Source organism: Aquarana catesbeiana, linkage group LG08 (genome assembly GCF_042186555.1).
Source record: "Aquarana catesbeiana isolate 2022-GZ linkage group LG08, ASM4218655v1, whole genome shotgun sequence".
NCBI classification, from domain to species: Eukaryota; Metazoa; Chordata; class Amphibia; order Anura; family Ranidae; genus Aquarana; species Aquarana catesbeiana.
The window spans coordinates 131,740,908-132,029,265 of NC_133331.1; the positions used below are offsets into that span (position 1 = coordinate 131,740,908).

Genomic DNA, 288,358 nt, shown 5'->3' on the forward strand with positions numbered 1-288,358 from the left:
CCTCCCTTCATCCACCCACTTCTAATGATGGGCATACATGCACCATTTATATATGCTGAAGCATGGGGGCATCCACCCCAAAAGCTAGGAGCAAATCGCTCCTCCGTCCCTGCTGCCCCCATGCTTCGGCATATATCACCTCCGACAGTCAGCGCTGGAGTCACGGCTTTATGAATCGTGGGAGCAAACGCTGTTGCTGTCAAGATAAATAAATCCGCGCTGCAGCTGAATGGCGTACCTGAAAACAAAAAAATGGTTAACAATAAAACACAGTAAACAGTAAAGTATAAAAAATTGCATACTTGAAAAGCAAACATGATAAAACATAATAACAATAAAACATTGCAGAATAGAATACAGTAAAAAAGAACAGAACAATAGAGAGAGAATAGAGAGAGCGAGAACAATAAAACAACTATTTTTTTTTTTACACTTTTTTTTGTAACTGTAACTTTTATAACCGTAACCGATTCCAGGTTCAGGTCTCTCAAAATGCGATGGGATCTTGGGAGACCCTGTGAAAGTGTGCCTAGTCTGTGCAATTACATTCACCAATGCAAAGACCAGGATTGTCAGGACAGGAGGGACAATAATAGGGGGTGTCACACCTATATCCGCGCTTGCTGCAGACACGACATCTTTTTTGGGGGGGTTCGTTGGGTAGGGGTACTCGGGAGGACATAAAGAAAATGCCTCTCATGCAGCCGACTGCATTTGGTGGGGATGTGAATGGGGGAAGTACGGGCGCTGCAGAAGTGGTGGGTTCCCAATTAGGATTGGCGAATGCAGCAGGAAGGGCATTATGGGCATGACGGGCCTGTGTTCGTCTTCTTCTTGGTGGCAGCTGGACACTACTTGTGCTTGCCACCTCACCAGCTTGAACTGCACTTATGGGACTCGCCACGTCACCAAGTGTTACTGCAGTGCTGGTTTGAATACGACCGGGGTGTACTAGGCTGCTGGTGCTTGCCAGTTCACCAAAACGCTACCAAAAAAACTGTTAGCGATCGCAGGGATCAGGCCTGACTCTGCGAACGCTGCAGTTATGTGTTTAGTGTTTTGTAAGTGACAGTGATCGATCGATACTGCACTTGGGTGGGCTGGGCCAGGCGGAGGGGCAAAACGCAGGTGCTAGCAGGTATCTGGGCTGATCCCACTAACACTGCGTTTTTGGGAACTCTAAACTGCTGGGGACACTAGTATAGATCAGATCAGATATTGATCCGTTCAGATACGTGCATGGGTGTTAGCGGTACTGGCACTAACCTGACGCTGCCTGGGGCGACGCAGACCCTATCTGACCCTAAAACATAACTTATATCACCGCCGGGCGATCAGGGGGTTAAACCTTTATTAGGTAATAAACGGCGGGTGCCCTGACACTATAAAAAATAAACGAACTAACCAGCGTCACCCGTAACAGTTATACGGTGATCACTGGTGAAAGGGTTAACTAGGGGGCAATCAAGTATATAGGGGCCCCTGACGCTATAAAACGCTGACGGCGAACCTAAATACTTATCTCCCTAACTAGCGTCACCAGTGACACTAATACAGCAATCAGAAAAATGATCGCTTAGTGACACTGGCGACGGGGGGTGATCAAGGGGTTAAAACTTTATTGGAGGGGGTTAGGGGGGTATCCTAGACCTAAAGGGGGCTACCACTAACTGCCCTACCACTTATAACTGTCACAAACTGACACCAATGCAATAATCAGAAAAAAAAACAACTGCTATTGGTGTCACTGTGACTGGTGGTACAGGGGGGTGATCAGGGGGTGAAAAGTGTGCCTAGTGTGTTTTACTGTATGTGTAGTGTTGGTGCACTTACTTAGATGTCTTCTCTCCTCGGCGCCAGAACGGAAAAGACAGACGCAAGGAGAGATGACATCACTTCCTCTGCCGCTGTTTACATTACAGCAGCAGAGGAAGATTTTCATTCGTTGGGAGCGATGCGCCCCCCGCCCGCGGGAAGCAGATCACGTACCAGGTATGTGATTTTGCCTGCCCCTGCCATTCTGCCGCAGTATATCTGTTAGGCGGTCGGCAAGTGGTTAAATCTTCTGCCCTTGTTGTTTTAACTTTGGATAGTAAAACGAGTCTGTAGTATGGGCATTGATCAGGCTGCATTCATGGCAATGGTGAGGCTGCATATGGGCATTGATCAGGCTGCAGATGGGCAATGGTGAGGCTGCATTGATGGGCACTGACCCTTCTTTTGCTTCAAAGTTCTTTATTTAAAATTTGAGTTTTTTTCCTGAAACTTCCCTTGTAAAATGAAGGTGCATGTTTTACGCCTGTGCGTGTTATGCCGATAAATACGGTAATATGCAAAGTGGTTAGAGGGAAGCTTCAGAATGGCAAAGATGTTTTTATTACAAATTATGTGAGCAGACTGCAGTTCCTCTTTAAGGATACATCATCATGCCTTCAGTTATGTGGACCATGAAATAACTAATAGGAAAACATGTTTCGTTATACCTGCAAGTGCTTTTTCCGTCAATGCTTTTGCTTTATACTGGCTTTTTAAAGCGGTGTTAACCCAAAAACATAAATGGAGCATATTGCAGCTTACCAGGTAATAAATGTGGTTGCGGCATTAGTTTTCTTATTTTAGGTTTTTTATTTCACATGGTGATTCTGCCAGTAAGGCAATTTGCCTGCAAAAGTGGCAGTTAGAGCGTTGAGACAAACCTTTTATTAATGTATGTAAAACATTTATTCAAAAAGAAAAAAAAATGTTTGCTGTAACTGTTTAGCACACTTCCTATGGGTCCAAGTATCCTTGCAGATGATACAGATGTATAAATGCCGCATCTATACGCCAGAAAGTTCCTTCCCAAAAAAATGTGCGTACGCCTCGGTTAAATGCTTACATGTGAAAAAATTCTTCTAGCTCTCACATTGCAAAACAATATAGCTGAGGGCTGATTTATGCACGTATTTGAGCTTATACTGATCAGGGCTTGCAGCCATTGGCTGCAAGTGCTGATCGAATTCTGGTTTTCCAGCAGGACCGTTCAACAGAAGCTGGGCGTTAGACTGTCTTCTGTTGAACAGACAGCGGTACACTGTACTGAAAGTCGGACGATTCCTGCTGAACTGACAGACTTTCAGTGAGTGTGCAGCAGACTAACTATACAGATTTAGATGGACTTGACAAATTGAAGCTGAACTCCAGCTAACACTTTTTAAGCAGTTACAGCAATGTTTTTTTTTTCCTTTTTGGGATATAGGTTTTACATAAATACACTATATTACCAAAGGTATTGGGACGCCTGCCTTTACACGCATCCCAGTCTTAGTCCGTAGGGTTCATTATTGAGTTGGCCCACCCTTTGCAGCTATAACAGCTTCTACTCTTATGGGAAGACTGTCCACAAGGTTTAGGAGTGTGTCTATGGGAATGTTTGACCATTCTTCCAGAAGCACATTTGTGAGGTCAGACACTGATGTGGACAAGAAGGCCTGGCCTGCAGTTTCCACTCTAATTCATCCCAAAGGTGTTCTATCAGGTTGAGGTCAGGACTCTATACAGGCCAGTCAAGTTCCTCCACCCCAAACGCGCTCATCCATGTCTTTATGGACCTTGCTTTGTGCACTGGTCCAAATCATTTGGTGGAGGGGGATTATGGTGTGGGGTTGTTTTCAGAGGTTGGGGTTGGCCTCTTAGTTCCATTGAAGGGAACTCTTAAGGCATCAGCATACCAATTGCTCCCAAATTGTGGGAACAGTTTGGGGATGGTCCCTTCCTGTTCCAACAAGACTGCGCACCAGTGCACAAAGCAAGATCCATAAAGACATGGATGAGTGAGTTTGGGGTGGATGAACTTGATTGACCTGCACAGAGTCCTGACCTCAACCCAATAGAACACCTTTGGGATAAAATGAAATGAAAATTGGACTTTAAGAAGAGCGCATGCGTGTGGGCACGGGAGCGGACATGTTCTGACCTGCTCCGCGCGCCGCCGGCCTTTCCAAGCCGTTTTAAGCCGGAGGGAAGCCGCAAAGCTCGCAGCCTTCCTGGGGATCACACTATGAGCCGCAGAGGAGGGGGGACAACCAAAAAGAAACCCCCGACATCCAGCTACTCATTCCGCTCAGGGAACGCTGCAGCACAGACCCCCCCTTCCAAGATGACGTCGGGCAGAGACAGATGCAGCAAGGCAGGTGAGCGGGACCCAGCGTTACCAGCCCCCCCTGCACAAGGAGTCTCTACTCATAACACAGTGGCTGCTGGCATAGACAGAGAGCGAGATCCCTTCTCCTCTCAGTCACAAGAGGACATAATACGGTCACAGAAGGGTGAATCCCCGCGGTTCTCTCTCTCCCCCTCCCATACTTATCAGGGGGAGGGGATGGATGGTGCAGATTCCCCACCTCTCCTCCATGGAGAGGAATATGGCTGAAATAGCTGAACTTGCCCTAAGCCAAAATAGCACAGGGAGTGATCATCCTCCCCCACCTCCAGCACCATATTCAGGGGATTCTGTCCTCCTTGCTCGTTTCTCAGCATTACTACAGCAAGAGTTGTCTAAAGCTTGTCAATCAATTACAGCTGAAATGAAACATGACTTTAATGATATAGGAGAAAGACTGGACACTATTGAATCTAAAATGGATGGCACAGTGCGGAGGGTTAATCAGAACTCAAGCATGATATCCTCATTACAGGATCAATTAGATCAAGCCAACGCCAAAATTGAAGATCAGGAAAATAGATCCAGGCGCTATAATTTCCGAATTCGTGGCCTACCGGAAGTGGTGACTGACCTAGAAGAGGCAGTACATGCTCTTATGCAGGATTTGATCCCAGACATCACGCCACAGCACATGGAAATAGATAGAGTGCATCGGGCTTTGACGGCCCCAAGACAAGATGGCCCCCCAAGGGACGTTATAGCTAATCCGCATTTTTACAGGATTAAGTAACAAATAATGACCGCAGCCCATGGTAGGGGCGAAATTAACCTCATGGGACACCCAATACAGATTTTCGTGGACATTTTGCAATTGACTATCCAAAAAAGACGGGCTCTAAAGCCATTATTGGCACAGCTTACTAACCGCCAAATCAAGTACCGTTGGTCATTTCCTTTTCGTTTGTCATTTACCTTCAAGGGAAAGACATATTCTTTTGCCAATTTTTCGGATGGAGAAGACATCCTCATGGGCCTCGGCTTAATATCCAGGAAATCATCATCCCCCAAAGCACAATCAGAATTGGATCGCCCAGTCTCGCCCCTATGGGAGCAACGCCAGCAATATTCTTCTAGAAGACGACACCCAGTTGCTGGACTGGGCAGATGACGGAGAAGAACCCTCCTCTGAGAAGTATCCATTATAAAGTGACAGTTGATATCACTGTAAGCCTGTACAAGGCTCCCCTTCAGTGGTTTGGAACTTACAATGTTGGCTGTAGTTAAGCCAGTTTAATTTGTCTTTAAGACACCAATGTGACTTCCTTCTTTCTGGAGGGATGTGATCTTTATGTTTACTTAGCCGGACTTAAGTAAACATAAAGTATTAGTTCACTAGATTTGCTAGGCTCCCCTCCCTAATAGTACAATGTTTTACACGGAAAGTGCCAGGGCGGAAATGCATGCCACTTCTCGGCGAGCTTGTCGTCATCAGCAAGATGGTGACAACCTCGCTCAACCTGATTGAGACTACAGTCTCCTGGACCTATACGCATATGTTTTTATTTTTATATCAGTTTTCTATGTACCTTATTTCTGGGGGGGCAGATGGACACTGGTCCAGTTCATCTTACCCCAACACTGATTTGGGCTACACATGAAAATGAGGCCCTTATACAAGTAATTCCTAAACCGGGAAAAGATCATGGGGACCCCGCTAACTATCACCCTATATCGCTCATCAATGTGGACCTCAAACTGATGACTAAAGTGTTAGCGACCAGAATGAACTCCTTTCTAGCTAATTATATCCATCCAGCCCAAGTGGGATTTGTCCCCAATCAGCAGGCCTCTGACCAAACCCGACGAGTGATAGACATCATAGCAACGCTTAACTCAAACTGGGACGACCACGGCACACGGAAGGGAATGCTACTATCATTAGATCTTTGTAAGGCGTTCATAATACAAAAAATAGTGCAGCGCTAGATTATAAATCAATATTAAATGTCCGTGAATGAACCATAAGTATCATCGGTGGTGCAGAGTGCTTCATGCAAATCCAAAGACCGCTGAGGAAGTCCTCCGGACGATACGCGTGCGGATTGGTTACATCCTGGTTTAGACGCCCCTGCAGCCATCTTAGACTGTCATCTGTAATTACCATGCGCTTTTTAGCCTAGCACTGGCCATAGTGCTAATTTTGTGAGTACCTGTCTTTTAATAAAGGAATCGTTTTTAAAAATTATACAGAGAGCACTATGTATTTTCTTTGTTCATTCCATGCATACCGAAAAGATAAGTGGTGATCCCTACTAAGGAAGAGGTTCCTGCCTTTCAGCCAAGACATTACCCTGACCACCATTCGAGTGGTGAACGCTTATTAGACCTTCCTGTTAGTTCAGGGGTCATTTTAACAAGGTGAGCGGTTTGACTGACAAGAGGGGGAGCACGGATTTAAGAGCACTTTGGATTTGCATGAAGCACTCTGCACCACCGATGATACTTATGGTTCATTCACGGACATTTAATATTGATTTATAATCTAGCGCTGCACTATTTTTTGTATTATACCACGTGAAAGGATTTATATATTTGCCTTTAGTGTTCAGCAGCTTTGTTTTATCTGAGGGTTTTTGCGCTGACTGTTTGTCTCTTTGTAAATTTGTAAGGCGTTCGACTCGGTCACATGGGAATACATCTATTACACATTAAGGAGATATGGATTTGGGTCTCATTTTCTGACTATACTACAGATATTATACAACGCACCTACGGCTAGACTCCAGATAAAAGGCTATAAATCACACACAATAGACATACATAGAGGAACGAGCCAAGGGTGATCTTTGTCTCCTATTTTATTTATTTTGGCACTAGAGCCCCTAGCGATTAAGATAAGACATCACCATGCTATAAAGGGCATCTATTGTGGAGACGGGGAACAGAAATGCTCTCTGTTCGCAGATGATATTTTGATGTTCCTCTACTCCCCGGTTACGTCTCTTCCCAATCTTTACCAGGTCCTACGACGCTTCACAGTTTTTTCCGGTCTTTAAGACACCAATGTGACTTCCTTATTTCTGGAGGGATGTGATCCCCTCTCCTTATTGGGAGATTAGAGTTACTCAATCAATATTTGTTGTTTTAATATGAAGGTTCTATAGTTATAATAGAAACTGACCCCCCTAGTCTAGTCTAGTCTAGCCTAGCCGGACTTAAGTAAACATAAAGTATTAGTTCACTAGATTTGCTAGGCTCCCCTCCCTAATAGTACAATGTTTTACACGGAAAGTGCCGGGGTGGAAACGCATGCCACTTCTTGGCGAGCTTGTCGTCATCAGCAAGATGGTGACAACCTCGCTCAACCTGATGGAGACTACGGTCTCCTGGACCTATACGCATATGTTTTTATTTTTATATCAGTTTTCTATGTACCTTATTTCTGGGGGGACAGATGGACTCTGGTCCAGTTCATCTTACCCCAACACTGATTTGGGCTACACATGAAAATGAGGCCCTTATACAAGTAATTCCTAAACCGGGAAAAGATCATGGGGACCCCGCTAACTATCACCCTATATCGCTCATCAATGTGGACCTCAAACTGATGACTAAAGTGTTAGCGACCAGAATGAACTCCTTTCTAGCTAATTATATCCATCCAGACCAAGTGGGATTTGTCCCCAATCGGCAGGCCCCTGACCAAACCCGACGAGTGATAGACATTATAGCAACGCTTAACTCAAACTGGGACGACCACGGCACACGGAAGGGAATGCTACTATCATTAGATCTTTGTAAGGCGTTCAACTCAGTCACATGGGAATACATCTATTACACATTAAGGAGAAATGGATTTGGGTCTCATTTTCTGACTATACTACAGATATTATACAACGCACCTACGGCTAGACTCCAGATAAAAGGCTATAAATCACACACAATAGACATACATAGAGGAACGAGGCAAAGGTGCCCTTTGTCTCCTATTTTATTTATTTTGGCACTAGAGCTCCTAGCGATTAAGATAAGACATCACCATGCTATAAAGGGCATCTATTGTGGAGACGGGGAACGGAAATGCTCTCTGTTCGCAGATGATATTTTGATGTTCCTCTACTCCCCGGTTACGTCTCTTCCCAATCTTTACCAGGTCCTACGTCGCTTCACAGTTTTTTCAGGTCTCACGATCAATCACTCCAAATCTGAAGCCCTAAATTTAACCTTAGAACAGCAGACAGTCAAACTGCTCCAAAAGTCATTCCAGTTCAAATGGCAGAAAGATAGGCTCCCATATCTAGGAATCTTTCTAACTCCACTATACAGACCCTGTACCAAGCCAACTATCCCCCTCTATATGGGAAACTAACAGCAGATTTATTGAGATGGGCTGATAGCCCTCCGTCGTGGTTCGGCAGACTGTACTCCATAAAAATGAACCTCTTACCGAGATTGTTGTACTTGTTCAGAACTCTTCCGATTGCCATCAATAGATCCGACCTTAAGGTTTTTCAGAAAAAAGATAATGAAGTTTATTTGGGGGGATACAAGACCTAGGGTGAATAAGCGAACTCTCTATACCCCCAAAACTAAAGGAGGTCTGGGGGTCCCAGATTTGGTCAAATATTTTGAGGCAGCCCAGTTGGCCCAATTCATTTGCTCCTACTCTGGGCTACCTAAACCAGGTAGCCCATGGAATCATCCCCCTATCCCACAAAACCTATTAGCCATTTGATGTGGCTTCATATGAAAGACAGGCCGACCATATTGTGCCCTACACTATCTTTTTCATTGAGCTTATGGGATGGATTACAAAGACCTTTTACTTTTTGCTCCACGCATGCTCCCTTAGCCCCATTAACGGCCAACCCAGACTTCACCCCGGGTCTCAATCCTCACAGATTATCATGGTGGACTAACAAGGGTTTGATACGTATAGCTGATCTATGTGATCATAAAGGTATATTATCGAAACAATCTCTCATAGAAAAGCACCAGTTACCTAATACAGAATTTTATCATTACCTCCATCACTTCCTGAAAACCCTACAACGCAAGACCGATATCATAACTTCCACCCCAATGGAATATCTATGCAGAAACATAAAGGTCATATATCAAAAATGTATAGTATCCTGACTTCCAAAACTGAAAAATTATTTTATATGCAAAAGTGGGAACAGGATATGGAGTTAACGATGGAAATGGATATATGGTTTAATGTGGCACAATCGGCCTCAAAAGGTTATATTAATACCTCCCTGATAGAGGCGAATTACAAAGTTCTATTACGGTGGTATACGGTTCCGGCGAGAATCGCGACATATATCTCTGACGCCTCCCCACTATGTTTCAGGGGATGCGGCAAAGAAGGTACAATATATCATACTTGGTGGACATGCCCTAAAGTCAGACGATTTTGGATACGCATTTATAACTTTATCAGTGACTCAAGTCAATCTAACCAAATCTCCACAACAGGAACTACTGGGGGGTCAAGTGGAAGGAGTGCCTGGGCACACAAGGAAACTCATATCTTTTGTATTTACAGCATCTAGAATCGCGGTTGCTAGATCTTGGAGAAAGCCTCTGATCCCCTTCGAATTGGTAAGAGCAAAGCTGACGTGGATCATGATTAATGAACGCCTTTCGGGGACTCTTTTGGATAAACAGCAGGGCTTTCGACAGGATTTGGGAACCGTGGTTGTCCTACCTGTCTACGGGCTTTGACAGTTAATGGATCTTAATAGAGATCCCTAGGGGTGCACTCAACCCCAACCCTTCCCCCACCCTTTCTTTTCTTCCTCAATCCCCCCTTTTTTCTTACCCTTTCCTCTCTCCTTTTGTTTGTTTTTGCAGGTTTTGCTGTTTTATGTCGTTGTCCTAGCGCTATATACGAAGGATCAAGATCTGATATTTGAATTATTAGTTATAAGGCGGAGGGGTGTGGGGCGGGGGCCTTCCCGTCCACAGTGTAGATCCCAAATGGAGTGGATGATTGGGTCCCTGGCGTCACACCTTCTCCCCAAACAACACACGAGAGGTGTGGAAATAGTTTTAGAGACAACGAAAGTATAAAGAAAGACAGTTATATTTCCAAACTTTTGACGCTCTATATTCTGAATATATATATATGAGAGTGAAGGGAACAGAATAGGATATGAGCTACCGGATAGCCGTATTCACCTCATGCAGAGATAATAGAGATGACATAGTCTGTTTATATGATCCTCGCAGGCCATGTTGGCCGAGATATGTTTCCTTTTTCTCTTTTCTTTTTCCTTTTATACTCAAGGAATGTATATTGTATATTTTTTATATGCTATTTTCAATAAAAACCATTGGAAAAGAAAATTGGACGTTGAGTTCACACCTGCCAAAAATGTTATAGTCTGCACATCCAGCTTTTGTCTGACGAAAAAGCAAAATCGTCTGTCGAAAGCACCGTACTAACGATCCGAAAATCAGAAGACAGTTCGTCGTACCTCCTTATCTGCGCTCTCTCCCATCTCTCTAATCACAGACAGCTTGTATACTTTTGTATACTTTACAAAAAGTAAATCCCTCTTTTTTGTTAGATAGAGGTGTAGCCCTCCAATTCCAGATTCCTTGTCAAGGTGAGGATGACGTAGGAATTGCCTCCTTGAATGATCTCCATGTGATGTCATCCATGTGATGTCATCAGGAGGTCGGCTGTCTCCTCTGGGTGCTAAGCAGTCAACCTCCTGGGATCTCTGATATGGGTATTCCAGGAGGGTTTGGGAAGGGTGGACATCATTCTGGCCTGGGCCACAAATACAATAGTGCAGGCTGCAGTCCAGAAAAAAAAGCATCCACTGCATAGAATTTTTTTTTATTATTTTTGTTAAAATGGAACTAAACCTAACTTTTAGAAAACTGCACACAGACAGCTTTTTATTGCAGAAGGTACATGCCATGTCTCCTCTGCAATATTACAAATGTCCCTGCTTGCTCACAGTTTTCTACTGAACTGTGCATGTGGAGCTCAGCAAACATTTCCGGTACACTTTGACTATGCCGAATCACTGACACCTGTGCCCGAGTGCGGGGTGACGTCATTCCCAAACTGGCCAATCAAGAGAAGTAAAACCAACTGATCTATGTTCTATTCTGTAACCGCTTTATGTTCCATTCTGTGCTCATCTTCTACTTGCAAAGTCCTTTTGGAATCCATGTTGTATTCCTTTCAACCAGACGGAATCCTTGTCAACTGGGAAATTTTGAATTCTGTTTATGTTGTTCATTAATCTTTTGAAAATATTCAATAAAAATGATTGAAAACAAAAAAGCAAAAAAAAATTAAAAATACCAATAGTATTTTTAATAAAAATGCAGGAGAGAAGGAAAACCTGGGAGAAGATGACAGCGGCCAGCTTTGGATCATGTGCTTTGGATCATGTATGTTGGATCATGTGTGTTGGATCATGTGCGTTGGATCATGTACATTGGATCATGTACATTGGATCATGTACGTTGGATTACGTGTGTTGGATCATGCACGTTGGATCATATGTGTTGGATCATGCACGTTGGATCATGTACGTTGGACCATGTGCATTGGATCATGTATGTTTGAGCATGTGCTATTGGATCATGTATGTTGGATCATGTGCGTTGGATCATGTACGTTGGATCACGTGTGTTAGATCATGCACGTTGGATCATGTGTGTTGGACCATGTGCGTTGGATCATGTACTTTGGATCATGTGCGTTGGATCATGTATGTTGGATCATGTGCGTTGGATCATGTGCGTTGGATCATGTGCGTTGGATCATGTATGTTGCTTTATGTATGTTGGATCATGTACGTTGGATCATGTGCGTCGGATCATGCATGTTGCTTTATGTATGTTGGATCATGTACATTGGATCATGCACGTTGGATCATGTACCTACCATATCGTGGGAAGGTGGAGGTGAGTATACTGGGGAATGGATTAGCAAAGCTTTAATAATTGGGGGGCAACTGAAGAAATAAGAGAGATTTGGTTGCAAAAAATGGACAGTGAGGAGCCATGAAAAACACAAATGCCAACATTGTGGAGTACTATCTGTGTATGGCGTCTGCCAAAAAACGCAACACTGTACGCCTGGCCACCAATCGTCTGCACCCCATGAGGGTGGGCTTTTCTCATGAGATCACATTGAGTGCCCCCCCCCAGATATAACAGGACGGACGATGACTCCCCCATCACATGAAGGCTTCCATTGCCTGTGGCTGGTCAGGATATGAGCGCAGAGTGAAAGTATGTCGTGTGTGAGTGCCAACTCCCCCTCCCCCCATCCTCCAGGAACACTGACACAGCCCAGTGCCCGGGAAGGGACCAACACTGACTGGCACTGACTGCCCTCCGCCCGGTGTGCGATCCCCGACTACGAGGACTCTGCAGACTCCCATCCGGATTACGTACTCTGCGCCATTCACCAACACAGTCTACGCAAACAGCGTGTGACAGAGAGAGAGTGGAACTTTCTCTGCGTAAAAGGCGTATCTCAGCCCCCGAAAATAGGAGAAGCCCCCCTCCTCCTCCTCCTCCTCCTCCTCCTGTCTCCAAGCCGGTCTCTAGGAACATCTTATAAACAACATGGCGGCCAGGAAGGCTGGAAGGGCAGAGTAGCCGGAGGGAGAGAAGGCGAGGAGTTCACAATGGGGGGGCAACCCGTCACCTGCTAGTCCCGGGGACATGAGGAGCGGAGGACCGACCCGGGACTGCACTGACATCCGGGCTTCTCCGGGATCTCCGCACCATGTCTCTGCACGGATCTCCCTCCACCGGAGCTCACACCAGCAATGCAGACATGGACGACAGACTGCCGCCTATCCTGTGTGCGGCCAGCGCCTCCTCCGGGGTAACTTACCGGTGTACTCATCACCACCCTCAATCCTCATCACCACCCTCAATCCTCATCACCACCCTCATCCTCATCACCACCTTCACCACCCTCAATCCTCATCACCACCCTCATCCTCATCACCACCTTCACCACCCTCAATCCTCATCACCACCCTCAATCCTCATCACCACCCTCATCCTCATAATTACCATCCTCCTCATCAACACCATCACCGTTATTATTAAACAGGACCACCCTCCTCATCACCCCACCATCACCCTCCTCATCACCACCCTCCTCATCCTCATCACCACCCTCAATCCTTATCACCACCTTCACCACCCTCATCATCACCATCCTCCTCATCACCACCATCACCCTCCTCATCACCACCCTCTTCATCCTCATCACCACCCTCCTCATCACCACCATCACCCTCCTCATCACCACCCTCCTCATCCTCATCACCACCCTCCTCATCCTCATAACCACCCTCCTCATCACTACCATCACCCTCCTCATCACCATTATTATTATTATTATTATTATTATTATTAAACAGGACCACCCTCCTCATCCTCATCACCACCCTCCTCATCCTCATCACCACCATCACCCTCCTCATCACCACCCTCCTCATCACCACCCTCCTCATCCTCATCACCACCCTCCTCATCACCACCACACTCCTCATCACCCTCCTCATCACCACCCTCCTCACCCTCATCACTACTCTCCTCATCACCACCATCACCCTCCTCATCCTCATCACCACCCTCCTCATCACCACCATTACCCTCCTCATCACCACCCTCCTCATCACCACCTTCCCCATCACCACCCTCCTCATCACTATTTTCATGTCTATCCTGTGTGCGGCCAGCGCCTCCTCCGGGGAAACTTACCGGCGTACTCACCACCCTCAATCCTTATCACCACCACCACCTTCCTCATCACCACCCTCCTCATCATCACCATTATTATTATTATTAAACAGGACCACCCTCCTCATCACTATCTTCATCTCTATCTTGTGCGTGGCCAGCGCCTCCCCTGGGGTAACTTACTGGCGTACTCACCACCCTTATCTTCATCACCACCATCACCTTCCTCATCACCACCCTCCTCATCCTCATCACCACCATCACCCTCCTCATCACCACCCTCCTCATCCTCATCACCACCATCACCCTCCTCATCACCACCCTCCTCATCCTCATCACCACCCTCCTCATCACCACCATCACCCTCCTAATCACTACCCTCCTCATCCCCATCACCAACATCATCCTCCTCATCACCACCCTCCTCATCCTTATAACCACCCTCCTCATCACCACCCTCCTCATCCTCATCACCACCCTCCTCATCCTCATCATCACCCTCCTCATCCTCATCACCACCCTCCTCATCACTATCTTCATCTCTATCCTGTGTGCGGCCAGCGCCCCCTCCGGGGTAACTTACCGGCATACTTACCATCCTCATCACTATCCTCCTCATCATCACCCTCCTCATCCTCATCACTATCCTATGTGCGGCCAGCGCCTCCTCCGTGGTAGCTTACCGGCGCACTCACCATCCTCATCACCACCCTCATCACCATCCTCCTCATCACCACCACTATCCTCATCACCACCCTCATCCTCATCACTATCCTCTTACCTATTCTGTGTGCGGCCAGCGACTCCTCCGGGGTAACTAACCAGGATACTCACCACCCTCCTCATCACCACCACTATCCTCATCACCACCCTCCTCATCACCACCACCATCCTCATCACCACCCTCCTCTTCCTCATCACTATCCTCATCCCTATCCTGTGTGCAGCCAGCGCCTCCTCCAGGGTAACTTACCGGCGTACTTACCCTCCTCATCACCCTCCTCATCCTCATCCCCACCCTACTCATCACCATCGCTATCCTCATCACCACCCTCCTCATCACTATACTCATCACCACCCTCCTCATCTCCATCCTCTGTGCGGCCAGTGCCTCCTCCGGGGTAACTAACCGGCATACTCATCACTATTACTATCCTCATCACTATCCTCACCCCCATACTGTGTGCGAGTAGCGCCTCCTCCGGGCTAACTAGCCAGCATCCTCACCCTACTCATCCCCATCCCATCCCCTCATATACTGATCCTCATCCTCCCTGCGGCCAGTGCCTCCTCCGGGGTAACTAACCAGCATACTCATCACTATTACTATCCTCATCTCTGTCCTCTGTGTGACCAGTGCCTCCTCCGGGGTAACTAGCTGGAATCATCATCACCCTCCTCATTCTCATCACTATCCTCATCCCCATCCTCCCTGCGGTCAGCGCCTCCTCTGGGGTAACTAGCTGGAATCATCATCACCCTCCACATTCTCATCTCTAGCCTCATCCCCGTCATCTGTGCAGCCAGCGCCTCCTCCGGGGTAACTAGCCGACATCATCATCACCCTCCACATTCTCATCTCTAGCCTCATCCCCGTCATCTGTGCAGCCAGCGCCTCCTCCGGGGTAACTAGCCGACATCATCATCACCCTCCACATTCTCATCACTACTACTACACTCAGGTTGGGGGATCCTCTGGGGTATGAAAACACAGGACTTTGCTCTGATATTTAGGTGTAGCTCAGAACAGACCTCTACATATTGTCAGGTCCTTCCTGGGGAAACCCAAATAACAGTCATTAAAAGTCAGGGGGGGGGAATGTTCCTTACACTGGGGATGAGTGAGAAGAATGGCCCCTTACCTTGTCCTCGTATACTGAGGGTCAGTAGGAACAGTTCCCCATTACATCGAGGATCAGTGAGAATACCCCTATATTGGGGACCAGAGGGAAGCATGCCCCCCTAAGTTGGTTGATAGTGGGAAGAATGCCCCTTACAGTGGTGATCAGTGGGAAGAATGCCCCTTATGTTGGTGGTCAGTGTGAAGAACGCCCTTTATATTGGTGATCAGTGGGAAGAATGCCCTTTATATTGGTGGTCAGTGTGAAGAATTCCCCCTAACGTTGGGGGTCAGTGGGAAGAATGCCCCTTACATTGGTGGTCAGTGGGAAGAATGCCCCCTACATTGGTGGTCAGTGGGAAGAATGCCCCTTACATTGGTGGTCAGTGGGAAGAATGCCCCCTACATTGGTGGTCAGTGGGAAGAATGCCCCTTACATTGGTGGTCAGTGGGAAGAATACCCCTTACATTGGGGGTCAGTGGGAAGAATGCCCCTTACATTGGTGGTCAGTGGGAAGAATGCCCCCTACATTGGTGGTCAGTGGGAAGAATGCCCCTTACATTGGTGGTCAGTGGGAAGAATACCCCCTACATTGGTGGTCAGTGGGAAGAATGCCCCTTACATTGGTGGTCAGTGGGAAGAATGCCCCTTACATTGGTGGTCAGTGGGAAGAATACCCCTTACATTGGTGGTCAGTGGGAAGAATACCCCTTACATTGGTGGTCAGTGGGAAGAATGCCCCTTACATTGGGGGTCAGTGAGAAGAATGCCCCTTACATTGGGGGTCAGTGGGAAGAATGCGCCTTACATTGAGGGTCAGTGGGAAGAATGCGCCTTACATTGAGGGTCAGTGGGAAGAATGCCCCTTACGTTGGGGGTCAGTGGGAAGAATGCCCCTTACATTGGGGGTCAGTGGGAAGAATGCGCCTTACATTGAGGGTCAGTGGGAAGAATGCCCCTTACGTTGGGGGTCAGTGGGAAGAATGCCCCTTACATTGGGGGTCAGTGGGAAGAATGCGCCTTACATTGGGGGTCAGTGGGAAGAATGCCCCTTACATTGGGGGTCAGTGGGAAGAATGCCCCTTACATTGGGGGTCAGTGGGAAGAATGCGCCTTACATTGAGGGTCAGTGGGAAGAATGCGCCTTACATTGAGGGTCAGTGGGAAGAATGCCCCTTACGTTGGGGGTCAGTGGGAAGAATGCCCCTTACATTGGGGGTCAGTGGGAAGAATGCGCCTTACATTGAGGGTCAGTGGGAAGAATGCCCCTTACGTTGGGGGTCAGTGGGAAGAATGCCCCTTACATTGGGGGTCAGTGGGAAGAATGCGCCTTACATTGAGGGTCAGTGGGAAGAATGCCCCTTACGTTGGGGGTCAGTGGGAAGAATGCCCCTTACATTGGGGGTCAGTGGGAAGAATGCGCCTTACATTGAGGGTCAGTGGGAAGAATGCCCCTTACGTTGGGGGTCAGTGGGAAGAATGCCCCTTACATTGGGGGTCAGTGGGAAGAATGCGCCTTACATTGAGGGTCAGTGGGAAGAATGCCCCTTACATTGGGGGTCAGTGGGAAGAATGCCCCTTACATTGGGGGTCAGTGGGAAGAATGCCCCTTACATTGGGGGTCAGTGGGAAGAATGCCCCTTACATTGGGGGTCAGTGGGAAGAATGCCCCTTACATTGGGGGTCAGTGGGAAGAATGCCCCTTACATTGGGGGTCAGTGGGAAAAAGCCTACAAGTGGCTTTGGACCAGACGGAGATCAGTCAGCTCAGGGAACCCCCTAACAACCTCTGGAGGAACTCTCGTTGAGAATAGCTGTTCTAATGAGATTGAAAGCATTGTTTACAGAAGTCAGCTTGTTGGTAACATAAGAGTCTATCTATCTATCTATCTATCTATCTATCTATCTATCTATCTATCTATCTATCTATCTATCTATCTATCTATCTATCTATCTATCTATCTATCTATCTATCTATCTATCTATCCTGATTGGTGGTAGTTCCCTTGTAACTATTAAATTATTTCCTTATTTCATCCTAATTTCCTTGCTGCCAGACACACTTTGTGTAGAGGGACATTGGACTCTGTTTATCTGTACTATATGATGTATATATATGTTATACTGCAGGCTGTGGGTGATTTTTAGTGTTTACAATGAAGACATTTGTGTGCACATTTGTGATTTGATTTTATGGTTTTCATTTGTTTTGCAGTGAAATGATTAGATGAGTTGTAGTCGGGGATGTGTAGTTGGGGTTGGTGTTCAGCTCTCTTTATATAAGCAGCACTAATACTCATCTTTGTGTACAGGCGGTGGGTTTGTTTTGCTGCAGTATTTGGCTGTTTTTACATTTAAAACCCAAACATTTGTGTACTTGTCAGATGTGTGCAGTAGGCGGCATCGAGGATGTTTGTGTTAGATTTGAGGTGTAGTATTTGGTTTTATTAAGATATTTTCATTTTTCTGGTTATCTATTCCAGTTTCTAAACTTGTTTACCCAGTGCTGCAAAGTTCATATTATATACTAGATGCTTTTTACCAGAAAGCTATACTTTAGACATAGTAAAGGCAGCTGTTGTCTGGTTATCTCTAGGCTACATATTTTATTAGTCACTAATAGAGGACAAGCATGCAGATAGTGAAGTCAGATCCCTTCATCTGCACACTAGTCCTAGTAATGAAAGAATTTGTATAGGCATAACAATTAACTCTTCAGCAGCTGTCATAATATTTTCCCAGTACAGGTGTTCTCTAAGGCCCCTTTCCGCTTCAGTTGGATGGAAACCCTTTTTTCCATCCATCTGGTGGATCGGATAAAAACGGACAGGCGGTCCGTTTTCATTCGATCTCCCCATAGAGGAAAGCAGAGATCTGACAGGTCCGTCTCTCTCCACAGTGAGCAGAGACGGACCTGTCATCTGCCAGCTCAGTGAGGATCAGCCGATCGATTCCCTGCTGAGCAAGAGGAGTCTGTGAAAACGGATCCACATGTGTGAAAGGTGCCTAAAAGTTTCCTATTCTGGTTCGCTTTGAATGTTAAATTGTCAAAATTAGTGACACTAAACAACAAAAAAATCTATTTAAGTATACAGTCTACTCTTTATTCAAAAAGTATATTCTATTCTTGTTTTGCTCTCAGCCCCCTCCAAATCTACAAATTCTTTTTTTTTTTTTTTGTTGCTGCTGTGATCAGACTTGCTGTTAGAGGGTGGCTATGCTTGTCCTCCATGGTCCAAATGTAATGCCGCGTACACACGGTTGGAATTTCCGACAGCAAATGTTCAACGTGAGCTTGTTGTCGAAAATTCCGACCGCGTGTAGGCTCCATCGGACATTTGTTGTCAGAATTTCCGACAACAAAAATTTGAGAGCTGGTTCTCAAATTTTCCGACAACAAAATCCGTTGTCGGAAATTCCGATCGTGTGTACACAATTCCGACGCACAAAGTTCCACGCATGCTCGGAATCAAGCAGAATAGCCACACTGGCTATTGAACTTCACTTTTCTCGGCTCGTACGTCACCGCGTTCTTGGCGATTGGAATTTCCAACAACATTTGTGCGACCGTGTGTATGCAAGACAACTTTGAGCCAAGATCCGTCGGAAATTCATCCAGGATTTTGTTGTCGGAATGTCCCATCGTGTGTACAGGGCATTAGTAAGAAGGTTGCCACCCCCTTACTCCTGATAGGAACTAAGGACGATGGGATTTGTAGTGTACATAGAGCAGTGCACATGACTAACCAACATTCACTGTTCATTCCAAACAAATGGAAGTGAGCAGGAAAATGAGAAGTTCAGGATCTCACTAAGGATGTTACAAGGAGGCCGAAAAGCACAGCAAGGGCAGTGTCACATTGCGCTGCTGCAGTTTGCAGCGCAGTGTGCCCAAGGTTTTCATGTGGGTTACCCACACTTTCCCATAGACTTTTATTATGTCCCACGTTTTTAGTGCATTTTCTGAAAGCACACCAAAAATGCAGCATGCCGGACTTTTGGTGCGCTTTCAGAAAATACATGAAAACTGCGAAACGTAATAGAAGTCTATGGGAAACCATGGGTAACCCACATGAAAGCTGCAGGTACATTACATTACAGGGTCATTAAAAATAGGGTGTGTATTGGGTTTTTTCAGAGAATAAAGGTATAATTTAGTGTCACTTTAACCACTTATTGACCGGAAGATTTGCCCCCTTAATGACCAGGCCATTTTTTTGCGATACAGCACTGCGTCGCTTTAACTGACAATTGCGCGGTCGTGCGACACTGTACCCAAACAAAATTGATGTCCTTTTTTTCCCACAAATAGAGCTTTCTTTTGGTGGTATTTGATCACCTCTGCGGTTTTTATTTTTTGCGCTATAAACAAAAAAAAGTGAATTTTGAAAAAAAGAATTATATTTTTTACTTTTTGCTATAATAAATATCCCATAAAAATAAAAAAGTAAACACATTTCTTTATCAGTTTAGGCCGATATGTATTCTTCTACATATTTTTGGTAAAAAAAACCACAATAAGCGTATATACTGATTGGTTTGCACAAAAGTTATAGTGTCTACAAAATAGGGGATAGAATTATGGCATTTTTATTATTTATTAATTTTTTACTAGTAATGGCGGTGATCTGCGATTTTTAGCAGGACTGCGACATTGTGGGGGACAGATCGGACACTTTTGACACTTTTTTAGGACCATTGACATTTATACAGCGATTAGAGCTAAAAATAGCTACTGATTACTATATAAATGTCACTGGCAGGGAAGGGGTTAACACTAGGGGCAATCAAGGGGTTAACTGTGTTCCCTGGGAGGTGTTTCTAACTGTATGGGGGCTGACTGGAGGAGGAGACAAATTGTTGTTCCTAATCACTGGGTACAGACGATTTCTCTCTCCTCCCCTGACAGAACGGGGATCTGTTTGTTTACACTGACAGATCGTGGGTTGTTCGCGTACATCGAGTCCGCCGGAACCGCTGGTTGGCTCCTCTGTTTGTGAATGGGGCCACAAAACGCTGTGTACGTGACGTACAATGACGGCGATTCATGCAGGGGAGCCAACTAGCCGCAGTACAACTGCGGCGGGTGGTCGGTAACTAGTTAAAAAATAAATAATAAGTGATTTGGAGATTAAACTACCACAATGAATAGGGATCATGCTGGATATTAGAGCTGCACAATTCTGGGTAAAATGAGAATCACAAATTTTTATGCTTAGAATAAAGATCACGTTTCTTGGCGTAACATCATCTTTCACATTATACAAAGAAATTGGGCAAACTGGGCTTTAGTTTTTTTCTAAAACATTGCTTTTGAAAGACCGCTGCGCCAATAGAGTGTGATATAAAATATTGAAACGTTCGTCATTTTATTCTCTAGGGTAGTGATAGCGAACCTTGGCACCCCAGGTGTTTTGGAACTACATTTCCCATGATGCTCATGCACTCGGCAGTGTAGTTGAGCATCATGGGAAATGTAGTTTCAAAATATCTGGGGTGCCAAGGTTCGCCATCACTGCTCTAGTGTCTCTGCTAAAAATATATATATAATGTTTGGGGTTTCTAAGTAATTTTCTAGCAAAAAATACTATTTTAACTTGTAAGCAACAGAGTGTCAGAAAAAGGCTTAGTTAAGTGGTTACACTGCCCTCATTTGCAGACCAAAATTAATACCTTTAATCTAAAAGAACCAAATGATAGATACAATGTTTCTTTTTATTTCAGCCCTGACCAATGTTGTGAGAAACTTTGAGGCTGCCTTTTTTTTTTTTCTTTTTTTTTGACAGATGTGAGCAGAGAACGGCTCTGCACTTGTTACATGAATCGTGGAAATGCCAAAATAAGATTGTGAGGGGGGTTGAGTCAAGATTGCGATATTTTAACGACTAATTGTGCAGCTCTACTGGATATACTAACAAATATAATATTTATTTATTCCAAGTATGTCACTATGACAAGTCTGGGTTCACATAGGAGTGGTTTGTGAAACCACATGGAGTTCGGACAGGAAGCGCACCACATTCCTGTTGAAATCGCATGTGATTCTTTGCAGTGCGATTTGAGCCCATTAATTTTGTATGGGCTCAAATCGCACCGCAAAGCTATTGGTTTCGGGTTTTGGAGCATTTTCATGAGTACTTATGAAAATAGTCAGTATCGGTACCAATACAGATATCAGTTTCGGTGCAACCCTAATATATATTGTACATTCACTTCAGTCCCTGCCCTCAAGGCGCTTACAATCTAAGATTCCTAGCAAAAAAGTTGCGCTAATGGGAGAAATGGTATTATGGCTCCCAATGATGGGTACCAGAAATCACAATAGTGATACTACATGAATTAAATCAAATAACTAGAGTGCAAACTGGAGTGTTACAAACTAAACATGAATCTAATACAATCAAAAAAATATGCAAATGTGAAGGGAAATTCAGTTAGGAATGTCCATAAACTTAGTGAAGTGAAAAAAACAAACAAAAAAAAAAATAATTTTTATAATATATATTAAAAAATGTAAATGAGTCCATAATGCAAAATCTAAATCCCAAGGTGATGCGTAGTGAAAATCCACACTGTAGTGACAAGTGCACAGATGAAGCCTCCACCACGGAAAAATACTGCCGCTTACCAGAAATCGTAGGTCCCTTATTACAGGGGACCACACTGAGCGGGTGGCTGTAACCCCAGCCCGGGATCTCACAGGCAGGCACTGGATACCTCAGCGTCAATGGAGATCGCCAGCAGAAAACTCAGCAGGGCAGTGATATCACCAAAAAAACAACAAAGGGCTCCACATAGCGTAAATCCTTTAACATTTAATCAAACATGAAGTGGACAAATGGACACTTACAGATCCGTGAAAATAAGTAGGCAAAAACAATAAAGCCCCACACACACTATCAGATTTTCTGCTGAGTTTTTCCTTCAGATTTACCAAAACCATGTAGTGCAAGGGCCTGCCTGATTGCATGCACATTGAAACTCCTAAAGTTTGACCTCATAATATATGGTTTTGGTAAATCTGAAGGAAAAACTCAGCAGAAAATCTGATAGTATGTATGGGGGTTAAGAGTAAGCCGGCCAGCTCCCAAACAGCCCGTAACTTCCGGGATTGAACGCGCAGCGGTGACATCAGAATGTAGCTCCTCCTCCCTATGTTCTGACAGCGCAACTTTTTTGCTTTGTATTTCTGATTGGTGTCGTATAACACTTTGTAGTTGCAGCTCATTTTATTTATTCCTTAGCGAAGTATTTTTTAAACCCAATCTAAGATTCCTAACTCACACATTCATACACATACTAGGTCCAATCTAGACAGGAGCCAATTAACTTATCAGCATGTCTTTGGAGTGTGGGAGAAAGTACCCGGAGGAATACCACGCAGGCACAGGGAGAACACACACACTCCGGGCAGGTAGCTTTTATATTAATAATAATATAGTTATCCATAGCAGGTAATCACAAAGCATCGGTGATCTAAGGACAATGAAATTTGATTGGTTGCTCTGGATTTCTGCACATTATTTATACATTTTTCTGTTTGCAGAGTTTTAGGGGAAAATCACACTTTTTTTTACACTTCAGTGCATTACTGCAATGCATGTTAATGCACACTATGTGCATTGCAGTGCCTTTCGTTTTAAATAGTATCCACATGCACCTCCGACACATATATTGCACAGTAAGGCACTATATTGCGTTGTGGTGTGCTGTGTCAGAAAAAAATGCCACGTGTACTTTTTATGTCTGTTCTTATGCGTTGGCAGCCCATTCAAAATGCCTTATCGCAATGCATGAAATCCAGAGCAACCAATCAAATTTCATTGTCCTTAGATCGCTGATGCTTTGTGATTACCTGCTATGGATTACTGCAGTTTGCACATGGCTGCTGCTTTTTGCACTGCAAACCCAATAACTCCAAAAGGGCGAAATAACACACCACATTATTATTAATACAAAAGCTACCTGCCTGGAGTGTGTGTGTTCTCCCTGTGCCTGCGTGGTATTCCTCCGGGTACTTTCTCCCACACTCCAAAGACATGCTGATAAGTTAATTGGCTCCTGTCTAGATTGGACCTAGTATGTGTATGAATGTGTACACCAGTGGCGTCCCGCCACACAGCCGCTGCTCACCTCCCATTGGCTGTCCCGGCTTCCTAACTCTCTCTGGGCTGGACAGGTGGAAGGTGGGACGCTCGATGATTGGGGGACAGCATAGAGCCTGGGAGCTGGAGGGTTACGAGTGGAGTAACCGTATGGGACACATAGGAAGTCCTGTGTCTGCAAAGAAAAAACAATATTTTGGGGGATGCTATAGTACCCACCTGGTGTCACACCTGCTTTTGAAGTATGTACAACCAATCCTTCTGCAGAGCAGCCAATGGGAGGAAGCCAGCAGCGCTGCAGGGGGATCCTTTGCCTTGGTGTGGTATCACCCGGGTGCGGTCTGCACCCCCATAGTGACGCCACTGATGTACACCACTGCAACGCACAAAGATGCCAGTGTTTGATTAGGCCCCTAAGGAATAAGGGTGCTTGCAATCTAATTGTTTATTGTAGTTGTCAGAGCCCTTAAAGCTGTGACGGTATGGTTGGAGATGGAATAATAAATGCAGACAACAGATACAAATCATGTTGGACAGCTGGTCCTTCATTAGGTATATTATTTGATTTATATTTCGGGGGGGGGGGGACATAGGACAGTAATATAAGAGCACTGAGCTGGAAAAGCAACCACTCCAATGGACAGCATCAATGTAATGTTTACTGCTGATGTGCTATTTATAGGTCAGTCATTGTGCATCCTTCCCCTTTACTATTGGCTGGAACTGCCAATAGATGTTCTTCAGCATCAGTGGGAAGTAGTGTAGGCTCCTACAGTAACCAGAGAAATAGGTAAATTAAGGACATATAGTAAAAATACTTGACAAATAAAGCCCAACTCCTGGAATTAAAAAAAAAAATCCACCCTTGCATTGGGGATTTAAATTACAGGCTGTAGAACTTCCCTTATACCCGACTCTGTTCTCTATCAAAGATGGTTCTATCCTGCAAGCAATATTATACATCTTTTATTAGTTGTCCTAGTACATCTTTCAAAGCTGAACTGTTAGCTCTAGTCTAGATGAATGATTGGTCATGTTTGTACCCACTGAAAAGATTGTGATAATGAGAAATGTCACTGCAATATACTAATTATAAATGAGGGCACTGCTGCTTGTTTAAAGTGGAACTTTACTCTCCTAATCAACATTATTTTTAATCCTTATGCTGCTAGCATTAGTAAATAGATAGGAAAGTATATCATATTTACTTATTTTGAACATTTTTTTTTTTACATTTCTTCAGTTACTTCCTGGTTTCTTGCCTAGGCAAATGATGTCATTTATCCCAGGAGTCTTAAGAAGGGGAGGAGAGGAAGAGGGTTTATTTCAGCTAAGCACACTCTCCTGTTTGCATGCTTGAGCTAAGGGCAGATGGATTTCAGAAAATGAATGCTACATGAGTCATTTGCCCTTACCCAAGATAGCTATGGCTAGAAATGCTAGGGGGTTGTTTTTCAAAGTGATTTCTCAACAAAGTGAAGCATAGAGACGTGGATGGATGGGCGAGTTTGCTTTGAATATTAATAATGATTTAAATTGTGTAAAACATTTTTCCAGCAAAGGTCCAAAATGTATGTTTGGTTCATCCCTCACAACACAGTTCACCTTCCTATATCAGTGTCCTCAGTTCCGCCCTTCACATCATAATCCCCATTATTTACAAGGTGACAATTTAATTCCTGGAACCTACTGTAAAAAAAAAATGTTTCCTTATCTATACACTAGTAGCTATTGTCACCTTTCAAATAGTCCCCTTGTAAACCAATGCAATTTTGTAAACTGCTGTGTTACTGTTGGATACTTTCCTGGAATTCGTTTTCCAGAACCTTGGGCGGTATCATTGTTGCAGCACGATGAATGTTCAGAATGTCATCAAATTTAATTTTAGAGCATTTTTAAAATTTTGGAAATAGGCAGAAGTCGCAGGGTGCTTAGTCAGAGGAACAAGGTGGTAGGTCAAGTTTCTGAATGGATTTCTGGGCCAGGAACTCACAAACACTTAACATATCATGTGCAGGAGCATCGGCATGGTGGAGAATCCATTTGTCAGGCCAGAGTTTCGATCTTTTCCTCCAAACAGATTCCTGTAACATTTTCAAAATTGCCAGGTAACAATGTTGTTTGATCGCTGTACTATGTTCTATGAACTCCTAGTGAACTATCCCTTTGTGATCAAAAAAACACACCAGCATGGTTGTGAACTAAAGCCCCATACACACTATCAGATTTTCTGCTGATTTTTTCCTTCAGATTTACCAAAACCATATAATATGAGGTCAAACCTTAAGAGTTTCAATTTGTATGCAATCAGGCAGGCCCTTGCACTACATTGTTTTGGTAAATCTAAAGACAAAAATCAGCAGAAAATCTGATAGTGACATGTGAACGATACATGTGTGCTTTATTCGGGTGAGGTGAATTCTTTGTTTTCCACTGCATGTTCTGGTGTCTTGTTTCTGGATCATACTGGAAACACCATGCTTCATCACTACCCTACCCTACCAACCCTATCGAACACCACCTCTGCATTCTTCCAAAGATCAGATGAAATTTGAAGACAACATTCTTCATGATCTTCTGTCAAGATTCGAGGCACCATCTTTGTGGAAGTCTTTCTCACTTCCAAATCCTCCGTTAGAATCTACTGTACTGTTTCCCTGTTCATGTTCAATTCTTCTGCCATCATTCACACATTCAATCTTCCATCTGAGCGTACAAGAGTTCACACTCTGGCCACATTTGCATCCATCCCTTGCATTTTTGGTAGCCCACTTTTTGTGTCATCGTGGATACCTTCCTGCCCCTTCTTAAACCGCCTATACCTATCAAAACACTTGATTTCTTTATGGAATGTTCACCATAAGCAAATAGAGAGCTAAAGTTTCACTCACACTTTTGCCAGTTTTTATTAAAAATTTGATGTTCCAGATTCCTACCACTCATTTTCTGCCAACAGCGCAACACATACGTGTTTCTTCTACTATTCCATAAAGACTGAAACAAATGGTTAGCGACCCAGGCGAGTGCAAGTTAGAACATATCAGAACACGCTCAAATGTAAATGGCTGTGTGACTCAGCACCATAGTGGTACGCTGCGAGCATTCTGGGAATGAAATTGTCACACCTCATATATGACATACCCCCTTCACATCACAGTCTCCCATTCACATCGCATACTCCCTTCACCTCACAGCCCCCCACCTTTATGTCACATACAGTACCCCCTTCACATCACAGCCCCCTCCTTTACATCACAGTCCCCCTCCCTTATATAACATACCCCCTTCACATCATAGTTCTCCTCCTTTACATCACATACCTCCATCCCATCACAGTCCCCCTCCTTTACATCACATACCCCCTTGACATCGCAGCCCCCCTTCTTTTTATCACATACTCCCTTCACCCCACAGCCCCTCTCTTTTACATCACATTCCCCCTCCTTTACATTACATACCCCCTTCATATCAACCCCCCCCCCCCCACCTCACATCACAGTCCCTTCTTCATATCACAACCAACCTCCCCTTCACATCACAGGCTCCCCTTTACATCAGTGTCTTCAGCCTCCCCTTCACATAAACGCCCCTCCCCCATTTACTTCGGTGTCCCCCCCTTCACACCATAGCCCCCTTTAATTCAGTGTCCTCAGCTGTCCTTCACATCACAGCCCCCCCCTTTTACATCGGTCTCCTCAGCCTCTCTTTTATATCACAGCCCCCCCCCTTTTAAATCAGACTCCCCTTCATATCACATTCCCTTATTCATATTAGTGTCCACAGCTCCCTACTCTTCACAGTTACAAGTGCCCACTTCACAGGCGCAGCAGTCCTGAATGGAGGGTTGGAGCTATCCGGCTTTTCATGTTAACAAGCGGTTGATTGGTTGCTAGAACCACCCTTCATCCTAGCAACCATTCACCCACTTGCTTACAGGAGCCTCTGTCCTGCTGCCAAAATGACAGCAGCAGTGGCAGCTAAGAGGAGACCTGGAAGAGGGTCTACAGTGCAGCTGGATGAGGAAGCAGAAAGAAAGACACTCTTGGCTGCTGATTTGCAGGATCACATCGGTCCAGATGGGACTGTTGTGATTATCTATTTAGCGATGTCTAACTTAGAGAATTACTGACAGGGAGTTGCTATGTGAAATATTTTAGTCTGAGAAAAAAAAATTGCTATGATGTTTCAGAATTTGTAGTGTCTGTCCATTGCAAGCAAAACCTTTGTGGTTTTTTGGGTTGAAACTGATATTTCAGTAGGGCTGCATTTCTGCCATTACAGTCATGTTGGTAGAATGAGACAGGCTTGTCTGCAATTTCAACAGTACTCCAGGTTTGAAAGTTTGTGAGTTTTAAATTATGTGCCGATGGCTGACCTGTATGTAAAAAGCGGACTAGTGGGCCTACTATGTTTAGTAGGAAAGTTACAATATGTTGCTATAGGGAGCTGTGATGGAATGTTGCAACAGTCACAGCTTGATTAATGGTGTTAGCTCATCACCCTAGCATAAAAAGTACAATCCTAAGAATGGAAAAACAAACTATTGAATGTAAAAGTTATTCATTGGCATATTCGTAAAAATTGTTACCAACTTCTCTCATTTCTCTAGCAACATATCTGGATAAAACCTGAATATTTATAGCTTCTAACTTACCCAATTTGTACAAACATATTTGACTTTAAACCTTTTTGAAAACTTCTAAATAACATACCGTGTAGCCTAAAAAAAAATGTATTCACTATTGAGGAAAAACAATAGCAGTTTTAAAATTAAAACTGACATTTTTAATGTGCCCTTTCATGTGCCAACATACATTTTGCTGCAAACCAAAAAAAAAAAGATCCATAAAAACGCAATTCAGAATTTTTCTTTTTATGTAAATGTGTAAATAGAATTTAAGTACATTTGAGAAAAATGTAGAAAATGTCTGGAATCTGAAAAAAAACTGTCAAAAGTTATGATGTGCAGGAAGCTAAAAAATAATATAGCCTTATGTCTTCCCACTTTTCCTAATGAAAGTAGATTACACCAGTTCAACATTCTCAACTGTATAATCAGCACAAGAAGGAAACGTGTCTACTTATCTTGACCAGTTCATTTTGCAAAACAGATAGTTCAGAATCATTTGAATTACTAATAAAAATTGCTGCCAAGTTTATACCAAACAATTTTATTACGCACAATGTTTAAATCAGCATTTTCAAAATAAAACAGGCACAGTTGTGCACCTATTATGATTAAGTCCCCAAATATCAGTGCTATAGAAAAGTTCATTATGTACAAGCATTTAAGTAATTTGGTGGCTCCAGTTAAATGTTGGGAAATATAAAAGATTTTGGAGGCCTAATGTCTAATTTCCAGCTTCTTCAAAGAGCTATAAAATACTACTAACATTTTTTAGGATGCTGTGCCATTATAAGGAATGAGGATTAATAAGGTTTGCTAATAAAAGACAGTATAACATTTTTTTAGGTAGTGAGCACTGAGTTTGTCTTGTGACTCTTTCTCCTTGAAAAACTGTAAAGAAACAAAACTAAAACTCTTGTCTATGACTTTGGCAGCTCATAAGGTGAGAATTGTAGACACAGCCAAGAACCTAAGGTTTCCTGCTCAGGCACAAAGAATTACAGAATTGTGTCATCTCTGGACCAACATTTTATTTCCGGATGTAGATGTACTCTCTGGATCAGGGGTTTCCAAACCATGGCCATATCCGGCCCGCTGTAAGATTTTACCTAGCCGGAAGCAACTCTGATGTGAAAGGGACTTCTGATATTAAAGAGGGACTCGGTGAAATGGGGGACTGATGTGAAACAGGACTTTGAAGTGAAGGGAGGACTCTGATGTCAAAGGGTAGTCTCTGATGTGAAGGTGACTTCTGATGTGAAAGGGGGGCATGTGATGCAAAAGGGGGGACTGCCGATTTGATGTAATTTCTTGAAACACGTTTATTCATACATTTAATTTGTAATCATTCATTTATTATACTTTTCTGGCTTGTAAATATTTGTAAAGAATACAGTATGATCCTTGTACTGAAAAAAATGGAGACTCGTGCTCTGGATGGTTGACTGAAAAAAACATGGCTTTGGCTTGTTGGAAAGACAGGAAGATACAGTTATTGATGTAATCTCTTGAAAGGGAATTGATTGGCTGTGAACTTTTCGACCACTTGATTGACTTGGCCAGAACGGTGCAACTCTTGACACAGAGCCGTGTATTTTATGTATTTTAAGCTGCGCTTTTGCAGTTCAGTGTACACAACCACTTCAATCCTTCGGACACAGCTGATCAAAAATCAAGGTAAAGGACCAATCACAGCAGCCTTTTACCATGTAATAAGCTGTGTCCAATCACAGCTTACCACATGTAAACAGACTTGCCGGTTATCGGCAGTCCTTTCCTCCCACACTGTGGGAGGAAAGGAGAGCTGTTAAACGACAAGCCTGTCAGCACATCATTACACTGATAATCAGGGCAGCCCTATCACTGCCTATCAGTGCAGCCTTTCATTACGGCCTATCAGTGCCCATCAGTGCAGCCTTTCAGTGTGGCCTATCAGTGCCCATTAGTGCAGCTTCATCAGCACACATCAGTGAAGAAGAAAAATGACTTTAACCGCTTGCCGCCCACCGGCCGTCATATGACGGCCTGGCGGCGTGGCTCTCGTTCTGGGCGGGCGATATATGACGTCTGTCCATTTAAACAGGGCATGCGCACGATCGTGTGCACGCAGCCCTGTACTGTCGGTGGCAGCGTGTCACGGAGACACCGCTCGTCACCGAGGGGGGTGAACAGCCATTGGGCATGGCTGTTTACCACGTGATCGGCCGTGATGAAGTCACGGCAGATCACAGATAGTACCTCCCCACTTTGCACGGCGCATGCGCGTGAGCACTTCGGTGGCAGTGTGTTCCCGGGAACACTGCTTGTCACCGACACTGGTAAACAGCCATTGGCCGGCGGCTGTTTACCACCTGATCGGCTGTGATCCTTTCACAGCCAATCACTAAATGTAAACACAGAGCGATAACGAGATGTTACTGGGTTCTCCTCCTCACACACACCGATCGTGTGTGAGAAGGAGATTGTGGTAACATCTCGTTAGCGCTTACAGTGTACACCAATCACACTGGTTGCCCCCCCAATAAAGAGGACCTGTCACCACCCATCAAAGTACCTGCCACAGTCCATCCAAGTACCTGTCACAGTCCATATGAGTACCCGAGTACCTGAGTACCTGTCACAGTCCATCTGAGTATCTGTCATGCCGCGTACACACGGTCGGACTTTTCGTCTACAAAAGTCCGACAGCCTGTCCGACAGACTTCCTGCAGACTTTCGGCGGACTTGCAGCAGACTTTCTAACGAACGGACTTGCCTACACACGACCACACAAAAGTCCGACGGATTCGTACGTGATGACGTACACCGGACTAAAATAAGGAAGTTCATAGCCAGTAGCCAATAGCTGCCCTAGCATGGGTTTTTGTCCGTCGGACTAGCACACAGACGAGCGGATTTCGGGGTCCGTCGTAGTTACGACGTAAAGATTTGAAGCATGTTTCAAATCTAAAGTCCGTCGGATTTGAGGCTGAAAAAGTCTGCTGAAAGTCCGGAGAAGCCCACACACGATCGGATTACCAGCCAGCTTTAGTCCGTCGGCGTCCGTTGGACTTTTGTAGACGAAAAGTCCGACCGTGTGTACGCGGCATCACAGTTCATCTCAGTACCTGAGTACCTGTCACAGTCCATCTGAGTATCTGTCACAGTTCATCTCAGTACTTGAGTACCTGTCACAGTCCATCTGAGTACCTGTCACAGTCCATCTGAGTACCTGTCACAGCCCATCTGAGTACCTGTCACCGCCCTTCAGAGTACCTGTCACCACCCATCAGTGTACCCGAGTACCAGTCACCAGCCCATCAGAGTACCCAAGTATCTATCTGTAGCCCATTAGGGTACCTGAGTACCTGTCACCAGGCCATCAGAGTACAGAAGTACCTGTCACCAGCCCATCAGAGTACCCGAGTACCTGTCACCAGCCCATCAGAGTACCTGTCACCGGCCCATCAGAGTACCCGTGTACCAGCCCATCAGAGTAACCGAGTACCTGTCACCAGCCCATCGGAGTACCCGAGTACCTGTCACCAGCCCATCTGAGTACCTGTCACCAGCCCATCAGAGTACCCGAGTACCTGTCACCAGCCCATCAGAGTAACCGAGTACCTGTCACCAGCCCATCAGAGTACCCGAGTACCTGTCACCAGCCCATCAGAGTACCCGAGTACCTGTCACCAGCCCATCAGAGTACCGTGTACCTGTCACCAGCCCATCAGAGTACCCGAGTACCTGTCGCCAGCCCATCAGAGTACCCGAGTACCTGTCACCAGCCCATCAGAGTACCCGAGTACCTGTCACCAGCCCATCAGAGTACCCAAGTACCTATCTGCAGCTCATCAAGTTACCCGAGTACCTGTCACCAGCCCATCAGAGTACCTGAGTACCTATCTGCAGCCCATCAGAGTACCCGAGTACCTATCTGCAGTCCATGCCTCATAGAATATATGTTGGGGTGTTTGCTTTCCAAAATGGGGTCATTTTGTGGATGATTCCACTGTCCTGGTGCTCAAGGACCTTCAAAAGTGTGATAGGTAGGAATGAAATGATATGTGTAATTTAGGCTCCTAGAAGGCCTGAAGGTACTACTTCAATGTTGGGCCTCTGTATGTGGCCAGGCTGTGTAAAAGTCTCACACATGTGGTATCGCCATACTCAGGATGAGTAGCAGAATGTGTTTTGGGGTGTAATTTTTTTCTCTATACATGCTATGTGTTAGAAATATCTTATAAATTGACAACTTTGTGTAAAAAAAAAATGCGTTTTCATTTTTTTCCACACTTTCCAAAAACTTTTGGAAAAAAATGATCCATTCAAAAGACTCATTATGTTTCATAGATTGTACGTTGGGGTGTTTGCTTTCCAAAATGGGGTCATTTTGTGGGCAATTCCATTGTCCTGGTGCGCCAGGGCCTTCAAAAGTGTAATAGGTGGTTAAGAAATGAGATGTCATTTATGCTCGTAAGAACACCTGAAGATGCTGCTTCAATGTTGGCCCTTTGTATTTGGCCAGGCTGTGTAAAAGTCTCACAGATGTGGTATCGCCATACTCGGGAATATTTTGGGGTGTAATTTGTTGTATGCATATGCTCTGTCAGGGAAATAACCCGTTAATATGACAATTTTGTAAAAAAAAAAAAAAATAATTTTGCAAAGAATTGTGGGAAAAAAATACAACTTAAAAAACCTCACCATGATACTTAATACTTACTTAATACCTTGGAATGTCTACTTTCTAAAAAGGGGTCATTTGGCGGGTATTTGTACTTTACTGACTTGTTAGTGTCTCAAGAAATGAGATAGATCTTCAGTACATCAGGTGTGATCAGATGTGATCAATTTTCAGTGATTGGCACCATAGTTTGTAGACTCTATAACTTTCACAAAGACCAAATAATATACACTAATTTGGGTTATTTTTACCAAAGATATGTAGCAGTATAGATTTTAGCTAAAATTTATGAAGAAAAATTACTAACTTGCAAATTTTATGACAGAAACAAAGAAAAAGGCATTTTTTCACAAAATGTACGGTCTTTATTTATAGCACAAAAAATAAAAAACCCACTAGTGATTAAATACCACCAAAAGAAAGCTCTATTTGAAAAAAAGGACTAAAATTTCATATGGGTACAGCGTTGCATGAGTTGTCACAGTAATTGTCACAGTGTGAGAGCGCTGAAAGCTGAAAATTGGTGTGGGCAGGTAGGGGGTGTAAGTGCCCAGTATTGAGGTGGTTAAACAAAACAAAAAAGTGCAGCGCCAAATACCAAATGATATATCTCATAAATCTTTTACCTATAAAGATATGAGTGTCACAAAATGGTGTGTCACACGCGTTCACCAAGAAATATAAATATTCAAGTAAAACCATATCAATCTATCAGCATAAAAAGTGCTCATATAAATCATCCAACTGTGTTAGTCCATTAAAGTAGTCCACACTGTGATGATGATTCCAAAAAGCACGTTATTGTCCCAGATATAAACCGCAAAGTGCTTTAGTGCAGTAAAAAAGGGGAAAGGTGCATGTTCAATCCACTTATCCACTGGTGCAAATCCTCCACCACATTGCACTCACTAGAAGACCAATGATAAATAACCTGTATATATAATCCACCTTCGCAGGAGATCTGCGATATGCTTTTCTCTCAATATAAAGTGCTGCCAGACATCTGTCCTAATAGGGAAATGCTCACCACCCGGAGCCAGAAATTCGGTATATAGTGTAGTATTTATTAATAATCATAGAACAATGCCCCCCCACTGTAATATCCTCTGCCCCTTCACCCCCCCCACACACACACAGGGTAGTGTACTCTGACCCCCCCACACATGGTAGTGTCTTCTGACCCCCCCAACAGAGGTGTCCTGTGCCCCCCATAGCAGTGTCCCCTGCCACCCCCTCCACTGTAGTGCCCTCTGTCCCCTATAGCAGTGTCCTCTGCACCCCCTCCACACACACAGTAGTGTCCTCTGCCCCCCTCTGTAGTGCCCCCTACAGCAGTGTCCTCTGCATCCCCCTATCCCCCCACAAAAGTTTCCTCTGCCCCCCCCGTAGTGCCCTTGGCACCTCATAGCAATTTCCACTGCACCCCCCCTCCACACACAGTAGTGTCCGCTGACCCCCTCTGTAGTGCCCCCCATAGCACTGTTTTCTGCAGCCCCCTATCCCCCCACAAAAGTTTCTTCTGCACCCCTCCTGTAGTGCTCTCTGCACCCCATAGCAATGTCCTCTGCACCAACCCCCCCCCCCCCCCCAGTAGTGTCCTCTGCCCCTCTATAGCCGTTTCTTCTGTCGCTCCCAACACAGGTGTAGGTAGCTCTCTCCTACCTTACAGCGCTTGTACAAGACAGAGGAGTTGAGAGGCTGCAGGGTGCTGGATGGAGGTTGGGACCGGGAGCTGCTTTAGTTAACTTTTTATGTTAACAAGCTGATGATTGGTTGCTAGGACCGCCTAGCAACCAATCATCTGCTAGTTAACTTGCAAAGTTAACTAAAGTAGCTCCCGGTCCCGCCTTCCATCCAGCACGGCTTTGCCTCTCGCTCCCCTCTGCTAGTGAAGCGAGAGCAACACTGGCGGAGCCTGGGGGAAGAATTGGCACAGTCCTGATCGAGCTCTACTAGTCGGCTTCCCACGATCGACAGGTAGCTCGCGATCGGTGGGTTACCGACACTGGGTTTACATCCACTTTAAGAGTCTTATGGACAACACTTCATATTGCTGCTTTCCACAAATTTGGGTATGGGTGGGACCCAAATTCCACTGTTTTGGTTCAAAGAAAAATAGTGAAGTTACACTGACTGATTTACCAAGGCCAGAGTTAAACCCAAAAATGTAATATATTGCATTTTACTAGTCCTTAGATGTAGTGGCTGCATTAATTTTCATTTTCAGGCTAAGAACATTTTCGGCGACTACAGAAAACGCATGCTTATTTTGTCAGGAATTTTGTGTCCTTGTGAGGTTCTAAGAGCTCAGCTAGAAGCATAGAACAATATTATCTTTCTTCTGTGAATTACTAACCTCCCCATTCCCCATTCCAATTAGATGAATAGGGTTGACATATTTGATGTCAAGCCTGGGTGGCTATCATGGTTCTCCCTATAGATATAGCTCAAGGTCTTGTTCACACCTGTTTGTTTTAGGTGCGGTGCTTTCATCAGAATGCACGTTCTATAACGTTCAATTGTAACACCCTGAAAGAGCATGTAAAACTCACCTAAATCGCAATGCACCACACAGATGTAAACTGAGTGACCGTAGCCACTGAGGGGCAGGGTGAATGTAATGTGCAGGATTAGGAGATGAAGAGAAGAAAAGGAGCCTGAAAAAAAAGAAAACCAATGCATGCACCATATTTAATAACTAGCATTACTGGTTTCTTTTGTCTCTAAAATTTTATTACAGCTTCATTTTCATAAATCGGCTCCACTAATGCAATAGTTTAAAAGGATAAAATCATTTATATATGAACTGCCTGAAACTTCAGTTCAGCGATTTTGCTAACTCACAATAAAAGGATTATTATGTCCTTTCTGCCATTCTTACATGCTCTTGTCTTTATCTATTTTGTTCATCCAAGTGCTTTTGTGAGCACACCACAGGCAATACAGCATGCAATAGCTTTTCCTATAATAAATAGCCTGTTAAAAAAAAACTGGCACAAAATGCCCGCTTGGTAATTGTTAAGTTTGGACGTGCAGAAATCAGCCGTCTTGACAAAAAAATTGATTTTGCCCAGCAGGTAACAGAGCTTAATGAGAGTTGCCCATTTATTTTTTTTTACCTCTTGTTGAGATGCAGAGGCTTTGGGCAATCTGTTCATACGATAATGATCAAAAGGGGTCAATGTAACTACAGTATATGTATTTTTGGTCTTAAAGTTTTGGAGAAGGGATAATGTTCTGCCTCGAGGCTTAGCATACCCCAGGAACCCAGTAGTCAATGTTCTTATAAATTAGTGCTCACACCTAGGTATTTTATATCTTTTTATTTCACTGCTTAAAACAGCAGATATCCCCTGGTCCCATTCATGGACTTGTTGGCTATCGAACTGGCTGGCTCATGAATCATACATCAATTCACCCATCACTGGTCTACCTGATAGGAGCTGGTCAGTAAAGAAATACGGAATCTGCCATTGCCAACTTGGACTATGGCGCATGCTTCATGGCTGCCACCCTTCACCACTTTTCATATGTCACAGACCTGAAACAAATATGTGTTTTTGAGGTGACCTAACACTTCCCTGACTGCATGCTTGTTCCAGGTCAATGACCAATCAAGTCGTAGTGAAAAAATAAGTGTGACAGCACTAGCTTTTACACCAATTCAATGGCAGCTTCCTCCCATAGCTCTATCCTGAAAGGCTTCTTATACATACCCGAGCTATTACACAACTATCAGACACAATACATTGTAGGTCCTAAAAAGACCATGTTACATAACTTATGGTCATTTCGAATCAACTAAAATGTAGACTCAAATCCAAAATTAAAAAAAATATTGTTGTGAGATAATTGCAAGCAGATGCAGGTTTTTTCATTAGAGCTGGTCTTACATAATTTAAGATGACCCCGTTGCTGGAAAATAAAGTAAAAAACTTCCATAAAGTAAAAGGAGTTGAATCTTCATGACAGGATCACCTTCAGTTCCTGCTACTCATTCCAGCATCCCGGTGTTGGCTGTTACATTCCCCCTGTCCGTGTTCACCTGGAAGGTGATTAAGCCAGTCAGTCACCTGATATAAGCAAACTAAACACTCTATCCCTTGCTTGTGATAGAGACAGAGTTACCTGCATTGTTCTTGATCAAGCCTCCCGTTTGTCTGCCCTGCTTTGCTGTTGGATTTCCCTGTGTGTGACCCGGATTGGATATTGGATTACTCCCTTAACTCAGCCAGCCTTTTACCTAGATTGTCATTGGATTGGATATTGGACTATTCCCTGAACTCAGCTTGCCTTTTACCTGAACTGTCATAGAACCATGCAATCTGTCTGCTAAACTGCAAGTAGTCTGTTGTTTGCTCTGTTCGTGTCTGCCCTGGTGTGGTGGCCAGGCACTATAGCATTGTGTATAAGTCCTGGGGGCAACCAAGTATCAGTAGGCCTGCTTGCCTTAAGGGAAAGAGGGCTGCCATAGGCGAAGCACACAGTAGGTAGCTATAGTGTCTGACCACCTGCGTTGGGGTAAACGTGACATTCGTGACACTTCACTTCCAGGTGTGCCAGAGTCCATCATCCAGATATACTCTTTGGTCCCTCCGCAGTTCCCTCTGTCCCCTCAATGTCCTATAATGCTACTGTTGCCTGTTTTGTAGACCTTTTAGGGACAGTCTGTAAGATCAAATGGAACTTGAACAACAAGGTACAAATACGTAGTAGTCTATGCCAGCCAAGCAGAAATCTGTTTTAAAATACAATGCCAGCCAGAAATGTTTATATTGTTTTGGATAGAGCACAAAAGGCTTAGAGTCTCTGTCAGGTTTTTGGTGTCCATATTTGGGATATAACCCCTAAATTCCTGTTAGGACAAGTAAGTGAAAGAGAATTTCTTCCAATGGGGACATGCTTTTAGTTATGTTCCAACAATAACTGCTCCCCCAAATTCCTGTTCTGGTGTTAAAGGGACAGTAAGTAAGAAAATCACCTTAATGGAGTTACAGACAGAAATGAAAACTTAATTTACAGTCTAGCCAAATTAAAAAAAATATATATATAGGTTTGGCTAGATTTAGGCTTTAAGCGGTTTAGTTTATTTGGATAATGGAAAATGGTAGACATGGCTGACTGAACACAACTACTGTTAGGATTGACACCCCTGGCAGGTGACATGGACTCACTTAAAACAAGCATTTTAAGTGACATCTTGGTCTTCACCAGAGCACCCCAGAAGGTGTGATGGACCTATGATCTCAGTGGCCAATGGGGAACTCTGCTGCAAGATGACACCAGGTTGGGAACATTGTGTCTACACTATGGGGTTAGGATAATGATATAGTTCAGAGTTGCAGCAGAGGTTGGGACAGTTGGCAGGCAAGAAAATAGTCAGTGTCCAGGCTAAGTTGGTGGCAGGGGGCACACAAGAGAGTAGTCAGTGTTGCAGGCAAGAGGATATTAGGAGTGTTGGCAGTGAGGGCAGGGGACACAAGCAGAGTCAGAATTCCGGGTCAGTAACTAGCAAGGAAGAACAATAGTAATCTCATACACTAGGTAGCTGACAAGAAGACACAGCACTAGCTACCATAGGGGAAATAGTTTAAGTACATTTCTGACCCCAATGCAAGCTCAGTGTCAGGGACACAGGCCAATGCACACTAACAAGTGCACAACCAGCCAAAGCCAAAAGGCCACGAACCATGCAACGTGCTACACACAGACGGGATAGACCAATTCACTGGCTTAACAAACCTAGACCCATGAGGTACTGTAATAGGAACATGTTATAAAATGGTACTCAACTGAAACCCTCCCATGTTTTCTTTTCCCTGATACCTGTAGTGCTGCCCTCTCTTCAAAACACATATTTCATCGTACACTGAATCCAGCGTTTTCCCACTGCAATCTGCTATGCAAGTGACATACATTGGATCCTGTGCTTTTATCTTGGTCCTCTTCAGCTGGCTGCCTCTTTTGGGTGAGGGCAGCCAACTACCAATGGGCCCGCCCCTGGCTGCTTCGTGTGTCCAATCCTGCAGCTTCTTGGGAGATGTGTAAGTATCCCAGGAGGCTGCAGGACCGGTGACACATAATTCTTACCTAGGCCAGAATTGTGGTGGTGGTGGGGGCAAAAGAAAAGAAAATTGAGAAGAAAAAAAAGATAAACACAGAAAAAAACACAATTCTGTTCGGGGGATGGGGGTTAAAGTTCTGCTTTAAACAACCCGAACAGACAGATTACTAGAATATTTAAACCCAGCATTTCATATTCCTAATACGTGTCTACTGTACCGTGTACTTGTATGAGAAAGTATCCTGTTCTCTTTGTATTGACCACACTAAGCAGAAAAACACACGTGGTCAGTTCTCTAGCTATGCTAGGAAATCAGCCTACTGCATCCTGAATTTTCAGTTTCGGCAATGGAATTTTCATTTCGGTGCACCACTAGTTTACAATCCCTTTAAAGAGGAAGTAAAGCCTAAAAAAAAAACAAAAGTAACCCTGCAAGGCAAAGTCATAATGAGCTAGTATGCACAGCATACTAGTTCATTATGAATAACTTACCTCAGATCGAAGTGACCCTAGTTCATTATGAATAACTTACCTCAGATCGAAGTGACCCTCGTTCGCCTCCTCCGCCGTTGCCATCTGACTTCCGGAAATCGCAGCTCCGGCGCTGTGACTGGCCGGAGCCGCGATGACCTCACTCGGGTGCATGTGCGCGGGTGCCGTCAGTGACGGCATGTTCGCCTTCACTAACGGCATGCTCAGTGCGCCTGCGCCGTTTTTTGTAAAATATCTCCTTAACCCTGTAGGTTAAGGAGATATTTCTTGCACCTACAGGTAAGCCTAAATCTAGGCTTACCTGTAGGTTAAAGTGGTCCCATAGGGTTTACAACCACTTTAAGACTGGATATGTGGTGGCACTGGCATGTGCTGAAAGAAATGGCTACACTTTAAAAATCCCAGAAGCCTTTGCACAAATCGAAATAGTATTTATTTGGTCACATGATGTGATTTACAGTCATGGTTGCCTTTAAGCCCAGTCTGACGGTGACAACATTTTACAGCTTAACCCAAAAATAACATTCTGAACTTCAGTGCCCTGTATCACAATATAAATAGGTAGTGCTGACATTCTCATTTTCTAGATTGTCTTTTGGAGTTAAAACAAAAATGTTCTTATTTGAAAACTTTACACAGAAAACGAAGATTCAATCTATCCAGATAAGCGCTGCCGGCTGCAATAAGCGTATTCAGATGAGGTTCTTTCCCATGGTCTGACTTCCTTTGTTTTGAAAACCATTGATCTCATAAAATAAAAAAAGCTTTGATGCTGTTCTGCTTTTATCCTTCACTCATTTCAACAACATATATTCATTAGAATTCTGCGCCTTTCTAGAAATAAACCCTTGAATACTTATTTTAATATCTTTTATGAAATTACATATTACAAAATATTTTTTTCATTTTAGATGTGTAATATTCAGTACAATTAAACTTGTACTAAGGCAGCATGGAACCCGCCTTTGCTCACCTTCTTTTCTGAAATACAGTAACTATTAATGGTAAGGCAATGAGTTAAAACAACACTAAACTCTAGTGTAATAAATAAATAATAATAAAAAGTTTAAATGAAAAGTTCTTTTCAAGTATATATGTATTCTTAACCCAATAATGACCTTCTATGTCACTCTTCCCACAATTTATTTTTTGCTGTTGTGATCCAATTTCCTGATAGAAGGTGGCTATGTTCATTCTCCATGGTCCCACTGTATATACAGTGCCTTGCAAAATTTGCATCATTTAATTTACAGAACATGCTCACAATTTTAAAGATGTTTTTTTTTTTTTTTTTTTTTTTTTATTGTGAAGCAAACAAATAGGAAAAAATAACAGAAAAAGTCAATGTGCATAACTATTCACCCCCCTAAAGTCAATACTTTGTAGAGCCACCTTTTGCGGCTATCACAGTTCCAAGTCACTTTGGATAAGTCTCTATGAGCTTGCCACATCTTACCACTGGGATTTTTGCCCATTCCTCCTTGCAAAACTTCTCCAGCTCCTTCAAGTTGGATGGTTTGCGCTTGTGAACAGCAATCTTTAAGTGTGACCACAGATTTTCTATTGGTTTGAGGTCTGGGCTTTGACTAGGCCATTCCAACACATTTACATGTTTCCCCTTAAACTACTCAAGTGTTGCTTTAGCAGTGTGTTTGGGGTGATTGTCCTGTTGGAAGTGAACCTCCGTCCTAGCCTCAAATCACACACAGAGTGGTACAGGTTTTGCTCAAGAATATCTCTGCATTTAGCACCATCTTTCCCTCAACTCTGACGAGTTTCTCAGTCCCGACTACTGAAAAACATCCCCACAGCATGATGCTGCCACCACCATGTTTCACTGTGGGATGGTTTTGTTTGGCTGATGTGATGTGTTGGTTTTGCGCCAGACAAAGCGTTTTCTTTGATGGCCAAAAAGTTAAATTTTATTCTCATCAGACCAGAGTACCTTCCGCCATACATTTTGGGAGACTCCCACGTGCCTTTTCGTAAACTCAAAATGTGCCATTTTTTTTTTTTTTGCTGAAAGTAATGGCTTTCTTCTGGTCACTCTGCCATAACGCCCAACTCTATGGAGCATATGGCTTATTGTTGTCCTATGTACAGATAATCCAGTCTCTGCTGTGGAACTCTGCAGCTCCTCCAGGGTTACATTAGGTCTCTGTGCTGCCTCTCTGATTAATGCCCTCCTTGCCTAGTCCATGAGTTTTGGTGTGCGGCCGTCTCTTGGCAGGTTTGCTGTTGTGCCATGTTCTTTCCATTCGGTTATGATAGATTTGATGGTGCTCCTAGGGATCATCAAAGATTTGGATATTTTTTTATAACCTAACCCTGACTTGTACTTCTCAACAATATTGTCCCTTACTTGTTTGGAGAGTTCCTTGGTCTTCATGGCAGTGTTTGGTTAGTGGGGCCTCTTGCTTAGGTGTTACAGCCTCTGGGGCCTTTCAAAAAGGTGTGTATATGTAATGACAGATCATGTGACATTTAGATTGCACACAGGTGGACATCATTTCACTAATTATGTGACTTTTGAAGGTAATTGGTTGCACCGGAGCTTTTTATGGGCTTCATAACAAAGGGGGTGAATACATACGCACACGCCAATTATCAGTTTTTTATTTCTGAAAAATAGTTTTATGTATATATTTTTCTAATTTTACTTCACCAACTTAGACTATTGTGTTCTGATCCATCACATATAATTCAGATTAAAAAACATTGAACAAAAGGCTGTAATGTAACAAAAAAAGGTAAAAAGCCAAGGGGGATGAATACTTGTGCAAGGCACTGTAGAAATGTAGCCACCGTTTATTTCTTGCTCTTGAGATGGACTAGGGTAGGGGTGCCCAAATGGTGGTCCGCTGAGCCCTCTGATTTGGCCTGCAACCTCCTGCTCTGACATGGCAGGTTGGCAAGGCCAGATTTTGGGTTGCCGTCCCACCATCCCAGAGCATCAGTGTTGTGGATAGAGCCGGCAGTAGAGGAAGCAAGCGGCTGTGGAGGAAGCGGAAGCTTCCGCTATAGCGACAGCCTCTTTTCCAGGCGGAGTGATACCAAATGCACTCTGCCTGAGACAGCAACCTTTTCTACAGCTGGTGATTCCTGCTGAGGCAGAAAGTGAAGATAGGCCAGTTTATGAAAATCACAGTTTGGGCATCACAGCAATCACAGAAATCGGCATAATGTTTTTAGTTTTTCAGAGTTTGGGTATATATGAGCAATAGTTTTGCAATGGTTATTAGGCTGCTTTCACACTGATCCACAGGTGCAGCACAGTGCACCTGAGGCTTTCCTGCACTGAGCCATAGACATCTATTATATCCTGAGTGTTAGTGCGCTTTCTGAATACGCATCAAAACTCCTGAATGCAGAAGTTTTGGTGCACTTTCAGAAAGTAAACTGCAACATGTGAAAGTAGCCTATAGGGGGCTCAGGACAGTAAGGGCTCAGTTACATTTGCAGTTTGGAGGGCAGTAAAAGCCCATAGTTCATTGTGGTTTGCAACCGGTTACTAAATCTTTTAAGGGGCCCCCGCTTTTCAAAAGGTTGAGCACCCCTGGACTAGGGGACTATGCTTTATGAGATGTGTAGTGTGCACAGAGCAATGCACATGACAGCAACTAACATGCACTGCTTGTTCCAAACAAATGGAAATAAGGGGGAAAGGAAAAGTTCAGAAGTTGATGTAGGATATTTCAAGGAGGCGTAAAAAAACTGTTTTATGGAAAATATATAACAGGGCCATTAAGCAGTAGATGCGGTTCAGATACAAATTTTTGGACCGCAGGCCACTGGCATCTTTAACATTAGCTAGATGTTAAGGAGCAGGCCGGGAAGCTTGCCGCCGCATCCTTAACAATGGATGATTCATCGGCTGTCAGCGGAGTACTCCGCTGACAGCTGAATGTAAAAAACATTGCCGGCAATGAAAAATAATGAAAGAAATGGCGTGGGGGGCTCCCCAATCCATACCCTTTTGGGTCTGGTACGAATTTTATGGGAAACCCAGTGCCAAAATTAGAAAAAAAAAACAGTGTGGGGTCCCCCCCAAATCTATACCAGACCCTTATCTGAGCATGCAGCCTGGCAGGCCAGGAAAGGTGGTGACAAGCGAGCGCAGGGGGGGCTCTTCCCCACAACCCTGGGCAGTGCTTGTCGGGGACTGTGGGTGGAGGTCTTATCGGAATCTGGAAGCCCCCTTTAACAAGGGGCTCCCAGATCCCGGCCCCTCAATGTGAATAAGTATGGGGTACATTGTACCCCTACTCATTCACTAAAAAAAGTGTCAAAAATAAATAAAAACAGATACACAGTTTTTGACAATTTCTTTATTAAAAAAAAAAAAAAAAATGTCCCCCGGTGTAGATCCATTGTCAATCACGACGCCCGCCACACTGCTGTAATCGAAAAAAGGAAAATAATGCACCGCCTGTCACAAAGGCTACTGCCGTCTGCCCGCCGTCATCTGACAGTTCTTAAATAGGTAAGGGGCGGGGCCACCCAACGACATCACCAGGTGACACCGCCCCTTTGGAACGTCACTGACCCAGCATGCAACAAAGCATCGGGGGAGGCCACACCGATTTTTTTTTTCATTTTGACTCGGGGTTCCCCTTAAAATCCGTACCAGACCTGACAGGTCCTGGCATGGACTGGGGGGAACCCTCACACTGTTTTTTTAGTTTTTTCCGGATCAAATTCGTGTTCAAAACTGATCCGATGTGCGATTCAGATGTGTTCCCATGAAAGGCAATAGCCTGGAATTCGCATCTGAACCGCACCACAGTGCTCAAAAAGCACACAGGACTCTTTCCAAATTCGCAGTGAATTTGCACTGCCACTGCAGCGGACATATGTTAACCAGCTACAAAGAAAGCCATATGTCATGCGAAACAGATGCGGTTCAAAACACATACAATTCGCATGTATGTGAACGGAACATAAGTTGAAGATTGTTAAATATATTACTGTAGTAAGGATATCAGGCTGGAACCAGCTTAGATTCACAATAGGTGACAGGAGAGTAACATCAGAACAGTTGAATGGTGTGACAGACCTAGCCGGGAGAGAGACTTTTGGAGGGGACTGAATGCTAGCCTCTTGCCGATCGATCGTGGGCCCTGGCATTTGGGGGAACGGTGCTCTTTGTGAGCTGTAGGCCTGGGGACCCTTGAGGTGGTATTACTGTGGATTCAGGTCCTGGTCCCCCAGGACACACAGACTCTGGGGACCCTGGATTTGCCATATTAGAAATAGTGGCTGATTCATAATGCTGGGACAAATACTGTTAGGAGATGCTGATGTCAATTCCAGCCACCTGTCTGTCTGTTGCCTGCTAGAATGTGTATTGTAAATAACTCTCTAGTATGGGATCTAAGAGTCATTAGATCCCCATTGTTTGTGTTAATTAACTCTGCTATTGCGATAATGTTGATTGGGGTTTCTGAGCTACAAGACGGCCAGTCTGGCCTAAAGGTCATGTCTGAGTCATCTAGGCTGTCTAAAGGGATTAGTTAATTAGCCCATGTTAATTAGGTTTCTGGTCACAGGTGTATGTTCAGAGTAATATGAGCAGGAGGTATACACCCCCTCTTTTACTGTATAAAAGAGCCTGTATTTTTCAATAAAAGAGATTCCTGTTTGAACTTACATACAGCCTGCCTGGTGTTTGTTCTGAGCTACACAACTGGATTAGAACGGCACATAGCTGTAGTTCTAGTCCCGGAGCATCGGATGACCGAACCATCAGATGTTGCGATCTGCAATCTGATTCTATAGCCGCAGAGGAATGTCGGGAGAGTGGAATCGAGCGAGCAGGGGCTCGTTACATTAATGGTATTTAGGTTTGGAAGGTTTCTTGGGTTTTTGCAGGCATTCCTAAAAGATAGCTAAATAGGAGAACAAAGATGTAACATGTTATAGCTTACCAGCCATTTGAACATTTTCAGTACGGACAGCGGTAAAAATTCTGCACTTTGAATGATTGTAGAGAAGATAAAACTGCAGAAAAACAGGTACAACTTATGAAAGAGGATTTGTGTATCACCTGAGGCTAGTCTTCTGCACACGCTGCTGAAGTCCACTTGAAGGTCTGAATCTCCTTTACATCTACCATGTAGTACAGTGGCCTCTCTGATTGGATACAAAAGTATTGTTTTGGTTTGTCCAAATATTACATCATTTGGGTACATCTAAAAGATTTTACAATCAGATTGTATAGTAAAAGACTGACGATTAAAAAAAAAAACAAACAACATTTTTTACTATCTGCTATAATACATATCCAAAAATAAATTTATCAGGCCAATTTGTATTCTTCCACATATTTTTGGTAAGAAAAATCGCAAAAAGCGTATATATATTGATTGATTTGCGTAAAAGTTATTGTGTCTACAAAATAGGGTATAGGTTTATGGCATTTTTATTATTTATTTATTGTTTTTACTGGTAATAGCGGCGAACTGCGATTTTTAGCGGGACTGCATCATTGCGGCAGACAAATCTGACCCCAAGTGACACTTTTTGAGGACCAGTGACATTATTACCGTGATCAGTGCAAAAAAAATGCACAGATCAATGTATAAATGACACTGGCAGGGAAAAGGTTAACAGTAGGGGGCGATCAAGGGGTTAACTGTGTTTCCTGGGTGTGTTCTAACTGTGTGGGGAATGGGCTCACTAGGACAACACAGAGATCGCTGTTCCTGATCACTAGGAACAGGAAATCTCAGTGCTGTCCCCTGTCAGAACGGGGATCCGCTTTGTTTACATATCCCCGCAGATCACCGTTCTGCCTCTCTGTATCGCGATGTACCTCTGGCGGCAGGCACCTGCCCACTGTATCTCATACAGAGACTGGCGTACAGGTACGTCGGTTTGCGCAGCCTTGCCGCAATATATATGTGGAAGGTGGTCGGCAAATGGTTAAAGTGGAGCTCCAGCCTGTATTTAAAAAAATTAAAAGTCAGCAGCTACAAATACTGTAGCTGCTGACTTTTAATATAAGGACACTTACCTGCCCTGGGAGCCTGCAATGTCGGCACCCCTAGCTGACCCATCCATCGGCTTCAGGTGCAGGCACCGGCATCCTTACTAAGGGAAACAGGAAGTGAAGCCTTTCTACTGCGCATGTGCGAGTCGCGCTGCGCTTTCCAAATGGTCCCGCTGTCTTCTGGGACCTGTGTGTTTCCCAGAAGGCAGCGGGAGGAAGGAGGAGGTGCCATAAATGACAGGTCGCCGCAGTGCCCTTACAGGTTTGACAGGTATCTGCTTCCTCCTCCCCCCCGAAAGGTCCAAATGTGGCACCGGAGGGGGGAGGAAGAAGATAAGCGGAGCTTTCACTTTTGGGTGGAACTCCACTTTAACATCCTGCTGCCAATGTAATGCATTTATGTAACAGCAAGGAGGGTGGGCTTTAATGCCCACACACCACATATGTGTGTCCATGGATGTCCCAGGTTTCTGTGACCAAGCAGTCAATGACAGTGTCAGTCTCTAATCATGATTTAAAGCTGCAGGATGGGCACAATGGTCACATGATTGGGAAGTCCATCTGGTCCCCTGGGCATCAAAACCAAGGGACGCAGGGGCTGGGCAGGGAGGAGTAAAGGAATGTAAGCTTTAATAAATTCTGTTACCAAGCTGAGGATTTCTTTGCCCAGCTTACATTATCTACTTAAACAAAAAAAAAGGTTGGGGTTTTGAATTTTTCTTTTTGTGCACTTAGAAGACAATTAACTTTTTCTCCCTGCTTTCTGTTTTATTAATATAAATTACAATAGCGACATTGAAGCGGCAACACCCATAATTACAGTATAAAACTTTTCATAATTCCTCTTCGCACTCACCACTAGTATTATGTCAACAGTGACTTATTCACAGATTGAGTGTAGGAAGATTGTTTATGTAGAAATTGCAGCTTTCTTATAGTGTAATGATACTTTGTGTTCCTACATGTTCTAGTGATAGTTCAAATCACACAAGGAACATTAGCTGTAAAACGAAATTTTGCAGTAATTGTTTCCTTTAATTACAGGGGATGGAGAGAGGAGCTAAGGGCCAGTTCTCGACGTTCAGCAGTTTCATTTCAACTATCAACCAAAAGAAAGAGGCCGCTGGGAACAGATGCTCACCTACGCAGCTTGTTATACCCAACAGCAAAAACGGTAAATAAAAGTATTGTGTGCACAGCTGCTCCAGAGAAAAACAGCAAGCACCGCAGTGTGCAAAACCGTGCTGGATAAATGCAGCTTTAAGAGTCAATACTGAGGCTGGCTACTTTATCATTTTACTTTCTTTTTTGCATAAATAATTTGATTTCTTTATGTGTTTACTTTGTCAGTTTAGATACAGAATTTTACAAAAGTGAGTGCACCCCTCATATTTTTGTAATTATTGTATTCTATCTTTTCCTGTGACAACAATGAAGAAATTACACTTTGCTACAATGTAAAGTAGTGAGTGTACAACTTGCATAACAGTGTAAATTTGTTGTCCCCTCAAAATAGCTCAACAGCCATTAATGTCTAAACCGCTGGCAACAAAAGTGAGTACACCCCTAAGTAAAAATGTCCAATTTGGGCACAAAGTGTCAATATTTTGTGTGGCCACCATTATTTTCCAGCACTCCCTTAACCCTCTTGGGCATGGAGTTCACCAGAGCTTCACAGGTTGCCACTGGAGTCCTCTTCCACTCCTCCATGACGACATCACAGAGCTGGTGGATGTTAGAGAACTTGTGCTCCTCCACCTTCCGTTTGAGGATGCCTCACAGATGCTCAATAGGGTTTAGGTCTGGAGACATGCTTGGCCAGTCCATCACCTTTACCCTCAGCTTCTTTAGCAAGGCAGTGGTCATCTTGGAGGTGTGTTTGGGGTCGTTATCATGTTGGAATACTGCCCTGCAGCCCAGTCTCCGAAGGGAGGGGATCATGCTCTGCTTCAATATGCCACAGTACATGTTGCCATTCATGGTTCCCTCAATGAACTGTAGCTCCCCAGTGCCAGCAGCGCTCATGCAGCCCCAGACCATGACTCTCCCACCACCATGCTTTACTGTAGGCAAGACACACTTGTCTTTGTACTCCTCGCCTGGTTGCCGCCACACACACTTGACACCATCTGAACCAAATAAGTTTATCTTGGTCTCATCAGACCACAGGACATGGTTCCAGTAATCCATGTCTTTAGTCTGCTTGTCTTCAGCAAACTGTTTGCGGGCTTTCTTGTGCATCATCTTTAGAAGAGGCTTCCTTCTGGGACGATAGCCATACATCTATTTCCCAAAGACAATCTTGATATGACGCTTAGCATGTGCACTCAACTTCTTTGGTCGACCAAATTAGCCTCTAGACTGCTTTTACAAGCAGTGGGAGGGAACGTCCCCCCCCACCCCTCCCACCATCTTCCATGGTTTTCTCGGGCTCTCCTGTCCCAACAGGGAACCCGAGAATATAGCCGGTGGTTCTGCCAGCTGACCATAGAGCTGATCGGAGACCAGAAGGGCTCCAATCAGCTCTATGGCCTAAAAAAACGGAAGCTACGAACATTTCATGACGTAGGAGAGATCTAGGGTCTAATAGACCCCAATCGTTTCAAAAAAGAGTACCTGTCACTACCTATTGCTATCATAGGGGATATTTACATTCCCTGAGATAACAATAAAAATTATAAAAAAAAAAAAAAATTAAAGCAACAGTTTAATAAAAAAAAAAGCAACCCTGTCCCCCCGTGCTCACGCGCCAAGGCGAATGCAAGCGTCGGTCTGGTGTCATATGTAAACAGCAATTGCACCATGCATGTGAGGTATCACCGTGAAGGTCAGATCGAGGGCAGTAATTTTAGCAGTAGACCTCCTCGGTAAATCTAAAGTGGTAACCTGTGAAGGATTTTAAAAATGTATGTAGTTTGTCGCCGCTGCACGTTTGTGCAGAATTTTAAAGCATGTCGTGTTTGGTATCCATGTGCTCGGCATAAGATCATCTTTTTTTATTTCATCAAACATTTGGCCAATATAGTGTGTTCTAGTGCATTAAAATTAAAAAAAATGTTTTTTCCCCAAAAAAATTGCGTTTTAAAAATCGATGTGCAATTAATGCAACACCCACCATTTTAATCTGTAGGGCCTTTGCTTTTAAAAAATATATAATGTTTGGGGGTTTAAAGTAATTTTCTAGCAAAAATTTTTTTTTTCATGTAAACAAAAAAGTGTCAAAGGGCTTTGTCTTCAAGTGGTTAGAAGAGTGGGTGATGTGTGACATAAGCTTCTAATGTTGTGCATAAAATGCCAGGACAGTTCAACCCCCCCCCCCCCCCAAATGACCCCTTTTTGGAGAGTAGACACCCCAAGATTTTTGCTGATAGGCATGTTGAGTCCATGGAATATTTTATATTTTGCCACAAGTTTCGGGAAAATGACAAACTTTTTTTTTTTTTTTTTTTGTACAAAGTTGTCACTAAATGATATATTGCTCAAACATTCCATGGGAATATGTGGAATTAACTCCCCAAAATACATTCTGCTGCTTCTCCTGACTATGGGGATACCACATGTGTGAGACTTTTTGGGAGCCTAGCCGCGTACGGGGCCCCGAAAACCAAGCACCGCCTTCAGGCTTTCTATGGACATAAAATGGTGATTTTACTGCCTCACTACCTATCACAGTTTCGGAGGCCATGAAATGTCAAGATAGCACAAAACCCCCACAAATTACCCCATTTTGCAAAGTAGACACTTCAAGCTTTTTCTGAGAGGCACGTTGTGTCCATTAAATATTTTACAGTAAGGTCCATAAATATTAGGACATTTACACAATTCTAATATTTTTGGCTCTATACACCACCACAATGGATTTGAAATGAAACGAACAAGATGTGCTTTAACGGCAGACTTTCAGCTTTAATTTGAGGTTATTTACATCCAAATCAGGTGAACGGTGTAGGAATTACAACAGTGTAATTCCAGTTTCAGTTTTGTCTTCAGCAAGTGAAATGCATGCTCAATCGGATTCAGGTCAGATGATTAACTTGGCCATTGCATAACATTCCACTTCTTTCCCTTAAAAAACTCTTTGGTTGCTTTCGCAGTATGCTTCGGGTGATTGTCCATTTGCACTGTAAAGCACCGTCCAATGAGTTCTGAAGCATTTTGCTGAATATGAGCAGATAATATTGCCCGAAACACTTCAGAATTCATCCTGCTGCTTTTGTCAGCAGTCACATCATCAATAAATACAAGAGAACCAGTCACATTGGCAGCCATACATGCCCATGCCATAACACTACCACCACCATGCTTCACTGATGAGGTGGTATGCTTTGGATCATGAGCAGTTCCTTTCCTTCTCCATACTCTTCTCTTCCCATCACTCTGGTACAAGTTGATCTTGGTCTCATTTGTCCATAGGATGTTGTTCCAGCACTGTGAAGGCTTTTTTAGATGTTGTTTGGCAAACTGTAATCTGGCCTTCCTGTTTTTGAAGCTCACCAATGGTTTACATCTTGTGGTGAACCCTCTGTATTCACTCTGGTGAAGTCTTCTCTTGATTGTTGACTTTGACACACATACACCTACCTCCTGGAGAGTGTTCTTGATCTGGCCAACTGTTGTGAAGGGCGTTTTCTTCACCAGGGAAAGAATTCTTCGGTCATCCACCACAGTTGTTTTCCGTGGTCTTCCGGGTCTTTTAGTGTTGCTGAGCTCGCCGATGCGTTCTTTATTTTTAAGGATGTTCCAAACAGTTGATTTGTCCACACCTAATGTTTTTGCTATCTCTCTGATGGGTTTGTTTTGTTTTTTTCAGCCTAATGATGGCTTGCTTCACTGATAGTGACAGCTCTTTGGATCTCATATTGAGAGTTGACAGCAACAGATTCCAACTGCAAATAGCACACTTGAAATGAACTCTGGACCTTTTATCTGCTTCTTGTAAATGGGATAATGAGGGAAAAACACACACCTGGCCATGGAACAGCTGAGCAGCCAATTGTCCCATTACTTTTGGTCCCTTAAAAAGTGGGACCAAAAGTCTTACACATGTGGTATCCCCGTACTCAGGAGAAGCAGCGGAATTTATTTTGGGGTGTAATTCCACATATAACCATGGCATGTGTGAGCAATATATCATTATGTGACAACTTTGTGTAATTTTTTTTTTTTCATTTCATTTTTCAATCTTTTGTTACAAAAAATAAAATATTCAATGGGCTCAACATGCCTCTCAGCAATTTCCTTGGGGTGTCTACTTTCCAAAATGAGGTCATTTGGGGGGGGTTTTGTACTGCCCTGCCATTTTCGCACCTAAAGGAATGAGATAGGCAGTCATAAACTAAAAGCTGCGTAAATTCCAGAAAATGTACCCTAGTTTGTAGACGCTATAACTTTTGCGCAAACCAATACATATACGCTTATTGACATTTTTTTTACCAAAGACATGCGGCTGAATACATTTTGGCCTCAATGTATGACTAAAATTGGGTTTATTGGATTTTTTTAATAACAAAAAGTAGAAAATAGAATTTTTTTTTTTAATTTTTCGGTCTTTTTCCGTTTATATCGCAAAAAATAAAAATTGCAGAGGCAATCAAATACCATCAAAAGAAAGCTCTATTTGTGGGAAAAAAAGGACACAAATTTCGTTTGTTAAAAAAAAATTGGGCTAACTTTACCTTTGTCTTATTTTTTAACTCAAAAAAGTGTATTTTTCCCAAAAAAATGTGCTTGTAAGACTGTTGCGCAAATACGGTGTGACAGAAAGTATTGCAACGACCACCAAGTTATTCTCTAGGGTGTTAGAAAAAAATATATAATGTTAAGCGGTTCTAAGTAATTTTCTAGCAAAAAAAACTGTTTTTAACTTGTAAACACCAAATCTCAGAAAGAGGCTGGGTCCTTAAGTGGTTAACAAAGCGTGTCTGAAGCCATGTTTTGAAGCATGCGTAAACTAGCAATTAATGTGTGTTGAAGCCAAAGCAAGTGTAAATGAGGCCCAAGGGCAGAAAAAAAAATTATTATACTCACAAAAACGTGAGTTTAACAGCAGCAGTGTGCATAAGGCCTTGGAGTTGATTGGCCCATAGACTTTATTTGTGTGAAAGAGCAAGAGAGCAGAACAATAAGATAGCACTGAATAGTAGAAGGCCGAGTCTGTGTATGAAACGAGCAAATATTTGTGCTCCAGAACTTTTTAACATATACAAACAAGATGGGGGCTGTAGGCTTGTTCTTAAGTTGAATTTATTTGTAAGTTGGAATAGGTACATTTTTTAAGTGTAGCTCCAGCCAAAAAAATCTATTTTTAATCTTTTTGGATACCATAGGGAAGGGTTATCACCCCTGTAACATTTGTTTTGCTGTCTGTGCCCCTGTTCAGAAGATTTCACCTCACTTTATGTCCCAATGACAATTGAATTTTGAAAATTTGGAGTTATTAGGGAAACAAGAATTGGTGATAAAGCATCAGTGGAGACACCTTTTTCCCATAATAGCTCTTACAGGAGAGAATCTCCCTTCCTAGGGGTAGATTTCCTCTCACTTCCTGTTGTCTCCCTCCGTTTGTAAGTTGGATGTTTGTAAGTAGGGGACCGCCTGTAGAAAGAAGATTTACACCAAGCTGACCTGTTCCAGTTGGGTATCCTAATAAGTAAGTTTTAGGCTCATACAAAGAATTAAATGAAATGGCTTTGAAGGCATATAAAAGAAAAAATATCCTAACAAACATTGCTGTTTGGGGCAATTGCAGATATTCCAAATATATTTCTACAAACAATTCAATTAGATACACACAAGCAAGAAGAAAATGTTAATTAAAGGTTAATGAAATGCCAAAAAAATCTAATTGTGCATTTCTGAGCAAGGAAAAAATAAAACAGGATAGTATTTATGCAGATGGCAGTAGTATCTATTTAAATGTAATGCTGGCTAATCTTTTCCACTCGCTGATCCAGTTCTATAATCCCTGAATTTGCAGTTCTCAAGCTTCTTGGGAAAGTCATCAGACTTCTATTAGCACAACGTACGTAAAATATTGTAAAGCGCTGCTTAAACTGTTGGCGCTATATAAATTCTGTATAATAATAATAATAACAGAAACATACTCAACAATGCACAAAGAGTAATACTTTGCTGTAACCCATAGCAGCCAAGGTCAGTAATGTTTTCTTCAGGTAAACCTCTAATGCCGCGTACACACAATCGGACTTCTCGTCGGAAAAAAGATGTGATGGCTTTTCCGACGGGATTCCGCTCAAGCTTGCCTTGCATACACATGGTCACACAAAAGTTCGCTGAACTTTCGACCGTCAAGAACGCGGTGACGTACAACACTACGACAAGCCGAGAAAATGAAGTTCAATGCTTCTGAGCATGCGTTGAATTGTTTCCGAGCATGCGTAGGAATTTTCCATGTCGGAATTGCTACAGACGCATTTTCGGATAGGAACTTTTTCCAACTGAAAAATTGAGAACATGCTCTCAATCTTTTGCTGGCTGGAATTCGGCCAGCAAAAGTCAGATGGAGCATACACACGGTCGCACTTTCCGACCAAAAGCTCTCATCGGTCTTTTGCTGGCCGAATTTCCGATTGTGTGTACGCAGCATTAAAGTATAATATGGTTGGTTTGGTGTGTGGCACCTCATGTGAGCCAGACTGTCTGTCTGCCACAGTGGTGATCTGCAGCACCCACTGGTCTTCTTCAGACCAGCCATTATCCAACTCTACAGTTATACTAGTGGAATGTTTTTGTACATCAATAATGAATACAGTCAGGGCCATAAATATTGGGACATCGACACAATTCTAATCTTTTTGGCTCTATACGCCACCACAATGGATTTGAAATGAAACAAACAAGATGTGCTTTAACTGCAGACTTTCAGCTTTAATTTGAGGGTATTTACATCCAAATCAGGTGAATGGTGTAGGAATTACAACAGCTTGCACATGTGCCTCCCACTTTTTAAGGGACCAAAAGTAATGGGACAATTGGCTGCTCAGCTGTTCCATGGCCAGGTGTGTGTTATTCCCTCATTATCCCATTTACAAGGAGCAGATAAAAGGACCAGAGTTCATTTCAAGTGTGCTATTTGCATTTGGAATCTGTTGCTGTCAACTCTCAATATGAGATCCAAAGAGCTGTCACTATCAGTGAAGCAAGCCATCATTTTGCTGAAAAAACAAAACAAACCCATCAGAGAGATAGCAAAAACATTAGGTGTGGCCAAATCAACTGTTTGGAACATCCTTAAAAAGAAAGAAAGCACCAGTGAGCTCAGCAACACCAAAAGACCCGGAAGACCACGGAAAACAACTGTGGTGGATGACCGAAGAATTCTTTCTCTGGTGAAGAAAACGCCCTTCACAACAGTTGGCCAGATCAAGAACACTCTCCAGGAGGTAGGTGTATGTGTGTCAAAGTCAACAATCCAGAGAAGACTTCACCAGAGTGAATACAGAGGGTTTACCACAAGATGTAAACCATTGGTGAGCCTCAAAAACAGGAAGGCCAGCTTAGAGTTTGCTAAACAACATCTAAAAAGCCTTCACAGTTCTGGAACAACATCCTATGGACAAATGAGACCAAGATCAACTTGTACCAGAGTGATGGGAAGAGAAGAGTATAGAGAAGGAAAGGAACTGCTCATGATCCAAAGCATACCACCTCATCAGTGAAGCATGGTGGTGGTAGTGTTATGGCGTGGGCATGTATGGCTGCCAATGGAACTGATTCTCTTGTATTTATTGATGATGTGACTGCTGACAAAAGCAGCAGGATGAATTCTGATGTGTTTCAGGCAATATTATCTGCTCATATCCAGCAAAATGCTTCAGAACTCATTGGACGGCGCTTCACAGTGCAGATGGACAATGACCCGAAGCATACTGCGAAAGCAACCAAAGAGTTTTTTAAGGGAAAGAAGTGGAATGTTATGCAGTGGCCAAGTCAGTCACCTGACCTGAATCCGATTGATCATGCATTTCACTTGCTGAAGGCAAAACTGAAGGGAAAATGCCCCAAGAACAAGCAGGAACTAAAGACAGTTGCATTAGAGGCCTGGCAGAGCATCACCAGGGATGAAACCCAGCGTCTGGTGGTGTCTATGCGTTGCAGACTTCAGGCAACAACAATTTGCAACAAAGGATTAAAAAGTGAAAGTTTGATGGATGATTGCTAATCTGTCCCATTACTTTTGGTCCCTTAAAAAGTGTGAGGCACGTATACAAACTTTTGTAATTCCTACACCGTTCACCTGATTTGGATGTAAATACCCTCAAATTAAAGCTGAAAGTCATCAGTTAAAGCACATCTTTTTTGTTTCATTTCAAATCCATTGGGGTGGTGTATAGAGCCAAAAAGATCAGAATTGTGTCGATGTCTCAATATTTATGGACCTGACTGTACGTAACTGAAGTAGGGTATTTCCTACATTTCAATCTAATTTCTGCGAATGGCACTCCTCATGTAGTTCAGACAAAAAATAGTGTGAGCCTTCCCTGCTCTGTTCCTACATGAGTGGTGTTAGTGAAGTAGTACTAAAGGGTACACTTTTTTTGTTATTAAACCCAGGACCCTGCATTCACTATATCTGGTCTCCCACAGTACACAGAACATGGAAATGCAAATGCAATAGTTTTAGTAAACATAACCTGCTAAAAACATTTTCTCATCCGCAGTATATAGCAGTCTTGTGACCTTTATCAGTGTCTGGTTAAAGCTTGTTGGACGAGTTTTCATTCTCCCCTGATTGTCCTATGATGCTGCAGGACCCCCGACCCTCTGTCTAGACAGTGCCGATTGGCCCTGTGCTGATCACATGCTCTCTCCCAATAAAAAATAAAAACTCTCTAGCAATACACACCAAACTGAGCATGTGCAGAGTGCCTCCAAGGCTCTATTTTATCAGGAGATGGATTGGGGACTGTGGAAGGAGGGGATTTTCAGAGAGACAGGCTCAAACAGCCTTTTTACACAATGCAGGGGATTAACCCCTTAGGTTCCACAGTGAGTATAACAAGCACACTTTACTGTATATACAGACTGATTTTACTGTTGAGGGTTTAGTAACAGGCCACATGAGCATATTAAAATACTTCTATGTACTGTATTATGCACTTTCATTGGCATATGCTGTTTAGAAGCTTATGTACGTAAAACTAATCTATTGGGTTAAATATTCATTTATTTATTAAGCCTAATGCATTCAAGGTAGGGATGCACCGAAATTTCGGCCGCCGAAACATATCGGCCAAAACTGGCTTTTTGGCACTTTGCCGAAAGAGAAAACACGCCGATAATAGAGCCGAAAATGGGGCGGGGCACCGCCCCTGGTGCCGCCCAGTACGGGGGAGTCGTTCTGGAGCGCCCCCGTCCAGTCCTCTCCTCTCTCTTCTCTCCTCCCCTCCCTCCCTCCTCGACGAAGCAGCTGAAAGGCAGAAAGCAAAACAGTGCTCTTTGGAGGAAAGCTGTCAGCACACCGTGATAAGGAGCGGCTTGTCAGTATGATTAGCGGGAGGAGCATTATCAGTGTGCAGCGCCGCAAGAGTTAAGAGTGCATGACTTGTTGTTTGACATGTTGTTAGAAACAGTGAGCCCGTTCAGTGACTTCACCGAGCGGGCTCACTGTTTCTAACAGTATGTTAAACAACAAATCCTGCACTCTTAACCCCCACGGCACTGCACACTGACAATGCTACTCCTGCTGATCATACCGACAACCGCGCCTTAACGCTGACAGCTTTCCTCCATAGATAGAGCACTGTTCTTGGCTTCGTCTTGCTAACACTGCCCTGTCCTGATCCTGTCTGACATACTATGCCCCGTACACACGGTCGGAGCGATCGGAGCGTGTTGTCGTAAATTCTGACCGTGTGTGGGCTCCATCTGACTTTTTCCATCGGATTTTCCAACACACAAAGTTTGAGAGCAGGCTATAAAATTTTCCGACAACAAAATCCAATCGCGTCAATTCCGACTGTGTGTGGACAATTCCGACGCACAAAGTGCCACGCATGCTCAGAAGAAATTCCGAGACGGAACAGCTCGTTCTGGTAAAATTAGCGTTCGGAATGGATAGAGCACTTTCGTAATGCTGCAATCTTTAAAATTGTTTAATACAGCGCACTGTCTTCTTCTTCATAATGCAGGAAGAACGAAGTAGTTTTTTTTTTTTTTAAACCCTGTGATTTTTAAAATTTTTTTTTGGTTTGTATTTTTTTCAAGGCTGATCTTTTTTTTTTTTTTTTAGTTATTTAACATCCTGAATATTTTTCTGTGTGTTTTGTGTGTCAAGTTACCACAACACCATTATTATCTTGTATTATTTAATCTCAAGGAGGTTGCTTGGTGTTGGTGTCTCTTGTTAATTTCACATTGTATTTTTGAAATGTACCTGAATCCTCACAAACAAACTGTCCTTTTTGAAGGAAAACACACATAGGCAAGTCTAATTGAAACCAAAAAACATTTATTAAGGGCTCATAACCAAACAAAGAGGGAGGCAACGCTGGAGAAACAGCAGAAATTGGTAAAGCCTTTGACCGCCAGGGCAGACATCAATTATTTTACTGCAAAATTGGTTGCCTGAGGAGTCCATATCTAAGGGAGTGCAGTCTGGTCTAGAAGTCCCAGAGATCATGAAAGCAGCAGATGACATGTATGTCCCCAGGCTGTGGTACTTCAAGAGGCTGCATATTTTGCCAGACCAGACTGAACCCAGGCCATCACTCTCTGGTCTTCCTTCCACGCTTCCTTCCCGGCTGTGGCTCTGGTGTTGGAAATGTGGCAGGAGGAGGAGTAGGACCTGGAGGAGGAGGAGGAGGAGGAGGAGGAGGAGGAGTGGGACCTGGAGGAGGAGGAGGACTATGTGTGAGGTCACAAATGTGGTTAGCACATGTTATTTGGCCCCTCAGCCCCTTATTGAGAGCTTCCAAAATTAAGGACTCACACAGGAGTCGTTGCCCCTCCTCCATCTGCATCATTTTGCAGGCAGTTATGCCAGCAAAGTCCTCCTCCACACTGTGGGGGGTTCTCAGGGCCTCTGTAGCCTTCCAAAAGAGGCCTATGGCAGCCTCCTCCAGGTTACTCCTCTTCCTGCCACTTTGTCTTTGAAGGTGGAGGGGAGGGACCTGGATATCAGGCAGCCTGCTTGGCCTGGCCACCTCCTAGGTGGAGACTTTCCTGTGTATGAAAAAGGGACATGGTTTTAGTTTTTGCCTTATCAATCACAATCAGAAATTAATACTCCAAACTAACATCTAGTTAACATCATTGATTGGACAACCATGAATATTTAGAGGAATGCTATACCTGGCTCAAGCTGGGCTCCTCCACATGTTGCTGCCTGGAAGGCCCAGGCTGGGCGTCAGAAGCCTCAGCTGGGGGGAAAGGAAGTGTGGAAGGAAGATTAGAGAGTGCTGGCCTGGGTTCAGTCTGACCTGCCAGAAAATGCAGCCTGTCATAGTACCACAGCCTGGGGACATAAATGTCATCTGCAGCTCCGGATCTCTGGGAATCCTGGACCTTCTTGTGCTCCCTTAGATAAGTGCTCCTCAGGCCACCAATTAGGATCTTCAAATAGGTGATGTCTGCCGTGGGGATCACCGCCTTCACTTTTTCATTTTTGGTATCGGTTTCGGCACCAAAAAACCCATTCAGTGCACCCCTAATTCAAGGCATTAAGGTAATAAAATGCCCCAGTACTTTTATTAACACCCCATCCTCACCCCTTGTCCTGTAACACTTACCTGATGTACTTGTCACTGCTGCCTCGTTCAGGATCTTTTAGCTCTGGTCCCTCCTGAACTTCTTGAATCCTCAGCGGACACTGTGGACAGTAGAGCAATAGATTCCAGCTGCCAACAGCCAAACTACAGGGAGGAGGGAGGAGAGATGTGACTTGCCAGAACTGTTTATGGATGTTTATATGGATGCACACAGCTAGACTCAGGCTGCATTCACACCTGAGCATAGCATGTTTGAGCGTTTTCCTGGCATTTTTTCACACAATTTTATGCGCGATTTTGGCACATTTTTAAGCGTGACTTGTGCACATTTCTGAGCTCTGGCGTTCTTTTATTAGCCAATAGAGAAAACTCATCAATCAATCAATCATCTGTTGCATCTTTTGTTGCTAGGTATTTCAGCTTTTTTAGCTTTTCCCTTAGCTTTTATTTCTTTTTTTAACTATTATTATTTGTTTATTATTTTTTTTTTTCATTAGGGTAAGGGGTAAGGGGTTAGAGTTAAGGTTAGGTTAGGGTTAGGATAAGGAGTTGGAGTTAGGGTTTGTATTAGGGGTTAGGGTGTCACGTACCTTGTTTGGAGGCCAAGTTGGTGAGAGGGCTTCCCTTGCAGCTCTGGTCTGGGCATGTGGTGACAGAGGTACAAGGCTCAAAGAAGCACGCGTGCCAGTAGCTTGATAACAGGTGAGCCAGGGTCATACACCGTAAGACAACGGGGAATTTGCATTAGCTGCAGAAGAATTTGCATTAGCATTATAATTAGTATTAGCTGAACTAGCTTCCTGATAAAGGGTTATTTATTTTTTTGTTAGGGTTAGGGTGTTACTACTACTACTACTACTACTACTACTACTACTACTACTACTACTACTACTACTACTACTACTACTACTACTAATAATAATAATAATAATAATAAATAAATAAATGTAAAATAAATACACCAATAATTAAAAAGTAAAATAAAATATAAATAAATTCAATAAATGAATACTAAATAATAGTAAATAAATAATTAGCCTCTAACCTTAACCCCTAACCCTTAAGAAAGAAAAAATAATAATAACTAACTAAACACCCTAACCCTAACAGAAATTAAATAAATAAATTACTATTTTATTAGTATTCATAATAATATTTTTTTTGTTTGGGTTATTTATTAATATTATTATTATTAATAATGTATTTAATTTTTTTTAAGGTTAGGGGTTAATTATTATTTATGTACTATTACATTTTATTAATTCATTTATAATGATTTTTAGTTATTAGTGAATTTAGTTTACATTTATTTATTCATATATTATTGCCATTTCAGGTTTTACAATTCTTAATTGGAGCTGAAAATCCCAGACACACATGTGACAAAACGTGCGAATGCGCATAAAAATGAGCAAATGGCGCATTTCTATTCATTTCTATGGGAATAAAAATGCACCCAAAAGCACTCAAATCTGCCTGATTCGAGCTACAAAAAAATCTGCAGAACTTTTTTGAGCTGAGGAATTTGGCTTCAGGTGACTTGGAGTGGAGCAGTGGCGGCCCATCCATTCGCCCATACCCTAATTTACATGCAGGGCGCCGGATACATGGATTTCAACTGGGTTTTTTTTTTTTTTTGAATCACATAATTCTGAGGCTCCAATTGGCTTTAAAAAAGGGTGGGCTCAGGGCGCAGAGCCCTGCGTCCTGAACCCGCCAAGTTGTGTGACAATAGCAAATTAATATTCGCTATTGTCTTCCTGATTCTCCTCCAGGCCAATCAGGTAGCGGGTCCTGATAACTGATTGGCCAGGGAGTCTTAGAACTCCTGGCCAATCGGGTATCAGAACCCACTTCCTGTTTGGCCGGGAGGAGAAGCAACTGCCCAAGAGCGAGGAGCAGCAGCCCCGGATCCTTCTCATCTGCCTCCTAAGGCAAGGAGGCCTCTGATCGCCACCTTCCCATCCGTCTCCCGCGGAGGTAGCTTTGTTTTGCACAGATGTCTCCTAAGCATACAGCGAGCTAAGGAGACACCCACAGACTGAGGGGAGAGGACAGCTGCCTTGGGACCCCAAAGGACTGGGGAAGGGGACATTTTAAAAGAAAGCTACACATAATACAATAATACATATGTGTGAAATAGAAAAAACAAAGGGTTAGCATCACTTAACCCATAATTAGACTCCTGTTCTTCTAGAATGTTACCTGGCTGCCTTAAGGCCTGATTCATACTTATGCAGGTTGCAGTTTGTATATCTTTTTATCCACTGAAGTCTATGGGAAAAAGTCCCTGGCCCTTTCCATAAAATGCACAGATGTGAACTACATTCATAGGAAACCATGTTAAATGGACTGTAGTGTGTAGGTCTGAACCAGGCCTTATTATGCATTGGTAACTGTTAGGCCCCTTTCACATGAACATCCGCTTGCTCAGCGTGGATCGCTCCGTTGATCCCCGCTGAGCCGGCGGATGACAGGGCGGTCCCTGCTGCAGGGACCGCCCTGTCAGATCTCCGCTCTCCCCTGTGGGGGATCAAATGAACACGGGGCGCTCTGCGGATTTTCCTCCGTCTGCAGAATCGGACCATAGCGGGGACGGATGATATATGTTCATCCGCTGACGCCCACTACCTCATAGGGATGCATATATGTCCGTATTTCATCCAAAAACGGATGGATGAAATACTGACATACTGTTCGCACGTGTGAAAGGGGCCTAATGCTTTGTTTTATTTCCGTTTCTGCACATGTGTATTGAAAAGGCTTTTTATTTTGCTACATTAACTGTTCTAATTACAAAACCACTACAGGAGTTAGGGCAAAAATAAAAAAAAACTTTGTTTACTCCAGCACTTTTTTTGCTTTCAGTTTTGTTTAATCAAGATCCCTGTGATGCCATTCCAGTTCCTAGCTGAGAAAACAGAGGGGAAGGCTTTCAGCAAAATCAATGGCACTGGTGGCTGCTAGTGTGTGGGCTGGTGTGATTCACACTGCATACTCAGTAGATGACGGCTTCCCATCTGTATTGCTTTTCTCATTCACAAATTCAGCAGACGCAAATCAGGCACCATCATGACTTCCCACTCAGGCTCCCAGCATAATGCTCAGCATTATAAACATGGCGGGACCATCTGTACTGATAGGAGTAGCAGCAGGGATTTAACTAAAAACAAATGTGTGGTTTTCATGTTTAAAGCCCAATTGTAGTTTCCAAAAAAAAAAAGTTGTCAGATACATTTAAAATTGATCAAAAAGCTCAAATTAAAATCACTTAGGCTTGATTCACAATAATGCGTTTTTTAATGCATTTTGCAGAAATGCAGGGAATTTTTTTAACATGAAGTCGTATGGAACACGTTCACATCAAAGCATTTTTGTGCCTCTGCGTTTTTGGAAAGGGTCAGGTCTATTACATGCAGCGTTTTGCATGTAATAGACTTCAATGGACCCGAATCCAAAATGCAAGTACCGCATTTTTCCAGTGATTTTGCGGCGATTTGCATTTTGTGATTTGTGGGTTTTTTTTTTTTAGCTGTACATTTACTGTATAACCCCTTCCCGCCGAGCGTACGCAGATGTGCGGCCTCGGCTTTCGGGGGTTATACCGGGATGATGTCCGCAGCTGCAGGCATCATCCCGGTACCGTTTTTTAGAGCCGGCAATCGGCTTTCCAGGGATTACAACCGATGTCGCTCGGCTGTTATATCGGAGGAGCGGGAGGGGACATCCCCCCCTCCCGCCACCTCCTGCCACTCTCAACGGGCCTCCCGTCCCACTGGGAGACCCGAACGACAATCCGCCACTTCTGACGGTTAGGGACAGACTGGCACGAAGCCAGAAAAGGCTGCGTTCCAGTCTCCTGATTGTAAACACAGAAGCGACGTCAGGACGCCACTTCCTGTTTGCTTGACTGCCAATGGTGCCTGTTTAAAAAAATATACAGTATTCAGAATAGCCAAAAACGGCGATCTGAATACTTTGAAGTGCATAAAGAGTACCTGTCACCACCTATTACTGTCACAAGGGATGTTTACATTCCTTGTGACAGCAATAAAAGTGATCAATTTTTTTTTTTAAACACAATTTATTAATATAAAAATAAATAAAATAAATAAGAAAAAAAATGTTTTTTTTTTAAGCACCCCCGTCCCCGCGAGCTCGCGTAGCAAAGAAAACGCATACGGAACTCGCGCCCGCATATGTAAACGGTGTTCAAATCACACATGTGAGGTATCGCCGTGATCGTCAGAGCGAGAGCAATAATTCTAGCACTAGACCTCCTCTGTAACTCTAACCTGGTAACCGTAAAAAAAATTTAAAGCGTCACCTATGGAGATTTTTAGGTACCGTAGTTTGTCGCCAGTCCACAAGTGTGTGCAATTATAAAGCGTGACATGTTTGGTATCTATTTACTTTACTATTTTACTTTATAGCATCATCTTTCACATTATACAAAAAAAAGGGCTAACTTTACTGTTTCATTTTTTTTAAATTCATGAAAGTGTTTCTTTTCCCAAAAAGTTGTGTTTAAAACACCGCTGCACAAATACCATGTGACATAAAATATTGCAACAATCGCCATTTCATTCTCTAGATTCTCTGTTAAAAAATATATATAATGTTTGGGGGCTTTAAGTAATTTTCTAGCAAAAAATACGGATTTTAACTTATAAACACCAAATGTCAAAAATAGGCTTAGTCATGAAAGGGATAAACTGGTTGCTAAGGAGGGGGCCGGGAAGCCGGCTGCCGAGTCCTTAACAACCGATGAGTACTCAGCTGTCAGTGGGCTTCCCCGCTGACCGCAGAATTTAAAAAAAAATTGCCGGCAAAAATAAATTGTGAAAAAGATGGCGTGGGGTCCCCCCCCCCCCCTGTCCATATCAGGCCCCCCACACCATAATGTAAAAAAAAAATCCATACCAGACCCGTATCCGAGCATGCAGCCCGGCAGGTCGGGAAAGGGAGGGGACGAGGGCCCCCCCCCCGAACCATACCAGGCCACATGCCCTCAACATGGCGGAGTGGGTGCTTTGGGGCAGGGGGGATCTGCGCCCCCCACCCCAAAGCACCTTGCCCCCATGTTGATGGTGACAAGGGCCTCTTCCTGACAACCCTAGCCGGTGGTTGTCGGGGTCGGACGGGGGGCTTATTGAAATCTTTTGAATGCACAGAGATACCGCAACGAGATCCTGAGGCCCATTGTGCCATTCATCCAAGACCATCACCTCATATTGCAACATGATAATGCACGGCCCCATGTTTCAAGGATCTGTATACAGTTCCTGAAAGCTGAAAACATCCCAGTTCTTGCATGGCCAGCATACTCAGCGGACGTGTCACCCATTGAGCATATTTGGGATGCTCTGGATTGGCATATACAACAGCATTTTCCAGTTTCTGCCAATATCCAGCAACTTCCCACAGCTGTTGGAAGAGGAATGGACCAACATTCCACAGCCCACAATCAACAACCTGATCAACTCTATGTGAAGGAGATGTGCTGCACTGCGTGAGGCAAATGGTAGTCACAACAGATACAGTAAAACTGCATATTTTGGAGTGGCCTTTTATTGTGGCCAGCCTAAGGCACACCTGTGCAATAATCATGTTATCTAATCAGCATCTGGATATGCCACACCAGTGAGGTGGATGGATTATCTCAGCAAAGGAGAAGTGCTCACTAATACAGATTTAGACAGATTTGTGAACAATATTTGAGAGACATAGGCCTTTTGTGTACATAGAAAAAGTCGTAGATCTTTGCATTCAGCTCGTGATAAATAGGGGCAAACACAAAAGTGTTGCGTTTATAATTTTGCTCAGTGTATGTAGGTTGAAACACACTCATTAATGGAAACAGAAACAACTGGGTAGCAGGCTTAAAACTGGGTGAGGAACAGCCAAACTCTGCTACTAAGCTGAGGTTGTGGAAGACCGTTTTATGTCACAGATCATACATGACGGCAAGACTGAGCACAGAAACAAGGTAGTTTTACTGGATCAGCAATGTCTCACCCATGCAAAGATTTTAAAGCCGGCTAGGATGTCAAGATGTGCTGTTCAAGCTCTTTTGAAGAAGCACAAAGAAATGGGCAACGTCAAGGACTATAGATGCAGTGGTCGGCCAAAGAAACTTAATGCAGCAGATGAAAGACATATCATGCTCACTTCCAGAAGAAATCAACACAGACCTGGCCAAAACCAGTGAAACCCAGGTACATCCATATACTGTCAAGGAGTCTGGTCAAAAGTCTTCATGAAGGAATTGTGGGTAAAAAGCCATATCCCCAACGTGGAAACAAGACTAAGTGACTGAACTATGAAAATATGGGGGTGTAGAAAAATGTCAGCAGGTGCACTGGATTGATGAGTCAAAATTTGAAACATTTGGCTGTGACAGGAGGCAGTTTGTTCGCTGAAGGACTGGAGAGCGATACAATAATGAGTGTCTGCAGGCAACAGTGAAGCACGGTAGAGGTTCCTTTCAAGTTTGGGGCTGAATTTCTGCAAATGGAGTTGGAGATTTGGTCAGGATCAATGGTGTCCAGACAATACAGGCAGATATTTATCCATCATGCCATACCATCAAGGAGGCGTGTGATTGTACCCAAATTTATTCTGCAGCAGGACAATGACCCCAAACATACAGCCAAGGTCATTATGAACTGTCTTCATCCTAAAGAAGAACAAGGACCCCTCATTCCTTTTTTTTCCTCTTCCCTCTACTTTTTCCCTTCCTTCACCCCTCTCCTCTCTTTCATAATCTTTTTTAAGCTCAAACATTGATGCACATTGGGGTTGATTTACTAAAGGCAAATCCACTTTGCACTACAAGTGTACCTGGAAGTGCAGTCACTGTAGATCTGAGGGGAAGATCTGAAATGAGGGGAAGCTCTGCTGATTTTATCATCCAATCATGTGCAACCTAAAATGTTGTTTTTTATTTTCCTTGCATGTCCCCCTCGGATCTACAGTGACTGCACTTCCAGTGCACTTGTAGTGCAAAGTGGATTTGCCTTTAGTAAATAACACCCAATGTCATGGCTTGGCGCTGTTCAATATATTCAGTCATTGTTGAATCTTACTTGTCAGATGTTTTGTAATCTTTTTTGAATTCATGTGCCTGCCTTTTCCAGTCCAATTTCCAGGTACTGTTGAACTGTGGTAGTTTCGTCTAATGTTATTACCCAGTTGACTGTATTGTTTCTTGGCACACCAGCCATTTACTTTTAATTGTCATCTTTTGTACATCTTTAAATAAAAAAAATAAAAAAACAAGAGCTGTTTGTCCATTGTGAATCTCTGAGACAGAGGAATGCATCCCTAAGCTGTGGATCAGCACACAGGCTTGTGACCTAAGTGGGTCTGGTAAGCAGCCAATTTTATTACTTTTGAGCACAACGGTGTCTTCATACTAAAGTGTCCACACACCTTGGGATCGGCTTCTGTTCGATTTGGGACTCACAAGATAATTGGATGTGTTTTGAATTCAGCCCATTCACTCTGCTGAATTCGATTTGCTTTCACATAGACTATTTGGAACCTGAGAGAGACTGCTGATATATATCTACTCTCGTCAGTTTTTTTTTCCTATTAAATTATATACACGTTGTGTTTGAATTGCATTGTTTATATTTTTCATTATGCACATACAGTTTTAAGACATTTTGCGTATCCACATGTGTTACAGGTCAATCTAGACCACACACTTGTTTCCAATTTACCCATTGTGTTCACATTGGGCAACATTATTGTGCATTATATTTTATATCACTGTGGGTTTTTCCACCCTTTAGGCTCTGTTTCCACTAGCGCGACTTTTCATGCGACTTGGGACTGAAAAGTCGCATGACAAATTGTATCCCATGATTTCCAATGAGTACCGTTCATATCTGTGCGACTTCAAGTCGCAGCGACTTCAAAGTAGTCCCTGCACTACTTTGGTCCCACTTTGATGCGACTTGAGGTCCATAGATACAGGCATTGCTTCAAATCGCGGTAAAAAGTCGCGGTAAAATCGCGGTAAAAAATCGCGCGACTTTGGGGACGCACTAGTGGAAACAGGCTATGTTTCCACTAGTGCGTCCCCAAAGTCGCGCGATTTTGCCGCGATTTTTTACCGCGATTTTACCGCGACTTTTTACCGCGATTTGAAGCAATGCCTGTATCTATGGACCTCAAGTCGCATCAAAGTGGGACCAAAGTAGTGCAGGAACTACTTTGAAGTCGCTGCGACTTGAAGTCGCACAGATATGAACGGTACTCATTGGAAATCATGGGAAACAATTTGTCATGCGACTTTTCAGTCCCAAGTCGCATGAAAAGTCGCACTAGTGGAAACAGAGCCTAACATAGAATCAACGCACCTTTACACTATCTATCATATCACTACCAATTTCAGATAAGAGCTCAAACTTCACACTTTCCTTGGTGATCCTGCAAATTACGTAGCCCTTTTTGAAGAATAGAAATAATTCTGGTCCTTTATTGAAAAGGATCATTATTTAAATGACCGCCTAAGCTATTCATACCTTGTTGGCCCATTAAACTTAAATAGTAAAGTGTTTATGAAATGTTTATTTTTTTATGTTAAATGTCACCTGGGATTCCTCTGGAAGTCTATCACAGGCTCAGTGCTTAGGGAAGATAAGTGTTCAGAAAGAACCACCTACTGACTAAAGTCTACCCTCTTAGTCCCAATAGCTGAGTGTATGTGACCAATAAACTGGGCTGGCAAAGGGATCCTGGAGTAATAGATTCTGCAGGACAATAATAATTTCTCTGCATCTTTTACAATTATTACTAATGATTGGATGTCAGGATAACTAGGGCATTTTTATTTGACCATGGGGGCCACAGTAGAATTGTGTTCCAGATGCTCCCATATTGAAAATAGGATAAATTATTGATATACAGTGCCTTGAAAATATATTCACGCCCCTTGGAACTTTCCACATTTTGTCATGTTACAACCAAAAATGTAAATGTATTGTATTGGGATTTTATGTGATAGACCAATACAAAGTGGCACGTAATTGTGAAGTGGAAGGAAAATGATAAATGGTTTTCCAAATATTTTACAAATAAATATCTGAAAAGTGTGGCGTGCATTTTATATTCAGCCCCCTTTACTCTGATACCCCTAACCAAAATCTAGTGAAACAATTGCCTTCAGAAGTCACCTAATTAGGTGTATTTTAATCTCAGTATAAATACAGCTGTTCTGTGAAGCCCTCAGAGGTTTGTTAGAGAACCTCGGTGAACAAACAGCATAATGAAGGCCAAGGAACACACCAGACAGGATCAGGTATACAGTTGAGGAAAAGTTTAAGCCCGGGTTCACACCTATGCGAATTAGATGTGCGTTTCCCCGCATCTAATTCGCATAGCAGGAGAATGTGACTGGCTCCCTATGGAGCCGGTTCACATACCTCCGGGGCGGCTGTGGAGCACACTGCACAAAAATGCTGTGCGTCTTTGGCTCCATTTCAGGGCCGAATTCAGGCATAGAATCAGCCCTGATTCATCCCTGAAACAGGGAACAGGGACGCACAGCGCTACTGTGCGATCCGCAGTGTATTATAGTGTGAACCCGGGCTAAAGTAGGGTTAGGTTATAAAAAAAATATCCCAAGCTTTGAACATCTCACAGAGCACTGTTCAATCCATCATCTGGAAATTGAAAGAGTATGGCACAACTGCAAACCTACAAGACATGGCCGTCCACCTAAACTGACAGGCCAGGCAAGGAGAGCATTAATCAGAGAAGCAGCCAAGAGGCCCATGGTAACTCTGGAGGAGCTGCAAAGATCCACAGCTCAGGTGGGAGAATCTGTCCACAGGACAACTATTAGTTGTGCACTCCACAAATATGGCCTTTATGAAATATTAGCAAGAAGAAAGCCATTGTTGAAAGAAAGCCATAAGAAGTCTCGTTTGCAGTTTGCGAGAAGCCACGTGGGGGACACAGCAAACATGTGGAAGAAGGTGCTCTGGTCAGATGAGACCAAAATTTTGCTTTTTAGCCTTAATGTGTGACGGAAAACTAACACTGCACATTACCCTGAACACACCATCCCCACTGTGAAACATGGTGGTGGCAGCATCATGTGGGGATGCTTTTCTTCAGCAGGGACAGGGAAGCTGGTCAGAGTTGATGTAAAGATGAATGGAGCCAAATACAGGGCAATCTTAGAAGGAAACCTGGTAGAGTCTGCAAAAGACTTGAGACTGGGGCAGAGATTCACCTTCCAGCAGGACAATGACCCTAAACATACAGTCATAGCTACAATGGGATGGTTTAGATCAAGGCATATTCATGTGTTAGAATGGCCCAAAGTCCAGACCTAAATCCAATTGAGAATCTGTGTCAAGACTTTAAAATTGGATCTCCATCCAATCTGACAGAGCTTGAGCTATTTTGCAAAGAAGAATGGGCAAAAATGTCACTCTCTAGGTGTGCAAAGCTGGTAGAGACATCCCCAAAAAGACTAATGCTGTGTACACACGGGCAGACTTTTCGGCATCAAAGGTCCGACGGTCTTTCCGACGGACTTTCGACAGACTTTTGACGGACTGCCGATGGACTTTCGCACGAACAGACTTGCCTACACACGATCACACCAAAGTCCGGCAGGTTCATACGTGATGACGTACGACTGAACTAAAATAAGGAAGTTGATAGCCAGTAGCCAATAGCTGCCCTAGCGTCGGTTTTCGTCCATCGGACTAGCATACAGACAAGCGGATTTTTCAACCAGACTTGAGTCCGTTGGAAAGATTTGAAACATGTTCCAAATCTAAAGTCCGTCTGATTTTCGACCGAAAAAGTCTGCTGCAGGTCCAATGAAGCCCACACACGATCGGATTGTCCGACGGATTCGTCCCGTCGGACCAGTCCTGTTGAAAAGTTCGCCCCGTGTGTACACGCCATTACAGCTGTAATTGCAGCGAAAGGTGGTTCTAAAAGTATTGACTCAGGGGGGGCTGAATACAAATGCACGCCACACCTTTCAGATATTTATTTGTAAAAAAAAAAAATTGAAAAACATTTATAATTTCCCTTCCACTTCACAATTATGTGCCACTTTGTGTTGGTCTATCACATAAAAGACCAATAAAATAAATTTACGTTTTTGGTTGTAACATGACAAAATGTGGAAAATTTCAAGGGGTGTGAATACTCTTCAAGGCACTTTATTTGTTTAACCACTTCAGCCCCGGAAGGATTTACCCCCTTCCTGACCAGAGCACTTTTTACAATTTGGCACTGCGCCGCTTTAACTGCTAATTGCGCGGTCATGCAATGCTGTATCCAAACGAAATTTGCGTCCTTTTCTTCCCACAAATAGAGCTTTCTTTTGATGGTGTTTGATCACCTCTGCCGTTTTTATTTTTTGCGCTATAAACGGAAAAAAAACCAAAATTTTGAAAAAAAATGTTTTCTACTTTTTGTTATAAAAAAAATCCAATAAACTCAATTTTAGTCATACATTTAGGCCAAAATGTATTCGGCCACATGTCTTTGGTAAAAAAAAAATGTCAATAAGCGTATATTTATTGGTTTGCGCAAAAGTTATAGCGTCTACAAACTAGGGTACATTTTCTGGAATTTACACAGCTTTTAGTTTATGACTGCCTATGTCATTTCTTGAGGTGCTAAAATGGCAGGGCAGTACAAAACCCCCCCAAATTACCCCATTTTGGAAAGTAGACACCCCAAGGAAATTGCTGAGAGGCATGTTGAGCCCATTGAATATTTTTTTTTGTCCCAAGTGATTGAATAATGACAAAAAAAAAAAATTTACAAAAAGTTGTCACTAAATGATATATTGCTCACACAGGCCATGGGCATATGTGGAATTGCACCCCAAAATACATTCAGCTGCTTCTCCTGAGTATGGGGATACCACATGTGTGGGGCTTGTTGGGAGCCTAGCCGCGTACGGGGCCCCGAAAACCAATCACTGCCTTCAGGATTTCTAAGGGCGTAAATTTTTGATTTCACTCCTCACTACCTATCACAGTTTTGAAGGCCATAAAATGCCCAGATGGCACAAAACCCCCCCAAATGACCTCATTTTGGAAAGTAGACACCCCAAGCTATTTGCTGAGAGGCATGGTGAGTCCATGGAATATTTTATATTTTAACACAAATTGCGGGAAAGTGACATTTTTTTTTTTTTTTTGCACAAAGTTGTCACTAAATGATATATTGCTCAAACATTGCATGGGCATATGTGGAATTACACCCCAAAATACATTCTGCTGCTTCTCCTGAGTACAGGGATACCACATGTGTGGGACTTTTTGGGAGCCTAGCTTCATACGGAGCCCCGAAATCCAATCACCGCCTTCAGGATTTCTAAGGGCGTAAATTTTTGATTTCACTCCTCACTACCTATCACAGTTTTGAAGGCCATAAAATGCCCAGATGGCACAAACCCCCCCAAATGACCCCATTTTGGAAAGTAGACACCCCAAGCTATTTGCTGAGAGGCATGTTGAGTCCATGGAATATTTTATATTTTGACACAAGTTGCGGGAAAGTGACAATTTTTTTTTTTTTTTTTTGCACAAACTTGTCACTAAATGATATATTGCTCAAACATGCCATGGGCATATGTGGAATTACACCCCAAAATACATTCTGCTGCTTCTCCTGAGTACAGGGATACCACATGTGTGGGACTTTTTGGGAGCCTAGCTTCATACGGGGCCCCGAAATCCAATCACCGCCTTCAGGATTTCTAAGGGCGTAAATTTTTGATTTTACTCTTCACTACCTATCACAGTTTTGAAGGCCATAAAATGCCAAGATAGCACAAAACCCCCCAAAATTACCCCTTTTTGGAAAGTAGACACCCCAAGCTATTTGCTGAGAGGCATGGTGAGTATTTTGCAGGTCTCATTTGTTTTTGAAAATGAAGAAAGACAAGAAAAATTTGTATTTTTTTTATTTTTTCAATTTTCAAAAGTTTGTGACAAAAAGTGAGGTCTGCAAAATACTCACTATACCTCTCAGCAAATAGCTTGGGGTGTCTATTTTCCAAAATGGGGTCATTTGGGGGGGGGGGGGGGTTGTGCCATCTGGGCATTCCATGGCCTCCGAAACTGTGATAGGCAGTGAAGAGTGAAATCAAAAATTTACGCCCTTAGAAAGCCTGAAGGCGGTGTTTGGTTTTCGGGGTCCCGTACGCAGCTAGGCTCCCAAAAAGTCCTAAACATGTGGTATCCCCGTACTCAGGAGAAGCAACAGAATGTATTTTGGGGTGTAATTTCACATATTCCCATGGCATGTTTGAGCAATATATCATTTAGTGACAACTTTGTGCAAAAAAAAAAAAAAAATTGTCTTTTTCCCGCAACTTGTGTCACAATATAAAATATTCCATGGACTCGACATGCCTCTGAGCAAATAGCTTGGGGTGTCTACTTTCCAAAATGGGGTCATTTGGGGGGGTTTTGAACTGTCCTGGCATTTTATGCACAACATTTAGAAGCTTATGTCACACATCACCCACTCTTCTAACCACTTGAAGACAAAGCCCTTTCTGACACTTTTTGTTTACATGAAAAAAAATTTTTTTTGCAAGAAAATTACTTTGAACTCCCAAACATTATATATTGTTTTAAAGCAAATGCCCTACAGATTAAAATGGTGGGTGTTTCATTTTTTTTTTTCACACAGTATTTGCGCAGCACTATATTGCCCAAATGTTTGATGAAATAAAAAAGATGATCTTAGGCCGAGTATATGGATACCAAACATGACATGCTTTAAAATTGCGCACAAACGTGCAGTGGCGACAAACTAAATACATTTTTAAAAGCTTTTAAAAGCCTTTATAGGTTACCACTTTAGATTTACAGAGGAGGTCTACTGCTAAAATGACTGCCCTCGATCTGACCTTCGCGGTGATACCTCACATGCATGGTGCAATTGCTGTTTACATTTGACGCCAGACCGATGCTTGCGTTCGCCTTTGCGCAAGAGCAGGGGGGGACAGGGGTGCTTTTTTTTTTTTTTTTTTTTCCTTTATTATTTTTTGCTTCTTATTTTTAAACTGTTCCTTTCATTTTTATTTTTTTTAATCATTTTTATTGTTATCTCAGGGAATGTAAATATCCCCTATGATAGCAATTGGTAGTGACAGGTACTCTTTTTTGAAAAAATTGGGGTCTATTAGACCCTAGATCTCTCCTCTGCCCTCAAAGCATCTAACCACACCAAGATCGGTGTGATAAAATGCTTTCCCAATTTCCCAATGTCGCTGTTTACATCCGGCAAAATCTAAGTCATGAAATGCTTGTAGCTTCCGGTTTCTTAGGCCAAAGAGATGTTTGGAGCCATTCTGGTCTCTGATCAGCTCTATGGTCAGCTGGCTGAATCACCAGCTGCATTCTCAGGTTCCCTGTTGGGACAGGAGAGCCAGAGAAAAACATGGAAGACGGTGGGGGGGGGGTTATTCCCTCCCACTGCTTGTAAAAGCAGTCTAGAGGCTAATTAGCCGCTAGGATTGCTTTTACATGAAAGCCGACCGCTGGCTGAAAAGAATGATACCAAGATGATACCTAAACCTGCAGGCATCATTCTGGTATAACCACTCAAAGTCCAGCAACATACCAGTACATTGCTAGTCCTTGTTGAGCATATATTGTAAACTTTTTTTTCATGCAGCCTGTGGGCTGAACGAAAAAAAGATATTGATCGGTGGGTATGCCCACCATTAGAATACCTCCCTTCATCCACCCACTTCTAATGATGGGCATACATGCACCGTTTATATATGCCGAAGCATGGGGGCATCCTCCCGCAAAAGGCAGGAGCAAATCGCTCTTCCACCCACTGCTGCCCCCACGCTTCGGCATATATGCTGAAGTATGTAACTGTGGTGGTGAAATCACCTCCGACAGCGCTGGAGTCATGGCTTTATGTATCGTGGGAGCAAACGCTGTTGCTGTCAAGATAAATAAATCCGCGCTGCAACTGAATGGCGTACCTGAAAACAAAAAAATGGTTAAAACACAGTAAACTATAAAAAAATTACATACCTGAAAAGCAAACATGATAAAACAACAATAAAACATTGCAGAATAGAATACAGTAAAAAAGAGCAGAACAATAGAGAGAAAATAGAGAGAGAGAACAATAAAACGACAACTATTTTTGTTTTTTTTATTTTATATTTTTTTTGTGTATTTTTTTTTTTTTTTTACATTTTTTTTTATAACTGTAACTTTTAAAACTGTAACGGTTCCAGGTTGGGGTCTCTCAAAATGCGATGGCATCTTGGGAGACCCTGTGAAAGTGTGTCCTAGTCTGTGCAATGCTGTACCCTACGCTAAAACTCAACTAGTGTATGGTAGCGCTCAAAACATTCACCAATGCAAAGACCAGGATTGCCAGGACAGGAGGGACAATAATACCGGGTGTCACGCCTAAATCCGCGCTTTCTGCAGACACGACATTTTCTTTGGGGGGCTCGTTGGGTAGGGGTACTCTGGAGGACATAAGGAAAATGCCTCTCATGCAGCCGGCTTACTGCATTTGGTTGGGGAAGGTGAGGTGGAGCACCGTCTGGATACAGAAGGGCTCTGACGATCTCTTCCTGGAATTTAAGGAAGTATCCAGACCATCCTGAAGCTCTGTATAGCACATGAGTGTTCAGCAAAGCCAATTGAAATAAGTATACAGACACTTTTTTGTACCAGCGTCTGGCCTTATGGGCACTTAGGTACGGCGCCAACAACTGGTCGTTGAGGTCCACCCCTCCCACATTTTGGTTATATTCGTGGACACAGAGGGGTTTCTCCACAACACCAGTCGCCGTAGTAATTTAGACCGTCGTGTCTGCATGAAGGGAGGTAAGAACGAATACATTCTTATTGTCCCTCCACTTCATAGCGAGCAAATTATTACACTGCAAGCAGGCTCTCTCCACCAGCCTAAGACGGGAATCTACAAGCCGCTGGGGAAAGCCCCGGCGATTAGGTCGCACGGTGCCACATGCTCCAATTTGATGATCAAAAAGGTGAATAAAAAGTGGCATGCTCGTGTAATAATTGTCCATATATAAGTGGTACCCCTTTCCGAATAAGGGTGACACCAAGTCCCACACTATCTTGCCAGCGCTTCCTATGTAGTCAGGGCAGTTTGTCGGCTCTACGTGACTATCTTTGCCCTCGTAAACCATAAAACTACATGTATAGCCTGTGGCCCTGTCACAGAGCTTATACATCTTGACCCCGTATCTGGCACGCTTGCTGGGAAGGTACTGTTTGAATGACAAGCGGACAGAAAATGTAATCAGGGACTCATCAACACAGACAACTTGATGGGGAGTAAACAAGTCTGCAAAATGTTGGTTGAAGTGGTTTACGAGGGGCCGAATTTTGTAGAGCCGATCGTATTCAGGGTCTCCACGAGGACGACAGAGTTCATTGTCGTTGCAGTGCATGAACCGCAAAATCTGCTCGTATCGTGCCCTGGCCATGGAAGCAGGGAACACAGGCATATGGTAAATTGGGTCAGTGGACCAATATGACCGCAACTCACTCTTTTTATTTATGCCCATGTTGAGGGAAAGGCCCAGAAAGAGCTTAAATTCGGAAACCGTAATTGGTTTCCAATCTCTGGCAAGGGAGGACTGGGGATTAGCGGCGATGTGTTGACCGGCGTATAAATTGCTTTGGTCCACAATAGATCTATAGAGATCTTCGGTGAAAAACAGTGAATAAAAATCCAGTGGCGTAAAATCAACTGTTTCCACCTGAATTCCGGGTTGGCCAGTGAATAGGGGCAGTACGGGTGCTGCAGAAGTGGTGGGTACCCAATTCGGATTGGCAAATGCAGCAGGAGGGGCACTATGGGCACAACGGGCCTGTGTTCGTCTTCTTGGTGGCAGCGGGACACTACTAGTGCTTGCCACCTCACCAGCTTGAACTGCACTTATGGGACTCGCCACGTCACCACGTGATACTGCAGTGCTGGATGTACGACCAGGGTGTACTAGGGCGCTGGTGCTTGCCAGTTCACCAGAAGGAATAGCGGCGCTAGTACTTCTCTGCTCCATACGAGAGCCCTGTTGTTCTTGCACTTCAAGGACAGAAGAAGAAGATTGGGGTCTGGTACGCCTGACCTTAGCAGGGACCACAACTCCGTCGTCAGAGCTATCTGTCATGGAGCCGCTGTCCTCTACAGGATCGTATTCTGAGCCTGAATCTGACAGATGAGTGACTTCCTCTTCACTATCTGTCATGCTCAGAAACGTGTAGGCCTCTTCACTAGTGTACCTTCGATTTGCCATTTTGGGCTCTAAATTTAGGGGTACACTAGTGAGACTCAGAGGCAAAAAAGCTCCTGACTGTCATCGACTGATTCAAAACGCAACCAAAAAACTGTTAGCGATCGCAGGGATCAGGCCTGACTCTGCGAACGCTGCAGTTATGTGTGCTTAGTGTTTTGTAAGTGACAGTTATTGATCGATACTGCACTTGGATGGGCTGGGCTGGGCTGGGCTGAGGGGCAAAACGCAGGTGCCAGCAGGTATCTGGGCTGATCCCGCTAACACTGCGTTTTTTTGGGGGACCCTAAACTGCTGGGGAGTATAGATCTGATCGGATCAGATATCGATCCGTTCAGATACTATAGCACTAAGGGAGGTGTATGCTGCGTGCGTGTTAGCGGTACTGGCGCTAACCTGACGCTGCCTGGGGCGACGCAGACCTTATCTGACCCTAAAAACGTAACTTATATCACCGCCGGGCGATCAGGGGGTTAAACCTTTATAAGGTAATAAACGGCGGGTGCCCTAAAACTATAATAAACTATAATAAACAAACCAACTAACCAGCGTCACCCGTAACAATTATATGGTGATCACTGGTGAAAGGGTTAACTAGGGGGGCAATCAAGGGGTTAAAACCTTTAGTAGGTAGTATATAGGGGTCCCTGTCGCTATAAAACACTGATGGCTAACCTATATACTCACCTCCCTAACTAGTGTCACCTGTGTCACTAATACAGCGATCAGAAAAACGATCGCTTAGTGACACTGGCAACGGGGGGTGATCACGGGGTTAAAACTTTATTAGGGGGGGTTAGCGGGGTACCCTAGACCTAAAGGGGGGTACCCCAGACCTAAAGGGGGCTAACCCTAACTGCCCTAACACTTATAACTGTCACAAACTGACACCAATGCAATAATCAGAAAAACAAAAAAACTGCTTTTGGTGTCAGTGTGACAGGGGATACAGGGGGGTGATCAGGGGGTGTCTGGGGGGTGACAAGTGTGCCTGCGTGTTCTACTGTTAGTGTAGTGTTGGTGCAAACTTACTTGGATGTCTTCTCTCCTCGGCGCCGGAACGAAAAGACTGGCTCGAGGAGAGTGACATCACTTCCTCCGCTTCTGTTTACATTCACAGAAGCCGAGGAAGCCCGTCATTGGCCAGGAGCGATCGCGAGTGGGGAGCCACGAATGAGTGGCCTCCCCCTCATCACCTTTGATCGCCCCTGACCTGAATCCGACCGCCGCAGGCACCGGGGAGGGGGGGGTCCGATTGGACCCCCCACCCGCGGGCAGGCAAGGACGTACCTGTAAGTCCTTTTGCCTGCCCATGCCATTCTGCCGACGTACATCGTTGTGCGGCGGTCGGCAACTGGTTAAGCAAACTAATACGATTTTGAGAATATAATAGTTGAACTATAAAAAACAGAAAAATAACATTTTTTTTTGTTATCTTGTTTTCACAGTGAGGGACCTTCCACCAATTTGCCTTGATGTCCGACAAAAGCAGCGTATCTCAATTGATACACTGCCGCCTGAGATGAAAGCCCCCATCATGCCCGAAACGCCAAATCCAGCACGCAACAAAACTCTGAAGGATTTCCAGTAAGTGCAGCATAAGCCCTAACCTTTTTTTTCTTGAATTTTTAGATTTTTTTTAGACTCATGGGTGTAGCTTCAGGAATTGCAGAAGTCGCAAAGGTGGCTCCACCCATGCTCCAAGGGGCCGTGTGGCCTCCCTGGCACATTAGAACAGGAGCGGAGATGGCATTTACTGGAACCAATCCCCTTTCCCTCTTGCAGCTAAAAGTTGGCTGGTTTCTCCTCCTCTCCCTCCCGCTGGCATTCACCTGCTGCAGGACAAAAGGGGATCGTTTCCAGTAAATGTCGCCCGTCCTGTTCAGGTTTCCCTTCCTTTTGCTGCCCAGGCTCCCCTGGTCCCCCCCTCCGCAGTGCTGCTGGCTTCCCCTCCTCTCCTCTCCCACCTGCCGCTGCAGGGGATTTTTCAGACTGTAGAGCAGGGAAAGGTGCACATAAGTATGTCATATTTACCATCCCCTTCACCCATTGTGTTCATGCTCTCCATGCTGTTCTGGGAACACTGGACTGCTGATGTCCAGTCTTCACAGCATGGCACTCTCTAGCAAAATGCCCCATTCTATGGCAACAAAAACACCTAATGTGACTTAATCTACCATTTCCAGTTAATTGCTTCCATCTCTTAAGCCAGGGGTAGGCAACCTCGGCCCTCCAGCTGTTTTGAAACTACAAGTCCCATGAGACACTGTAAGTGCCTAACAATCACAGGCATGACTCCTAGAGGCAGAGGCATGATGGGATTTGTAGTTTCACCACGGCTGGATGGCAGAGGTTGCTTACCCCTGTCTTAAGCAATGCTGGTGTAGTAATCCCATTTATTTCCTCTCTGGAGACCCCCACCTTAAGTAAATCAGTCCATATGTGTCTCCTGGAGACCAAAGGCCTTGCCTTCCTTTTATCCGGCATAACTCGGCCATCACTATTTGAGTTGATCAGATTACCAGCTTTCTGCTTATGGGAAGTAAAAATGGCACATGTCCATAACTTGTTTATGACGGCTGCACACCACTCATTCAAATTTTCAGCTCTGCCTGCCATGGTTTGAACACACTTCAAAGCCAGTGAAGGTTTGACTTTGAGTGCCCTACTTTCCAAATCCTTTGCCTTGCTTGCAGTGTCTTTAAAACACTTGATCGCCACTGCAAGCTGCTCCTGCGGTAAGTCTATTTCTAACTCTGCCTTTTTCCTCTTTTCAGATTTAATATGTAGAGCATGCAGGAAGTGCAGACCAAACACAGCAACTGCCCGCATTTTTTAGACTAAAATCTGAGGAAAGATCAGACTCCATCCCCCCAAACTCTGTTCAAAGGAGAAGCATACCTAGCTACAGTAGCTCCTTTGCAACAGACAGCCACTAACTATCTCTGGCCCAGGTAGGAAGGATGCACACCTTCACTTCTTGGACACCAGAAACCTTTGCAGCCTATTGCCCCGTACACACGGTCGGATTTTCCGATGGACAATGTCCGATCGGAGCGTGTTGTCGGAAATTCCGACCGCGTGTGGGCTCCATCGGACATTTTCCATCGGATTTTCCGACACACAAAGTTTGAGAGCAGGCTATAAAATTTTCCGACAACAAAATCTGATCGCGTCAATTCCGAACCTGTGTGGCCTGTTCCGACGCACAAAGTGCCACGCATTCTCAGAAGAAATTCCGATACGGAACAGCTCGGTGGTGTAAAATTAGCGTTCAGAATGGATACAGCACTTTCGTCTGCAATGTTAAAAATGGTTTAACCACTTCCCGACCGCCGCACGACTATATACGTCCTAATTTTGAACGGGGATATCGTTGTTATGGCAGCAGTTAGCTGCCATAACCCCGGTATCCCCGTTTTCGTGCGGCGGCCGGCTTTCAGATAAAAGTGGTCCCTGCGGTGGATTCGCCGCGAGATCACTTTTATCGGTGGCGGGAGAGGGCCTCCCGCCGCGATCCGGTGCCCTCCGCCGCTTACCGGAGCCGTCGGTAGCGGCGGAGGCGATCGCATCCTGCTCAGTGGTTTGTCTGGAGACGATGAGGCCAAGATGGCGCTCACTCGTTTCCATGGCACTGCTGGGCGGAAGCGACGTCAAAACGTCACTTCCGTCCACGCCTCTTAAAGGCATATTTTTTCAAATGTCATTTTTCTAAATGACTTTTTTCTTTTTTTTTTTTTTATTGCATTTTAGTGTAAATATGAGATCTGAGGTCTTTTTGACCCCAGATCTCATATTTAAGAGGTCCTGCCATGCTTTTTTCTATTACAAGGGATGTTTACATTCCTTGTAATAGGAATAAAAGTGACACAATTTTTTTTTTTTTTTTTTAAACAGTGTAAAAATAAATAAAATATTGTAAAATAAATAATAAAAATAAAAAAAAAAATTTTCAAAACCCCCCTGTCCCGACGAGCTCGCACGCAGAAGCGAACACATATGCGAGTAGCGCCCGCATATGAAAACGGTGGTCAAACCACACATGTGAGGTATCGCCGCGACCGGTAGAGCGAGAGCAATAATTCTAGCCCTAGACCTCCTCTGTAGCGCAAAATATGCAACCTGTAGAATTTTTTAAACGTCGCCTATGGAGATTTTTGAGGGTAAAAGTTTGACGCCATTCCACGAGCGGGCGCAATTTTCAAGCATGACATGTTGGGTATCAATTTACTTGGCGTAACATTATATTTCACAATATAAAAAAAAAATTGGGATAACTTTACTGTTGTTTTATTTTTTTATTCAAAAAAGTGAATTTTTTCCAAAAAAAGTGCGCTTATAAGACCGCTGCGCAAATACGGTGCAAAAAAAAGTATTGCAATGACCGCCATTGTATTCTCTAGGGTGTTAGAAGAAAAACCATATATAATGTTTGGGGGTTCTAAGTAATTTTCTAGCAGAAAAACCTGTTTTAAACATGTAAACACCTAAAATCCAAAACGAGACAGCGCACTCTCTTCTTCTTTATAATGTGAGAAGAATGAAGTAGTTTTGCTGCTCATATTCACACAGACTTCTCACAAACTTATTTCTTTACTATTTATCGGGATTCCTTCAATATATTTGGATTTGTCACATCTGACAACATTATTTATTTATTTATTTTTTGGTTTTAAGGCAGATTTTTTTTTTTTGGTGTGTCTTTTTTTCAAGGCTGATCTTTGTTTTATTGTATTTTAATTTTTACTCCAGAATATTTTTGTGTGTGTTTTGTGTGTCAAGTTACCACAACACCATTGATATGTTGTTCTATTTAATCTGTAGGAGATTGTTTGGTGTTGTTGTCTCTAAATACAATTTCACATTGTATTTTGAAATGTACCTGAATCCTCACCAACCAACTGTCCTTTTTGGATGAAAACACACATAGGAGAGTATAATTTTCCAAAAAATGTCATTTATTAAGGGCTTACAACTAAACAAAGAGGGAGGCAACGCTGGAGAAACAGCAGAAATGGGTGAAGCCTTGGACCCCCAGGGCAGACATCAAATATTTTCAATCCAAATTGGTGGCCTGAGGAGTCCATATGTAAGGGAGTGCAGTCTGGTCCAGAAGTCCCAGAGATCCGGAAAGCAGCAGATGACTCCAGGCTGTGGTCATACAAGAGACTGCATCTTTTGTCAGACCAGACTGAACCCAGGGCCATCACTCTCTGGTCTTCCTTCCATGCTTCCTTCCACGCTGTGGCTCCGGTGGTGGAGTTGTGGCAGCAGGAGGAGGAGGATGGTCCAACTCAATCACATCGGTCTTGGGTGTTATTTCGCCACTCACCCCCTTAGTTAGGACTTTATAAATAAGTTTCTCACACATGAGGCGTTGACCCTCCTGCATGCCCTGCAGTTTTGTGGCAGCCATGCAGGCAAAGGCCTCTTCAGTAGTGGGTAAGGCCTCGAGTAACGCAGAAGCCTCCTGAATAAGCCTGAGTGCAGAATCCTGAACGTGACTCCCCTTCCTGGGTCTTTTGTATGGAAGGTGGAGGGGAGGAACCTGCCATTCGGTCAGGCTGCGACTGGTCCCAGGCTCCTCCTGGCTGACACTTAGCCCCGCCTCCTCCTGGCTGCCACTAATCCCCGCCTCCTCCTGGCTGCCACATTCCACAGCCTCCTCCTGGCTGAGGTCTTCCTGTGTATGAAAAAGGGACATAGTTTTAGTTTTTTATTCATCAATAACACACAATTTTCACCTCCTTACTGTTGCAAATTGAATGTGAACAAATATAACAGACTATCATTCTGAGCCCAGCATTTTTATTTCTTGTCCCAATTTTGGGTGCCCACTACTGTCTATTGATATGTCAAACACTTTTTTCAATCAGCAATTAGTGATCAATAATAACATCTAGTAAAGATCATTTCTTTATTGACAAGAAATCTGTAGAAGAATGCTATACCTGACTCCAGCTGGGCTCCTCCACTTCTTCATGGCTGGAAGGCCCAGGTTGGACATTGGAAGCCTCAGCTGGGGTGGAAGGAAGAGTGGAAGGAAGAGTGGAGAGGGATTCCCTGACTTCAGTGTGGTCTGACAGAAAACGAAGTCTCTCATAGTACCACAGCCTGGGGACATAAATGTCATCTGCTGCAGCTCCGGATCTCTGGGAATCCGTGACCTTCTTGCGCTCCCTAAGATAAGTGCTCCTCAGGCCACCAATTTTGGCTTTTAAATAGGGGATGGTTGCTGTGGGGACCACCGGCTTCACCAACTCCAGCATTGTCTCCAGCGCTGCCTGCCTCTTTTGTTTATGATTATAATGGGGATGTCTCACCTACCACAGACAGGGCAGCTCCCTGTATTTGTCTATGAACAGGGGGAGGAAGTTGTGGTCATTGAAGCCATCCATTTTCTCTGCAAGACACAACACAATAAAAACCCTAAGGTCAGGCCAAACTCTCCTAATCTTGTTACAATATAGGCTTCAATTTCGAAGCAGTATAGGCCCAAGTTTAGACCTTACCTTCGTTATCACGATCGGCGCCTCCGATGCTCCTTCCTTCGCTCACAGATCGTACGTAATACGCACGCCTGTTACGCTTTATACACACTGCGCATGCGTCTAACTCCTCCCACCCCTAATGTTCTTTCTAGTCTATTCCCCGCCCCTTTTCGTTCAGCGCAGTGGGGGAAGAGCACATGGCGGATACACAGCAGGTGCGTGCTAATTACAGCAACGAGGAGGAGGAGGAGGAAAGCCCGGAGCCTGAAACGTCTGGATCCAGAAGGAGACGATTTAAGGCCTCAAATATGTCCTTTGGGGAGATGTTGGAGATGGTCGACATCCTGAAGAAGGCCGACTATGATGGGAAGTATGGACCTTACCCCAACCCCAATGTCCGAAAGGCCAAGATTATGGCGAAAGTGGTCAAGAGCCTGCACCGGAATTTCGGGGTACGGCGATCGAAAGATCAGCTCAGGAAGCGGTGGTCGGACCTGAAATTACTAGAACACGAGCAGTACAGAAAGATCCGGAGAGTGCTGCAAAAAAGTAAGTAGTTGTTCTGTGTTCCTATTCTTTTTCTGTTTATTACGTTCGTGCTGCTCCATGTGCTTTTCTTAAAAGTGTACATTTTAAAATGGCAACTTTCATGTTCATGGGCACATTATTCGTTCGTATCAAACATTTTTATTTCGGACTATAAAACACCATTGTTTTGGCCATATGCATTTGGCCACATTTTTGACGCCCTACTTGTATGAAACTTATTTGGTTGTGTAGATGTGTTTGTTACTAGAATGAAATGCAAACTAGATTCTGTGTAAGTAGAGGACACTGAGCAGCTGTTTACACATCTGGATACTGGAGCACTAGTGTGGGACACAAGAACACCATTTTTATTAGGGGGCCACACTGGTGCTCCAGTGTATACTATAGGGGTGACTCCATCTGTGAAGTTTGTACAAAACAGGTAAAAAGTATTGCAGCTTGACAAAGGACACTGAGAATGCTACATTTTGGAACTTGGCCAAAATAGACAATTGTACCCCACTTCGAAGCAATGTTTCCTATTTATAGTTCTGCCATCAAATATCTGTGTGCTAAGTATACCATTTTTATTTTACATAGGGGAGAAAAGACTCGGAGGACACCCCTCATCCGAGGAGAACAGAGACCCCCAACCTCGGGAAGAAGGGGAAATACCCCTAACCCAAGCAGAGTAGGAGGGGGAAGAAGATGTGGTGGAAATTGTCACCACAACAGGTGAGTGTCTGCGACCACAGGGTCAGGTAAGAGATGGATGCCGGCATATTTTTGATACCTGTTTTTGTTTGGTTTCTCTCTTTTTAGGTGATCGTGATGTTGTGGATCCAGATCCTTTCACATCAGAAAGTGCCCAGATCCTGATCGGGGAGATCATGGGGTGTAATTTAAAATTGGAAAACCTCAAGAAAAACATCAATGATGTTATTCAAAAAACTAAAAACATCATTGATGTTTTGGGGCGAGTTTAAAACCCCTCCTTTGTTTTTTTGTGTGCTACAATCTTAAAAATGTTTGATCGATTTTTAGAAAAGCCAAATTTGGAGGATGCACACAGTGTGTCAACATGTGCTATCTGCCATCACGGGAGATCAATGGACGTGTTTTGGGGGTGCAACCCCTTCCTCAATAATAAACTAGCTGAGAGGAAGGGGTTTCTCCCCCAAAACACGTCCCTTGATCCCCCGTGATGGCAGCTAGTACATGTTGACATTGGCAAAATTGTGTGCATCTTGCAAATTTGGTTTTTCCTGGGGTGACTTCACCCCATCTGAACGCAATATCAAACACAGTTCCTAAATACTCATGTATGATATTGCCTTCAAGTTCTACCAAATGTGAACTTTCTAAGTTCAAGATTTGTGTCTTTCTTGTTGGTTTTACACATGCCTGTTTTATCTAAATGGATATTTCTATTTTTGATAATGCCACCCCAAAAAATGTTATACAACAAACATGTTGGTTTGTTTTAAAAACCTTTTCAAAATGCACATGTGATTGTGCAGGTATTAAAAAGATTGTGAATCAAGAATGTGTGGATTATTGTCTCAACGCTACAACACTTTTGTGGTGATGTAATTGCTGCTTTCTGTAAAAATGAGGGTTATTTCCTAAGGGCAAATCCTCTTTGCACTACAAGTGCAGTTTCAGTGCAGTTTCAAGTGCACTTGTAGTGCAAAGTGTCTTTGCCTTTAATAAATAACAGTCAACAGTGCTTTGGATAAGGCCATTTTCAGGACTACCCACATTTCAGTCAGGGTCAGCTAAAACAAACACAAGCAGTAAATGTCACCAAAGATTTTTTTTTCTTTTGTTTTTATTTGATAAAGGCTTCACAAATTGTCTGTCATATTGATGGCCCCCCTACCCGCAAAGAACTCAAGGTATCTTAACCGGACATCACGGGCACTCAGGGAGGGCAAGCCAGGACGGCCACTTTCAAGCGCCGTCAGGGTTGTTTCATTTAGAATTCCAGCCTCAGGCCCAACTGAGCCAGCATAGTTGGCAGAATGTTGGCGTAAAAAGTTATGTAGAACACAGCACGCCAGGATTATATGATTAAGTTTATACTCCGCCATATGGATGGGTGTCAAAAATAGGCGGAACCGGTTGGCCATGATTCCAAATGTGTTCTCCACCACTCTTCTGGCTCTGGCCAGCCGGTAATTAAAAACCCTCTGGTCCGGGGTGAGGGTCCTCATCGGGAATGGCCGTATAAGATGGTCCCCCAGCGCAAAGGCTTCATCCGCAACGAAGACGAATGGGAGTCCCTCCACATTGTCTTCTGGAGGTGGCAAGTCCAAGCTGCCATTCTGGAGATGCCTGTAAAACTCCATCTGAGCGATGACTCCACCATCGGACATCCGGCCATTCTTCCCCACGTCCACATACAGGAACTCGTAATTAGCCGACACCACCGCCAACATCACAATACTATTGAACCCCTTGTAATTATAATAGTACAACCCCGAGTTGGGTGGTGGGACGATGTGGACGTGTTTCCCATCAATTGCCCCTCTGCAGTTAGGAAAGTCCCACTGCTGGGCAAAGTGGGAGGCCACAGTCTGCCATTCCTGTGGTGTTGAAGGAAACTGTAGAGGAAAACAAAACAAACTTAGTATTTTTGCACATAAACATGGAAAGCAGATTAGACACAAACATTCTTGGCCAACATCCAGATAACATTTATTAAGGGGAATTTTACAACACCAAAGTATAAGGTACACCTATCATATTCCCCCTCCCACCCCCTCTCATGGGCCATGTCTAACATTATAGGGGGGGGGAATCTTGGACAGGTAACCCTCTTCACTTCATTGAGAGATGAATGCCTAAATACAGGGTATTACTTGGAACAGCCCCTCCTTAGTTACACTATTGGCAGCCCACTGGACAGGTAAGAAGTGTCATAATACAAAGATATAAATACACACTGTACACATTTGAGCACATTTGGACATTCTGCTATTACCTATCAAGATAATAATAGGATACAAAAACTTTAAACAGTACCATTTCAAAGTATACAGGCAGGCCCTTGCACTACATGCTTTGGGGAATTCATCCATAAATCTGACCACAAAAGAGGTGGGTATAGTGTGTATGGGTTTGGCAAAGTCAGCAGATAGATGATTGAGGATAGATAGAGAATTGGTATCAGCTGACTTAGCAGTTGGGGGGAGGGAGGGTTAATAAAAATTATTTGGGGACACCACAAAAAAAAGCCTCTGGCACTCTGCCTGAATTTAAAGCACAAATCACATTTCTATACATTTTAGGTGGTGTTTGGGGTAAAACACTACTATGGAGCTGATAAAATACATTGCTATGTGACTACATGAGGTGAATATAGGCCCATGCTGGGGAGGTAAGTGAAGGCAAAAATGCATGAAGGACTAAAAAAATAATTACATAAAAATCCAGCATGCATGAGAACAAAGGGGACATTCACAGCATATTACAATCATGGTAATTAGGGAATGAGGAGAGAAATACAATATATTAGTAAACATTCAATACAATAAAATGTGATATTAAATGATAAAAATCTTACCTTCATATACTCCTTCTGCAGGACCTGGATGATGGCAGAACAGGTCTCTGGGATAATGATATCCAGAGCCTGGGGGGAGATGCCTGTCGAGAACTTCAAGTCCTGCAGGCTTCTCCCTGTCGCCAAGTACCGCAGGGTAGCGACGAGCCTCTGCTCCGGAGTGATGGCTTGCCTCATGCAGGTATCCTGCCTGCTGATATAGGGGGTCAGCAAAGCCAGCAAACGGTGAAATACGGGGTCCGTCATCCTGAGAAAGTTCCTGAAATCATCAGGATTATTCTTACGGATCTCACGAAGCAAAGGCATATGACAGAACTGGTCACGCTGAAGCAACCAATTCTTGGTCCATGAACTCCTCCCCACCCTGTTCATGGACTGGACTTGTGTCAAGGTCAGGACCCCAACACCAAGCCCCCGCACAACACGAACTCTACGAGGAGTACGTATACGCAACATGGCTAGAAAACGGTCGGCTGCTCAGAACGAAGTAACAGAACGCACTGAAGAACAGCAAGGCCTGTGAAGAGCGACCTGAAAAACAGTAACGAACGAACAAGAACACAATGACTAATCCAAGTCACGCGGAGCTTGCTTGCATGCACTGAAGAGCAGATACAAACCCACAAGCACAAACTGAACCGCAGAAAACGATCTGAAAACCACGAGTCTGAAAAAGCGCAAATCGTCTCTCACCAAACTGTTACTAACACGAGATTAGCAAAAGGAGCCCAAAGGGTGCCGCGCTTGGTTCTGAACTGGCCTTTTCTAGTCTGGTCGGACATGGTTGACGTCACTGCGTTGTTGGCGATCGGAAATTCCGACAACTTTGTGCGACCGTGTGTACACAAAACAAGTTTGAGCCAACATCCGCCGAAAAAAATCCTAGAATTTTGTTGTCGGAATATCCGATCAATGTCCGACCGTGTGTACGGGGCATTACTCTTTCTAAACAGTGTATGCTTCAGTACTTGTGGTGGAAGCGAACGAAGCTTAGATCTCTGTAGTGTATTATTGCTTTTACTCAACAGGAAAAACTGAACATACAACTGTAAAATACACAATACAACATGTACAAGCCAATTATCCTTTCTAGCAAAATAAGCATCTACAATATGTATACTAAACAATAACTCAACTCCTTTATATTGGAGTCATCAAGATGGAATCTTTTTCACAATTCTTTACTCAGAGTCCAACTTAAAACTTCACCAGAGTCCTAGAGCTTCCAGCAGACATGTTGCTCAGTGGTATGGAATTTTTTTAAAAACTGCTTGTCCAAGGGACAAAATCGGGGTCCCAATCTACTTGTCCTTCATGATAATCTACTTGTCCTGATAAAAATGTTTTGTTTTTTTCCCAGGATGGAAAATATGAAGAGTTTTAGGCAGAGGTACTTTTATTAGACAGAGGAACTTTTAGGAATTTGTGGGGCTTTTTTAAAAACAAAAGGGTTGTTATGGCATCTGTGACAGCAGGCAGGTAAAATCACCTGGTTGCATCCAGGATGGAAAATATGTATGCCCTAGATTCAGGCTTTATGCTGACTTATACCACTAGGGGGAGTGCTGGGAGTCCTGCAGGGGAAGAGTTAATGAGCCCAGCTGAAGTAAGTGGGCTCATTAAGACCTATAGAAAACACCCCAGCAGGCTTAGGGAGATGCTCCATCCTGGAACCAGTTCTGTGATTGTGTAGACTGGGGAGTGTGGTATCTGAGCTTTGCGGTGAGTTAACGCCTGTGTGGCAAAACTTCTCAAAGAGAGATAGGGTCTGGGGCAGCACAAGGCTGCACCCAGTTGTTAGTTAGGGACACTACGTGTGTAGTAAGCGGTCAAGCTGACCAGGATTTCTTTTCATGTTTCTTTTTGTTTTTCTGTTATTTTTCAATGCATCTAGTCTGAATAAACCGCACCTTTGTTTTTGTTTCACCTACCAAGCTGTCTGCTGTGCCTGATTTTGTGTGGTGAACCCATCCAGGGGGTCACACACACCCGCTGCCGAGCTAACCCCTCACAGTTGGTGGAGAAGCAGGGGCAGTTTTTTTTAAAGGCCAGCATGGAGGAGATACTGAGACAGCTGGTTTTAGCAAATGCAAATCAGCAGCAGACAAATGCAGGTTTGCAAAAGAGCCTTGCAGCTCAACAACAAAGCCAGCAGCAGATAAATGCAACTTTGCAGCAGAGTCTGGAAGCTCAGCAGAAAGCTCAACTGCAGAGTCTGGACGCTCAGCAACAAGCCCAGCAGCAATCTGAGGCCCGCTTCATAGAGCTGTTACAAAAGCAAGAGCAGAGACTCCAACAACAAATCGAGACATTAATGCAGCAACGGCCGCAGACCAGTGAGGCAAGTGGTTCCACTAATACTGCATCCTTTGGTGTGAGCCGTTTACTGACAAAAATGACTGGAGAGGATGATCCGGAGGTGTTTTTGACCACATTTGAAAGGACTGCTGAAAGGGAAAAGTGGCCTAAGGAGCAGTGGGCTGGACTTGTGGCCCCTCTGTTAACAGGGGAATCGCAGAAAGCCTATTATGACCTAGAGCCGGACCAAGCAAAAGACTATGTGGTGCTAAAAACAGAAATATTGGCACGGCTGGGTGTCACCCTGGCCGTCCGGGCTCAGCGTGTACATAACTGGACTTTCCGGCTTGGAAAACCCCCCAGGTCTCAAATGTATGATCTCATTCACCTGAGCAGGAGGTGGCTGCAGCCAGAGACTTTGACCGCACCAAACATTGTGGAACGTGTTGTTATGGATCGTTTCCTGAGAGCTCTTCCTACTGCCATCCAAAAGTGGGTAAGCCATGGAGACCCAGAAACTGCAGATAAGCTTGTGGATCTGGTTGAGAGGTACTTGGCTACAGAGAACCTGACCACCTCTTCCAGGGACTCACGGACTTTCCACCCTAAGACCAGACCATTCCCCGTGGCGGGTAAGATGACTCCAAGGGGTGAGGGTGGAGAGAGTGAGAAGGTGGGGGTTCAACCTAATGTCTGGCGGGAGCAGCCCGGGAAGCCCAGGCCGCAAGAGGCAGCGAAAAAGATTATTTGCTACCGCTGCCGGCAAGAGGGACATATTTCAGCTAATTGCCCAGTTGTGGATGAACCTATGCAATGTGACTTTATAAGGGACAGACGTCAGTCGATGTTTGCGACAGTCGCTTGTACTGCCATTCGGGGACCTGAGAAACATTTATGTAAAATGTGTATTAATGGTAGAAATGTGGATGTGTTGCTGGATTCAGGTAGCCTGGTGACATTGATAAAGGCTGAATTAGTTATTACAGTGGTCTCTGGGAATAACAAGGTGGCTGTTATTTGTGTGCATGGGGACACCCGAGAGTATCCTGTAACTTCAGTGTTTTTTGAGACCCACAAAGGTAACCTCTCTCATCAGGTGGGGTTAGTGTCTCACTTACCACATGATGCCATTGTGGGAAGGGATTTTCCAATGTTCTGGGAACTCTGGGATTGTCCTGAGCCCCCCACTGGTGCCCCTATAGACCAGAAAGATGATGACCAGAATTCCTCTGAGAGTGGTGAGGACTCTCCAGAATTTCCCTTGTCGGTATTGGCAGGGGAAACTCGAGAAAATGGGGAGGAGCCAACATCCTCAGATGAAAACATGCCGTCTGTGGAATTTTCAGATCTTGAGGTTCACAGGGAAAATTTTGCCACAGAACAGTTAAAAGACCCCACCCTAATAAAGGCACGGGAAAATGTGGTGAAAATAGATGGCGAGTTAGTGAACCCAGAAAAAACTTGCACTTACCCGTACTTCACTGTGGAAAGGGACCTACTGTATCGAGTGGCTCAAAGGGCAGAAGAAACCGTTGAGCAACTTGTGGTGCCCAAACCTTACAGGAAGTTGGTGTTGGAATTGGCCCATGGGCACATTCTTGGAGGTCATCTGGGGACAGAGAAAACCAGAGAGAGAGTATTGCAGAGATTCTATTGGCCTGGGGTCATGAAGGAAACAGAAAATTATTGTTCCTCCTGCCCTGTGTGTCAGAAGTCGGCACCTATGCCACATTTCCGTAACCCGCTGGTACCTCTTCCTATCATTGAGATCCCCTTTGAGAGGATCGCAATGGATTTGGTAGGTCCGATAATGAAGTCCGCTAGGGGGCATCAGTACATTTTGGTTATAATGGACTATGCCACCCGTTATCCGGAAGCGATTCCTCTTCGAAATACCTCGGCCAAAACCATAGCCAAAGAACTATCACTTGTTTTTAGCCGTGTGGGTATTTGTAAGGAACTGCTTACGGACCAAGGTACACCTTTTATGTCCCGAGTTATGAAAGAACTATGCAAGTTGTTCAAAGTGACACAGTTACGTACGTCTGTGTATCACCCCCAAACAGATGGGTTGGTTGAAAGATTCAACAAAACCCTAAAACAAATGTTAAAGAAGGTGGTGGATAGAGATGGAAAGAATTGGGACTGTCTAATACCCTATTTGATGTTTGCCATTAGGGAGGTACCCCAATCCTCTACGGGTTTCTCACCCTTCGAGTTACTCTATGGGAGACACCCAAGAGGACTGCTGGATATCGCCAAGGAAACTTGGGAAAATGAGAGTTCTCCCCACAGGAGTGTGATTGAGCATGTCGCCCTGATGCAAGATAGAATTGCACAGGTAATGCCAATCGTAAAGGAACATTTGGCCCAATCGCAGTTAGCACAGCAGAGAGTGTACAACCGTGGGGCCAAGACCCGTACTTTTTCCCCGGGGGATAAGGTATTGGTGCTAGTCCCTACGGTTGAAAGCAAATTCATGGCCAAATGGCAAGGTCCATACGAAGTTCTTGAAAAATTGAGCGAGGTGAACTATAGGGTCAGACAGCCAGGAAGGCGAAAGCTGGAACAGGTATATCACGTCAATCTGCTGAAAGCCTGGAGGGATAGGGAATCCCTAGTTGCAGAGACTTTGTCACCGGTCCAGTCTGATTGCTTTGTTCCTGAGGTTGGAATCGCAGTCACCTTATCGAAACCCCAAAAACAGGAGGTTAAAGAGTTTGTACTTCGCAACAAAGAGATTTTCTCTGAGCTGCCGGGAGAAACATCTGGCGTAGAGCATGATATTATTACCCCGCCAGGAGAAAGGGTAAAACTAAAACCTTATAGAATACCAGAGGCCCGACGGGAGGCAATACGTGGGGAGGTTCAAAGGATGCTGGAATTGGGTGTGATAGAGGAGTCCCAGAGTGACTGGTCCAGTCCTATCGTACTAGTGCCCAAACCTGATGGGAGCTGGCGGTTTTGTAACGATTTTCGACAATTGAATAAAGTTACAAAATTTGACACCTACCCCATGCCGCGTATAGATGAGTTGATCGACCGGCTGGGAACAGCCCGATACATGACAACTCTCGATCTCACCAAAGGGTATTGGCAAATTCCCCTGGCCGAGTCGGCCAAGGAGAAAACTGCGTTTGTAACCCCAGATGGGGCGTTTCAATACAAGAGAATGCCGTTTGGGTTACAGAATGCACCTGCAACATTCCAGCGGAAAATGGACAAGATTCTGAGGCCCCATCAGAAGTATGCTGCAGCTTACCTGGATGATGTGATTATCCATAGCACAGATTGGGTCTCACATCTGCCAAAAGTGCAAGCAGTCTTAGACTCCATTCGGGAAGCTGGGTTTACGGCCAATCCAAAGAAGTGTACCATTGGACAGGAGGAGGCCAAATATCTGGGGTACACTATTGGGAGGGGAGTGATAAAGCCTCAAGTCAATAAAGTCGAGGCCATACAGAGTTGGCCACGTCCCAACAGCAAGAAACAGGTACGAGCCTTTCTGGGAATCGCTGGCTATTATCGGCGATTCATCCCCCATTTTGCTTCTCAGGCTGTGCCCCTCACCAACCTGACAAAAGGGAAAGAGTCTGTCATGGTCAAATGGTCCCCGGAGGCTGAAGCAGCATTCCAGTCATTAAAAACTGCCTTATGTAGCCAGCCAGTGTTGTACTCCCCAGACTTCTCTAAGGACTTTGTTGTACAAACTGATGCATCAGACGTTGGGTTGGGAGCAGTGTTGTCCCAGGTCTGGAACGGGGAAGAGCACCCAGTCATTTACCTCAGCAGGAAATTGAAGTCCCATGAGGTAAATTACGCCACAATTGAGAAGGAGTGTTTAGCTGTGAAGTGGGCTCTAGATTCCCTTCGGTACTATCTATTAGGTAGGCACTTTGACCTGGTAACTGATCACGCTCCTTTAAAGTGGATGGCTCAAAACAAGGAGACCAATAGAAGGATAAATAGGTGGTTCCTGGCCCTACAGGAATTCAACTTTACAGTAAAGCATCGCCCTGGCGTTAAAATGGGGAATGTGGATGCTTTGTCTCGAGTACATGCGTGCCTGACTGCGTGTGTTCCAACCCCAAGGTTGAAACAAGAGGGGGGGGTATGTGACAGCAGGCAGGTAAAATCACCTGGTTGCATCCAGGATGGAAAATATGTATGCCCTAGATTCAGGCTTTATGCTGACTTATACCACTAGGGGGAGTGCTGGGAGTCCTGCAGGGGAAGAGTTAATGAGCCCAGCTGAAGTAAGTGGGCTCATTAAGACCTATAGAAAACACCCCAGCAGGCTTAGGGAGATGCTCCATCCTGGAACCAGTTCTGTGATTGTGTAGACTGGGGAGTGTGGTATCTGAGCTTTGCGGTGAGTTAACGCCTGTGTGGCAAAACTTCTCAAAGAGAGATAGGGTCTGGGGCAGCACAAGGCTGCACCCAGTTGTTAGTTAGGGACACTACGTGTGTAGTAAGCGGTCAAGCTGACCAGGATTTCTTTTCATGTTTCTTTTTGTTTTTCTGTTATTTTTCAATGCATCTAGTCTGAATAAACCGCACCTTTGTTTTTGTTTCACCTACCAAGCTGTCTGCTGTGCCTGATTTTGTGTGGTGAACCCATCCAGGGGGTCACACACACCCGCTGCCGAGCTAACCCCTCACACATCCTAAACTTTTTAATGTTTTTAACATTGCGCTGTTTTTTTCTCCTACTCACCTCCCTGTCTGTCTCCAGCACTGCACCCAGGGAGTAGCAGAGAGGGGAGAGACCTGATTGGGTGCTCATCAGGAAAGAGGAGTGTTGGGCTCTCTTAACACCCCAATGAGAAAAAATTTTATTCCATCAGGTTAGCCTTGCCCATGGAGGCACTTGAGTGCTCAGTACAAGTGCATGCTGAGCAGCCAAATCAAGCTCTGGTATCCGCTCCGTTAAAGGATAGGTTCACCTTTACAAAAATTATAAATAAATGCAGTTTTTTTGCAGGTAAAAAAAATATGCATATTTTTTGTTTGTTAGAAGCCTGTAAAGTATTGTACCCACGATCAGCAGATTGTGGATGTTATGTCACAATCCTGCAGACTGTCTGTGTAGTTGTCTGCCTGTACCTCCGATATGGGCAGGCAGTTACACAATGACAGGAAGCTCAATGAACTGGAAAAAAATTGTAGCAGCGCTAAATATGAACCACAAAAAAGAATGAATACATAATATTATAGGTATTGACCAATAAAAATAAATATGAATACGCCCAAAACCAATGAATCAGTGAAAAAAAATTAGTCCAAGGTGTATATAAAAATAAACCAACAAAAAAATATAATATGGTGTAAGGTAGAACTCTTCTACTGTGAATTCAATCACAACCAAAATCCGTGAAACAAATATATATAAAAGTTGAAAAAGTGACGATTCCTCTACCGCAACCAAAATGTGAACACCACATAAAAATCGCTTACCATATGGCAAGCTAGATAAGCTTGTGACCAAATACCCGGTCAGGGTCTTTATCCAGACATTCGAACCAGTGCCTCCAAATGATCCAAGGAATGTGGCCAGCAAAACGGTACGGATCCCCCCCGATCAGGAAGGTTCCCACAAGATGGTCAGATGTTGCCCAGAATGAAAGAGGAATTCACCATAGCATAATTCCGATAAGACATAATTTATTAAAGTAATAAAAGTTACACTTAAAATGTGAAAGTTTAAATGTAGCAAAGTAGCTGGCCGTGCAAAACGCTCGTCCGCTTAGACACCTGCATGCAATGACATCAACACGTCAGCTCCTCCCGACGTACGTTTTGTCAAACAGTGACGTCGTCTGGGGCTCGGGCGACGCACTGATGCATCACGTTAAATACAATGCCAAATAGGGCCAAGCCTCAATGTGAGTCAGACCAGAACATCAAGCACAATGCATGGAGAACCAGCATAACGCCAAGTCTGCTATGCAAAGAATTGGCAAAAAGATTTTAAATTCAAAATATCCTAAAGTAAATTAAAAAAGAGGATGAGAACACTAAGAAACAAAGATATTAATAAAAATATACCTACAAGCAACGTTAGTCCCCACAAATGCCACACTGCACCAATCTGGCTCAGAACTGTGGGCGTGATGGAGTAACGTTCAGGACAACAAAAACATATACAGCTAAATAAATAATAAATGGGATACAGATGTAAGTGGACATATAACCAACATCCCTCCCAAGCAAAAAATATATATAAAAAGTAAAATAGATGGGGATATTTCACACATATCCATTCTAAAATCAATTGGCCAATCACGTATATAATGTAAAAGACCCCATCAGAGTAAATCTAAAAAAAAACTGGTAAACCGGGACATAGGATACTCCAAGGGATCTCGGTATACCAAAAAATTGTAATCTAGCCAGGAAAAACTGACAATAAAGACTATCAAGCTAATGATGTTTGTCCCTGGCTCACATCGAGTTTGCAGTGCCAACCCAGAGTATGTAAACAAAACTAGAAATAGACAAACAACCATCTAAAAATGTTACCCCAAGAGTTTTCTATAAAGGCATTTGTGTCTGCATCCACATTTAGACCATATGGGGTATAACATCTGATTCTGTGGACCCAAGACATTTCCAACCTGGAAATGCTCCTGACCAGGGAACTCCCTCTCTATTGGGGGCGATATTTATCAATCCCCATGAATACAGTCTTAGAGGGGTCTTTATTATGTACTAAAGAATAATGTTTAGAGACCGAATGCTTAAGAAAACATTTTTTAGATTTGTAATATGCTTATTCAATCTGACGGAAAGGGGTCGTTTTGTTCTGCCCACATATTGCAGCCCGCAAGGGCACTGGAGCAGGTATACGACCCCCTCCGTCGAGCATGTAATAAAAGGTTTAATCTCATGCTCTTGTTGTGTGCTTAATGAGGTAAACTTTTGGTTAGGTCTTCGTGTGCACCCGTTTATAGAGAACACACGACACCGTCTACATTGATAGAAGCCAGTAAGGTTTTCCAAAAAACCTTTTTTAATGGCAGGGGGATCCAAGACATTTGGAGCCAGGTCATCTATAGGGGCGCCCCTTCATTAAGGGATAGGCTTGCTCCAAATGTCTTGGGGGAATCTTGTGGCGAACCACGGATATTATATATGTGATTGGAGGGATTTGATCGGAAGTTGTTTTTGCACAATTTTTTTTTTTTGCACACAGATTTAATTCATGAACTTATATATGTGAACTTATTCATATTAGTGTTTATCACTTTTTGGACTTTGTTTTTTGAATTTCACCTTTTACGCTCCAGGAGAACAGTGGATTTATTCAGAAATGTTTATGTCTCACGTTTTTTTGTATGTCATTATATCATTAGACTAGGATTGTCATATATTTTTTCACTTGATGCACTTTATATACACATCGGATGTTATTTTAGATTGGATTGCTGTTTGGAATCTGTGGAATTGGTGCACTTTACCAGTGATCTAGAGAAGAGTAGAAAAGATTTGTTATTTTTATTTTCACTTACACTTGCCTATTCTGTTCTACATGCTTACTTGTTAGGTGTGTGAGCGGTTCTATTTATATATATATATATATATATATATATATCGATTCATTTCTGCACTTAGTGCCACATACTTCACTTATTCGTATATTGCCTCTCAGATAAGTTCCCACTGACACCATTGATCTTTTTAGCTATCTGTAAGGGGGAATTTTTCCCAATGTCCACATGTGTAAGGAGATAGAGTTCTAGATATAGGAATTCTTAGCAGGGGTTCCCTGAGACCGGAAAGTTATTTCAAGCGTTCCTCCATGTTGAAAAGGTTGGGAATGTCTGCTCTAAAGTAATTATTAGACAAGGCCTATAGGCAATACGTAGGAAATTTATGTGCAATGGTATACTTCATCTACTGGAATATGCCCTGTGATTTATAATATATATATATATATATATATATATATATATATATATATATATATATATACACACACACACACACACACATTTTTTAAATGATTTAAAGCTGTGATTCCAACACATAGGCAATATTGTATGTCCTTATAATATGTGTAATGTTACCTCTGAGCTCTTCATGTCTATACTGGTTCCCAGGATCTGACAGGTCCTTTATGGTTATACCAGTCCTCATCTCTATCAGTCCCTGGGATCTATGCCAGTACATAGTAGTTAGACCCGTCCCTGTGATCTATAACAGTCCTTATCTATACCGGTCCCTTTGATCTATGCCAATCCTTAGTGGTTATACCAGTCTACATCTCTACCAGTCCCTAGGATCTCTAGCAGTGATAGAAAATTGTAGCACTTCTATACTTGTTTTATCTACTCCACACTAAGTAGTGGTGAAGATGTCCTTGGCAGCGAACGTGTTAACATATGTCATGTCATTTCCAAGGGGGGGAACCGAGTGATTCCCTATGCTGAGCGATGTATCTAATAGCAGCAGCTCGTTGTTCTCCACCGGCCGGGCTGCCTGTGAGGGAAGCCAGCGAGCAGTAGGACCGGGTGGTGGGGGCACGCTCTCTTACTAGTAGACGTGGAGCTGGGCTGGGAGATCAGCAGCTCATTATTGGTGGCACAGTGGTGTAGTGGGTAGCACTCTCGCCTAGCAGTAAAAAGGGTCGCTGGTTCGAATCCCAACCACGACACTACCTGCCTGGAGTTTGCATGTTCTCCCTTTGCCTGCGTGGGCTTCCTCCAGGTACTCCGGTTTCCTCCCACACTTCAAAGACATGCTGATAGGTTAATTGGCTTCTGTCTAAATTGCCCCTAGTATATGAATGGAGTTAGGGACCTTAGTTTGTAAGCTCCTTGAGGGCAGGGACCGATGTGAATGTACAATGTATATGTAAAGTGCTGCGTAAATTGACGACGCTATACCTTAAATAATAATAAGTACCTTAAATAATAATAATAATGATACAGCTCAGGGAGCAATGCAGCCCTTGCTCTGCCCGATCTACTGCACACGGCCTGCCTTCCAAGGTGGGGAGCGAGTACCACTCACCTCCAGAAAAGTCCTGGCTGTTGCTGGCGGGGACTTGATAAAGTCTTTAAAAGATAAAAAAGTAAACCCTGCTGCTTGCCCGCAGCAGGACTAAATGTATATGAAAACCACCTGCCTGGCGCCCGGAAATGCATGTCCCTGGCGTCGGGCAATAGGAATTCAGCATCCCTGTTGCTCCTTTGTGTTCCAAAACAATCTCTGTCTTTTGACCACAAACCTGTTCTAATCCCTCCCCTTCCTATGCATCATATCCTGTACTTCCTCTTCTAAGCTCATGAACCAATCTGACTGATTAATTTGCATATCGATAGGGGGGGGGCTTAGATTCTCAAAACAGCACATTGTCTTAAAATCTAACTCCGTATTAGTGCTATAAAATTACTACAAATAGCCATGGCAACACATAAACTCAACGGCATGTCCCGGGCCCTGTGAGTTTCTTGTTTCACCTACACAGGGTGTCAGGGCAAGCCCTTTCCCCGAGAGGCACACTTTCTGCTCAGCCCCCTTGCCCGGGCCAGTACATCCCCTCCCTCCCTGCCCTACTGTGCACGTGCACACAAGGTGAGGGCAGGCAGGAAACACTATGAGAAGCCGGGTGAAAGCGGTGGCTTGTATGTGAATCTGTAAGTCAGAGAGCTCGCCCACCCCGGGGGCGCCCAGGCCAGACCCTCTGAGTTTCCTCTTCTATATGCAAGCCCACTAGAACACCTCTTCTATATACAAGCTCACTAGGACTCTTGGCATGCAGTGGAAATGGCGAGTGGTAGTGGGGGGCTAAGAATAGAGGTCAGGGGAGCAGTGCCTTAGAGGATCTCACACACAGATATGCATATGAGGTTTAAGACACAGGAAGAAATTCCAGACAAATAATTATTTCAGGGTACTGCATGGGCAAAACTACCTTTGTAGATGTAGTACTGTATGCTATAAGATAGCAAATCCCCACTTTTTTAGTTCAGGTTCACTTTTAATTTGGAGGAGAGGGCACTGTAAATTCACTCTCTTAACAAAAAATACTTGTTCCTTGCCAAGTGGCAGGTTAAATTGTGATAGAAAGGTTGGTAATCGCATCTGGGAGAATAGTCACGCTCCAGAATGTTAAAGTGATGAAGAGGTTAGATTTAAATAAGTCCTAATCTTTCTTTTATAGAATTGTGTATGATAAACGGGGAAATGGTTATATTGTGCTTGTTCTTATTTCTGGCATAAAAATATCTTCACGCTTTATGATGAAAAGCAGAAAATCACGACACAAATATTATATCCATAGGGGTCAGTTTGTAGAATTTTATACTTATGGCACTTGTAAATCTCCCAGTAAAAGCATTTCTCAAAGTCAGACATTGGAGGCCCACATTAGAGACAATTACAGCATGTTTAGAAGTAATACACAACTGAGCTTTGAAAGAACGGCTAACATATGTTTTTCTCTGTGACTATAGATATTCTGATGGAATAGCTTCATAGCTGACTGCAGAACACCAAATGAATGGTACAACAGTAATTTGGTTTAATTGGCATGAACACAAAAAACGCTTAAATAAATAAAGTAGCCAGGCAAGATAGTACATAAAATACATACAAGATCATGTGTCTTATTGTAAGAGTAGATGTAAAAGTTTGACAGGATTTCCAAGGACATTCAAAAAAGTGAAAAACAATTGGGCATATTTGTATATAATTGGGGTGGGTAAAGTGTCTGATAAATCATATCTATGCTTCCATATACTGCTGCATTTCTATACTGCTAGTCCCTGTGCCCACTTTAAAGCAGAACTAAACATTCCTATCCTTTACAACTAAGGAAGCTGTAATCTTAGCCTCTGTTTGATCTGCAGTTGCCATGGTGCTGCACATGTGATCACTTATGACACCAGCTATTTGATGGCTTGACAGTTTTGTTGAGAGCACAAGCAACTGTGGCAGTTGCCGTTCACATCATGACTTGAACATAACTGTTTTGTGAAACAGTGAATATGATGGGTTTAGGTCCACTTTAAGTGCTTCACCTTTATGGTCTTGCCTCCCTCTATAAACTGCTTTGCCCCCAAATTACTGCCCCCCTCCAGCCACTTAGGTTGCCACATGTGCTGTGCAATTGAAGCCACACAATAACCCTGTCATACAGCCATGTGCAGCTTTACTACATCCAATGGCCAAACTTACCATGCTTCATTTAGTGAAAACCAATCTCTTAGGGATGAGACACACTAGGTTTGGTGTTGTGGGGAACAGGATGCGAGGGGGGAAGACTGGCTGTGTTGCTCCCAGTCAGCTGATTGGCCATCACAGAACTCCTGGAGTGGGGGGGGGGTTAGTACCACCATGGAAGGAGATGCGAAGCTGCCACCGCCTATCTGAATCTACAGGCAAGTAAAAGAGGCACATTCTCACCTTGCTATTACACAGGGAGATATCTGCCTTTCTGACCTGGGCCACATATGTTTATGAAAATGAAAACATTCTTTATGTATGTTTAACCCTTTTGTGATGTGATTAGAGGGCATTGATGCCTAGATTTCCAATCAAGTTTAGCTGAGTCAACATATGTTGTTTAACTTTATACTAACACTGACTATTTGACATACTGTACCTATCATATACAGTATTATACAGGACTTATATAGCGCCAACAGTTTGCGCAGCGCTTTACAAAAGTATTTGATCCCCTGCTGATTTTGTATGTTTGCCCACCGACAAAGAAATGATCAGTCTATAATTTTAATGGTAGGTTTATTTCAACAGTGAGAGGCAGAATAACAACAAAAATATAAAAAAAAACGCATTTCAAAAAAGTTATGAATTGATTTGCATTTTAATGAGTGAAATAAGTATTTGATCCCCTATCAATCAGCAAGATTTCTGGCTCCTAGGTGTCTTCTATACAGGTAAGGAGCTGAGATTAAGCACACCCTTAAAGGTGTTACTTGTATAAAAGACACCTGTCCACAGAAACAATCAGATTCCAATCTCTCCACCATTGCCAAGACCGAAGGGCTGTCCAAGGATGTCAGGGACAAGATTGTAGACCTACACAAGGCTGGAATGGGCTACAAGACCATCGCCAAGCAGCTTGGTGAGAGGGTGACAATAGCTGGTGTGATTATTTTCAAATGGAAGAAACACAAAATAACTGTCAATCTCCCTGGGTCTAGGGCTCCCTGCAAGATATCACATCGTGGAGTTTCACTGATCATGAGAATGGTAAGGAATCAGCCCAGAACTAAACGGGAGAATCTTGTCAATGATCTCAAGGCAGCTGGGACCATAGCCACCAAGAAAACTATTGGTAACACACTAAGCCGTGAAGGACTGAAATCCTGCAGCACCCGCAAGGCCCCCCTGCTCAAGAAAGCACATGAACAGCCCGTCTGAAGTTTGCTATTGAACATCTGAATGATTCAGAGGAGAACTAGATGAACGTGTTGTGGTCAGATGAGACCAAAATCAAGCTCTTTGCATCAACTCAAGGAGGAATGCTGCCTATGACCCCAAAAACACCATCCCCACCATCAAACACGGAGGTGGAATGTCAGGTCACCTGAGACCAGGTGACAGATGCACTCTGTAGGAGTGGGAAGTGCACCGCTAGGTAGTGGACCCCAGGACTGACTGCTGCGGATTGAACCCTGGGAGGTTCAGGAAACAGGTCTACTGGATCACTAACACAGATCCCACTGGGAGCTAGAGCATAGAATCCCCAGGGCGCGGAGCCTAAGAGCCAGCAGGTGTTCACCAGAACCTCTAGTGGTGAGGATGGACTGAGCTGCAGTCTGACTCCAGGTCGCGGCCCCCAGGGTCTCACATCTCACGGTAGACTGCAGGAGAAGAGGAAGGAGGCAGCAGGCTGGAACAACAAGGAAAGTAAGGGATAAGCCAAATGTCAGGGCGACTAGCAGACAAGGATAAACATAACACACCAAAGGTCAGGGTCACAAGCAGACAGGGAAAGTCAAGAACAGGCCAAAGTCGGTAACTGGAATCAGACGTAGGAAACACAGCAAGCACACACGAAAGCTAACACAGAATGGTTGATCAGCACTGCTGGCTTGCAGTGCACAGGTTAATATAGGGTTCCCTGATAGGGCCTGGGGTGGGCCATGCTTAGAGGAGAGGTTATAAAACCAGCCAGGTGTGAGTGGCTGGCCTCTTAGTCTGAACACATGAGGAGAAGGTAAGCTGACAGAGACAAATTACTGCATAACCATGACAGTACCCCCCTCTTATGAGGTCTCCCCCTCCCCCGCCTGGGCCCTGGCTTAAAGGGAAACTCCAGATGAAACTTCCTCAACAGATGAGGACCAAACTCTTCCCAATGTACGAGGTACTGAAGAATGCCTCTATGGCGCTGGGAATCCAGAACTCGACTAATCTCGTACTTAAGATTATCCTCAAAGACCAAAACCAAGGTAGGGTGAGGACGAGAGGACTTATTGAGGGCTAAAGGCTTCTTAGGAATGGGTAAAGGCATAAGAAGACCATCAGGAGTCTGAGCAGGGTCCCCCAGACCCTTAAAGATAAGCTGGACATCCAGCACAGGATCATCAGACTGGGCAGAACTCAGTGGATCCCTGAGACCAGGTTGGTTATGTGTCACAAAAGTCAAGCTGGATCGCTTCACTGGGCATAGGCTGAACTGGTGCAGAGGCCGACTGAACAGCATTGCCAGGTGCAGCGACCACCAGAATCGCATCGCATTTGAGTCCCCCAAAAAGTTTAGCACCAGCCGCCACCTGAAGAATTTAAGAATCTTCAATATTCTTCTGAGTGTTTCATATGTGGCGACAGAAACGTTTGGGAGCACACGTCAACGCGGACAACAAAAAAAGCATTTAAGTAGTCACTTCAATATTATTCCACTTTTTGCTTGATCAAATCCAGCATGCTTTATTGAGCTGTGCAATCTGTAAGCCATATATTACTTCTTTCCTATCTGACATACAGTGATGCTAGAAGTAATAAGAATGGAGGATAGCTTATCCCGAGTTAAATTTGAACTAATAAGAAAGTTAAAATTTGCATGCTGAGGACATTGCGACTTGCCAGTTATTATACAATTCTGGAAAAGCTGGATGGAGACTTACTAGTATATATTCTGCTTGGTGTGCTATGAGGGAAAAGGCCATAAGAACAGAGGAAAGAACTGCATCCAACAAATGCAATCATTTCCAGGATTAAAACAAAACCAAATTGTCTGCTTAAATCAAATGCAGCTGGTGAGTATGGTGTACTTTTAAATAGACCGTTGGAAAACTGTGTGCATCTACAATATGTCATACAGTCATCTGTAACAGCTGCGACACCTAGAGGCTGAATAATATACTTTCTTTTTTTTCACTTTTTTTTTTTTTTTATATAACACCTTTCCTATGGAGCTTTAAAGGGGTTGTAAACCCTCAAGGTTTTTCACCTTAATGCATTCTTTGCATTAAGGTGAAAAACCTTCTGTAGTGCAGCAGCCCCCCAGAGCCCCTCCTTTTTCTTACCTGAACCCGATCTTTCCAGCGACGAGAAGGAGCCCAGCAGCTCCAACCGCTGTCTCAGGTCCTCATTGGATAGATTGATAGCAGCAGCAGCCATCACTGCTGTCAATTAAATCCAGTGATACGGGAGTCGGGGGGGGGGCGGGGTTGAGTCCTGCTGTCTGTGTCAATGGACTCAGCAGCAGGACTCTGGAGCGCGCCCGCATAGGTGCCCCCTTGGAATGGGGGTCTCCGAGGGGGCACTCAATGCGGGAAGGAGCCGCTGGGGGACCCCAGAAGAGGAGGATCAGGGCCACTCTGTGCAAAACCCTTGCACAGAGGAGGTAAGTATACCACGTTTGTTATTAAAAAAAAACTAAGACAAACCTTTACAATTCCTTTAAATGCTACTTTAAGGTAAATTTAAATTTCCGTTAGGCCTAGGTTCACGTGAAGTCGTGCGAGTTCAGCATGTCAGTCTGACTTCGGGAGCAAATTCAGAGACATCTGTGCGGGTTCCTGCACAGATGTCTATACAAATCGCACCCCAAAGTTGCCAAAAGTAGTACAGAAACTATTTTTTGGATACGTTGTGCCGCCACAAAGTCGGCGTCGCACCGATTCGGACGGTGCCATTGCCGGCATTAGCCGCTGATTTGGCATGCGATTTGACATGTTAGTCCTGGTTCACATAGGTGCGATGCGGGAACACTGCAAATCCACTGCGGGTTCCCACATTGTACCTGATTCACAAGGCAGTTCACACTGCCATATGCAAACTCCTGGGAGTGTCAATACAATGTAATGACGCCTCCATTTCAGTTCGCATATCGCACTGCGAACTGACAGTTCTCACAGGAATCTGATTGCATGGGTGTGAACACCAATGCGATCCAATTCTGCTGCGGACTAAAAAAAGGGTCCTTTGTGAGTTTGGTCCAAATGCGATGCAAATTCAGCCATACTATCTGTATGGCTGAAATCGCATTGCACAGACATTGCATGTGATTTGCACTGCAGTGCGGTGTGAATCACATGCGATCTCGCACAGTGCACTAATATGAACTGGCACTTACAGAGATATAAAATGTAGGAGATATTTAAATGTATTAAATGTTTAAAAGCCAAGTTCCCCTGTAAAAAAAATAATAAAGGCACTTATTTTTGCAGAAAAATACGCATTTTTTTTTTTCACAGGAGGCTGCAAAGTATTACACCCACACTCAGTGGTTTGCATGTGCAGTGCCAGACTCCTGTAGACTCCTCCTCCAGCTCTTTGCCTTTACAGAAGTATGGTCTTACACTTGCAGATCTGGAAGAAGTGACAAGGGTCTGTGAGTGGTGTGAATACACTTGTATTCCATTGAGAGCTACAAATCCAGCTGCCGCTGTGGTGGATGGGATTTATAGTTTATTCATTTACAGATCTCTTTACAGACATGGCTGTGTGAGCAATGTAAAAAATGACAGCACCTTCAGGAGTGAAGAACCCCTGCAAGCTGTTACGGGTATTTATAACCTAACTACGGTTGTAAGATGTGGCATGGTATAAAAGATGAAGTTAACCTTTAAGAAGCATTTATGCTCCTGATGACTGCATTTACCAATAGCCGTTTGTTCACTGTGAGCACAGGGCTGAAATACAAGAAGTCAAAGCTGCAATAAGTTTAGCATTTCACTAGGGGCCCAGAGTTATTATCATAGCACAACTAACATTTAAATGTGATGTTAAAGTCTACATTAGAGCTTTTTTCATCAACTTTGGCTTTACATGAATATCTTTTACAGAATGTATGCAAATGTGAACTTTAGAAATATCAGCGCTAGCACAAGTGTTTGGAGGTGGGGATTCCAAATGCAAAAGCAGCAATGAATGAGGACATTAATTTCAAACCTTTCAACCCTTCGCCATGTAATTTTTCGCATCACAATTTTGTGTGCCCAGCAAATAACAATAATATACACATATAAGATTGCCTTTTGTTGATCCTGCCCCATTGTACAATTTAAAGTGCGCACTAAACAGCATTTACAAAAGGTACAAAATGTCAAGACAGAGCAAGGTTTGTCTGTCAAAGTTTTATTATCCAATTTAAGTGAAACTTCAGATGAGTTGGGAGAAAAACATTGGATCTTAGCTTAATTCATTGCAGAAGCTTAAGCCCCCGTTCACACTGTTGCCACTTGTCATGCAATTTGACAGTTCAAAAATGCATGACAAGTTGCACCTTTCACCAATTTGAAAAAGGTTCCTGCGCTATTTTTGTCGATTTCATGTGTGACTTGCATTGACATCTGTGCATAAAATTGCAGATGTATGTTGTATGTTGGCTTTGAAATTACGCGATTTCAAAGCCGCATTCAGTGTGAACAGGGGCTAAAGGACAACCTCACCTTTATTGAATATTATTAATATATTCCCCCCTCCCTTTGAGTTTAGCCCACCTGAGAAAATATCTTCCTTCCCGATGCAGTGATTTGACCTCTACCATGGCTCCAGCTCTCCCCTTTTTCACTGCACATTGTGTCTCTATTCATTCCTATGGGCAAACTGAACTCTGAAGGGAAGGCCACTATGGGAATCAGGCTGTAGCTTGCATGCGCAGTGTGTGTGGAGGAGCTGACCAGGACCTTGTTGGAGGAAAGATCACCAAATCAGGAAGGAAGGTAAGCATCATGCTGCCTAGGCAGGCTGCACTTAGGGGGTAAAGGTGGAATCATTTTAAAGTGGACCTAAGTTCAACCCTTTTCTACCTCCTCCTCTGCCTCTCTCTAACCTAAATAAGTGGAATAGTCCTTGAATAAATCACTTGACCCCCTGAGTGCAGACCACCTAATATTATACAGGCCTTTTTTTTCCAGCCCAGCAAACTTTTCTGTGACCTTGACCCAGCCCTCATCTTTTCAGTATGCACATGGACACTGCTGCTTTATAATTTGCTGTTGGCATGCTGTGCTCCCAAGGGTCTGCGCAAGAAAGCAATCAGTAAAGCTTTCCTGTAGGCAAGGGGTGGGGGCTTTAAAGGACAATTTCGCCAAATCTGAAGTCATTCTTTGACGCAGATCTACATAGGGATTGACTAGGGTTGCCACCTCATCCCTTTAAACCCGAACACATATTATTTACACAGGTTCTGTGGCTGATTAAGGTGGTAATTAAACTCACTTGGTGCCTTATCTGCATTAAATTAGCCTCACAACCTGTGTAATTCATGTGTATTCCGGTTTAAAGGGATGAGGTGGCAACCCTAGGATCGACCGATATCGTTGTTTTGGAGCCAATACATAGTTACATAGTTAGTCAGGTTGAAAAAAGACACAAGTCCATCCAGTTCAACCTTAAAAACAATAAATAAATAAAATAAAAAATATCAATAAATAAATAAAATAAAAAATATCCGGTATCAATACGATACCAATATTTCAGCCACCTCTCCTGCCGATAGCCAATATTTTTTGCCGATATAATTGTACATTTTAAAAAAAATTTTTACACTGTCATTTTACATTTTTTTTGTTTTTTATCACTGTTATTGCTGTCACAAGGAATGTAAACATCCCATGTGACAGTGATAGGCGGTGACTCCTCCTCTGCACTTCAAAGTATTGAAAATGTCAAGATCTGCGTTTTTGAATACTTTATTTTTTAAAACTGGCGCCTTTAAGATGCCTGTAATCCGGAAAGTGATGTCATGACTTTGCTCCTGGATTACTAGATCTGAGACCCAAATGAAGCATCGGCTTTCTTCGGGTCTTCGAAGCATCAGCTGGTTGCTTGGGCCTCCCGGTGGGACGGGAGAGCCCGGGCGAGCGGTGGAAGCTGATTGTAATAACAGCTGAGCGGCTGCTGAGCGGCATTGGTTGTTATTACAATAAAGCCGACCATCTGCTCTAAAGAACAGTACCGGGGTGATACATGCAGCTGCATGCATCACCCCGGTAAAACCCCTATCTGTATATCTGTAATATCGGTCAGTTTCTTGACCGATATGTCTAAAAAAGTGAACATCAGCCGCCGATAATCGGCCACACCGATAATCGGTCGATCCCTAGATGTGCAGTAAGTTTATTTAGTACAGTTACTTGTATAGTGCTTTCAATTTACGCAATGCTTCACATGTATATTGTACATTCACATCAGACCCTGCCCTCCAGGAGCTTACAATCTAAGGTCCCTAAATCACACTCATACATACACATACAAAGGTCAGTTTGGACAGGAGCCAATTGACCTAACAGCATGTCTTTGGAGTGTGGAAGGAAACCCAAGCAGACACAGGGAGAACATGCAAACTCCAGGCAGGTAGTACCATGGTTGGGATTCGAACGGACAACCCTAGTGCTAGGCAGAAGTGCTAACTACTTAGCCATTGTGCTGCCTGTTCCACCCTCTACCTTTTTCACTCTTCCCTTGCTGCTCCCTAACCTAAAATGGTACATAATAAGACTGCTAAAAGTTTAGGAGCTTCAGTATAACCAACAGTTGTTTCCAGGACATAGAGTAGATGCAGTGGTGGGTGGGATGCAAATGCAAGAAAAGGCACAGACTGGCTGACTATTCCTGACCAGCTCAGCAGGATGGAGCTAGAAGTATCTAAAAATGTAATAATTCTAGAGGTCTCTCTACTTCTAAAGGTAGGAGAGCAGCAGGGGTGAGGGTAGAAGAGAAAGGTAAAGATCAATATACAGTTTAGGCCTGCTTTGACTGCTTTTTTTTCTTTAGTCATTCATAAAGGTTATATCAGTGCACTTGCTGAAAGTGGAAGGGTCTGCCAGCTATAATCATGTCATCCATCTCAGTGTTGTTAAAAGCCTTTGGAAGCAATGAATGATAAGGGTTCCTTTTCTAAAATAGGATTATGATTAGTTGACATTTTAGGGGTGGATAGAACTTAGTGCAGTTTTTCTGCCTCAGAAGCATATAACTTTGGTAACCACAAAGGGTGCCTAATTCCACACGAATTTCTCTGCTGTTTTCATTTGCTTAAAGAGTATCATCATGTATGAACAGGCATGTCACAAAGCCAGATTTAAAATGTTAAAATAAATTAGAATAGATGTAAGAGGGAGATGCCCTGTTTGGATTACCTGTAAAATGCTGCTTAGGCTAGAAAGTTTAATTAACCACTTGCCGACCGGCTCACGCACATTTTCATCGGCAAAGTGGTTGGTTACCACAAAACAACGTACCGGTACGTCGGCCCCTTTAAGAGCAATAGCCGGCCACATGCGATCGCAGGCACGAGAGCCAGAACGGGGATTTGTGTGTGTAAATACACAAATCCCTGTGCTGACAGGGGAGAAGAGACAAATCTGCTGTTTATAGTAATTATGAACAGCAATATGTCTCCTCCCCCAGTCAGTCCCACTCCTCCACCCCCACAGTAAGAAACACTCACGAGGGAACACATTTAACCCCTTGATCGCCCCCTAGTGTTAACCTCTTCCCTGCCAGTGACATTTACACAGTAATCAGTGCATTTTTATAGTACTGATCGCTGTATAAATGTCAGTGGTCCGAAAAATGTGCAAAAGTATCCGATCTGTCTGCCACAATGTCGCAGTACCGCTAAAAATCGCACATCACCGCCATTACTAGTAAAAAATAAATAATGAAATTGCCATAAATCTTTCCCATAGTTTGTAGATGCTATAACTTTTGCGCAAACCAATCAATATACGCTTATTGCAATTTTTTTTTTTTTTTACCAAAAATATATAGAATACATATTGGCCTAAACTGATGTAGAAGTTTGTTTTTTAAAAACATTTTTGGGGGTATTTATTATAACAAGAAGTAAAAAATATATATATTTTTTTTCAAAATTGTCGCTCTTTTTTTGTTTATAGTGCAAAAAATAAAAACTGCAGAGGTGATCAAATACCACCAAAAGAAAGCTCCATTTGTGCGAAAAAAAGGATGTCAATTTTGTTTGGGTACAGCGTCGCACGACCACATAATTGCAGTTAAAGCGACGCAGTGCCGTATCGCAAAAAATGGCCTGGTCATTAAGGGGGCAAATTTTCCAGGCTGTAAATGGTTAAACGTAACTGTTTTTTAAAAATGAAGCAAATGCCACTATTGTATACATACGGGAATTCAGTGAATGTTGAGGTTGTACTGCCACCTACAGAATAAATAGACACTGGCTAAAAAAAATCGGTCAGCCAGCAAAGGATAACTCTGCTCACAACCCTTTGTGCTGTATTAGCGGCAGTGGTGTAACCACTTCATACTGCATCATAAAGGGGTTAATAAACACTGGCACTAAACTGGTTAATAAACACTGACATTAATGCAGCACAAAAGGGTTAATTAACTGCCAATGGTCAGTAATGCATCAGTGACCAATGGCAGTACATTAACCCTCTCCATGTTGCACATTCCAAATAGCATTGTAGATTAAAGTGGTTGTAAATTTTTTTTTTTAAATAAAAATAACAAACATGGTATACTTCTCACCTCCTCCGTGCCAGGGTTTTTCACAGAGTGGTCCCGATCCTCCTCTTCTTCTGGGGTCCCCACTGGCGCTCCAGGCCCCTTATCTTCATCCCGCCTCCTGTCACCTTAAAATCATCACATAGGGGTCTTTTTGTCCCCTATGTGTTAAAAAAAATAACTTAGTAAAAAAATAAAATGAAAAGTTACACCCAAGCACATAAACCCCACCCCCCAATTTTTTTAAAGCCCCCCACATATACACACGTAGGAACATAAACACATGCGTCAAGGGCGCCTACGATTGCAATACACATGTTACATATTACCGTGCACGCCGGAAAGAGAGCAACACAAGACTTCCTCCATAGCACTAAACTGATACCTATAGGGGGCTTTTGAAGCTTCGCCTATAGAAAATATAGGGTACTGAAGTTTGTCTCCATTTCACACAAAATTAAGGTTTGACATGTTGGACCTATTTACTCGGTACAACCTCGTCTTTTATTTATCACCAAAAGATTGAGTCGTTTATTGCATTTGTTTGCCCTAAAATTCACTTTAGTGTGTTTTTTTTTACAGAAATTTTGCGTTTCCTAGACCTTTGCGGTAAAAACGTGTGACATAAAATTTTTTAACTATCACTATTTTATTCACTAGGGTGCCTGCTTTCAGAAAATACATAATGTTTGGGGGTTTTGTGTAATCTTCGGGCCTAAAGTAATTTTTTAAACGTGTGTGCAAAAACACGTAAAAACGTCTCTGGCAATGAAAAGGTAAATTTGCATGGATGCCGAAAGTGTCAGGTGGGAGTTGGGAGGAGGCAGAGAAGAGGAAGAGTTGGAGTCGCTCCGAGTCGCTGCACCATGGGCCTCTGGGTTATACTTGCCTCTGGGCCAAAGTTGCCAGTCAGCCCCTGCCAGGGGCTCTGGAGTGCCAAATTGTTGTCCCCCCCACCTTTTGTGATTATGGAAAACCTTTAGACTGTTTTTCCCGATCCATCACTTTGCCACCACCGGCTCTATGGGCCACTTGACTGGACTTGCCCCTCAGGCCTAAGGTTGCCAGCCCTCCCCTGCTGGGAACGGTGAACAAATTGAAGTAAAACTCATAAAACTGTTCTGCCACATGCATGCTCATCCCTTACCTCTTTCAATTTCATGCTTGTCAACCTTAATTTTGAAAACGAATGAAAGTAATAAAAATGTATGGAACAGAAAAAACTTCAGCCACAGGAAATGGGGCAATAAAACGAAAATCCAGACCCAAGAAGGCTTGATATAAAACTTGTATTTTTTGTGATGACATGGGAAGTTTGAAGGTGAGAAACTGAGATGTCGAAAAACTCCACTTTGTAGTCCTGGGATACCACCTCCTGTACTCATACTGTCAGAGATGCAAGATGTCCAAGCTTAATAAGGCGGCTAACAAAGTCCCTGCAATCTGGAAAGTGGACATTTACCTTCATACCGAGGAAGGCTTGTCTCTCTACATAAGTTGCACAGATCCATAAACTACAGGCAAATGGCAAAAGTATAGCCTACATGCAGGGGTGTGCATTACCTGTGCTCATGCTTATGTCTTCTTCCTCCTGAATAGAGCTGAATTAAAGCTGTGCCATCAAGAATCACTTTGTCTTGAGAAAAAGACCATGCATGGTGTAAAAATATTGGCCTGTTATGCTTTTTCTTCTTATGTGAATACAAGGAAAAGATGCTTACAGAATGTGTGTGCTGGTGGACATTTCTACTTATTACTGCATGGTGGCAGCATCTACTGTTTACACTACATTACCCAGCCTCAATTATGCTGGGCAAGCCAGTATGGTTTGTGACAGACAGAACATATACAGGTTGGACTGATGCTTTATTTTTTTTCAAAATTTTATTTAAAGTACATACATTTTTTTTTTTTATCTTTTTTTTTAATCTTTAGCTTTTGATTGAAGAATAAAACACAATATAAGTACAAACAAAATGCCAGGGGCGCAAAAAAGCATTATTTGCCAAACAAGTATAACAGTACTAAAGTCGTACAGTGGTATGCTCGAACAGTATGTGCATATAAACTACATACATTTTATTCATAGGCTTGCATAATCTTTACAAACTTTAACCTGCTACTAGATTGACCAAGTATGTGGTAAATGTAAATGGCCATGTTAAGCTCAACATTTTGTTATGAAAAAATAGGTGTATGGTAATATTAATGCATTTATATAGCATGGAAAACATTCAAAGTAACTTGATGTGGAAACATTTTACAATGTACTGCTGTAATGTCAGTCATTATGTGAAAGTCTTAAAATATGTGCCCTCTACTGTATAATTTACACCACAATTTGCAAAAATCTTGTACTCCCTGTTATCTTCCTCCAATTCCACGATAGAATTGTGTGATTTCTTGCTGTGGGGGTAACCTCTATAAAATGGCAACAGTTATCCCTAGAAAAGAACAGTCATTAGTCATGTATCTACTTTGTCATTATAGCTCATTAGATGCTAAATTGTAGAGGGTTTTAGCCATAAACAGACATAAAATTATTGGCTACATTTGGTACTTATATTTGAATACTTCGTCATAATAAGGCAGGGGTAGGCAACCGTTTGAGCACAGTGTGCCGAAAAAAATATTTTCAAAGACATGGAGAGTGCCGATTTTATAACAAACAAATGCCAACTTCACACTTTCAATCACGAAAAGGATTTTTTATAAAGTAAATACTGTAAACGACTTGAGAAATCAACATCCTGCATCACATGCCTCAGATCAGCCCCAATTCCTGCAACTCCACACCTCAGATCACAGTCCCCCCTGCAAATCTGTTTCACCACTGTAACCCCGCTGCTCATCTGCCCCATCAACGTACCTCCCTGCACATCTGCTTCACCGATGTATCCCCATGCTCTTCTGTCTCACTACTAAATCACCTTCTCATCTGTCCTAACACTGAACCCATCTACCCCATCACTGTAACCCGCTTTCTCATCTGCCCCACCAGTTTACCTCCTGCACTTCTGTCTCGCCTCTGTACCCCCTGCTCTTCTGCCCCACCTCTGTTCCCTCTGCTCATCTGAAATCCCTTCTTTCTGAGATTGGTAGTGGCAAGCAAGCAAGTCATCTTCCTCCAGTGGTGGGCGGGGCTAGCAGGCCTGTGATTGGCTTTAGCAGTGGCCAATGACAGTCCTCCTCCTCCTGGAAACAGGGACTGCCCCCCCCCCTAGCAGAACTGTACCCAATCTCTTCCCCATCACAAAAGCTGACGATCGCAGCTACAACAAAGTTAGAGAACCAAACAATGTTTCCCATCTTTTACAATGTGTGGGGGCACAGTGCCTCCCCCTCAGTGCAGGTGCGGTGTGGGGAATTCTGAAACTGGAATGCATTAGTGTCTCATTGACACTTCCCTCTGCTGCTCTGCTGATGGGGAGGGAGTCGAGTGCCGGCAAAAGAGGCTTTAAGTGCCGCTTGTGGCACCAGTGCCGGGGGTTGCCTACCCCTGTAATAAGGGATTCAGGTCTAGTATCAAACTGTTACAAACATTCCTCAATGGCTAAAATGCTACAAAACTCTGCTGCTGTGCATGGAATTAAAAGAATTAAGCCAAATCGTGCAATGGATGTAAACATGATGAAAACGCAAATCAGCATACTAAAACCTGAATAAGGATTATATAGGATTTTGTTAACACACTTTTGCCCTTACTCATAATTATTAATTTTAGAAATATTTGGGAGTGGAGTTCATTTAATTAAATATTCAGCCCAGACTAAAATTGGAACTCACAAATAATTCAATGGCAAGATCACTGTGCCCCAGTTTTATGTCAGGGTGTTTTATTTGCATGAATATTGATTAATACTTAGAATGCAGCAAGAGCACTGAGACTTCCTGATGAGGGGCAAGGGGGACTCATCAGACACAGGATCTCTGGAAGATGATATTGCAGATGTAATTTCGGTTTTTACTAGGAATGAATCATCAGTTTATCTGACATTGACCATTTGACTTGACATTCTGAATATTCTGCATTTAACAATAAGGCCCCTTTCACACGTGCGAGCCGTATGTCCGTATTTCATCCATCCGTTTTCGGATGAAATACGGACATACATGCATCCCTATGGGATAGCGGGTGTCAGCGGATGAACATTCGCAGACACCCAATATCATCCGTCCCCGCTCTCATCCGATTCTGCAGACGGAGGAAAATTTTTCTATCCGTCTGCAGAGCAGATCGGATGAACGCGGACAGACGGTCCATGCTCATCCGATCACCAATAGGGGAGAGCGGAGATCTGACAGGGCGGTCTCTGCACGGTGTGCGGGTCCCGCCCTGTCATCCGCCGGCTCAGCTGGGAAAAACGGAGAGATCCCCGCTGAGCAGCGGATGTTCACGGGTCGGATCAACACGGATCCGTCCCGTGTGAAAGGGGCCTAAGACATTTCCAATTGTTATTTGTTGACAACACTAATCAGACACCGACTAGGTAAAATCAAAGATAATTGTTGCCAAGCAAAGCTGATCAGAAACGTTTACCATGTTAGGGGGGCACATCTGTGGGTGCCCAGAATAGCAATTTTTAAGTCCCAATGCAAAGCTGATCTAACAGACATGCAACCCTATAACACTGATTCTCCCCCTAACTTTAATCCAATTCCTAACACTGAATTCCTAAAGAACTATATTTGCTTTGCCAGCAGCCAGAAGCCCTACTAAAAGATGTGCCAACTAACCATAAGTTGCAGGAGCATTAAAGTAAGCCGAGGTCTATGTATCTTACTTAACTATGTCAGGTATTACAAGAAATCATTATTATATCTTTCTTAGATAAAGCAACCAGTGCTATATTATTTCCTTACACTTGTGTGTTATGTTTTGCAGGACAGACCTGGACAAAGCCAAATCAACGGGGGAATGGAAAGCTGTGCACGATTTTTATTTAACTACGTTTGATTCATTCCTGGAGTTAAATGCTGCTTTCAAGGTAGCAATCTATAGCATTCTGTGGAAGTCTTTTTTACTTTTGTCAGTAATGTTTTTCATAAAGAATATACCGCGGTAGCTCTCACTTGGATATTACAGGGATATAGAATAGCAAAACAAAAACTCACACTGGAGTCAGCAGGCTTAATGATGAGTAATACTAAGTGAAGGTAAGTATTAGCACATACAACCTTTAGTTGGGCAAGTTAAGGCAATAGCATAATCAAACACACACACTCCAGGCACACAGAAGACTTGAGCTGGTAAGAAAAACATGTTTTGTTTTACTATTTCAGTTACATAAGCCCGGGTTATTTCTGTTCTATTATAATTATAGGATAGACTTTGTGGCACCCCTATGCATCTCTCAAGACTATTATTTGCCAGCATTTGATTGACAGCTCCTCTGCATTTTATAGTATCTGTTGTGTCATCTTGCACCTTTAATGCTGTATAGTCTCAGAAAATGGCACAAGAATTCATTTTCATGGCCTGCTTAACCAGGAAAAAAAATGAAGTTCCGGAGATGCAGCTGATACTTTTTTGTCCCCTTGTTGTGTAAAGTTGGCCAACACTTCTATAGTATTTGGTCACAAACTAGTTTTGTTTTGATCATAAGATATGTTCATAGAATGTTGCCAGCAAAATCTTATGACATCCACATGTGCAAGTATGTGAATACACAATGTTTCTGATTATACAGTCCCACTGGTGAAAGAGAGCACTATGTAAAACCGAACAAATAAGATTGAAAACTACTAAGATTTAAAACACTATGGGGGCGATTTACTAAAACTGGTGCACACAGAATCTGGTGCAGCGGTTCACAGTAACCAGTCAGCTTCTAGATTTCATTGGCAAAGCTTAATTCAACAAGCTGAAGTTAGAAGCTGATTGGTTACTATGCACAGCTGCACCAGATTCTGGCTGTTCCAGTTTTAGTAAATCACCCTAAGATTTACACATTATTGTACATTTGTACATTCATAACAATCTATTAAGTTGAGAAAAACATTTTTTTATATACATCCTCGTCTGGTATGTATTTGGGTATTATGTGACCTCAAGTTAATTTAGATTTTTTGTTTAAATCAACCTGATGACAATTTTTTTGTGATTAGTAATAAGTGCAGTGGGTCATTATTTGTAGCAAAGGGAAAGACACATACAAGAGAGGCACAACAGCTGCACACCCCGAATCAATTTATGTAACATGGGAAGGTTCCCCCAGGGGGCTTTGAAACAGCAATATAGGCAATTCAGAAAGGAATTATATACAAATATTTGATTGGAAATATGTAAGGTCAATAGCATGTTGCCGTATACAGCAATATAATCGGGTTAAGGGATAACAAAAACATTTCACATTTATAGAGAGTAAACACAAAGTTACAGCATCGCATTTCATTAGTCTGTTGTGACAATGTCCCAAAGCGTTTCGACCCATATGGTCTTCTTCAGGGATTTGGTTTGCTATAAAGAGATATATTTAGTATCTCAAACTTAATATTATTTGTGCCCACAATTGTCATATGCACATCCCTTCTATAGTATGCTGCATGGTATCAGGTATTAGAGTGAACGTTAACATTCTATTCTAAGAAAACTTGATAAAACTATAAAATTATTACATCTCCAATCCTATTACTAAATTTACATTTCGAATATGGGGTGTGTATAAAACGTATAAAATAGTTATATTTTGTGATTTAATATCTCCCGGTCTTAAAGCATTATACTGCCTATAAATTAGGCCAAGGATTTTCTCTTCAGTGTTGGTAATTAGCAGCTATAATGTTGCACATCAATATTACAAATGAAAAATAATATTCCTTCACATATACACTGAAATGTGATGGTCAGTAATCTTATCCCTACCATTTAAAATAAATTTAGTTTGCATTCAAATACAGGACATTTGTACCATTTATAAAATTAAAGCTTGTCCTCCAGTAGTAAGTTATTATTTTTCTTTTCACAGAGAGATGTAAATACTTCTGTCAACACTGTTGAGGATTCTAGAATTAATACAAAATTTTTAAACACTGTCTATGATGCCTTATTAAATACTGTAAGTATTAGAATTTTAAAATCTCAGTTTTTTGTACCGTTACATTTAATGACTAGATATTTTCCTGGAAAGCTCAACCAGTACCTGCTGCAGAATTCATCTGTGTGAATCTATGTAACTGCATGTACAATTTAAATATATACTGAGCCCTCGACCTGTGCAGTAGTACAGAAATGTGGTTTTGCCCCAGTAGCATTGACAGATGGAACAGACATACAGGATACGCTACTTTATTTGATAATTATGGATCATTTACCCTAAACTGATTGATCCTCATTGCAATATAGTGTGTGGAGTAAAAACATAAACCCCCCTATTAGCTCACACCCTACTACCCACCCGTACGAACACCCTTCTTTTCATGCCAAGGCTTACAGCAATTAGTGAAGTAGGGTCTGTGTAAAGGGTAACTGGGAATATATTGATATAACATAGCATATATTGTACATTCATTTCTGCAGTATGGTGACCTTATTTACTGTATTTATGTTGCTATAGTTTGTGCAATTTACTTTAGGGATGCATTTTCACTTATGTTACTCTATACTAGTAGATCTAGGGATATAGGCAGATAAAGGATCTGCAAATCTCACATTTTCCTTTCAAGTTATAATTTCTCCCACCCCTCCTACCTACCAAGTTTGGCTGGTAATTTAATGTGATGGACGGTATAATTGACCACCCTAGAAGAAGGTGACTTCAAGCTCAACTTTTAACAGGAAGTTTAGGATTTTCATATAATGTCAGCTGTCTATGCCTCTAGATCTACTGTTTATTCTGGCATATAGCTTTTACTGAAGGTAACTTTGCTTACATATATTTGCATCATGTGCTTACTTCGACTTATGTCATTTCCTGACTGCCAAAGCCATTTTTTTTTACCAGGCTCAAGATATCCAGAAAACAGTGCTAAAAGGGATTATTAACAGTCTTTTAAGAGAATGGAAAGGGTAAGATAAGTTCACTGTCTATTCCTTAAAATAAAACATTACGATTTTTTTAGCTGCCTTCTTGTGGTTATTAAATGATGGGTATAGCCATACATTTTTTATGATTAAAGTAGTAATGGTAGGAGTGGTACAAACTCCTGTCTTTTTTCCTACATAGGACATTCTTCCCATCACTTTCTATTCCAAAGGCACAATAAAAAGTGAGAAGAAAAGCCCTCTTGGACAATACTCAATGCAACTGGGGTTCTCATTGATACATTTCCCCCTTCAGATTTGAAAAAAAAATTGTTATTGGGGAAGGGTTAGTCCTCCTGCAAGGTTTATCGCAGTTGATACAGTTTACACCCGTTTCTCCACAGTTTGTGTCATAATGTCACAGAGATAAAATGTGCCATTACTAAATCCTATATCCCACTGAGATGGAAAGACCCCCCCCCCCACACACACACTATTTCCATGTGGATGCAGAAAGTAGTAGAAATCAGGTCTATGGAAAATGTTGTACTTTCTTTCCACAAATAACTTATAAAAAAGTATATAAAAAAACATGGTTCTACTGGACTGCCTTCCTGTTCTCAGAAGAGAGAAAGGCCCTCTTTTATGGGGAACCATAGACGCAGGAGACTCGCCTAGAGGTCTACCCAAGAACTCCCTCTGACAATTATTGATTCAGTATGCATATATCATTTTTATGATTGAGAAATCTGTAAACTAAGTTCTGCTCTGTGAGTTTAAAATAAAGAATTTGCAAAAAGAAAAAAAATGACTGTTACTGACAGCAAGAAGACCCTGAATGATGATGTAATGCTTCCTTACACTATTAAAACCATTTTTTTTCAGTGGTCAGTTAATGTCATAAATGTCTGTAAGAGAATATTGACAATGAAGAAGTTTACTTTCTTTTCAATAATATGTTGGAACCATTAAACATTTCAATATGCTTTATTAGGCCAAGAACAAAGGATGACCTTCGAGCCTATTTTATTCTAACACAGGTCAGAAGATTTTGACTAGTTCCTAACTTATTTAATGTTTTTTAGAAATCAGGATGTTTTCATTGCTAACTTGTCTATAATTGTACTTTTAAGAATCCACAGTTCAGCAGCACCTCTACTTATGTCATCTACGCACATCTGCTTAGACAAATCACCACACTGTCAGACGCGGACCACAATTTGTTAATACATTGGTTCAAAAAGTAAGGACAGTTTTCTTATTTCAAATCAATGTCAGTCAAGGTTTTTTTTTGGTGGTTGGTGTGGGCAGGGGGAGTAATTAAGGTCTTTATGAATGTCCCAGCTCCAGATCATTCTTGCTTCTAGTCACCTTTTAAACATCTACAGGTGTTCACATTCACTCAACATGCCTAAAACATTTAAAAAAATATTTCTTGCCTTTTGGATTTTTGTTTGGATCAGACTTCTGGGCATTTGAAATGAGGGGAAACTGCATCGGTCCCCACTGACAAAGAAAGGCACACCCCAATATCATACAACATTGAAGTCAAGCTTCTAGATCTTTAATAATCTAATAAAGATCTGATAAGGAAAATTGCTAGCACAGTGCAGATGGGCAATTACTGCATAGAGAAGTTATGTAAATTTTTTTCGTCCTGGAAATTTTAGAAAGGAACATTTAAATGGGTGAGCGGCAATTTTAATATGCAGCATTTCAAAGATTTCAAAGATATGCTATGTGAATAGGAATGGGTAATAAATGTAAAGTTGATGTTATTACAATTTGACTGCTAAAGTGGAAATACACTTTGACTAGTTTCTGTATGTAATCTGCATCCAGTCCAGCAGCCAGTAGACATGCTTTATTACCAGTTACATTCACTTTTGAAGGTTAACCCACCCAAATGCCTCTAGAGTCAGTTTCGGTTTCGATTTAAGCAGTCCAAGATTTGAGTTATTCTGCTTAATTTAGTTGAAAGAAGAGTGTGTATAGGAACCAGACATAGCAGAAGGGAATGGAAGAAGGCTAAAACACAAGTTCTTCCTGATATTTCAAACCAGCATAGCCAATCTGTTTATAATTTCCATGGCTAAACTCTACTACCATTTCAGTCAAAGAGGAATAACCATCTTTGGTTTGATTTGTTGTATTGAATTACATGAAATGCACAGATTAATGTAGAAAGGATTTATTGACTTCAGCACAATTGCTTATGTGTTTGCTAGCATTAGTAGTTCATTATACAGTTTTCTTATTTAAAGCTGATGTTTTATTCAATGAATTTGGGAGGGCTAAATACTGTTTTTTTTTTTTTTTTTTTTGCTAGGATGTCACCAAAGCGCTTCAAGCAATTGGTTGACCGATTGTTACAGTTTATTTCCTTGCGCCTCTTTCCTGCAAAGCCTGAAGAGTTTCCATCGGTAGCAAAATGCACTTGGTGGATTCCATCTGCAACCAAAGTGCTAGCTTTGCTAAGTAAGTTAAAACAAAAATATGATTTGCTAGTCCTAGGACTGCTGCTAGTTAACATATTTTTTCTAATGTGTGTTTTCACCAAAAAGTGATTCTTTTGGTAGATGCCAACTGCTTGAATTACTCAAATTCTTACTTCCTGCAGCAATAATGAAGGGTTCTCCTTGTTGAATATTTAGTTTACATTAAAGAATAATGTACAAAAGGAGCATGACTCAGTAGTAAAGGCTAGGCATGAATTGGGTTACTGTGATAGGGAGAGACGTTCATTTTTTCTTGTCAAGCCAGCATTTACCCATGACTAAAATAGGTTTTAATTGTACAGACCCTTTAATTATTCCTCGTCCAGATGGTCCTGCAGTGCTTACAATTACATTTCCATATATATGATTACCACGAGAAAAAAAAAATCATACAAGTTGAAACGAACGCTTCTTATTCTTTAACCACTTAATTTCGAGACACTTTCTCCCCCTTCTTGTCCAGGCCAATTTTCAGATTTCATCGCTGTCACACTTTGAATGGCAATTATTAATTCATGCAACACTGTGCCCAAATTGAATTTTTATCATTTAGCTGTCTTTTGGTGGTATTTAATCACCCCTGGGCTTTAAATTTTTGCTATAGAAAAAAATATACTGAAAACTTTGAAAAAAAAAGTTTTTCCTCGTTTCTGTTATAAAAGTTTGCAAATAAATTCTTTTCTTCATACATTTCTGCCAAAATGTATTCTGCTACATTTCTTTGGTAAAAATAGCCCAAATCTGTATATTATTTAGTTTGTGTAAAAGTTATAGACCATACAAACTGGTAAATATATTTGAAGATTGATCAATCCTAATGTACTTATGGTCTGCCTCAAGTCTTGAAGCCCTAAAATGCCAGGACAGTACAAATACCCCGCAAATGACCCCTTTTTGCAAAGTAGACAGTCAAAGGTAAGAGGCATTGCAAGTTTTTTGAAGTTGTCATTTGGAAATAAATACTGTCACCAGAGCAGTACAGTGTCACCATAAGACTGGTGTGACACTGACTGGTGACAGTATGTAAAATAAATAAAATTAATATTTTTTTTCAATTTTTTCAACATGTTTTTCTTCTTTTATTCACGTGCTGTGACCAGAGCAGTACAGAGTCACCATAGTGGCACTGTACAGCTCTGGGGAGGTGATCAGGATTTTTTTTATTTATCATTTATTTATCATTAAATCATTTTAATGAATGGCATTAATTGATGTGCCATTGTGTTCAGTTTTGATGTCTGCAGTTGGCCACAGCTATCACATAGTACAGTCCCCTGTGATTGCCCTGTACCATGTGATCACTGTGACCAGTAACAGAGACCCCCCCCATGACATTACCATTAAGATCAACAGCACAACCACTGGTCACTCCACATATGCCAGGGTGCTGGGTGTCATCCTTGACTCTGACCTCTCCTTCAGCCCCCACATATGCCAGGGTGCTGGGTGTCATTCTTGAGTCTGACCTCTCCTTCAGCCCCCACATCCAATCCCTGGCTAAATCCTGCCACCTTAACCTCCGCAATATCTCCAGAATTCGGCCCTTCCTGACTAATGACACCACAAAGCAACTTCTTCACTCCTTGATTATTTCCCGCCTTGACTACTGCAACTCTCTCCTTAATGGCCTACCCTTACGCAGGCTATCCCCACTTCAGTCTATTATGAATGATGCTGCTAGACTAATACACCTCACTAATTGATCTGTGACTGCTGCCCCTCTCTGCCAATCCCTTCACTGGCTTCCCCTACCCCATATATATATAAAATTCAGAATGCTAACCACAACATACAAGGCTATCCACAACATCGCCCCCAGCTACATCACCAACCTCATTCGCCCAAATCGTCCCCTCCGCTCCTCCCAGGACCTCCTGCTCTCTACCTCCCTTGTTACCTCCTCTCATGCTCGTCTTCAGGACTTCTCCAGAGCCTCTCCCATCCTCCTGAATTCCCTGCCCCTGTATATCCGATCACCCCCTAACCTGTCCACCTTTAGGAGATCCCCGAAAACTCACTTATTCAGGGTAGCCTATCCCACACCCACCTAACAACCCCATCACATAATTCCCTGCATCTACAGGCATACCCCACTTTTAAGTACACAATGGGGTTTATTTACAGTACTAAAGCTAGAAAGTGCAAAATCAGGCTCACTTCTGCATAGAAATCAGCTTCCAGGTTTTATTACCAAAGCTTAATTGAACACGGTGGGGTTAGAAGCTCATTGGTTTCTATGCAGAAGTGAGCCTGATTTTGCACTTTCCAGCTTTAGTAAATAAACCCCAATGTGTACAAAAGTGTGGTATGCCTGTATTACCTTTTGTACCACCGCCCCCTCCCTTTAGAATGTAAGCTCTACGAGCAGGGCCCTCCTGTCCCTTCTGTATTGTACTGTAATTGTGCTGTCCCCCTCTACATTGTAAAGCGCTGTGTAAACTGTTGGCGCTATATAAATTGTGAATAATAATAATAAAAATAATCACAATAGTACACAATGAATTGCTATGAATGACAAGCCATTGTATACAACTGACATGTGATTGGCCCTAGCAATCACATGGTACCAGTGCTGACCCAGTATAACAATCTGTCTATCGCTGTGTCTACAGATCGTGCCACTGTGCAGACCCTAGGGCGCACACAAGGCACGCAAGTGGGAGGAAGTCATATGATATTCTCCCAGGATAATGATACTCCTTCCTGGCCAAAATATTATAATAGGACAGGTGGAAGGTGGTTAAAAATGAGCCTTTCTACACATTTTGAAGATCAGACTTTCAGCCTATTGTAATTAGTCAAGCAAAAGATTTCTGACTGCACCTCACTTCTTAAATATATACCAATGATTTTAATGTATGGGCCTTTATTCAAAATTACCATATTGTCAGCAATGCCACATGCAGATATAGCAAATGCATTCAGGACGACCATACAAAGCTGACAGTTTTCTACCTAGGCTGCCTGGTTTGCAGCAAATTTGACCATACATGGCGGATGAACAGATATGACATATGGGCAGTTAGTGCAGGTGCTGAATGGCCATATCATACACGAGATTTTGAAAATTTACATACATGTACTTATATGGTGTTCAAATGGGCACATCATTCATGTTAACTAGTTGGATATCTGTTGGACTTCATATAATCTACATGGTCACCTTGTTTTCTAAACTAGACAGAGACATAGGCCTTCTGGGGAGCACTGAAGAACTAATGTTGGCCATAAATGACCTGATCCAGAACCAGTCTAGTGCTAAGGCAAATATCAGGTACTGTAGGGACATCCTCGGGAAACCTTGAGAATGTACGACTCTTCTCTTTTGTTACTGAGAGCAGATATGAGGATGGTGAACAGCGTGTGCTGTGCTTCAGACCATTGGGTGCCTTAATGTCCTGGCACTATAGAGGAGACAAACTTTTATATTTTTGGTAGATATATACAGTATATATCTATGGCCAGTCTTAGACACAGTATGCTACCAATGCCTAAATGTATATTATTGTTTTTTTGAGATTTTGTTTTGCTCCCACAGATGCTGCAAACTCTCTTTGCAATCCGCCAATTATCCCTTACACTGACTTCTATAATTCCACTTTGGATCATATTGATCTTATGGAAGACTATCAAACCTGGCAGTTTTATGGCAACACTCACAGGTGAGTATTTAAATTGAATCAGTCTTCATTTTTGTTATGAATTCCAGTTATTGTTTGTCATGAAAATATTAACAGATATAGGGGTTCATTTACAATGTTTTCATCCAGCATCCAAGCTTGTCATCCAATTTCACTCAACTTTCACCCAATTATCATCCATTTTTCTAATAACGTTTTATGTGGAAAATAGTTGAATCTTGGGTGAAAATCATGTGAATCATGGGTGAAAACATTGATAAATATACCCTATAGTAATTAAGAAACATTCATGCAAGTGTTTGTTACCCATAGCATAAAAGATGTCTATTGAAAAAAGGGGTTGTTATGGGCATCGCCTCCACCTTCCCACATAATTAAAGCCCTAGCTAAAGACTTATCTTGCATACATTCAGAAATAGAAACGGTAGCACCTCCACCAGGTGCCACAAGTAAGGCTTCATGAATACATAGGCTACTTTGACCACTGGCCGCAGGAAAACGCAAAATGTGTCAAAATTGCACTGCGATCTTGCTGCGTTTTGCGGCCGGAGGTCAAAACTTTCCTATCCTGAATGCGATTCTTACGAGTTCAGGAAAGAGGGGTTGAGGGAGGTTAAAGTTCCCCTAACCACAGCAGCTCCTAAACTCTGCTAAAAGCCTATGTGTACATTGACACATAGGCTTTTATGGAGTTGAGTTTAGGAGCTTTGACAAAAAAGCCAGTGTGCATGAAGCCTAAGGCAGGCCATTGACAGTGCAAATTTCTTTCCTACAACCACAGGTTGCAGAAAAGAAATTCACGATTCTCCCATCAACACAGACAGGGCAATCCCTCCTGCCAAGACATTATATTCTCCCAGCTGGGGGGCGAGGGAGAAAATAGTGATTATTGCTAGCGGCTATAGCAGCCACTAGCGATAATCACAAGTAAAATCCGGCAGGCTTGTTGTACCCAAGTTAATTGATCGATCAACTTGGTACATTCAGCCTGCCCATACACAGTTTGAATCTTGGCCGGTTAAGCAAGAACCGACTATGGCCAGCCTAAGTGCTTACTTGTGGTATCATTGGACACTCTTGGTCTCACGATTCCCATTGTGTGGACATGGTTACCTTCTTTCTCTCATTTTTTTCCATTTTGGACTTTATTATTATTTTGTCACATTTTATTGGGATTTTTTATATTTTGTGCAGGTATCCATGGTGTTGATATTCTTTTTCACTATTCAATCACATATTTGAACTACCACAGCCTTTGGGTTGATTTACTAGGCAAATAGGATGTTCACTGTGCAAGAGAATTCCTCTTTAGCTTAGTAAATGAGGTAAAGCTCTGCTGACTTCTATGCCCAGTCACACACAAGCAAAAATATTGTTTTTTTCTTGCACATTATTGAGTATTCTGTTCAAAGTGAATTTTCAATGTATTCACTAAGCTAAGGAGAAATTTTCTTACAAAGTAAACTCACTATTTGCCTTTGGTAAATTATCCTTAATGTCGGGCAAGCTCAGAGCATGATAATGAGTCAATGGTAGGTAAAGGGAGGCAGTATAAAAAACAGGGAAACAACTACCTCCTTAGTTCAGAGGTCTAATTTGTGGTGTTTGACACCAGAAACCCAAACAATGGCAGATAACATAGGTAGCCAGGGAACCACTACTATTCTTCAGGTAGGAGGTTCAGTGCAAGTTGTGACTGGATGTGCAGAGTAGACAGACATTGTGATGTTTAAGCCCACAAACAGGAAGAAGGAACTCATCGCACTCTGCTAATGTCACATAGATTCTGATTTATTAAAACCCAACAATCTCTGTAACAGTGCCTGCCCTTGGGTCCTCCACGCCAACGTGTTTCACCAAAAAGTGCTTACTTGTGGGTATGCATATATGATTATGCAGCTTAATAGACACCAGAAAAGACACAGGAACACACAGAGTTCACATCGAGCATATCAGACACACCCCCTCCCCTTACCTGCAACAGAAATCTGTGTATGAACATTTGTACTGAGGGGCTTGGCTATTACTCTACTCAAAAAACATACGGCACTGCAGTTTGATGATAGGAAGCAACATTTTCACCTACATACAAGACATAGCTGCCATTGTATGCTTTGAATGGCACCCAATGCATATATACACTGCTCAAAAAAATTAAAGGAACACTTTGAAAACACATCAGATCTCAATGGGGAAAATATCATGCTGGACTATGGACTGGGTAATGTGTTAGGAACGAAAGAATGCCACATCATTTAATGGAAATTAAAATTATCAACCTACAGAGGGCTGAATTCAAAGCCCCCCTGAAAATCAAAGTGAAAAAAAATGCAGCAGTCTAGTCCATTTTGTTTCTAAATTTCATTGCAGCAACTCAAAATGGTACTCAGTAGTTTGTATGGCCCCCACGTGCTTGTATGCATGCCTGACAATGTCGGGGGCATGCTCCTAATGAGATGACGGATGGTGTCCTGGGGTATGTCCTCCCAGATCTGGACCAGGGCATCACTGAGCTCTTAAACAGACTGAGGTGCAACCTGGCAGCGGCGGATTGACTGAAACCTAATGTCCCAGAGGTGTTCTATTGGATTTAGGTCAGACGAGCATGGGGGCCATTCAATGGTTATCATTTCCTTCACCCTCCAGGAACTGGCTGCATACTCTCGCCACATGAGGCCAGACATTGTCATGCACCAGGAGGAACCCAGGACCCATTGCACCAGCGTAGGGTCTGACAGTGGGCCCAAGGATTTCATCCTGATACCTAATGACAGTCAGGGTGCCATTGTCTAGCCTGTAGTGGTCTGTGCATCCCTCCATGGATATGCCTCCCCAGACCATCACTGACCCACCACCAAACTGGTCATGCTGAACAATGTTACAGGCAGCATAATGTTCTCCACGGCTTCTCCAGACCCTTTCATGTCTATCACATGTGCTCAGGGTGAACCTGCTCTTATCTGTGAAAAGCACAGGGCGCTAGTGGTGGACCTGCCAATTCTGGTGTTCAATGGCAAATGCCAATCGAGCTCCACGGTGCTGGGCAGTGAGCACAGGGCCCACTAGAGGAAGTTGGGCCCTCAGGTCACCCTCATGAAGTCTGTTTCTGATTGTTTGGTCAGAGACATTCACAACAGTGACCTGCTGGAGGTCATTATGTAGGGTTTTGGCAGTGCACAACTTGTTCCTCCCTGCACAAAGGATCAGATGCTGGTCCTGCTGAAGGGTTAAGGACCTTCTACAGCCCTGTCCAGCTCTCCTAGAGTAACTGATGGTATCCTGGAATCCCCTCCATGCTCTTGAGACTGTGCTGGGAGACACGGCAAACCTTCTGGCAATGGCACGTATTGATGTGCCATTCTAGAGGAGTTGGACTGCCTGTGCAACCTCTATAGGGTCCAGGTATCGCCTCATGCTACCAGTAGTGATACTGACCCTAGCCAAATGCAAAACTAGTGAAAAACAGTCAGAAAAGATGAGTAGGGGAAACAAAATGGCAGTGGCCTCCACCTGTAAAACACTTCCTGTTTTCGTGGTTGTCTCATTGTTGTCCATCTACTGCACCTGTTGTTGATTTCATTAACACCAAAGCAGCTGAAACTGATTAACAACCCCCTCTGATACTTAACTGACCAGATCAATATCCCAGGAGTTTAAGCCTAGGTTCACACTGTAGCGATGTGGGAATCAGTGCGTTTACAGCACCAGTTACCGCATCGCATCTCTCCCGCAGGCAGTTCGCACTCTGCGAACCACTGCGGGTGCCAATACAATGTTAATGACCCCCAGGACGGTTCACAGATCACAGTGCGAACTGTGAAATCACACAGGAATCAGATTGCATGGGTGAGAACAAAAAAAAGTCCCTGCACTATTTTCCTGCGAATCCAATGTGAGTTCAGCCATTCAACTGTATAGCTGAACTTGCATTGCACAGACATCGCATGCAATCGTCACCACAGTGTGGGTGCGAATCACATGCGATGTCTGTGTTTGCACAAGTGTGAACCCAGGCTCACTGACTTGATGCTATACTCTGATTAAAAAGCGTTCCTTAAATTTTTTTGAGCAGTGTATTTTGTAATAATCCAGCACACCTGCATTTCATCTAATTGTGCATTGAGACTCATTAAAGCCTAATTCCAGGCACAGGGTTTTTTAAACTTTTGAAAACCTTTTAATATTTGCTACAAATGTTACTTTTCAACAGTCCATAATACCCAGTACAAGGTCTAAACAGAAATGCAATTGGCAAAAATATGATAGATTTTTTATGCAGAACACAACCATACTGTTTGACAATGCTAATTAAGGTTTGGGTATAACATTTAACAATCCATTTATGTTTTGTAGGTTTTCATTTTGTCAGTTTCCTTTTGTCCTCTCCATTGCTGCAAAAAAAGTCATCATTCAGAAGGACTCAGAGCAACAGATGATCAGCATTGCAAGAGTAAGTCAGTCTTTGTTAGTCTTATATGTAATTTTGAAATTATCTTTCATGTAAGACTTTAGAGCCCAAACTATTTTGTTATGGTTCATTGGTGAGCTATAGTGCTATTCATTTTAAATAGTAACTCTACAACACACCTACATTGCAATACGTAATGTACTACCTTATATTGAAGTGCACTGCGTTACCAAAAATGCAGCAGGTACATTTATAAATTCATGTTCATTTGACAGCTAATTCAAATGAATAGGCTGGCTTAATTTAATGTGTTAATGCAGTTGTGTTATATGTACTGCAGCGGATTGCCCTGGGGTGAATGGCTGCTTTTAAAAATGCAATTCAATTTCTTACAATCAGTGACTATAAAATACTGAAGCAAAGTTAAAGTAGAACTATAGGCAAAACTTTTCTTTTTCATTTTGAATAGAGCAAGGCCTGTCAGATTTTTTTCGCCATCTGTGTCTCATTGCGGAGTTTTCCCTTTACGTCTTGCCCCATAGCCAAACAGGAAGTAAGAGGAAATCCCTGTAAATTAAGAGAATCCCTTGGTGACCCTTAGGTCACCTGAACTAGTGTCCCCACTTGCCCCTCTATTATTTTTCTGGAGACAAACCAAAATTTGCCATTTTCTTTTACTTTCACTTTCAATGATAATGGTAAACAGGACAAATAGAGAGGTTGAATCTCCATAACGGGGGGGGGGGGGGGGGGGGGGGCGCAGACAGCAATAAAACTGGCAAATATTCTAATCCCTCTCCACTCTATCCAAAACTAAAAAAAAGAGTTTTGCCTTTAGTTACACTTTAAATTCATAAAAGCTCTCTATTTCTTAACTTTTAAAGTTAATCGCTCATCCATTATTTCAAGTTGTAGCTTAATAAATTCATGACTTAGTTTTTTTTTTTTTTTTTTGAAAAATATTTTTTTTATTTTGTTTTATACAATACATGTTATAAAAAGCCACACATTGTGGGCAACAACCGGCCACAAAACAGAAAACAGTACAACATAAAATGTATCCCCCCCCCTAACTTTGCCCAGATAATAAATTCATTACTTAGTTATCAAGTGGAGGACAAAGTTCCAATTTTCAAAACACTATTACCTTTTGCATTTTTCATTTTGAAATTTCTGAGTAGCAAAGAAGAGTCATGTACCTGCCTTGGGCACAGTTTATAACAGGTTAACATTTACATAGCTATCTCTGTGTCTAAGGGCCCTTTCACACAGGCGTTCAGTCTGGAATCCATCTTTCAGTTTTTCAGACAGATCTAGACTGAAGCACAATGTATGTCTTTAGGCGGGCGGACGTAGATAGATGTAACCTGAATCCTTGTTTATCAGCTGATGATGCCTGTATGAAAGGGTCCTATGATATACAGTGTAACCTTGAATTGCAAGCATAATTTGTTACGGAAACATGCTTGTAATCCAAAGCACTCGTATATGAAAGCGAATTTCCCCATAAAAAATAATGGAAACTCTGATGATTCGTTCCACAACCATTTATTCATAAATCCTTCAGTTTATAGGCCAATATAAAAAGAATATAGCAATGTGACAGGTTGTGTAACCATAAATGTCCATTCACAATTGGCAGCCCCAAAAGGGGATTAGAAGCAAAATCCAGCAGGAGCTACAGTGTGTAAAAGAGAAGAGAGGCGCCTCTAAGTGTAGCAATATGGTTAGATTTATTGAAGATACAACATTTAGTAACTTCCATGGTTGATGATTAAAAGAGGCACATCTAAGTATGCAGGCATCCGGGGCAAAGCTGTCCACATAGACCATTCTTTGCACCGCCTGGCTCTCACCGCTGTCATTCTGCATTTATGACCGGGAAGACTACCCTGCAGTAGAGCAATCTGCAAGCGATGCTTGAACCGTTTGTGGAGTGCAGAGTGGAAGTGATGACGTCGATGGCGATGAGGAGGATGCTCTACATGGACAGCTTTACCCCGGATGCCTGCATACTTAGATGGGCCTGTTTTAATCATCAACCATGTGAGCTGCTAAATGTTGGACCTTCATTAAATGTAACTGTATTGCTACACTTAGAGGCACCTCTCTTCTCTTTTACAGTATACTAGTTTGTGATATGACGCTACTTGTATATCAAGACATCGCTCATTTATCAAGTCAAAATTTATGAAAAAATGTGCTTGTCTTGCAAAACACTCTTAAACCAAGTTACTCTCAATCCAAGGTTTTACTGTACTCCCATTTCTTAATTTTGTCTACCAAACAACTTCTGCTTTTGGAATAGCAAGCCCCCCCCCGATTGGACCGTGTGAGCTTTTTTTGACTTTTTGCTCCAGAAAGCAGAAGCTGCTCAGAAAGTTCCATGAAACTTGCCTATGTCAGCCTCAGATTCTGAGAGGCCTGAGCTACCTTTAAGAGTAGTGATGATCTAATCAATAGAATCAGCGATGCTTACATTTTTTGATACTCTTTTGATCTGACGAGAGTCAGCCAGTTAAGAAATCTGAGCATGATTTATGAAATGTAGGATTCTCTACTGATAAGACAAATCTGTATTCATACATTGTACACAGGAGAAAAAATAAATAAAAATTGCAGGTTTTCCTATTTGTGAATCAATTGCTCATCACAAAACAACTGTCAGACAGTCCACTGTGGAAATAAATTAGCTTTGTTTTGTTTTTTAAAAATAGGTTTTTAGAAAACCTGTTAACAAATGTGCTAAATTTTAAACATATTCAATGTTATTTGTGATCCCCATTATAAACAAATTGATTTAAATGAGAATTTTACCCCCCCCCTCCCATTAAGGACACAATGAAAAAAGCAAAGTGCTGTAACGTGTAGCAACCAGATACAGTGCCTTGCAAAAGTATTCACCCCCTTAGCTTTTTACCTATTTTGTTACATTACAGCCTTTAGTTCAATGTTTTTTTAATCTGAATTATATGTGATGGATCAGAACACAATAGTCTAAGTTGGTGAAGTAAAATTAGAAAAATATATACATAAAACTATTTTTCAGAAATAAAAAACTGATAATTGGCATGTGTGTATGTATTCACCCCCCTTTGTTATGAAGCCCATAAAAAGCTTGGGTGTAACCAATTACCTTCAAAAGTCACATAATTAGTAAAATGATGTCCACTTGTGTGCAATCTAAATGTCACATCATCTGTCATAACATATACACACATTTTTGAAAGGCCCCAGAGGCTGCAACACCTAAACAAGAGGCACCACTAACCAAACACTGCCATGAAGACCAGGGAACTCTCCAAACAAGTAAGGGACAATGTTGTCGATTAGTACAAGTCAGGGTTAGGTTATAAAAAAAAATATCCAAATCTTTGATGATCTCTAGGAGCACCATCAAATCTATCATAACCGAATGGAAAGAACATGGCACAACAGCAAACCTGCCAAGAGACGTCCACACACCAAAACTCATGGACCGGGCAAGGAGGGCATAAATTAGAGAGCACAGAGACCTAAGGTAACCCTGGAGGAGCTGCAGAGTTCCACAGCAGAGACTGGAGTATCTGTACATAGGACGACAATAAGCCATATGTTCCATAGAGTTGGGCTTTATGGCAGAGTGGCCAGAAGAAAGCCATTACTTTCAGCAAAAAACAAAATGGCACGTTTTGAGTTTGCGAAAAGGCTTGTGGGAGACCCCAAAATGTATGGAGGAAGGTGTTCTGGTCTGATGAGACTAAAAGTGAACTTTTTAGACATCAAAGAAAACGCTATGTTTGGTGCAAACCCAACACATCACATCAAAGAACCAAAGAACACCATCCCCACAGTGAAACATGGTGGTGGTGGCAGCATCATGCTGTGGGGATGTTTTTCAGTAGTCTGGACTAGGAAACTGGTCAGAGTTGAGGGAAAGATGGATGGTGCTAAATACAGGGATATTCTTGAGCAAAACCTGTACCACTCTGTGTGTGATTTGAGGCTAGGATGGAGGTTCACCTTCCAACAGGACAATGACCCCAAACACGCTGCTAAAGCAACACTTGAGTGGTTTAAGGGGAAACATGTAAATGTGTTGGAATGGCCTAGTCAAAGCCCAGACCTCAATCCAATAGAAAATCTGTGGTCAGACTTAAAGATTGCTGTTCACAAGCGCAAACCTTCCAACTTGAAGGAGCTGGAGCAGTTTTGCAAGGAGGAATGGGCAAAAATCCCAGTGGTAAGATGTGGCACACTCATAGAGACTTATCCAAAGCCGCAAAAGGTGGCTCTACAAAGTATTGACTTTGGAGGGGTGAATAGTTATGTACATTGACTTTTTCTGTTATTTTGTCCTATTTGTTGTTTGCTTCACAATAAAAAAAAAAAAAAAATACATCTTCAAAGTTGTGGGCATGTTCTTTAACTTAAATGATGCAAATCCTCAAACAATCCATGTTAATTCCAGGTTGTGAGGCAACAAAACACGAAAAATGCCAAGGGGGTGAATACTTTTGCAAGGCACTCTACACTCGTTATTATTTAAAGGGCCCATTTTAACAAAAACCTTCCCATAAGATTAAGATGTGCCTCAGCATGAAATGATACATCTTAGCCTCTCCCCCAGCAACTTCATAACAGTATATAGGTGACGCGAACGGTACCACACAGAGCAAATAGACACTTCCAGAAGAGGATTGGGATATAATGTGAAGGAGGGAAGGAGCTGTGCTAGGGAATTGACTCTTTCTGGATTAGTCAAATTTTCTAGTAAGTTAAAAGGCACATTGCAAGTGATTAAAAAAATATTTCTATCAAGGAATGTATTCATTGAAAATACTTGATATTTGTGCAGTTACCTGCAGTTTTTTATTAGGTTGGTGGCAGGGCCTCCAACCAAAGAAAAAATTGGGTATAGTAGATTTCTGGAAATAAAAATATAATTATTTCTTAACTTGTCTTTTATTTCTGCAGCAAAGCCTTGTGGATAAAGTAGCTAGGCGGCAAAAGCCAGATATGAATATGTTGTTTCTTAATATTAAAGTGAGACGGCTACAATTGGTCAGTGATTCGCTTGACGAGGTATTATTTTTGAATAACACTATCCTTGGTTAGATAAAATGACAGGTTATAGGAGCTCAGATTTTAACACTATTGTTCACAAACTAAGCCAAAAAAAGCATTGTGTGCCCAACTACTGTGTGACTTAGCAATTATTATTATTTGTATGAACAAGATACTGCAATAACCATTTAAAGCAGTATTAAACCCAAAAGAAAACATTTATTACATTGCAGCTTACCAATTCTTAGATTTGATGGCTGTATTATTCCTTTTTTAGACTTTCTTCTATTTTCATCTGGTGATCTAGCCAGTAAGTCTGTTGTTTTTCAAAAGAAAAGCTCTCTTGTAGTTACAGGGATAAGGCAGATTATATAACACTGGCAGGGGCGCTTAAAATTACCAGCTTTTATTTATGTAAACCCTTATCCCAAAAGAAAAAGAAAAAAAGTGTTGCTGTAACTGCTGAAAAAGTATTAGCTGAAGTCTGGCTTCAATATATTAGTGTATTTACTGTAAATCTGTTACTACATCTAAAGCTGGCAACACATTATACAATCTTCTTGTACAATTTTCCATTAGATTTACCAAAACCATATAATAAGAGGTCAACCTGCTACAATGAATCAGTGCTAAATATATATATATATATATATATATATATATATATATATATATATATATATATATATATATATATATATATATATATATATATATATATATACAGTATAGCAAAGTTGGAAACTGCAGTGCTGCAATGAAAAATCTATACTATAATAAAACAATAAAACAATTCTAATAAAAACCATGTGAAACCATGCAAAACAATAAATGAAAAAAAAGTCTATAAAGTGAACAGGATTATTCAATTTGTGGCTTTTTTTCCCTTTAATTGCCAGTGAAATTGTCCTCAAAAATGCTTGTGATCCCACATTCATAAATGTATATTTCCTTAAAGTGATATTAAAGTCTTTTTTTTGTTTAAAAATAACAAACATGTCATACTTACCTGCTTTGTGCAGTGGTTTTGCACAGAGCAGCCTGAATCCTACTCTTCTCTGGTCCCTTGGCAGAGCTCCTGGCTTCTCCCTCCTGCCAAGTGCCCCCATAGCAAGCAGATTGCTATAGGGGCACCTGAGCCTAGCCGCTGCTCTGTGTATACATTCAGACACAGAGACATGGCTTGGCCACGCCCCTTCTATCTTCTCATTGGCTCACCGATTTTGTTAACAGCAGCAGGAGCCAGTGGCGCTCGCTGCTGTCTTAGCCAATGAGGAGGGAGAGTCCCGGACAGCCGAGGCTCTCATGCAACATCACTGGATGAGATTGGGGCTCAGGTAAGTGTTGGGGGGGCTGTGGAGGACTGCTACACCCAGAAGGGTTTTTTATCTTAATGCACAGAATGCATTAAGATAAAAAAAACCTTCTGCCTTTAGAACCACTTTAACCAAAATGTCCCAACCAGCTGAAAAAAAAAACCCTGGTTAGAGCTCTTTCACACTGACGATCCGTATGTCCGTTTTTCATCCTTCCGTTTTTGGATGAAAAACGGACATAAATGTATTCCTATGGAGTGTCGGATGTCAGCGGTGACATGTCCGCTGACATCCGACCCGCTCCGATCCGAAAAGTGTAACGGAGGAAAACCCTACTTTTCCATCCGTTTTCGGATCGGATCGGGTGACGACGGACTCTACGGTCCGTCATCATCCAATCCCCCATAGGGGAGAGCGGCGCTCTGACAGGTCTGTCGCTGCACAGTGTGCAGCGATGGACCTGTCATCTTTCTGCTCAGCGGGGATCGGCGGAGCCATCCCCGCTGAGCAAGCGGGTGTTCACGGGGCGGATCATCACTGATCCGCCCCATGTGAATGAGCCCTTAGGCTTTGTTTAAAATAAACAGTAAACAGAGTAGAGTTTACTGCCCCTGAAGAGTGATTCGGGGTGGACAGTTGGCTCACAAGCTATATGTTGCCTCCTGAACCCCTGTTTTAACCATTGAAAGGCCGCTGTACTAAGGCCCCTTTCACACTGAGGCGGTTTGCAGGCGGTATTGCGCTAAAAATACCGCCTGCAAAACTGCTTCTTTGGAGCGGTGAAGGAGCGGTGTATTCACCGCTCCTAAACCGCTCCTGCCAATTGAAATCAATGGGACAGCGCGGCTATACCGCGGCAATACCGCGGCTATAGCCGCGCTGTACGAGTGATTTTAACCCTTTTTCAGGGTTATACAGGGTTAATACAGCTGCAAGAACGACGGTACAGCAGCGCTAAAAATAGCGCTGTTGTACCACCGACGCCCCCACTGCCCCAGTGTGGAAGGGGCTTTAGTGAGCATGTGGTACAATGCAGCAGCTTTTTCAATTAACACAAAGGTATAAGAGATTTTGGTGTAGCACTGCAGTTTCTAGTTTTGTTATATGTATATATTCATATGTTTTACTAAGCCCATATTTTCTGTAAACTGATAAAAAATAACTTTCTTATAATCTGTTTAGGAGTAACACTACCTTGTTTTTCCAGCTCACAAGAAAACGGGCAGACCTGAAGAAAAAGCTGAAGGTTACTTTTGTTGGGGAAGCTGGGCTTGACATGGGTGGCCTGACTAAGGAGTGGTTTCTCCTGCTGATCAGACAAATTTTCCATCCTGACTATGGTAAGTCCAGGACTACTTTTTAGTGTCCTAACAGGGGGAAATCCCTTATATTTCAATGGCTAGACAAAGAAGGCTGAAGTGATTTGTGTGCCAAAAAATATCAAAGTGCAAATAGTGCAATATAAATATATGCAAATTGTAATAAGTACCTGTGCAATAAAATTAATGATTTCAAACAAAGTGCAAATCACTCCTTTAAACTACAGTAGTTCCTTCAAAGCGCACAGGAGAAAATCCATAGAATTGGAAAAGCTAACCATCAATCTTCAATCAGTGATTCTAAAGACTCGTACACACGATCGGTTTTTCCGACGGGAAATGTTTGATGTCAGGCTGTTAGCAGAAAATCCGACCATGGCTATGCTCCATCGGACAATTGTTGTTGGATTTTCCATGGACAAGTGTTAGATCGCAGGTTTTAAAATTCTCCACGGACAAATGTCTGTTGTCGGATTTTCCAAGCGTGTATACACAAGTCCGTCGGACAAAAGTCCAAAGTACAAACACGCATGCTCGGAAGCAAGGACGAGCCGGAAGCGGTCGGTCTTGTAAACTAGCGCTCGTAATGGAGAATTAACATGGCAAATTATGAAATCTCCAAATGCAGCGCACATTCTCTTCTTCTTTAATGGGATAACAATGAATCTGCTTTGCTGGTGATACTGATGGAGTTATTGCAAACGAATTTTCAAAGGCTTTTTTTTTCTAGTGATATCAAGAATAATATTATTATGCTTTTTTTTTTTTTATTTGGGCAAGTTACCACAACACCATTATCCCGTAGTTTTTAAGATCAAAGATACAACTATGTTGGTTTCCCTTGTCAATTTTACATTGTATTTTTTTAAATGTAACTGCTACTCCCAAACTGTCATTTGAAGTAAAACACATAGCCAAGTATTATTCTACACAATTTTTTTTCTTGTGCATTAAAAAAAGAAAACAAATACAATTAGACATGCTATCTGCCAATAGAACTTAACCAAAAAGTGCATTCTATGCATCCAAAAATATAGAAAATATACCAAATCAAATCATTATTCAACCAAAAAAATAATGTCAAAGCAATAACTCCGAGGCCAATAATAAATAATACGTTATCTAAATGAAAAGTGTGAACTGAAAAGTGTCAATTGAAAATTGCGACTCAACACTCACCAAACTTCTACTAACACGAAATTAGCAGAAGGAGCCCAAAGGGTGGCGCTAAAGAGCTGAAAAACAACGTAGTACGTCACTACATTCATATTTGTTGGCTGACAATTCCTTGCCGTTTGTATGCAAGACAAGTTTGGGCCACGGTTTTGTTGACCAACAATCCAATCGTGTGTACGAGGCTTTACTTCAGGCAATAAACTCTATTACCACCAGAGTCACCCCAGTAGAAAAAAACTTAGTTGATGTAGCCACTTAACTGAATAAGATGGTCAAAAAACACTTTATAATTCAATCTAACACTTTGTATCGTCAACTGCAGGCTTTAGGGCATATTATTCCTCAGTAAAGCTAATATTGGTTCAGTTTGGGCCATTGTAATTATTATGTGCCAAACCTGGCTGATCTCTTGAAGCTGGGATGGCCACATATTCCAGGTCCCATGCCAAGCAGCTGCATAGCGAATATGGGGAGGGGGGAGTTCACTCACTTGGCACAGGTGCCATTCACAGAATACTTTGCATTTTCTCAATGAATGCAAGGCGTTCTATGATTGGACTAGATCGAGGGGTGGGGCGGTGATGTCAAAATCTCCACCTTGTCCAATCAGAGATCATTATTTACTTCAGGTATTTGTTTAGCCCTGACAATTTACACATAGCTTTACATTTATTGTCCCTGCCCTCAAGGAGACTACAATCTAAGGTCCCTAACTCACATGCATACTGGGGCAATTTAAACAGGGGGCAATGTCTTTGGAATGTGGGAGGAAACCAGAGTACCCAGAAAACAGCCAAACTCCATGAAGATAGTGTCGTGGTTGAAATTTGAACTGATGACACTAGTTCTGCAAGGCCACATAACATTGCTAACCAACCCCCCTCACTTGACAGCAAATGGGGGTTAATTATTGAAATCAGGGGTTCATTTTGAAATGACACAGCTGTGCAGGTAGAGCACAGAGTTTCATTCACTGTAAATTAATAAAATACAAGTCCTGTCTGCCACCACAACAGACAGACTTGTAGTTCTCTATGGGATACAGCTGCAATAGTCTTCGCACTTGTAGTTTAACACTTCTTCCAGCTCTCTAATTGAAAGCCTGTACCTCAGCACAGACAGGAAGCTGGAGTAAGAGTCTGCAGGAGCCTGGCATTGCACCTGCAATCCACTGATTGCGGGTACAATGCTTTACAGACTATGAAAAAAACAAACAATAATAAATGTCAATTTTTCCCTGAAAAAAAAAAAAAATTCAAGGTGAATTTGGCTTCAAAATTGTAATAATAAACCGCGTTATCCTATGAGATCTCCCTACTGATGATGTGTCCAATACCCCCAACACAAAAGCTAACACACACATACATGAAGACTCACTCTTCCTGCTGCAGTCTCTAATGGAAACTGAATAAACCATTGAGAAGTAAAGGCAAGGATTCACATAATAGCTGGATGACGTAGACAAGCCTGGTGACTCAAAATTATTTAATGAAGAGCTTTCAGATGATTTATCACAGTGTAAATCTTTTGCAAAACAAATAATGCATGCAATTTTATTTTCAGGTATGTTTACCTTTCACAAAGACTCAAACTTTCATTGGTTTAGCAGCTTTAAGTGTGATAACTATTCAGAGTTTCGTCTGGTTGGAACTGTATCCTTTATGTTTCAAAAAAATACATGATGCACCCAAATTTATCAAGCAGCACAGACATAATTGGATGTCTACTGTATCTAGTGTATCTTATTTGTCCATGGATTTGGCAGCTTTTCACTTTACATACAACTCAGGGGCAGGGGCATGATATTTTGTATTGACACAGGGCTACTATTGATTAGCACTGGTGGTGGTGGTGGTTGGGGGGAGGGTCAAGTTTCATGTATATTTCCTGTTCCATGCTGCTATACTGTGCAAAGGTGATAAATTATCATTGCTGTTATAAGCATCTTATCTTTTTTAATACCCCTTTTCTCTTATCTTATATACATAACAATTGTATTATGCTGCCGCACAGTGCACAGTGTTTCAAAGTTCTTGGTGCATTTCTTTAGTACACCAGTCAGCCATAACATTATGACAAATAAACTGAACAACAGTGATTATCTTGTAACAACGACATCTGAAAGTGGGTGGGATATATTAGGCAGCAAGTGAACATGTTGTCCCTGAAGTTGATGTGTTGAAAAAAATGGACATGCGTTAGGATTTTGAGTGACTTTGACAAGAAACAAGTTATAATGGCTAGACCACTGGGTCAGAGCAACTCCAAAACTGCAGCTCATTTGGGATGTTCCAAGTCTATAGAGGTCAGGACCTGCCAAAAACGGTCCATTGAAGGAAACCCGGGGAACCAGAGACAGGGTCATTTGCAGCCAAGGCTCCATGATGCACGTGGGAGGCGAAGACAGGCCCGTGTAGTTCAATCCAGTAGAAGAGCTACTGAGCTCAAATTGCTGGAGAAGTTAATGCTGATTCCTATAAAAAGTTTTTAGAACACACAGTACATCGCAATTTTGTTGTGGGGCTGCATAGTCAGGGTGCCCATGCTGACTAATGTCCACAACCATAAGCACTTACAATAGGCATGTGAGCATCAGAACTAGACTACAGAGCAATGGTAAAAAATGGCCTGGTTTGATAAATTACATGCTATGGATGGCCAGGTGCATGTGCATCGTTTACCTGGGGAAGAGATAACACCAGGATGCATTATGGGAAGAAGGCAAGCCAGTGGAGGCAGTGATCTTTTACTGACAGCTTGGTACCTGACACCGCAGTATACCTTCAGAGGTCTAGTGGAGTCCATGCCTCGTCGGGTTAAGACTGTTTTGGTAGCAAAAGGGGGACCTACTCGATATTAGATGGGTGGTCATGTTATGGTGGGTGGCCATAATGTTATAGCTGATTCTTGCTTCTTGTTTAACCACGGTATTCCTTTATGTCTTTCATGTGGGCAGCTAGATGCGATAGGATGCTCATCCACGGTGACAACAAAATCCAAAAAATACATTTTGCCAAAAATCGAGTTTGTGCAGGGAATGAATAAGAGTGGTGACTGAACCATCATATACACCATACAGCTGCCCTGGCCATTACTGTTTTTCCAGTTCCTGGTTGGGTGAGGCACTATTGATAAGAGTTGGAAGTTCCTGCCACATGTTCCAGGAGGCAGACCCAGAGTTACAGGGCATAAAGAATGATGGGTTCCATCAACCCTTAGTAAAAAGGCCACCATGAAAATGGGGAAGAAGATAAAAGTAAGGTGTGCAAAGAAAAAAAAAGCCTGCAATCTTTAAGCATTTGTTTGTACTGTAGATTGCCATTTCTAAACATCTCTAAAGGTGCCTTTGTTTCGATTTTTTATGATAAGGGTGAAGTTCCTCTAGGTACCTGACTGGCTATCTTTAAGCCATATAGGGCTTGGATGACTCATATAAGGGCTTGCTTGGCCATAATTGGCTGGTGTGTGGGCACCTTCATCCAAACTCCCTCTGCCCTGTTACAAACTCCTCAGTTGAGCTTCAAGATGTCAAGTATTGTTTCCCCTCCAGCAAATCAGTTATTTCAGCTTATAATTTCACCAGCTTGTGCATGTCTTCTCTCTTTCCAGTAACACCAACGTTTATATATTTAGGTTTAATGTTAAAATAGGCACAAAACAGCTTTCAGTCAATTATTGAAATTTACTTAACCCTGCAAGTTGATGGGACTGGCTGTGTATAACAGCATAACCCTAGATATTCGCTTTCCACCCTGCTGTTACAAGAAGCTGCTAAGTCCTCCTGTAGTACCCTGCGATCAGAACATACCTGTAGGCATCGCAACTGTCACTCTGGATGACCTCTATCAAATTATGCCGGTAAGTTTATTACTGGTTTGTATTCTTAGAAAAATGAATACTGTTTTAATTAATTAGGTTTGATGTTGGATCGAATATAAGATATAACCACAGAGCAGTCTATGTTGATCTGTGTTCAGATGCTTATATAGGAAAGTCTAGATCCAGGCCATGTTGGGTCAATTCACTAAGCCACAGGGCAAATTTTAGCTGTCTGTTGATATATCATGACAGTTTTCTCATAAAATGGAGTTCATGAACATTCACACGGGTGTGGAATAACTACTGAAAACATATATTTCCATTCAATCATTTATTTCTACCCAAAGTCACTAATTTTTCCTCAATTTTCACCTCTTTGAACTTCACATTTGAACAGGCCAGACGCTGGAAGTATTTTAAAGTTAACCACTTGCCTACTGGGCACTTTCACCACCTTTCACCCAGGTCAATTTTCAGCTTTCAGCACTGTCACACTTTGAATGACAGTTGCGCGGTCATGCAACACTGTACCCAAACTAAATTTTTATAATTTTTTGAGACAGATAAAGCTTTCCTTTGGAGGTATTTAATCACCCCTGGGTTCTTTATTTTTTGCTAAACAAACAAAAAAATTGAGAAAAAAAAACGCTTTTCTTAGTTTGTTATAAAATTTTGCAAATAAGTAATTTTTCTCCTTCACAGATGTGCGCTAATAGGCTGCACTGATAGGCAGCACTGACGAGGTAGCACCAATGAGGAGGCACTAATAGGCAGCACTGATGGACGCTAATAGGCAGCACTGACGAGGTAGCACTAATGAGGAGGCACTGATAGGCAGCACTTAGTCGCACTGTTGAGACTGCACTGATGATCAGGACACTGATTATCATTGTAGAAGTCCGCTGTCACACTTGCCAGTTACCGGCTCTCCTCTCCTTATGCTGTGACAGCGCGTGAGCAAAGGAATGCCGATAACAAGTGTGTGTACATTGTGTTTAGCTATGTGATCACAGAGCGTGCCGGATGCACACCATAGCGGGAGCTCGGGGGGGTGGTTCTGCTAGGACATCCATGGATGCTCTCCCAGAACTGGCGGAACGCGCTGTAGCTATTAGTGCACTTAGTTTTGCACTCATGTGACTCAGATTCAGCCAGCAGCGGGCTAAAGCCTGTTGTCGGCTGAGGTCACATAGACGGTCCAGGCTCTACAGGGATCCCGACAATAATGCAAGAGTCTAAGAGCCTGAGGGCAGCCGCCCCCTCTACAGCCCTGCACTACAGTGAGCGCTGGAGGGGTAGAGCAGAGAGCGGTGATTGGCAGTCACTGCTCTCTGCTTAGTGAATACGGCGAACTGAGAAAACAGCAGTCACGTATAGTCATAGTGTCAGCGGGGGTATGTGTCTGTTTTTTTTCCCATCCCATACTTGTCTTTTAAGGGGATATTATTTTTTTTAGCTATTTAAGATACTGCTAAAAAAACTTACCAGGCATAGTGCTTCTTGATGTAAAGTTTTCTTTCAAAAATTACCCCCAAGCACTGGCCCTGACATCCATATTTAGGGTGGCTTCATTCTCTTGCAAAGGGTCCTACGGAGCTGGATGCATTATTCTAAAAAAGGCTAAGCACTTGATACTACTTTAACTGTAGCCACAATTTTTTAGTTTTAGGGTTAGAACTTCTGTTCAGTTTAAAATGGGGTCTGGTGTACATGTTGAGATTTTCCCTCATTTCCTAGTCTGCAAGACACTTATCAGTTGGACAGAAGTGAGGGCAAATCTGCCTAGTGAAGACAGACACAGTAGTAATGATTAAAGTAAATTAAACAAAAAGTCAGAGACCATAACCTATGCTTATTCTTTAGAAAAAAGTATTTATTTGTCATTTTTGGTGAGCCATCTCCTTTTTGTCTGACATCTATTAAATAGATGTGAAATTTAGAATCATCTCCCCAGCAGGGACACAAACAGCAGTAAAAACCTGACAGACAATCTAAGCCACGCTCTTCAGAATATTGTCTGGAGTTGGGCTCTAGGACTTGTTCACACTTGTTCATATTCATACAACAAAACTCACGATTTTTGGTGTATTAAGATGCATCCGTTGGTGCTATATAAATCCTGTATTTAAAAAATAATAATTTCAAGTAGAAATCTTGTTTCTAATGTGCTGGTTCACATATCTGTGCTTCAATTTGGAATATTTAGAAAAGGAAACTTTACAGACTCATGGTTATAAAAAAAATGTATTGTCAGATGGGCCACAGTGAACACAAACACTGCCAATCCACCATGAAAAGGATAAGTTCATCTTGCAAGTCAAAAAAATTTGCATTCACTATTTTTTTTTGCAGGAGCCTGGAAAGCATTGTACCAGTGATGATCAGATCACTGGTGCCATGCAAGACTCCTGCAAACTGAGTGTAAGGCAGTTTTATACTGACAGGAATACTCAATGAACTACCACAGCACTCAACAGCGCCTTGGTAGTTCATTGAGAACTACAAGCCAACATCCCCAAAGGATGTTGTAATTTAGAACTTTGTAAATGAGTGATGCAGCCATGTGGGCGGAGCCCCGCACAGCCACGCTCTTTTCAAAAAGTAACAGCTAGTAGGGGGAACTTCTCCCCCTACTGCTGTCACAGGGAGAGAGGTTATCGGTGAGCAGCTGCAGGATTGGGAACATGTTCCACCCTAAAAATTAGTGAAACATGTAACATGTTCCCGAAGGTGAACCTATCTTTAAGGCGTGAAAGTCTTTGCAGCAATTTTATTGAATTGAATTTTACATAAAAATACTGCAAACATGTTAAACAAACATGTGGTCATTTCAGACAAACAATGCGATAGATACTTTAGCGAATTGAAAACAATTCAGGCTTAAAAATGACCATGTAACACATAGTAATAAAATGACAAATTTTCACTTTTTTTTGAATGAAACTATTTGTGTTTTTTTTTCTTGAATGCTGCGCCAATCAAAGAGCCAAATAGAGTGTCTATAGTGATCTAGTGATCTTTAAGCCACACATCATGAAGCAGACCCATGTGCATGAAGAAGTGAGATGAATGGCAGCCTCAGCCCAGATGCCAGGCCACGCCACGCCCCCAATGTGTTTCGCTCCACGCCTTGGAGCTTAATTATAGGGAATTGTGATCACTTTGGTGACCAATCACAGCAATAACAACTGTAGATGCTATAGGGTTTTGCCCTCCCCTTCCTGTCATAATGGAGGAAGGGGTGGACGTAAGATTTATGAATGGTGAGACATTTTTTTTTAACCCTTTCACCCTCCATTTTTGTACATCCCATCTTCATGTGGTCTCTGTGTGACCTGTGTATTAACTACTTCACCTCCCTTATCCTGAACATTAACTCCTCATCCCCATCCTCCCCTGTATGTGACCTGGACATTAACCCTTCGCCTCCTTTTCCTTACCTCCTTCCCCTATACATTAATTATGCATTGTATCTGGTGCACTATTACCAAAATCCATACTTTAACCTCCCCAATGCCAGCATGTTTATTCATTTATAAAAAAATGTGGAAACAAATGAGATCCCCTTGGGGTGTCTACTTGTTCATTTTGGAGAGGGGGTGTTCATACAATTTTTATTTACTATATACTGTATCTGTTTTATAACAGAAATTAAGATGTTTTATTTGTGGCCTATTTTCTATGATTAAGTAAATAACAAACTAGTAGTTATTAAATACCACCAAAAGAGGGCTCTATTTGTCTCAAGAAAAAAAGTTATAAAATGAATTTGGGTTCAGAGTAATTGTCAGTCAAACTGTCAAAGCACAAAAAAAATGGCCTGGTTTTTAAGGGGTATAGACAGACTAGTAGTCAAGTGGTTAACATAACACTGAAAAGTATGGCTCCAGGCTGTATGTTAGAAATGTTTCTGTACTGATTAAGGTTCTTTTGTTTTCAGGAACTGGCTCATGGACTGAATGAACTTCTAACGTATGAGGGCAATGTAGAAGAGGATTTCTATTCAACATTCCAGGTCTGTTTTAAACAATTTTTAGGATAATCTCTCTATTTAGATCATCTTGAGATAAACTGACTAATATACCTTAGTGATTAATTCAATAAATTTCCAGGTTTTATCAAATGTCAAGTATTAGGGTTTGAAGGTTGAGGAAAATCTAAGGCTACCCAGTTCTGAATTTTTAAATCTTGCATGTGCGGTGCTCATAACATGTTGTTATGTACACTATATTACCAAAAGTATTGGGACACTTGCCTTTACATGCGCATGAACTATAATGGCATCCTAGACTTCGTCTGAAGGGTTCAATGTATTATAGTGTATGTTTTGCTATGCATCCTCAGATTTACAGTGCATCCGGAATGTATTCACAGCACTTCACTTTTTCCACATTTTGCTATGTTACAACCTTATTCCAAAATGGATTAAATTCATTATTTTATTCAAAATTCTACAAATAATACCCCATAATGAGAACATGAAATAAGTTTGTTTGAAATCTTTGCAAATTTATTAAAAATTTTAAAAAATTAAAAAAATCACATGTACATAAGTATTCACAGCCTTTGCTCAATACTTTTACAGCCTAGAGTCTGTTTGAGTATGATGCTACAAGCTTGGCACACCTATTTTTGGGCAGTTTCTCCAATTCTTCTTTGCATGACCTCTCAAGCTCCAACAGGCTGTATGGGGAGCGTCGGTGCACAGCAATTTTCTGATCTCTTCGAAGATGTCCTATTGGGCTCTGGCTACCCCACCCAAGGACATTCACAGAGTTGTCCCATAGCCACTCATTTGTTATCTTGGCTGTATGCTTAGTGTCCTGTTGGAAGATGAACCTTCGCCCCATTCCGAGGTCCTGGAGCAGGTTTTCATCAAGGATGTCTGTGTACATTGCTGCATTCATCTTTCTCTCGATTCTGACTAGTCTCCCAATTCCTGCAGTTGAAAAACAAAAACATCCCCACAGCCTGATGCTGCTACGACCATGCTTCACTGTAGGGATGGTATTGGCCAGGTGATGAGCGGCGCCTGGTTTCCTCCAGACATGACACTTACCATTCAGGCCAAAGAGTTCAATCTTTGTTTATCAAACCAGAGAATTTTGTTTCTCATGGTCTGAGAGTCCTTCAGGTGCCTTTTGGCAAACTCCAGGCAGGCTGTCATGTTCCCTTTTACTAAGGAGTGGCTTCCGTCTGGAAACTCTACCATACAGGCCTAATTGGTGAAGTGTGAAGGTTCTCCTCTCTCCACAGAGAAATGCTGGAGCTCTGTCAGAGTGACCATTGGGTTTTTGGTCACCTCCCTGACTAAGGACCTTCTCTCCTGATTGCTCAGTTTAGCCAAGCAGCCCGCTGTAGGAAGCGTCCTGGTGGTTCCAAACTTCTTCCATTTATGGATGATGGAGGCCACTGTGCTCATTGGGACCTTCAATGCTGCAGACATTTTTCTGTACCCTTCCGCAGATCTGTGCCTTGATACAATCCTGTCTCTGAGGTCTACAGACAATTCCTTGGACTTCATGGCTTGGTTTGTGCTCTAATATGCACTGCTAACTGTGGGGCCTCATATAGACAGGTGTGTGCCTTTCCAAATCATGTCCAATCAATGGAATTTACCACAGGTGAACTCCAATCAAGTCATAGAAACATCTCAAGGGTGAACAGTGGAAACAGGATGCACCTGAGCTCAATTTTGATTGTCACTGCAAAGGCTGTGAATACTTATGTACATGTGATTTTTTATTTTTAATAAATTTGCAAAGATTTCAAACAAACCTAATTCATGTTGTCATTATGGGGTATTGTTTGTAGAATTTTGAGGAAAATAAGGAATTTAATTCATTTTGGAATAAGGCTGTAACATAACAATATGTGGAAAAAGTGACGTGCCGTGGATACTTTTTCGGATGCACTGTATCAACTTAAATATATCTGTTTTTGAATTGCATACAAGAATATGATAAAATGGTAGTAAACTTTCCCTGAATAAAAATTATATATATATATATATATATATATATCTCCCCCTGCAAGGTAATATCATAATGTGCTAGTATGCTAGCACATTATCAGAGACTTACTGTAAAACAAAGCCCTCCAGCAGTGCGCTGTCACCGCTGACAGGGCTTCCATCTTCCCCCGGTCTTCCTTCTGGGTTTGTAGGCCCAGCCTCTCATGACTGCGGTACAAAGCTCTGAAGGAACAACATGAGTATGCCATCCCTTCAGAGCACATGTGCCGGTGAGGTCACCGACTGCTACTCATTGGAATATTTTCTAAATGGTGCATGTTTAGGAGATATTCATTTTACAAACAGATTTTTTTTGTTACAAGCTTACCTGTAGGTAAAAATAGAAAAAAGTTTACTACCACTTAAAATAAAAAAAATATATTCATAATGAATAGTTTCTCTTCCCTTGGGTATTGACTCAAAATTCTGTTCTCAGATGGTTATCTAGATACTTTCATATTATTTAGTTGAATTACAACATTAAATTATTTGCAGATAATTTATTTTCAGGTCTTTCAAGAAGAGTTTGGAGTCATTAAATCATACAGTCTTAAACCTGGTGGAGATAAAATCCCTGTTACCAATCAGAACAGAAAAGGTACAAATAGGTATTAAGAACGTGTTAGTTTTTGCTTAAAACTATTATAGTGGAATTGTAATGTTTACATTAGGTTTTGTTTTATCTTTCTAGAATATGTCCAGCTGTATGTAGACTTTCTGCTTAATAAATCCATCTACAAGCAATTCTCTGCCTTTTATTATGGTTTCCACAGTGTGTGTTCCTCTAATGCATTGATGGTAAGAGTGACCATATAAGCAATATGTTTGGAAATGTTTATACTTACAGTAGAAAACATGGCAAAAGGTATACGGTTTTAGTTATATTAAAATATATATATATAATTTTTTTTTTTTTTTTTACAGTGTGGTTTATTTGGGTTTGAATTCCAACCAGTTGCCTACATATCTGCAAACTCCTTTCCTCCAAGTCATACAAGAATTTGCCTTGGTACTTAAAGCTGAACTCCAAGAACTCACCCAATGAGGTCCATGCCACCTCCTGGACTTATCTCCTATTTACATCTGACAGTTTTATGGAGCTCCTATTGCTATGCTCTAAGGGCTTCGACAGCTTTCTTATACAGCAGCAGCTCTGCCTGTCCCTCCCCTCTGCTGTCCATTCACAGGAGCTTTTGTATTTGTGAATTAGTTCACATAATACAAAGCGCTCTGTGATTGGGCAGTAGGAGGTGGGAGGCTGGCACAGCTGCTGCATGCAACTCTGCAGCTGCAATAGCAGAGAACAGAAGGCACAGTTTCAGAGTATCGATCGGTAGAATGACCAATAGTACATTAAAAGAGATAAGTCCATGAATTGGCAGGTTCATTGTTGGACTTAACCCCTAGTAATCCAGCACATTGTATTCAATGGCTGAATTTGTGGAGTTTAACTCTAAAACTTTAATGACCTCATTTAATAAACAGTCCTTATTCTAAAGCTTTAATTCTGAGTCAAGGTGAACCATTGCAAAGAGTCAAGATTTTGTTCTGGTCTGAGTTCAGAGAGTAAACTGGAACTGGTTACTTTGAGCTACAGCAGTTAAGAAACAACCAATCAAGAATTACCTATGGCAATTATAGCTGTATTAGTACATTTCCAACAATACAGTTGTTTAGTTTCCTCTTCTCGTACTAACGGTTAATTTTCAAGGACACGCTTTTGAGGGCCTACCCCCTCCCCTACTCTATAGTCCAATTCTCTACACTTTAGTTGGCTAACTTTCTCAAATTTATTTCTGCATGTGTGTGTTTTTATTAGAGATTGTTGACTTTGCAGGTAGTGTTGGGACTTTCATTGGGAGTTGCAAGCTGAACAAAGTATTTGCATATTTATAGAGTTCCTTGTCAAGCTTTATGTAACTTAAAAGGCTGGGATCATTTGTATGGGAAGACATTTCATGGTCCACTTTTCCCTCTAGCTACTACGTCCAGAAGAAGTGGAAATTCTTGTTTGTGGAAATCCAGAACTAGATTTGCATGCACTCCAGAAAAATACTCAATATGATGGATACCAGAAAACAGATCTTACAATCAGGTCAGCTGTTTTTTTTTTTTTTTTTTTTACATAAACTAAAAAATAATGTGAGAAAATGACTGGGACTGCCACTACCAATCTGTTTTTGAAGGTGTTGGCTTCAGGGCTGTCAATTTTTTTCTCACTTCACAATTTAGTCAGACACTTGACTTGTTCCAAATCATTGCCTCTCAAAGTAGTGCATTAGTCTCGGTTCACACTGCAGTGACTTGGGATCTGACCTATGAGAGCCCGAGTCGCGATACATGTGAAATCCCATTTTAGTCAATGTGAGCCGTCTTAATTAGAACTACTGAAGTCGCTCCAACTTTAGAAAAGGTTCCTGTACTACTTCAAGTTGACTTCTATCCGACTTGTGCCCATAGACTTTAATGGAAGTTACCTCCAAATTGGATCCTCATTTATATTGATGTGATTTGGATCTGACATTACAGGAAGATTACCCAGACATTCCTTGAAGTTGCTTCAAGTCGCACTTACTTGAATGTGGAGCGTTGGTGCACAGCCATTTTCAGATCTCTCCAGAGATGTTCAGTCAGGTTCTCTGAGCTCCAACTGGGCCACTCAAGGACAATTGTTCTCTATGTGCCCTGTTCACACCACAGCACTGGTATCATGTGCAGATTTTTTTCTGCACAGAATTCTGCAACATGTATGCAGTTTTCTGCACTGAAAACAAAACTCACATGATATCAACATTCTGGTGTGAACCAGACACATAGAAAACAATTGTTTTCTTTGTGCCTTTGCAAAGAATTTATGGTGCGCAGTTCTGTGCAGAAAGAAACTCACATGACAGCAGTGTTATGGTGTGAACAGGCCACATAGAAAATAATTGTTTTTTTGTGTTCTTGCAGAGACCTACGTTAAATAATAATTAAAAAAAAAACACCTCTCTGAACATGGTGTGAACAAGTCCAAAATATTCTATGCAGGGGGGACTGGGTAAAGCAGTTTTACTTAACTAATCCTCTGCTCCTTCGTTCTAAAGCACCAGTCCCTGCAGCATCTTTTCCCCTGCACTCCAACAGTCGAATGCACCCGATGTAATCAAAACTGATGCAGGGACCATAGCCCTGCATTTGGACATAAGGGTGCTGAGGGATAGTCTACTGCCTAAAGGTAGGGGAACACCAGTTGCTGGGATTGTGGAGGATCAGGTATTAAAAGGGCTTTTACTAAACCCTAGACATAAACAAGCAGTTAAACTTTGCAGTGCAAGCACAGCTCCACTGCAAGAGAGGACTTTTGGGCTTTACATTTTTTAGACTGGTGTTTATTTATCTTAGATTGGGCCATTCAATGAGAGACAAAAAAATGTATTAGTACAACTATAGAAATGATATGGTCCTAATGGATTGTTCTCTTGCAGACATTTTTGGGATGTCGTTTTGGGATTTCCTCTTGACCTTCAAAAGAAACTGCTTCACTTTACAACAGGGAGTGACAGAGTGCCAGTGGGAGGGATGGCAGACTTGAATTTCAAGATTTCAAAGAGTGAAACATCAACTAACTGGTAAAAGTGCATGCTGTTGAAGGAGTAAGGGTTAATTTATGCAGGAACTTATTATTATATAAAATTTAGATAACTTCTATACGCTTGTGTATTTTGCTCATTTAGATATTAAAAGCTTCAAGGTTTTTTTTCATTCTTAATGATATGTGGACTCTGCTTCCTACTGTCCTATGTATTAATAGTTTATGTTGACTTACTACACATCTTTTGGTTATGCACCAATTAAGCCAATTTTGGGACCAGATCCATACCACTACCCAAAAGTCCACCAACTTCCAGATCCTTAAAAAAACCCAGCCTTTCTTCTATATCACTAAACATTTGCTTAAAAAACATACAAGCAGTCTGTCATAATTCACCTGATGAATGCAGTCCTTGGCTTCATCACCACGCTTTGGAAGCAACCACATTAAACTCGTATAAAACACTGGTTTTACAGGCTAAACAAGCAAGTCCTTAAAGTGAATATAAAGCCTATTTTTTAAATTAAAATAAACATGTTATATTTACCTGCTCTGTACATTTCTGTTGCACAGAGTGGCCCCGAACCTCTCTTTTCAGGTCCCTCACCGGCACTCTGGGCTCCTCCTCTTTTTGGTGCGCCACCATAGGAAGCTGCATAGAAAGGTTGAGTGCTCCCTGTTTGTACAGGTTTGCATTCTCATTTTAAATATGCAGTAAAATGGCAATCCTGCACATTTATGACATATTTGCATTGATTCAAAAGATATAGTCAGCACTAGGGAAAAGGAGAATATTTATGCAGCTAGTAAGTAAGGTAAGGTGGTCTACCACCCAAGTACTGACCAGACCTGACCCTGCTTAGCTTCCGAAACCAGACAAGTGCAGAGTGTAATATTTAGGCAGCTGGCAAGTCAGGTAAGTATAGAAACCCCAATATAAGATGTAAAAACAAAAGTGCAGTACCTAAGTGATCAAAAATGAATATAACGATTTATAATGAAAAACCAACGTGTAAACGATATACCTATAACAACAACAACCAAAAAAAACGTAAATTTTAAGAAGTGTGTAAAAAGTCCCACAAACATGTGACTCTTCTTAGTGGTAAATAAAAAACTCTTAACAGTTATCTGTGTATAGTTGTCAGGGACACTGAACCAGATGGAGACAGAAAATGCGGTTAGAATTACGCGTTTAATAAAATAGCAAAAAATAACAAAGTTCAGGAAAGTAGTCAAAAACTGAAGCCAGAGCAGGTAATCAGACAAGCTGGGGTCAGGAGGCCAGAAGTCAGTGAAGTAAGGAGCAAAACCAGGAACAGGTATCAAAGAGAAATCAGCCAGGCCAAGTCATACACAGGAACACACTGGAGATCATAGACCATGCAAGGGCACAGAGGAAATAAGCAAAGCTTTGTAAATAGCCAAAAGGGTCTAGATAATGGCAACCAGGTGAGTCACTGTGGAAACAACGAGTGGCTGGTAATTAACGGACAGATGAGCAGCCTCTGTGCACATAAAGAAAAGAGCTGCTTGTAAATAGCATGAGCCCTGCCCTGAGAATAGTGTTACTCCAAACCACTACCTTTGCACACTTACCAGCTATTAAGCTGCATCAGAAAGGCAGCAGACAGCATTTTTAGCACAGACAGGGCATCACAGTATGGGAATCCATCCTCATTGTAGATCCATCCTCCAATTGCACAGAGGGCACAACCAATATATCAAGCTTAGGAGAAACGCTCACCACACGGGTGCCACAGAAAAAGGTATTTCGTGTAGTAGGTTACTCGTAAATTCAGCTTCTATCCATCCATTAAATCTGTACACTAACGTTTAGCAGAGTGCAAATCTACCATGTGGGGACATTCACTTACTAAGACGACTGCCGCTCCCAGAAATGGAGGCCGCATCATGACGTCAGCACTTAACTCCTTTCAACTTGTTTTGTGTGCATGCTCTTCAGGGGCTACTGAAGTTCATATTTGCTTTGTACCTGACTGAGAAATGCTTTGTTTTTTTTTTGTTACTGTTATGAAAAGCCTTAAATAAAGAATTCATAAAAAAAGAAGGGGCTTAACAAACATCCCCCTCCAAACTCCTTATCGTTTCAAGCAGCAAGGGAGCTCTTTGTGTGCTTGTCATTGCACGTTTTACATCCTCACCACCTTGCTGTTTTCTCTTTTACACAGTGTTCCATTACATTTCCTCTGCTCTACTTCTCAGTACACAATGATTTTCTGCAGGCCTTAGTTTCAACCCATCTACTGTTTTTCAGGTTAACTCACTCTTCTCCACCAGGTTTCCTTCTCCATAGCTTGCTACTCCTGGGTTTTGTGCTTACCTTCTGACAGTAAGGTTTGAGGCCCTGTACCTTGACTGTGTGAGGTACACTCCCCGACTGCTCCCCATGTAGCTTAATGGCCTATTTCCTGTACAGCTTTACTACACATTTACCTTTCTTCTCCCTATGCAGCTTCAACGCACTCTTCTTTGTGTACCTTCACAGGCCCTTTTGCTGTATGTGTTTTCTCTGACTATGGTATCAAATCCATGCTCTGTTGTTCCTTTGTATGGTGTACCTTTTTCTGTGGCTCGCTCTCCAAATCACATGCTCATCCTGGTTAGGTCTTTGATTCATCAGAATAAAAAAAATGGACAAAGCAGGGTTCAGTGCTGCATCTCTTGGCAGAACATGAAAATGTCTACACTGATACCAGGGCACGTAAAGTTAAACGTTTCTTCACCTACCATTAAAGCGTAACTCCACTTGTGTCAAGAAAAAAAATATTTCCCTCTGGGTGATCTATGTACATTACAAGGATTATAACAAACTTTGTTGAAGATTCCTACCTTTTGTTATTCTGAAGAATCCCTCTGTGTTTCTCTGTGCCTCTGTTCTGAGTGGGTCTAATGGGAGTGGTTTCATATATAACTGTCAGGTGTGCAGCTGCAGAGCACTAATGAGGAAATCTGCTGGGCCTGCATCCCTTTAGACGGGTTCCTTTTGAAAGTATCTCTCCAAAAATATTTTTGTTGCAGGGGATGCCTGAAATCTGACATGTATCTTAGGCAGACTTCTGGGAAGATTGGTGAGCCAATCACACAAGCAGGAAATTATGTGTCTGGGGGGTGGTCAGTACACATTCTGTGTACAGAAAACTCCAGGTAGCCATATTGCAATGCATTCTCAGAAAATTATAGTGGCTGCAGATTGAAAAAGGTAATTTATAATAACATTCAATTACAGTATGATTAGTGTTGCGATTATATGCGCTATATTATGTTTTCTTTATTTGCTATTTTTTTCCAACTAAAGTGGAGTTACCCTTTTAAAAGTTTGACTGTGGAAAGCAACCAGGTACAGGGACAGATACCGAGCCATGTGGACATATAGAGGAACCCAATTCCACAGAAAAATAATAGTTCCCCTGCATAAACTTCGATTTATTTTACTTTACATCTTGCAAGTAGCTGATAAACTTCTTAATGTGTCTGTCCTTTTCAGGTTGCCAGTTTCACACACGTGCTTTAACCAGCTGTGTTTACCACCCTACAAAACAAAGAAGGAATTAAAGCAGAAGCTGACAATTGCCATTTCCAACGCAGAAGGATTTGGGCTGCAGTGAAGAAACTCAGAGGCCTTTACAGACTTCAACCTTTTCTTTGTAGATATCTAGAATGTTATAATTGTGTAACGAGTGCAGCAGTGCTGTCAACTCAACACTTTGATAGAACGTGCAACTAATGCCTGACTTCAGATGTGCAAGGAGGAAACTTTGTAGTCAACAGAGTCTGTTAGCATCTGCACTTTCATTTACTGTGCTTTTAAATGATACCATTGTGCTGGAAAGACCTGCAGAATGTCTATTACCCATGATGAAACCAACACAAGAGACTCACCACCTCTGCACACCTGCTACATTACCCTGACCTTGGCACAATTCTGATCAGCAGATTTTGCCAGAAAACGACTATTATTTCCACAATTGGTTTACGTTGCTTTATTAAGCTAATACGATGTAGATATATTTATAAAAAGAGCTGGAAAAGTAGTGAATAGTTTTTTTTCTATTTTCTACTGTAAATAGAAAAATATTGAAATTGTGTGAGCTCTGGGAACTGTAATTGTACATATTTATGGTTTCTTTAAAAAAATGTTGTTACGATGCTATTACTATAGAGAAACTACTTGTCACACTTTCTGCTTTTCTTATTCTACTTATACATTGATGTTTGTGGCATCTACCAACATGTAGTCACCTTGGCAATTCAATAGACAGCCTTGTTGAGCTGTCACGATTGCAATTTATTGTCCATGCAATAAAAGCACAGGGGAATTACTAGCTAAATGCTATTGAAAATGCTCAGTAGTATTTTTTTTAAATTGTCAGATGTGGAAGCAGGAACCCCGATTTAGCTTTAAAGTGGTTGTAAACCTTCCTTTTTTTAAAATAAAAATAATAAACATGCCTATACTTACTACTTACCTGCTCCATGCAATGGTTTTGCACAAAGCAGCCCTGATCCTCCTCTTGGGGGGTCCCCCCAGCGCTACAGGTCCCTCCTCTTCATAGGGTGCTCCCACGGAAAGCCTTCCCTGGAGGCACCCCTGCGGGCTCGCTCCATTGACACAGACAGTGGGACTCTGCCCCGCTCCCATGTTTCAGGATTTGATTGACTCCTGCTGCTATCAATCTGTCCAATGAGGAGAGAGAGCCACTGCTCGTGCACGTTGCTGGATCGCATCAGGCTCGGGTAAGAAAAAGGGGGTGGGGGGGTCTGGGGAGCAGCACAGAAGGTTTTTCATCTTAATGCGTAGAATGCATTAGGGTGAAAAACATTAAGGCTTTAGAATCCCTTTAAATAAATATTTATCCAAATTGAAATTTAGTTGTAGGTGGAGAGCAATTAGTGAACCTAATATGCACTTTAAGTTACTCAAGATGCTTTATGGAAAGGATCTAATGTATATGGTTTTCTTGGCATACTCTTCATTGATTTAGTACCAGTATGCTGTAAGAGACTCAATTCTGACAATTGCATGTAGCAGGGAGCAGATAAAATTGGATTTTTGCAGGGATCCTCACAGCAGAGGACATTCATAGCATAAGATTAAAGGGAAGAAAAATTTCAGATCTGCAACTCAGACTTTATCAAAATTATTTACAAGCTTTGAATGTAGGTTGAAGATAATGTATATTACTGTTTTTTCATTCTATAAGCCTGCTTTTTTATGTTATGACTAAATCAATAGAAATCTGAAATTGGCTTGACATAAACAACTCAGTTTGAAAGATATTGTTTGCAAAAAGTAGTAAGATTTCATATTCTAAAAACAATTATCCCATTTATCAGCTGTTGATGAAAGATACAGTATATTGTTTAAAATCCAGTTCCAGCCAATTATTTTTTTTTATTGGACAGAGAAAGGATAGGGTAATAGCGATAGAACATTTGTCAGAGCTTTATTTTTAATCAGTGGTCTTTTGTTTTGTTCCCTCACTGACTGCTGACATGGTCTGACCTAAAGCCATTTTGATTGGCCAGACAGGAATGACACGACTCCCTTGTATTCGCAGGAGTTCATTCATCTCGGTAGGTGACGAAAATTGTACATTAAGCTGATTGTGCTCAGCTCAGTGTACATTGCGAACAAGCAGGTAACAGTACTTAATTAAGTACTGAAAATCCTGCCTTTTTAGAAGTATTATTTTTTTGTGCAAGTCCCAATTTAAATGGTGACAAAAAAAGTTTTGTTCAGTAAAATGATGTAGGGTTTGAATTGTTGTCAGTTAACCATCGCTATGTCTTCCTGTCCCTGTGAAAAACACTACCTTTTTTTCTTCTCCTACTGGCACAGGGAGAGGATAAAAAATAACACAACAGATCTGGCTGAAGCAGTTGTGCTTTAAAATGTTTTAATAATTATGCTTTTAGGAGAAAAAAAATTACAAACTTCAGCTTTCTATTATGTAATCTAGAATAGTGTGCTTTTTATCATAAACCTGTTGTCCACAAAAGTCATAAGATGGCTTATGCTATTCCACTTGCTATCCCATCAGACAGTTCTGTTGTGAGCTCCTCAGCCAATGAAAAAATAATAATTCTAGCCAATAGTTACATAGTTAGTCTGGTTGAAAAACAAAAAATCATACAATCCCATATACACAATCCTATACCCACAGTTGATCCAGAGGAAGGCAAAAAAAACCCCAGCAAAACATGATCCAGTTTGCTACAGCAAGGGGAAAAAAAACATTCCTGATCCCCTGTGAGGCAATTGGATATTCCCTGGATCAACTTTACCTATAAAATCTTAATATACAGTTATATTATGTACATTTAGGAAAGAATCCAGGCCTTTTTTAAAGCAATCTACTGAGCTGGCCAGAACCAGCTCTTGAGGGAGTCTATTCCACATTTTCACAGCTCTCACTATGAAGATATCTTTTCGTATTTGGAGATTAAATCTCTTTTCCTCTAGATGTAAAGTGTGCCCCCCATTCTCTGTGATGACCTTAAAATGAATAACTCACCATCAAGTTCACTTATGTATTTATACATGTTGATCATATCCCCCCTTAATCTCCTCTTCTCAATGGAGTTAAAAAAAAGAGTAATGTAATTGTATTCAGGCAGAATGAAAACTGGTGTGCAGACCTCCAATGGTGGATTTATTCACAGAGTATCACACCTGCTGTCAAGGGCTTGCTAGAGAGCTGTGATAATAAGGCAGCTGCAATAAGGCATTTACAACTTCTGTGTATTAGTAGACAGATGGGATAGCAAGCGGAATGACCTGGATCCCCTAAAAAAAAAAAGTCTGGTTCTGGCAAAAACATGTTCAACCTAAAGTGGTATTGAACCATAAAAAACAAAATAAAACAAAACAACACAAACACTAACAGGTAGGACTTTTATGACAAAAGAGACCCTATTGATCTTTTCTGTCATAACTGAACACTAGCCTTTCTCCAGATTGGCAATGCTGCTGTCCAAAAGTGTGTCAGTTGCCCCTACTGTGGCATGGAAACACCCCAAGACAGGAATTGCATTACCGGCTGGATCACTAGGGGAGAAAAAAAAAAGAAAAAGCCTTTAAACAAATTTGCAGCAACCACAATGAAGAGTTGGTAAACTGCAGTATTACAGTTTCTGTTTTGGGTTTAATGCTGCTTTAAGTGTATTATAAGCACTGTGTGTACTAAAAAGTAACAAGGGACTGGCAAACAAGAACTGGGTTAGTTAGGATGGTGATAGAAGGGAATATCCCTCAATAAAATGAATAGTAGATTCTGCTGCTGCTGTGAATGTGAATCTTGTGTTGGATTTTGGTGGTGCACATGCAGTAAATGGTTCCATTCTCTATAGAGTGTGGAGGAGCAGGATGACCCTAAAAGATATCACTATAGTTGCATGCAAGTCTGTATTATAGTAATTTTACCATCTATAGCAATCTTTGCTTTCTGTGCCAGTCCCCATCAAAGAGGACTGTAAAATCAGTTTAGGATTTTGTAGACCTATTAAGGTAGATCTTGAGTAGGGTATGTACAAAACAGACAACCCAATGTTTTAATACTTTTTTGACCATAAACGTATTACCAAGAGAAGGATTATTTTAGCTGTGTGTAGATGCAAGCATTAGCCAGTCAGTGCCATAGCTTGTAATTGTTGGATTTTTAAGATAACAAAAAAATGCCTGTAAATGACTGGTAAATTATGTGACCAGACTACAGAGACCAAATCTTTGACAGCACTCCTATGGGAAACAGTAACCCCAAACATTTACCATTTTTGTTTTTTTCTACTGGAAACATTCAAATTTTACACTATTAACAATTTTACACTTACAAAAGCAGAAATAAAAAAAAAAAAATGATGTGCCTCAATATGCTCATTCATAAATGGTATCTGCATCGTGCAATGATTTAAAACCTGCTATCATGTAAATAAATCAGCAGAACATAGCAATATACTGTACAAAGCAGCACTCTAATGGTCTTGTCTAATAACAGTGCAATGATGTAAAACAGAGAGCAGCCACAGATTTGATGAATTAAGTCTGTTCCACTAATAGATTATATCTGATTGGATAGGATGGGCTGTGGACCTATGGTAGATTATAAATATCAAAGTAGCACGTTTCTACAGTCCTAAAATGCGGTTAGAATATTTAATGCAGGAATCTTTTGTCTTATTTTTCTATATGTAATATAAAAAAACTGTCCATGAAAAAACTATTTTTGCAGAAAAGGTTTATGACTTTGAGAGAAACCGGTCTCTCTGAAATGGTTTTCTGTGTCTAATAATTTGGAGTTGTAGTGTTGATTCCAGTAGAATACATTACCAGTTGTTGATACTGGAGGAAAAAAAAGTTTACTTTATCAACTGAAAGAGATACTTGACTGACGATTTGCAATAATGACTTACCACATTTTATGAACTAGGAAGTTACTATTTGCTGGTCATAAGATAAACATTAATAAATGAGCTTTGTAATGTTGTTTAATTAAAAAAGGACTTCTGTAGTTTTCTATGGACATTGACAAAAGCAAGATAACAAAGAACTGTTATAAGCTTGCAACATTTTCAAACATATACAGGCAAAACAGTATGTGTACATTTTTTACTTGTATGAAGTTTAGAATATATGTTGCACTTCTAGTAGCGTAGGTGTAAAATATGTATTATGAAGCTTGTATCTTCTGAGTTGTCTGTCATTGTCGCCACAATTGTTCTGCCACTTGCACGTTTTCCAGTATCTTATACCATATCATGTACAGTAAGCACACTATTGTATTAAAAAAATAAGGTCATCAGGTCACAGCATGGTGAGCTAGGTTTTACTTTGCAATATCTTGCTTTTTATGTATGTTCAAAAATATCTGTACATTAATTCAGCTTACGTTATGTGCTGTCAGTACATTAGCATTGTTTGCCAATTTTTTTCTCTAGATGTATGTTTAATGAACGCAATGTACAATAACTAATTTCAACCAGATGCATATTTAGAGATTTTACATTAAGCTTCTAAAATCCAATTTCTGCTTATTGTGGTTTACTACACAGTGTTACTTTCTTGGTATTTCTTTTTTTTTATTAGGAAGCTGTCTTAAAGTGGATGTAAACCCTCACATATACTCAGTGAAGTGAACAGCCTCAGATGATACACAGAGATGAAACAAATCCTCCAACATAATTTTACTTGTATATCTGCTGTCTTCAGCTTTCTACATTTTTTAGAAAGTGCACATCGTGTTAGAAATCTTGTTTCCTCATTCATCAGTGGGTGAGGAGTCTGGGCATATACTGTGTGAGAGCTGATTGGAGGAAAGGTACACACCCCCACTCCACATAGGCAGAGGAACGAAGAAACTTGCAGAGCTGCAGTATGAATGGACAAGCTCTCTGCTTATCTGTCTCTAAGTTCCCTCGCGGACACAAATTTCCAGCAGCTTTTATCTCCTTTGTCAGAGAACCTGTCAAAAGTTATCATGCTGATAACAGAGGAATGAAGCAGCAGAAAGACACAGCACTCAGGGCTTTGGAGAGAGATAAGTATACACTACAGATATGTGTGCTTAGGTCAGATTTCATGAATGGGGTTTACAACTTCTTTAAAAGTAAAACTAAAGACACAACTTTTTTTTTTCCGTTTGGATAGAGTAACAGATGGTTATAACCCCTGTGGCCCCTTTTTTGTCATTTGTGTCCCACAACAAGATATATTATGCCCACTGCCATAACTGCTGGATAAAAAGTTTTATTTGCTGATATTTCAATGTGGGTACATATCGGCCCTGGCACTGATGTTGCAGAGTACAGACAGTTCAGGGAGGGAGTAATCTAGCATTAGAAGGATGTTAAATTAGGTTTAGGAATACAACAAGAGTTCTGGGTTTCATTTTAAAGAAAAATAGGAGGAATTGAGAGGGGGTGCAGGGTGCTGCTGCTGGTGGTGTATGTGTGGGGAGGGGGCACTTGGCACCACTCATCAGTATCTGACGGGTTACCCCCACTACCAATACTGGAGGAAAAAGGAAGGACCCTGCTTGTCACATGACCAAGAGATGACTTAAATGGAGGGGGGGGGGGCTATAGTGTAAGACAATTGTTAGGAAGTCAGAATTGTGGGTGGTACAAAAATATACCAGACTTTTGGTGCCAAAAAGTAACTGCACATAATACAGCTAGCAGCTGATGTTATAGAACAAATAACTACATAGCAGTCAGTCTTAAGGTACAGATAGAAAAACTGGCCCCTTTGAAGATTTATCTGCCACCGACGTTTCCTTTTTTTTTTTTTTTTTTTGGAAAATGTGGATACTGCATTTAGATTTTGTGGTAATCCATTCAGAGCTTTAGGGGGTCTCCATTTATGATAAAGGAATATAAATCACATCAGTATCTAGAGCAGAACACAAAAGTATCAATTTCTTTATATTAAGTTTTATTATATAAAGGATTTCTTAAAACAGACCATTAAGCTCAAACTCCAAATAATATCCCTATTACATGTTTACGTTAGTGTTATGTCCTTGTTATTGTAGGTCTTTTCCTAAATTAAAGGGGGGCCTTAATATAGACAAATTTGGCTATTTATAGAAAATAAAATTAGACAAGAATAATTAAAACAAAAACTGTTGCCCATGGTGACCAATCTAATTTTATATTTTTTCCTTGCCACACATAACAGAGACTTTAATTGGCCGTCATGGGCAACTTACTCTTTTAACATTTTCAGTTTTCGTATTTTTTTTTTCAAGCTTCTTTACATATAGCTGAACTCCATGATAAGCCAACATTCTCTGAATACAAGAGGTATGTGTATTCTTTTTTGAAACTTTGTGTGCTTTGTATTTCTTCCAGATCTGTGCAGTAATTCAGTGTGAAACTTTGCCTTTGTGCAGGAGCTTCCTGTGATACAGACCAAGGCAATATCTGGGGTTGTAAAGGTATTTAATGCACACAAAGTGCAATCATCTCCTCTGTGGCTTTTGAGGAATATATTTATATGAAATGTTTTGTTCATGGAGTTCAGCTTAAGTGTTTTTCCTAGATCTGTTGTAAGTATTTCTGGATAAAAAGAAGCATTTGAAAATGTATGTTGAACACAAGACAGTTGTTGCCTGTATTTCTAAAAACAAAATGAAAAAGCTTTATCGCTGACTTTGTTTAGAGAATTAAACATTGCCTTAGGATTTTTTTTTATTTATTAATGAGATGTTTTGTTTACTGTATGAATAATACCTCAGAAAAATACTGCTGTTTGCATAAATTATAAATTCAAAAGAAATGTTAGGGATACATTTTATACGTTGTACAAAAACAAAAAAATAATAATAATAATAAATCTATCTGCACTTTGTAATTTGCAATTTTTTTTGTTTGATATTTTATTTAAATTAACTGTTTTAGTATTGTTGGGCAATGCATAAAGAGAAACCACAATGGGCTTTAGTGAATGGATTTTTTAATGTACAGAGTTAGAAACAGATATTTATTTTTAAACCATTCGTAGAAAATGTATTTACTACACATTCTGTGCAGGACACATCCACTGCACTTATAGTAAGCTGTTTAACCCTTTAGAGGTCATTAACATCTAGCTATACAAACCAAATTTAACAGTGCAGACATGCCTCAATTGGCATGACTAAGACTGACTAGTTTGCATATCTAAATTTTTTTTTTTCAAACAAGCTTTTATCTGGTACACTTTTAAATAAAAGCAAGATCAAGATGCTGTTCTACTTCACCGCTAAAATCTGGTCTCTAGAATTGCAGCTATTCTGCTTGGCCTTCCCTACTGGACTGGATGTGGCAGGGCTAGCCTGTAAGTGACCTTTGGGCACTGGTAAAGCGCTACCATTTCTGGTATCATCTTAACCACAAAGTGTTTTGCAGGTCCAGAACCATTGGCATTGCCTCTGCGTTTGTCATCTCTCTGCTGATTTACTCTGTAAGTAGGCCAGTTTGGTTGGGCACCATCGTTGGGTACATTTAAAACTCTCACATTCTGCCAGTTTGTACTACAGAAGGGTTTAACACTGGAGAAACAAGCTCTTAAGTCATCTGCTGAAATGTTGCACGCACGCACTTTCTTGACATTCAGTGCCAAGAAAGCATCTCCCCGCTGCTGTTAACACATTGCAAATAGCCACATGGCACTCCTATTTCCAGTCCTTTCCTACTGTAACTGTAGTCACTTCTGACCTGGGACCTTACCTCTTTCCCTAAGCTTAGTTGCCTTACTGATAGGCGGTTGCAACACGTCTATCTGAAAACAGTGTGGGCAGCCCACTGCAACAGGAGACCTCAGCTGACATTCTAACGGTTTCGTGGACATCTAATGTGCCTGGGATTCTTACCCAGAGTTCTTTTTGTCCACCTCAAACATTATGGTCCACAAATACATTCCAACAGGTAAATCACATGAGTATTATCCCAAGGCAAAAAGTTTTCTCATATTAACGTTTCTTCTTTTAGCTTTAGAATGTTTACAGGTGAAACACCTCTGGCATCACCTAAAGCCCTTATCACCTGTCAGAAAAGTCCTTAAGGGTATTTTTTCTTGAATATAGCTCTTAATAAGAATATATTTCAATCTTGGAGCCCTTCTACACACAATCTTAGGTTTCAGGGGTAGAATAGCCCCTAATTAAGGGATCTTTCTAAACATGCCACCAATTCCTCCTAATGGTGCCCATGAGGATTCCCTTATTTATACAGTAGGGGAGTATACATATGGGCCTCTTCTTCCTTCTTATTAGCTTATTAGTTTTTTCCATCAAAATACTTTTCTACCTGTCTTCAGTTCCTCTGCGTATGCTTTTTCTATGATGTCAGGTTTGTAAATCCTTTCCAAAAATCTGTTTCAACTCTGACTGTTTGATATATCATGTTAGATTAGAAAAATGTCTGAACTGACCTTTTGGAATTCCCTCTATCCAATGCTGATGATGGCAACTATCTAATGGGACAAACCCATTGCATTTTGTTTCTTCCTGGTAGATAATCATCTTATATTATTATTTTTCATTGAAGTGTGGGCTTCACAAAGGTGATCTCGATTAGCGGGCAGCTTTATTTTATTTTATTTTGGTATTGCCCCCTGTAGCAGATGTCTTGTAGGCATTTTGTACCACAACCCACCCAGCTCTGACATTATGAAATTTCTGACCACTCTCTCCATTCAAAATTCCATCATTTTGAGAATGCTTGTGGGTTTCCTTGCATGAGCTGCCCGTTTCAAAATCCCTCTATAAATTTTAATTCAAATTAGGACTTGATTAGAGTAGTCTATAACCCTTTATTTCTTTCTTTGGAGCCATTACTTAGTGGATTTTGTAGTGTGCTTAGGATAATTATTATGTTGTAAAGACTCATTTCTAGTTTGGCATTTGGACAGATTGGGGTTTATTTACTAAAGCTATAGAGTGCAAAATTAGTCACACTTCTGCAGAGAAACCAATCAGCTTCCAGGTTTTATTGCCAAAGTGTAATTGAACAATCTTCAGCATATTGTTCCAAAAATCCTGTAGATTATTGGTCTTACTTATTCAATTCAAATAATTTTTTTTTCAAATCTCTTGGCAGGCAGACTCATAAGCATCTGCTCCTTTATTCACGTGGGCTTTAGGAAGCTATGTTGATCATATAATGGCACCACACGTCAGTACCAAAGAGAGAACCACACCGTAGATGCCTGAAGTTTTATTAAAGCTGGGTACACACCGAGTTTTGCTTACTGTCAGCTCTCGTCAGAGCCACTGTGCTAACTATGCAAAGTTAGTACAGTGATTTTCCCTACTGAGCTGTTGTGTTCTGATAGGAGTGTTCTGGTGGGAGAGACGCCCCTCCCTATGAGCGCCATTGGCTGAGAGCGCTATTTGGAAGTCAGTCAGATGCTGGTTTTCTAGCATTCTCTGTGGCTTCTGTCGGATAGGGTGCTGTACACACGAGCCCAATGTTGGACGTTTTATTTTATTTTTTTTAACTGACCGATGTCTCCTGACATTTGGCCCGTGGATGTGGGGCTTAAGACAGGTTACACACCTTTACCAATGAGGTTTTAATCATTGATACATAATCTGGAACAAATTATGTCAGTGTAATGGATTTGAACTGGAGGTAAAAGTAGGGGTGCGGGGCGTGGCCTGGACAGCGATGTGAGCTTGCTTTTCTCGCTGGAACTAGTAGGACCTGACACAGCGACCTGGGAACATCATGTCGCCGCCGAAAAGAAATAACACAGCCTCCACATCCCTGGATCGTTATCGGCGGACGGAGCGGGACCCTGTGGAGCAAGATGGCGACTCTGCAGCACCCCACGAGGCTTCCCATACAGAACAAGAAACAGACGGCACAGCAAAGGTACTGGAAGCGATATCCTTATGTCAGTCTACTCTGACATCTAAGATAGAGGAAGTAAAAGTGGATATCTCGCTTATAAGACATGATATGACTAAACTTAGGGAGAGGGAGGCATAGTGGGAGAAGATCGAATGCACTTCTTCGAGGACCCAAACCTTGCCGCAGCATGGATGGATTAACAAGAGGCGCAAAGGAACCGACCCGCCTAAAGCACATCCCAGCCCTCAAAATGTAAGTGCTATTGTACAGCTTACTGCATACACTAATCCCTAAGATGGCCGGAACACTTGTCCATTAATGTGCACGTTATGACCTCAATCTGAATACAGTTGAATAAACAGGGACTGAAACAGCAAACCTCTAAGACCTCAGACCCTGGGGATAAATGTTCCACAACCCCCCAATACTAGCACCACGAACGGTACCACTATGAACCCCCTCCCCCGTTTTCCTTTTTTTTTTTTTTTTTTTTTTTTCTTTTCCCCCCTTCTTTTTCTTTTTCTTGCTGCCTTACTGATATATGAACTTCATCATATGGACTACAAGTCAGCTCTTTGGACTATCCTCATGATGGACAAGCCCGCCTTACGGTCGCATTTTACCTGAAACGTTAAATCAGTTTTCTTCCCCTCCCCCTTCCTCTTAACCCTCACTAAGATTCTAATATGCCATGAAGGAATGCAGAGGGAGGTTAAATCTACTACGGCTACAATATACACCTGGTGCCTACGACAGACTTTGCTTGTTTTTCCTTATTAGACGTCACAGCGGAGTCTGAATTTATGTTGATGTTACTTACCTGCTTTGATAAATAACTGCCACTGCGTTTACTCCATTGCTGGATTTTCATCCAGAGATTGTTCGCCCCCAACGGGAGACTGTTTTGTCGGCATTGGCACTGCCCAATAGGCAACTGCCGGTGTAGATTTGTTTAATGTGCACTTGTTTTTTTTCTTTACATGACCTGCAAGTAATACCATGCTATTATAGTTGCACAAGTTTTGGGTTGCAAGCCCCAGTCAAGTTTGGGTGGCTGAGGGCAGGGAGGGAGGGGGGGGAAACAGTAAAGTTAAGGTAAAGAATAGGGTTGTCCCGATACCACTTTTTTAGGACCGAGTACAAGTACCGATACTTTTTTTCAAGTACTCGCCAATACTGATTACTGATACTTTTTTTTTAATGTCACGTGACAGTGTGTTTTTTTTGTTTTTTTTTTGGGGGGGGGGGGTGAACGGTGTATGTGTGTGTGTTTTGTTTTTTTTTTTATTTATCTACAATTTTTATTTTTTAAAATAATATTTTTTTTATTCTTTATTGCAATATGTGTTTTTTTTTTTTTTATCAGCCCTGTTGGGGGCTTTGGTGAGATATCAGGGGTCTTAACAGACCTCTGATATCTCCCCCTTGAGACAGAGAAAGAGACCGAGGATAGAGATTCCCCAGTCCCTTTCTCTGCAGCCTCAGCTGCACTGAGAATGAATGGAGAGAAGACAGCGGCTCCTCTCCATTCATAAACTGAGACATCGTAATCACAGGAGATTACAATGTTTCAGTTATGTGAATGGACAGAGTCAGCTGACTCTGTCTATTCACAAAGCAAGGAGGAGGAGGACGGCGGAACGGAGGGGGACAGAAAAGGAGAGGGGATCGGAGGGGACAGTCACAGCGGAGAGGCACAGAGAAGGAGAGGGGAACGGAGGGGACAGTCACAGCGGAGAGGCACAGAGAAGGAGAGGGGAATGGAGGGGGACAGCGGAGAGGGACAGAGGAAAGGAGGAGGATGCAGTGACAGTCAGCGGTGAGCGATCACCGCTGTGTCACTAAAGCAGCTGAAAGCCGGCGGGGGGGAGAATCTTGTAACTCCCCCACCGCCGATCACAGCTGTCCTCTAGGTATCGGGGGAAGCATCGGGAGCATTTGCCCGAGTACAAGTACTTGGGCAAATGCTCGGTATCGGTGCCGATACTGATACTAGTATCGGGACAACCCTAGTAAAGAACATGTACAACAATTTGAAAAGTAATGATGCGACTGTATCTGTATGCTACCACGGAGGGGAGGGGGTGGGGGGCTTATCTCAGTATGGAGAGTGGCGGTATATGCTCTGGGCGAGGTACCCCATACTTACCCTTCAACAATTAAGCACTATATTAAGATGACCAACCTGAAATTCCTCACTTGGAATATTCGTGGAATCCGTGACAAGCTTAAGCGTACTGCTGTTTTTACCTGCCTTAAAACATATCGTGCAGATATAACCGTCTTAGTTGAGACGCATGTCACAGGACAGCTCCAGTTGGCTCTGAAAAGGCCATGGATAGGATGGGCATTCCACGCCACCCACTCTCCATACTCTCGAGGGGTCTCGATCCTCATAGCTAAAACTACTCCATTTTCACTCGTTTCTATGCGCACTGACCCCCAAGGTAGATTCATATTCCTACACTGCACATTAAGTGGTATGCAATATTTAATAATGGCATTCTACATACCCCCACCGTACAAATCTAACCTAATTACTGAAGGTTTGCTATATATGGCGCAACACCCTAATGTACCTACTATCTGGATGGGGGACTTTAATATGGTTCTGAACCCCCAAAAAGACAGAACACAGCTGAGTCAGAGCGCTCACTCTCCAGACACCACTCGGTTTGGGCGCACGTTAAAAGAATTTTCCCTAACTGATACCTGGAGATATCACCATCTCAATGCGCAGGCATACTCATGCATCTCAACAACCCACTCCACCATGTCCCGAATTGATCTAATCCTAGTATCGGACACACTACTTCCCCGTCTATTGGGCTCAGGGTATCACACCAGATCTCTCTCTGACCATGCCCCATGTTGGGCAACCCTACAGCTAACCCCTTTTACAGGTCCTCATACCTGGCGTCTCCACCCCTTCTGGCTGTCAATGTTGACAGACCAGGAGGGCATACACAAGGAATGGCAATTCTATTTTAATGTTAATAGAGATACGGCCCCAGTGGGACAGGTCTGGGAAGCATACAAATTACACGTTCGCACTATTCTCTCCTCAAGAATACACAGAATAAAAGCTTCCTATAACTTAATTCTTAACCAGGCCTCAGATAAAGCAGACTTACTAACTAAAGAATTTCAAAATGACCCTACTCAAGATAGAGCAGCTGCAATTAGACTCCATACCCGTCTTCTAGACCAATTACACTACGAGAAAGCTAAACAGAAACTCTTCTTTCTGAAACAACGCGTGTTTTAACAGGGGGAGCGTGCAGGTAAACTACTAGCATACATGGCCCGGCAGGATTCTAACCCTCCGGTACTGGTAACCCTTAAAGGCCCACACAATGACACACTTTCAGATCCCCCGGCAGTAGCAGAAGAATTTCAGAAATATTATGCTGATCTATACTCCTCCAAGGTAGGGGTCACCGCACAAGAAACTAGGACATTTCTCCAAGATATCCCGTTTCCACAACTTTCTGAATCCCAACTGCAGAACTTAGAGGCTCCTCTCATGGTAGATGAGGTTGCCCTGGCTATAGCTTCATTAGCACCAGCCAAAGTGCCGGGTGGCGACGGCATACCACTTGACTTTTATGCGGCATACTCGGAGATATTAATCCCTGAACTACTGAAACTATATAACCATATATTTGAAACTGAGACCCTTCCTGACACTCTTTGTCAAGCGGTAATTATAGTAATCCCTAAACCGGGTAAAGACCCCCAACTACCTGAGTCCTATCGTCCAATTTCGCTTCTTCAAGCAGACATCAAAATACTAGCTAAAATACTGGCTATGCGTCTCAATAACAGTATTCTCTCCCTTATTCATCCTGATCAGACAGGATTCATGCCTGGAAAAAACACAGCCATGAATTTAAGACGCTTGCATATGAATGTCCAGGCGGATCATGAGAATATGGGAGATAGAGCGATAGTGACACTTGACGCCGCAAAGGCGTTTGACTCGGTAGAGTGGGAATACCTTTGGGAATGCCTAAAGGGATTCGGGTTTGGTCCTAACTTTATAAAATGGGTACAATTATTGTACTATTCCCCAGTAGCTAGAGTGGTAGTGAATGGATGGACGTCAGACCCTTTCCCATTGGGAAGGGGAACCCGACAGGGTTGCCCACTGTCCCCTTTATTGTACGCCTTGGCAGTGGAGCCCCTTGCTATCTCCCTTAGACTGAACCCGAACATATGGGGGTTACACATGGGGTCTTTGACTGAAACATTAAGTTTATACACAGACGACATGCTCCTCTACCTAGAAGATACTGGCCCATCCCTCCAAGCAGCCCTCTTGACTATAGAAGATTTTGGAAAGCACTCAGGCCTGAGTATAAATTGGTCCAAATCACAAATTCTTCCCTTAGATACATCGGCCCCAGTATGTAGTGCGGCCTCACTACCATTGCAAAGAGTAGCCTCCATTAAGTATTTAGGAGTAGAGATAACTAAAGACCCCCTAGAATATATCACCAATAATATCGAACCACTTTTCCCATACTTAAAATCCTGTACACAAACCTGGGCAAACCTTGGGAATAATGGGTAGAATCAACCTGTTTAAAATGATATTATTGCCAAAATTTCTTTATATGCTCTGGATCTCCCCAGTACTCATTCCCCTCAGAACTTTTAAAACACTTGACAAAATTATCAATTCCTTTATACGGGGGACCAATAGGCACAAGTTAGCTTGGAATACGCTCAAAAACCCAACCTCCTCGGGAGGTACAGCACTACCAGATCTATATACGTACTATATCGCTGCACAGCTCTCGCATCTTTACCATATTCACAAAACAGATCAAGATAGATACCAGACCTTAATCTGTAAAAAACCACATAGCGACACACACTCCCCATTACAAGTGATATTTAGGGGCGGGAATAGACGGGGGAGGAGCGAGGATCGAAACTTGCTGCTATCTCAACATAGATGTGTGTGGAAGAAGGCGATCAGACTAACTGGAGTGGACCCCTTTCACTCGCACACACCCTTGTGGTATAACCCCCAGATGAAGGAATTGGCATCCCTACTGGGGGCCACCAGATGGGCCGCTAAAGGAATTGTGTACCTATTTCAGGTTATTACTATATTTGGCATGAGAAACTTCCAAACACTATGCGAGGAGTTTGACCTCCCCCCCCACATGCAATTTAGCTACATGCAATTAAAGCATGCGATCCAAACTCAATTCGCGCACAGCCTCCCTAACCCGCAAATGTTGCCACTGGTAGATATAATCACAGGTACGAACCCCGAAAAACTCATCTCCACTCTATACACCACACTGCGTACAAGGTTGGTAGCAAAGATTGTTGATATAGCGAGAATCAGATGGGAGGAGGATGTGGGGCCCATAGATGACTCTGACTGGGAAGACATATTAGAAAACGTCAAGAAAACATCACCTAAAATATCTGAACGCCTGACTCAGCTGTATATAATTCATAAATCCTACCTCACGCCTGCTAGAATTTCCAAATTCTCCCCACATCAGAACCCAAACTGTCCTAAATGCTCTAATAACCCATGCTCATTCTTCCACTTGCTATGGCAATGCCCAGAGATACAAAGTTACTGGGCACAAATTATAAAATTCCTACATGACCATATGGGATCACCAGTACAATTAGACCCCAGACCATGTCTTCTGGGGCTATTCCCGGATACCATCACGGACAGATCCCTTCTCACATTCCTTAGTGAATCGCTATTTGGCGCTAGAAAACTAATCGCTAAGTACTGGTTGAGAACGGACTCCCCTACTTTACAGATCTGGGTCAGGGAAGTAAACGCATCACTGCCATACAAAAAGGTGATGTACAGGCACAGGGGTTGCCCAGCCAAATATCATAAAATATGGAATAGATGGTTGGATAACACTAATACTTGTACGGACTGATCAATTGCGAAGAACAGGGACTACCTATGATCCAGGCGAGATCACCTTAACCGATATAACCTTAAAATACCACAGTGCAGAAGGTATTTAATTTTGTAAACCCTGCTGACGGAGGATGAAAGCATAGAAGGGCATTGACAATACGTGTTGTTTGATAATCATGCTTGACTTTATACAAAGGCTACTATTATGTATGATAAATATACTCACCTACTGTACATGTATACTACCCCCCTTTTTTCTGTGGACATACGCTATGTAATACCCTTGTACGTTGTTCTTTTTTCAACAATAAACATGTTCTTTAAAAAAAAAAAAAGTAGGGGTGCACTTCATTTTCCATATGAGAAATCTGTACTTTTGTTAATTTATGCACCATGCCAATTTTATGTCACTTGCTCAAGTATATCACCTTTATCTGTGAACATTATTTAAATCATGATCTACCATATTTTTCGCTCCATAAGACGCACTTTTTTCCTCAAAAAATATGGGGGAAAATGTCTCTGCATCTTGTAGAGCAAATACTGACCAGGCACCACCCGCCGCCGCCATGTTATAGTACCAGCAGGAGAGCAGAGGACAGACATCCCAAGCCCCCGCGAGCGCCGAGTGATCTCCCAGCTAGGAAGAAGACAGAGCAGACGAATGGAGTACGGGCTGCTCTGTCTTCTATCAGGTGGTTGTGATGACGTTAGTTCAGGCTGCATTTATGGGACTGGTAAGGCTGCATTTCATGGGACTGGTAAGGCTGCATTTCATTGGCACAGGTCAGACTGCATTTCATGGGCACTGGTAAATATTTGAGTACACCACTTGGTTCAGAATATTTTTTTTCTTGTTTTCCTCCTCTAAAACCTAGGTGCGTCTTATGGTCAGGTGCGTATATGGAGCGAAAAATACAGTAATCTCCACTACCACCTACTTACCTTTTTTTCACTCCCCCACCACACCACTTGGCTACTGGGATCAGGATCAAGTTGTAATTTACACAGAACTATGGACTCTCCCAATATGACAGCCCTGGTCACATGGAGTAAGTCACATGCTCCTCCATACCCTAAGGCCCCTTTCACACTGGGGCGCTTTGCAGGCGCCTCAAATATTGCCTGCAAAGCGTCCTGAAACAGCCGCTGCTGTTCACACTAAGCGGTGCGCTTGCATGATGGAAAAAAAATTCCTGAAAGCAGCATCCTTGGAGCGGTGAAAGAGCGGTGTATACACCGCTCCTTCACCGCTTCTGCCCATTGAAATCAACAGCAATCAGCAGCGGCGCTTTGCGGGCGGTTTTACCCCTTTTTCGGTCGTTAGCGGGCGCTAGAATGGGTGTAGTAGAAGTAGGGTGATTCCAGGTTACAGAAACTCCTGAATGAGAAAAACCAGGAAGTTCAATGGGCATGGGCTGGACTGGCATAACTGATGCAGTGGCCGACTGGGCCATATCGCCAGGCTTAGTGACTATGGAACTTGCAGACAAGTTAGCCTGGCTGTGCGTCCAAGAGAGTTTAGCAATGGGCAAAGGTAGGGGTAATCCAGGGGGCTTGACTTCTGAGGACTTAGAGGAAGTTTCCAAGCAGAGCTCAAGGCTACAAGACAACGGACAAGTTTGGCTTCTAGGAGGAGGGGGTTCAGGCTGTGGCAATTGGCTGTAAAAGGTGACCTATAGAGAATTCAATAGAATTGTACTCGGAGACTCTTGAGGATAACTAAGGAAAGGAAATAGAAGGAGAGCTGGAAAGTGACCTGGGGTGGTCACGAGGTCAGTATGCCTAAAAGGGGGCATACCCAAGAAGTAATTAGAAATAAAGAAGAAGTGCAATAAAGGGAATGGGTGGGTGGGATAACATGAGAAGAAATCCCGACAGAAGGGAGAATCAGGGGCTGGCCTTTTAAAAAGGTGAGACTCCTCCCACAAAATTCAGGTGGGCCGGAGACTCAGAGACTCTTGTGGATAACTAAGGAAAGGAAATAGAAGGAAAGTGACCTGGGGTGTGCCATGGTCACGAGATCGGTATGCCTAAAAGGGGGCAAAAAACAAAGACAGTAGGATGAGTATGCAAAGGAAATACAACACGGATTAATTAGCCAAATGTATGAATGCCTAAGACATCTCGATGAGAGGCTCCGGAATGTACCTGGAGTAGCATGACGACCTCCACCTGCCTAACCTTTTTGATGATGTGAACAGGAACCCCCTGACAAGAGGCCGCAGAAGCAGTCCCTATTCTGAAAGAATGACCCGAGTATGACTTGGGGTCCAACCCCAGATTCCCTAAGAGGGTGCAACAATGCTTGATGAAAAGTGCCGAGGTGAGAGCGGCCCCGTGAAATGGCAAAAGTGGACTGTCTCTAGGTTTACGCGCCTTTAACTGGGCCATGAGTAGATCCAAGACTGAAACCGGGCACCAACTAGTGCTGATCTTGAAGTACCCGATATCGGTACCAGCTCCTGTCTACTGCATTTTACACGCATCCAGGTGTAATAGATAGTGGTCGGGGTACCTAACCAATTGTTTAATGGAAAGCGCACGGGACTTTGCTCCAGTACGAGTAAATTCACCTGGTCCAAGAAACCCATAGGGGACCTAGAAAGCATGTCCGACATGCCCCGTGACTAGAAGCCTGTTAGTTGGGCTAGGTAGGTTGCATTTCTGAATCCCCTTAAGAACGGCCTTAATGGCATGCGCTGCAAACACTGAAGGCTTACCGGGATGCCGTAGGGAAATTAAATGCTGGATACCTGCCAAGTATCCCTTGATAGTGTTATGAGATGTGAGTTTCAGTCGAGAGTGACAGTAGGCCACAAAAGCCAAAAGGTATTGACTATTGTAGCAATCCGGACTAGGGTACAGCGTTTGAAAAGTCTTCCAGGCCGTGCTGTAAGCCTTCCTTGTGTTGACGGACAGCGACCTATCAATCCTAGCGCGCCCGCCCAGCAGGGCTGGACTGGGACAAAAATTTGGCCCTGGACTTCCTCATGACCGGCCCACTTTAATTTTGAGTGTCCCCGACAGCGTCCCCCTTACATCAGAGTGTCCCCAACAGCGTCCCCCTTACATCAGAGTGTCCCCAACAGCGGCGCCCCTACCATCAGAGTGTCCCCAACAGCATCCCCCTTACATCAGAGTGTCCCCAACAGCGCCCCCCTTACATCAGAGTGTCCCCAACAGCATCCCCCTTACATCAGAGTGTCCCCAACAGCGTCCCCCTTACATCAGAGAGTCCCCAACAGCGTTCCCCTTACATCACAGTGTCACCAACAGTGCCCCCTTACATCAGAGAGTCCCCAACAGCGTCCCCCTTACATCAGAGTGTCCCCAACAGCGTCCCCTTACATCAGAGTGTCCCCAACAGTGTCCCCCTTACATCAGAGTGTCCCCAACAGCGTCCCCCTTACATCAGAGAGTCCCAATCAGCAGCTCCCTTCACATCAGAGTCCCCATCAGAAGCCCTTCACATCAGAGAGCCCCCATCAGCAGTCTCCTTCACATCAGAGTGTCCTCCCTCTCCTCCCCCTCCCACATGTACTCACCGTTTTGAAGGCAGCTTCTCGTTCCTCTCTCCAGTCATGTGATAACAAGTGATAGGGGAGAGAGGAAGGAAAGTCTGTTGGCTGTCCATCTCCCCCTGTAGGCTGGAGGGAGCATAACGCCTAATGCTCTCTCCGGCATATGACGGAAGCTGCTGCTCCTGACAGGAGTGAAATTGCGATCACTCACTGTCAGAGAAGAGCGGCTCCAAGACCACACCTGACTGGCCCACTGAGCCATCGGCCCACCGGGAATCTCCCGGTAGTCCCGATGGCCAGTACATGCCTGCCGCCCAGTGAGAATCAAATCTATCCTCAGGAGTGAGCAATGCAGGGACGGGGTGACACAGATATCTGTGTCTGGAACCTGCTGAAAAAATGATGGAAAATGAAACCGAGATAGGAGCGTCTGCAGCTGTATTCTGTACACCACTGATAAATCTGCAGTGAATGTGGAAACTAAACTGAGGAGACAGCCAAATGACTCAAGAAAAACAGAAATGGAAGGCACGCACACCTAGTGCATTACCAGAGATAATTTAATAATAAGAAATTTTTGTATAAAAGTGGGAACTCACAAAATGCAACTGACAAAAGGCCGTAACCACATGGGGTAAGGATGGGGTAAACCTTTCGGATTACCCCATCTGAGGAAGGCAGCATCCACCTAGTTTTGCCAAGAGAAAATACCCCCTTTGTTTTGGGACTTTGGAAGACCACCAACACTGATGCATATATATGAAAAAAAACTTCTTTATTTTATCACAAATATTGTAAAATCAGACATGTTTACAAAATATATAAAAAGACGTGAAACGTCCAGGCTAAATACAATAAACATAGTTAGCCACAACAATCAAAAAGACACCAATACTCTCCAATGGGTAAAGACCCTATTACCCGACGCGTTTCTGATTTTTTACACCTTCGTCAGGGGAAACATAGTGGAGAATGGTCACATGTATTAGCTCTAGAATAAGAAGCAAATATATCAGAAAGGACCGCAAACAAAAGCATATACAGTATGTCACATTGCTCAAAATAACATGCGTCAACATACAGGTCATCAAATACCCTACATACCAATTGGAGCGATTCCATATTGGGACTTGAAAAGTCTAATATCAGAAAATACACAGGGCGTCAACCAAAATGACTATTATTGGCTTGAAGAAAAACCGGTACGATGGCGGGTATATACCAGTGATTGGATTTCAGCTGTAAAATGGTTGCAAAGGAAGGGGGGGCACAAAACATGGAAAAGTCACATGAGTACATAAACCCCCCTATAAAAACAGTGACCGACCCAATCATTTGAAGCTCACAGGGAGACAGGACAGAACCTGGTGTCAGGTCACCTTGAAGCTAGGTGACAGATGCACTTTGTAGGAGTTAGAAGTGCACCGCTAGGTAGTGGACCCTAGGACTGACTGCTGCGGATTGAACCCTAGGAGGTTCAGGAAGCAGGTCTACTGGATCACTGACACAGATCCCACTGGGAGTTAGAGCATAGATTCCCCAGGGCGCGGAGTCCAAGAGCCAGCAGGTGTTCACCAGAGCCTCTAGTGGTGAGGATGGACTGTGCTGCAGTCTGACTCCAGGTCGCGGCCCCCAGGGTCTCACAACTCACGCTCACGGCAGACTACAGGAGAAGAGGAAGGAGGCAGCAGGCTGGAACAACAAGGAAAGTAAGGGAGAAGCCAAGGTCGGGGCCACAAGCAGACAAGGACAACAGTGTTCACGCCAAGGTTCAGGGTCACAGGCAAACAGGGATGGTCGGGGACACGCCAAAAGTCAGGGTCACAAACAGACAGGAATAGTTAAGAACAGGCCAAAGTCGGTAACTGGAATCAGATGTAGGAAACACAGCTAACACACAATGGTTGATCAGCACTGCTGGCTTGCAGTGCACAGGTTAATATAGAGTTCCCTGATAGGAGCTGGGGTGGAGCCATGCTAGAGGAGAGCTTACAAAAGCAGTCAGGTGAGGGTCAGCTGGTCTCTAGAGATGAACACATGGAGACAGGTAAGCTGACAAACTCTATTGCATAACCATGACACAGGGGTAACATAAAACTTCCCAAATGAGGGTACATATACAAATAAGGAGTGTTAAGTAGTGAAAAACTATGGACAAATATAGTTACCAAAGAAATGCTTTAGAGGGCAGGAACGGAAACAGACCAGAGCCTCAAATAGAGCTATCAAACTAGCAAATGCTAGCCAAAAGTCCTTAACTTCCAGTGCCCTAGGAAGCAAAGATGAAAAAAATAATAATAAATAAAAGATAACTATTTCCAAATTTCCTAGAGGGAGTGATAAAAGGTCCCCGGGTTAAGGAGGCATTTGCTTACCTATGGCAAGAATATCCATGAACAGGACGTGGCCCCTGTGTGACTGTGTCTACAGTTTGTAAGAGTCACAATGGGGGTTTACATATGTCGCTGGACGCCAGCGCATGCGCCATGCGGAACAACCCAGTGTGCATGCTCAGTAAAGTTTGCTGACATCGGGCGCACGCATAGTATAGCGTCCGTGTAACGTGGGACGCCAAGCAGAAGGGGAAGAACAGAGGAATCCTCCGCTCAGAACATCTCCTCTGTCTGACAAAAAAAGTATATATAGGCAAAGGGCGCATAGATTAGAGTAATTAAATATGCACAAGCGCCCAAACGGCGGCCCCTAGTGGTGAAATGGTGAACAAAAGATAGTATGTAAAACACTATACATACAGCACCACCTAGTGGAAAAATAGCCCTAAAAAAATAAATGTATATCCCGGATGGAATCGCTGCTAGGATGTATGCTCCAACTCAAAAAACAGTCCAAAGGTTAAAGATATATACAGATATTGGTGTCCATATATTATACATGTACAAAAAAAAAAAAAAAAAACACTCTATAAACCAGAGCAATTTCAAAACTACCCAAAAATGATGTTTACACATTCGAGCATAGAAAAGGGTTGGCAAGTAATAAAAAGGAAATGAAAATACCAAAAATATATTAAAGCACAAAGAAACAAAAAGGGAACAACAAAGAAAAATGGGTAATGTATAAAATGTATACCAACTATTGTTTTTGGGCCAACTCATATTTAGCCCAATCCTTCCCAGGTGCCAGAAGTAAAACCCTCTAGGAAGGGTTGATAACTAATGCAATTATTGAGACCAGGTGGCGAGGTGGCTTGTAGGGCCACAATCCATCTTGTCTCTCTTTGTAGCAAGGTTTTGTCCCAATCACCCCCCCTAGGATTGGGGTGCACCCGATCCAGTACAAGAAATCTGATTCTAGGGAAAATGCCCTGGTGTACATCCCGGGCATGTCTCCCCAATGGTAAGTCTGGATTGCAAATGCGTACACTGTGTACATGTTAGCTCATCTTCTTGTGTAGTTCCAATTTTGTTTTTCCCACATAAAAACAGCCGCAGGGGCATGTCAGAAGATAGACTACCCCATACGTGCGGCAGTTTGCAAAGTGGGAAGGCACAAAACGTTGTCCATTAGGTAATGTCACCTGAGTGTCAGTGTTGATAAACTGGCATTGTGGGCAACTTGGGTTCTAACTCATCTCTAAACTCCCTCTCTTCTACGTGTTTACAGGGGTCAAAGAAAACATCTAGAAAACAAAAGTGGCATTCACCTGAAGGGGGAACCAACAGCAAGAGACATATTACGGAAACTACACCATTGACACAATTTTCTTCTTTGGTGGTGGGCACTGAACACTCAGGTAGGGTAGGTAATGCACGTGGTGGCCTTTCTGGGCAGGGACGATCAACCATGGACCCTCCCTTGGCCTCTGCCAGGGGTGGACCCACGTATGTATACTGACATGAAGTACAAGCATACACTGGTGATGATGGTTTAAATATCATAAATCTGTCCGATTATGTATTGTCTAATGATAAGGCCATTATATTAAGCAAGGGCCTTACTTTTTGCCCATCTTCTAACACAGACACTTTTGAAGTGATCAAGGATTTGCACTTGTTTGCACGATAACTGATTTTAAAAAGCCTATATGCCAAACCCACACAGAAAAGTGATCTATCGATCTAAGAAAACAAGGCACTTGACAACCTGGTCTCCTTATTGGAAGACCAGGAACAAAAAGATTTGATAGATAATATTGACTTGGAATCACTTCTAGTGGCACACACTACTCCCACCATAGGTGCATTTTGGGCAAATCCACACTTAAGAAAAAAATCCAGTAAATTTTCATCTTTGAGTTTAAATTCAAATTTACAAGCCTTTTTAGCAATGACCACGAAAGAGATCCAGGGCCTAAATAGGAACCAATTACCGAACAACATTTCAGACAAAGAAAGAAGGGCATTGGAACTACTTAGTAAACAACATCAGCTCACAATAAAACCCTCTGATAAAGGGGGAAAAAAATCGTGATTATGAACAATTCTGAATATCAGTCAATGTGTAACAAAATACTTCCTAATAAAGAATGGTATCAACCTATATCGAGAGTTACAATAGAAAAATTTGATACCGATTTCTTTAAAATGGTAGACCTAGGCTATCTGGAGAACATTATCACCCAGCAAACATGGGAGTTTGTACGTACAGATCACTCGAAAATTCCAACATTTTACAGTCTCCCAAAAGTCCATAAAAACTTAAACAACCCCCCGGACAGACCGATTGTCTCCGGTAGGGGTAGTATAACTGAAAATCTCAGTAGATACATTGATGAACAACTACGCCCCTTAGTTATTAACCTGCCCTCGTACATCAGGTACACGGCTCAGCTATTACAAAATCTTGAAGATCTTTGTGTCCCATCTGATTTGATCTTGGTAACCGTAGATGTGGAGGCACTCTTAGACCCCTTTCACACTGGGGCGGTTTGCAGGCGGTATTGCGCTAAAAATACCGCCTGCAAACCGCCCCTAAACAGCCACCGCTGTTTGTTCAGTGTGAAAGCCCGAGGGCTTTCACACTGAAGCGGTGCGCAGGCAGGACGGTGAAAAAAGTCCTGCAAACCGCTTTTTTGGAGCGATGAAGGAGCGGTGTATTCACCGCTCCTTCACCGCTCCTGCCCATTGAACTCAATGGGACAGCGCGGCTATACCGCGGCTATAGCCGCGCTGTATGAGGGATTTTAACCCTTTTTCGGCCGCCATCGGGGGTTAAAACCGCACCGCTAGCGGCCGAATACCGCTGCAAGAATGACGGTACAGCAGAGCTAAAAATAGCGCTGTTGTACCGCCGACGCCCCCACCGCCCCAGTGTGAAAGGGGCCTAATGCTCCATCCCACACAAAAAAGGAACGGAAGTCGTGGGGCGCTATATTTCCCAGCTTCACAAGGATGACAAACCATTGCACCAATTTATTTTGCGTGCCTTGGAGTTTATTCTGCTGCACAACACCTTTTCCTTTGATGGCTCCCATTTCCTCCAGATACAGGGGGTGGCGATGGGGACATGTTGTGCCCCATCGTATGCCAACCTGTATCTGGGGGAATGGGAGAACAAGCTCCTATCAGCGGATGATTCGATTTCAGACCAGATATTAGTCTGGTACAGATTTCTAGATGATATCTTCCTGATATGGAAAGAGTCTGCTGATAGCCTAAACTAATGTATGACTTCTATGGGTCAAAATGATTTCAATCTTAAGTTTACAGTGGCATGTGACCCAATAAAAATTACCTTTCTGGATGTCACTATCTATAAGAACCCTGATGGTCATCTGTCCAGTGTACTATACTGCAAGGAAACGGTTGGCAATACCATCTTGCATGCAAGCAGTTTCTATCCGGCACCTCTCGTTAAGTCCATTCCGTATACACAATATTTTCGCGTCCGCAGGAACTGCTCTGATGAAGAGATGTTTCTTGCTGAAGCTAAAAAAATTACAATTGAGATTACTCCAACGGGGATATTCCCCCACGAGCCTCAAAAAGGCATTTAAAAGATTTAAAGAGAAGACTAGACATAGCTTACTTTTTGATAACTCTAAGACAGGTTCCAACATCATTGAACCACATACAAAAACAAGGATTATCACTACCTTTAGTAAGCAACATAAAGCCTTCAAAAAAATTCTGCAAAAATACTGGCATATCTTTCAGATTGATATTTAATCAATTTATATCGGACGACCCTTTAATGACATATAAACGCACTAGGTCTCTGAAGGATATGCTGGTTACTAGTGAATACACTGGTGAATTCAGAGGAGATCCCTGACCTTAAAATGTGGTGGATGCCCACAATGCCAGTTTATCAACACTGACACTCAGGTGACATTACCTAATGGACGACGTTTTGTGCCTTCCCACTTTGCAAACTGCCGCACGTATGGGGTAGTCTATCTTCTGAAATGTCCCTGTGGCTGTTTTTACGTGGGAAAAACAAAATTGGAACTACACAAGAGGATGAGCTAACATGTACACAGTGTACGCACTTGCAATCCAGACTTACTATTGGGGAGACATGCCTGGGACATACACCAGGGCATTTTCCCTAGAATCAGATTTCTTGTACTGGATCGGGTGCACTCCAATCCTAGGGGGGGTGATTGGGACAAAACCTTGCTACAAAGAGAGACAAGATGGATTGTGGCCCTACAAGCCACCTCGCCACCTGGTCTCAATAATTGCATTAGTTATCAACCCTTCCTAGAGGGTTTTACTTCTGGCACCTGGGAAGGATTGGGCTAAATATGAGTTGGCCCAAAAACAATAGTTGGTATACATTTTATACATTACCTATTTTTCTTTGTTGTTCCCTTTTTGTTTATTTGTGCTTTAATATATTTTTGGTATTTTCATTTCCTTTTTATTACTTGCCAACCCTTTTCTATGCCCGAATGTGTAAACATCATTTTTGGTCATGCCCTTTTATAACTTTGGGTAGTTTTGAAATTGCTCTGGTTTATAGGTTTGTTTGGTTTTTTTTTATTTGTACATGTATAATATATGGACACCAATATCTGTATATATCTTTAACCTTTGGACTGTTTTTTTGCGTTGGAGCATACATCCTTGCAGCGATTCCATATGGGATATACATTTTTTTAGGGCTATTTTTCCACTAGGTGGTGCTGTATGTATATGGTGTTTTACATACCATCTTTTGTTCACCATTTCACCACTAGGGGCCGCCGTTTGGGCGCTTGTGCATATTTAATTACTCTAATCCATGCGCCCTTTGCCTATGTATACTTATTTGTCAGACAGAGGAGATGTTCTGAGCGGAGGATTCCTCCGCTCTTCCCCTTCTGCTGGCATCCCACGTCACATGCACGCTATACTATGCGTGTGCCCGATGTCAACAAACTTTACTGCGCATGCGCATTGGGTTGTTCTGCATGGCGCATGCGCTGGCATCCAGCGCCATATTTGAACCCCCATTGTGACTCACACAGTCACACAGGGGCCACGTCCTATTCATGAATATTCTTGCCATAGGTAAGCAAATGCCTCCTTAACCTGGGGACCTTTTATCACTCCCTCCAGGAAATTTTGAAATAGTTATCTTTTATTTATTATTATTTTTTCATCTTTGCTTCCTAGGGCACTGGAAGTTACATAGTTACATAGTTACATAGTAGGTGAGGTTGAAAAAAGACACAAGTCCATCAAGTCCAACCTATGTGTGTGATTATGTGTCAGTATTACATTACATATCCCTGTATGTTGCGGTCATTCAGGTGATTATCTAATAGTTTCTTGAAGCTATCAATGCTCCCCGCTGAGACCACCACCTGTGGAAGGGAATTCCACATCCTTGCCGCTCTTACAGTAAAGAACCCTCTATGTAGTTTAAGGTTAAACCTCTTTTCTTCTAATTGTAATGAGTGGCCACGAGTCTTATTAAACTCTCTTCTGCGAAAAAGTTTTATCCCTATTGTGGGGTCACCAGTACAATATTTGTAAATTGAAATCATATCCCCTCTCAAGCGTCTCTTCTCCAGAGAGAATAAGTTCAGTGCTTGCAACCTTTCCTCATAACTAAGATCCTCCAGACCCTTTATTAGCTTTGTTCCCCTTCTTTGTACTCGCTCCATTTCCAGTACATCCCTCCTGAGGACTGGTGCCCAGAACTGGACAGCATACTCCAGGTGTGGCCGGACCAGAGTCTTGTAGAGCGGGAGAATTATCGTTTTATCTCTGGAATTGATCCCCCTTTTAATGCATGCCAATATTCTGTTTGCTTTATTAGCAGCAGCTTGGCATTGCATGCCATTGCTGAGCCTATCATCTACTAGTACCCCCAGGTCCTTTTCCATCCTAGATTCCCCCAGAGGTTCTCCCCCCAGTGTATAGATTGCATTCATATTTTTGCCACCCAAATGCATTATTTTACATTTTTCTACATTGAACCTCATTTGCCATGTAGTCGCCCACCCCATTAATTTGTTCAGGTCTTTTTGCAAGATTTCCACATCCTGTGGAGAAGTTATTGCCCTGCTTAGCTTAGTATCGTCTGCAAATACAGAGATTGAACTGTTTATCCCATCCTCCAGGTCATTTATGAACAAATTAAATAGGATTGGTCCCAGCACAGAACCCTGGGGAACCCCACTACCCACCCCTGACCATTCTGAGTACTCCCCATTTATCACCACCCTCTGAACACGCCCTTGTAGCCAGTTTTCAATCCATGTACTCACCCTATGGTCCATGCCAACGCACCTTATTTTGTACAGTAAACGTTTATGGGGAACTGTGTCAAATGCTTTTGCAAAATACAGATACACCACGTCTACGGGCCTTCCTTTATCTAGATGACAACTCACCTCCTCATAGAAGGTTAATAGATTGGTTTGGCAAGAACGATTCTTCATGAATCCATGCTGATTACTGCTAATGATATCATTCTTATTACTAAAATCTTGTATATAGTCCCTTATCATCCCCTCCAAGAGTTTACATACTATTGATGTTAGGCTAACTGGTCTGTAATTCCCAGGGATGTTTTTTGGGCCCTTTTTAAATATTGGTGCTACATTGGCTTTTCTCCAATCAGCTGGTACCATTCCAGTCAATAGACTGTCTGTAAAAATTAGGAACAACGGTCTGGCAATCACCTGACTGAGTTCCCTAAGTACCCTCGGATGCAAACAATCTGGTCCCGGTGATTTATTAATGTTAAGTTTCTCAAGTCTAATTTTAATTCCGTCCTCTGTTAACCATGTAGGTGCTTCCTGTGTTGTGTCCTGAGGATAAACACTGCAGTTTTGGTTACTGAAGCCCCCCGATTCACTCGTGAAGAATGAGGAGAAGAATAAATTCAATACCTTTGCCATCTCCCCATCCTTTGTAACCAGATGTCCTTCCTCATTCTTTATGGGGCCAATATGGTCTGTCCTCCCTTTTTTACTGTTTACATACTTAAAGAATTTCTTGGGATTTTTTTTGCTCTCCTCCGCTATGTGTCTTTCATGTTTTATCTTAGCCGTCCTAATTGCACCCTTACATTTCTTATTGCATTCTTTATAAAGTCTGAATGCTGAGGATGATCCCTCAACCTTGTATTTTTTGAAGGCCTTCTCCATTGCTTTTATATGCATTTTTACATTGGAGTTAAGCCATCCAGGATTTTTGTTCGCTCTTTTAAATTTATTACCCAATGGGATACATTGGCTAATGCCCTTATTTAATATGCTCTTAAAGCAAACCCATCTCTCCTCCGTATTCTTTGTTCCTAATATTTTATCCCAATTTATGCCTTTTAGCAAGGTTTGTAGTTTAGGGAAGTTGGCTCTTTTGAAATTCAGTGTCTTTCAGTGTCTTTGTGTTCCCTTCATGTTTTCTATTTGTGTGATTTATACTGAAACTAATTGACCTATGATCGCTGTTACCTAAATTGCCCCGTATTTCCACATCTGTGATCAGGTCTGTATTGTTGGTAATCAGTAGATCCAGTAATGTTTTATTTCTAGTTGGTGCGTCTACCATATGACCCATAAAATTGTCCTGCAAGACATTAAGGAACTGGCGAGCCTTAAATTAATGCGCGGTTCCCTCCGCCCAGTCTATGTCTGGATAATTAAAATCCCCCATTATGATAACACTTCCCATCCTTGCTGCTAATCCAATTTGTGATAGGAGATCCGTCTCCACTTCCTCCCTCAGGCTAGGGGGCCTATAGCATACTCCCAGTATTATTTTCCCCTTAGCTTCATCCCTTTGGAGCTCTACCCATAAAGATTCCACCTCCTCCCTAGCTCCCTCAGTGATGTCATCTCTCACATTCACTTGTACATTATTCTTGATATATAGGCATACCCCTCCCCCTTTTTTACCCTCTCTATCCTTGCGGTATAGGGTATACCCTTGAATGTTTGCCAGCCAATCATGAGAGCTGTTGAACCAGGTCTCTGAAATTCCCACAAAATCCAAATCCTCCTTGTACAACAGTATCTCTAGTTCACCCATCTTGTCCGCCATGCTCCTGGCATTAGTGAACATGCCACATAGTTTAGACCGGTCGCATATTGTCCTCGTATTGGGTGTTTCAAGATTGCAACTAGGACTTGCTACTATACTCACCTTGTGTTTTTGTGCTTTGGTTAACCTACCACTAATGCCCCCAATACTACCCTCTGGAATATCTTCCGCGCTGGCTATCACTGTCTCTGGACCCTCCCCCCCATCGCCTAGTTTAAAAACCCCTCTAACTTTTTGGCCATCTTCATTCCCAGCAGATCTGCACCCTCCTCATTTAGGTGCAGTCCGTCCCTTCTATAGTACCGGTTACCGACTGAGGAGTCGGCCCAGTCCTCCAGGAACCCAAACCCCTCCTTACTACACCAGCTCTTCAGCCACTTGTTTACTTCCCTAATCTCCCTCTGCCTTTCTGGTGTGGCTCGATGTACCGGTAGTATTCCTGAGAACACTACCTTGGAGGTCCTTTTCCTCAATTTAGCACCTAAGTCCCTAAAATCGTTCTTTAGGACACTCCATCTGCCTCTGACTTTGTCATTGGTGCCAACGTGCACCATGACAGCCGGGTCTTCCCCAGCCCCTCCCAGTAATCTGTCCACAAGATCCGTGATGTGCCGAACCCGAGCGCCCAGTAGACAACATACTGTTCGGCGCTTCAGGTCTTGGTTACAGATTGCCCTCTCTGTCCTTCTAAGAATTGAGTCCCCTACCACCAGAATCTGTCTTTCCTTTCCCTTTGCTGCCCCCCCACTCTCACTGGAGGAGTTCTTCCCCTGGCAGCTAGGAGAGTCCCTCATCTCCAGCAGTGCTGGTCCCTGACTGGTTTCACCAATGTCACTCAATGGAGAGTACTTATTGGGATGCTCCAGTCCTGGATTGGCCTCTCTGGCACTTCCCCCTCTACCCCTCCTGACTGTCACCCATCTACTCTTTGCTAGTGCCTGCACCTCTTTGTCTCCACCCGCCTCTGTGCTGGCCCCTGCCGGCACCTGCCGTGTACGTTCCTGGCTCACCTTTAGTATGGAGGGACTTCTCAGTGGTGACAGTTGCTTCCCCAGATTCAGAACCTGGGCTTCCAGGGAAACAATGTGCTTACATTTTGCACAGCAGTATTCACCCTCGATCGGATGATCAAGGAACGCATACATGCGGCAAGATGTACAGAGTCGCCTCTCCACACCCACCGGGCATCGTACCTATTAAATATAGTGAGGATTTGGGGATTTTACCCTGTCCAAATTACCTAACAGCTAGCTTCCTGGCACTAATACTCAAGACAATACACAGGTACACAACAAGACAATACACAGGTACACAACAAGACAATACACAGGTACACAACAAGACAATACACAGTACAAGGCAAAAGGCCTGAGGTAGAGAGAGGTCGCAGGTAGCTGCCACTGTCGACCAGTATCTCAATACCGCATGCACTGAAGGCAATAACCCCTAAAGAGGGGAGGGAAAAGTGAGGGGACTATTCCGGTACCAGGTATAATCAAAATTAATGGTAAAAGGTAATAGTAACAAAAACAATAGTAAAATATAAAAATTCCATTTTAATAGAAAACATGATTAAAAGATTGTAACAATAACACATACAGTTGCAATTAAAAACGGGAGCAATGCACACAACCAATTAAATTACAACTTGTAGTGAGATAGACACAAATAGAGCTTGGATTCTCGACCGGTTTCGCGGTTTCACCGCTTCCTCAGGAGAGCAATATCTGTGGTGCAACATACAGTAATTGTAGTAAATACAATCATATAAAGATTATACAAAAACAAAAGAAAGCAGCAAAGACATTAAATAATGCATTATATAATATACAATATAGATAGAAAAAGGATGGGCTCACCCGTTCTATGGTTGTCTGTGGGTACGCATGGCCCCAAGTAATTCCCCCCGCGGCGAACACAGGGGATGACTAAACAGACCCTGGATTAATAAATTGTATAATGAGGTAGAGTAGATAAATGAGGAATCAATCAGGGGGAGGAGTAAGGTGGGGGGTGCCAGTGATGTATTTTTAAAATTCAAACAGTGTGCAAGTGAGGGGAAAACCACGGGAGGTGTGTGTGAATAGGGAAGTGGGGGGGGAGGGGGGGGGAGGGGAAGGGGGAGGAGGGGGAAAAAAGGGGGGGGGAAAAAGGGGGGGGGAAGAGAAAAGGGGGGGGAGGGGGGAGGGGGGAGAAAGAGGGGGGAAAAAGGGTAGGGGGGGGAAGAAAAAAAGGGGGGGGAGGGGGAGGAAGGGAGGGGGGGGGAAAGGGGGGGGGGGGGGGAAGGGGGAGAGGGGAGGAAGGGGGGGGGGGGAAAGGGGGGAGGGGGGGGAAAAGGGGGGGAGGGGGGAGGGAAAGGGAAAGGGAAAGGGAGGGAGAGGGGAGGGGGAGGGGGAAAAGAGGGGGGGAAAAGGAGGAGGAAAAAAAAAGGGAGGGGAGGGGGAGGAAAAAAGGGGAGGGGGGAGGGGGGGAAAAGGAGGGAGGGGGGGGAAGGGGAAAAAGGAATGGAAAGATAAAGGGGAATTGCACACATAGATATGAACTGGCACTCACCCCTAAAGTGCATAGACAAGCACATGGACTTGAGTGAGGACCAAATGCAGCTGATCGTATAAATGAATGAGATGAGGCCACTGGTTGTTATTGGGCAGTGAACAGGATCCCCCCAAGTACAGCTGGAGTGCTTGGTATGCACTCAAAGAAGTTACAATAACAGCTGTAACAAACATGATAATAGAGTCATGTGAAAATTGACTCACCGGTCAGTGAAGCCAGCTGGCTCAGGTACAAATACAAGACAACAAGTACAGGTAGCAAGGTATAAAATCATTGCTGGGATAATAACATAGAAAGGTATAAGGGGACATGCTGTAGGCACAGTATACAAGGATAGCTATTCAGCACAAAGTATAGGCTGAAAAGGAAACTGCCTGTAGACAGACAAGAAGGGAGGGGAGGGGGAAGAGGAAGGACAGCGGGGGGTGGGGGGCACGACACTTACCCAAAGCAGTGGTCCTCGATTAATCAACATCACAGGGGCTGTAGGCTCAGATAGCGGCCATGACTGGCCGCTATAAGAGCACCCCAACCCGGAAGTCAGGGACGGCATCGAGGGCGGTCCCTGACGTCACCGGGTCTGCTCGCCCGCACTGCGCAGGTGCAGTGTCAGCTGCTACTGCGCAAGCGCGCGCTCCTGTCAAAGGGAATCAAGTTCCCAGGCATGGAGACGCAAGCAGCTGTAAGGCTGCCAGGGCGGGCATGTGTCCGCCGCAGAAAGAAGGCTCGGGGCAAGGCGAAGCCACAGAGACCTGACGGGGGGGAAAAAAGGAGCGCATCCTTATACAGCAAACAAATCCAAATAATTCAATAGGAGTAACATATAATTAAACAATTGAGCAAATGTGATATTATATCTAGACAATGGGCAGTCAGTGACAACAGACCATAGGCGTTCACCAATAGTGAAAGGGCATCATAGGGTATGTTGAAACCCAAGTACAAGGGACAAGGGGTGGGGGAGAAGGGGGGGGGGAAGAGGGGGGACGGAGAGGGAGGGGGGAAGGGGGGGAAAAGGGAGAAGGGGGAGGAAAAAAAGGGGGGGGGGAAAGAGGGGAGGGGATGGGAAAAGGGGGGGGGGAGAGAGAAGAAGGGGGGGGGGGAGGGGGGAAGGGGGGAAGGGGGGAAGAAGGAGAGGAAAAGGGGGGGGGGAGGGAAACATGGGGAGGGAAAAGGGGGGGAGGGGGGGGGGAAAGGGAAGGGAGGAGAGGGAAGGGAAGGAGGGAAGGGAGGGGGGAGGAGAGAAGACAATACACAGGTACTCACAGACCTACGTGCACTCGCAATACACAAGTATACAGTACACAATACACAAGTACTAACGATCCACACACACTACTCAGACAACACTCAGATACTCACACTACACAGGTACTATGACCCCTGTTAAAACCTGTTTTAAACTCTGGTTTTTTAACTCCCACTTATTCCAGTGGTTAAGGACCACTTGGCTAGCATTTGCTAGTTTGATAGCTCTATTTGAGGCTCTGGTCTGTTTCCGTTCCTGCCCTCTAAAGCATTTATTGGCAACTATATTTGTCCATAGTTTTTCACTACTTAACACTCCTTATTTGTATATGTACCCTCATTTGGGGAGTTTTATGTTACCCCCTGGTCCTGTCCTGTCTCCCTGTGAGCTTCAAATGATTGGGTCGGTCACTGTTTTTGTAGGGGGGTTTATGTACTTATGTGATTTTTCCATGTTTTGATCCCCCCCCTTCCTTTGCAATCATTTTACAGCTGAAATCCAATCACTGGTATATACCCGCCATCGTACCGGTTTTTCTTCAAGCCAATAATGGTCATTTTGGTTGACGCCCTGTTTCTTTTCTGATATTAGACTTTTCAAGTCCCAATATGGAATCGCTCCAATTGGTATGTAGGGTATTTGATGACCTGTATGTTGACGCATGTTATTTTGAGCAATGTGACATACTGTATATGCTTTTGTTTGCGGTCCTTTCTGATATATTTGCTTCTTATTCTAGAGCTAATACATGTGACCATTCTCCACTATGTTTCCCCTGACGAAGGTGTAAAAAATCAGAAACGCGTCGGGTAATAGGGTCTTTACCCATTGGAGAGTATTAGTGTCTTTTTGATTGTTGTGGCTAACTATGTTTATTGTATTTAGCCTGGACGTTTCACGTCTTTTTATATATTTTGTAAACGTGTCTGATTTTACAATATTTGTGATAAAATAAAGACGTTTTTTCATACATATGCATCAGTGTTGGTGGTCTTCCAAAGTCCCAAAACAAAGGGGGTATTTTCTCTTGGTTTGTCTAATCAGGGATGAGAGCACCTCACTTTTTCTGTTAAGTTGGAAAAAGGAGAGGCTTCCACCATGTTTTAGGATACCATATATACCTTTCACACCACCATTTTATCTGACATCTGTTACATTTTATCTGACATCTGGAAGACCTATTAGCGCTGGAAGTGACTTTTTTGTATCTAGACAGCCAAATGAGCCTGCATATAAAAAGGCATGATGAGCAGAGAACCGTATCTACCCTTGTTAATAATCTCAGAGGTTGCCTGATTGTCCGTAAAGAACACCACACCTGTGCTGCAGCCACTAAGGGGTAGACCTTGAACAAAGCAGACGTCTGTGTGAACCTGGGAATAGCCCGACATTCGTCCGGCCATGGTCCTGCCAGCCAATGTGTGTCAATAATAGCCGCATAGCCTCTAGTGGCTGCAGCATCAGTAATGACCTGAAAGGAAGACACCGAAACTGCAGGAATGAACATGGAGATGTCGTTCCAGTGCTGGAGGAACTCATCCCACAAGGGTAGATCAGGCAAAGCCGCAGAATCTAACTTGACCGTGGAATCAGAGTCAGGGGCTGAGGGTAACAATGCCAGCAACCATGGAATTAAGGAATTCAGACTAGGCACATGCGAACAATAAGGGGCTGACAAATCATAAATCAAAGTTTATTTAAAAATTTCCCTTTAACCAAACCAAGGGGGTTTACCCTCCAATTATGAAAAGGTGGTGTGGAGAAAGGCCCTATAACAAAGCCTTTGTCCAGCTCGGACTGGAGCAGCAAATCCACTTCCTCCATGTCTCTGACTGATAACAGATTCTTACACTCAAAAGTACCCTGAGGTAATGTAATGAAACCCGTGTGAAACCCCTGAGTGAAACCTTCCACCAAAAATTGACATAACGTAGGGGGAAGGATGGGAAGCCAGACAGGCCTGCAAGAACGGGGCGTTGATGCGGCTTAGTCACGAGGACTTCACTTGCTTCAGTGAACAGGCAGACTTAGGGTGCCCTCTATAGCAGCTGGCACAGAAATGCAGGAGGCGACATGGCTATAATTGCATGAGCCATGTTTGAAATTATTGCAAATTTGTGACTTGCCTAGAAACTGAATCGGGCGGCCAAATTTATCAAAAGTTGAATGAGTTGGGGTTGGTAATAAACTTGAGGATGCCCTGGAGGTACCTGGAACAACAGGGGGTCCCATGAGCGGGCACCAGTAGATAGCTGCAGCCTTAGCAGAAAAAGAACAATGGTAATCGTAGAAGGCTGATCCCCCGTATTTTTGCTCCAACTCCACTACAGAATAGAGGTAGAGATCCAGCTCCTCCCTCCTCTGAGGACTAACAGAACAAATAACATCCCTGAAAATGCTAAATGCCAGAACAGAACCTGGAATTGAGAGCTTGCGATTAAGCCTGTGATCCCTGGTCTTGACTACCACGGAGACCTCACCACAAGCATATGACTTATTGTCAGCTATGTCATGAGCCGCTATCAACAGGGAAGCTAAATTTACATCTTTACCATCTAAAATGCCCTTTTCGATATTTGCCGGAATGAAATAAGCCAGAGTAACTGACAGCAAGCTAGTGGCTTTACCTGCAGCTAGCGGAACGATCAAGAGTGACACGGAGACCGCTGTCGTGCTGGGAACAGCATGTGCCTCCAGGGCCAGGCATGGAGGGCTTTCCAAGACCTCAACCCTGGTCCGTAACTTCTGAAAGGATGTTGCCAATAAGTTTAGGGTGGAGTGGATTTGCGGGAGGGAAGACCCGACTGAACGCAGGGTGACTTGCTCAGGAACGAAGCCTGATGCATTAGGGAACAAGAGTCTAAAAAGTTCTACTTTGTGTGCTGAAGCTGGGTAAGAGATACCCCTGCGCTGAAGTTCAGCCATCAATCTGGGAATGGTCCAGAACCTCAGGGAGGGCGTGCTGCCGTGTTCGGAACCCCTAGCCAGAGAAGGAGGGATGGAAAATCCTCCATGTCTGCCGCCTGAGACATGACCTAATCAACATAAGGTGACAGTGGGTTAGTCAACCAAAACGACAGGACTGAAAACATGTCAGTTTGTGACATTGAAATGGTAAGCGAGTGATTAATTCATGAAATGATTCTTAAGCATAAGGTATCACGCCATTATCTGGAATGTCACAATAAAAATCCATTCGGGACCACCATTACTGCTATTGATCGTTTCACACCCCATTAGAGAGGTAGTTACACTAAGAGAGAAATCTCGAGGTTGGAAACCTGTTGGATACACACTATGAAATGTTATACGCCCTTTGGGTTGAACGTGGAGTGGGATGTCAACAGCTTTATTATCAACAGCTAGTTTCACTACCACCCACAGTTCTATCTAGCCTTTTTTATTTAGGACTGCTTGACTTTTCAAAATACACCCCCAGCTATTCATGAGCTGTTTTTATATGTTATTCATAGTGATGTTTACGATTTATTATTTTCAGTTATTATATATTGATTTTAATGTCTCTGCATATTTTTTGGGTTTATTCATTGCATTTTATTCATTTTAGAGTATGTGAATTTGCATTACGCTGCACTTCATTCATTCCTTTAGTTTGGGACAGTTGAATATGCCTAGCGTTTTTTTCTGTTCCTTTTCCTTTTCCCTCTTATGGCTTTAGGCTATGGAACGCACTGCCAGGTAGTTTGTCTGCTTTCATATATTTATTTTTTTTCTCCTTTTCCAATTGGACAGGATGATGGCTATGATGCGGCATCGCGTCAGCTGTTGCCATCGGTATTACCCTATTAGGTTTTTTCTTTTGGTTGCCGGTGACGCGGTATCGCGTCAGTTGTTGCTGACCATGTTTAACCTATCAGGGCCTTCTATAGATGAGGACATGTGCATTGCGTTGTTTTCGTTCTGGCAACGTGCGGAATGACGTACAGTCATTTCCTCGCGTCACACGCCGGTGGGTGGTTGTATCTCGTGTGTGCACAGCGCGCCGCACGAGTGACACACACTGGGTTATGTCCAGCTGTTTTTGTTTGGTGGATCATTTCCCCTCTAATCCACTTATCAATTTCCTTATTTATATGGCGTGCGGTGATCAGTGAAGCCACGCCTCTGAAGACATCCGTTGGGATGAAACATGTCAGGCAGGTTGACACCAGCACGCTGAACACTGCAGCCGATTGTCCTATTTGATGCATGCATTTTTGAACTCAAACTGTGAGTTACTAAAATAAATTGTTTTTATTATCAATACGGGCTTCACTATGGGTCCCTTATTTCTCTTCCTGGGTATTTGCTGACTGCGTATTTGAATGTCCCACTTCTGATGCGATTTCTGGGAGATGTTGATCTGTGGAGGAAGCCATCTGGATGTTGTTGTCTGTATTGACGAGGGGTTCCAGAGAGCTGGATTTGCTGGATGTTATTAAGAGTATCTATACATGCCTACTGTTTACAGCCATCTGGTAAGCAGACTACATTATCACGTGGTGTCGAGTGCTCCACATCTGCACTATACCTGGTGATTGGATTTCTCCTACTCTTCAGACCTTCCTTGGACTGTTTTTTATTAGTTACTGATTTTAGCGCCGCAATACACACACTTTTAAATGATAACCCCCCCCTATTTTATTTTCTTCATGTAACCATATGGTGCAAGTGGGTTAGCTTGTGACATTCGTGTAGCAAATGGATTGAAAACGTATCAGTTAGTGAAATGGAAAGAAGCTGAGTCACCTGAGGCATAGCAGGATACCTGAAAACGTGTCAGGTAAGCTATCAGAGTAGTGAAATGTCAAAACGTATGATGTGTGTGAGACGGATGAGGGAACTTGCCACCACACAAGTCAATTAAAAACGATCATCTCAACCCGTTCATATCCATAAACGTGATAACAAAGTGACGGTGTAACGCAGTGAAACCTAACGGGTGAAACTCACCTAACCCTGTTGTTGTGAAAATGTAGCCTAGGTAAACAATAGAATACCTACCTGAAACACGCTGGAACCGAGAAAAAAGTAAAACCCCGGGGTCCTGATAGTCATGTAGAGAAACCTTGCCGATATGCAGAAACCAAACTAAAGAACAAAAGGAACATGAGCGTACCAAAGCTACCTTTTGGAACAAAGCCAGGATATGTACAAAACAGATTTAAGAAATGAAACAGCAACATAAACTGAGCCAAGCAAGACTCGTGCAGTAGTGGACACTGAGAGACCTCCCGGTGGAGGAGGTCCGGACACTGCGTACTGTGTGCCCCCTACCAAGCTAACCGTGGGGTGCCCAGGTGCAACCTGGTAAGTGCCCTTGACAGCCCATCCCACATGACGTGGCGGGATGCGAGCTGGGCAGATAGGTGACACAAAAAGGTGGTGAGTGGTGCTGCCTCATGACCGACATGAGCAAAGAATGAGGCCCAAGCAGCCGAAAAAAAACAACCAAGTGCAAATGGCAACAGCCAAGTGTAAATGTTTGATAAGGTGTGGGGGAACACCCCCTGCCGAACCAACCCACATCCCATGTGGCCCCAGACACTAAGATACCCCATTCGATTCACAACGAACACCACCCTCACAACCTCAAATTGCCCCTCCTGCGCCCTGCCCCGCATCCTCACTCCATTTGACTGCCCAGTGTTAGTTACCGTGGGAAAAGCGTGTTCTCCAAGTGCAACCATAGCATAGGACCTGTAACTGGACCGTGGCTAAATATGTGAACAAAATCATGACCAGCGTTTGAAAAGAAAGTGCAAGCACCTACTATGCTTGCTGATAATAGAAAAAAAAACTGATTGGTTGGTCACACACACACACACAGTCCAACCAGCTCCTAGGGGTAAAGAGAACATGCATGAAAATCAACATTCAGTAAGATGGTAAAATGTGTGCCCAAACTGCACGTTGTGTCGTGAAAAGTGGTAAGGTATTTGAGGCTGGGGATATGTGGTGACAACAGTAACTGGCCACTATGCATGACACAACCCAGACTGGTCGCTGATACCAGTATGTGACTGTCCATGACAAGCACTGATGAGGCTGCACCGGAAGTAATGGACCCGCTGATTTTCCCACAGAGAGGTTTAGGAACTCTAAGGGTCGGTTCACACTGGGGCAACATGACTTCAGCGCGACTTTGTACCGCGACTTCAATGTGGCTTCAGCGCGACTTCAGCGCGACTTCAGCAAATTACAAGGCGATTTGAAGTCGCCTCCATGAGCTCTCTGGGAGGGAGGGGGGGAGGGAGGGGTTTTCCCTGCAAAGTCGCTTGACTTTACAGAGAGATCCGACTTGGAGGCGACTTCCATTGATTTCTATGGTACAGGTCACCTACCAAGTCGGATCAAAGTAGTACAGGGAGTACGCTCTGAAGTCGGAGCAACTTCAGTAGCGTCTATTAAGACGCTAGCGTTCACTCCCATTGAAACTATTTCTGGGGCGACTTGGGGCGACTTGAGGGCGTACAAGTCGGATCCCAAGTCGCCCCAGTGTGAACCGAGCCTAAGGAGCAACTGCCGCTGAACAAACCTCCTGTCAGCCTCATGGGTATTGCTGTAATGCAGACATCCCAACCTGCAAAAACTTATTTCAGGGAGGTGGTAAACTAATTTCAGGGAGGTGGCGCTTCGCGCCCGCAACCCCCCTACCCCGTGGCAAAATATTTTTTAAATCACTTTTAATATTTTTCCACAGTGCTTCTAGGGAAGGGGGTGGGTGGTATGTGGCAGTGGACGGTGTCAGTAGTTTTTTTTATTTTTAATCATTGTTTTTTTACAATGTAATTAGTTTCTTAATTTTTTTTCCACAATGCTTTTTGGGGGGAGGGGGTTGGGGCAGTGGGGGTAGTTTTTTATAACCACTACCAGTAAAAAACTTAACAAATAAAACAAATAGTATATATATATATATATATATATATATATATATATATATATATATATATATATATATATATATATATATATATATATATACTGCAAGGAGGTATTTTTCTTAGGAAAATGGTGGCGCCCAGCCGGAGACTCAACACAAGAAGAACGTTTAAAATTAATGCAATTTGGTCCACCACAAAATGGCCACCAGCCGGAGCCCTAATTACAAGGACAGATTGTTTAGTGTTGATGGGGATGCTAGGAGTGGAAGCTGTTTGCAGAGACATCTGCGGTGACAGAGTCGGTCTTCACAGCCGATTCCATTCCCGGGAAGTTGGGAGGCGCTTGCGGGTGTGCGGGAGCCGCCGCAGAAATGCGGGAGTCTCCTGCACCTCGAGGGAGACTTGAGATGTCTGGTATTGCTCTATCTGTAGTAATTGAAATGGAAACTAGTTCCCTTCTACTGGCATGCTCATGGATTTTTAACACAATTTCTACAAATTCCTTCAAGTTGAAGGGATAAACATACTTTTTAACAAAATTAAATGTTTATAGGATTAGAATCCTATCCAACCTGTATGAGCAAGGCATAAGACACACACCCCCCCCTTTCCCCAGTGGGTAAGGTGACACCCCCCCACCAGACAAGCGGGCCCCCCCCTCCCCCAAAACAGACAAGTAGGATACTAGCCCGAAGCAAAGCAAGTGAGCGGGCGCCCCCCTGATCAATACCTGAGCCTGCACTTGAGGAAACCCTTCAGCAGCCGCATGTCCCCTCGATGAAACCGGAAATGTCAGCAGTCGCACTGAAAATGACGCAAACAAGCGTCCAAAACAAAACAAGAACGCCTAAACCACACCCCAGCCTCTGATGACTGAAAGGACCACCCCTAACAAGAAGGAAACGCCCCTCACGCGAGAAGAAATGCTGACAGAAGGGAGGATCAGGGGCTGGCATTTTAAAAAGCGAGACTCCTCCCACAAATTCAGGAGGGCCTGCTCTCCGCCTTCCTACTTGTCAGCATCTTTTACTATAACATGTAAGGTCATGTAAAGGCACATGGTTATGCAAACTTTGGAAACGTTGTCATTCACAGAATCTGAATAGGACTGTAAAAAAGGCACGTGACTGGTATTGGCCACACAAGAGTTATACATGGACAACTGGTCAGCGATTTTAATGCAATTCTGGATGCAGGTCTGGGACCAGGACCCAATCACCTCTGTAGCCCAGGCTATGAATTTTAAGCCACGTATACCCCAAGATAAGGGGATAAGCAGGAGATTAGGTAGAAGCTGATTGTCTCCCTGTGAAATTCCCCAATGGTCAGGGTAATAGGTACGTACATAAGGTCACCGGACCCATAGACAAGGGAGAATTATCAACGGCTAAGACTGAGAAGGGTCTGTGTACCTTAGTCACCGGAATCTGTAGACGGTTTGCTAGGTCCCTATCAATGAAATTGCTAGCAGCACCAGAATCAATGAAAGTGGAGAGGTGGTGAGAGAACTTGGCAGACCTAAGTTGTGCAGGAACAAATAAAGCCATTTTTGAGGAAAACAGATACAGTATGATCTATAGAAGCAGACCCCCACCCGCACTAGACTCTTGACGTTTCTTAGCTTATTAGGACAGCTAGCGACAAAGTGGCCATGGTTGCCACAGTATAGGCAGAGTCCCTGAGATCTCTTTCTAGCTTTTTTCCCAAGGGATAAATGGGTAGCACCAATTTGCATGGGCTCATCCTCTTGGAGAGGCTAAGAGGGGGAAAAAGGTGGGTAGCGTACTGGGGGGGGGGGTGTCAAGGAAACAAACCTCTCTGTACGCCTTTCCCGTAAACGCCTGCATATGCAGATGGCTATTTGCATGGCTTCATTCAATGACTTTGGTTCAGGTTAGTGTACTAAGGAGTGTTTGAAGGAGTCTGATAAACCTAACCTGAACTGGCTTCTTAGAACTGGGTCATTCCATCCAGAGTCAGGTGCCCAGCGGCAGAAATCAGAACAGTATTTTTCAGCAGTGCGTTTATCCTGACGTAATGACCTACAGTTAGCTTCAGCTGAATGGGCATGGTCAGGATCATCATATAGTAAACCTTAGGCTTTGAAAAAGGCTTCAACTGACCCTCTGACTGGGTCATCTGTGGGGAGACTAAACGCCCAAGACTGGGGATCCCCCTGCAACCATGTAATAATCAGGCTGACCCGCTGTGCTTCAGAACCAGTGGAGTGTGGCTTAAGCTTAAAGTATATCATACAACTGTTTTTAAAGTTAGGAAACACATGGGGGTCACCAGAAAAACGGTCAGGTGGGTTAACTTTGGGCTCTGGCTCCTGTGTTATTGCTGGAGGTGCATTTACACGCACAGACAGTTCCTGGACTTGGCGTGTCAGTTTGCAAAGTTCCTCAGCAAATAAGCGAGCCTGTGCAGAGTCCGTCTTGACAGAAAAGTTTGTTATTGGCTTGTAATAATGTCACATCTACCCCAACGCAGGTGGTCAGACACTATAGCTGGCTACTATGTGCTTCACCTTTAGCAGCCCCCTTTCTCTTAAGACAAGCAGGCCTACCGGTACTTGGTTGCCCCCAGGACTTATACACAATGCTATAGTGTCTGGCCACCACACCAGGGCAGATGCGAACTGAACAAAGCAAACAGGTACTTGCAGTTTAGCAGACAGATAGCCTGGTTCAAAGGCAGTATAGGTCAGTGTTCCTCAACTCCAGTCCTCAAGGCGCACCAACAGGTCATGTTTTCAGAATTTCCCTCAAATGAAACAGCTGTGGTAATTAAGGCAGTGAAACTGATTAAATCACCTGTGCAAAATGGTGGAAATCCTGAAAACATGACCTGTTGGTGTACCTTGAGGACTGGAGTTGAGAAACACTGGTATAGGTAATAAGGTAGGCTGAATTTAGGGCATAATCCAGTATCTGTTTCAGGTAAAAGGCAGGCTGAGTTTAGGGGATAGTCCAGTATCCAATCCGGGTCATACACAGGGGATCCAACAGCAAGCAAGGTAGACTAACGGGAGGCTTGATCTAGAACAATGCAGGTAGGCCTGTCTCTATCACAAGCGAGGGATAGAGTGTTCGTTTTGCTTATATCAGGTGACTGACCACATCAATCAGCTAACAGGTGAACACAGACAGGGGAAAAGCAACAGCCAACACCTGGGTGCTGGAATGAGTAACTGGAGCACTAAGTGATCACTGTCCCACCAATACAAGTTACCAGGAAAGGGGAGATTCATTTCTGACTATAAACATAGGCAGCTATAAAAACTTGACAAGTTTCTATCCCTTTCCAAATCCAAAAAATGTTTGTGTTATGAAATGCATATACTTTTCATTAACAGTGAGCTGCAACAGAACATTTTAAGCTTATTTCTGCGTATATTGGGCTGACATACAAAAAATGTAGCAAAAAAAAAATAAATGAAAAGCTGTTCCACCACATTTTTGTAAAGTAGCAACAAATTAGCATGTAAAGTACCCCAATGTCACAACATTAGCTGCCTCATACTCTTAGTAGTACACAGATGGCATCTATCTTATTTTCTTAATTATTATATTATTTTTCTTATTATCTTACATGGCCAAAGTGTGAAAATCCTTCTCAGGAAAAATGCACTGAAATAGAATGAACACATGATGGCAGTATATCATCAACAGTATACTGTAGTAAATACTATACATATACATACATGCTAGTGTGCTCTATGTAAACATACTTTACTCTTGGCAACTAAAAACAAGTACAGTATACACTAGTTTCTAATTTTATTATATCACAATTTGATATAATGGTAAGATACGACAATAAAAAGCAAAATAGTTATTTTCTTCTCAGTAAAACTCCTAATTTGAGTGTCACTCATTATGCTTTTCAGCTATGCAAGTGTCAGTGCTGAACTGCAGCAAAATGTACGGATAAGCAAATTTGAGGATACATGTATGAGTAAGGGGGTCTGAGACTAATCCTCGGGTTCTGGAAAACATAAGCCCTGCTGACATAAATCAGTATGTTGGATTCTGTTTGATGCATAGATAAAGCTGAACTCTAGGTAGATATAAAATACGCAAATAAATGCAGCTTCACACCCTTAACTGCCTCATTACTAGTGCACACCCATGCAGGGTAATGTTTACTCGCACTGGGATGCACAGGGGTTCCAAGCATTTCCATGTAGACAGCCCCAATGATGCCAATTGGATTACAGTGGCTGCGTGGACACGGCCAATGCATTCAAAATTACATCCAGGTGGGTGCAGGTGCATGTCCCTGATGCACCTGCATCAACACGGATGTCAAATTGAGTCCATGCCCATGCAGCCACTGCATCCCAATTGACATCAATTAAACTGTCTGCACAGGGATGCATGGAACACAATCCTGCACAGGCATACGTTATAGTACATCCCACGTGAATGGAGCCTACTTTGACTGCCAGTCTGTTCAGGGGTAAGACCGGGAGAAAATCAGGGGAGATGCATGCAAATATCTCCCAGTAGTGCCTACAAATAAAAAAAATCTCTGGTTGATATATTCGGCTGATCTCTGTGCTGTCCGCTGCAGACTCACTAACAGTGCCATCTTAAGAGCATTAAAGGCCCCTGGGCAATACAATGCACTGGGGCCCTGTCTACACAATCACGCATGATTGCCCATCAAATGCAGCTTTACTGTGGCCATGAATGCAGCCTAACTGTGCCCATCAAATGCAGCCTCACTGTGTCCATGAATGCAGCCTCACTGTGCCCACCATTGCAGCCCCACGGTGCCCGTGAATGCAGCCTCACTGTGCCCACCATTGCAGCCCCACTGTGCCCGTGAATGCAGCCTCACTGTGCCCACCATTGCAGCCTCACTGTGCCCGAGAATGCAGCCTCACTGTGCCCACCATTGCACAATTGCAGCCTCACTGTGCCCATGAATGCAGCCTCACTGTGCACACCATTGCAGCCTCACTGTGCCCACCATTGCAGCCTCACTGTGCCCGTGAATGCAGCCTCACTGTGCCCGTGAATGCAGCCTCACTGTGCCCACCATTGCAGCCTCACTGTGCCCATGAATGCAGCCTCACTGTGCCCACCATTGCAGCTTCACTGTGCCCACCATTACAGCCTCACTGTGCCCATGAATGCAGTCTCACTGTGCCCACAATTGCACCCTCACTGTGCTCATGAATGCAGCATCACTGTGCCAAATAATACAGACTCACCATCGCCTGGTAACACACACACACACACAGCGGGCATCTCCTCCTGTGTATCACGGAGCTGGCTGGGTCTGTGTTCTGTGGCCGCGCTGTAACAAGTAACAACTGCATTCTGAAACCTGTATATAGCACATGTCTGGATTCTGCAACCTGTACATAGCACGTGTCTGGATTCTGCAACCTGTACATAGCACACGCCTGGATTCTGCATCCTGTACATAGCACACGCCTGGATTCTGCATCCTGTGTATAGCACATGCCTGGATTCTGCAACCTGTATATAGCACACGCCTGGATTCTGCAACCTCTACATAGCACACGCGTGAATTCTGCAACCTCTACATAACACATGTGTGGATTCTGCAGCCTGTATATAGCACATGTGTGGATTCTGCAGCCTGTATATAGCACATGTGTGGATTCTGCAGCCTGTATATAGCACATGTGTGGATTCTGCAACCTGTATATAGCACATGTGTGGATTCTGCAACCTGTATATAGCACATGTGTGGATTCTGCAACCCCCCTTATCAGGTCAGCTTCTTATACCTGGGTGGTGGTGGACACAACAATTACCCCCCCCCCTTCTCTGTCAGACCACCACAGTCAGGATGGCAGGGCAGACACAAACACTCCTCCAGCCTCCTCTCACAACCCACACACACCCCCTATCACCAGCTCACCTCGGGCTCTCAGCTTCAGCTGGGGTGGTACAGACTCCGGAAGACTGTGTGGACACAGTGTGTAACAGCAGCCGCCCCCCGCACTGAATGATGACACATTCAGCTCGGCTGCTCAGCAGTGGTGGGTGGAGCTAGCAGGGGAAAACAGTAATCAGACCATACTATTTTGGCCATGGCGCTAGAGGTGTTCCAGCTGACAAAAAAACAACTAAACAGAGCAGCTAGAGCCAGGGATGCCCTCGGGAATCTGTCAGACAGTGTCACCCAACCTGGGTGCAGGGCACACCCCCATAGAAATGCCACCCGGACACTGACACCCCCCCAATGTGTGGCACCCAGGGCGGACCTCCCCCTGCCCCCTGCTGGGTACGCCCCTGGAGATGTCAAATCTAAGCACTGATGTTGGGGAGGGCGGGGCCCCTCCCATCCCCGACATCAGTGCTTAGATTTGACAGCTCCACCCTCACTGCGGCCGCATGCCCCCAGCTTGCCCACCAATGACTGGATGTTTACACTCGGGGCTAATGAGAAATATGAGACCCAGGGCTTTTTGAGGATGCTGGGCAGGTGGGGCCCCCCAGGCAAGTGGGGCCCCCGGGCAACTGCTTAGCGTGCCCATGCAAAAAGAAGGCCCTGCTCACTAATCCAGCATCACACATCTTCCAGTATGAATGATACTCATTTAAAGCAGAACTCCGGGCAAAATTTTTTTTCCATGTCTTTGTTGCTGATCTCCTACCTTCACCAACTTTGCCATCCATGTTCTTCTGAGCTCCTTTGTAATAGGCTGCTGAACTTGCTGAAAAAACGTTATTGGCTGCTGACTTCCTGTGCTTCTATCACTCTCCTAAGCTCAGCCAGCGGTCTGACACGCCCCCTTGTAGTCCTCTGAAAGAGCAGGGAGGAAGCAGATATGTAGTGGGCAGAGGGGGTCTCACAGCCCCTGGTCTGTACCGCCCATGGAGGAGGTGTCCTCCTTCTCCTCTCTCCTCCCTCCTCCTCCTCTGCTCCTTGACAGTCCACTCCGCCCCCTGCCGCCACCCGCCTGCTATCTCCATGCAGAGCAGGGATTATCATCGGTAATTACTTGTATGACACAGCGGGGATCTCCCACTGTGTCAGGTATTGTATATGAGAACACCGATCGCTGATGTCCTCCCGCCATTATAGGAACAGTGTGTTGTCAATCATAGTAACAGCGGGAGGCGGGGCATCAACGATCTGTGTTCTCACATACAATACTTGACACAGTGGTAGATCCCCGCTGTGTCATACAAGTCATTTCTGATAATAATCCTGGCTTTACACTGGTGGTCCTTGACAAGCAGCACTGGTGGCCCCTGACATGGTGGTCCCTGACATGGTAGTCCCTGACTGGTGGTCCCTGACAAGCAGCAGTAGTGGTCCCTGACATTCGGCACTGGTGGTCCCTGACAATCGGCACTGGTGGTCCCTAACATGGTGGTCCCTGACATGGTTGTCCCTGATAAGCAGCACTGGTGGTCCCTGACATGGTGGTCCCTGACAAGCGGCACTGGTGGTCCCTGACATGATGGTCCCTGACACAGTGGTCCCTGACAAGTGGCACTGGTGGTCCTTGACATGGTGGTCCTTGACAAACGGCACTGGTGGTCCCTGACATTCGGCGCTGGTGGTCCCTGACATGGTGGTCCCTGACAAGCGGCACTGGTGGTCCCTGACATGGTGGTTCCTGACAAGCGGCACTGGTGGTCCCTGACATGGTGGTCCCTGACAAGCGGCACTGGTGGTCCCTGACATGGTGTTCCCTGACATACATTGTGGTCCCTGACAAGCGGCACTGGTGGTCCCTGACAAGTAGCACTGGTGGTCCCTGACATTCAGGACTGGTGGTCCCTGACATGGTGGTTCCTGACAAGCGGCACTGGTGGTCCCTGACATGGTGGTCCCTGACAAATGGCACTGGTAGTCCCTGACATGGTGGTCCCTGACTGGTGGTCCCTGACATTCGGCACTAGTGGACCCTGACATTCGGCACTGGTGGTCTCTGACATGGTGGTCCCTGACATGGTAGTCCCTGACGTGGCACTTGTGGTCCCTGACATGGTGGTCCCTGACATGGTGGTCACTGACACGGTAGTCCCTGACATGCAGCACTGGTGGTCCCTGACATGGTAGTTCCTGACATGCAGCACTGGTGGTCCCTGATATGGTAGTCCCTGACATGGTGGTCCCTGACATGGTGGTCCCTGACTGGTGGTCCCTGACAAGCGGCACCGGTGGTCCCTGACTGGTGGTCCCTGACATGGTGGTCCCTGACAAGCGGCACTGGTGGTCCCTGACATGGTGGTCCCTGACTGGTGGTCCTTGACAAGCGGCACTGGTGGTCCCTGACTGGTGGTCCCTGACATGGTGGCCCCTGACAAGCGGCACTGGTGTGGTCCCTGACATGGTGGTTCCTGACTGGTGGTTCCTGACTGGTGGTTCCTGACAAGCGGCACTGGTGGTCCCTGACTGGTGGTCCCCGACAAGCGGCACTGGTGGTCCCTGACATCCTGCACTGGTGGTCCCTGACATTCGGCACTGGTGGTCCCTGACTGGTGGTCCCTGACATGGTGGTCCTTGACATTTGGCACTGGTGGTCCCTCTCACACAGCACTGGTGGACACTGATAAGCTGCACTGGTTTGCATTTATATTAACTGCATTACATTTATTAATTTAATTTACATTTATTTATTAAATGTATTAAATTATTTTATATTAATATGCATTTATATTGAAATGCTTTGCATTTATAAGGCTGTAACTTATCATACTGTGTGTTATGTATGGCTTCCTGGCTGCAGAATGAGGGGTGTTTTTTTTATCAAGTGGGAGAGTTCACATTTACATGTACAAGCCTAGTGTACCTCCCACATTCACTCCCATCCCAAGGATTCATGGGAAATGTAATCTGATTACAGAGAGAGAGCAAAAATTACTAGTGCTGTCACTGGACCCAGCCAAAGACACCTCTGGGAATTGGAAGTGACACAAATGCCAACAACTATGAAAGTTGGTTACTGTGCACCCCAAGTTTCTCAAGCCCAGCTATTTTAGGGGACAACAAAGTTGGTATGCAGACACCTGAAATTTTTTTTTTGGGTGGCCACAAGTCAATGTAAATCTTATAAATGTGTGATTTTTAAAAAACCTTGTTTTCATGTACTGTAATGTCATAATTACATAAGTAGATGGAGCAGTTGTATTTGGTTATACATACTTACACAAGCAGAAGAGAGAATGTGGTGGGTCCACTTTAAGCAAAGTATCAGTGAACTAATTAATGATTGTTACGTATATTTCTTTTCTTTATTTCTTTTATTTTTTTAAATATGTAACTATGAATTCCCAAGTGCCTCATCATTTCAGCAAATTATGGGGTCTATCTCCACCCCCCTGGCATCCTCCAGGATATCAGTAACACTCTTGTTTTCCAGCAGTCAGTGCTCCTTTTTTTAAATTTAAAAATACTAGAGACCATGCAGTACTTGTAAACACTTGAACAGAATTGCCCAAAGGGCCAAGATGAGACAAAGTAATTCAGGTATGTGAATTAAACAATGGATGAATACCATTAATGTATGTATTTATGTGTCTTTTTGCTCAGGCAGGACTAGTCAGCTGAGGTTATATAAGGCTGTAACTACAATTTTACAATTTTTGTACAGATGTATTCGAGATTGGGGAGTTTTAAGAAAGAAGAAGTAATGTAAATGTGGGAGATCAGATGAAATAAGCAAGAAAAATGGGGGGGGGGAGTATATGTTCTCTGAATAGAAAGAAAAGAGCACCGGGTACAGAATACCTAACTATACCATAGGGAGGATCAAGTTTTCACCTGTCCGCTGGCCCTTTACACTAGTGTTCCTTTATTTTTCCTCCAGATTTAATGGTCCCAATCACCCAGCCATGCTCCCAGATGTTGGAACTGTCAGAATAAGAAACGGTTGCACCCCACGTGGGCTCCAAGTAAAGTTTATTGGAATATGAAAAGATCCAAAATGAGACCAGAGGACACCAGCAGTGGTCAAGGTAGACGTGTTTCACATAACAGAAATGTGCTTAATCAGTAATGATTAAGCACATTTCTGTTGTGTGAAACACGTCTACCTTGACCACTGCTGGTGTCCTCTGGTGTCATTTTGGATATTTTCATATTCCAATATACTTTACTTGGAGCCCACGTGAGGTGCAGACATTTCTTATTTTGACAATTTACCATGGAGGCGAGCCAGGGCTAGCACTCAGGTGTGTGCTCCAGTGGGCGTATCAGTTACACCTGGAGCAGTGAGTTCTTTTCATTTAAATGTTGGAACCAACACGGCTTTCTTTCTACTGCTATGACCTGGCAGGTGTCTGTTGCTCTATTCTTTGCTTTCTTTGGCATGGGCAAGAGCTGTAATTCAAGTCTCTCTCCTGGATTCCTTTCTCAAAAGCAGTATTCTCAAAGGGGAAAGAGTCCTCTTGCAGATACTGTTTCAGAGGAAGAGAAGGAGTGCAGCTTTTATTCAACCCCCTTTATAGTTCAAAAACCTTTCAATAGATTTAGACACAACGTCAATCTGAAACTCTTGATTTTTTTCTATACTGATCTGTAGTTTGATGATGTGGTCCATCAAAACATATAACGCTGTTATTCAGAATGCAGTCTGGCTAATGTTTATTGACCTACAGGATACCTGCAATGTTCTGGGGTTTTTCCACCTTATCAGAAGTTTTTTATGGTTTTGTATCCAAGACATGCATTTATGGTTTCAGTGCCTTCCATGTAAAATGAGCACAGTTCCAAGAATTGATTCTATGGTCTTAATGTGTATGGCTGCAGTGATTCAGATGTCTATGGAACAGATATTTTGTTATTTCAATAAGTTCTTTTTACTTAGTGGAGGAAACCCCCCACAACAGATGGAGACTTGGAGTGCTCCAAATTGTGACCCAGTTGGGTTAGCTGATCAGTTATTAAAATAGTCAAATGCTTCCCATGTAACGGCTTCAGTAGGTGGTGTTTCACACCAAGACCGGCCTCTCTTCAGCGTGGAAGATTGCAAACATTATCCAAAATATTGCACAAAGCAGGACAACTTCTTAGCTGTTGCTAAAGTAGAATCTTTATTACTTTGACTCCTTTCCACAACTTTTCCATCTGCTCTTTGATACAGATGACACAGGTAGATTTTTCTAATTCAATTTATGCAGCAGTAGAGATGCAAAACTCAGCATTAACTGAATGAATCCCTCACAGGATTAAGAACATGCTTCTGTGGTGGTTAGATGTCAACATTTCCTAGTCCTCTTGTGCAAGGATGGAGAGTTGTAAACCACTTGCATAGATTTTCATTTGGATACAATGGTGCGTAATCGTATGCATAGCTCCCAACTGTCCCTGATTTCAAGGGACTGTCCCTGATTTGGAACAAAGCCCATCTGTCCCTCTTTCCTCCTCATTTGTCCCTCATTTTGGTCTGATCTATATAGTTGTATATAAAATACACTTTTTATCTTTCAAAAAGTGTTTCCCAGTGCTAAACCTTTCATCCGATTTCTAAATTGCTGCATTTGTAAGTTTTAAAAGCCAATATAAAGGAATAGTAGTGGGGAAAAACACATTTGTGGGTTTAAAGAGTTTTTTTTGTACAATTCTCCTTTAAGGGGGCACGGCAGGGGGTGTATCCTATGCAACACTGTATCCTGGCCTAGGCCGACAAGGCCCAGGCCTAGGGCAGCACTTTGCAGGGGGGCAGCACAGAAAGAGTCCCGCCGTCTTGCGCTACATTGTTAGTGTAGCACCAGTCTTATGGGGCAGACTGGGCTGAGAGGCAAATTAGTATAGCACCCCCATAAAGCAGCCGCACTGCTTCCGGTATGCGGACATCCGGCATTCTGCAATTGTGGGGGGGGGCACTATCATCCTGGACCACAAACCTTCCTCACTGTGCTATATGTTTTCTGCTGCACCATTGGCATGGTTATATCTTTTCAGTCCTCTCCATAAAATTTTCAGAAATTTGTGCTTAAAGTAGAACTATAGGCAACACTCATTTTGGATAGAATAAGGGAGGGTTATAGCCCCTGTCAGGAAGTGAGAGGAAATCTATGCAAATTAAGGGAATTCATTGCCCCCCCTCCCCCCCAGGCACTCGGAACTAGTGTCCCCACTTGAAAATTTAAGGGCGGGTCTTAAACAAGGGGTGTGGCCTTGACAGGAAGGGGTGGGTCATATTTTAATTAGGGGGTGCATGAGTTTAGTCAGGCCTAGGGCAGCACAAAACCTAAATATACTACTGGTCCTATGCCTACATGATTTTGCTAATAGGTGTCCCTCATTCCTATCTCAAAAAGTTGAAAGGTATGCATATGTGTAGAAGGAGCAGAGCCAGTCTGCTGATCTTTAACCCCTTCACACCCAAGGGTAAAACAAAACTTAACCACATGCCGACCAGCGCACGACGATATACGTCGGCACAATGGCACAGCTGGGCAAATGGGCGTACAGGTACGTCCTCTTTAAATCGCTGCATTGTGGGCATGCGCGCGCCCGCCACGTACTCCGTGACTGTGCCCGTGGGTCCCATGGACTCGATGTCTGCCGGGGGCCCACGATCTTGTCACGGAGTGGCAGAACGGGGAGATGCCTATGTAAACAGGGCATTTCCCTGTTCTGCCTAGCAACTTGACAGAGATCTACTGCTCCCTGTTATCGGGAGCAGTGATCTCTGTCATGTTCTAGTGAGGTAATCCCCCCACAGTTAGAATCACTCCCTAGGACACACTTAACCCCTTGATTGCCCCCTAGCGTTCAACCCCTTCCCTACTAGCGTCATTTATTCAGTAATCAGTGCATTTTTATAGCACTGATCGCTGTATAAATGACAATGGTCCCAAAATGTGTCAAAGGTGTCCAATGTGTCCACCATAATGTCGCAGTCACAATAAAAATTGTAGATTGCGCCATTACTAATAAAAAAATGAATAAAAAAAATGCCATAAATCTACCCCCTATTTTGTAGATGCTATAACTTTTGCGCAAACCAATCACTATACGCTTATTGCAATTTTTTTTTACCAAAAATATGTAGAAGAATATACATCAGCCTAAACTGAGAAAGAAATTTTTTTTATATATATATTTTTTGGGGATATTTATTGTAGAAAAAGTAAAAAATATTGCTTTTTTTTTAAATTGTCGCTTTTTTTTGTTTATAGCACAAAAAATAAAAATCACAGAGGTGATTAAATACCACCAAAAGAAAGCTCTATTTGTAGGAAAAAAAGGACATCGATTTCGTTTGCGTGCTTGGATAAGGGTCTGGTATGCATTTTGAGGGGGTCCCCCACGCCGTTTTTTCGGCGTAGGGGGTTCCCATTAAAATCCATACCAAACTGAAGGGCCTGGTATTCCCCCAGAGGGAAATTCCCTCTCGCGCCCGCCGCAGTAGGAAAATGTGTTTTTCATATTCCAGCCAGCGCGAGATGTATAGTACCCTGTCGCCGAGAACCAGCGCCATGGGATCGCACTGGAAACATTCTCGCGGCTGCGTACTGTAGTTTGTACAAAAGTCCGATGGTTTTGTTTACACACGATCGGACTTTGCTCCATTGGACTTTTGTTGCTGGAAAGTTTGCGCGTTTGCACAGCCAACAAAAGTCCAATGGACACAGAAAAAGTTTGTCCGATGGAGCGTACACACGGTCGGATGTTGCTCCAAAACAGTTAATTTGCATGTTTGTTGTCAAAAAGTCCGATGGTGGTGGCCTTAATACTTACCCGAGCCCCATCCAACGATGCTGCACGAGAGCCTCGGCTGTCTGGGACTCTCCCTCCTGATTGGCTGAGACATTGGCGCACGTTGCTCCTGCTCCTGTCAAAGTCAGTGAGCGAATGAGGAGAGAGAGGGGGAGGGGCCAAGCTGCGGCTCCATGTCTGAATGGACACACAGTGTCCAGCGGCGGCTTGGTTAAGGTGCCCCCATAGCAAGCAAGAGGGAGGGGCCAGGAGCGCTGGTGAGGAACCCAAGAAGAGGAAGATCTGGGCTGCTCTGTGCAAAACCATTACACAGAGCAGATAAGTATGACATGTTTGTTATTTTTAAACAAAAAAAAAAAACCCAGACTTTAATATCACTTTAATGCCTAAGCACAATTTTGCAACTTTGACATGTATTAGCAAAACTGTACATATCACCACAACTACTTTGTGCATCCAAGTGGATTATACCTTGTTTTTTTTCAGGACAAATTGGGTTTTCATTTGGTGGTAAATGGTAATAGATATCTCGTGATTTTTTTTTATTATTAAAGAAAATCTGACCCAAAATAGTAACAAAAAAAAATGATTTTTTTTTTAATTCAGCTGTATATTTCCACCAAAGAACAACCCAAATTAAATTCTCCTGCTCCTAACGATCGCAGCGATACTACATATGTGTATGTTAGGATAGTTGTTGTATGTACCCGTAGTACAGCCCAAAAACAATAGTGTGCATTTTGATTTTTTTTTTAATCCTACCTAAAACACACTGATATAATGAAAAAAAAAATTCTGTCCCCCCCAAAAAATACTGACCTTGACCTTGACCCAAACACTAACCCTGGCACTGACCTAGATCAAACCTTGATCTAGGTATTTTTTTATTTATTTTTTCTGTGTAAGGAGAGAGAGCGATACAATTTATCCCTCTCCTCCATTCACAGAGAAGAAAAACATGGGGGCGGGCTTTGCAGTGACTGATCACTGTGGTAGCCAATCAGAGGCTATCACAGCGATCAGGTGATCAGGTCCTGATCGGTAGTATGGGGCCCGGGATCAAGGTAGGATCCCGGTCTCTGGGCTGGGAGCATGCCATGCAGTGTGCTCCCAGCACAAAGGGAGATTCACAAATATGCGGCCCCGTGAATAATAGCCCAGTCTAGTGGGGCCGCATATTTGTTTGACTTCCGCGTGAAGGAGTTAAAGGGTAAGTTCACCTTTACAGAAAACTCTGTAAGGTGAACTTACACAGGTCCCCCTCCTCACCCCCCGATGGTCCCGCTGACCTGTACTGCCGCAATTGCCGGTTCTAAGCCCCGGTATATCTGTGTCAGGAGCCCTGGGCTTAGAAATCCTCTGAGGTGACGTTTTGGAGGATCCTAATTGGTCAACGCCGTCACATGGGTGGAGCCGACCAATCAGCAGCCGCATAGCCCATCCTGTCAGCTATGGAGCAGACACGAGACTGGAGAGAGGATTTCCGGGGGTTAGAACCGGCGATTACGGCAGTACAGGTCAGCGGGACCAGGGGGGGCGAGGACGGGGACCTGTGTAAGTTCATCTTACAGATTTTAGGGTCAAATTGATTCTGGGAAGAACAAACAAATTTATAACAATAAATGTGGTTTCCTTTAGGGAAAGTCCATTCACTTCAAAATTGAATGTTAAAAGCAAACTAGCTTTTTAATATTACATCAAAAATACAGCCCCATATCATCGGTTCTATTCTTTCTTTAAAAAAAATCTTGAATTCTCAGCAAAACTCATGACGCTTAATGCATTGTCATATCATAATCCAGGTGTAGCACTACTCCTGAAGGAGCTGCTGTAATTTAACCAGCTCTTCCCCAGAGCTAGTGCAGAGGTAGTCAGGCACACAGCAACATTTGACTTATTCTGGCCCAATAATCAATTCTAGAGGATGTCTTTGAGGATTTTTATTGCTGAAGAATGTGGGTGAGACTGAGTCCCCTTCTTTGAAGCTATCCATGGCAGGAACACTACTGGCTTATCCATCCAAGGGATATAGCACACAGTCACTAGCACCCTGAGCTCAGGTCATTGCTCACAATATCACAGGATCACCGGATGCCTCCATCCAGTATCCACCAGACACTCTTCAGTGAGGGAGAGGTTAATGCTCACAGCCAAACTCCTAACTTCCACCAAAGCACTCTTCAGTGAGCTCTCCAGACCAGGTCCTTGGATAAGTGTTCCCTTGACTAGTTTCGGAATTTAGGATTTAGGAATAGGCCCCTAGTTTCGGAATTTAGGATTTGGGTATTTAGGAATAGTCCCCTCAGCTATACCACAGCTCGGACCTTCATGAACATTAGCTGGAACCAGGACAACTGCTGTGGGTGGGGGTAGCCCAGGATTTGCCTAGCTTCCTAGCAACTTAACTAGAAGGGTGCTATACAGGTGTCTGTGTTTTCTTCCTTTCACACTGTGCTCTTCTCCTCCAGAAGTTATACCAGAAAAACTGAAAATAAATAAATAAAACCATATAGTAAAAATATGTTCTAAAGGAAACCACAATGTAATAAGTCATTGTGCTGACATTTAGTGCATCAATACAGCGCAACAGTTACTCTTCCCCATGTGGTTTCTCCACCAAGTGCCTTATCCCCTTAGCCAATATACTCCTACCAAACTGTGTTGCCCTATTGTCCAGGGCAACATCGCACATATTGCAACTCTCTCTTAGATCTCCTACTAGACTCCAGCTTTCATCGCTTCCATTTTATTTCCACAGTTAGTACCCCGCAAAAAATAATACTTTATGGTGTAGTATGCTAAACCCAAAGTATAATAAACAGTTGTGTTCACATTTATTTGTGATCTTCTAGTGGAACAATTCCACAAACACCATGTATTTCTCTCACCAAGTGCCACAACCCACGTGTCAAAATACTCATATCGAAAATATTTCCGCTCACTTGCCAGGGCTAGGAAGTTCATATTATCTTCCCTTTCTTCCAATTTACCAGTCTCCACTGTATTGTTTATAGCAGGCAATTCCAAAGTCCGGCCCATGGGCCAATTGCGGCCCACGTTCCGGTTTAATACAGCCCCCCTGGTGATTTGGATATATATATATCTTTTATAGCCCCCAGGGCCACAAAAGATATATACCGTATTTATCAGCATTGCCTCGGAGGGGGCGGGACAAGTGTCGTCAGATACATACAGGAGAATCTCTTGTGTACTCGGCGGCGTCTGTAATAGGAAGTCCCATCTCCTGGGCTGCCATTGGACGACTGTTCTGTCTATCATAAGAGGCGAGACTTTGTATTAAAGAGGCCACCGAGTAAACAGGAGATTCTCCTGTATGTAATCTGTTGGCGCTCGTCCCGCCACCCTCCCTGTGATTGCAATGGTGAGGCTGCATTGATTGCAATGGTGAGGCTGCATTGATTGCAATGGTGAGGCTGCATTGATTGCAATGGTGAGGCTGCATTGATGGCAGTGGTGAGGCTGCATTGATGTGCACCGACCCTAAATTTAAAATTTCAGTTTTTTCCTCAAACTTCCCTCTTAAGCCTCGTACTTACGATCGGATTTTCCGCAGACAAAATGTCAGAATTTTGTTCCGAAGGGCGTGTGCCTGGATTTTGTCTTGCATACAAACGTTACACAATTGTCGGCCAACAAACACGAATGTATTGACATACAAGACATACTACGAGCCGATAAAGAGGAAGTTCAATTGTCAAGCGCCACTCTTTGGGCTCCTTCTGCTAATTTCGTATTAGTAGAAGTTTGGTGAGTGTTGATTTACGCTTTTCATTTCACGCTTTTCATTTCGTGCTTTTCAGTTCGGCCGTTCGGCAACCGGACATGTTGTGGAATCGAAGGAGATAACGTGTTATTTATTATTGGCCTTGGAGTTATTGCTTTGACCCAAGTTCAATCCAGGAACAGGAGGAGGAGGATTTCTTGGACCAAAAATTGGTTGCTTTAATAATCGTGACCAGTCATATACCTTTGCTGCGGGAGCTCCAGGAGAATAATCCGGATGATTTTCGGAATTATCTCCAGATGACGGATCCCTGCTTTCACCAACTCTTGGCATTGTTGACCCCTTATATGAAGAAGCAGGACACATGCATGAGGCTTTTATTTTATTTTTTTGTCGAATAATGATTTGATTTGGTATATTTTCTATATTTTTGGATGCATAGAATGCACTTTTTGGTTAAGTTCTATTGGCAGATAGCATGTCTAACTTTATTTGTTTTCTTTTTTTTAATGCACAATAAAAAAATTGTGGAGAATAATACTTGGCTATGTGTTTTTCTTCAAATGAGAGTTTGGGAGTAGGCAGTTACATTTAAAAAATACAATGTAAAATTAACAAGGGACACAAACATAGTTGTATCTTTGGTCTTAAAAACTACAGGATAATAGTGTTGTGGTAACTTGCCCCCCAAAAAAACAAGCATTATAATATTATTCTTGATATCACTAGAAAATAAAAGCCTTTTAAAATACATTTGGCAGAACTCCGTCAGTATCACCAGCAAAGTAGCTTCATTATTATCTCATTAAAGAATAAGAGAATTGTGCGCTGCATTTCGAGATTTCATAATTTTCTGCGTCATGAATGTTAATTCTCCCTTACAAACGCTATTTTACAAGACTGACCGCTTCTGGCTCATCCTTGCTTCTGAGCATGCGTGTTTATACTTTGGACTTTGGTTCGACGGATCGGAAAAATCTGACAACAGACATTTGTCCACGGAAAATTTATAATCCTGCCATCCAACATTTGTCCGCAGAAAATCCGACAACAATTGTCCGAACAGTCTGTCATCACACAATTCCCGTCTGAAAATCCGATCGTGTGTATGAGGCTTTAAAGTGAAGGTGCGTGTTGTACGCTGATAAATACGGAATATCCAAATCACACACCCAAGCTCATCCTTAGCCCTGAGCGGTGCTCGGGGATTCGTTGGGGGCCATAAAATATATATATATATATATATATATATATATATATATATATATATATATATATACAAATAACACACCCAAGCATCTCATCTCTTCACCACACAGAGCCACAAAGGCAAGATAATTCTTGTTGGGCAGTGTATTAGTGCTCGGACAAACACACTTAGACCAAATTTTAATGGTTCAAAGAATGTCAGACAAAATGGTCGGCCCTCACGCATGTTCACTTCATCAAATCTGGCCCTCTTTGAAAAAAGTTTGGACACCCCTGGTTTATAGCATCCCCATATGCAAAAGATATATCAAAACAAAGACTAAAGTGCAGCAGATTCATAAACAAATGTATTTATTTAATTAAAAAAAAAAGGTGCCCACATGTCATGGAATGTACTGATATTTTCATATGAATTTCCATTTGTTTGCAAAACCTGTAGTGTAGGGCCAGCTTTGGATTCTTCTCAATTCTTCATGAGGTAATATGTACTAAGCCCTCAATAATAGAAAGATCCTACAAAGCCTACAAAGATCCTACAAAGCCTACAAAGATCCTACAAAGCCTACAAAGATCCTACAAAGTACAGTAGGTACTGCAAACAGTCTTTAGAAAAAACAACATATGATAACATTGCATGCTACGTGAGTATTTGGAGGTGTATTAACCTTGGTTGTATTTAGGGTTGAAATTGTGAAATTTGGAAACAGAGGGTTAAATAAACCAAAACAAGTGCTCTTTAAACTGAAGTATTTGTTAATTTGTAATCCATTATATGCAGCTTCCTTTCAACTACCCTTAGCTACAAATCAGTTTGGTGACATTTTATTTAAAATTCCTGATTTAAAATACCAGAGATTGGTATGTTTTCTTGTTTCTACATGTTTAAAAGTTTTCTACTTACAAAGCTAAGGTTACTTATATGAACTTTTTCTATTTTCTTTCCAAAGCATTCTTGTCACACTTATCCACGTATAGCCACAGTCCTTCTGACCTTCTGGAAAGACAAAGCCTGTCATTATTAGTGGTGACACATAGTCTGGATATCTAAAAATGACAGGAAGCCAATGTGATGACAGCCCCCCTCTTCTAGAACTATACAGAGTGCATGAGTTATGGTAACCTATGCATAGCAAAATAATATTATTGTGGCTAAAGAATGGTGCACACAGACTTCATTAGGGTGAAAAATCTCTGAATTGCAGACAGTGTTGTTACATGCTTAAAGCTAAAATGAAAAGATAAAAAAGCAACATTTACAGAGTTGCTTGGTTAAACAATTCTAGCATCTTTTGTATAGAGAAAGGTAAAAGAAAATTAAATTGATGTTAAAGGTATTTTTTTAAAAATAACAAACATGTTATACTTACCTGCTCTGTCCAATGGTTTTGCACAGAGCAGCCCTGATCCTCCTCTTTTCAGGTTCCCCACCAGCGCTCCTGGCTCCTTCCCCCTTCTGAGTGCCCCCATAGCAAGCCACTTGCTATGGGGGCACTTGTGCATGTTCGCTCCTGAGCCCTGCTCTGTGTGTCTATAAAGCACACAGAATGGGGCTCAGACCCACCCTCCACTACCTCCACACTGGCTGTGATTGACAGCAGCAGGAATGGATAAGGAGGCAGAGAACTGTGGAGCAGCTGCTCTCATGCACATAGCTGCATGGAGATTGGGGTCAGGTAAGTATTGGTAAAAAAACCTTCAGCTTTTAGTACCACTTTAAAGTCTCATTTTTTTTTACACGTAATAATAATAAACTAATAATAAACATGTTATAGTTACAGTGCCTTGAAAAAGTATTCATACCCCTTGAAATTTTCCACATTTTGTCATGTTGCAACCAAAAACATAAATATATTTTATTGGGTTTTTATGTGATAGACCAACACAAAATGGCACGTAATTGTGAAGTGGAAGGAAAATGATAAATGGTTTTTAACATTTTTTACAAATAAATATGTGAAAAGTGTGGCGTGCATTTGTATTCAGCCCCCCTGAGTCAATACTTTGTAGAACCACCTTTCACTGCAATTACAGCTGCAAGTCTTTTTGGGTATGTCTCTACCAGCTTGGCACATCTAAAGAGTGACATTTTTGCCCATTCTTCAAGTCTTGCCGCAGATTCTCAATTGGATTTAGGTCTGGACTTTAACTAGGCCATTCTAACACATGAATATGCTTTGATCTAAATGATTCCATTGTAGCTCTGGCTGGATATTTTGGGTCGTTGTCCTGCTGGAAGGTGAACGTTTTGCTTTTAGGCCAAAAAGTTCAATTTTGGTCTCCTCTGACCAGAGCACCCTCTTCCACGTTTGCTGTGTCCCCCTCATGGCTTCTCGCAAACTGCAAATGGGACATCCTATAGCTTTCTTTCAGCAATGGCTTTCTTCTTGCCACTCTTCCATAAAGGCCAGATTGGTGGAGTGCACGACTAATAGTTGTCCTATGGACAGATTCTCCCACCTGATATGTGGATCTCTGCAGCTCCTCCAGAGGTACCATTAGCCTCTTGGCTGCTTCTCTGATGAATGCTCTCATTGCCCAGCCTGTCAGTTTAGGTTGACGGCCATGTCTTGGTAGGTTTGCAGTTTTGTCATACTCTTTCCATATTCAGATGATGGATTGAACAGTGCTCAGTGAGATGTTATTTTTGATAACCTAACCCTGCTTTAACCGCTTGCCGACCGGCTCACGCCGATATACGTCGGCAGAAGGTCATATACAGGCAGATTAACATACCTGTACGTTGCCCTTTAACAAGTGGTTTGCGGGCACGCGAGCCCGCCGCGACTTCCGTGAGTGTGATCGCGGGTCCGATGTCCACGGGGATACCCGGGATCATCTCACGGAGAGGAAGGATGGGGAAATGCTGATGTAAACAAGCATTTCCCTGTTCTGCCTAATGACGGGACACTGATCACAGCTCCCTGATCGCTGTATAAATGTGATTGGTACCAAAATCGCGCCAAAAGTGTCCAAACTGTTCGCCATAATTTCGCAGTCATGATAAAAATCGCTGATTGCCGCCATTACTAGTAAAAAAAAAATTATTAATAACAATGCCATAAAACTATCCCTTATTTTGTAGACGCTATAACTTTTGCGCAAACCAATCAATAAATGCTTATTGCGATTTTTTTCCCCAAAAATATGTAGAAGAATACGTATCAGCCTAAACTGAGGAAAACATTTTTTTTTTAATATATTTTTTGGGGATATTTATTATAGCAAAAAGTAAAAAATTATGCTTTTTTTTCAAAATTGTCGCTATTTTTTTGTTTATAGCGCAAAAAATAAAAAACACAGAGGCGATCAAATACCACCAAAAGAAAGCTCTATTTGTGGGGAAAAAAGGACATCAATTTTGTTTGGGAGCCACGTCGCACGACCGCGCAATTGTCAGTTAAAGGGATGCCAAATGGTCTGGGGCTTAAGTGGTTAAACTTCTCCACAACTTTATCCCTGACCTGACAGGTGTGTTCCTTGGTCTTCATGATGCTATTTGTTCACTAAAGTTCTCTAACAAACCTCTAAGGCTCGGTTCACACATGGGCGGCACGACTTGCAGGTCGCCTCAGCGAGGCGACCTGCAAACGACTGCCGGGGCGACTTGCGAGACGACTTCTGCATAGAAGTCTATGCAAGTCGCCCCAAGTCGCCCCCAAAGTAATACAGGAACCTTTTTCTAAGTCGGAGCGACTTGCGTCGCTCCAATTAGAACGGTTCCATAGCACAGAACGGGAGGCGACTTGTCAGGCGACTAGGTCGCCTGACAAGTCGCCCCAGTGTGAACCGAGCCTAAGGGCTTCACAGAACAGCTGTATTCATACTGAGATAAAATTACACACAGGTGGACCCTATTTACTAATTAAGTGACTTCTGAAGGCAATTGGTTCCTCTAAATTTTAGTTTCAGAGTAAAGGGGGCTGAATACAAATGCACGCTCACTTTTCAGATATTTATTTGTAAAACATTTTAAAAACCATTTATCATTTTCCTTCCACTTCACATATATGTGTCACTTTGTGTTGGTCTCTTATATAAAATCCCAATAAAATACATTTACGTTTTTGGTTGTAACATGACAAAATGTGGAAAATATCAAGGGGTATGAATACTTTTTCAAGGTACTGTGTTAACTGCTGACATATTGTAAATTTTTCAGATTATAAACAACTCATTGGTCCATTATCCCACCTTTCCTGCCAATACCCAATTGTTTTTACCCAGTTAGATACCACCATCACAATTATGTGCCATTTTGTGTTGGTCTATCACATAAAATCCCAATAAAATATATTTACGTTTTTGGTTGTAACATGACAAAATGTGGAAAATTTCAAGGGGTATAAATACTTTTTCAAGGCACTGTACCTGCTCTATGCAAGGATATTTCACAGAGTGGTCCCTTACCTCTTCTTTTTCTTTTTGCGCCAGCATTTTCCCCTCCTCCTCTTCTTCTCCAAGTGCCTTCACTCATGTGATCATGCTCCCAAGCCAGACTGTGCATCTATAGACACATACTGCGCAGCGCAGCGCAGCGAGTTGACTGACAACAGCAGGAGCCAATGGCACTGCTGCTCTCAGACTCCTGTGAGAGCAAGAAGGGAGAGAAGAGCTGCACCCAGGCACAGCACTGGATCAAGAGAGGACTCTCTTGATTGATAAAATGCATTACGGTTAGAAAAACAAAAATGGATCGTGTTTAGAATCAGTGTTTGGAGAGTAATGTCTAAACTTCAAGCTACATGTAAAAGCAGGGCTGGTGCAAAGATTTTTGACACCCTAGGCGAAACCCAATTTTACCGCCCCCCTTGGCTCCACCCCTGACCCCACCCACTTTGCCCTGCCCATGTATACCCCACCTTTTTAATGAAGCGCCCACCAAGTGCAGCCCACCAGCGCCCATCAAATGCAGCCTCACCAGTGCCCATCAAATGCAGCCTCACCAGTGCCCATCAATGCAGCCTACCAGTGCCCATCAATGAATGTTTGCTTGCTTCCATTCATTCGGGAGTTGGGATACAGACACAGTCCTCTGCCGCTGCGCCTCTGACACTATGTGCGAATGGAGCAGCAGTTGCCTGCTGATGCTGAGACTTAGTTGCTTGCTGCAGAGAGATGAGAGTAGTAACATCAGTGGCCGGGCGCCCTAAGCAGCAGTGTGCCCTAGGTGGCTGCCTAGTTTGCCTAGTGGTAGCACTGGCCCTGTGTAAAAGATGAGCTATTGTGAAATTTAGAGAATGTTTAAAGGACTAGCAGCAATTGTTGAGACAGGAACAACCCCAGGTAACTTGGTGAGGGGTGTAGATATCAAATGGAATTTTTAAAACTTACAAAATTGTTACAAAAGCAAGCAACATTAAGCAAGGTCTACTTGCTCAATACTGCCCTGCCAGTATTAAAAACAACTGTGCTGAAGTGACTTCAAGACTTGGGACACACAGTGTTTGCAGGATCTGGATGGAAGGACGTCCTGTCGCCCTTTGTGCTTTGTGGAATTCAGGTTTAAGGCATGTATAAAATATGACTTCTCCTTATAGGTGTTCTTTCCTATAGATTTAATGCAGGAAATTACAGGGGGCAGTAATGGATAAGCAGACTTTGCACTCAGGTGCAAGATCCGCTTTATTAAAACATGTTAAAAATTTGATTTTTTTTTGGGGGGGGGGGGGCTTTGCCAACTTCTGGGATGTGAGCAGTGGCCATTGGCCATTGGCCATTGGCTCTGTTCCAGCTTTAATATCCTAAAGCATATGGGGACAAACTACCAATTGCCTTCTGTCCAACCAGCCTGTAGTATAAATGCCATTCGATCAGTGCACCTGGCTATAAATGGCAGAGCTGTTAAGTGTATTCTGACGGCGGGTGAAGTCTCCCGCCGTTATAACACAATAGCTCAGTGAAAGTTATTCCCATCCACCTAAAATGTGTGGATGCGGGAATTGGGGCACTTATCTATCGATCTATAATCATCTATGGGCTGCTTTAGTTTATTTAACACCTAATCACTTCTGTTTTTTTTTTTATAATCTTGAACTTTAGTAGTAGGCACACTAAGGTGTTTTGCCTTTCTGTAACCCTTATCTGTCACTTCAGCCTCCATAGAACAGGACTTAAGGCACATGTGACACCATCATCGCAACTTGCACAATGCTGCACTGAGTGCCTAAACAGCCAATTGCCAAGTCCAACTGCTGAGGAGTGCTTAGCCCGATTTTTTTTACTCATTTTATTCCATAAAAAAGATCACAGGACTAGTTAAAATTAGAATGCAAATAATAAAAAATAAGTGGTACCGGATGACGCTGTGTCAGAGCTGAGATAAAAACTCACACTGTATTCTAGTCAGGAAAGCCAAAACGAAGGTGGAACTGACATTTCCACCTTCGTTTTTGCTTTCCCTGATTGGAATAAAATGGAATTATATGATCACTTGCTGCACAATTTTCTAGTATAATTACAACAATCAGTGGTGGTCAAAAATCTGACCCTGAATATTGCAAGCTACAGTATGAGCACTGCCCAGGTTCCTGTTTTGTGCTTAGCCCTATGCAAATATAAACTCCTTACTAGACCCTGGGAGACACACTAGTTTGGGAACCATAAATTAATAGAAACGGTTGATTAAAATATTCAAAGATGACCACCAATTAACATGGTGTGCACAAAAGAGTATCACCACCAAATTATTTTTAGTGTTAACACACCGGCTGCTTTCCACGCTTAGTCTGCGGTAAGAGAATAAAAAAAAAAATAATAATAATAATAATTTAATAATTGGCACTTTAAAGAGGGAAGCAACTAAAAAAGACATCCCCTGGTCTAGTATTAGGCCTCTTAACATTTGTAAATATATACTCTGATGCAAGATAAACACTTGCACAAGTCTGGCAATCAATTTCCAATGCACACATTACAAACTCCACTGCAAATTTGACCCCATTTAAATAAAAGTTTCATCATAAAAAGTCATTAGGACTTTTGGCTTTCAAATCAGGGCTGTCTAGAGTTGACATAAAAAGAACACATTTGCTGAATTCCTAAAATATTTGTTTGTACAGCTATTTTTGAGTATTTTGGGTAAAGGATCTGGACAACAGAATCAAAATCTGAATATTATTTTTCCCTTGTCAAAAAGTAATCTGGTTAGATGATGAATCCTCTTCCTTAGTTATATAAGTCTACTGAAGAAATAGGAACCATAGATTTTATTAATTTGGGAAATACATGGATGAGAACTACGTGGATCATTTATACATTGTGTGGAAATCGCATGAAGGAGCTGAATATCTCAGCATCGTTCTTCATGTCCAGTAGAGTTTCCCAATAAGTGACAAGGTGAGGAAAGGACCCCTCTACAGTCCACAACTTATTGTGTTTCCCTAGGTAGCTTCTAAGACCACAAGCATTTTATGGGGTCTGAAGGAATGTTCCATAGGCTCCTTACCTTGCTTAGCATCCTCTGGCTGCTTTATGTATCATATAAAAAAATACACTTCAATAATCTTCACAGAGAACAGTGACAGTTTAAGGTCAACAGCACAATCAACAAAAAGAAAATGCAGTTAAAACATATTTTGCTTTAATTTCCACAATCAAGAATGCCAAAGAAGATTGGTTATCTACAGTATTTACACATCACCAACTGAGATCTACAGGTGGTTAGAGGATCTGCTGAGGCTTGCATAATCTAGCACTGGGACCTGGCAGTCTCCCCTGACCTGACTGGCATTCTGTTGTGGCACAATGACTTGGTATGGATAAAATGTAAGCTGCTGAGTTTTCACACTTGTTAAAAAATGTTATCATGTTTTACTAGGCACATATCATTTTTTATTAGCTCTGTTTGTTCTGTAGCTTATGCCTATACTGCTGTATTACCTAAAACCCTCAAGTCTTTTTTATCATTTAAAGCCACAAATGATTGTGATATGGTTATGTACATGCTTGAGCATTGCCCACTAATGAAACACACAGTATAAGAACGTACACAAGTTTTATGTGGAAAAAAAGAACTAGTCTCAGCGCTTGCTCAAATCTTTTGCTTAAGTAACAGTGTTGCCACAGTCGGCAAACTTACATGGTAAGGTCATACACACAGCAATTTTAATAAACTAAGTGCACTAACCAATGGAAGCCAATTAATACACTGCTGTGGGACACTACCCTATTTACATCATCATTGCTGTATGCTTTACATTATTAAAGGTCATTTGCTGTTATACTGCCCTACAGAGAGAGCTGAAACCACAGATGCCTACAATACTGATATTCTAAAAGTCTGTGCAAAAAAAAAAAAAAAATATTCTTTATGTGCAGAATTGTAAATTCAGCAATACCAACAAAGCTATTTCCCAAAATATTACCTGCAAAAGCTTTCTTTAACCACTTTAGCCCTGGAAGATTAGGTTGCTCAATGACCAGAGCTCCATTTTTTTCCCACAAATAGAGCTTTCTTTTGATGGTATTTGATTGCCTCTGCGATTTTTATTATTTGCGATATAAACAGAAAAAGACCGAAAATTTTGAAAAAAAAAGGATATTTTCTACTTTTTATTAGAAGAAAAATCCAATAAACTCAATTTTAGTCATACATTTAGGCCAAAATGTTATATCAATATATCATTTTTGAGCAATATATCATTTAGTGAAAACTCTGTGCAAAAAAAAAATTGTCATTTTCCCACAACTTGTGGCAAAATATAAAATGTTCAATGGACTCAACATGCCTCTCAGCAAATAGTTTTGGGTGTCTACTTTCCAAAATGGGGTAATTTGGGGGGCTGGGGGTTGTGCTATCTTGACATTTCATGACCTCCGAAACTGTGATAGGTAGTGAGGAAGTGAAATCACCATTTTACGTCCTTAGAAAGCCTGAAGGCGGTGCTTGGTTTTCGGGGTCCCGTACGCGGCTAGGCTCCCAAAAAGTCTCACACATGTGGTATCCCTGTACTCAGGAGAAGCAGCAAAATGTATTTTGGGGTGTAATTTCACATATGCCCATGGCATGTTTGAGCAATATATCATTTAGTGACAACTTTGTGCAAAAAAATAAAATGTAATTTTCCTGCAACTTGTGGCAAAATATAAAATATTCCATGGACTCAACATGCCTATCAGCAAATAGCTTGGGGTATCTACTTTCCAAAAAGGGGTAATTTTGGGGGGGGGGGGTTGAACTGTCCTGGCATTTTATGCACAACATTTAGAAGCTTATACATCACCCACTCTTCTAACCACTTGAAGACAAAGCCCTTTCTGACACATTTTGTTTACAAGAAAATTACTTTGAACCCCCCAAACATTATATATTTTTTTAAAGCAAAGGCCCTACAGATTAAAATGGTGGGCGTTGCAATTTTTTGTTTTACATAGTATTTGCGCAGCGATTTTTGAAACGCAATTTTTTTTGGAAAAAAACACACTTTTTTATATTTTAATGCACTAAAACCCATTATATTGCCCAAATGTTTGATGAAATAAAAATGATGATCTTATGCCGAGTACATGGATACCAAACACGACATGCTTTAAAATTGCGCACAAACGTGTAGCGATGATAAACTACATACATTTTTAAAAGCCTTTAAAAACCTTTACAGGTTACCACTTTACAGAGGAGGTCTACTGCTAAAATTACAGTGCTCGATTTGACCTTCACGGTGATACCTCACATGCATGGTGCAATTGCTGTTTACATATGACTCCAGACCGACGCTTGCGTTCGCCTTTTTTTGTGTAAGCATGGGGGGACTTTTTTTAATTTTTTTTTTTATTTAATTATTTACTTTGCTTTTTTATTTCATTTTTAACCACTTCAATACCAGGCACTTAGACACCTTCCCGCCCAGACCAATTTTCAGCTTTCAGCGCTGTCGCAATTTGAATGACAATTGCGCGGTCATGCTACACTGTACCCAAACAAATTTTTTATCATTTTGTTCCCACAAATAGAGCTTTATTTTGGTGGTATTTGATCACCTCTGCGGTTTTTATTTTTTGCGCAACAAATAAAAAAAGACCGAAAATTTTGAAAAAAAACAAGTTTTTCTTTGTTTCTGTTAAAACTTTTTGTAAATAAGTACGTTTTCTTCTTCAATGACGGGCACTGATATGGCTGCACTGACGGGCACTGATACGGCGGCACTGATGGGCACCGATAAGGTGGCACCAATGAGGTGGCACTGATGAGGTGGCACTGACGGGCACTGATGATGGGCACTGATAGGCGGCACTGATGGGCACTGATAGGTGGCACTGGTATGCGGCACTGATGGGCACTCATAGGTGGCACGGATGGGCACTTATAGGCGGCACTGATGGGCACTCATAGGTGGCATTGATGGGCACTCGTAGGTGGCATTGATGGTTACTTATGGGTGGCACTGATAGTTGGCACAGATGGGCACGGATGGGCACTGATAGATGGGCACTGATGGGCACGGATGGGCACTGACAGGTGGCATGAATGGACACTGATGGGTGGTACTGATGGCACTGCTTGTTTGCAGTGATGCCCCTAAGGGTGGCATTGCTGGGCATCACTGCAACATAATGGTGCCAATCAGTGCCCATTTGTGGGCACTGATTGGCACACTGGGCACATGTTGATGGCCATGGGGTACATACCTGGCCATCCACATGTTGCCCCTTCCCTGGTGGTCCTAGTGGCGATCCCTGGTGGTCCAGTGTGGTGATCTGTGGGGGGGCTGCGCTGATAAACAATGAGCGCAGACCCCCCCTGCCAGGAGAGCCGCCGATCGGCTCTCCTCTACTTGCGTCTGTCAGACGCGAGTGAGGAAGAGCCGATCAACGGCTCTTCCTATTGACAGCGTGATCAGCCGTGATTGGACACGGCTGATCACGTGGTAAAGAGCCTCCGCCAGAGGCTTTTTACCAAGATCAGTGGAGCGGTGTGTCAGACTGACACACCGCTCCACCGATCGCCGCGATGCGCACCCCGGGGGCGCGCTGCGGCATGTTATCCTGCTGGACGTCATATGACGTCCAGTCAGGATAACAGAACCACTTCCCGGACGTCAATCCGCTATAGGGCGGGCGGGAAGTGGTTAAACTGTTCCTTTCATTTTTTAAAATTTTTTTTTATAATTTTATTGTTTTCTCAGGGAATGTAAATATACCCTATGATAGCAATAGATAGTGATAGGTACTCTTTTTTGATAAAATGGGGTCTATTAGACCCTAGAGCCCTCAAAGCATCTGACCACACCAAGTGTGATAAAATGCTTTGCCAGTTTCCCAATGGCGCTGTTTATATCCAGGGAAACCTAAGTCATGAAATGCTTGTAGCTTCTGGTTTCTTAGACCATAGAGATGATTGGAGCCATTCTGGTCTCTGATCAGCTCTATGGTCAGCTGGCGGAACAACCGGCTGCATTCTCGGGTTCCCTGTTGGGACAGAAGAGCCAGAGAAAACCATGGAAGACGGTGGGGGGGGGGACATTCCCTCCCACTGCTTGTAAAAGCAATCTAGAGGCTAATTAGCTGCTAGGATTGCTTTTACATAAAAGCTGACCGCTGGCTGAAAAGAACGATACCAAGATGATACCTAAACGTGCAGGTATAACAATTCAAAATCCAGCAACATACCAGTACGTTGCTGGTCCTTGTTGTGCATACATTGTAATGTTCTTTTTTTCATGCAGCCTGTGGGCTGAACGAAAAAAAGAGATTGATCGGTGGGTATGCCCACCATTAGAATAGCGGCCTTTTATCCACCCACTTCTAATGATGGGCATACTTGCAACATTTTTTTTTATCTGTGGTGGTGAAATCACCTCCTACAGTGCTGGAGTCACTGATTCACGTATCGTGGGAGCAAACGCTGTTGCTGTCAAGATAAATAAATCAGTGCTGCAGCTGAATGGCGTACCTGATAAGCAAATGATGGTTAACAATAAAACAAAGTAACATTACAATATAACAGTAAGACATACTATACCTGCAAAACAAATACAATAAAACCGTAAAAATAAAACATTTTTTTAACGCAATCTATGTCTAAAAAATATATGGAAGCACCTGTGCAGCAGCAGCTGAATGGCGTACCTGTTAAGCAAATGATGGCTAACAATAAAACAAAGTAACGTTACAGTGTAACAGTAAGACTTACCATACCTGCAAAGCAAATACAATAAAACATAGTAAAAATAAAACATTGAAATCTGTGCCTAAAAAATATATGCGAAGCATGGGGGCAATCCGCCCCTAATGTTAGGAGCAAATCGCTCCTCCACCCCTGCCCCCATGCTTCGGCATATGTGCTTTTATTTTTAACTGTGGTGGTGAAATCACCTCCGACAGCGCTGGAGTCACGGCTGTACGTATTGTGGGAGCAAACGCTGTTGCTGTCAAGATGAATAAACCCATGCTGCAGCTGAATGGCGTACCTGCTAAGCAAATGATGGTAAACAATAAAACAAAGTAACATTACAGTATAGCATACCATACCTGCAAAGCAAATACAATAAAACATAGTAAAAATAAAACAGAGAGAGAACAATAGATATAGAACAATAGTGAGCGAACAATAGAGCGGACAGTATAAAGCGAACATAAGAGAGAGAACAATAGAGAAAGAGAAGAAAACTAAAACCACAACTATTTTTTATTTTATATTTTTTGTGTTTTTGTGTGTTTTTTTTTTTTCACTTTTTTCACTTTTATAAAAACTGTTAACTGAATGTTGCAGATTAGGGTCTCTCAAAATGTGATGGCCATCACATCTTTCGAGACTCTGTGTTAGTGTGCCCTAGGACTGTGTAGTGCTGTACCCTACGCTAATACTCAGCTAGTGTGTGGTAGCGTTTGAAACAGTCACCGATGCAGAGACCAGGTTGGTCAAGACAGTAGGGTCTAAATCTGCATTTTCTGCAGACACGACATCTTCTTTGGGGTGTTCTTTGGGTAGGGATACCAGGGAGGACATGGAAAATGCCTCTCATGCAGCCGGCTCACTGCATTTGCGCTGGGAAGGTGGACCATAGCACCGTCTGGAAACAGAAGGGCTGTGATGATCTCTTCCTGGAATTTTAGGAAGGATCCAGTCCGTCCTGAAGCTTTGTATAGCACGAAAGCGTTCAGCAGAGCCAATTGAAATAAATATACAGACACTTTTTTGTACCAGCGTCTGGCCTTTTGGGCAATTAGGTACGGCGCCAACAACTGGTCGTTGAGGTCCACCCCTCCCATGTTAAGGTTGTATTCGTGGACACAGAGGGGTTTCTCCACAACACCAGTCACCGTAGGAATTTGGACTGTCGTATCTCCGTTAAGGGAGGACAGAACAAAAACATTCCGTGAATCCCTCCACTTCACTGCTAACAAATTATTACACTTCAAGCAGGCTCTCTCCCCCCGTCTAAGTCGGGATTCTACAAGCCGTTGGGGGAAGTCCCGGCGATTAGATCACACGGTGCCAAATGCGCAAATTCCATAATCAAAAAGGTGACTAAAAAGTGGCGCGCTCGTGTAATAATTGTCCACGTACAAGTGGTACCCCTTTCCGAATAAGGGTGACACCAAGTCCCACACAATCTTAACAGTGCTTTCTATGTAGTCTGGGCAGTTCTCCAGCTCTACATGACTATCTTTTCCCTTGTAAGCCATAAAACTATATGTATAGCCTGTTGCCCTGTCACAGAGCTTTTACATCTTGACCCCATATCTGGCACGCTTGCTGGGAAGATACTATTTGATAGACAAGCGGTCAGAAAACATAATCAGGCACTCATCAACGCAGACAACTTGATCAGGAGTAAATAAGGCTGCAAACTGTTGGTTGAAGTGGTTTACAAGGGGCCAAATTTTGTAGAGCCAATCAAATCCAGGGTCACCCCGAGGACGACAGAGTTCATTATCATTGAAATGCATGAACTGCAAGATCTGCTCATATCGTGTCCTGGTCATGGAGGTAGAGAACACGGGCATATGGTGAATTGGGTCAGTGGACCAATATGACCGCAACTCACTCTTTTTAGTTATGCCCATGAGGAGGGATAGGCCCAGGAATGTCTTAAATTCGGAGACCGTAATAGGTCTCCAATATCTGGCAAGGGTCAACTGGGGATTAGCGGCGATGAATTGACCAGCATACAAATTGCTTTGGTCCACAATAGATCTATAGAGATCTTCCGTAAAAAAACAGCAAATAAAAATCAAGTGACGTAAAATCAACTGTTTCCACCTGAATTCCGGTTTGGCCAGTGAATGGGGGAATACGGGTGCTGCAGAAGTGGTGGGCTCCCTATTAGGATTGGTAAATGCAGCAGGAAGAACACTATGGGCTCGACAAGCCTGTGTTTGTCTTCTTCTTGGTGGTAGCGGGACACTGCTCATGCTAGCCACCTCGCCAGCTTGAACTGCACTTATGGAACTCGCCACGACACCAAGTATTACTGCAGTGCTGGATGTACGACCAGGATGTTCTAGGCCGCTGGTGCTTGCCAGTTCACCAGAAGGATGAGCGGCACTAGTACTGGCTCTCTGCTCCATATGAGAGCCCTGCGGTTCTGGCACCTCAACGACAGCAGAAGAATGGGGTCGGGTACGCCTGACCTTGGAAGGGACCATTACTCCGTCTCCAGAGCTATCTGTCAGGATGCCGCTGCTGTCTAACAGTTCATATTCTGAGCCTGAATCTGACAGATGAGTGACTTCCTCTTCACTATCTGTCATGCTCAGAAACGTGTAGGCCTCTTCACTACTGTACCTTCGATTTGACATTTTGGTCTCTAAATTTACTGGTACAGTAGTGAGACTCACAGGAAAAAAGTCAGCGACTGCTTCAAACGCTACAAAAAAAAACTGTTGTCATTCGCAGACATCAGGCCTGACTCTGTGAATGCTGCAGTTATGTGTGTTGTGTTTTGTAAGTGACAGTGATCGATTGATACTGCACTTGGGTGGGCTGGGCTGGGAGGAGGGGCTAAACGGGTGCTAGCAGGTATCTGGGCTGATCCTGCTAACACTGCGTTTTTGGGAACCCTAAACTATTAGGGATGCTAGTATAGATCTGATCAGATCAGATATCGGTCCATTCAGACACTATACTACTAAGGGAGGTGTATGCTGCGTGCGTGGGTGTTAGTGCTACTGGCACTAATCTGATGCTGCCTGGGGCGACGCAGACCCTATCTGACTCTAAAACCTAACTTGTATCACCCGCCGGTTGATCAGGGGGTTAAACCTTTATTTAGGTCAGACAATCCAGTCGTGATCTCGAGGGAGGGAGGGGCCTGATGTGGGAGCTGGACGGACGCAGCTGCTGACCCGGCAAAGCCCGCAAACCCTCCCTGACATGAGCTTGTGAGGGAAAGGATCTCTTCCCTGCTTTCCTTCCCCCTCTCTCCAGTATTGTATTCCTTAACCACATTGCGATGAACCTGCCTTGATCTAAGCAAATCAACAAACTTCAACTGATGTGGTGTGGACAAGCTCTCAATGCTGTAACTAAATATTGTAGTTGTTAGGGATGACTGGACTTTACACACACACATATACAGTGGGGACGGAAAGTATTCAGACCCCCTTAAATTTTTCACGCTTTGTTATATGCAAATGCAGCCATTTGCTAAAATCATTTAAGTTCATTTTTTTTCCTCATTAACCGGTTCAATACCGGGCATTTTCACCCCCTTCCTTCCCAGACCAATTTTTAGTTTTCAGCGCTGTCGCACTGTAAACGACAATTGCGCGGTCGTGCAACGTTGTACCCAAACAAAATTGACGTCCTTTTTTCCCCACAAATAGAGCTTTCTTTTGGTGGTATTTGATCACCTCTGCGGTTTTTATTTTTTGCGCTATAAACAAAAGAAGAGCGACAATTTTGAAAAAAACACAATATTTTTTACTTTTTGGTATAATAAATATCCCAATTTAAAAAAAAAAAAAAATTTTTCCTCAGTTTCGGCCGATATGTATTCTTCTACATATTTTTGGTAAAAAAAATCGCAATAAGCGTATATTGATTGGTTTGCGCAAAAGTTATAGCGTCTATAAAATACGGGATAGATTTATGGCATTTTTAAAAAAAATGTATTTATTTATTTTTTTTACTAGTAATAGCGGCGATCGAGATTTTTTTTCCTGACTGCGACATTATGGCAGACACATCGGACACTTTTGACACATTTTTGGGACCATTCACATTTATACAGCGATCAATGCTATAAAATTGCATTGATTACTGTATAAATGTGACAGGCAGTGAAGGGGTTAACCACTAGGGGGACACAAGGGGTTAACTATGTTTCCTAAGGGAGTGATTCTATCTGTAGGGGGCGGGGACGTAAAGGGGAGGAGACCGATCAGTGTTCCGCTGTACTGGGAACACAGATCGGTCTCCTCTCAACTGACAGGACGTGGATCTGTGTGTTTACACACACAGATCCACGGTCCGGCCCGGTTAATGGGCAATCGTGGGTGCCCGGCGGACATCGCGGCCGCCGGGCACACGCACCGGGTCCCGAGCAACGCGGCGGGCGTGCGCGCACATCCCCTAGGTGGCCGGGAAGCCCAGGCCGTCATATGATGTTCACCCAGGATGGGAGATCCCATCTGTGGAAGTGATGGAAAAGAAGGAAATATAAACCCACAGTATAGCGGGCAACTCCCATAGGTGAGCACAGAAGCCAAACAACACATGTGAAAGCGATGCGCAAACTGCTGTCGCTATATAAATCCTGTATAATAATAATAATGTGAATAAAATCAAGGGTCTAATATAACATAAGGAGGTAAGAATTACACAGGCGGGAAACTGCAGGGTAAATCATAACAGGATTATTAGGAATACAAAATGTACGCATCATCTCGTAGCTTCAACATACTGTATATGTTATGGTATATGGTACGATATACATGCCTCAGTGCTCATGTGAATGCGATCTTCTAATGTCATGTTTTTAACCACTTGCCGCAAAATCTCGTACCTGTACTTGCTTCAAGTAATGCAGGCAACACCCCGGTACCATTTTTTAAAACAGGCGGTCAGCTTTCTGGTGATAACAACTGATGCGGCTAAGAAGTTGCTTGATCATTATCACAAGCAGCGGGAGGGGATGTCCCCCCTCCTGCCACCTTCCTCTGCTCTGCCCAGGCTCTCTTGTCCCACCTGGAGGCCCAAGTGACCAGCCGGGCAAGTCCGCTGGCTGGCCTGAGACCTGAACAAAGCCAGAATCAGTTTCGTTCAGATCTAGAAACACGGAAGGGACGTCAGGATGTCACTTCTGGTTCACTGTAGCCTTAAAGGTGCCAGATTTAAAAAATGTCAGTATTCAAAATATCCAAACTTGGCATTTTGAATGCTTTTGAGTGCAAAGGAGGGATTTGGGGTCTTGTGGACCCCAGATTCCTCAAAAAAAATACCTAACACGTGAATATTATTGTCGCAAAGAATGTTTATATTCCTTTTGACAGCAATAAAAGTGATAATTTATTTTTTTCTTAAGAGACAGTGTAAAATACATAAATAAATAAATAAATAAATAAATAAATAAAGGTTGCAATAGTGGAAACCTAGGGTAAAGATACATTGTTTACATCCACTGACGCCAGGACAATTTCTACTTCCAATGGCCACAGTCCGGCCCCCTTAAAGTTTGAAGGAAAGTAAACTGGCCCTTTGTTTGGAAAATTTTCAGACCCTTGCTTTAGAACCACTTTAAGGTTCTGCTCACATCTAAGCGACAATCGCGGTAAAATCGTGCAAAAATTAAAAGCAGGATGCCCATCGCCCAAAAGAAGCTCATGTACTTCTTTTGGGCGACAAGCATCCCACTATTCTGTTTGCACGTTTTTACCACAATTGTTGCCCGATGAAACCTGGGAAAATTTCACCACGTTTGGAGTGCTATTGAAATTGTCAGGCAACGCAACGGGAATGCACGGACGTCCCGCGATTTGCCACTATTGCGAATCATTGGCAGATTCGGCGCGATGCCGCCTGCGATTCGGAACGCGGAGATGTGAACGGAGCCTCGGATGTTCCTCTTTCTCACCTTATAATATTGGGCTGTATGCCTGATATAGTGGATCGCACACAAACATGGAAAGACCAACACTGGTGATTACATTTTCTCTGATACATTTCATTAATAAAACTTGGCTCATAAACAATGCATAATGTTAATTCCCCTGAGAATTTGTTAAAGCTTTCTTTTCAAAACCAACAATCTGGGCAAGTTGACACTTGTCTCTGACCTTTTATTTTAAGATTTACACTGTAATATAGCAGAAATGTGTTGTGCTTTCTTTTTATGTAGTATACACTGCTGCTAAGGCAAAGTCCACTCAAAACCAAGTGCCTAGATTGGGTTACTGTGGCAGTTGAATGTGGGGTAGAGCATGAACTATGCCTGGGGATCTCCCCATGTAACACCAGGATAATTAGAAGCAGTTATTCATCCATTCAAGGTCACTATTGTTTTTAAGAATTTAGCTGCAAGTAGGTGAGGGCAGGGCTCACTGATCCATATCACACTCCAGGATTGCTTTTTAGGCTGGTTGTTTGACTGTGTATAATAAGGGAGTAAAGTATTGGTATGTAAAATATTACAGGTGTGTCTTGTGAAAACCTGTTATATAGTCTCAGCTGTCACAGTCTTTTGGCTAAGATTAAATGAAGCTGCCAGTATTTTTTAATGTCACCTTTACATAATCACAAAGTATTTGCTTGCAGCACATTCTTAATATATACTGCAAATGTACAGTAAATCAGTTGCAGTTATGCAATCCACATTGAAAGTATATTGCTAAAATGAATTTTTTGGAGAGATGCAAGAAGGCCTACTGATACATTCGCTTGTAGGAAGGGCTGTTTCCTACAAGCGAAGGTGTTCCATGCAGACAGCCTGTTCAAATCCTTGACAGGCGACTGGCTGCACAAATCTCCATGCACCCTGAAGTTTACATCTATGCAAGTAATATCAGGTAAGAGCCTTGGTATTTAGTTCAATCTTATTTTATTGAATATATGCATATAAAGAAAAAGCAAAAAAAAAAGGATTTCTCAGGTTTCTGTGGTAGTGAGCCCTTGTAGAACGCTAACCTGGGGTTCCCCAGAGCGTGTCATCTAAGCCCCAGGCTGCTTCTTCACCAGAGCCCTTGATGGTGGTGATGGACTTGCAGCAACCTGGAACCAGGTCATGGCCCCCAGGTACGCCCAGCTGACGATACAGAGACCGTCTGCATGTGCAAATGTCAGGAGACAGAAGAAGATCCAGGAAAAACAACTTGAGGTCAGGGTGGGTGGCAGACAAGCAGAAACGGAAGATGAAGGCTACTTTCACACTGGGGCGCTTTTCAGGTGTTTTAGCTCTAAAAATAGTGCCTGTAAAGTGCCTGAAAAGCACCTCTCATACCATCCCAGTGTGAAAGTCCGAGTGCTTTCACACTGGGGCGGTGCGCTTGCAGGACGAGAAAAAAAGTCCTGCAAGCAGCATCTTTAGGGTGGTGCGGGAGCAGTGAATACATTGCTCCCAAAATGCCCTGCCCATTGAAATCAATGGACAGTGGTGCCGAAGCACCTTCAAAACGCTTTTCGGGCCCTTTTTTGGGGGTCAAAAGCAACCTTGCTCCCGTTTAGCGGTGCTTTACAGCGCCGGTAAAGCACCGCTAAAACGAGCAGTGCTTTACTGTGAGCGCGGGGCGGTCTTTAGTGTGAAAGTGGCCGAAATCAGGGTTGGTACACGGGAAGTCAGACACTGAATACATGAAACACTATCAAACAGGAGCTCAGAGACTTAGGAAGTTGCTCAGGCAACGTGGGCTGCATTGAGCATGTCTTATTTAGGGAAGCAAACTAGGAGGCGGCCAGGAAGTGATGGAAAAGAAGGAAATATAAACCCACAGTATAGCGGGCAACTCCCATAGGTGAGCACAGAAGCCAAACAACACATGTGAAAGCGATGCGCAAACTGCTGTCGCTATATAAATCCTGTATAATAATAATGTGAATAGAATCCAGGTCTAATAGAACAAAAGGAGGTAAGAATTACAAAGGCGGAAAACTGCAGGGTAAATCGTAACAGGATTATTAGGAATACAAAATGTACGCATCATCTCGTAACTTCAACATATGAGTACAAGAATGGTACGTACAATGCAAAGGAAACAAGCAGCGAGTAATGCAGTTCCATGGAAACAACTGCATAAAACAGTATTCAGGGCACCCTGGCTATAAAAACTTAAGGCATATGAGATACCATTAGAGAAAAGCTACATACCAACTAATGTTGCAAACTCAAAAAAGGAAAATATCAATTAGCTCTGTTAGTAACTATCTATGTATATGCTGAGCTGGAAGCGCCTGTTGTACAGAGAGGAGTCAAAAGTGCCAGTTGAGAACCCAGCATTCTCACATGGTATGGCAAAACTGTAGAGGTATATAAGGCAAGGAAGAGCCAGCTAAAAGAAAAAGAACAGTTATGAAAGAAGCAAAAGTTGGGAAGTACAGGGGATACCATCGAATAAGGATTTAAAGGAATTGTAAAGGCAGAAGGTTTTTTATCTTAATGCATTCTATGCATTAAGATAAAAAGCCTTCTATTTGCAGAAGCCCCCCTAATACTTACCTAAACCCATCTCTATCCAGCGATGTCCACAAGTGTCTTGGCTGTCCGAGAGTCTCCCTCCTGATTGGCTGAGACACAGCAGCGGCGCCATTGGCTCCCACTGCTATCAATCAAAGTTGGCTAGCCAATCAGGGTAGAGAGGGGCCGGGCCAGGCTGTGGCTTCGTGTCTGAATGGACACAGGGAGCTGTGACTCGGCTCGGGCGCCCCCATAGCAAGCTGCTTGCTGTGGGGGCACTTAACAGGAGGGAGGGACCAAGAGCACAGAAAAGTGACCCGAGAAGAGGAGGATCGGGACTGCTCTGTGCATATCCAAGGTAAGAATAACATGTTTGTTATTTTTATAGAAAAAAAAACAGACTTTACAATCACTTTAATTTTTTTTTCTTGCGCACTGCTAGCTATAGAGAGCTTGTGCGACAGGATGAACGCTTTCTCGCAATCTTCATTATTCAATGGGTTGCTAATTCCTTTTCCCATATGACTGTATAGGTTGGAGGGTGCGGATATGAAATGGAGGGCAGAATAGAGCAGATTTGAGTAATAATTCCTCAATGAGAGTGGGGCATGAAGTACATTTTTGTCTGTCAAGAATAGAATGAAGAAAGAAGGGCCAAGGACATGCTGATGGATACCAATGGGAAAGGAAGGATGATCAAACATTGGAGTCATGAAGCTTATATAGGTGGAAATACCTAATTTTAAGGTCAAACTCTCCCATATTCCAAGAGTCTGTTTTGTAAGAGTTAGAAGGGGACCTGTGTCTTTTCGCTTGTGGGGGGTTCATCGGGGAAGAGCCCTAGACATGTGTAGGATGCAAAAATTTGTTTTGTTTCATTTCAGATAAATTGGTTATGTTACTAATTTAATTTCCTAGATTCATTTTGGAATTAGTTTAGTTTAGTTTTGAGTATTCATTTTTTTATGAAATCCAAAAGTTCATAGCTGGTTGTTAAGTAGTGGGCTGGGAAGATGGCCACCGTATTGCCGCCAGCAATATAAAATAAAGGAAAAAAACAGTGTGGGGTCCCCCCCCATCCATAGCAGGCCCTTCAAGTCTGGTATGGATTTTAACTGCTTGCCGACCAGCCGCCGCAGTTTTACGACTTTACCTTATGTCGCTTCGCCTTTTTGCCACTAGGGGTGCGCGCGATGACCGCCGGGCACCCGCGATCGCTCGTGACAGACCGAGAACCGGGATCTGCACACACACAAACACACAAATCCCATTTTTTTCAGTGGAGAGGAGACAGGTTGTGCGTTCATACTAAGTATGAACTCTCTCTTCCCCTAGTCAGTCCCATCCCCCCCCCCCCCCCCCACAGTTAGAACACACCTAGGGAGCTCACATCGAACTTTTGTTGTCGGAAATTCCGATCGTCTGTACGCGGCATAAGAGTTGTGAAAATATGGAATAGACTCCCTCCAGAGGTGGTTCTGGCCAGCTCACTACATTGCTTTAAGAAAGGCCTGGATTCTTTCCTAAATGTACATAATATAATTGGGTACTGACATTTAAAGGTGAAAGTTGATCCAGGGTAAATCGGATTGCCTCTCGGTGGATCAGGAAGGAATTTTTTCCCCTGCTGTAGCAAATTGGATCATGCTTTGCTAGGGTTTTTCGCCTTCCTCTGGATCAACTGTGGGTATAGGATTGTGTATATGGGATTGTGTGATATTATTATTTATTTATTTATTTATTTTTATGGTTGAACTAGATGGACTCGTGCCTTTTTTCAACCTGACTAACTATGTAACTATGTAACTATGTTAACAAATGTGAATCCCATAAAAATTTACTGTGGAATGGAGTATTTTGCAATAAGGAGTAAGTCTTGCTTCATTACATGTTGATGGGATACTGTTTGGTTATGTGATATACTGTATATCACGTCAAGCCTTGTGGTTTTTATTCATCTGCTTGTTACATGAACTTTCCCTTTGCTTACTGTAAAATGAGAGATCAACCGGCTTTAAAACTGTAAGGTATACATGGTATGTAGTCTGAAAAGCATACCATGGCAATATCATTTAGCATACATATACATTTATAGAACAGTTCATAGAGGCAGCTGAAATGTTTCCATCCAAAAAGGGTGCCAAGTGAGAAGGTTTATGTGATGTAAAAGTAACATAATAATCATCAATTTATATGTGTTGAGATATTTTAGGAGTAGCTCCTGTTGATGCATGCATAGAGGTTATCTGAGGATATAGGGCAGAAGACAGAGGACGCGGCACCTGTTATGTACAGGAACACATGGTAAATTACAGGGATCTTGAAGATACAGTGCATCCAGAAGTATTCACAGAGCTTCACTTTTTACACATTTTGTTATGTTACCGCTATATTCCAAAATGGATTAAATTAATTATTTTCCTCAAAATTCAACAAACAATACCCTATAATGACAACATGAAAGAAATCTGTTTAAAATCTTTGTAAATTTATTATAAATAGAAAACAAAAAATATCACATGTACTTAAGTATTCACAGCCTTTGCTCAATACTTATTTGAAGCACCTTTGGCACCATTTACAGCCTCAAGTCTTTTTGAGGATGATGCTACAAGCTTGGCATGCCTATTTTTGGGTAGTTTCTCCCATTCTTCTTTGCAGGATCTCTCAAGCTCCATCAGGTTGGATGGGGATGCGTCGGTGCACAGCCATTTTCAGGACTCTCGAGAGATGTTCAATTGGGTTCAAGTCTGGGCTCTGGCTGGGCCACTCAAGGACATTCACAGAGTTGTTCCATAGCCAATACTTTGTTATCTTGGCTGTGTGCTTAGGGTCGTTGTCCTGTTGGAAGAGCTATCTTTGCCCCAGCCTGAAGTCCAGAGTTCTCTGGAGCAGGTTTTCATCAAGGATGTCTCTGTACATTGCTGCATTCATCTTTCCCTCGATCCTGACTACTCTCCCAGTTCCTGCCGCTGAAAAACATCCCCACAGCATGATGCTGCCACTACCATGTTTCACTGTAGGGATGGTATTGGCCAGGGGATGAGCGGTGCCTGTTTCCTCCAGACATGACGCTTGCCATTCAGGCCAAATAGTTCAATCTTTGTTTCATCAGACCAGAGAATTTTATTTCTCATGGTCTGAGAGTCCTTTAGGAGCATTTTGGTAAACACCAGGTGGGCTGTCATGTGCCTATTACTAAGGAGTGGCTTCCATTTGGCCACTCTACCATACAGGCCTGATTGGTGGGGTGCTGCAGAGATGGTTGTTCTTCTGAAAGTTTCTCCTCTCTCCACAGAGAAACGCTGGAGCTCTGTCAGAGTGACCATCTGGTTCTTGGTCACCTCCCTGAATAAAGCCCTTGTCCCCAATCACTTAGTTTGGCTGGACGGCTCGCTCTAGGAAGAGTCCTGGTGGTTCCAGACTTCTTCCATTTATGGATGATTGAGGCCACTGTGCTCATTGGGACTGTTAGGATTGAGTTCACCTGCTGGTGGTACTATCCTGTTCTGGGCTGTTTGCTGCAGCTCCAGTGTCCACTGCAGGTGTCTTCCAGGAGCCAGCAGGCAGTGGTAATCAGGCACATTAGTGTTCAGCTGCCAGGGGGCTAAATTCTGATCCCTTCCTTGCTACCAGTTTGCTCCTGATTGCCAGATCCAGCCTGCACTCCTCTACCTTGTTCTTGCCCCCCTCTGCCTAGCTCCTGCTTAAGTTCCCAGCCTTGATTTCCTCTACCACGCATTCCTGCATTCCCTGCACCCTTAGCAGTATATTGTATATATTTGTATTTTATTAGTAGTTAGGTTTATTAGTTATTCTGGTTCTTGTACATTGGGGGTTTGGTTTTTGTTTGTCTTTGGGGTTGTTCATGTTTGTTGTTTGCTGTGTTCATGGTTTTTGGTTTTCACTGTAAATAAATATCACCTTTAGTGCTGGTTCACACAAGTGCAACCCGACTTACAACGTGGCTATGCAAGGCGATCTGCACATGACTTCAGCGGTGACTTGCAAAATTACTTCTGTATAGAAGTCAATGCAAGTAGCCCTGAAGTCGTCCCAAAGTAGTACAGGAACCTTTTTCTAAGTCGGAGTGACTTGAGTCACTCCTATTAGAATGGTTCCATAGTACAGAACGGAGCGTGACTTGTCAGGCGGCTGTTGCTGTCAAGATAAATAAATCAGTGCTGCAGCTGAATGGCGTACCTGTAAACAAAAAAATGGTTAACAATAAAACACAGTAAACAGTAAAGTATAAAAGAATTACATACCTGAAAAGCAAACATGATAAAACATAGTAACAATAAAACATTGCATTGCAGAATACAGTAAAAAAGAGCAGAACAATAGAGAGAGAAGAGAGAGAGAGAGAACAATAAAACTACAACTATTTTTGTTTTTTTATTTTATATATTTTTTTTTTAACTTTTATTTTTAATGTATTTTTTTTACACTTTTATTTGTAACTGTAACGATTGTAGTGGTTGTAACGGTTGTAGTGGTTGTAACGATTGTAGTGGTTGTAACGGTTGTAGTGGTTGTAACTGTTCGGTTCCAGGTTCAGGTCTCTCAAAATGCGAGGGCATCTTTGGAGACCCTGTGAAAGTGTGTCCTAGTCTGTGCAGTGCTGTACCCTACGGTAATACTCGTGTGTGGTAGCATTTAAAACATTCACCAATGCAAAGACCAGGATAGTCAGGACAGGAGGGACAATAATAGCGGGTGTCACGCCTATATCCATGCTTTCTGCAGACATTTTCTTTGGGGGGCTTGTTGGGTAGGGGTACCAGGGAGGACATACAGAAAATGCCTCTCATTCAGCCGGCTTACTGCATTTGGATTGGGAAGTTGGGCCACAGCACCGTCTGGAAACAGAAGGGCTGTGATGATCTCTTCCTGGAATTTAAGGAAGGATCCAGTTCGTCCTGAAGCTTTGTATAGCATATAAGCATTCAGCAAAGCCAATTGAAATAAGTATACAGACACTTTTTTGTACCAGCGTCTGGCCTTACGGGCAATTAGGTATGGCGCCAACAACTGGTCGTTGGGGGTCCACCCCCCCATATTAAGGTTATATTCGTGGACACAGAGGGGTTTCTCCACAACACCCGTCGCTGTAAGAATTTGGACCGTCGTGTCTGCGTGAAGGGAGGACAATGCGAAAACATTCTGATTATCCCACCACTTCACAGTGAGCAAATTATTACACTTCAAGCAGGCTCTCTCCCCCAGTTAAGACGGGAATCTACAAGCTGCTGGGGTAAGCCCGGGAAGTTAGATCGTACAGTGCCACATGCGCCAATTCCATGATCAAACGAGTGACTAAAAAGTGGCATGCTCGTGTAATAATTATCCACATACAAGTGGTACCCCTTTCTGAAAAAGGGCGACACCAAGTCCCACACAATTTTACCAGCACTCCCTATGTAGTCTGGGCAGTTCTCCGGCTCTATGTGACTATCTCTTCCCTCATAAACCATAACGAGGGGCCGAATTTTGTAGAGCCGATCAAATCCAGGGTCACCCCGAGGACAACAGAGTTCATTGTCATTGAAGTGCATGAACCACAAGATCTGCTCGTATTGTGCCCTGGCTATGGAGGCAGAGAACAAGGGCATATGGTGAACTGGGTCAGTGGACCAATATGACCGCAACTCACTCTTTTTAGTTATGCCCATGAGGAGGGATAGGCCCAGAAAGGTCTTAAATTTGGAAACCGTAATAGATTTCTATTCTCTGGCAAGGGTCAACTGGGTATTAGCGGCGATGAATTGACCAGCATACAATTTGCTTTGGACCACAATAGATCTATAGAAATCTTCCCTGAAAAACAGCGAATAAAAATCAAATGACGTAAAATCAACTGTTTCCACCTGAATTCCGGGTTGGCCAGTGAATAGGGGAAGTACGGGTGCTGCAGGAGTGGTGGGCTCCCAATTAGGATTGGCAAATGCAGCAGGAAGGGCACTATGAGCTCGACAGGCCTGTCTTTGTCTTATTGGTGGCTTCTTGGTGAACTGCACTTATGGGACTCGCCACGTCACCACGTGATACTGCTGTGCTGGTTTGACTACGACCAGGGTGTACTAGGCCGCTGGTGCTTGCAAGTTCACCAGAAGGATGAGTGGCACTAGTATTGGCTCTCTGCTCCATACGAGAACCCTGCGGTTCTTGCACCTCAACAACAGCAGAAGAACGGGGTCGGGTACGCCTGACCTTGGCAGGGACCACAACTCCATCGTCAGAGCTATCTGTCAGGGTGCCACTGCTGTCTACAAGATCATATTCTGAGCCTGAATCTGACAGTTGGGTGACTTCCTCTTCACTATCTGTCATTCTCAGAAATTAGTAGGTCTCTTCACTAGTGTACCTTCGATTTGACATTTTGGACTCTAAATTTACTGGTACACTAGTGAGACTCACAGGAAAAAGAGCTCCTGACTGTCAGCGACTGATTCAAATGCTACCAAAAAAACTGTTAGCGTTCGCAGGGATCGGATCTGACTCTGCGAACGCTGCAGTTATGTGTGTTGTGTTTTTGTAAGTGACAGTGATCGACTGAAACTGCACTTGGGTGGGCTGGGCTGGGCTGGGTAGAGGGGCTAAACTCAGGTGCTAGCAGGTATCTGGGCTGATTCCGCTAACGCTGCATTTTTGGGAACCCTGAACTACTGGGGATGCTAATATAGTTTTGATCAGATCAAAGATATTGATCCGTTCAGACACTACTACTAAGGAAGGTGTATGGTGCGTGCGTGGGTGTTAGCGCTACTGGCACTAATCTGACGCTGCCTGGGGCGACACAGACCATGACTGACGCTAAAACCTATATCACCCGCCGGGTGATCAGGGGGTTAAATCTTTATTGGGTAATATACGGCAGGTGCCTTGACGCTATAAAAAACAAACTAACCAGCGTCACCCGTAACACTAATACGGTGATCACTGGTGACAGGGGGCGAAAGGGTTAACTAGGGGGCAATTAGGGGGTTAAAACCTTTGTTAGGTAATATATGGGGGTACCTGACACTATAAAAATCTGACGGTGAAACGAATCAATTAACTGGCTAACTAGCGTCACCCATGAGACAAATACAGCGATCAGAAAAAAGATTGATTAGTGACACTGGCGATGGGGTGAAAGGGTTAACTAGGGGCAATCAAGGGGTTAAACCCTTATTAGGGGGGTTTAGGGGGGTACCCTGGACCTAATGGGGTCTACTACTAACTGCCCTAACACTTATTACAGTCATAAATGACACCAATGCAGTGATCAGTGAAAAATCTGAAAACTGCAATTGGTGACACAGTGACAGGGAGCGAAGGGGTAAACTGGGGGGGGGTGATCGGGGGGTGATCGGGGGGTGGCAAGTGTACCTATGTGTACTGGTGTTAGTGTAGTGTTGTGCAACTCACGGTAAGACATCTTCTCTCCTCTCACTGGAATCGAAAATGACTCCATAAGGAGAGATGACATCACTTCCTCCTGTCTGTGTTTACACTTACACAGACAGGGGAAGGATTTAATTCGTTAGGACTGATCAGCAGGTCCAGGCCATAAAACATTGGCCGGGACCTGAGGACTGATCGGTAAATCGGCGTGTGGCGGTCGGCAACTGGTTAATAAAAGGATTTTTGGAAGTGCAGTCGTTCTGAATAATTTCCTTATGTTACATGTCTTTATAAACCCTGCTTTGTGCACTAGTCCAAATCATTTGGTGGAGGGGGGATTATGGTGTGGAGTTGTTTTTACGGTGTTGGGCTTGGCCCCTTAGTTCCAGTAAAGTGAACTCTTAAGATGTCAGCATACCAAGACATTTTGGACAATTTCATGCTTCCAACTTTGTGGGAACAGTTTGGGGATGGCCCCTTCCTGTTCCAACATGACTGCGCCCCAATGCACAAACAAGGTCCATAAAGACATGGATGAGCGAGTTTGGGGTGGAGGAACTTGACTGGCCTGCACAGAGTCCTGACTTCAACCCGATAGAACACCATTGGGGTTAATTAGAGTGGAGACTGCGAGCCAGGCCTTCTCCTCCCAAATCAGTGCCTGAATTCACAAATGTGCTTCTGGAAGCTTGGTCAATCATTCCCATAGACAATCATAAACCTTGTGGACAGCCTGCCCAGAATAGTTGAAGCTGTTATAGCAGCAAAGGGTGGGCCAACTCAATATTGAACCCTACGGACTAAGACTGGGATGTCATTAAAGTTCATTTGCGTGTCACGGCATGTGTCCCAATACTTTTGAAAATATAGTGTATAGTAAACATTCACATCAGTCCCTGCCCTCAAGGAGCTTACAATCTAAGGTCCCTAACTCACATTCAAAAATACACATATTAGGTTTACTTTAGATAGGAGCCAATTAACCTACCAATATGAGAGAGGTGTACCCGGAGAAAACCCACACAGGGACAGGGAGAACATGCAAACGCCAGGCAGGTAGTGCCGTGGTTGGGATTCAAACCCTAGTGCTGCCAGGCAGAAGTGCTAACCACTTAGCCACTGCGCTACCCAGGTCATTAGTCACTTTTAGCTGTTGTCCCATCCCAGGCATTTCGTTTTTTACTCTATGACTTTCCTTTAAAAAAATAAGCTGGAATTTACTAATACTTTACTTAAAGTGATAGTAAATTTCAGAATTTGACTCCAAAATCGAAGTACGGGCTATTAGAATTTAAGTTAAATATGTTGCTTCCCCCTCCTCATAAGCACATTGTCTACAGTTTGTAAAAGAGTTATATGTAAATATCTTTCTTTATCAGCTTCAGTGTAGTCATGTGATCTGTAATTTCCAGCTCCTCCGTGTCAGTGCAGCTGATGGAAGAGAGCACTGACAGTAGGGGGGCAATGGAAGCTGGCCTGCAGCCCTGCTGCAGGTTTGCAGTATCTACAGTTCCTGCTGCATCTTCGCCGCCCTTCCAGACTCCACTGCACATCGGCAACACTTGCAGTGTCTGCTGCACCTCAACTGCATCCACAGGCTCTGCCACATCTCTGTTGAGCCCCAGCTACCCCAACATGAACGCCTGAAGAAGGACCCCTCCTTCTGTAAACAGAAAAAGAGAAACGACTCAGAACTGTAATCTATTGTGACAGTGGCTTTAGGTGTGTAAACAGGCCATTTAATTTGTTATGATTTTTTCATAACTCCATCAATTCAGTCAGAGGAGGGTAGGTTGAAGGTGTATGCGGGGGATAGAGGGAGCATGATTATAAACAATCAAAAGAGGTTTGAAAAGACGTGATAGATCCACAATAATTTACTACATATGTTTGAGGCCCAGGTAACACGTTCCCTCTTACTCCTTTGTTTTAATTTCCCCTTGCTCTCCCCATCTTCTATGGACGACCCTACATTCTGGCAGAAAGGAGCCTCTAATCTAATTTTCCTTCTTTTTTCCTTTTGTGGAATGGAATATAAGACTATAAGGAGCACAAACTTTCTCTTCACAGCTAGTGTGCTGCTCCAGAAAGGTACACAAACAAGATGGTTTGATCTTAGAAAATAATATCCATAAGGACCAAGTCCAAAACATCGTAATGGAAATTGGAATGTTTATTGATAAATTATTGTTTACATTAGCATAACAGTTCCATTGATAAAAATACCAATAAAAATATTAAGATATAAAAGGAGCTTGGCAACGAAAACATGGCATTGTGCCATCACTGGCACATCCTTGTTTAGTTTTGTTGCTAATAGTTATGCAACAAAAGTGTTAGACACCTGTATGAGTGGAGGGCATTCTAAAAATGTATCTAGGGCTTCAATCATTAAATCATGGCTAGTAATGGTTAGAACTGAATGCTTTGCATATCATCAACCCTAAAAAATACACTCCTAATAAATGAGCTTCTAATAAATGGTGTGGTGCTCTATTTTTCTATTGAATACAATACAAACCTAAGAGGGATATTAACCCTTACTATCTCTAACAGACTAGACGAACTAGAATGTTTGAGATGCAGCTGTGCTTTGACCGTTTAGATCTCTAAAGCACTTATATATGAAAGAAAAGCATCTTCTTTATCTCCTCTTGGTTGTTGTGACACCACTTAGGGAAGAGGAAATTCAAGCTGCAAGTTTAGTGTAGAAGGTATGAGGAATGGGATGGAGAAAGGTCTTATTTGCTTGAGCTGGGTCTATTCTGCAGCATGCACTGGTAGGCCAACTGTGTTTGGAATAGTGGGGGAAAGGGAGGGGGTCTTTTAATTTATGTGCAGTATGTTAGTCCTCTGTTGTATTCACTGCACATCTACCTACCATTGGATCAATGTTTCTTATTGTGCACAGGCATATGAGCATAATCCTTGCTCAAAAATTTGACTAAGTATTCCATAAGAAAGATTAGTCACATTCAGACTTTTTAGAGTGGCATAAAGCATGCCTTAAGCTTACTTCCACCCTCTGTTTTGTTTCCTGTAGGTACCTGTTTCTTCCTTAGCAAAAAGTGGCAATCCATTAGGGTGCATGGCAGCACAAATGAGTGACATGCTCCTGAAATCAGGGCATGCAGATCCTGAAAAATAAAAGCCATTAAAGTTTTATTTTTGTCTGCTTTGTCCCAGTGGGAGATTTACCTTCACGTCCTGTTTTGGAGGCAGAACAGGAAGTGAGAGGAAATCCCTGCACATTTAGGGAATCTCTTGGGGCCCCCCAGGTCACCAGAACTAGTGTCCCCATTGGAAGATTTCCCCTCAATTACTTTTCTGTGGACAACCCAAGATATTGGATTTTTTTTACTTTCACTTTCAATGATAATGGTAAAAAGAACAAACAGAGAGGTTGAATCTCCCAAATGGGGACACAGACAGCAATAAAAAGCTGACAGATGTTTTAATCCATCCCCACGCTATCCAAAACTAAAAAAAAAGTTTTGCCTTTAGTTACACTTTAAAGGGGTTGTAAACCATTGCCATTTTTCACCTTAATGCATTCTATGCATTATGGTGAAAAACATTTTTTAATGCAGCAGTGCCCCCGAGCCCCCCTTATACTTACCTGAGCCCCGAAATTTCCGTGACAGGAACGAGCACACCAGCTCCAGCCGATGTCTCGTGTCCTGATTGGATAGATTGATAGAAGCGCAGCCATTGGCTCCTGCTGCTGTCAATCAACTCCAATGACGCAGAATGCCGGGAGGCGGGGCCGAGTCCGGCATTCATGTCTATGGACGCAAATATTGGACTCGGGAGTGCGCCCGCAAGGTAACCCCCTCCGCAGAGCGTTTCTCCTAGGGGGTTATCTGATGTGGGGAGGAGCCGCAAGTGCCGCCGGGGGACCCCAGAAGACAAGGTTCGGGGCCACTGTGCAAAACGAGCTGCAGAGTGGAGGTAAGTATGAAATTGTTGTTATTTAAAAAAAAAAAAAAACTAACCCTTACAATCACTTTAAGCATGTCTTCAAAGTGTAAAGGAAATATTGGATACTCTTATCTTCATTTAGGAACCATACACTACTATTTTCCATGGATTTTGATGCGAGGAGCTGGTGGCCTCCTCTGAATTAGTAGCCCTCATTTCTGGCAAGCTGCTCTATGTACCCCTTGGTGACGGTGCCACGTTGTAAAGACACAGTGGTGCACCTATTGATTGGCTCTATTGTCACCACCTGCCAGTATGTGTGAGCATTGCGCTCCCCTCCATTGGAATACAAATCACAGCTTAGCAGGCTGAGATCCCATTTTTCAGCTGCTCCCCAGTGCCCCACACACAATATGATTGAGCATGATTGCACTGCAGGAGAGGATATCCTCTCTCCCTGGCTACTGCAGTGCTGCACACACATTACCACTGCCAGTGTGTCTGTGCTCCTCCTCTTCCACTCTTTCCTTACCAGACAGTAACATGTCCTCAGTCCTGATTCACTAAGAGTCCCTGTCACCTTAGTTTGTTTCCAATGTCTGCAGAGTGGGAGCCGGGAGGCGGGGCACTTGGAGCAAGTTACATCCTCCTCCTCTGCCAGAGCCTGTGCTTGCACTTGATTGGTTGCTGGGATGCCAGGCGGTCCTAGCAACCAATAATTTTCACAGCAGTGGACACTGGGCAGTGGTGGGCAGCAGTGGCCAGTGGCGGTGCTGCTGTGCCAGAGGGAATTTTTCGCGGCTGGGCCTATATTAAGGTAGGGGCCTGCAGCTGCAGTTCCAATAGCCCCTAGTGTTAATCTGGCCCTGAAAGGGGTGACACAATTGCAGTCGGATATCACTTCCTACTTGATGGTGTCACCCCTCTGGTGCGTATCACCCAGGTGTGGCCCCCCTGCACCCTCATAGCGACGCCAATACAACACTCGCACTGAGCTCCTACCAACTGTCACAGGGTGAGAGGTTTATATAATGTGCAAGGTGTGACAAATAGCCAGGGTTTTTCTTCTCTTGTGATGGTGGTATCTAACTGGGTAAAAACAGTTGGGTATTGGCAGGAAAGGTGGGATAATGGACCAATGAGCTGTTTATAATCTGAATAATTTACAATATGTCAGCAGTTAACACAGTGCCTTGAAAAAGTATTTATACCCCTTGATATTTTCCACATTTTGTCATGTTACAACCAAAAATGTAAATGTATTTTATTGGGTTTTTATGTGATAGACCAACTCAAAGTGGTACATAATTGTGAAGTGGAAGGAAAATGATAAATGGTTTTCAAAATTTTTTACTAATAAATATCTGAAAAGTGTGGCGTGCATTTGTTTTCAGCCCCCTTTACTCTGATACCCCTAACTAAAATCTAGTGGAACCAATTGCCTTCAGAAGTCACCTAATTAGTAAATAGAGACCACCTGTGTGTAATTTATTCTCATTATAAATACAGCCTTTTTGTGAAGCCCTCAGAGGTTTGTTAGAGAACCTTAGTGAACAAATAGCATCATGAAGGCCAAGGAACACACCAGACAGGTCAGGGATAAAGTTGTGGAAAAGTTTAAAGCAGGGTTAGGTTATAAAAAAAATATAAACAAAAAAAGGAGACAATTCACCCTGCCACAATTCTCCTATCTCAGGGCTTAGGGATATTAGGTATATGAAGATGGAGATATATTAAACAGCAGTGATTTAACCTGATGTCAACAAATTACAAAATGAGATGTCTCTCAGCAGCCACTTAACAAAAAACAAACTTTAAATAAACAGATGTGTAACTAATCACTCTATGTGAACCATTAACCCATCAAAGTGGCGCTGTTCTCAGTCACAAACAATGACTGATAAATAAATGTCTTTGTAAAGTGCAAGCAAGAAAATGCAGGCAAAAAAATTCCAGCAAAGACATATAAAAAGGAACTTGGTCTGAAGTCTCCAGCTGAATGTAACGAATAATGCCGCGTACACACGGTCGGACTTTTCGTCTACAAAAGTCCGACAGCCTGTCCGACATACTTCCGACGTACCTTCGGCGGACTTGCGGCAGACTTTCTTACGAACGGACTTGCCTACACACGACCACACAAAAGTACGACAGCCTAGTACGCGGTAACGTACACCAAATCCGACGAGACTATAAAACGGAAGTTCAATAGCCCGTACGACACCCTTTGGGCTCCTTCTGCTAATCTCGTGTTTATCTCGTGTTAGTAGAAGTTTGGTGAGAGACGATTCGCGCTTGTGAGACTCGTATTTTTCAGTTCGTTTTAACTGTTGTTCAGTCTGTGCTTGTGAGGTTTGTATCTGCTTTTCAGTGCGTTTGGTCAGTTGGCATTGAGAAATCTTTGTTTTATTGGCCGCTCGTTCCTGATTTTCAGGTCGTTCTTCACAGGCCTTGCTGTTCTTCAGTGCGTTCTGTTTAGTGCGTTCTGACCAGCCGACCGTTTTGAAACCATGTTACCTGTACGTACTCGTCGTCGAGCTCGTGCATTGTATGTGCTTGGTGCTGTAGTTTATTCTTCAGCCCAAGACCAGTCCATGAACAGGGCGAGGAGGAGTTCATGGACCAAGAATTGGTTGCTTCAGCGTGACCAGTTCTGTCACATGCCTTTGCTCCGTGAGATCCGTGAGAATAATCCTGAGGATTTCAGGAACTTTCTCCGGATGACGGACCCCGTTTTTGACCGTTTGTTGGCTTTGCTGACCCCCTATATCAGCAGGCAGGATACCTGCATGAGGCAAGCCATCACTCCGGAGCAGAGGCTGGTCGCTACCTTGCGGTATTTGGCCACAGGGAGAAGCCTGCAGGACCTTAAGTTCTCGACAGGCATCTCCCCCCAGGCTCTGGGGATCATTATCCCAGAGACCTGTTCTGCCATCATCCAGGTCCTGCAGAAGGACTATATTAAGGTAAGATATTTTTCTTTTATTAGCATCACATGTTCTTTTATGTAATCTTTGATAATGTAATGTATTTCTTGCTTCAAACACTACTTACCATCATTGCAATATAGTGTGAATGTCCCCTTTTTATCCTCACACATGCTGGATTTTTTTCCTGTTATTTTTTGTCATGCATGTATATTTTCCTTCAATAACCTCCCCAGCATGAAGTGATGGGAACATATCCACCTAGTCTACTCATTTTGAATGTATTTTGTTTGAGTGTATTTAGTGTGCTTATAATTAGCAATTAGCTAGATTTCCCAACCCCCCCCCCCACCACCACCACCTAAACTCACTCCAAATAGTGTGCTGCTAAATAGCAATTATCTAGATTTCACAACCCCCCCCCCACCCTCGTAAAAATTAGCTTGAATGTTCTGTGGTGTTGATTTGTCTAAAGCAAATATATGTTGCACTTTGCAAAATGCATGTGCACTCTACAGGTGCATTTGTTCCAGTGCTTTAGTAAATGAGCAGAAGCTCTGCTGATTTCCATCATCAAATCATATGCAAGCCTCAAAGTGTTTTCATTAATTGCCCTTGCATGTGATTGTGTACTCCTTGCAACATGAATGCCTTTTTACATTACCTCATTTACTGTAAGCTGGTTAGCAACTGCACCTGCAGAGTGCGACAACTGCAGTCTTGTAGCCTTTTTAGTCCCTAAATTCCTGCGTGTCCTAAAAGTAATCTTTTTTAGGGATTTCACAACCCCCTAAAATGTAATCAATGTTCCATCAGAGGGGGTGAGCAATCTGATAAGTGTGCCTTTCCATATTAGTTATTCCAGAAGAATTAAATTATTGAATGTTATACTGATGCTGGGGAATAATGTTTTTAATTGTCTAATTTTCTTGCAATGTTAGCTTCCAAATTAATTGATTTTGGTTTTCTTGTTTGATTCCCCAGTTTCCTTCAACGCCACAGGAATGGCAGACTGTGGCATCCCATTTTGCCAGCCGTTGGGACTTTCCCAATTGTGGAGGGGCTATAGATGGGAAACATGTCCACATTGTGCCACCACCCCATTCGGGGTCATACTATTTTAATTATAAGGGGTTCCACAGTATTGTTTTAATGGCGGTGGTGTCGGCACACTATGATTTTTTATATGTGGACGTGGGGAAGAATGGCCGGATGTCGGATGGAGGAGTATTTGCCCAGACGGAGTTCTGCCAGCGTCTCCAGAGTGGTGGCCTGGGATTGCCACCTGATGCGGATAACGTGGAAGGACTCCCCTTTGTCTTCATTGCCGATGAAGCCTTCGCTCTCAGCAAGCACCTCATGAGGCCATTCCCCCAAAGAACCCTCACCCCGGAGAGGAGGGTTTTTAATTTCCGGCTGGCCAGAGCTAGAAGAGTGGTTGAGAATGCGTTTGGAATTCTGGCCAGCCGGTTCCGCCTGTTTCAAACAGCCATTAATTTGGCGGAATACAAACTTAATTTTATCATTTTATCGTGCTGCATTCTGCACAACTTTTTAAACAAACATTCTCAGAATTATATAGGCACAGTTGGGCCTGAGGCCGGACAAATAGATGCCAACCTTACGGGCCTGGATACTGTCCGTACTGGCTTGGCCCCCCAAAGTGCCCGTCAAGTTAGACAGCAATATGTTAATTATTTTATGGGTAGGGGGGCCATTGCAATGGGCCAGGATATTTAATTTTTTACAATAAAAAAAATATTGATGAAATCTTGCATTATATTTATTGCTTGCCTTTCTTTTGGGCTGTCTCCTAGGTTATGGTTGAGCAGTTGTAGTGCCAACTGTATTTTAATTTTAAATGTCTAAATAAGCTCCATTGCCACTGTAAACAACTTTTTTACAATTATAACCAAACTGATACTGAGCCTTGAAATAACAAACCACACATTTATTTAATTCCTATAAGGAGATGTTTTTATTAATGGTTGTTATGCATTCAGTTCTGCATTTAGTATAAAATGTTCATAGACAAAAATATAATGATATCTTAATAATGTAGAAAAATATAATTATATTTAAATATTTCTACCTAATCCACAAAAAAATATTTTTGGCTTTTTGATTTTCGCAAACAGGCTTTTTTTTTTTTTTTTTTTTTGGTTTTTTAAAATCAAGTTTTTTTGTTTTTTTTTGGTTTTTTAAAATCAAGTTTTTTTTATTTTTTTTGTTTTTTTGAAAATCAAGTTTTGTTATTTTTTTTGTTTTTTTAAAATCAAGTTTTTTTTTTTTTTTTTGTTTTTTTAAAATCAAGTTTTTTTTTTTTTTTTTGTTTTTTGGAAAATCAAGTTTTGTTATTTTTTTTGGTTTTTTAAAATCAAGTTTTATTTTTTTTGGTTTTTTAAAATCAAGTTTTTTTTTTTTTTTTTTGGTTTTTTAAAATCAAGTTTTTTTATTTTTTTTGTTTTTTTGAAAATCAAGTTTTGTTATTTTTTTTGTTTTTTTAAAATCAAGTTTTTGTTTTTTTTTTGTTTTTTTAAAATCAAGTTTTTTTTTTTTTTTTTGTTTTTTGGAAAATCAAGTTTTGTTATTTTTTTTGGTTTTTTAAAATCAAGTTTTATTTTTTTTGTTTTTTTAAAATCAAGTTTTTTTTTTTTTTTTTGGTTTTTGAGAAAATCAAGTTTTATTTTTTTGTGGATTTTTTATGTATTTTCGAGAAACAGCCCTCCTTTTTTAAATTAGGTTAAACAGCCATTTATGTTCAGCCAAAAAAATAAAGAAAAGGCCCAGAATGGGGTCAGCAAAACAGGAAATGAAGGACATGATTGATGTTTTGGGGTTTCAAAAAGGGCATTTAGATTCGACCCAAAACATCAATCATGTCCTTCATTTCTTGCTGCATACGATCCAGCCGATTACGCATTTCATCCATGTCCTTATTGGGCACTTTCTGAGGTGAAATAGTCACTTCTTGTACCTAAAATGGAATGAAACCAAAAAATGTCTTTAGAAATATGCACACATACATAGTTTACCTTACCATAATAAAGCTGTTGTCTCAGACACTGACCTGGTGGGGTGCCCATGTAGCATAATTCCTCCACATCCTCGGGGGTGGCGCTGTTGCTTGAATCAAGCACAACAAGATCCCCTAAAATAGAGTCGAAAAATTACATTAAACAAAAGGCAGCCATGCATAGATTACCGTAAGCTGGTGTGTCAGACACTCACCTGGTGGGGTGCCCATGTCGCCCACCTCTCCTTCCTCCACATCCTCAGTGGGGCTTGGGCTGATTTCCCAATCATGTTTGGCTTGGGGTGGACTGTCTTCTTTTTGGCTGAGTGATTTTTCCCCTATGTGAAACAAAAAATTATTTAATCTACTTAGCACACAGATATTTTAGTACATAGTAATTTTCCAACATTTGTAGTGAAGTGGTTTGTGTAGAGTTCCTATTTTACTTCAATATTTAAAATTATAAAGACATATCGGATAGATAGATATCTAGATATCAATATCTCAAAATATAGTTAATAATCTTTTGATCTCTCTCTCTCTCTCTCTCTCTCTCTCTATATCTGGAACAAAATCTATAAATATCTAACTAAATGTAAAGAAAAAAAAAAAGATAACTTAAAATATTCAAAAAGAATGTTTTACATTTCTATATCTATCTATCTACCTATCTCTATATTTCTCTCTCTCTCTCTCTCTCTCTCTCTCTCTCTCTCTCTCTCTCTATATATATATCTCTCTCTATATATATCTCTCTATATCTATATATATCTCTCTATATCTATATATATATCTCTATATTTAGATATATATATAGATATATATATCTATATATATATATATATATCTTTATCTATCTATATCTATATATCTATATAATAGATATAGATATATATATATATATATATATATATATAGATAGATATATCTATATATCTATATAGATATATATATCTATATAGATATATAGATATATATATCTATATAGATATATAGATATATATATCTATATAGATATATAGATATATATATCTATATATCTATATCTATATAGATATATATATCTATATAGATATATATATATAGATATATATATCTATATAGATAGATAGATCTATCTATAGATATGTAACGAAGTTTATTAAAAGATCGTTTAAAACGATGAACAAAAAAATCGTATAGGAAGGAAAAGCACATGGAGCAGTATACAAGGTAATAAACACAAGAGAAAAACACGACAAGTACTTACTTTTTTTAAGAACTTTCCGGATACGTCTGTATTGATCCGGCTCCCTGAGTTTCAGGTCAGACCATCTTTTTCGAAGTTGATCCTTGGAGCGCTGGACCCCAAAAGATGCCTGCAAAGTGTCCACGACCTTCGCCATTATTTTGGCCTTGCGCAAATTTGGCCGTGCGTACGGCCCATACTTCCCATCATAGTCGTCTTTGTGAAGAATGGCCACCATCTCCACCATCTCTTTAAAACTCATATTAGAGGCCTTAAATCTAGGCCTCACAGATTTTGTTGACGTTCCAGCCTCCGGGCTGTCTCCACTACCTGAGGTCGTCAACATGTCAGGTGTCTCCGCCATTATTTACTCCACTACGCGCCGTAACAAAAAATGGGCGGAGAACATGAGTTAAAATCGAACGTCAGGGGCGGGCGACGCAGGCGGAGTTTCACACATGCGTAGTATGTAAAGAGGGGCCTTGCGCACGTGTCGTACGTACGTTCTGTGCGTCGAATTAGGGGGCGGAGAACATGAGTTAATTTCGAACGTCAGGGGCGGGCGACGCAGGCGGAGTTTCACACATGCGTAGTATGTAAAGAGGGCCCTTGCGCACGTGTCGTACGTACGTTCTGTGCGTCGAATTAGGGGGCGGAGAACATGAGTTAATTTCGAACGTCAGGGGCGGGCGACGCAGGCGGAGTTTCACACATGCGTAGTGTGAAAAGAGGGCCCTTGCGCACGTGTCGTACGTACGTTCTGTGCGTAGGTGATAGTGGACCAGGACGTTACAAAACAAAGGTAATTTTAGATATATTTTTTTTTGGGTTTTATGGTCATGACTTTGTAGCAAGCGGCCTATATGGCTTGATAGATTGATGAGGCCTACATAGGGAGAAGATGATGAGGGGTTAGCAGAAACCTATAATAAAAGTGTTTTTTGTCTTGTGACTTCATCTTTTCCAGATATAATGAATCCCCTATTTAAGGATCCAGAGTTCCTTACAGCTTTTATTTCGAAATATCGAGAGATGAGGAATTTGTAGGAGGTGAAACACCCTTAGTATTATGCAAAGCATGTGAGGAAGTCAACGCTGGAGAGACTTCTGTCCTTTGTCCAGGCGACCATCCCGGAAGCAACAATGGAGACATTGCTCAAGAAAATTGGGGTCTTGAGGAACATGTATAAGAGGGAGCATAAGAAGATCCAGGAATCAAGGAGATCAGGAGCATCAGCAGATGATGTTTATGTACCCAGGCTGTGGTACTACAATCAACTCCGTTTTCTGGATGACCAGAATGAAGCCAGGCCATCACTTTCAACCCTTCCCTCCACCCTTCCCTCCACCCTTCCCTCCACCCGAGCAGAGGCTGATGAGGAGCAAGCTGGGTCTTCCATCCTGGATGAACCAGATATGACCATCTGGAGTCAGGTAAATTATTTTAACAAATATTTACTGTACTAATATTAATGATGTTAACTGGATGTTATAATTGTCTAAAATAATTTTGCACTCAAAATTGTGTATACATATCAATTGACAGTAGTGGCTAAATATGTTTGGCACCTGCTTGAAATAATTAGGGTGTCTGATTAGACTCTTTTATTAAAGAGATGTATTCACATTGAATTTGCTATTCATGAGAAGCAAACTGTGTGTCATTGATGAACCCAAAAAAATATACTAAAACTATTGTCCTTTTTTTATACACAGGATGAGTCCATCCAGGAGGAATGTGGGGAAAGTGGCAGGCAGGAGGAGACCGGGCCCATGGACAGCCTGGAGGAGGCCGGATTCACCATCATCCTGGAGGAGGCTGGGCCCAGTGTCAGGCAGGAGGTGGCTGCTCCCAGTGAGGTGGCTGCTCCCAGTGAGGTGGCTGGGCCAAGTGAGGTGGCTGGGCCAAGTGAGGTGGCTGGGCCCAGTAGGAGCCTGACCGAATCCCAAGTGCCTCCCCTCCACCTTCCCAAAAAAAGGGCCAGGAAGGGGATGGTCACACAGGACGCATCCCTGCGCCTCATGCAAGAGGCCACCCGTTTTTTAAGGAGCCCCCCCGAAGCGGAAGAATCCTATGGCTGCTACTTAGCCAGCAGGCTTCTTCAGATGGATTGGGAGCAGCGCCTCATTTGTGAGCACCTATTTGGGGAAACAATCCATAAGGGGCTGCAGGGCACGCTAACACAAAACACCCAACTACATGAGGCAGCCCCCCCTCCTCCTCCTCCTCCTCCTCCTCCTCCTCCTCCTCCTGCCACAACTGAAACACCACAGCCACAGCCTCCAAAGAAGGCTACAGGGAAGGCTGCAGGGCAGCGTGGAGGAAAGGCTGCAGGGAAGAGAAGAAAGTGATGACCTGGGTTCAGTCTGGTCTGACAGAAGACGCAGGCTGTTGTAGGACCACAGTCTGGGGACATCTAGATCATCTGCTGGTGCTGTTGATCTCTGGGATTCTTGGACCAGATTGTGCTCCCTCTTATATGGACTCCTCAAGATCCCAATTTTCTTATACACCGACTTTTTCCAGCGTTGACTTCCTCTTTATTTTATTTTGACCATGAATAAATGGATCTTTTTTGAGTTTAGCAAAAGACTTTATGTGTTTTCTTTTAAATCATTGATTTTACACACAATGTTAAATTAACAAGGGACAACAATCTCATTGAGTTTGAAAAAAACACACCAAAAATACATTACTAATGTTAATAATGTTCAAGTGGTAAGTCTTGAGAATAAAAAAATTTACATAACCAAAAACGGTGCTTTGGGTTAACTTTATCTAAAAACTAAAAAATAATCACTATAAAAAAAAAATAGAATAATGGGTTCTTTGTGGTAACTTTACAAACCTAAAAAAAAAAAAAAAAAAGGGGAAAAAGTATTATTAGTATGGAAACATTGTTTTTAAAATACATACTATATCATTCATGAGATCAAAGAGAAAAAGAATCCAGAAATCAGTTTGGGAGAACTCTGATTATGAACAGCAAAACACCTTCGTTCTTTAGAGCATTCGTAAAGAAGAAATAAAATGCGCTGCATTCAACGATCACAGATTTGGCAGCGTGATGAATGTGCTACCTACAATACGAACACTAGTTTTACTAGACCGAGTGCTTCCGTTTAGTTTTTGCTTATGAGCATGCGTCGTTTTTTTGTCCGTTGGACTAGCATACAGACGAGCGGACTTCGGGGTCCGTCGTAGTTACGACGTAAAGATTTGAAGCATGTTTCAAATCTAAAGTCCGTCGGATTTGAGGCTAAAAAAGTCCGTTGAAAGTCCGGAGAAGCCCACACACGATCGGATTACCAGCCAGCTTTAGTCCGTCAGCGTCCGTTGGACTTTTGTAGACGTAAAGTCCGACCGTGTGTACGCGGCATAAGAGTAGCAGATCTGATGAGTGCACCTTTCACCATCTGTTAAGACACCCCGTGCTGCACACACCCCCGCAAGGGGTTCTAACTCACCGGAACCAAAAGGTTAATAGGTCTTGGGTAATATCCTCACTCTGATTACTCCTGAGGTCCTCCAGGGTGGGTAGTCAAAGTACAGCACCAATGTCCACCTGCTGTGCGATGTTCAGAAGTCTCCGGGCATTTCTCCCGCCCTCCCTTTGTCGTCCTTGTTCTTCTCTCTGTATGGAGTGGAGTGTCTCCTGTGTCGGGGTTACCTCCTCTCCATAGGGTTGTATGGAGGACTATTCTCCTTTAACGTGGGCACTCTCACCTGAGGGGAGAGTGCAGGTGTCAGGTGACAGTGTCCACCTTTAAGGAGAATAGTCCTCCATACAACCCTATGGAGAGGAAGTAACCCCGACACAGGAGACACTACACTCCATACAGAGAGAAGAACAAGGACATCAAGGGAGGGCAGGAGAAATGCCTGGAGACTTCTGAACATCGCACAGCAGGTGGACATTGGTGCTGTACTTTGACTACCCACCCTGGAGGACCTCAGGAGTAATCAGAGTGAGGATATTACCCAAGACCTATTAACCTTTTGGTTCCGGTGAGTTAGAACCCCTTGCGGGGGTGTGTGCAGCACGGGGTGTCTTAACAGATGGTGAAAGGTGCACTCATCAGATCTGCTACTCTTATTCGTTACATTCAGCTGGAGATTTCAGACCAAGTTTTCCTTTTTATGTGTCTTTGCTGGAATTTTTTTGCCTACATTTTCTTGCTTGCACTTTACAAAGACATTTATTTATCAGTCATTGTTTGTGACTGAGAACAGCGCCGCTTTGATGGGTTAATGGTTCACATAGAGTGATTATTTACACATCTGTTTATATAAAAAAATATCCCAAGCTTTGCATATCTCAAGGAGCACTATTTCATCCATCATCCGAAAATGGAAAGAGTATGGCAAAACCGCAAACCTACCAAGACATGGCCGTCCACCTAAACTGACAGGCTGGGCAAGGAGAGCATTCATCAGAGAAGCAGCCAAGAGGCTTCCACTCTGGAAGAGCTGCAGAGACCCACAGCTCAGGTGGGAGAATCTGATCACAGGACAACTATTAGTTGTGCACTCCATAGATCTGGCCTTTATGGAAGAGTGGCAAGAAGAAAGCCATAAGAAGTCCTGTTTGCAGTTTGTGAGAAGCCATATGGGGGACACAGCAAGCATGTGGAAGAAGGATCTCTGCTCAGTTAAGACCAAAATTGAACTATATGTGGCAGAAAACTAACACTGCACATCACCCTGAACACACCATCCTCACCGTGAAACATGGTGGTGGAAACATCATGCTGTGGTATGCTTTTTTCCAGCAGGGACAGGGAAGCTGGTCAGAGTTGATGAGAAGATGGATGGAGCAAAATACAGGGCAATCACAAAACCTGTTATGCCACGTACACACGAGCAGACTTTCCGTCAGAGTAGACTCTAACGGTCTTTCCGATGGAGTTCCGCTGAAATGGACTTGCCTACACACGATCACACCAAAGTCCAATTGTTTAGAACGTGATGACGTACTATGGGACTAGAAAAAGGAAGTTCAATAGCCAGTAGCCAATAACTGCCCTTGCGTCGTTTTTGGTCCTTCGGACTAGCATACAGACGAACGGTTTTCTCGATAGGAACTGAGTCCGTCAGAAAGATGTGAAACATGTTCTATTTCTAGGTCCATCAAAATTTTCGATAGAAAAGGTCTGATGAAGCCCACACACGATCGGAATGTCCGACGGAATGATTCCATCAGACCTTTTCTGCCGGAAAGTCCGGTCGTGTGTACGCGGCATTAGAGTCTGCAAAAGACTTGAGACTGGGGCGGAGGTTCACCTTCCAGCAGGACAACGACCCGAAAACATACAGCCAGAGCTACAATGGAATGGATTAGATCAAAACAAAGCATATTCATGTGTTATGCCGCGTACACACGGTCGGACTTTTCGTCTACAAAAGTCCGACAGCCTGTCCGACAGACTTCCGGCGGATTTTCGGCGGACTTGCAGCAGACTTTCTAACGAACGGACTTGCCTACACACGACCACACAAAAGTCCGACGGATTCGTACGTGATGACCTACACCGGACTAAAATAAGGAAGTTCATAGCCAGTAGCCAATAGCTGCCCTAGCATGGGTTTTTGTCCGTCGGACTAGCACACAGACGAGCGGATTTCGGGGTCCGTCGTAGTTACGACGTAAAGATTTGAAGCATGTTTCAAATCTAAAGTCCGTCGGATTTGAGGCTGAAAAAGTCTGCTGAAAGTCCGGAGAAGCCCACACACGATCGGATTACCAGCCAGCTTTAGTCCGTCGGCGTCCGTTGGACTTTTGTAGACGAAAAGTCCGACCGTGTGTACGCGGCATAAGAATGGCCCAGTCAAAGTCCAGACCTAAATCTAATTGTGAATCTGTGGCATGAATTGAAAATTGCTGTTCACAGACACTTTTCAGATATTTATTTGTAAAAAAATTTGAAAACATAAAATCCCAATAAAATACATTTACGTCTTTGGTTTTAATATGACAAAATGTGGAAAGTTTCAAGGGGTGTGAATACTTTTTCAAGGCACTGTAAATGCATTGTTTAAGGAAAGGATTGTTTAAAGTGGTATATTGTATACCTTAAAGTGTAAGCATTTCCTTCTTGTAGATATTTGCTTCATTTTCCATTATAAGAGGAAGGGTTTTGTTGTGAAGGCTTCCTCCACCTTTGCCACTGCAGTCTGATGTAAAATACCAACAGTATTTCAAGTGCTGCGTTTCCCCGGAAAGAGAACTTCCTATTTCATAAGTTAACTCATAACAAAATTATAGAAACATTACAACTAGCAAGTAATCAGCAATATCTTTTTGGTATATGATTCACCATCTATGATATCACTGTAGATGAAAAGAAAGTAATGGCCCGGAGCATAGGTGAAACTGGGAGGAGGGCCAGCATGACTGGGGTGGGCAATGAGGCGGAGTGGAGAATGAGGGTAGAAAAATAAAAAAAGAGGCATCTGCTTAGGATTGGTGGGCCTGGAGTTGGGGGGTGTTACCAAGATAAACTGTGGGGGGTGGCAACCTGGCAGTGGTCAGTTGGAGCACGGGTCAAGAAGGAGAAGAAAGTTTTTCCTTTTGCTCCTTGAGGTAAAAACTTTACCATGGGGGATCTTGAGGCCTTATTGTCCCAGCTACGGGAGGAGGCGGCGGCCAGAGGTACTGACTGGCTACAGGCTACAGTAACCAGTTTGATTCAGGCCCCTAGCCAGGGCCCCTCTGGCTCATCCGCAGGCCCCCCTCCTCAGACTCGCCCACGTGCTAGGAGGTCCAGGCCTCCTGAGCGTTTTAGCCCAGAGGCGACGAGAAGCGTCCGTGACCGTTTTGGGAGCCCTTTACAGGACCCTTCGGCGCCACCGGCCAAGCGGACGCCTGCTTCGCCCAGCGTGGTGGCCGGTAGGAATCCCCGCCCACGGCGGACTCGGGGTGGGAGCGCTTCTGCTAGGCCTGCCCTCACCCCCCTATCTACTGACCGTGGTTCCAGTGCGGCCTCCTCGAGAGTGGCTCGGCGGGGGAGAGAAGAATCGGCGGGTGCCGGCCTGATGCCTGGAGCGGCCGGGGCCTCTGTTCCAGAGAGACGGGGGCGGAGTGGATCGTCGGCGGTGACGCGGCGGCATGCTGGGGACACTTTGGTGGAGCGGTCCAGATCGGCGGCTAGGCGGGCTTCCCCAGCCCGGCCCAGAGCTCAGCGCAGAGGCCGCGTGGAGCGGGAAGAGTATCCAGGCACGGCGCGCAGGGATGACGTCACTGCAGGGCGCCCGACGGTTCCAGGAAGTGCGGAAGTGCGGCCTACTCATTCGGTCGGAAGGGAGGCTGGGAGTTCGGATGGCAGCATGTCGGAAGGGGAGATCGCCGAATCGGAGGAAGGAGAGAGCCAGGAGGCGGCGCAGGTAGCGGATCTTGCGGCTGGATGTCCTGTGGGGCAGCGACAGCCAGGTAGGGACATGTCTTCTGTTTTTTCTCTGTCTTCTCCTGCTTTTAATTCTGGGGGCTCAGGGATTGCTGTAAGGGGTGCAGGGGGTGCTGAGGTTCAGAAGGATGGAGCAGGTAGTGCGGTGATTGGTACGTGTTCCCCTCCCCTGGGTTTAGCAGTGGCACAGGACATGGGAGTGATGCACACCTTGTTGGCTGGCTTGAGGGAGGTGTTGGCGCGCTGCGAAGCTGGTGCACGGCCGGTGGCGGACGCTTCCCCGGTGGGGGTATGGGCAGCAGCCCGTACTCCTGCAGCTCAGGGTACTGCGTTGGGGGTTCTAGGCCAGATTACGGCAGTGGGGGATGCTGGTACGGTCGCAGGCCCGGCAAACGGTGGGTTAGGTGTGAACAATCCTGTAGTTCCGCCGCCAGTGGCGTCGGTGACAGCCGGTACATCGGCGGCAGTTGCGGATACCGGTCTGGCTGGAAAAACTACGGTGGGGGTTGATGGGGTGCGTTTGGCAGATGCCGCCAAATGTGAAGTATATGTATGTTTTGAGGGCCCTTTGGGTGCTCATTTGAAGCCGGAGGTGAAAGAGCGCATCTGGAAGGGTGAATATGTTGAGATTTTCTCTTTGTTGCCCTTGGAGAAGTTTAACTTGGACAAAGTTAAGCCGGACGAGAGCAAGAAAGAAGAGGAGGAAAAGCGGCGCTATCGTTTGATTCCGCGCACGTTTGCAAATTGGTTGCAGGCGTTTGCGATTTTGGCGGGCGTTATTGGGGAGAAGGCCCCGGAGAACTGCTCAGCTCTTTTTTGCTACCTTGACTCCATCGGGGAGGCACAACGAGTGTATGGGGGCACTGGGTGGCTGCGTTACGATGAGCAGTTCCGTCAACGGAAGGCGGTCCGCCCTTCTTTGCGGTGGGACCATAAGGATATTAGCCTATGGATGAAGCTGATGTCCTCTCCCAGGAGTTCGTTGCCCCCCTTTCAGGGCGGGGCCGGGGGTTCGGCCTCTGCCGGGCAACCGGCCGGAAATCGTCCGGGTTTCTGCTGGCAATTTAATGCCGGTACATGCAAATTCGGGACAAAATGTCGTTTCCGCCATGAGTGTTCCACCTGTGGGGGTTTTCATCCCCAGTCTCGGTGTTTTAAACAAGGACGCGGAAAAGGGGGGGATTCTGGAAAAAGGGATGACGCCGGTGAGGGTAAGAAAGATGGCCCCGTTTCTAAGGCGCTATCCTAATCGGGAAGCGGCCGAGTTGTTAGAGTTGGGTTTTACCGAGGGTTTCAAATTACACTGTCAGTTATTGGCGGCCCCGCCTTTGGCTGACAATTTGAGGTCGGCCAGGGAACATCCGGAGGTCGTTACTGAAAAATTGTTCAAAGAAATTTCGTTGGGTCGTATGGCTGGCCCGTTTGAATTGCCGCCGGTACCCAATCTGGTGGTATCCCCATTGGGTGTTGTCCCCAAAAAGGAGCCGAACAAGTTTCGGCTCATTCATCATTTGTCTCATCCGCGAGGGGGATCAGTCAACGATTCCATTGCTCCGGATCTCTGTACGGTGTCGTACACATCATTCGATACGGCGGTGGCTTGGGTCCAGCGGTATGGTAGGGGAGCTCTGTTGGCTAAGACGGACATCGAAGCTGCTTTTCGCCTTTTGCCGGTCCATCCGGATAGCTGCCATCTTTTGGGCTGTAGATGGCAGGATAGGTTTTTTGTTGATAGATGCTTACCCATGGGGTGTGCTATTTCCTGTTCCTTGTTTGAGCAGTTTAGCTCTTTTCTTGAATGGGTGGTGAGGGATGTTTCGGGCTTGTCATCCGTCATTCACTACCTGGATGATTTTTTGTGTATAGGGCCTGCGGAGAGTGCGATTTGTGCATCCCTGTTGGCCACGCTTCAGCAAGTTTTCGAGGTGTTTGGGGTCCCGTTGGCCGCCGACAAAACCGAAGGGCCGGCCACGGAACTTCGTTTCTTGGGTATCATCATTGATACCATAGCTATGGAGTGCCGCTTACCTCTGGATAAACTTGAGGATTTGAAGGAGGAGGTGGCGGGGGCCTTACGGGGGAAGAAGATTCAACTTCGGGCCCTGCAATCTCTCTTGGGCAAGCTAAACTTTGCCTGTCGCATTATGCCTATGGGGCGGGTTTTTTGCAGGCGATTGGCGGCTGCCACGGCTGGTGTTAGGGCACCGCATCACTACATCAGACTGGTGCAGGATCATAGGGAAGATTTGAAAGTGTGGGATTCCTTTTTGACTTCCTATAATGGCCGAACTTTGTGGCAGGATCGGGTGGTTTCGAATTTTGATCTGGAACTGTTCACCGATGCAGCAGGTTCCGGTGGTTTTGGGGCTTTCTTGCAGGGGCGTTGGAGCGCGGGAGAGTGGCCAGCGGAATGGCAGGAAACTGGTTTGGTACGCAATCTAGCGGTGTTGGAATTGTTTCCCATCGTGCTTGCTGTTGAGCTATGGGGGGAAGATTTTAGGAATCGCCGTGTACGTTTTCACTGTGATAATCTTGGGGTGGTGCAGGCCATTAATAATAACAGTGCTTCTTCTCCTCCAGTTGTGCGCTTACTGCGACATCTGGTTCTTACCTGTTTGCGTATTAATTGTTTTGTGTCTGCTGTACATGTTCCTGGTGTTGACAATTCGGTGGCTGATGCGTTGTCTCGTTTCCAGTGGGACAGATTTCGTCAATTGGCACCGGAAGCGGAGCAACGCGGGATTCCTTGCCCCGAGAGGTTATGGAGCATCGTATTGCCACTGCCCATTTGTTGATGCGGAAGTCGGTTTCTACGGCTACGTGGACAGCGTATACTAAGGTTTGGCAGGAATGGAAAGACTTGTTAAAGGAAGTGGGGGACGGCTCTCCAGCAGAGCTTGGTGTAGATTTGTTACTGTATTTTATTGGTAGGAACTTTGAGGCCGGGGTCTCGGCCTCGTATATGTCGCGGAAGTTGGCCGGACTGGCTTTTATGTTTCAGTTGACAGGGCAGCAGGACGTGACCAAAGTATTTAAGGTTCGGCGTGCTATGCGGGGTTACCGCGTTGGTCGGGCGGCTGCCGATAAGAGACGTCCTGTTTCTTTTGCGGTATTGGGTGTCGTAGTAGATCAGTTGGGTAAGGTTTGTGTGTCCGAGTACGAGAGGGTGTTGTTTCGGGCGGTTTTTGTATTGGCTTTCTTTGGGGCTTTCCGGGTGGGCGAACTGGTTAGTCGGAACAAAAAAGGTCAAGGGGGCCTTGAAGTTCAGGACGTGTGGGTACAAGGTGATACTTTGGGTGTTTTCCTGAGGCGATCCAAGACGGATCAGTTGGGTAAGGGTGCCCGAGTTGATTTGAGGGCGGTTCCTCGCTCTCCAATTTGTCCAGTTTGGGCTGTAGGGGAGTTTTGTAAACTTAGGCCTATGGGTCCTGGGGTTTTCTTTAAGCATGAAGATGGGACGGCTTTGTCTCGTTTTCAATTTCAGGCCGTGTTTAAAAAATGTTTGGTCGCAGCAGGTTTAAGGGCAGAGAATTATTCTTCTCACTCTTTCCGCATTGGGGCGGCGACGGAGGCTGTTCGCTGGGGATTAGATGAGAAGGCGGTAAAAAGTATTGGACGCTGGGAGTCTGCTAGATTCCGAACGTATATCCGCCCTCATTTATTGTAAGTCTTCAGGTAAGGGGGGGGTTCCTTTTTATTGTGACTCCTCTATCTCTTGATTTCCTCACATATTCATGTTGTTCGTGTCTTGTAGGCATTGTCTTAGTTAGGGGGTTATGTGTTTTGTTCCCCCCCCCCCCTTTTTTCTTTCAGAACCAGAAGCCTGCTTGATATGGATCCTGGGACACTCCTATGTGTATTGGGGTGCCAGGAGGGCGGATGTCCGACAAGGGGGCAGGTTCCTGGGTTTGTCTGTAGATGAAGGCACTGTGCGTTGGCTTGGTATTCCGGGCATGCTTTGGTCCAGAGTGGTGCCCGAAATGCATAAGTACGCCCGTTTGGATCGCCCCCCAGATGTGGTTTTACTACACGTAGGGGGTAATGATCTTGGTTTGCGTTGTGCACGGGAACTTATTCGGGATATTAAGTTTGATTTGTTGCGATTGCAGTCTTTTTTCCCAGACACCATTTTTGTCTGGTCGGATATCGTGGCTAGAACTGCTTGGCGTATGGCTCGTTCTGTCGCTGGTATTAACAGAGCAAGGGTCAAGGTAAACAAAGCGGTAGCCAAATTTTTCGTACGCAATGGAGGTTTGGCTGTACGCCATCGGGATCTGGAAGATGAAACGTGGCGTTTTTTGCGCGCGGATGGTGTTCACCTAAATGCCATAGGTATTGACCTGTGGCAGCTGGGTTTGCAGGATGGCGTTCAGCGGGCGGTCAGGCTTTGGAGGGCGACACGTACGTAAGGTGTCACGTTCGTGTGCTTTGGCGGTAGGTCTATGGGGTCTTTGAAGGTGGTGCTTAAAAAATATGGGAGGTTTAGGGGGGATTGGGCCCATCCGGAGGGATGGGTGTCCCTTCCATTAAGAACAATACTAAGGTAACAATGGTGTGTCGTTTTTTGGTTGTATCGTGAAGGAAGTAACTGGTTTGTCCCTTGAGCTTGCGTAATATACGGCAGGGGGCCTTTTATGGAGTATACCGATACAACTATGTTGGTTGAGAAAATATTTTCCCCTTCAAAGACCTCTAGATCAGGCAGGTTTTTAAAGCTGATTTGTGTTCGGTTTAAGGTTATGTAAAAATGTATTTATATGCATTTACGTTGTACGTTTTTTGAGAAAAAATTTCTGTATTTTATTTTGTTATAATAAAAGGCTGCTATGGCCAGTCGACTCCAAAGAAAAACAGGTTGTGTCGTCTGGTCAATGATTAAGTAATAATTTACAAGGGGTTTGTTAGTGGTGGATAACGAGAGCCTCAGTAAATATGCACATCCCTTAGTCAAGTAATGGCCCGGAGCATAGGTGAAACTGGGAGGAGGGCCAGCATGACTGGGGTGGGCAATGAGGCGGAGTGGAGAATGAGGGTAGAAAAATAAAAAAAGAGGCATCTGCTTAGGATTGGTGGGCCTGGAGTTGGGGGGTGTTACCAAGATAAACTGTGGGGGGTGGCAACCTGGCAGTGGTCAGTTGGAGCACGGGTCAAGAAGGAGAAGAAAGTTTTTTCCCACCCTCCCTCCCCAATTTTAATTTTGTTTTTTATTCCTTGAGCTTATTGGTTAGGAATTTTTCGTTATTGTACTGTTGCGTGCTTGTCATAGCAGCGGTAGGTCTATGGGGTCTTTGAAGGTGGTGCTTAAAAAATATGGGAGGTTTAGGGGGGATTGGGCCCATCCGGAGGGATGGGTGTCCCTTCCATTAAGAACAATACTAAGGTAACAATGGTGTGTCGTTTTTTGGTTGTATCGTGAAGGAAGTAACTGGTTTGTCCCTTGAGCTTGCGTAATATACGGCAGGGGGCCTTTTATGGAGTATACCGATACAACTATGTTGGTTGAGAAAATATTTTCCCCTTCAAAGACCTCTAGATCAGGCAGGTTTTTAAAGCTGATTTGTGTTCGGTTTAAGGTTATGTAAAAATGTATTTATATGCATTTACGTTGTACGTTTTTTGAGAAAAAATTTCTGTATTTTATTTTGTTATAATAAAAGGCTGCTATGGCCAGTCGACTCCAAAGAAAAACAGGTTGTGTCGTCTGGTCAATGATTAAGTAATAATTTACAAGGGGTTTGTTAGTGGTGGATAACGAGAGCCTCAGTAAATATGCACATCCCTTAGTCAAGTAATATCATACTGTATATATATATACATATATACAGCCTCTTAAAGAAGAAGATACAGATCTGTGAGAGCCAGAAATCTTGCTTGTTTGTAGGTGACCAAATACTTATTTTCCACCATAATTTGCAAATAAATTCTTTCCAAATCATACAATGTGATTGTCTGGATTTGTTTCCACATTTTGTCTCTCATAGTTGAGTTATACTTATGATGACAATTACAGGCCTCTCTCAACTGGTGGCTGACTAAATACTTTTTTGCCCCACTGTATATATATATATATATATATCTATATATATATATATATATATAGATATATATATATATATATATATATAGATATATCTAGATAGATAGATAGATAGATAGATAGATAGATAGATAGATAGATAGATAGATATAGATATAGATATAGATATAGATATAGATATAGATATAGATATAGATATATATATATTTATTTATTTAAAAAAGTAGGTCAACCCTTTAGCAATTGTTGACTTTTTTGACATATCTGGCAAACATTAGATCTTCTTCCAAACAAAGGTTAAAGCAGAAAGGTGATATGCTTCAACATATGACACTTAAAATTAGCGTGGTATTCATTTTTAAAATCTAACTAATGAAAAATGATGATTTGCCATATCCAAAAGGTAAGCACATCCCTACATTTACCCACATTTCATTTCCACAAAAATTCGAACCAGGTGTTCCAGATTACAAGCCAGTGATTATTTAAACTATTGATATGTAGGGTCTGTTGTTCTCTTTGCTATTATTGCGTGTGTGTATTATCATGCCAAGATCAAAAGAGCTATCTCACTGCATACTGTAAATTTTTCACAGTATGTATTAGAAGTCGCAGCATGTCAGATAGAACCTGCTCTATTTCCTGGCTGGAGGACATCCAGTGCTTTCCCCCCTAGCCCCCTTTCATTTATTTGGATTTCAGTTATTTTAAGCGTGGAGATGCAGCATTATATGAGGGCATTACCTAGTGTGACCTGCATACACTCCTCCCAGCTGACATCCATCTAGTTTTTTTAGGTATTTTGATTGCAAAAAGTAAATTCTCAAAGATTATTGATTATTGGTTTTTAAAATCCTGTTAGTTTCAGGTTAGCAATAATTGTATATTTCACCAGTGAACAGCCCTGCTAAATGGAGCAGTTTGCAGGGAGGAGTGACAGTCCACTGGAGGCCCAAACCACTGCTTGTGAGAGATGTCTGCCTCTCCAGTGTGCTGCTAGCGTGTGGTGTTTTAGCCCTTGCTGCAGCACTTATGTAAAAAATACAAAGAAAGAAGACAGAAATTATTACTGTATATACAGAGTTACTGCATTACAGTAATAAGTACAGAGGCTTCAAATGGACCCCATTTCCTAGAGATGCAAACATGGTTGTATGTTTGTAATTTGTTCTGTCGGCTTTTCTAAACACCCTCTTTCTTTTTCCAAAATGTGCAGCCTGGTAGACTGACCAGTGCTGTTACTGATAGGAAAGTCCTCATCTGCACAGTAGAAGTGTCTTTGAAGTGTGGGCTGTGACTTGACTGCATTAGGCTCCATGCACACTGGGGCTGATAAACTGCAGTCTATTGGAGTTCGGGCGTTTTTTTTAAGGCTCCATGCACACTGAAGCTCAAAAAAGCTTTTTCTGGACGCCAGATTGCTGGAAGAAAACACTGGTTGAAAAACTTGCTTTTAACAGCGTTTTGTACTAGCGTTTATGAGGGTTTATGAGCATTTATTAGCGTTAGCGTTTATGGGCGTTTTTAATAAAAATACACAGAGGACACTCCAAAAATCCCACATGGCATTCCTAACTCCCACAATGCATTGAAAAAATAGAATGCCGAAAGCTGATTAACGCGCGTTTATCAGCATTTATCAGCGTTTGGCTTTTTTTAGCGGTGAAAAACGGCACTTTGAACGCGAATTTTTGGCGTTCAGAAAAAAGCCCATAAACTCCACTGCTCATTAAAGCCTAAAAACGTCCATGTGTGCATGGACACATAGGCTAACATAGAGTGGAGTTTATCAGCTCCAGTGTGCATGGAGCCTAAGGCTGGATTCACACCTATGCAGTTTTGGTGCTTTTTGCATTTTGCAGATTTGCACTACAGTGCATTTAACATTGTTTCCTATGGAACACGTTCTGTAGTGCAAATCTGCAAAATGCAAAAAGCACTAAACATGCATAGGTGTGAATCCAGCCTAAAAGCCCATAAACTCCACTCTATCCCCATCAATTGCAGCCTTTGTGCCCATAATATGCAGCCACTGTGCCCCGCAAATGCAGCCAACAGTGCTCCATCAATTGCAGCCTTTGTACCCATAATATGCAGCCACTGTGCCCCCCCCCCCCCGCCCGCCCGCTGTCTGCCCGGCACTTACCCCATCGTGGTGTTGGTAAGGCAGCGGGACAGGCAGCGAGCTGTGGGCGTGTAGCGTGGCGATGGATGCAGGACTCCTCCATACGTGTTTTCTTCCTGTTCTGCACGGCAGCCAATGGGATTGCCTCTACCTTCAGCCAATCAGGTGCCCGGTGTTACATCCAGGTCTCCTGATTGGCTGAGAGGCGGTTCTGTGTTAGCAAAGCAAATATTAATTTGCTTTGCTAACACACCTGGGTGCACTGCGAAGGCAATGATTTGTGGTGTCAGTGCACCTTTTTTCAAGCCTATTAGAGCCTATGGCTCTAATCAGGTGCTTCAAAAACCCCCGCCGCTGTAATTCAGACACCCGGCACCCGAAAAGGGGGCGTACCCCTGAATGGGTGGTGGCTACAGCGGTCGTGGATAAATTCATGCTATGCATGAATCTATCCATAGTACACAGAGGGGGTGGCTGGAGAGAGGGGGCAGCGCCCGAGTGCCCCTAATGGACGCACCGCCACTGGAGTCCAGTCTTGTATTTTATTCAGTGACTGTAAGGTGTTTTCTGATTGGACAAGGTGATGAGATTGGCGATGACATCATGATCTCTACCTCGTTCAATCATTGAAAAAATACATGGCTTTTTCTGAATTGTGGCTGTGCCAAGCCAGCGACCCCTATGGTTACAATGCAGAAGGTCAGCAACTCCGCACTGGATCCAGACTGCTGATATCACTGTAGTAGCCTTGAGTACCACAGTGATTTAAAGCTTACCCACAGATCGGACAGGTATGAGAAATGCATACTTATAGTACATTGGTCCAAGCTGGACCAATGTAACTATCTAATATAAATCATACCTAAACTTCAGCTTTAAGGTGTATAAGGTGTACAGTATAGGGCCCGGTTCACACTTGTGCGATGCCAAACTCGCCATCGCTGTGCAGATCACATGCGATGTTTGAGTGATGCTGTTTCAGCCATACAAACTGTATGGCTGAAATCGCATCGCATTCGCACCAAAAAATTTTTGGTCTGCACTGGAATCGGATTGCCTGGGTGTTCACACCCAGGCGATCCGATTCCTGCACCATTTCACAGTTTTCACTGCGATCTGTGAAACGATCAGGGGGTGTTGTTAACCTCCCTGACGGTTTTCCCGAGTGTGGCTCGGGGTTAAATTTCAGTCCCATTAGCGGTAACCCCGAGCCACACTCGGGATTACATTGCAGGATCCTGGTGCGGCTTTACTTACCTTGTCCCCAGGATCCTGTGATGTCCCCCGCTGTGTCTGTGGGCTCTGTCTCCTCCGAAGTCTCTCCGTGCCAGGCTCCGTTCCCTGCAAGCATCGTGACGCACGGGGCGGAGCCTGGCAGCAAATTCAAAAAAATGTAAAAACCATAACACATACAGTACTGCAATCTAACAGATTACAGTACTGTATGAAATTATTTCACATCCCTTTTGTCCCCAGTGCTTTGGCCCATGCCCTGCATGCAGTTTTATGTTATATATACTGTTCTTTCTGCCTGGAAACTGGAGATTGTCCATAGCAACCAAAAAGTGTCCCTTTACGTCAAAAGTGGCTTTAGACCAGCTAGAAAACAGCGATAGTAAATTAGAACACTTGCAGATTTTAGCGATAGTGAATAGTGTAGAATTAATTTTATTATTATTATATATTTTTTTTTAATTATTTATATTTATTTATTATATTATAATTTATGTTTTTGTGTTTCAAACTTCATCGTACCCGGGATATCTACTAGACTCTTGTTTGGACAGATTTAAGTGTGTTATTGTTAAGAATTACAGACCTACAATATAAAACGCCAAATTTCCATGCAAAATAATTGTACCTCTTTGAACACCTAAAATCCGAAATAATCATACCGCCAGGGAGGTTAACTCTACATTGACATCCTCGGAGGTTCGCAGATCTCAGTATGAACTACTATGCGATTCAGGTGCGATGCGTGAACTCACACTGAATTCGCAGGGTTCTCCCATCGCACTAGTGTAAACCAGGCCTAAAGTTGTATAAACATTTTTGAGGACAGTAAATGCATAGTAGGGAATAGTATAGTGCACTGAAAGACAGAAAAAGCTTCCAGACAGTAAAGCTACAGGAGGTTTAAAAACATCACCAAGATCTCACACTGGGTACATCTGGGTTAGATCTAAGTTAATTTAAATCCGTGTGCTCAACTGACTAGAAATGCAGAAATTTGAAAGAAAAAATCAACAGCTGCTCAGAGTGTTTCCTATTCCTCTCTTATTTTATCAAAAGACATAAACATTCAACATCTTTTGGAGTATTTTATTTTTTTTTTATACATAATTGTAGCCAGGTGCTGCCCGCCGAGTGCTGCTCTGTGACCGCTCTCCTCTTTCTCCCCTGTTGTAAACAGTGACAAAGCAGCTGAAGAAACGGGCTGTGCTTTCTGTACCCCATCTTCTCCTTCACCCCCCACCACTGTGTAGTAGAATAGAGAAGCAGCTGTGGTGTGCGCTTCTCTCCCCTCTCATCACTGCTGCTGACAGAATGAGTAAAATCCCTGGTCACTCCTTCAACACCCCAGATTCCCTGCACACAGAGTAAGAGAGGACAGACCTGTTCCTGGGCAGTTTACTTGAGGTCTGGGCAGCCTACTGCGGGGAGATAGAAGGTGTAGAGCTATTGCTGGGGTCTGTGCCTATTTTAGAGAGATCAGAGTGTGGATTTAGTCTGGGCCACCCTTTTTGGCATTTTTTGTGACTAGAAAAGACAGAGTCTATCACCACAGGATCCTTGTGAGGTCAAGCAGCTGAGGACCAGATTTTTGAGGACAGCCAACTGCCAAAAACAATGGATAGGACACTGTGTTGCAGGATTGATGAGCAAAATTTACGGTGCTTATTTCAACACTGAGAGCAGTTAATGCCAATAGAAACTTTTACTTTCTTAGCAGCCCATCAGCCATCCATTGTACAGTCTAAAAGGGATAGCTTCATGTGCACCACGCTACAGAAGGGCCCCAACGATAGTCGACTAATACTGACAATTAGGCATCAGGTACTTTGTAGCCACTGCAAGGAGTACCCCTTGTTAAGAACATGTATAAGGGCTTGTATGCGCAGAGTGCACTTGAGGATACCTTTTTTTTGGATAGTTACTGCCGTTATATTTTTCGCCAATTATACCAATTAAACTTTGGTTAGCTTTGTCGCAGTATAGTTAATTGTCATATTATCAGTGTTCACCCTGCTTAGTTCAGCATCTTTAAACGTGTTCAGTTGCCTAACTATTGGTTTATGCATTGCGTTGACTTGCCTTGTTACAATATACTTACAATATTTTATCTACCATACAATTGCTTTTGGCCTATTTCTTATACACTATTAAAAAGTGGAAGCATACTAACATTTAAGTTACATAGGTGTGAGCAGCCTTCAACCTATAACTAGGTGTATCAGCGAGGACCGAGCAGCTTAAAGAGTCATGGCAGAACCCATTATATCAAACGGCTCCTGCAGCAGTAAGTGCTACACAATCTATATTGCCTTTCCACTCTTCTTTGTCCTCTTGGGAAAAATGTATTATTTTGATTTTGTGTTAAATAGTCACTAGGATTTTTCTTCACAAACTGAACATAAAGATAGAGGAAAAAGACTGTTCACTCTGCAGGTGAATTTTCCCCAGAGCTTAGTGAACGAGGTGAAGCTCAGCTAACTCCCATTACCTAATCATGAGCAAGCATAAATGCTCTTTATTTTAATTTTCCTTGCACATGAATGGGTATTCTTTACAAAGTGAATTTCACCACATTCACTAAGCTCTGGGGATATATTCTACTGCAAAGTGCAACTTCATTTAAAAAGTGTACAGTCTATTTAACTTTAGTAACTCAACCCCTGTGGTTGGCAGTTGTTTATGCCTGTGGCCCTGTTGGGTAGAATTTGCTCCCTTCACCATCAAAGCAGGAAGTAAAGGTTGTGACAAACGGATGGCCTGTCTTTGTGTAAATATACAGATGGTGCCTGTTTCAGAAGGGAAATTGTCTCTGAACAAGTGTAAATCTGTTTGGAGACAGATCAGCGTTGCCTACAAGTGGGAGTATTCTCCTGTCAGGCTTTGCTCTTATGTAATGTTATCGCAGCTTGAAGCCTGAGGAGTGTGACCCAGATTGAAGGATCCAACATTGCTCTTGGAAAGGTACTCGTAGGAATCTTTTAAAATGTCCTTTGGGAATGTATGTCAATATAGTGGCAGAAAAGTATAACCCCCTATGGTAGGAGTTCCCCTTCACGAGCGGTTTGGGAAGCTGTGCCAATAGCAGTATCTTCAAACTGTAAATGAACAAGAGAACACATTCTGGAGCCATACAGTTCTGGTAGTGGGCAGACTTATTATTGTCAGGATATTACTAGGAAAAGGCATGTGGGTACCTGTGATGAAGGTGATAGATGGCAGAATTGTCCTTCGAAGGGGGGCAGAGGTTAATGTCCTGGTGTGTATATGGGGAGGTTTGGGGAAGTTGGTCATTACTGGTCATTGCTGTGGAGGTTTGTGTGTTCTAACTCACAGGTTGGAAAAGAGATATGTTGGACAGAGATGGTCTGTCACTGCGTATATATTTAGAATAGTGCCTGCTTTGTTCAATCAATTTTATTGGATTTTTCTAATAATATTGTGGTTCCAGGGAAGAAATATATCTATACATAACTGCAGTACAAAGCATTACAAATTTGTTTTATACACAGTAATCTTATTCTGTAAAAATTGCATAATAAAAAATTGCAAGATAAGATGATCTTAAAGAGAAGATGTAACCAAACAGTGGTTGCTCCAGTGGTGTTATGGAAGGGGATAAGGTAGGACTAGGGGGAAAGGCATAGGCATGGAAGAGAAAACATAGAAAATGAAGAAAGAGAGGAAAAAAAGAGTGGGGGATGTTGTTGGGGAAATAAGGGGAGGGAAGGAAATGTGGATTTTTTACTCTTTTTCTCTACTTTTCCCAGTGTTCATAGAGTCAGTGGGGGAGATTTACTAAAGTTGGAGAGTGCAAAATCTGGTGCAGCTCTGCAAAGAAACCAATCAGCTTCCAGGTTTTATTGTCAAAGCTTAATTGAACAAGCTGAAGTTAGAAGATGATTGGCTACCATGCACAGCTGCCCCAGATTCTGAGTACTCCAGTTTTAGTAAATCTGCCCCAGTGAGTCAGGGCTAAACGTGGGTGGTTAGTAAAACTCGATCCATGGTTCCCATGCCTTACATAATTTTGCCATCTTACTGTTTTGTCTAGAAGTTCGATTTTAAAAGATCATGTCTTGTGAGAGCTGACATTTGACCTCCATGAAAGGAACAGTCTGGGTTTCCCATTCTGGTGCGATTACCCTTTTTACCACCATGAAACTGTGTGAGGCTAGTTTGAATTGGGTATTGTTGCACTCCTCATGTTATTTATTTAGAAGGGCTTCATAGGGATCTTTATGAAACAACTTACTTGTGACCATATAAATCATTTGCTAGACTGATCCAAAACCTTTTCACTTTCGATAGTTTCTATTGCAGCAATAAAGGGGTTTTTGAAAAAGTGTAAACCTTTTTTATATTTCTTTTTATTGCAAAATTAAGGCACAATACAGAGAAAAAAAACAATAACAACTAGTGCAACACCCTCACCCCTAAAATAAATAAGGAAGGCCTCACAGGCCGTACAAAGGGAAGGCCAGTGATGACAACAGCAACAAAAAAAAGGAAAAAAACACAATCTTATATATGGCTCATATGAAGCTTTGATCAAAAGGATAATATACAGGAGTATCATGCACTGTTATGTGTGGTGCATGCACATGGCACATTTGCCTTCCTGAACTTATCCAATCAGTACCTTGTCCATCTCCAAAGTGACATCATTTATTCAAAAAAATATATACTGTATATACAGTATATTATGATTTAATGCACAACATTTTTTGCAAATCAGCATTGGATGGGAGGATCATTTTGTTTTATGAATGCAATGACCTAACAACACGTTGTTAGCATGTTGCAATAGCATGGTGTTTAGCTATAAAAAAAAACAGATAAAGGCAAATTTAGTCTGCAATGTTCTAGATAAGAATCTGAGTATAGTAAAACAAAGAAACACCATCCTGCTGCTCACTCAGCAAACACATGCTCCATATCGCACACAGATAAAGAAACTGAGTAATCACATTCTAGTTGGAAAAAAATATTACATGATATTTGCCAATGTATTGCTAACCTTATAGGATCTGCAAATTAATAAATACTTAGTACTTAGGATTAGCACTATATCAGAGAAAACAGACACCATACTAGGTGGTAAAGGCAAACTTAATTTATTGTCACCCAATATGGTTGGTAACTAGGCAAGTATAAAATGAATTACCAATGGTAATAACATAATTTAGCATACAATGTGATTAACAGTAAGGACTAGGCATAAGATGACATTTAATATCCAGAGCAGCATAAGCAGTAGCAAGGCCAGTGAGCAGTGAGTTTTAGTAAAGTTGAATCTACTGAGTGCTGGAACTATACGGTCAGATCGCATTTATGGTGGTGATGCTAGTCCTAGACTGACTGGGTATTCACTGTCTAAAAGAAAAGGAGGATGGTAGAGGATGGGGGGGGGCAGGAGAACAAAGGGGACTTGCAGAAAAATGATTACGGGAGGGGAAGTCCTTTAAAAAAGTTCTTCTGCTAGCTATCATTGGGGCCCTTTAAGAGTGTTGTTACCCTTAACGTCCCAGATGCAGTATAGGTACGATACAGATGCAAGATAGATGTGGTTCAGATGTGGTAAAGGTTTGAAATAATGCACTATAGGGTTGCTATAGGTGCAGTCTAGTATTGGAATAAGTGCAGTATTGAGTGCAGTATGGGGGCAGTATGGATTGGGTACATTTGGTGTCCTGCTCTCAGTGGGTCTTTCCTTGCTAGCAGTAGCAGCAATGAGCAAATAGCCCTTTCACCAGTCCCCAGGATACTGCGGTGACCTCTTGCTGTAGAAGGAGGCCCACTTGGTCTCCCCCCAAAGGCCTCCGGTGATCAGGGATGGAAAACATAGGTGAATGGATGTTCCAGTCTACCTGCAGTAGTGATGTAGGTGCTCTGATGTTCGTGGTGCTGTGCTGCCCCCCAGGTGTCCTCACTCCCAGTCTCAGGCTCGGATCTCCCCTGGTATGGTCTCCCACTGGGAGGTGAATATCCAGACAGAGGTGTTCTCTCTCTAACTCCCTCAGCGCCAAGTGGAAAAACTTTCCTGGGCAATTTATTAAAAATCATCTCTCACTGCTCCTACTGCACAGTGCCTATTGGGATCTGTAGTGTGAGGAGTCATTATATGGCTGCCATCTCAAACTACAACTCCCAGGTTCTCAGCACTCTGCATAAATGTTTATGGGCTTGCTTGGCTTTAGCCTTCCCCCTGCTGGCCAGAACAGAACGGTGCAGAATAACATCAGTATCTCAGTAGAGGGAAAGAAGAATAAAAAGCAATGTCTTCCAATCCATATAGCTGTAGCCCAGCACCTGGGTACATCATTATTCTGAAATATTCAAAAAGCATGTTGTGTTCTGGAGGCCTAGGAACAAAATTAATCACTGGGTGTTTCCAGGTGGTTCAGGCCCAATTCAACCACTCAGTGATATCCCTGACCTTGGCCTCTTTTGCCAATTAAAAAAGATGAGGACATCTTGCTGTAGACATCTCCAGCACTGGCACATCAGGGGAAATTTATATGGTGCTCTAACTTCTCAGAACCCAATGTAACCTAAGAAGCTTTCTTCAGTTTTGTCTGCAGGTACCTCACAGACATAACATTATTTTTGGATCTAACCAAAATTGGGCAAATTAATAATTAGTCATCTAATCTCTATCTGCACTTAAACTGAACCTATTCATAATTCATATTTAGAATGCAACAGAAAGGCGCATGTCAACACCACCCTTATTATTATGAGAAAAAGAAAGTTTTGATTTATATCTTAAAGACTAGACATTCTAAAACACATGGGAGCTGATTTAAAGGCAAATAGGCTGTGAACTTTGCAAGTACAGTTGCACTCCTTTTCCCCGAAGCTTAGTGAATGTGGTGAGGCTCTGCTGGTTGTTATCATCCAATCATGTGTAAGAAAAAAATGCTGTTTTTTCATTTACCTTGCACCCGATTGGATTACATATTAATATTGGATATTTACATAGTGAAGATTCACCACATTCTCTAAACTTTGGGGAAAATGAGTGCAACTGTACTTGCAAAGTGCACAGTCTATTTAATTTTAGTAAATCAACCCTACGGTTTCTGATAGTGATGAGCTTGGGCTTGAACTTAGATTCAAATGAACCCAAGTTCATCTGAACCTGGAAGTTAGCTGTCTTTGTTAGGCCAATGAGCTGTGAGCGGGAGATTCCCCCCTGCAGCTGACTTACATAAAGGGACAGGGATGCTTGTGATATCATTGACCTAATATGAGTAGATGACCGTATTAGGTCATTGATGTCAAAAGCTCCCTGGCCATTTATATATGTGCAACTGGGCCAATAAACTGCACCCACAGTTCATTGGCCCATCAATGACAGCTAACTTCCAGGTTCAGAATGAACCCAAACTCATTATTAATCAATGACTACCAATTTTTAAAGAATGCATTGTCAGTTAGACAGTCCCTGTCACGTAGACTGGGCCTGCTTGATGGTAAATTTTATAACAAGTTCTTAGCGACATCTATTATCCTAGGTGTTCTGAAAGGGCTCAGAAATCTGAAGCAATGTTTAAAATTGGAAACATAGCTTGCAATTATTAGTTCATCCATGTCTAACCTTACATACTTACAAGTGTCTACTGTATGTCTACCAGTATGCTCAGACTGATTAATAACATAATAATCTCTAGGTGGCTTATCCTTTTAGCTTTCACTGAGCACGAGTTATATGTACAGTTGACATACAGACGACCAATACAGAAATAATCTACAAATCTTTTTATTAAATATTCACTTGAACATATAGAGCAGTAAATTGGTAAAAATGTAACATTAAAAAAATACTGTAATTTAATGTTACCTTCATTATAACTCTGAAAGTGTACTCTCTAAATATATTATATATTCCTTTAATCCATATAGGACAATATTGTTTGTGAATAGGTATTATTAGTTGATCACTATAAAAGTATATGTGAACCCTCACCTTTAAAAGCAACCCATTCATTTTAAAATAAAAATGAAACGCAAAATTTTTTTATATACATATAAAAAACATTATAAATTCCATAAGGAGCTCAGACAGCTAGGGGAGGAGAAACAGCAGTACACCAGTCTTCCCAGTGAATTACTGTGGGGGGGGGGGGCATGTCAGCACAAGTCTAATTATTGGAGGAGAGCAGGCTGAGCCCCCAGTAGTATAACCAGAACACTGACCATGCTGTGCTCTCATACCTAGTGTGGTCAATTTTTAATAGGAAAGCAGAGGGACTGGCAGAAACATCAGATATTTCACACAAAGGAAACAAACCAAAGAGAATAGGATACATTTTCATACAAGTACATTGTAAGCATATATCAGGATTATGAAATCTTGGGGAACAGTTATACAGAAAAGTATAATCCTAACTTGGGGCAGTTTTAAAATAATAAAACATCTTGTCCCTGCAACTGATAAAGGATCTAATGTTTGTTTTATCTAAGGCAGCCTTTTTCAACCAGGGTGCCTTCAGGTTTCTTCAGGGGTGCCTTGGCAAAATGCCTAAAAATTACCCAAAAATTGTATACAAGCCAACGGGTGCATCAAGTCTGCCTTTTAGAGTATTTACACAAATTCACAGGTTTTCATTGTAAACCATTACGACTTTCTAGCCCCTAGCATCATAACAACCAATGATGTCATCGGCCGATAAGAAAAACATTGGGTGCATGCACAGCATCCTTGTTTGCCCCTCCCCTACCCCTCTCCATCAGGACTGGGGTCACATTAGCTGAGTGAGGGAGAGAAACTGAGGGAGAAGAGAAACACTGGAACACTAGTCAGTACCAGTGTGCAAAGGTGTGTTTGCTTTGCAAGAATCTTCAACGTTGCGTGTCCTACATGTGTGTGGATGTTACTGCGTTATGTAAAACTATTAGTTTGCAGAAATGTAACCACTTGCCACCCGCCATATAGCAAAATGACAGCGGCAAAGTGGTTTCAAAACCCTGACCAGACGTCATATGACGTCTTCAGGATATCAAGCCGCTGCGCCTCCCCGGGGGTCGTTGTTGGTAAAGTGTCTCTGACAGAGACTCTTTATCACATCACGGCTGATCACAGTGTAAACAGGAAGAGCCGGTGATCGGCTTTTCCTCACTCGCGTCTGTCAGATGATCGGCTGCTCCTCTGATGGGGGGGGGGTCTGAGCTGATTGATTATCAGCGCAGCCCCCCCCCAGGATGACCACACTGAACCACCAGAGACACCACTAGGACCACCAGGGATGCCACTAGGACCACCAGGGATGTCACCACCAGGTATGTCACCCTAGACCACCAGGGATGCCAATCATTGCCCACAATGGATGCCAATGAGTGCCCACAATGGGCATCACAGATTGGCAGGCATTATTGTTTGACATCCATCAGTGACATACATTACAGTACATCAGCGCCACCTATCAGTGCCCATCCGTGCCACCTATCAGTGCCCATCCGTGCCGCCTATCAGTGCCATCCATGCTGCCTATCGGTGCCCATCAGTGCCACCTATCAGTGCCCATCCATGCTGCCTATCAGTTCCCATCTGTGCCGCCTATCAGTGCCCATCCTTGCCGCATATTAGTGACACCTATCAGTGCCCATCAGTGCCGCCTATCAGTACCCCATCAGTGCCGCATATTAGTGCCCATCATCAGTGCCCATCAATGCCACCTCATCAGTGCCACCTCATTAGTGCCACCTCATTGGTGCCCATCAGTGCCGCCTTATCAGTGACGGTCAGTGCAGCCCCATCAGTGCCCAACAGTGAAGGAGAAACTTACTTATTTACAAAGTTTTGTAAATAAAACAAAAAAAAACTTTTTTTTTTCAAAATTTTCTGTCTTTTTTTATTTGTTTAGCAGAAAATAAAAATCCCAGAGGTGATCAAATACCACCAAAAGAAAGCTCTATTTGTGGGAACAAAATGATAAAAATGTAGTTTGGGTACAGTGTAGCATGACCGTGCAATTGTCATTCAAAGTACGACAGCACTGGCTTCCTTCATGCGTTTCCTCTCTCCTCCTAGGCATCCAATAGGATTGCCTGTCCTTTCATCCAATCGGGTGACGGGTCTCAAGACCCGCTTCCTGATATGCCGGGAGGAGAATCAGTGTGTCAATAGCGAATATTTATTCGCTATTGTCACACAACTGGGTGGGCTTGGACCATAGCGCTCTGCGCCCTGAGCCCACCCTTTTTTTTTAAACCTATTAGAGCCTTTGGCTCTAATAACGTGCTTCAAACTCCCCCCCCCATTGGAATCAATGGTCCGATGTCCTGCATGTAGATCAGGGGGCCGGACGCATGGATAGGGGGGGGGCGGCACCCTTGCGCCCCCTAATGGACAGGCCGTCGTCCATTGAGGGGAACCACTATGCCACAATTTTTGAAAAAATGACGCGGGGTCTCCCCTAGAATCCATACCAGACCCTTATCTGAGCATGCAGTCCAGCAGGTCAGGAACCCTGCTAACAGCTGATGAATCATCTGCTGTTAAGGACGCAGAGGCCGGCTTCCCGGCCCACTCCTTAACCACTTAAGGACCGAGCATCTTTCTGAGATTTGTTGTTTACAAGTTAAAAACAGTTTTTTTGCTACAAAATTACTTACCCCCAAACATTATAAATTTTTTTTTCTAACACCCTAGAGAATAAAATGGCGGTCGTTGCAATACTTTCTGTCACACCGTATTTGCGCAGCGGTCTTGCAAGCACACTTTTTTGGGAAAAAATACACTTTTTTTAATTAAAAAATAAGACAACAGTAAAGTTAGCCCAATTTTTTTTATATTGTGAAAGATAATGTCACGCCGAATAAATTGATACCCAACATGTCATGCTTCAAAATTGCACCCGCTCGTGGAATGGCGACAAATTTTTACCCTTAATAATCTCTATAGACGACGTTTAAAAAATTCTACAGGTTGCATGTTTTGAGTTACAGAGGAGGTCTAGGGCTAGAATTATTGCTCTCACTCTACCAATCACAGCGATACCTCACATGTGTGGTTTGAACACCGTTTTCATATGTGGACGCTACCCACGTATGCGTTTGCTTCTGCATGCAAGCTCGTCGGGAAGGGGCGCGTTTAAATTTTTTTTTTTCTTGTTTATTTTACATTTTATTTTTTTATTTTTACACTGTTCTTTTAAAAAAAATTGTGTCACTTTTATTCCTATTACAAGAAATGTAAACATCCCTTGTAATAGAAAAAAAAGCATGACAGGACCTCTTAGATATAAGATCTGGGGTCAATGAGACTCCTCCGCTGCCAACGGCTCCGGTAAGCGGTGGAGGGCACTGGAGCAAATCCGAAACAGAGACTTTTATCTTGAAGTGGACCACCCACTGAAGAAGAGGATACCGGGGTTATGGCAGCTATCTGTTGTCATAACAACGATACTCCTCTTCAAAGTACTGACGTATAACAAAGGTGGGTGGTCCAGAAGTGGTTAACAACCAGCTATGTAGCTCCAAAAATTTGCATCTGAACCGTATGGCAGCTAAACAGCTGCTTTGGAAATTCTCTGTTTAAATGGAGGGGAAATTTTTACCGGACATGTATGAACCTAGCATCTGCCTGGGTAATCTTCCTGAAATGTCGAATCCAAATCACATCAATATAGGTGAGGATTCGACATGGAGGCAACTTCCATTAAGGTCTATGGGCACAAGTCGGATAGAAGTTGCCTTAAAGTAGTACAGGAACCTTTTCTAAAGTCGTGGGCGATTTCAGTAGTGCTAATTAAGACAGCTCTCATTGACTAACATTTTACATGTCACGTAACTTGGGGTCTCACAAGTCGGATCCCAAGTCGCAGCAGTGTGAACTGAGCCTGAGGCTTTAAATTTTCCACTTTATTAAAAAAGGATCTACTAAAAATAAGACTCCCAAAAAAGATAGATACAAATGTTACATAGTTACATAGTAGGTGAGGTTGAAAAAAGACACAAGTCCATCAAGTCCAACCTATGTGTGTGATTATGTGTCAGTATTACATTATATATCCCTGTATGTTGCGGTCATTCAGGTGATTATCTAATAGTTTCTTGAAGCTATCAATGCTCCCCGCTGAGACCACCGCCTGTGGAAGGGAATTCCACATCCTTACCGCTCTTACAGTAAAGAACCCTCTACGTAGTTTAAGGTTAAACCTCTTTTCTTCTAATTGTAATGAGTGGTCCCGAGTCTTATTAAACTCTCTTCTGCGAAAAAGTTTTATCCCTATTGTGGGGTCACCAGTACAGTATTTGTAAATTGAAATCATATCCCCTCTCAAGCGTCTCTTCTCCAGAGAGAATAAGTTCAACACTCGCAACCTTTCTTTATAACTAAGATCCTCCAGACCCTTTATTAGCTTTGTTGCCCTTCTTTGTACTCGCTCCATTTCCAGTACATCCTTCCTGAGGACTGGTGCCCAGAACTGGACAGCATACTCCAGGTGCGGCCGGACCAGAGTCTTGTAGAGCGGGAGAAATATCGTTTTATCTCTGGAGTTGATCCCCCTTTTAATACATGCCAATATTCTGTTTGCCTTATTAGCAGCAGCTTGGCATTGCATGCCATTGCTGAGCCTATCATCTACTAGGACCCCCAGGTCCTTTTCCATCCTAGATTCCCCCAGAGGTTCTCTAGGACACTCCAGAATTCTGAAAAATACCACCATTAGCAGATTGCCAGTCTGGGCCATATTTTTTAGATTGTAAGCTCTAACGAGCAGGGCCCTCTGATTCCTCTTGTACCAAATTGTAATGTAACTGTAATGTCCGCCCTCATGTTGTAAAGCACTGCGCAAACTGTTGGCGCTATATAAATCCTGTATAATAATAATAATATTTCTTAGTATTGGGAATAAAATTGAAAAGTGAAATATGTTAAGGTCAGTATGACACAATGCTTTGTTTACGCAAACCTTCAGTAGTATGAATGGCATCACTTCAAAGGTAGAGGCGCATGGCTCACATACATAAACATACGGTAGGTAAATATTGCAGATAGTTAAATACATCAATAGACAAATTCATGCGACCTTATATTGCTTTCTTGGAAAAAAGTCTGGGCTCTCCCAGGAGATTAGACAGATCACCTTACAGAGATTGCAAATGTTTACATTACAATCTCTGAACTTCCTCTCTGTCACCAGACACTATGTAGAGGACACATTTTAACCCATTTTTTTTCCTTACATACATTTATGTCATAAGCAGGTTATGTTTTGGAAACTTCCTCATCTGAGAATTAATACAGGATTACCTAGCTAAGCTTCTTCTACAGGTCAGTTTTAATCAGATGCTTCTTTGTAAAGGTCAGATCGTGTTCATCATGCTCTCTAAGGAATCTCACGCTGCAGGAATAACCCAACAGCTATTCACTACTACAATACTTTTAATATTAGTAAATATTGTTTTTGTGTCATACCTTTCCATAATTGTTTGAACTAACATCAGTGTTGCATAACTGATAATGCAATTATATTGTGCTGTATTAATAAGGGTGTTGGATGGAAGAAATGTCAACACACTTTGTGTGTCCCACAGCGACTCAACACTAATTTTTACTACAAACCTAAATCCAGCCAGTATGGATGCATTTGAACTGCTGCCATGTTTTTACAGCTGTCCGTGTCCCTGCTGGGGGGATATTCTGTCATTTCCCTTCTCACTGAGTCTCCTGACGGGGACCAAGATAGCAAATAAAACCAAAAAAAAGATTCTCATCCTTCCCAACTGTACCAAAACCCTAGAAAACAACATTGTGGTTGGTGTCGGGCTTTAATTCTTCCACATTGCTGCAAACCTTTGTAACATTGTGAGCCTGAGATATAGCAGGATGTTACAGCTTTTTCCTGGAAGGCATAGTAAGCCATGCTGATTTAGGGGCATTACTAAAATATTAGCATTTTAGGGGTGTGCCTTTATAGTGACGGGCCTGTAGCGGTAAATTACAGTAATATGGTTTCCAGAACAGTCTGACTTAGTTCCACAATGACATAGATTGTACCATAGACATAAGCTGTGATAATATGTGGGCAACACACTGGTGATAGCTACAATATATGTGCAACACACTGGCAAGTGCAGAATGTGGACAATGACCAATGAACAGGGCCAATACTGCTATTTCTAACAGCAGGTGGGCAACACATTAGCAATTACAATAACACATGGGCAACAAATGGGCAATCTTGACAATACATAGGTAACAAACAGGCAATAGTGGCTATACATGGACAACTAACAGGTAAATTGTGGCAGTCCATAAACAACAAAGGACTACAGATGGGAATACAAGGGCAATTATGACTATACATGTGCCATAAACAGGTAATTATGACTATACATACTGTATGTAACAAAAGGCAATGTTAGCAGTACTTGGGCAAAAAGGAAATGATGACAATACATGGGAAAGAATAAGGAAAACATAGGAAATACATTTTGGCACAATCACTGAACTCAACTCATGCAACTCTACCTCCACTGTAAGCTAGACAGAGGTGCTGGAGGAGAAGAAAGTACATCACATGCCTTCCATCTCTTTCTTCCGCTGCAATTGTAGCCCTATTTTCGGGGGAGGTTCTGACAAATGGCCCTCCCTAAACAGGATATTGCGCTAAACCTGTAGGTAAATAAGATAACCAGAACCTTCGCTAAGTGGAAGAGTGGGAATGATAATAAAGTTGTCAGTGCCTCCACCCAGGACAGGTCCTCTTTGAACAGAGGGGATTCCCTTCCAGGGAAGTAGACCAGTAATCTAATCAAAGTAATTGGCAGCAGGAGCAACTACTGCAACCAATATATAACATTAACCACATGTAAACAGATACACACCAGTATGGGAATAATACAAGCTTTATACAGTGTGGACAGAAAGTATTTAGACCCCCTTAAATTTTTCACTCTTTGTTAAATTGCAGCCATTTGCTAAAATCATTTAAGTAATTTTTTTTCCTCATTAATGTACACACAGCACCCCATATTGGCAGAAAAACACAGACTTGTTGACATTTTTGCAGATTTATTAAAAAAGAAAAACTGAAATATCACATGGTCCTAAGTATTCAGACCCTTTGCTGTGACACTCATATATTTAACTCAGGTGCTGTCCATTTCTTCTGATCATCCTTGAGATGGTTCTACACCTTCATTTGAGTTCAGCTGTGCTTGATTATACTGATTGGACTTGATTAGGAAAGCCACACACCTGTCTATATAAGACCTTACAGCTCACAGTGCATGTCAGAGCAAATGAGAATCATGAGGTCAAAGGAACTGCCTGAAGAGCTCAGAGACAGAATTGTGGCAAGGCACAGATCTGGCCAAGGTTACCAAAAAATTTCTGCTGCACTTAAGGTTCCTAAGAGCACAGTGGCCTCCATAATCCTTAAATGGAAGATGTTTGGGACAACCAGAACCCTTCCTAGAGCTGGCTGTCCGGCCAAACTGAGCTATCGGGGGAGAAGAGCCTTGGTGAGAGAGGTAAAGAAGAACCCAAAGATCACTGTGGCTGAGCTCCAGAGATGCAGTCGGGAGATGGGAGAAAGTTGTAGAAAGTTAACCATCAATGCAGCCCTCCACCAGTCGGGGCTTTATGGCAGAGTGGCCCGACGGAAGCCTCTCCTCAGTGCAAGACACATGAAAGCCTGCATGGAGTTTGCTAAAAAAAACACCTGAAGGACTCCAAGATGGTGAGAAATAAGATTCTCTGGTCTGATGAGACCAAGATAAAACTTTTTGGCCTTAATTCTATAAGTGGTATGTGTGGAGAAAACCAGGCACTGCTCATCACCTGTCCAATACAGTCCCAACAGTGAAGCATGGTGGTGGCAGCATCATGCTGTGGGGGTGTTTTTCAGCTGCAGGGACAGGACGACTGGTTGCAATCGAGGGAAAGATGAATGCGGCCAAGTACAGGGATATCCTCGATGAAAACCTTCTCCAGAGTGCTCAGGACCGCAGACTGAGCCAAAGGTTTACCTTCTAACAAGACAATGACCCTAAGCACACAGCTAAAATAATGAAGGACTGGCTTCACAACAACTCCGTGACTGTTCTTGAATGGCCCAGCCAGAGCCCTGACTTAAACCCAATTGAGCATCTCTGGAGAGACCTAAAAATGGCTGTCCACCAACGTTTACCATCCAACCTGACAGAACTGGAGAGGATCTGCAAAGAGGAATGGCAGAGGATCCCCAAATCCAGGTGTGAAAAACTTGTTGCATCTTTCCCAAAAAGACTCATGGCTGTATTAGATCAAAAGGGTGCTTCTACTAAATACTGAGCAAAGGGTCTGAATACTTAGGACCATGTGATATTTCAGTTTTTCTTTGTTAATAAATCTGCAAAAATGTCAAGAATTCTGTGTTTTTCTGTCAATATGGGGTGCTGTGTGTACATTAATGATGAAAAAAATAAACTTAAATGATTTTAGCAAATGGCTGCAATATAACAAAGAGTGAAAAATTTAAGGGGGTCTGAATACTTTCCGTTCCCACTGTATAAGAATAGATTATTAATAGCACATACATCCAGTGTGCAAACAGTTAATATAAGAAAAGGACCCAACAAGAGTCCTGGTTTAATTGTTTAATATACCAAGGTATATATCGTTTTAATGAAGAAACTTCCAGATGAATTTTGCAGCAAAGTTCAGTTGCAGGGGCCCCTGAGGGGCACTGGAACTCAGAGTCAGTTTATCTAATCTGCACTTTGTCCTGTAGAATCGAATCTGTCATGCAACTGGAAGTCTAACTATCAAGTGGCTGTGGAATGCCTAACCTGGGTCTAGTCTATGCTGATTATTGAGCTCTGAGATAAAACTAGCTATAGAATCTTAGATGAGAAGGGACAGTGTTAACTAAACTAAGAGGAGCTGCATATAAACTCTATTGCAATAAACAGGTTCACCTACTTACATACAGCAAAGTGACCACTACACACACACACTGTGTCACAGACTGAACTATCTGGCATAGTGCATGTTCGCTAAAAACAAGGGAACAGATATACTTCTGTTACCAGATGATAAATATATACATATATAATGTTGTACACCCAGAAGCTATGGGCAACAATAGTAAACTATTAACATAGGAATACTTGCCTAACACCTCCTGCTTCTGGTCTGGAATAGCAACAGTTCTTCAAACGTAGCCACTGTGCCATATCAGTTGCAGCTACTGTGCCCATCAAATGCAGCCTCACTGTGCCCATCTAATGCAGCCTCACTGTCCCATCAAATGCAGCCTGTGTCCCATCAAATGCAGCCTGTGTCCCATCAAATACAGCCTGTGTCCCATCAAATGCAGCCCGTGTCCCATCAAATGCAGCCCGTGCCCCATCAAATGCAGCCCATGCCCTATCAAATGCAGCCCGTGCCCCATCAAATGAAGCCCGTGGCCCATCAAATGCAGCCCGTGCCCCATCAAATGCAGCCCGTGTCCCATCAAATGCAGCCCGTGTCCCATCAAATGCAGTCTGTGTCCCATCAAATGCTGCCTGTGTCCCATCAAATGCAGCCTGTGTCCCATCTAATGCAGCCTGTGTCCCATGAAATGCAGCCTGTGTCCCATGAAATGCAGCCTATGTCCCATCAAACCCCCCTCCCCCGTTCTCGGCGGGTCGTCCGAACCGGCACTTACCTTACCTTGCTGTGGTGTCCTCTCCTCCTGCTGTGTCTC

The 288,358-nt window shown here is 43.0% G+C and overlaps 1 protein-coding gene across 4 annotated transcripts; it reads left to right on the forward strand.

The window, feature by feature from the left end:
• Positions 1-12,363: 12,363 nt before the first annotated feature.
• HECTD2 (HECT domain E3 ubiquitin protein ligase 2) lies at positions 12,364-162,618 on the forward strand. Of its 4 annotated transcripts, none has more exons than XM_073596408.1 (21): positions 12,364-13,016; positions 47,716-47,845; positions 78,156-78,294; positions 115,397-115,499; positions 117,480-117,569; positions 118,455-118,519; positions 119,469-119,514; positions 119,608-119,717; positions 120,804-120,952; positions 124,511-124,634; positions 128,967-129,063; positions 133,978-134,085; positions 136,591-136,723; positions 139,442-139,530; positions 141,578-141,736; positions 145,638-145,712; positions 148,221-148,308; positions 148,402-148,508; positions 149,690-149,805; positions 151,178-151,321; positions 154,793-162,618. In XM_073596408.1, the coding sequence occupies exons 1-21, from the start codon at positions 12,915-12,917 to the stop codon at positions 154,911-154,913; spliced, it is 2,295 nt and encodes a 764-aa protein (XP_073452509.1). In that variant the 5' UTR covers positions 12,364-12,914; the 3' UTR covers positions 154,914-162,618. The 4 variants fall into 4 exon arrangements, with proteins under 4 accessions (XP_073452509.1, XP_073452511.1, XP_073452510.1 ...); XM_073596409.1 differs by lacking the exon at positions 12,364-13,016 and adding an exon at positions 15,365-15,510; XM_073596410.1 differs by lacking the exon at positions 78,156-78,294.
• Positions 162,619-288,358: the final 125,740 nt, after the last annotated feature.

Coding starts and splice junctions, on each gene's coding strand:
- HECTD2 (XM_073596408.1), top strand. CDS start 12,915: ATGTCTCTGCACGGATCTCCCTCCACCGGAGCTCACACCAGCAATGCA. Junction 47,846..78,155: donor TATACCCAACAGCAAAAACG/GTAAATAAAAGT, acceptor TTGTTTTCACAG/TGAGGGACCTTCCACCAATT. Junction 148,509..149,689: donor GTTCCTCTAATGCATTGATG/GTAAGAGTGACC, acceptor TTTTCCCTCTAG/CTACTACGTCCAGAAGAAGT.